Genomic DNA, 234,888 nt, shown 5'->3' with positions numbered 1-234,888 from the left:
GGGCCCTTCAACCCGACATTCTGGGATTCTGTGAGTGGAAACACCCACGATCCAGAGTCTGCAAGGGGTCTGATTCGGGAACAGAAGCTGGAACCTCACTACAGCCCCATTCCCACTTAGCCCCATGCCAGCAGGCACAGCGCAGTTGCTATTTTAGGCTGCTCCACCATCTCAAGCTGGACTCTGGCCTACGTTTAGGCAGAATTCCCTGTGGTGAAGAAGCAGAACCGAGACTCTTCAGAGCACCGGGGTTGGTGACAGTCGGTGTGTCTGTCCCCCACACCCCTCTCCGGGAGTCAAAGCGTCACTGACCTCAGCTGGGCTTAATCGTGCCTGTATTAATTGGCAAGAATTACCCTTGTCCCGCAGTGTGACACCCGCGCTGGGGCGGGCGGTGACCCTCCCTCCCGGGTGGGTCAGTCCGAGTAAGTTAATAGGGTGACTGATTTAATTAGCTGGTTTTATTCCAAAAGGAAAACCTGTGCGGTCCCCCAGCCCCGCCGCTGCCGGCACCGACACACCCGCCGCTCCCACCTGCGGCGCCACGCAGGCTCCGCCCACCCCGGCCACTTCCGCTCGGCACCGGAAGGGCTGTTTGGCTGCGGAAGCGCGGTGCCGGCGGCGGGACGTGGCTGCTGGTAACGGGGACTCGGGCGCCGGAGCGGGACCGTGTGGGGTGCAGGGGCTGGGCGGGTGACCGGGCCTGGTAGGGCGGGGGCAGCGCGGTGGCAGTGACCCAAGGGGGTGTCAGGAGGGACGGGGCTCTGCTTATTTGGGGCTGGAGAAAGTTGTCGGGGCCTGTGGTGGGTCCGGGGCCTGTTGTAGGCCCGTCCGCCCGTGCTGGGCACTGGGGAGGCCAGAACGTGTATCCTGGGGGCAGTTCTGGGCCCCTCACGCCAAGAAAGGCCTTGAGGTGCTGGAGCGAGTTGAGAGAAGGAAACGGAGCTGGTGAGGGGCTGGAGCACAAGTGTGATGGAGCGGCTGAGGGACCTGGGGGTTCAGCTGGAGAACAGGAGCTGAGGGGAGACCTTCTGATCTCTGAACTGCCTGAAAGGAGCTTGGAGCCAGGGGGGTCGGGCTCTGCTCCCCAGGAACAAGCGCCAGGAGCAGAGGAAACGGCCTCAAGTTGCGCCAGGGGAGGTTGAGGTTGGATGTGGGAACAATTTCTTCCCCAAAGGGCTGTGGGGCATTGGAACAGGCTGCCCAGGGCAGTGCTGGAGTCACCATCCCTGGAGGGTTGGACAGACGGACATGAGGTTCTCAGGACGTGGGGCAGTGCCAGGGGTGGGTTATGGTTGGACTTGATGTTCCCGAGGGGCTTTTCCAACCGAAATGGTTCTGTGATTCCAGGGCCTGTGGCAGCACTGGCAGAGCTGGGAGGAGGTGGCTGGGCCTAGGGTGGGCAGTGGCTGGAGGGGTGTGTGGGGCACTGGAGCTGGTTCCTGGCTTGGCAGTGGGTGCACAGCTGGGTGGGTGTCACTGCTGGAGATGCCTGAGGGAAAATTGGGGCTGGGAATGTCAAAGCACATGTAGGGGAGGGGGTGTCTGTGCTCCAGCTCCCTCCTCATCTGTACGTGTGATGTACAACACCACCATCAGCGAAGCTGCAGCGGGCACCCTGCCCGCCGCACTGGGGGGGTTCCTGGGCCCCAGCAGCGTGTCCCCCTGTCCGGGCTCCTCCTGGATGATGGGATGTGTGAGGCAGAGAACACTTCTGATGCTGCGAAAAGAAGTTTTTCTGGCAGAAGTCTAGTTTATTTTCTTGTTTGTCAGGGCTGTTTGGATTTTACACCCTGTGCCTGAAAGCACAGGGTGCAATAAATTAATCATGTTCTTGTAGTTTAGACCAAAGCCCTTGTGCAGGGAAGCATATGATACTGATTGGGGTGATTCTCTGTGTTGAGGATGTTCTGTACTCAGGTTTATTCTGTTCCCCCGATGAACAAACCTTTGGCTGAGGGCCTGTCCCTTCCAAGGGGTATTTGACTTGGACCAGAGACTTTGATGCTTGGCAGGCTTGAATTGAGACGCTTTTTTCCTTGTTGCAAACACACGCTTCTACGTGCGGTTTTCGGAATGGCTCGAGAAATTGTAAAAGCTAAATTAAATATATGATGAGAGCTGAAAAACAGTTTTGCTTATTCTGCTGAAAACTTGCTTTTTTTTTTTTTCCCCAAACAAATTATTAATCACAAAAATCTGAAAATGTTCCTGTTAATATTCTAATCTTTAAACTCCCTTGGAAAGACACCATTATTTTAAGTTTTCTGGCCTGTGTGTATTGACATTGCTCTACCTTCTTTTTTTTCTTTTTTTAAATTGAATTCTAAAACATTAGGTGACACATTTTTTGCCTAAATCCATAGGTGACAAATTATCTGGAAGTAAAAATATTACTCCTTCACTTGCTGCCTAAACTGACCCTGCTCCTGAATCTGTGTTGTTCAGCTCTAAAGACACTTGTCTTGTTTTAACTGTTATTCTGCCCAGGCAATGTGAATGCAATTCAATATGCATATAAGACTTGTGATTTAGACCTTAACAAGAACATAACTTTTTAATACTATTTCGCAGAAATCATAATACTATAAATCCCCCAAGAAATCAGAAGCTCTGTGAACCTCCAGTTTTTATTTCTCATTAATACTTCTTTAACAATGCGCATAACATTCTTTTGAATTGTTTGACTTGCAGTTAATTTCAGAAAGCTCATTGCGATATTTCGGAGCCTGAAAATGCCGCTGAAGGTGAAAAGGTGGTTCTGTGAGCACACCGGGGCTGGCAGGGAGGGGAAGGCTGCGTTTTGTAGCCTCATCCATGTCTGCGTGAGGACCGGGTGATTCTGCCACATCAGCACCAAAAATATCCTTTAATCACGTGTGGGCAGGACCCGTTTTGGTCGCCTCTCCGCTTTGTACTATCAGGAGACAGCAGGCACTCAAAAGCGGAAAGTTCAACCCAAATCTTCAGGAACCAGGTTTAAATATCAAGTTTCCATATTAAACAATATCCCCAAATGTTTTTTCTTGTCCTGGAAGGAGTCTGTGGCCTCTCAGTAAGGACCAGGCGTGAGAATTGAGCACCACTTTCCAGGTTTCTTCCAAGCCACGTGAAGGTGGCTCTCGGGTGTTCCCTGAAGGTTTGGCATTCAGGTGGTGGATAAATTGCTCTGCGTAAATATATTTCCAGCTGCTGAATGTGTGTTTTGGGAAGGCTGCGATCTCTTTTGTTGTGCTTTTGATTGATTGACCTTGTAAAACGCATCCTGTGCTTTTGTTTTGCAGTTTGCCGCGGGAGGAGCGAGTGGTCAGGATGCCAGCGCTGCCTCTGGATGAGCTCCAGCTGACCGAAAGGGATCCCAAGACAGGGAAGCTGCGGACTTTACCGGCACTGGTGAGCTGTGTTTTTCCTGAAAGGCAAACAAGACCTTTCACAAGTTGTTGTTATTTCTTCGGGCCTGCGCGTAACTAGTTGTTGGTGTAGGGTATGATGAAATCGGGTCAGCTTCCACCTTCAATTGTTCTTTTCATGTTTTAGCACATTCAGATAGTTGAGAATTTTTTTCCAGTGATGGATGAATGAAAACTTATTGTATTCAGGATCTATAGGAAATTGTTCTCCCAGAACTCCTTATTCTTTCAAGAAACAGCCAGATTAGCAATGTAAATTTTGCTGCAATACTTTGGGAGCTTCAGCCAGCTCTGCGTGAAGTTCAGCTCTGAGCTGTAGCACCAGGATCAGTCCATCCACTGACTGCATCCCGTAACCTCCTGCCTCATGGCTTCAGCTGGCTGAAATCAGAAAATAAAATCCACAGTCACTTTTTTTCTCCCAGAAAGAAGGAGGCCTGGAGAGAGCCGTTAATGCTGCTCGCTCGGGGGGAGGTTTGCCCTGGGTGTACATGTGGGTTGAGCAGCTCAAAGCTGCTGCCCGCCGCTCAACGGGATTCTCGTTCTAGGGTGGGAATCGTAGAATCAGTTCAGTTGGCAGAGAACCTCAGCATCATTGACTCCAGCCATACTCCAGCACTGCCCCATGTCCCTGAGAACCTCATCTCAGTGCCTTTTAAACCACTCCAGGGATGGTGACTCCACCATTGCCCTGGGCAGCCTCTTCCGATGCCCAACAGCCCTTTCCATGAAGAATTTTTTCCTAATATCCAATCTAAACCACCCCGGCGCAACTTGAGTATCTGGGAAAACCCTTGGGAAGGGTAGTGAAATGTTTCTTCTCTGTATTTGGTCATCGTGTCAGTTTGACTCTGTGGAATGTTGCACAAGAACCAGTTTGGAGGAAGAAGAGAGAGTGTGGGCCACATTTCAGAGCCATGACATGGAGGTGGTGCTGTTTGTTTTGAAGGCATGGGAGGATTGCTTTGCAAGGCTGTGGGTTAACAGAGTGCACCTGATTGTGAAGGTCTGAAAATATTGCTGATAAATAAGGATACAAACCCACTGGTGCCTTGAAAGATTAGAAAATGGGAACTTCCCAGGGAACTGAATGTCAGATCACATTCAAGTGTCATTTTTTTGCTGGTTTCCTAAAATTTGGTGAGCAGTGCAAATGGGAACTGGGCATTCCTGTCACTTGGTCTGTAGTTTTAATACAATGTTTTGGCTTTCTGCAGCACCCAGAAATAAAAGCAGATCGGTCTTTTGTGCTATACAGACCGCCGCCTGTTGTTAGAGACCCTGCTTTAGTGGAAGAGTTCTTGGAGCGAGCAAAATTCATTGCGGATGACCTGAACTGGCTTCTGGCTTTGCCTCATGACAGATTTTGGTGCCAGGTAAAAATTGTTTTGTGGACACTGAAGAAAAAACCTGAACAATCTACATGCTTGTAAAAGCCACAAACTTTAAGTCATTTTCGTAAAGACTTGTACATGTTCATTATGTCATTTGTTAAGCATTTTAATTTCAATTACTGCACCTTAGAGTGCAAAGAAAGTAGTGTTTCCCTATGGATTTTCATTGTGGATTTTAAGACTTTGCTTGTATTTGATGCACATGCGAATCCTTTTAGCATTGTTGAATGTTTCAGGTTGCTTTTAAGTTTAACTGGGCTGCCCATGAGCGTGTGACATTTCCTTCTTTCCATTTCCTTGTCTTTGGTTGTGCAAGGTGATATTTGATGAGACGCTTCAGAAATGTCTGGACTCCTACCTGTGCTATGCCCCTCGCAAGTTCGATGCCTCGTTGGATTGCCATCCGGAGGTGAACGACGTGCAGAAATGTCTCCATCGGAGCGTCTTCCTGACCTTCCTCAGGATGTCCACTCACAAGGAGTCCAAGGTAAATATTTCTTTGCCTTGCAGGTGCTCCAGGCTTTGTGGTTTAGGGAAAAAGACAACTGGAGAAATTAATCGTGTTTCTTACCTGCGTGTCCAACTATTTTTATCAGTCTGTTTGTCTGTATGGAGGTGATAACCACTCAGAGCTGAAGTGTCTGAGCTATGCAATGATTGCTTAGGAAGGATATCTGAGCAATCAGCGAAGTAACAGCAGGTTAGCCACATGTGGTGTAGTGATATATTGTTATAAGAGAAAAAAGAGCGTGTTGGCCTTGGAACTTGGAACATCGGCTGCATGGAACAGAGGATCTTTGGGCCACCAGTGGCCAAGCGTTCGCTCCCTCAATGCTGCTTCCTCTGCACCGTGCAGTGTTGTGTAATCTGGTGTCATAGTGTAACCCAGCCGGCAACTGAGGCCCACGCAGCCACTCACTCACCCGCCCCTCAGTGGGATGGCAGAGAAAATTCATCAGTTGAGATAAAGGCTGTTTAATAGGTAAAGCAAAAGCTGCGTGCACAAGCAAAGCAAACCAAAGGATTCATTGCCTGTTTCCCATTGCAGGGAGGTGTTCAGCCATCCCCGGGACAGCCGGGCCCTATCACACATAACGGTTACTGGGGAAGGGGAAGTCAAACGCCATCATTCTAAGTGTCCCCCCGCTTCCTTCTCCTTTCCCAAGCTTTCTATACTGAGCGTGACATACGGTGTGGGGTATCCCCTGGTCAGCTAGCCCCACTATGTGCTCCCCCAGCCCACTCGCTGGTGGGGTGAGGAGCAGAAAAGGCCTCGGCTGTGTAAGTGCTGCTCAGCAATGACAAAAACATCCCCGAATTATCAGCTCTGCAGCACAAATCCAACCCACAGCCCTGTACCGGCTGCTGTGGAGAAAACTGACTCTGCCCCAGCCAAACCCAGCACATCTGTGCTAGTACTTGTCTCTCCTTGAACTTTCCCTGGGTTTTGGGTACACGATGAAATTGCTCTAAATTACTGTTTTCTTGGCATTGTAATTGAAAGACATGCTCAGCCCTAATTGTGTGAGTGTAGCTCCCGTGAGCAGCTTGTGGGGTTTTCACAAGGCCTTTGGGTAGGATGAGGCACCTCGTGTTTTAGCAATTGCTCCCTCGATACCCTCGCTGTGTGTTATTTATGATGTGTTATTTAGCGATGTACTGATTCTCTCGATTATCACGGTGGTGACGTTCAGGACATTTTGAGGAAAGACGTTGGAGGCAGGAGCAGGTAGAGGGAATGCTGGAGCCTGCAGCTGGCACCACTTCCGCATAAGTACCTGACACCTCTATGGTGCCTTTCATTCCAGGATCTGATTAAATCTCACCGCTCCGATGAGGCAGACGAGTATTTGAAACCATTTGATAGTTGAGTAATTTGAAGAGAATGAATAGGCTGTTGTCACGCAGGCAGTCAGCAGGAGTTCTGGAAATTGGACCTGGGCCGCGTAAAGCCCTGTCCCTCCGTTGTCGCAGGGGAACGTGCGTACAGCCTCTCACTGGGACTGAAAACATTTGCTATCGTGGGCAAATTTGTCTTCTGAAAATCCAGAATCGTGTTGCAGCTTGCCGGCTTCTCGGTGTCAAAGACAATGGAATTTTTGTCATCTAGAATTTTAGAATAAATTCCTTTAATGCTATTAGTTTTTGACAGTGTTCTAGCAGTCAGAGGATAGAGCTGCAGTCCCCGGGTTTTCTTCCTACTTGTCACTGCTGTAGCTGTCTTTGGTGCCTTGATTCCACTTCACCAGGGTACTGATAACCTCAGGCTGCGATCTCACATGTATTTTTTCAGTGTTAGTGCCAGTTAAGCCGTTCCTATGCCGGGTTGCTCATTCTGCTCCTGAGCTGAGTGTTCTTGCATCAGCTCAGCTGTTTCTTTTGTTGTGGCAGGAGCCAGGTCTGGGAACTGAATGAACTGTAGGTAGGGGTTGTTCTTTTTAACTTTTAGGTCAGTTGGTTCATTTTGTGGTGTGAGGCCAGCGGGGTGGATGTAGTGGCAGTGAGAAGGAGCTGGGAGCATGGGGATGGAGGGCTTTGCAAAAGCCCGTGTAAGCAGAATTGCTGTCTTCTATGAAACAAAATCCATAACACACCTCTGAGAGATGTTTTCACAAGGTTTAGTTATAACACTGCAGTTCTTGCAGGGTAAAATATGGATTAGCCTTTAAATTACTTTAAATTTTTTCTTTGTAGGATCATTTTATCACTCCCGCAGTCTTTGGAGAAATTATCTACAATAACTTCCTGTTCGACATCCCTAAAATTCTGGATCTCTGTGTGCTCTTTGGAAAAGGCAACAGTCTCCTGCTCCAGAAGATGATTGGTAAGTTCAAGCCAAGGAACAGCTTGCTGCGTTTAGGCTTTTGCTTACTCATATAATGGCAAGTGATGAGTGGGGTTTCATACCACTCTGAAAACAAACTGTTCGGTACCAACCAGAATCTGTAATTTCTACAGATCAGATAACTGATTTCTCTTTTTCTTGTGGGCTTCATTTATGTCCAGCTGCTCGGCTGTCCTGAGCTGGACTTGGGGCGTCAACGTTCGGTTCTGCCTCAGCAGTTGTTTCCCATGCCAGTGAAACGTGTGTTCGGGCGCTGTGGGGGGACCCTGAGGGCTGTAAAATCCTGGGGTTGGTGGGAAGGGGCAAACACGTCGGTCCCTGGGCAGGGCGGGAGGAGGGGGGGGACGTGGGGCTCAGTCCAGCTGCTCATACGAGTGCTTTTGTTCCCAAAGTTGGGAACCGAGTGAAATGTGGAAAGTGAAGTAATCACTGGCCGATGAAGTAGGAGAACTTGAAATTTCAGTGCGGACACTGATTTATATTGTGCCTTCAAAGCACGAAGCACTTCAGAACATTGCTCAAGCTGTGCTTATCCCCAGATTTCTTTGTGTCTGTACAGTCTTAGTTGCAAGTGCATATTTAGTAATGCCGTGGACACTAAAACCTGCATAATGAAGAGAGGGCATATTGGTTTAGCTTCTGTCTTTATCCTGGGCTCTCTTCACCTGTGATCTTTAACATCCACCTGAGCACAGGTGGATGTTAACCCTAACCCTGGGTTAAGTGAGCTCTTCTGAAATTCTAACCCACGTTGTCTGCAGTCCATGTAATGAAAGTTTTTCCTTTCTTTGGTAGTTATTTTGTCTCATTTCCAAGCTGGCTAATGTGAGAAGCATTAGACAACACATCCCACAGCCAGATTTCCAGACCAGAAGAGCTTAGACATTAAACCTTTGCATTTTTGAATCCAGTAACTTACACTCTAAATTAATCTGTCAAGCCTCGGAGGTAGGAAGGAGGCAGGACAAGATAGATAGTTCTCTTTTAAATGGGAAGCTTTAACTTCTCTGGGTCTTCAAATATGCTGAAGAAGGCCGAAGCGTATGAAACCTCATTTGAATTATATGTATGCTCTGGTGTGCAATGCAATAACGCTGTACGCAAGTAACCAATGATTTCCCCACCTGATTACTTGCATTATGTTATGACTGTAATGGCGTGAGCAGCTCTGGTGTGTAATTCATAACTTGATAAACTTTAGATTCTTCTCAGGGTATAAATTTTTCTGAAACCCGTCTCATAACTCTTCCTGGTGCTCTGTCCTTGCTGGAGAACTCTGTTAATTTTCATCAGCTGAACAGTAATTCACAGGGAAATAGGCAGCTTCTGTGCTTACTTGGCGGGGATTTATGGTATGCCATTATTCGGTGGAGTATTTTGTGAGGATAATGAAGTCCTAGTAATATAATAGCAGGTATTACTAAAGCCTCATTACCTTTAAGAAATATTTTGCAGATCATTCTCCAGTGCATGCTGAACTGTTATCAGTAATTAAAAGTCAACTCCAGTTGTCAGAGAAAGGAACGAGGAATGTTTAGCGGTAGTATTTGCATTATTCATTGATTCAGCCTCTGCGCACGTACCATCTGACATCTCGTTTGCTCCGCTCTGATGAGCGTGAGCTCGCTCCCTGTTCCCCAGTTGCACTGAGGGGTTGATGGGCAGCGAGTTGAGTCGTGAGCCTGTGCCCGTGTCCAAAATGGTGATTACCCGCGTCTGGGGGTGTCAGCAGTGACACAAGTACATCTTGTGGTGCAAATCTGTTCGTTGGCACCAATGTCTGACCTAATGGAGATGATCTTCTTCCCCCTCTCTTCTCAGAAAACATCTTCACTCAGCAACCAAGTTACTTCGGTGACCTGGACGAAACTCTGCCCACTGTCCTGCAGGTACCGCGTTCTCCTTGTCCTGTCATCCTGAGATGTGGAATCCTTTAGAGCGCGGAAAGGGAGCAAGTATGGCCATAGGCAGGCAAAATGGATTTGTAATTACTTACTTTTTCTAGTTTATGTTAATATTGCCAGGTAGGTTTTGAAACTTTATCTAAAACTACTACTTGATGACTATTTCTTGTTACCTTATGTAATTTTTTTCATTCTCTGCAGTTAATCTCAAGGAATTTTCATTAGCTGGCTCCAAAAGTATTCTTTGTATCCCACCTCACCCCAAAGCAGCAGCAGCATTGAAATTTAGAACACCAAACTCTAGAGACTATGAGAGGTAGCGAAGACTTGACATAGTGGAATAGGTTAGCGTTAACACAGCAGGTTCTCAGGAGTATATGAAAATCCATTGGAAAGGATGTGCTGTTGCCATACAAAAGGTATTTGGCGCCTCTCCATGTCTAAGCTTTCATTTTTCTAAGCAGTTTGTATATTCCCCAGACTCGGTAAGCAGGATTCGCATTTAACCTGAGGGAGAAATCAAGGTACCTTGACATCTTTGTACCCTGAAAATGTCATGTTTATGTCCTCAGAAAGCTCATCTATGCACAAAAATAAAATGCCTGAGATACTGTTTACCCCAAGGAACCTATAATGTCACTTGACTTTTTGAAAGTCTACATTCTTCTTTTTGTCTGTGTGCTAAGAAACTGTTAGAGGTTAATCTCAGAGGTGATATATCTTTAAAAAATGTTATAGGATGCAAGAGCAAATGAATTACTGGGGAGGACAGCAGAGGTTCAATTTGCTTTTTGGGATGCACCATGTCAGCAGTTTCTCTGCAGAACGCTGGTTTCTTTCTGTGTATTTTGGCAACCGTCACAGGGTGATACGGGTGTATCTCACGTGTGCGAGTCTCACAGATCAAAGATGATCATAAAGCTGAATATGTGCTTGTGCTGTGTCTGAAAGGAGCTGATACCTGTGTGGATTTAGGAGCTCACGCACACTGTAGAATAGTAGCACTAACCCCAAGTATGCAACTTGGAATCACAGAATCATTTTGGTTGAAGACACCCTCGAGATCATGGAGTCCAACCATAACCCACCCCTGTCCCTGCCCCATGTCCTGAGAACCTCATGTCCGTCTGTCCAACCCTCCAGGGATGGCGACTCCAGCACTGCCCTGGGCAGCCTGTTCCAATGCCCCACAGCCCTTTGGGGAAGAAATTGTTCCCACATCCAACCTCAACCTCCCCTGGCGCAACTTGAGGCTCTTTCTTCTTGTCCATGTGCCTTCAGCCACCATTCACGTGTCTCTGGGAGGAGGGTTTGACAAACCTCTCAAGGTGCATATGTAGAGCAGTGGGTTTGAAGCTGGTCCTGCACCAAAGGTTTTTAGCAATCTGGACCTTAGTTCTATCAGCGTCTCCTCAAATTCTTTATAAATAAGAACTGCAAAATCTGTCCTGCTGCCCTCCAGGCCGAAAGGTGTTGGACCGAGCTCATCGACAGGAGTTGGTGTCAATGTCCCAGCAGTCCCACCGCTCCCTTGCAAATGGGGATCCCAGTGGCCTCCCCGTGTTGGCCTTGCTGCCTGATGTTCTCACCCAGCTGAGGGTTTGGGATTGGCCGCAGTCTGTGTCTCGGCACCACCAGCACATGCAGTCGCAATAAACTGCGCACAAGTCGTGTGGCGTTTTGGGGGTGCAGCGTGGCCCTTCCTGCAAGAGTCTGTCACACCTTTTATCTCCTACAGCTCTGTGCTGTGTGGAAATAGTCACGTATTGCATATAAAGCATGTCCCTCTGTTTTCCCGTCTGTTTTATCGCTGTTCTGTTCTCTTGATCTAGGTGTTCAACAATATTTTGCATAAGTGTGGCTTGCAGTGTGAAGGAGCCTCTGCTGAGCCCCAGAAATTGGAAGAAAGAGTAAATGTGACTCCAGGAAACATGCCCCTCCAGGTAGAACTGTTGCTCTGTGCACTTTACTCTTTGTCACCCTGCAGACTGGAGAGCAGTGGGGCCACAGAGGGTCATTCTGTTCCCAAATCCTGGTGGCTCACGCAGCACGTGGTTCCGTGTCATTGTTTCACTGTTTGTTGCGCGACTTGATGATAAAGCCTTTCCACCGTGAGCTGGTTGCTTTGCTCGTGTGCATTTCAAGCATATCCATTGTAGTGTGGGTTCTTTTTAAACCTGGCATCTCTCTTGCTTAACCGGTTTATAAACGATATGACAGAGTGTCTGGCAGAAGTCTCCGTGTAACCCGGACAGTGATCAGAGTTATTTTCTTCAGAAATGTTTTTTAACAGCAGTGCACTTTAATTCTAGTTAATTCAGAGGGTTAATAGTGCTGGGTGCTGTACAAAGCCAGGCCCCAGCTCATGGAGCGTGGTCTTCTACGAAATCTTAGTCATGCAGGCTGTACGTGGGAGGTGTTAGTGCTGCTCTACAGATGCATCTTGCACTGAAATGGACCACTGAACTCATCTCTTTAATTCCTGTATTACTGCAGTGCTTCCAGAGACATGGGGAAGGATACTGTATGCAGAGGGTATATAGAGGGCAAAGCCACTGTCCAGAATGGGATCTGACGAGGATTCTCGTAATTCCACAGAATCTTTAATGAGAGTGAGCAGTTGGGATTGTATTATAGATGTTTAAAGGGTCGAGGTTTTAGTAGAGACGTTGCCTCTAGACCCAGTAATGTTCAAAGTGTTTATGATTGATAGCAGACTTGTGCAGTCATGAAAAAGGCTCGATCTGAAAATGTTGTCCTTGTTAGTGAGTTATACTGTGTTCCCAGAAAAACTTGTCTGGCTTTCCTCTCAGTAATTGCTCTTTGTCTCTCAGGAGCTGAAGGATATCGTGCTGTACCTTTGCGACACTTGCACAACGCTCTGGGCATTTCTTGATGTCTTTCCACCAGCTTGCCAGACCTTCCAAAAACATGAGTTTTGCTACAGGTACATTTCGAACTGCACACAAAGCTTGTCTTGGCACACTGGAAATACTGAATGTGCTGCTGTGTTCTGTCCCAGTGCCTTCATCGTTAAGAGGTGACAGATTTAATGCAACTGGAGACTGCGAGGTTCACTCAGAGGAATACAGAGACTCCCAGGGAAGAAATTAATGTGCGGATGTCTAGAGCTTGTCTGTTATCCCTGAGTGATCCTGGAGCCTGAAAACCATGACAGTTTCAAAACCCAGCTGAACAGTACTCGATGTGCTCTGGACAGGGTGGAGAGGGGTGAGCAGGAAAGAGCTGTGGACAAGAAGAGCTTAGGACCTGAAACAGGAGCAGTAGAAAGCCTTTCTAAGTGATAGTCTGTCAAAGTCTGAAAATAAACATTTTTGTTTGACGTTTTATGCTAGAGAATATTATTGAGGTTTGGCAAAAGCTGCGTGGCTGGGGGAGGGTGACGAGGCAGCGCTGTCACCGCTGCCTGACAGCGAATTCCTGTCCAGCTCCGGGTCACGGTGGCAATGATGAGTCAGGATGGTCTCAAGGACCAGACAGCAGAGCGTGTTCCCACAGAGGCTGCGAGTCCTTGAGTGGCACTTAACCACCTTCCTCCAGGTGTTCTGAACCCCCAGAGCATCTTGTAGAGTCTTGTAACAGCCTTTGGTTAGGACAAAGCAAAACGCTCCTTTATTGTCCTTATTTCCCCTGTTTTCTTTGCTTGGTGCTGCAAACGAACACACATTTTTATTTTGCTTTTGTTTCCAATCGCGTTGCAGAGCCCTGAAGTCGTAGAGCTGCCAGCGGTTTAGGGATTGAGTAACACTGCTCTGGGGTTACTGACAGTAACTCTGTCCTCTGTGGCTGTTGTCCCAGAGGTGGTTATTGAAGAGCAGACTGGGGACCGCTGGTGGCTGTTTGGCTCGCAGGCAGCGCTGCCGGTGTGCTCGGTTACTCAGAGGAGGAAAGCCTTTGCTATTAATTCCACTGCTGATGTCAGAGATGTGCTGAAATAGTCTTGGTCTCTGTGTGGTGGGACAACAGCAACGTTTTTATTACTTCTCAATAATGACCAGGTCCTCGGAGTGTGGGGAGGGAAAACTGATTTACGGGTCATCTTTTTGGAACCTCTGTGAGCCTGATTCAATCCGCTGGCACTCGGTGATTTCTCTTTTGGACTGAAAGTGTCGGCCACCTCCTGCTACGTTTGCCTCAAGGATACTCATTTAACATATTTGGCTCTTAATAGGAGACTTGGACATAATGTTCCTAATGGAGCCTCTGCTTGGCTGTTGTGCCAAGTGCTGTAAACCATTATCAGTAACATCCAGCCACTACTGGAGCAGTACAGGCTGTTACTCTATGAGGGTGTTTTTCTGCATCTCCTGGTGCTTGGTCCCTCAAGAAAAGGGATGCTGTGGGCTGCCTGGCATGTAAGGTGTGAACCCGGAGCAAACAAACTTCCTTTGTTTCCCCCCTGCCCCATCCTATTGAAACATCCTCGCAGGCTTTCTGCATGTTGGACACCTTCATCTAAATGCCCACCTAGAGCAGAGATGAATAGCAAGACCAGTAGGGTTTTGTTGGAGATCATATCTTGTTTCATACCCAGTTTTTAGCATACAGCAGATATAGGGCCATAAGGATATCAGGGTGGGAGGGGCCGTTTGGAGATGGGCTTGAGCATCTCGGCTCTTTGCAGAGCGCAAATTTGTTTGGGATGTTTCTCCTTTGCTGTTGTGATGCCTTTCAAATGCCTGTGTCTTCAAAGATGCCCAGGTGGTTTCCTTAGAGTGCTGCTCTTTGTGTATTTACTTGTGTTTCAGGGACCAAATACCAAAATGGGGTAATGCTAAAGTGTAATGCTAGTGAGAATTTAATGAAATTAACTATTTGATTTGTCTTTTAGCAAATGCTTTTGGAAACCTCAGCTGACACTTACTCTCTTTTCACCCTTTTCTGCAGATTAGCTTCATTTTATGAATTGGCAATTCCTGAGCTGGAATCTGCAATAAAGAAGAGGCATTATGAGGATAACAGGTGAGAATCTCTGCAAAGGTTTGCGTTTTCTTTTCAATAAAAGTCTCGCAGGGCTTAGTTAAAAATTCACTTCAGGCTGCTTTACCCGTCTCTGCAGAGTCTTTCTCTCTTCTTGTTTTATGCTGCTTTAGGGAGCTCTGAAGAAAGAGCTTTTTTAATTCCAAATTTTCTTGGGCAGTGGGGGGACTAACAGTTTCTTTCACTGCTGTCTAAGAGAGACTTGATGGGAGATGCCTTCATATTGTAGCAAAGTGTGAAAACATGAATGATAACTATAGATTGGTCTCGTTTTAAGGCACAGACTGTGCTGGTACGGTTGAGATACCATGTATCTTAGCTGTTGGGACAACTGGGGATTGAGACCAACTTTGTTTAGAGCGTGGATTGTCCTTATTGACTCTGGAATGGCTCTGATTTCCGGTTCTTACAGCAAATCGAATATTCTGCTAATGCAAATGCCACCTCTAGAGGGTTAACTCTGGAGCGAAGGTGTGTTAAAGATGCAGATTTCTTGTGCTGACACCAACCGTGTGTTCTTTTACTCTCTCTCAAGTGTTTTTGCTGATTTGTGGAGGAGAATTTCCCATTCCAGAAAGAAGATGATAGAAGCTTTTCACATCCTAATAAACCAAGTCTGTCTGCAGCCCATCTTAGAAAGCAGGTATTGGCACTCGGGCACTGCGATTCTAGCCAGTTATTGCCATTGCGCGGGAGATTCCTTCCTCATTCAGATTTACTGCAGAAAATGAACGGATGCTGCTATTTGTGTTGGGGTTGGAGCCAAAGACTTTGGCTGAGCTCAGAACTCTGCGGTCCCGCACAGCGGGAGTGTCCCAGCTGACGCTGTGTGATCCCGAATTGGTGTGGTGAGCTGTGTGTAGCGATAACCTGTGGTCCAACAAGCTTTCTGACCTCAGTTTGTGACTAAGTAGTGAATTCTCATGCTGCGTGTAGGCACCTTGACTGAGACACCACAGCAAAAGCGATGCAGTGTTATAGGTCACTGAAAACAGGCATTTCAAATCTGGATACTGATGCCTTTACCTTGTTCTACCCACGCTCCTGCTGTGAAAATTGTTAACTGATAGCTCTGTGAGTAATCTCAAAGTGGAGGCAAGTATAACTATCCTTATTTTAAAATGGAGAGATGAAGAGAAGTGAAATAACCCAAAATTGTGCTGCATGTTGAGGACAGAGCTGAGAACCTGGATCTGGACTGGAAGGCCTGTCTGCCTTGGGCTGTTCTCCGCCTGTACTCGGTGGTTGTGTCAATCACTGGTCTCTGCAGCTCCTGTTCCACTTGACTTTTTTCCCTGGTTTGATATCAGAACTGGTTGAGGAGATGAGGAGGGTCTGTTGCTGGAATTCCTTATGAGAGCCCTGGATTCGCTTCCTTGTGACCTGGACTCTCACCCAGTCCATGCTGTAAATCGGCCCTTAAAGGAGCAATAGCCTTGCCCTACCTTTGCTTTCGGAGTGTTGCCTTTCAGTACCCACTGCAATATTGAAAGTAGAAACGAACTAAAGCATGTAACGCGTTCAGACTCCACAGTATTAAGGATTATATATACTTCAGAGGTAGTAAAGGCCAGCTCCAGACCCTCATTGCCGGTTTGACGGGAGCCGAGGCTACTGTGCAAACGATGTATCCGGCTCCTAGACAAATACCTTTCTCTTAACACTGACCTGCCACAGAGAGTGCTCTGCGTTCTGCCTCGTCAGGAGGCTGGATGCATCTGCACCAATGAGAGGTTTAGGCCTTAAAAGCGAAAGGTTGCATGGGGAGTTTCTTTGGCACATGTTCTTACAGAGGTGAGCACATACTTTCTGGGAGGTTCGCTGCTATAATCCCAAGCCATATAATAAGAGTGCAATTACAAAAGGCTACACGCCCTTTTCTGCTTATTGCAGGTCTGAGGCATCTCACTATGATTTGTAAAGTCTGTTTTGAGTCTTGTAATTTTAACTGTGATACAGCTTTTATCCAGCTGGGTGAAATGTTTGCTGAAGCCGTAAAAGAAACTTGTTTCCATTTGACCCTTTGCCCCTGCGAAAACCAAAAAGTGGCCTGAAATCTCTTTTCAAACGGGATTTCCCCTTCATTTGAGTGTGACTGGTTTGGCTCGTGAGGCAGAATGTGGAGATTGTGCTCAGCACTGAGGTTTTCACTCCGTTGTGCCATTGTCTCCTGCAGCTGTGAGAACATTCAGCCTTTTATTGAGGAGTTTCTACAGATCTTCACTTCGGTGCTTCAGGAGAAGAGGTGAGGCTGGCGGAAAGGCCCGAGGGGAGGGTCAGCTGCCCTCCTCTTCCATTCTTTACAACAGAATTGCCCAAGACATTATTATGAGGCATTACGATGCGTTTGGGAGTTAGAAATCATTCTGACTAGTTGGGAGAACTGCTGTGAGAGGATTTCAGGCTGCAGTACAGCCTTTATTGCAAAGATGAGGAGGACGTTGCGTGACGCTGGAGAATGTTATTCTTCGCTCTCTTTAATCCAGGCTTTCAAAGTGGAGGATAGCAATTTAGCAATTAGCCTTGACAAGTTAGGCTGTTATTACTGATCTGTGCTTTTCAAGTGGGGTGACCAGACCGGGCAGATATTAAGTGCTGATGCTGAAGATGCAAAGCGAATCAGCGGCAGAACTGCGAATTCCATCTTGTCCTCCTGACGGTGCTGTCATTCTGGTCATGTTCAAGTCATAAACCATATTTTCTCTGTAATGCGGCACTGGGTTACGGGTCTGGACATCGTGGGGAGCATTGCAGCTGGCTCTGGCTTGGGGGGAAGTGGTGCTGCAGTATGATGGGAACAAAATCAGACACGGCAAACCGTGCTGAAATTCAGCATTGGGCGAGAGGTTTGTATGTGTTTCCACCTGAGCGGTGAGGGAGTCGCAGTAGCACAGCAGGGATGGTGGTATGTGACCGCTCTGCCCATAATTTATTCTTGAATTTGACTGATTAAACTTCTGCATTTTCAGATTTCTCCGTGACTATGATGAGCTGTTCCCTGTCGAGGATGATGTCAGTCTGCTCCAACAAGCCTCCTTCACACTGTATCCTTTGCTGTCACTGTGGCGTTTTGCAGCCCTGGCTGCTCTTCGATTCCTTCACACCGGTGGCATTGCCAGGGTCGCTGCCGCTGGTGAAGCTGCAGGACTGGCAGTGGGTGATGGGAAGTCTCCTCTTAAAAAAAGAAAGGAGGGAATGTTAATGTTAATGTAGGCACAGGCTTGGAAGCCACTGAAAATTGCATAGTTACTTCAAGGCCTCAGGTTGCGCCAGGGAAGGTTGAGGTTGGATCTGGGGAACAATTTCTTCCCCAAAGGGCTGTGGGGCATTGGAACAGGCTGCCCAGGGCAGTGCTGGAGTCACCATCCCTGGAGGGGTTTAAAAGGAGTTTAGATGAGGTTCTCAGGGACATGGGTTAGCGCTAAAGTTGGGTTATGGTTGGACTTGACGAGCCTGAGGGTCTCTTCCAAATGAAATGATTCTGATTCTAAGGTGAGGTCTGAATATTGTGTCTAGAAATGGCCTTAATGCTGTTGTCTTAGAGATGAGACCAGGACAGCCTACATCCTCCACGCAGTGGAAAGTGCGTGGGAAGGGGTAGACAGGAAAAAAGCACAAGTTGTTAAAGATCCAGCACCGCCAGCAGCATCTAATGGAGCATCAGCGATAGTGGAGAGCACGGCCGAGGACGGGGAAGAGCTCGGGGCTGCGTACGCGTCAGAGGATGAGGTGAGTAGAGCGGTGGGGGTAGCACTGGGTTCTGCTCTTTCTGTCCTTGCTTCGTTTCTCTGTGAAGAGAGCATTGGTTTGCTTGGGTTTGGGGATTACACGAGATTGAGTCTCATTCCTCGCCTTTGCTAGATTTCAGTGCAGCTCCACGTGCCTTGTGAAATGAGAAACAAAGCCACACCTGAATCCCGGCTTTATCGTTGAGCAAATTGTGTCTGACTCCCACTGGCATGGGTTTCCTCTTGCTGTGGTTTATTCAAATCCCACACTTGATCCTCGTAGTTCATGTGCTTATTTTTAAATCCATATGTTATTGGAGGAAGGGACTCGGGGACAGACAAAAGCAGTTGCGTGCCCAAGTCTGTCTCAGCCCTTGTGTAGCAGAAACAACTAAGCTGATTTCTCGTCTTTTCATTTCAGTCTTTGACTTCTTATGTTTAAATTCTGATAACCCAGACTTCTGCTTTCCCTTTTTCTCATGTGCACGCCCGCCGTCCCTCCCCGTTCCGTGTGGTGTGTGCAGTGCGCCGGGGCGGCCGCTGCGCCCCTCGCCAAGGTGTCCGGGGTGGAGCTGGACTCCCTCATCTCCCAAGTGAAGGATCTGCTGCCGGACCTCGGCGAGGGCTTCATCCTGGCCTGCCTGGAACAGTACAGCTACAACGCCGAGCAAGTCATCAACAACATTCTAGAAGATAAACTGGTGCCCTGCTTGGATAAGCTTGACCGAACAATGCAAAGGTGTGGAACAACTGCTGGCATGGCTTTGAATGCCATTTGTTTTTTCAGTTGTGGGTTGTCATTTAGTGTCATTCATATTGCAGGTTAGATGCTTGTAGAGCTCTAAGCAGGTGCGTTTTCTTGGGGTAGGCGGCTGCAGTGAGAGCTTCTCGTTGCCATCTGCCACTAGATTTCTGTCCTCGTGTCCCTGCAGAGGACTGGAACGTTCAGCATTTCTGCAGAGCAGGTGCTGATGGGGGGAACAAAAATACTTGTACATTAAAAACTCCAATAAGAACCATTAAAATTCCACCATGGGGACGTTAGTGTAGCTGAGCGATAGAATGTGTTGCCTTCAAAAGTTACTTTGCTGCGGAGAACAGGGTCAGAGGTGTTAAAATCCCGGCTGTCCTGCAGGAAGGGGTGTCTTCAGAGGGGCTAATCCAGCTGAAATTCAACCTGTATCTGGAAAGTTACTCTCTTGCAACTGAAGTTAAACCAGAGTGGGATTGGAACTAGCAGTTCAGGTCCATTTTTATCTCCTCCCTGACAAACTTGCCCGGCTTTCGCTTGCTTCCCCGGGTTACAGCGGCTGTGGGTTTAGCGCTGGCAGTGGAATGGAGTTGGTTTAGTTCGCCTGCAGCTGCCAGCGTGTTTGTGCTGCAACAGCAGTTTCCGACTGTGCATCAGGATGTGAATGTGCTGCTCGCTCACATTTCATGGAGGAACGGGCAGACTGTCTCATTGTTGCATTAAAAAAGGAAAGCATCTTTATCAGAAAACATAATGTAAAATTCTTAGATCTGCAACAATCTTCACGCTCTCCCAGCCAGATCTGCTGAATTTGGCACAAACGGTGCGGGGTGGGCCTTGGGAAGGTTGGGTTTTTCTGCAGAACCAGCAGTTACAGAAGATACGGCTGGGTTTTTTCCTGCCTCTTACATCTTGAAACAAAACGTTCCGTTCAATAGCGAATGTAGAATTCTGATCGCTGCTGATTTTAGAAGTGAGCTCAGCAGCGCTTTCAGATTCCCAGCTGAGCTAACAGCACCAACAAAACAAATGCAAAAATAATGGTCTTTTGACTTGTAAGTTGAACAAACATAAACCTGGAACTCTGAGAAAGAATTAAGAAGGAACCATAGGGAGATAAATGTCCTGAAAGCAACAGCGGCAAATTACTGGAATTTTTTCCGGCGTGTAATGCATCACACTTAGTGTTTGGCTTTACTGAGTCACCGCTTTGAGAGCAGCCAGGCTGTTGAATATTCCACGCTCCTGCACAGTTTTACTGATTCTTAAATGAACAGATGCATTTTCTTCTTGCTTTCTGTAAGTTGCTCTAGTTTCCCAACAATAAGCTTCCAGACCTGCTTTTTATCTTACACCAATGCCATGCAGCGGTCGTGCACGTACTATAGTGCGGCTGCGAGATGAAGAGACAGCAATTTGTGACCCCATCGTGCAGCACCACGCTGAGGATCTCAGCGTGCTGGGGGTGACTTTGAGAAAGAAGAAACCAAGGGTTTAGGAAGGAGAGAACGTGGTCTTCCTCAGTTCACCTTTGGTTTGATTCTCCCTTGTTTGTTTTAACAGGCAGCTGAAGCCAGACCCTACTCCTCTCGTCACTTCTCGCTGTAATGTTTTCCAGGATGATGAGTTTGATGTTTTCAGTAGGGATTCGGTGGATGTTTCTCGGATCCAAAAAGGCAAGCGGTGAGTGTCGTGCACCCTCAATTAACCCTGTCTGTCAAGCAGAATAAACGTCTGCGAACCTGCAAATTTGTTTCTCGCACAAACCTCCTGCAGGAATTTCTTGGCAGGGGGCGGTGAGGCTTATCAAAGATGTTTCCCACCTGTTTCTATGGGAAAGTAAAATGAAATATTATTAGGGGGTTGGTCTCAGGGAGTGTTTTTCCTAATTGGCTTTCCTCAGTACTCTGCTAGAGATCCCTGTCAAGCTCATTTGTGATGTCAAGCTCTTGCTTCTTGGTCTTAATGTTAAATTCGTACCGAACAGCAAACCTTGAAAAGCAGCCGCCTCTGTGAGCCTGGTGTTGTGACTCAGAACTGGGGATAAATTAGCGATTTGGTTTAGATCCAAGTGAAGCTTCAATGTCTATCTGCTTCAAAATCTGATAACACTCAGTGGCTTAGACGACTTTTGTTGTTCCTGCTGCTCTAAGCTCCCTGCAGAAGAACATTTCCCTTGCTTTCCCCTTAGCTTGGCGCGTTGTGCTGTGCCACACTGTGTGAACGGAGGCTGGGGCTTTGTCCTGCTGGCTCCTGTTGCTGGCAGCTCTATCTACAACATGGCTGGTTAGAGAAAGCGCTTAAAAGAATCTGAAGCAGGTCAACCAAGTCCAGTCTTTATGTTAGTATGTATTTACACAGAATGTAAGTAAAAGTCTGGCTGGAGATTGAGCTGCATCGCCCTGGGAGCTCCCAGCCAAGGCTTTGGTTGCAAAGCTGCATCAAACTCTCAGGAGAAAACCACTTTTGTCCGTGATCCTGTTGGACTGTTTCAGCGGCACTGCTATAGCGCTTATAGTGGCTCAGCTAGGCAAGAAAATCATTTCTCTTCTCTCTGGCCAAGACAATGACTTTTGGAGCCTCCATAGCTAAGAAGTCACAGGCGTTATCTCTCTTCTTTCTCCTTGGCGCGTTGTCTTGCTTGGCACGCAGCGGGAGCCTTCTGCACAGGTGAGCTCAGTTATCTTCCACTTCCCAAAGTTTTGCACGTGTGAGTAGCCGCTGTGGAGGCTGGGCAAGGCCAGAGAGCGCTGCCCGAGTCCAGCACAGCGCGTCCAGCGCTCGGAATAACCCTGCCAGGAGCTCCCTCTGCAGATAGATTGGTGTAGATGAGGTTCTCAGGGACGTGGGTTAGTGACTGGACTCAATGATCTTGAGCGTCTTTTCCAACTAAAATGATTTTGTGATCACTTCCAGAGCTTCGGAAGTTAAGTCATCCCTGAGCTGGCTGTTGGGAGCCTAATCCCACAGCATTGTCCCCCGGCTGCGGGCAGAGGGGCCGGGTCTGCTCTGTGGTGGTGACACCGCTCCCTGAGAACACAGTTGTCTCATCTGCTCTACCATTCAGGGACCTCTTGGGATTATCCTCCTCTCAGTGCTGCTGTCTGGTGTCTCTTGGCCTCCCTCAGGCTGTGTCTTGGTTTAAAAGCAGTTGTTACGCAGAGAGCACTCTCTGCAGGACTCCAGACACATCAGTTATGTTTGGAGTTGTTTTTAAAACCTGGACTTAAGTAGCTGGGATCAGCAACATACACCCTATGCCCAAAGTTGCCATATCCAACTAAATCAAAGGATAACTTATAGTGCCTTGCTCTCTAGAATTTAACATTCAGAAAAACAGAAATATGAAGTATGTTCTTTCAGCACTAAAAGCGCAAGTTCCTTGTCCCACAAACGAGAAATCTGATGCTTTACCCAAGCGCTGGGCTGACAGGGCTCTCCCAGCCTAGTTTGAGATCTGCTTTGGATGTGAATTATATAATTTCTTTTTCTCCTTCTTAAAATCTCTTGCTCACCGAATTCCACTTGCGTTTAGTGCTGTTGTGATGTGGCAATGGTGCTTCCAGAGCCGCACCAGGCTGGGTCCCACCGCGCCGTGGGAAAGCACGAGCCGTTTGGGGCAGGGCCGGTTAATGGGAAAAAGCCACACCAGGATGAGGAGAGGAACGGGCACGAGGAAGCGAATGTATATAACACATATACATGATTCTTTGCTGATCCTGAAAAGCGATCCCGCTTGTCTGTGCCTGTCTAGCCGTAACTGCAAGCTGAATCTGGCTCTTGAAGTCGGAGTGTGTTCTGAACACTGCAGGACCGGAGGGGTTATATCACTGTTTTCCCTGGAATTGGTGGCTGAGACACTTCGCTGCAGCTCCTCTGTGGTCATCAGACCAGCTCGACAGGCAACAATTACCAAATACTTTGCTCAGTCTCACACTAAATACCACCAGAAGATGTTACCCCAGCCGAGCAGCGTGTGGAGTCACAGCAAGTCACCCGGGGAGGAACCGCATCTGCCGCAGGGTTACGGAGCTTTCAGATCCTGTGTGAAGATCAGGCTGTTTACATCACTTCCCCGCTTCTGGCGGGTACATCACCCGGGTCTGTCCGTTCTCGAGTCACCGACCGCCTGCCCTGGGCAGGTTCTTTCTCCGGTAGCGTCCGGATGCCGGGCAGAGCGCTGGTGCGTGTTCCTCCTCGACTCTGAGGGCTGCACGTTGTCCCGTGAATATTTAACAGTGGAATCCCTTGTTGCTTTGCTGGAAGTGTATACTTGGCTGGTCTGAAAAATGAGAGTTAAAGAGTTTACGCTTGTGCAGTTGGAGACACAGCATCTCTGGCTGCTTTTTTAATACCTCTATCAAAATTTTATCTTCCCTTCTTTAAAATTGCTGTAACTTACTTAGGTCATAAATTAAAAAATATCTACATGCAGTGCTTTGAGGCTGAATCAGAATCACCGGTCTACTCTGATTTGTTCTTTTCAGTGTTAGTTGTGCTCGCTCTGATCCTTACTTGCTGCACTGGTAGTTTTTTTTTGCTTTCTCCACATCCATTCGTATTTTCCATCTCCCATTTGTAAGCTGTGGTTCTTGGCTCCAGGAACACGCGTGTCCGTGCGGCGGTTTCTGACAATCAGGTCCGTGATTTGCAGTGATTGCAAAAGTGATTGCGGTGAGATGATCCTGCTGTGGGGTGTTAGAGAGCACCGTGCCCTGCACAGCCCTCCGGAGACCCGAGTCTTCTTCCTACCAACTCACCTTTTGGAATTCATGGCGCTTCTGGTGTCTTCTGGATTTTGGCCAAATTTCAGCTTGAGTATAATTGCTTTGGCTTCCTGTAAAAGCTTGTGTTCTGGCTCCAATGACAGCAGTGGTCTCCAATTCGTGTTCTTAGCTGCTGTGGAATCTTGCTGGGCTTCTGTTTTAAAAATGACTTTTCCAAGCCAGGAGTGGCTGGTTTTTTAGTAGGCAAACAGCCCTGTTATAAATTGGAGTAAAACAGGTAGGTGTGAGTAGCGCTTGTGTTACTCCAGCTTCTACTTACTGACAGGGGAAAAAGTAACTTACAGAGATCTTTACATACTGCCCTTGAAATGGCCTCAAGTTGCGCCAGGGGAGGTTGAGGTTGGATCTGGGAACAATTTCTTCCCCAAAGGGCTGTGGGGCATTGGAACAGGCTGCCCAGGGCAGTGCTGGAGTCACCATCCCTGGAGGGTTGGACAGACGGACATGAGGTTCTCAGGACATGGGGCAGTGCCAGGGGTGGGTTATGGTTGGACTTGATGATCTTGAGGGTCTTTTCCAACCAAAATGATTCTATGTTCTGTGTTGCCTCTCCTTCCCGTGCTGGGGAGCGCAGGAGGGAGAAGGACACGACGAGGAGTTTGCTGAACGACAAGCGCCTGGTTGCTGAGCAGAGGGAGCGTTACAGCCAGTACAGCGTGGTCGTGGAGGAGGTTCCTGTGCAGCCGGGAGCAGCTCAGCTCTACAGGGAGGACTACGAGGATGAGTACGATGACACCTACGATGGAAACCAAGTGGGAGCAAACGATGCTGACTCGGATGATGAGCTGATCAGCAGGAGGTAGGTGCTGTGATGGGAATCACCACCTGGCTCACACAAACCTGCTCAGCGCTGGGTTTGGGCTGTTTCTCAGAGGGAATGTGCCTCCTTCAAACCACTCATTTATCTTCTGTTTTCTCTGTGATGTGAAAGGAGGGAGATTTGGGTCTCTCTCTCATTGGTAGGGAGCGTTGCAGGGCTCTGCAGGGCTTGGCCATTGCCTCAATTGATCAACAAACCTCAGAGGAGGCTTTGCCATCGTGTAGAAACTTGCACTCAGCACTGCTTGTGCTGATAGAAAACTGTCCCACAGCGGAGGAAAATGGGCTGTCTTAAATAACAGGTATAGCTGGGCAACGTGAAGTGGTTGGTTAGCAAAGGAAACCTTCAAAACTGGGAACTGTACAAGGGGATTTCTGCTCCCTGCCAGTTCCCTCTGACACCTCGGGGTGCTTACACCTGGAATTGGGTCCAGCATGGGCAGGGATGGGAATTGTAGAATATTTATTTTAGAAATAAGAGCTAGAGATGTTTTAAAAGCTGTTTTAACATGTCTGACAGTGGCCTGTTAAATTCTGATGTATTGTGAAGATGCCACCATCTCTAACTTCAAACCAAAATGCACCTTTGGGGTTCCTTTGTCCCTTTTGTGTTTTTTTCCTTTCTGAAGCGTGGTGAGGCTTCCATTGAAGTCCTTTTTGTGCTTTGCCTGTACCAGCGCAGCACTCGGGCCTTTTCCCTATTTCAGGTGCTCGTGCTCCTAGAGAGGCAGTGGCAACAATTAGTGGATGTTACTGCTTAAAACCAGATCTAAAGGTTTGAAGTAACCAAGGCTTTTCTAGTCTTACACTTATTCCTTTGACAGTGGAATGGTGCATCTGAATTCCAATACGGTTTAAACACACACACACATATATATATTAAAGAAGAGCTATAGGCATGTGCTGAATTCCACCTCTACCCCCCAGGCCCTTGGCTGCTCTGCGTGTTCAGGGTGATTCATAAAGCTTGATGGATTTCTCCCTGTATGAAACTGGGGCACAGCAGTGGAACCATTGACCAGCTGCGGTGGTTTTAGAGCACAGCACTTGCTGAGCATTCACGTTTCTGTGGGAGTTCGGGTTGGAAGGCTGGGGGTTCCCTGTACCGATGCTGTTCCCTCCCTGGTGAGCTGAACCCAGCAGCTGTACTCCTCACTGGCGCCTTGGGGCTCTGCCCGGTCCCCTTCTCCCCAGGAAGCAGTTGTTTCCTCAGATGAATTCTTTGTGAGCTTTCAGGTTTTTCCTGACCTGCTCCTTTTTCTTAACTATTATTATTTTCAGTAACAACATCATAGTGAACATTCCCCAGTGAAGAACATCTGTGTTTAATTGCCCATAGTAAATGTGTCATTAGCTACCAGGTCTCTTTTTTTTTCTTTTGCTTTTCTTTTTTTCTTTCTTCAGGAGAAGCAGCAAGCCCATGAAATTTCTAGCTCCTCCTTTTTGGAAGATATGATGCAAAGCGAAAAGGCTCCGCTGTTCAGTGAAACGTCTCTGGCTGTACTGTTTGCTGACTTTGTGCCTTAATTTTCAGGCCATTCACAATCCCTCAAGTCTTGAGACCAAAAGGACAAGAAGAAGGGCAGGAGGAAGAGGAAGGGGATGAAGAGGAGGAGGAGGAAGAAGCTGAAAAGGAAAGAGCAAAGGTGACGTTTAGTTTGCAATTGGAGTAGCTTTAAGATTTACCATCCATCTTCTCTGCTTCACGTGCTGGTGTTTGGCAGAGGTGATGTGGAGCAGGTTTCCTCCTTCAGAGGGTGAGTCTTTCAACAGTTGGATGGAGCTTGAGCTGCTTTTCCAAGCGGCTGCTTCTGCAGGTTGTGAAATGTCCCTAAATACAGCTGTCCGCTGCTTCCTAGGGTAACCGTGCTGGAACAGTGACACTTATCCATGGAGAGCTTTAACCTCCTTTATCCCTTAGGCAGACGATACCAGCAGAACACTTTGAGGATCACCAGCACTCTTGCTGTGGATATTCTGGAAATAGTGATGTTCTTGCTGGTAGAGGTGGGATGTGGGAAGAATTCTCAGGTTTTCTGCTGGGTTTGGGGTTTGGAGTTTGACACCAATCCCGCTGCCTCAGCCAGCAGATAATGAACAACAGATTGACTCTGTTCCGTGGTCTGACAGAACCACCTTCTGCTCGAGCCCTTTGTGCGATGCTGTTGAGTTGACTGACCTCTTGCCTTTCTGCCCTCGGTAGGACCATTTTGTGCAGGACCCGGCCGTGCTGCGGGAGAGAGCTGAAGCCCGGCGGCTGGCGCAGCTCGCGAGGAAGGGGTGAGTGAGCACCTCCCTCTGCGGGGGAAGCCGTGTTCTGCGGTGGTTAGCGAGTGTTCTGCTGCTGACCCTGAAATGCTGGGGATATACCTGCTCCTTAACATTCCTGTGCATCAGGGTCACCACCACGGTGGTGGGAACTTCCTCACCCAACTTTTACTTCACTGCTCATCGTGCTCTCTCATCAAATGGTTAGGCACATAAAAGCATAGAATGGTTTGTGTTGAAGGGCCTCCCCAGCTTCCCCAGTGCCCCCCTGCCATGAGCAGGGACATCTGCACCAGCTCAGGTTGCTCAGAGCCCCGTCCAGCCTGGCCTGGGATGTCTCCAGGGATGGTTCATCCACCACCTCTCTGGCCAACCTGGGCCAGGCTCTCACCACCCTCAGGGCAACAGTTTCTTCCTCATGTCCAGCCTGAATCTCCCTCCTTTAGTTTAAAACCATCACCCCTTGTCCTATCACAGACTCTGCTCAAAAGTCTGTCCCCATCTTTCTTATGGGCCCCTTTTAAGTCCGGAAAGGCCACAATAAGATCTCCCTGGAGCTTCTCTTCTCCAGGCTGAACACGCAACTCTCAGCCCGTGCATGTTGGGATCTGGGAGAGCACGGCTTCCTAGAGCTTGAGCATCTCCCACAGGGTTTCAGGACAGTTTAACAGCTGGTTTTAGCTGACAGTGTGTAGAAGGACAGAGTTGTTGTGTGGCTGATGCTGGTACTCAGCTATTGCCGAAGCCCCACAGAGCTGGGATGAGCTGAGGCTCAAGGCCTGACAGCTGAACTCGCGTCTTTTGTCAGGATCTGTATATTTTGTCCCCCAAGCGTGCAGTGTGCTCGCCATAATGTCCTTTCTCTGTGCACCCCAGGCACAAGCACGACAGCTCTGCCGTCGTTGGGAACGCGAAGGGACATGGACAGAACCGGGAGACGGTGCAGGAGCGAAGGAAGAAGGAGGCAAACAAAAGCACAAGAGCCAACCACAACCGCCGAGCCCTGGCTGACAGAAAGCGGAATAAAGGCATGATTCCTTCCTGAAAGACTCAGCCCGGGTGTCGTCATGCCCAGGCCTCTGCCTGGGAGGATGCGGTTGTGTTTTATTCCCTCAGCACTCGCTGTGCTCGGGGGACTGGTTGTCGTGGTTCAATACCTGACGCTTCAGCTCACATGGAATTGCACACCCTGGTGGGGCAGCCCGTTTTGGGGAAGGAACTGCCCTCCAGGCAGCCCCCAGCTGCTCGGCAGTTCACGGAGACGTGCGTACGACAGCGGGCTGCACCGCACCTGCAGCGGACAGGCTGCACAGCTGTTCGCTTCCTTTTGTACTATTTATAATTCGGAGATTTTTATTTTCATACTGCTCCTTGCGCCCTCTCCATCACTCATGTGGGTTTTCAGCCCCCGCAGCGGGCGGCTCTCAGAGCGAAACTCCCCTGGAGCGGCCCCCGCGGCCTTCTGCTCCGCTCAAATGCTTTATCCTGCGGCACAGCCGCAAGGATGACAGGAAAGTGCTTGGGCTGTTCCCACTGCAAACAGCCAGCCAGGGGGAGTTAGGTGAATGAACACCTTATCATCCATTCCCATCCCTGGAGTGAGGTGTGTGAAAACAATGTGCAAATAAAAGATCTCAATCTTTCAGTTGGTGCTTTAGGCTCTTACAGACCGTATCGATCTTGAAGTTGGGAAAAATCTCAACAAGCCTTTTAACGCGCTGTGTCTGCAGGCACTGAATTCACTTGCTGTTCCGTGTTGGTTTAGTGTGATGAGATCTGGCCGCAGCCACCGAGGCAAAGATCCTGGAAAATCAGGGATGACAGGGATGGAAACGGGAGGGGAAGGCAGCAGGGGCAGAGTCCCCGCGAGCGGCCTCCTCAACAACTTGTCACACTGGAGCGGAACTGCCCTGGTCATTGTGTTTGCTGTCAGGGAGGCCGGGAGATCATAGTAGACAGTTTGTAGTTGCTGAAGGGGCTTCTCGCAAGCGCTGTCTCTTGTTTGCAGTTGCTCCCTGTGCAAAGAGACACACAAATTGAGTTTGCTTTGTACTCTGTTTGTGAGGCGCTCAAATGCTTACGCGAGCCTGGAGTATCTGCCGGCAGCTGGTGGTAAAACTGTTGTGGTTGCTGCTGTCGCGGAGCAGCAGCGCGTTATTGCAGTGCTGTCCCCATCGTGGAGATGAACTTTCAAGTAAACAAGTAGGCTTGGCTTGGTTAATCTGCTCCGCGTGCCACCTCCCCACCACCATCGCATGTGGTTGGGGTTTTTTGTTTTATTTTTCTAGTACTGCAAGTGCTACCGTTGTGATCCCTACACTGAGCAATCAGCCCTGGGGTGTGCAGCGTTAGAGCTCCGGTTCCAGGGTGACTCTCCCCCTTCGAGCGCTGCAGCGCTTTGGCAACGAGCGCCGTGAGACGGACGGTGCTGCCGGGTTTTACGCAGAGGGCGGGACCAGGGGCTGTAGGATCAGAGCTGCTGCCAGACGCTGCTGGGGCTGCTTTGGGAAGAGTAGAAATGGCTGTCACCATTCTGCAGATGGGATGAAGTCCTGAGTGCTGCGAGCCCCGTTTCTTTGTGTATCAGGACAGCTCAAACCCCCAACAACACGTAGGAAAAAGGGAATTACGTTTACCAACTTCCCCAAATCTGCTGTCAAGTGAAATCACCTGCTAGGATAAGTAACTCTACTCTTGTGCAGCTACTGTTCTCTGCACTAACAGCTTCATTTACTCTCTGCCAGCCCACTCTAATGCTTCTCCCCCTGCCTAATACTGTATTCATCTTTAGTTCTTGCTTCTAAGAAGCTGCAAATCTCTATCACCTGCTCAGCACAGCGTGAAGCTATCGGCGCTGCAGACGGAGCTGGTAGTAAAGCAGGCGGTCTCATATGGTATGAGATTAGCCCAAGAAAGCTTAAACCGTTCCTCTTAAGCATCTCTATAAAAGCACAGCTGGGACTGTGAAAGCTGGAGTTGTTTTTTGCTCAAAAAAACAGAAGCACCATGTTTTTCAAGTCCTCTTTGTGTTCTTATGTTTTACTCCTGACACCTATTTGCAAACCCAATAAAGCTGCTTTCATTAGTGCTGGCTCTAATTTTCTCTCCTTCATCCATTGCTCAAATTCCTCCTTGTTAGTGAAAATATAGTGAGAGACGTGGCTTCTGGGCTGGGGAAGAGGGAAGAGCAGGAGTCACTCAGCCACATCTTCCCACAGCCACCGGAGAGCCTGGAGTAATTAACTGCTTCGTTACCTCCAACAGGATCCAAACAGCCCTTTCCTGGGAGGGAAGATGTGTTTGAAAGGGCCGCTGAGAGCAGGGATGGACTGTTCAGTGAGGTTGTGCAGAATCTGAAGAGAATCTACTCCTTCCCTCTGGATGGAGTGGGGGTGGGCAGAGCACAGGGACCCCCAGCAGCTCCCCGGGATGGGATAGAGCAGCTGGGAGGGTACAAGCTAAGACTGTTCTGCCCCTCAAGCCACTCAAAGAGCCAGAAGGTGCAGAAATAGCTCAGAAAGATCAACATCCCATTCGGTAGGTTTTGGACAGGCTGGAATTATACACAATGTCCATTTTCAGCCCAGATTGATGGGCTCACACCAGCGCTCACCCGCAGGGGTGAGACATCCATCCATCTACCCATTTGTCCACCTATCTGTCCATCCACAGAATCACAGATGGTTTGTGCTGAAGGACCTTCCCAGCTCCCCAGTGCCCCCCCTGCCATGAGCAGGGACATCTGCACCAGCTCAGGGTGCTCAGAGCCCCGTCCAGCCTGGCCTGGGATGTCTCCAGGGATGGTTCATCCACCACCTCTCTGGCCAACCTGGGCCAGGCTCTCACCACCCTCAGGGCAACAATTTCTTCCTCATGTCTGGTCTGAATCAGTCTGTCTGTCCATTTATCTATCCATCTGTCTACCAATCCATTTACCCACTTCTCGCACTGGTAATGGCAGGGCCGGCAGCAGCACCTGCGCTGCGGCAGGATGACGGGCTAGGAACCTGCATCAAAGATGTAAATGATTTCAAGTCCCTTTTCTTTGGACAAGATTGGAGCGCGCAGGCAGCTCCTCACCCTCTGCTCAGTTCCCATCAGCAGTGGCAGCAACCTGCAGCTGTATAAATGCTTTCAAGTCTTTCACATTATCTCAAACAGAGTTTGATTTCTTACAGCATGTTGAAGCTGCTGTACAGGGCCCTACTGAAGGGTCCTCTGTCTCCTAGATAAGAAGTTACGAGCAGGGCAAAGGGTAAGTCAGGGGAACACAAAGGCAGGAGACATGGACCAAGAATGGTTTATTTTAACACAGTAAGTTTGAGTACAGCAGCAGAACTCCTTGAGTCCATCTAGGCTTACATCATATCAGTAGGTGGCTGATATAACCTGGCTCGGAGCTGTTCAATCAGGAATCCATTCCCATTTTGATGCAACCAGTTTCACGAGAGCAGATCCTTCTCTGCAGTGTCTTTTGCCACCCCAGGCTGGATCCTGCTGCTGAGCATTTCAGTTTTCACTGCTCTCATACTTGTGCTTGATGTGTTTCCACAGTTTCTGTATGTAAAACAAAAACCAAACAACGATCTTAGTTTTTAAGTGGTCCTGGGATAAAGTTTCACTTTAAAATGCAAGCTACCATGAACACTTTGCCCAAGAGCAAGAGGGGAAAGAACAGTTTGTAGGAGAACACGTGTGGTTACCAGCAGGGTCCGTGGCAGGCTGGGAACTGTCACCCTGTGTGTCCCTGCTGCCCGGGGCTCACCCTGCTCTGCCGCAGCGAGTCCCGCACGAGGGACGCGGGAGGAACAGCAACAGCAGCCAAGAGCCCCAGCCCACGCTCGCCCTGCCCGCGGAGCAGGCGGCACGTGGACCCCTGGGCTTTCAGAGCAGAACTGGACGGAACTGCTGCTGTCCCGCAGCCCCTGCGCCTGGGAGCCACAGAGTATCTCCGCTCGGGCCGGAGGAGCGTTTCTGCTCCCGGAGACACAGGATGCAGAAAACAATCCTGCTCCAGGCACTGAAATTTGCTGGTGCAGGCGGGACCGAGGGAAACACCATTCAGTGCGTGCTGTGCTGTTTGATGGACACAATAGAGTTTCAAAAACAAGCTCCCATTCTCCACAATTCTGTTCTCAAACCCTGCTTAAGAAAACATTAATGCATATAAAATGCTACAATTAAAAAAAGGAGTTGTGAGCTGACATTCAAATGTGGTTTTAAGTGAGGTTTTACAAGTTACTGTTGCTAAAAAGGAGACAGGGACCCTGCTCTTGGTCTTTACTGTATCTTCTCAGCTCACCCAGCCCCTGGTGAGTGACTTCAAGGTGTTGCGGCTGTCACCTTGTGTAGTATCAGCTTTCTGCTGGTTTCACAACCTGATTCAGGAGGCCAAAGAGCAGCTGTTGCAGTCAGGGCAGGTGCGGGGCAGCTCTTTGCAGCATCAAAGCCATTCAGATGAGCTGGCTCCCCTGTGAAACTGCATCCTGGGTGCCCTGAGGGACCCAAGGCACATCGGAGCTGCAGGACAGGGAAGGGAATCGCTGTGCTGCACGTGGGAATGGGAAACACACTGAGTATTTTCTGTACTGTCTGCGAGATGGAAATTCCAGCACCTCCTGCCTTTTCTTAGGGCCTGTGCTGCATCACCTCATCTGCCCTGGAAGCCGTTATATCACCTGCCCATGTGACTCAGTATCCAGTTATCGTGTCACAGCTCTACTTAGAATCATTTTGGTTGGAAAAGCCCCTCAAGATCATCGAGTCCAACCATAACCCACCCCTGTCCCTGCCCCATGTCCTGAGAACCTCATGTCCGTCTGTCCAGCCCTCCAGGGCTGGTGACTCCAGCACTGCCCTGGGCAGCCTGTTCCAATGCCCCACAGCCCTTTGGGGAAGAAATTGTTCCCACATCCAACCTCAACCTCCCCTGGCGCAACTTGAGGCCGTTTCCTCTGCTCCTGGCGCTTGTTCCTGGGGAGCAGAGACCAACAGCCTCCGTGCTACAACCTCCTTCCAGGCAGTTGTAGAGATATAAAGACAACTTGACCTTTCTCATCTCACATTCACACCTGACATGGCAGATGCTGTTCCCCTGCACAGCGGCAGCACTGCCCATCCCCAGCTGCCACCCTCCTGTGCTCTGGGCAGACCGGGAAGATGAACGCCTCTGGACCTACAGAGCAAGCTCAATTCATTTTAACCTTCCTGCATTCCACCCCTTTCGATATCTTTTCCCCAGCTACTCCACAGCCACAGAAGCCTGAGAACACGCTGAAGCCCTGACCACAACCACCACGACACACAGAACAACCCCAGGCTGGTTGGGTTGCAGGAGCTCTGCAGATCCCCAGCCCAGCGCTGCTCACGCAGGGTCACAGAGCAGATCACACAGGTGGGTCCAGGCGGTTTGAATGTCTCAGAGAAGGAGACTCCACACCCGCTCTGGGCAGCCTGGGCCAGGCTCTGGCACCTCCCAGCAAACAAGTTTCTGCTCATGTTCACACGGAGCCTCCTGTGTTTCAGTCTGTGCCCGTTGCCCCTCACCCTGGCGTTGGGCACCACTGAACAGAGTCTGGTCCATCCTCTGACACCCACCCTGAGCTATTGATCCATTGATCAGATCCCTCTCAACTTCTCTTCTCCAGCTCAGCAGCCCCAGCTCTCAGTCTCTTCAGTCTCTGCCCGTTGCCCCTCACCCTGTCACTGGGCACCGCTAACAAGCGTATGGAAACACCAGTAAAGCCTCCCCTGACAGGCAGCGCGGCCGCGGCGCTCGGGGCCTCCCCGGGAAGGCAAGGCCGCGCTCCGGCCCGGGGAGCCGGGGCAGCCCGGGGTGCAGGCCCAGGCGGGGCCGCGCTGACCTTCAGGCCCAGGCCCAGGCCTAAGCCCCGGGCGGGCCCGCGGCGCGTCCCCACCCTTCCTTACCCCCTCGTTGAGGTGCTCGAAGATGGCGTCGGCGCCCTGGTCGAAGGCGCGCTCGAACAGGACGGCGCCCAGCACGATGCTGAGGGCGAAGGTGGAGGTGCGGCGGAACAGCGCCGCGTACGCCTGCCGCAGCAGCGCCATCTTCCCGCGCGCTCTGCGCATGCGCGGCCGCGACACGGACACGGGCAGCGCGGGGGGTGCCGGGGGATGGAGGCGGCGCCGGCGGAGCGGGGACCGGCGGTGAGTGCGGGACGGGCTGGACACGGAACAGTGGGACAGGGGACAAGAGGCCACCTGGCTGCTACCAGGAACAGTGTGGCCAGCAGGCCCGGGGCAGTGACCGTCCCTGTGCTGGGCCCTGGGGAGGCCAAACCGCCAATCCTGGGGGCAGTTCTGGGCCCCTCACACCAAGAAAGGCCTTGAGGTGCTGGAGCGAGTTGAGAGAAGGGAACGGAGCTGGTGAGGGGCTGGAGCACAAGTGTGATGGAGCGGCTGAGGGACCTGGGGGTTCAGCTGGAGAACAGGAGCTGAGGGGAGACCTTCTGATCTCTGAACTGCCTGAAAGGAGCTTGGAGCCAGGGGGGTCGGGCTCTGCTCCCCAGGAACAAGCGCCAGGAGCAGAGGAAACGGCCTCAAGTTGCGCCAGGGGAGGGTGAGGTTGGATGTGGGGAACAATTTCTTCCCCAAAGGGCTGTGGGGCATTGGAACAGGCTGCCCAGGGCAGTGCTGGAGTCACCATCCCTGGAGGGCTGGACAGACGGACATGAGGTTCTCAGGACATGGGGCAGTGCCAGGGGTGGGTTATGGTTGGACTCCATGATCTTGAGGGGCTTTTCCAACCAAAATGATTCTGTGATTCTCTGCTGGGTCCATGGGTTGAATCCCCACTCTCTCCTTGTGCCCCGTGTGCTGAAGCAGCTTCCACTGGGTACCCTGCGTCTTTATTTTCTGCTTTTTTTGAGCTGAAATCCACACAGTTGGCCTCATTTCAGCTTCAGCAAATTAAGGCAGGGAGAGGGGGCCCTGGCTGTGGAGCCACAGGGGCCTTGTTGGGGCAGGAGCCCCCCCTGCCAGGGTGACCTGCAGAGGGTGAAGCAGAGAAGAAAGAAGGTTTTGCATTAGTGTCCTCCCCTGCTCTCACCTCGGGGGGGGTGGAGGCAATTGGGGTGTTTTCATGCAGGGCAGTGAGTGTCACTGTTGTGCTCTGGGCTGGGTGTTGTGGCCCATAAAAGGCAGAGGATGCCTGAGTGGCAGCTCCAGGGACCTCACGATGAGCCCAATGTGGCCCTTGTGGCAGAACACATGGGAGAGCTGGGGTGTTCAGCTGGAGAAGAGAAACTCCTGGGAGACCTTAGTGCGGCCTTTCTGGACTTAAAAGGGGCCCATAAGAAAGATGGGGACAGACTTTTGAGCGCAGTCTGTTGTGATAAGACAAGGACTGATGGTTTTAAACTAAAGGAGGGAGATTCAGGCTGGACATGAGGAAGAAATTGTTGCCCTGAGGGTGGTGAGAGCCTGGCCCAGGTTGGCCAGAGAGGTGGTGGATGAACCATCCCTGGAGACATCCCAGGCCAGGCTGGACGGGGCTCTGAGCAACCTGAGCTGGTGAAGATGTCCCTGCTCATGGCAGGGGGGGCACTGGGGGAGCTGGGAAGGTCCTTCAACACAAACCGTCTGTGATTCTATAACTGAAGCAGAAACGTTCCCATTTACCACCTTCTCTTTGTGTTTTTCTTTCTGTTTAACCTTAGTGAGGTCAGAGGGGTCCCGGGGTGGCTCCAGCACTGATGGGAGTGACATACATTTTGGATTGAGAAAGGGAGAACAGATGACAGGGCAGGGGAATCTTGAAGTCATCCCACCGCATGGTCGTTGTTAAACCAGCATCTACATTAAATTTCAGAACAGATCCTCAAGTGACACTCGCTTTGTCATCTGTCTCGACTGCTCAGAAGGAGTGCACGGTCTGGCTGCACAGTCATTTCTCTTAATTTATTTATGTTTGATTCCCTGCATGCAGCTACCGTGGGGTTTCTGGGGTCGGGCAGAGCCTGTGGGTGTGCTGGCAGCCTGGACAGGGGCTGGAAGGTGCCTGACATATTCCTGTGCCCTATGCATAGTGTTCTCCCTTTGAAAAACTCTATTACTATTATTATTATTTTTCAATATTAACTGTTCGGGTTTGTCTCTAAGACAAATCTCCCCAGTAGCCCATAAACTGCTGCAGCTGGGCTGGGCTTGTGATACTCAGGTTGATCTTAATCCTGAACCAAGCTGGAGGCTCTGGATTTACACAGGGCATCACGGAAATCAGCATCTGTCCGTCTGTCCTGAAGGTGCTGACAAACTGCCAGCGTTTGGCGTGTTCCCGTAGAGATATGAACGCGTTTAAATTGGCAGCTGAATATCATAAGCTTGACACTTGGATTTAATGGAGTTCACATCAGGGTATCCGAAGTGGCTGAAACGGCCCCAGGTCTGGGCTGGAGGCAGCAGGAAATCGGGGTCAGGGCCCAGCGGTTCTCAGGGGTCGGCGTGGGGAAAACACCCACACCTCGGCAACAACCGTCGTGTGCTGGTTTCTGGGTCACCATCCCTCTGGCCACAACTCAGGGAAACCAGTGGAAGGACCCCCGGAGAGTCCTAAATAAAACGTGTGGCCGGCAGAGCGCGATGGGCGGCGTTCGGCAGCAGTTCGAGGAGGGAAAGGGGCTGGTGCACGGGAGATCTTGCCTGGAGTTCAACCAAACACCTCGGCTGGATGAGCCAGACGCCTGCGCGTGCCCCAGAACGTGCTATTTCTTGTAAAACATCGCTCCGAGAGGCTCAAAGCAGAGGAGGTGTTTTGTTAATACTTTTAAGCATCAAGATAAAGACAAAGCCCTGGCTTTTGTTTCATTTTATTTTGTAGTTCGATTTATGCAGAAAGACTTTTAAGCTGGTACAAAACCCGCCTGAAACCATTTCTGGCTGCCCGTGGGTCCAGGGGTCTGCTCGCCTGAATTCAATTGCAAATTAGGGTCTAGAGATGTTAAGAGGAAATGGCCAAGCTGAAGCAGTTCTTTCTAGAGCAGCTACATTTACTGTATTTCATAATGACTAGCATGGATTTAATTAGAAAACATCTCTGTTTGCAGCTGAATAATGCTCTTTGTTTACTGTTGGAGCCTTTTGGGAGGATGGAAATAGGTTATCCAGCGCCGCTCAGAAGTGCCTTTTATTCCTACGTACCAGTGCAGTGCAAAGCACCGCAGAGTTGTCAGAATCCAGCCAAGATAATCCACGCAATTGAATTCTTAAAGAGATGGAAATAAGTCTTCAGTGTAATCTTTGGAGGGGGCGATCTCTGGGAGAATCTGATGCTCCTCTAATTGCCTTTTTTAACTCCGTTCGTCCCCTGCGATGGGAATTGCCGGGAGAATTTGGGAGCCGGCACCTCGGGGCTGCCTGGAGTCTGTAGGAGCTTTTTGGTGTTGGGGAGGGAGGGGGAAGGAGCTTCTGCAGTTATTGCCGGTGGGGTGATGAAAGGCAAAGTTCGAAAGATGATTTCAAAGGCTGGCTGCTGCCGAGCTTCCGCGGGCAGAATTCCCATCGAGAGCTGTGCGGACGCGTGTGGGGCCGCTGCGGAATCTCATTTGTGTTCCCCGTTCCCAGCAGCCGCTTCTGCAGAGATGGAGGCGCAGGAGCCGGCGGCTGAAACGAGAAGCTTTTATGTCACCAGAAACTTTGGGAGGCAGCGGCATAAGATGCGGAAAGGGGATGTTGTTCGTAGTGAAAAGCCGCAGCAGGGCCCGCTGGTGGGTCAGACGCCGGGTACGAGCGTTCCCTGGGGATTCCTGCAGCCCCACCACAGAGCCGGCCACAAAACCCTGGGATGAGCTAGTGAAGGATGCGAGAAAACTACGGCTTAATGCTCGTTAAGCAGCACTTGGGGTTGGTTTTGTGGGCTGGAGAGAGACAATTTCAGACCTCAAGCCCTGCAGAGCTGAGTTTCCCTCCCGAGCAGGAGCTGGGGCCGGTGGTGGATGTGGGAGATGCAGTTTGTGGTCACATTGGGGAGGGATGGCTGATCACTGCCTGTCAATGAGGGGTTTCACCTGGAGAAGGAGGAAGGGTGTGGGGAGGTTTAGATTGGATATTAGGAAAAAATGGGATATTAGGAAAAATTGGATTGGATATTAGGAAAAAACTCGTCCCAGAAAGGGCTGTGGGGCATTGGAACAGGCTGCCCAGGGCAGTGCTGGAGTCACCATCCCTGGAGGGGTTGAAAAGGCTCATAGACGAGGTTCTCAGGGACATGGTTTTAGTGCTAGAGTTGGGTTATGGTTGGACTCAATTATCCTGGGGGTCTCTTCCAGCTGAAATGATTCTATGACTCTATGAAAATACCTTAAAATGAAGAGATTTGAAATTAAGTTGAATCTCGGAATGTTTTTACTTTCAGTGTGAATGTCTGCAAGCGGACTCAAAAAAAGCAAAATGAGGAAATGTTTCCATTGAAGGCTGCTGGATGTGGAGGGAGGGGGTTACATCTGAACCTGTGGTGTGAGGCCTGTAAGGTTTGCAGGGGTTTGGTTTTGAAGCAGCGTTTCTCGGGAGAGGAGGAAGGAAGGGAGTTTGGCACGGCTGCTCGTGAGGGGATGGATGGAGGGATGGATGGATGGAGGGATGGATGGATGGAGGGATGGATGGATGGAGGGATGGATGGATGGATGGAGGAATGGATGGATGGAGGAATGGATGGATGGATGGAGGGATGGATGGATGGAGGGATGGATGGATGGAGGGATGGGTGGATGGAGGGATGGATGGATGGAGGGATGGGTGGATGGAGGGATGGATGGATGGAGGGATGGGTGGATGGAGGGAGGGATGGATGGATGGAGGGATGGATGGATGGAGGGATGGATGGATGGAGGGATGGATGGATGGAGGGATGGATGGATGGATGGAGGGATGGATGGATGGCGGGAGGGCTGAGCTCAGCATGCTTGGCTCTGAGGGGTCGAGTGTTGCTGTTCTCCCTGCCAATTCCGAGGAATCATTAGGGAGGCCGTGATTGATTCTGACCCTGGTTTATTTATAAAAGTCTTGACTTCTTGCGCTGGTCTCTGTGCCATTTTTTAAAAGCATTTGGCTGTCAAGGTGTCAAAAACTGGAGAATTGCTTTAGGAGTTTATCTCCAGGTGCATCCATCTTCAGTGTTTATCAGGCACCTTTACACCACTCAGGAGAGAACTTCCAGCTCCAGCGAGGTGGGGACAGCACTGCACGGAACCACACACCCCATCTGCCCTACCGGGAGCTACTCCAGGCCCAGCACAGATGAAAGCGCCTGAATTCTGTCCTGGTCCTTCTCGAGCCCCCCACAACAGAGCCTCCGGACCACAAATACTTGTGTGAGAAGCCGCTCTGCCCTGGGGAAGAAGGATTTGGCACCTCCAGGCTGATTTCAGTGGCTGTGGAGCTGGGGGTTGTTTTTTCCTGCCTGTAAGGCTGTTGTGTTTTAGTTTTTGCAAGCAGTGTGTTCAGTGGTGGTGACACATCTCGCTGCCACAGGCTGGGGAGGGTGAGGATGAGGATGAGGAGGGCAGTCCTTGATGCACAGCAGTGAATAGATGAACTGAACGAAGCGATGTGTCCTTCAAGGTTTGCGTTGCAGCTTCCTACGTGCAGTACAGGTGAGAGCAGCTGGTTTAGCATCTTTGAGGAGCTCCTGAGTTTCTTCCTCACCTTGTAGAGATGGACATGGGGGAATTTCCTCCCTGTTGCATGGCAGCTCGGGGAGCCCCGTGCTCCTGGTCCTGGGGCCCCAGGTGGAGGCTCTGACCTCTAATTCCTTCTGTTTGAACGTTGGATGGTTTCTGCTGCATCTCCTGTGGTGCTGGGAGCTGTTGGCTCTCCACGGTCTCTGTTTTGGGTGCTCTGAGCTCAGGGAAGGAAATTTCTTTCAGCAGAGCTGTTGTTGCTTTGGGTAACAATGGTAAGAAATGAAGATCCGAGCCGTCTCCCCCATGTATATGCAGCAGACACTGCCTTGCCAGTCCCTGATGGACAAGAATATTTACTGCTGGGTCTCGCCTCTTCCTCTGTCTGCCAGCCCTAAATGATTTGAGTTCCTCTTCTTTGGAAGCAGGCGCTGTAAATCTTGGATCATCCGTCGCCGGGTGCCGAGGAGCTGGCTGATGGTTCCCAGGCCGCGCTGATGCTGCTCTGCCAGAAGAGAGATGGGGAAGAGATACTTCTGCGACTACTGTGACAGGTCCTTCCAGGACAACCTTCACAACAGGAAGAAACACCTCAATGGAGTGCAGCATCTCAGGGCCAAGAGAGCCTGGTATGACTTATTCCGAGGTGGGTCCTACCGACCGTCCGCCGCTCCCTTTCTGGGCCTGGGGGCTGATGGATGGGATCTGGGGGCATTGGGAATAGATAAAATAAATCTGCACTGATGATTTGTGTTCACATTGTCTGTGCCGGTAAATTGTGGACTTGATGGTGTTGCTGTCGAGCGGTCTCAGAGGCAAAATCCTCGTGTCTCTGGATGTGGGAAGGGGAAGCTGCAGACGTCAGCTGGGACTTGAAATGAGGTGGAAGAGATAGGAAGGTTGTTTCTGAGGACAGGAGTGGGATATAAAGCTCTCTTGGCATCACGGGCAAATCCGAGACAGGAGACGTGAGAGAACAAAGTGAGTTGGGGTTTCTGAAGGTGAGTTAATGGCTTCTGCAAACCAGAGTTGATTTCTGACTTGCGAGGAGCATGGAAATGGGTGTGTGTGTGTGTGCTGATGGAGAAGGCTGGCCGTGCACCCTTTTTGGCAGCGGTGCCCTGCGCTGGGTTCTGAGGGTGGCCATGAGAAAGGCTGAGGATGTGACCACTTGACTGGAGATCCCAGAAGGGTGAGAGGGTTGGGGAAGCAGCACAAAGCATGGTACAGAGTCATAGAATCCTTTTGGTTGGAAGAGACCCTTAAGATCATCAAGTCCAACCATAACTCAAATCTAGCACTAAACCATGTCCCTAAATGTTCAAACCTGCCTCAGCCAAGGAGCAGAGGAGGAGGGCTGGATGTGCTGGGGATTTGGCAGAGGAAGGACCAGAGTTCTGCGCTGGAGGCTGTGTTGGGATGTGCTGGAGGAATGTCCTGTGTCCTCTGCCTGTTCAGCAGGTGCCTTCTCACCCAGCTCAGTGCTCTGACCTGGCTCACCATGCAGTTACATGTGGTTTAGAACCATAGGATCCCAGGCTGGCTGGGTTGCAGGAGCTCTGCAGATCCCCAGCCCAGCCCTGCTCACGCAGGGTCACAGAGCAGATCACACAGGGGGGTCCAGGCGGTTTGAACGTCTCAGAGAAGGAGACTCCACACCCGCTCTGGGCAGCCTGGGCCAGGCTCTGGCACCTCCCAGCAAACAAGTTTCTGCTCATGTTCACATGGAGCCTCCTGTGTTTCAGTCTGTGCCCGTTGCCCCTCACCCTGGCGTTGGGCACCACTGACCAGAGTCTGGTCCATCCTCTGACACCCACCCTGAGCTATTGATCCATTGATCAGATCCCTCTCAGCTTCTCTTCTCCAGCTCAACAGCCCCAGCTCTCTCAGTGTCTCCTCATCACAAAGATGCTCCAGACCACTCAGCATCTCTGTGTCCCTGTACTGGACTCTCTCCAGTAATTCCTTGTCCTTCTTGAACTGGGGAGCCCAGAACTGGACACAAACTCCAGATGTGGCCTCCCGAGGGCAGAGCAGAGGGGGAGGAACCTCCCTTGACCTGCTGGTCACACCCTTCCTCACACACCCCAGGTAGCATTGGCTTCTTGGCCACAAGGGCACACTGGTGACTCATGGTCAGCTGGCCCAAAAAATATGGTGGGAATATGTGTCCAGAGTCCTGAGAGCAGGACTGTATATTTTGGCCGTAGCAAAGGCTTAATTTGGGTTAAACTGGTTGTGACAGCATTGCCTGTGTGTTCCTCAGCTTCATCCTGGTTCCTGAGGGTCAGAAGTTGTGGGCTGTGTTCTGTCCTGGCTCTGCAGAGCTCTGGGTGACTCTGCTCCCTGCTGAACGCAACAGGGGGGTTGGAAAGGCTCTCAGTGTGGGGGCCAACAGCCCCAGCCCAGTTCTGGCTGGGTCAGTGCTGGTGTGACAGGTCACCTAGCACTTCTCACCAGGCTGCAACCTTTGATTTCCCTCTAACTGACAAAATTCCTCATCCCATCCCTGATGAGAGGGTTCATCTCCTCTTGTCTCCGGACCCTCTGACCTGGCATCAGCCAGTGCTGGTTCTTCCACAGGAGCTGCTGTGTCTGGGCTCACTTTGCCCAGGACATCTCCAGGCGGTGGACCAGAAGGACCATTTCAGTAGTGTCCAGCTTCTCTGGGAGCTCTGTGCCTCTGCCTGGTCTTTGCTGCCCAGAAGTGCTGCAGAGTCCTTGCTTTTCTGTCGCGCTGCTTTTCCCCAGCTGGGATGGGGAGAAAGCATGAAACAGAAAGCAGAGAAGGTGATATCTGCAAGCTGGTGAAAAGCTGAAGCCAGGGGTGCAAATAGGGACTGTTAATAGTCAGTTTATCAGTGGCTTAAGTTCTTGGCCTCCCACTAGTCAACTGGCCTGTTTGGGACCATGATGTGATGGACTATAGCTGTGCAAGAGATCTTTAACCTGTTCTGTGGTCTGTCCTTTATCTCTTTCAGATGCTGCCGCTATCCTGCAAGAGGAGCAAACTAAGAAACCTTGTCGGAAGTTTCTGCTAACGGGTGAGTTCTTCTGAGGTAGAAATAACGGCTTGAGCTCCAGCAGCTCCTTCGTGAGCCAGCCCGAGGCTGTTCTGGAGAGCCCTGGGATGCGTGTTTGTGGTGGAGGGAGCTTTGTGTCCAGCATGTGGGCCTAGTGATCTTGGGTTTGCATGCACATGTAGAAGGGAGCACCTCGTGTTCGTGGCTCTCACGGGGCTCTCTGGCTTTCCTTCCAGGCCAGTGTGATTTTGGATCCAGCTGCAGATTCTCCCACATGACAGAGCAGGACCTGGAGAAACTGAGCGCCCAGGTGAAGGGTGAGTCCTCAAAAAAGAATGGGGGTGTCAGAGCAGGGGGAGCACGGGCTGTGCAGGGGCACGTGAGGGATTGTGCAGCGAGAGCCTGCGGTCCTGTCCTGCCCGTGGATCCCTCCTGCCTGGCTCCTGAGCCTGTAGCGTGGCTGGAGAGCTGCAGGTTCTCAGATGCTTTCTGCTCTTGATCGCCTGGCACAGGCACAAACCTGGAGCTGAGCAATGCTGTCACTGCTGAGCAGTGTCTGAAGCAGAGGGGGCTCTCTGAGCCCTCGGGGTTTTGTTCAGTCAGGGAATAAAAACTGTCAGCAGCAGAGGGCACTGGTACATCACTTCCCCTTAAATTTATGGCTTTGATTTCCCCCCACCTCTCTGACATTACCTGGGATCTGCTGGTTCCACTCCTGGGAAGAGCTCGCCTGCTGTCAGCTGAGTTATCCTGAGGAGAGGACAGGGGTCCTGAATCCAGAAACGGCCCCTTCTCACATGGCTTTGGGTGGAACTGAAGTTTGGGCAGAAGATAAGGGGCAGCTGCTCCTCTGCTGTGACTCTCTGGAGCACTTTGGAACTTTTTCATTCTGGAAATAGCACCTCCTTGCCCTAAAAGAGGCGGCAGCTCTGTTTTCCCTATCGGTTTCTTTGCTTAGGGAAGGGTTGAGGTCTCCGCTGGAGATCATCCAGTCCCAACCCCGCCTTGCTCAGAGCCGGGTAAACCCGAGCAGGCTGCTCAGGACCATGTCCGGTTGTGTTTGGAATATCTTCCAGGGTAGAGACTCTACAACGCCTGTGGGCAACCTGTTCTGGTGTTTGACCACTTTTGCAATACAAATGCATATTTTTCTTTTAATATTTAAATGGAAATTCCTGTATTTTGGTTTGTGCCCGTTGTCTCTTGCCTGTGCTGGCCTCCCTCCAGTATGTCCCTGTCTCTGTGGCACTGGGGAGCCCAGCAGTGGACACAGCACCCGGACAGAGCAGAGAGGAAGGATCAACCTGCTGCAATGCTTTTCCGGACACAGCCCAAATTCGGAGCAGCTCTTGCACCCACACCAGCTGTTTTGCCGATAGTCTGGCTAAGCCAGGCTTAAGTGTTGAAAGTGTGTGTGTACACAGATACATATGAGATTTGGGGTGTGCGTGGGGTAGAGACTCCGTCCTGGCCTCTGGAGGATTGGGTTTGGGCGGGCAGAGCTCTGGGGAGCGGGAGGAAGGCACCACTCCAGAGCTATCCCAGTCCTCGCCGTTGCTGAGTCAGTCCATGAGTCCCCGAGCTCTGTGAGTCAATCGCTGAACCACGCTGACAGTCAATAAAACCCATCTGCTTGGGCTGCGCGGAGCCGAGCTCCCCAGCTCGTCCTTCTGGCGGCGGCAGTGCCGGCTGGCGGTCACACTCCTCTTCCTCGCTCCTAGCGCAGAACCTCTCCCGACCCTTCTGTGCTGCGGGGTTTATGTGCCGGGCTCCCGAGAGGCGGCAGAGGACAGCAGACTGTTCGCAGGAGCCTGTTTCCGTCATTGAAAGCCGTTTATCGCAGGGTAGTGGAAGCTCTTTGGAGCAGCGCGGAGCCGCGGGGACAGGCTGGCAAGCTCGTCCGCGCTCGAGCGGGTTTCTTTGCCAATTACGCTTGTTATTGAATATTGACTTCTGTCAAATGGGTCAGGCGTAAGTGGGGAATTGGCTAGCAAAAGAGCCGATTCCTGGGAGATTACCTGGAAACCTTGCATTTGTCTTACCAAGTCAAACATTAAATTAAACAATTAGGCTTCAAGGAGTGATGGCCAAGGGCCGGCAGGGTGCCTTGTCCTTGGCTGCACTGCCTGGTTGTGGAGTTAAATCCTGCTCGCCTCTCTCATGGTGTTGCTCATTGGAAATCCCGAGTGAGCCAAGCAGAGCTGAGCATCACACAGACCTCGAAATCTCAGCGCTGGTGAGGCCTCACCTCAAATCCTGGGGTCAGTTTTGGGCCCCTCATCATCAGAAGGACATTGAGGTACTAGAGAGAGTGCAAAGGAGGTGACAAAGCTGGTGAGGGGCTGGAGCACAAGTGTGATGGAGCGGCTGAGGGACCTGGGGGTTCAGCTGGAGAACAGGAGCTGAGGGGAGACCTTCTGATCTCTGAACTGCCTGAAAGGAGCTTGGAGCCAGGGGGGTCGGGCTCTGCTCCCCAGGAACAAGCGCCAGGAGCAGAGGAAACGGCCTCAAGTTGTGCCAGGGGAGGTTGAGGTTGGATGTGGGGAACAATTTCTTCCCCAAAGGGCTGTGGGGCATAGGAACAGGCTGCCCAGGGCAGTGCTGGAGTCACCATCCCTGGAGGGGTTTAAAAGGCATTTAGACAAGGTTCTTAGGAACATGGTTTAGTGCTAGAATCAGGTTATGGTTGGACTCGATGATCCTGAGGGTCTCTTCCGACTGGAATGATTCTATGATTGTCATCTGCTGAGCCCTCAGGTTGCTCGGTGGGATTTCAGGAGGGACGAGCTCAGCGGGACGTGCTGGAGAAGAGGCGCAGCCCATAACACAGTGGCCTGGATGGGAGGACCCAAAACCACACCTGGGGACATGTCACTGCTCCTGAGGGTACCAAAGCACCCGTGTCGCAGACGGTGAGACTTGGGCAGAGCTAGAGCTGTGACAGCTAATACACTACTAGTAAATATATATAAATATAATAGAAATAGGATATAAAATAAAAGATACTCAATGCAATTCCGCATGAACTCTGCCTGCACCGAGCAGCCCGTCCCAGGGAGCAGCACTTAGTCCTATCAGCTGAGAAAAGCGAAAAAGGCAGAAAGGCCCAGAGGCCTCTGAAAAACAGCAAAAGGCCAGACTAAAGAAAGTCCTGAACAGGCCTGTGTCCCAGCTCCAACAAGGACAGAGAAGAAAGAGAGAAAAACAGAAGATCTCAACTTGCCTTAAATCTGAAGCATGACACTAATGGGCTGGAATATTCTCGCTGGTCAGTCTGGATGTCAGTCAAGCTCTTCCCCATCCATCCCTCTTCCTCTGTGCTTCCCTCTTATGGCTCTCAGACCAGAGCAATTAAAAACATTAACTCTGTCCTGGGGTTTTATCTCTTGTTCTCACACTAAGTTCAAACAAGGACTGTGCCAGCTAGGAAAAAGGTTTCTAACTGCACGAAGAAAATTAACTTGCTTCCATTTAAACCAGCACACCTGTCTGTCAGGCCACTCCGTCAATGTCCCCATGTGCTTTAGCACCCAGCCCTGGTGTTTTTGTGCTATGAGGCATCGCAGCCGCTGTGGGTGAGGTGATGGAGTGCAGGATGGATCAGGGTCTGGGTCCTGCTGCCTCTCTCTGGGTTGTCAGTGTCTTTGGAGGTTTCCCATCGGAACCTGCAGCATCTGGGAGCTGCTGACAGGTCTGCAGCCTGGGCTGGTTGGGGATCTGGGAGCCCTGGAAGCTCCAGAGCCCTCCATTCTGCCCTGGAATATTGTGTCCAGTTGTGGCCCCTCAGTTCCAGCAGGACAGGGAACTGCTGGAGAGAGTCCAGCGCAGCCACCAAGATGCTGAAGGGAGTGGAGCATCTCCCGTGTGAGGAAAGGCTGAGGGAGCTGGGGCTCTGGAGCTGGACAAGAGGAGACTGAGGGGGGACTCATTCCTGGGGATCAATATGGAAAGGGGGAGTGTCAGGAGGATGGAGCCAGGCTCTTCTGGTGACAACCAGTGACAGGACAAGGGGCAATGGGTGCAAACTGGAACACAGGAGGTTCCACTTAAATTTGAGAAGAAACTTGTTGGGGGTGAGGGTGGCAGAGCCTGGCCCAGGCTGCCCAGGGGGTTGTGGAGTCTCCTTCTGTGCAGACATTCCAACCCGCCTGGACACCTTCCTGTGTAACCTCATCTGGGTGTTCCTGCTCCATGGGGGGATTGCACTGGATGAGCTTTCCAGGGCCCTTCAACCCCTGACATTCTGGGATTCTGTGTGAATCTGTGAATCAGTGTTTTGTGCAGAGCCTTGTGTGCCAGGGCTGGAGATGGGCACCTCTGCCTCTGCCGGGGTAGGAGCGGACAGTCTCTTGGTGGCTGCTGAACTCCGCTCTCCTCGGGCACAGAAGCAGAGGAGCTGTGAGGCTGCATTGCACCCGTGTCTCCCCTTATCCAGGTGCTACAGAAAAAGGTGTGAAGAAATCCCGTAGCTCGCTAACCCATGGTCAGGGGTGGGCTTGCATCCTAAACCACAGCAAAGCCCTTCTCAACTTTTTTCAACACTGCTAAACCATGATGGCACTTCTTTGTCATGTAAATATTGAACCTGTGCCTGAATCCCTCTTCAGTGGTGTTGGTAGTGTCAGTGAGCTCCCTTTGCTAATGATGCTTTTTTATTACAGCCAAAGGAAACATTACATTATTCTTAACACTCGGCCTTTCCGATGCAGGGAATTCACCTGGTTGTTTGTGTTAGTCTTGTGGGTTCAGTAGGAAAATTTCTGGACAATTCGCTGTTTGGTAACAGCTCAGAGCGTGTCCTAGTTCAGCTTCAGCAATTCTGCACCCCACAGAATAGACTCATCAAGAAGCAACAGTTCCCACCTTCAGCAGGGAGGGAGGATATTCCCAGCTGTTCCCGCATCAAAGCATTAGCCCTCTGCATCTGCTGCATCATTCATCAGCGAGACGCTGCCAGGCTGTCATTTTAAGTAGAGTCATGTCAGGAAAAGTCACTGTCAAATTACCATCTTCTCGCTTCAAGTTATTGGCTCCCCGCTAATCGGCGTCACTTCTGCGGGTAGTATTGACACAAGGCAGCCTCTTCGCTGAGCCCCAGCGAGCCCGAGCTGTGAGGGGACAGGGAGGGCATGGTTGGGCGAGTGTTTGCGGTATGTCCATGGGATTGATAGAGTACAAGTGACGCTGCTGGGGGTGGCTGTAGGCAGCTGGTGTAAGTTAGCGACAAGCACGAGGAGGAGCGCTCTCGCAGCCAGCTGCTGTGCCGTGGGGTGGTAACGTCTTCAGCTGCTCGTGTCACAGGCCCCATCGACCTCGGCTCTCTCTGCCGCTGCTCGTGTGCTTGGGAGGGGTCTGGGCTGCCGCCTTCCTCCCAGTTTAGTATCATCAGCAAAATGGCTGAGGGTGCACTCAGTCTGTTCTTCCAGGTCACTGATGGACAGGGTGAACAGGACTGGACCCAATACTGACCCCTGGGGAACCCCATGAACTGCAGGCCTCCAACCTTACTGAAGTCAAGGCGGACAGCCGTCCTCTTGACATCCACCCTGGAGATGTTTATAAACATTGATCAGATCCCTCTCAGCTTCTCTTCTCCAGCTCAACAGCCCCAGCTCTCAGTGTCTCCTCATCACAAAGATGCTCCAGACCCCTCAGCATCTCTGTGTCCCTGCACTGGACTCTCTCCAGTAATTCCTTGTCCTTCTTGAACTGGGGAGCTCAGAACTGGACACAGACTCCAGATGTGGCCTCCCCAGGGCAGAGCAGAGGGGGAGGAACCTCCCTCGACCTGCTGGTCACACTCTTCTTCATGCACCCCAGGTACCATTGGCCTCTTGGCCACAAGGGCACGTTGCGGGCTTAGCCTGAGTCTGGAGCCGTTCCAGTGCAGCCAGGAAGCTTTTCTGGACGAGACAGCGAGTTGTGGCTGCTGGATTCCGTGGGCACTTTAGGCCTTGGGGTTCCTTGCTCTAACCAGAGACTTTGGTGGTTTTTGGTCTAGTCTGTGTTGGGACATGGAGTGGGATGAAAAGGAGATTTCGGTGGTAGGTAGAAAAGAGAGAGATATCCCTCTGTGATTTTTTTTCCCTTGCCTCATTAAAGCCTCTCACAACCAGTGCTTGTCCCCTTGTTGAGATGCGGTGTGCCCAGGGGCTTACCAGATGGAGAAACCTGTAACAAAGGGAAATACGGTGGTCGTGGTTCAAGGTTACCTGGGAGCTGAATTCAGATACCCTGAGTCCCAGCAGTGCCCAGCTCACCACACGGAGTTTCTGGCCTCCCCGGTGTCCTCACCTGGCCAGGCTGCTGGTTCGACCCCAAACAGCTCTGCCAGGGCTTTGCTCCTGGGGAACAGCTGCAGGAGACGCCAACAGTCCCGTCTCCCGCCGTGTCCTTATTGGCGGGTTGCAGAGCGGCACCTCGGCACCAGGACCACAGCAGCCTGTCTTCGTGGTGGCAGCGAGCACATCGTCACCCCTCCCAGCAGCGGCAGATGAAAAGGCCGGATGACAAATTATCCGTCTCCGTCTGCTCATTGTGTAGCGCATTTCTGCCATCCTTATTAATATTCAACAGGCAGATGAATAATTGGTTGCCACCATGAGGATGAAGTGATCCTTCACTCTGCCCAAGCGATATTAATTTCACACCCTGTCTGGAAATGTATAATATTTTCCTTAAACGTGTGACATATGGCGGGGAGGTGTGGAGGAGGCTCCTGGTGGGCACGGCTGCGGGTGGCTCTGTGGGCGGGTTGGTCTCTAAATGGGATCAGGGTTCCCCAAACCACTTGTCCCCGAAGTTTTGATGAGCAGGACAAAGCAGAATGACACACAGCTGCCTCGGCTTCCTTTTCATTAATCTCAGTGTTTATTTTTCAGAGTAGCACGTTCTCTTTGCTGTTAGGTGGGAACTTTCCACTGGGCTGGGGATGTAGCAGCTCTCAGCATCTCTTCACCTGCTGTGCTTGACGTGCTGACAGGACCACAACCATGTCATCCATGTCAAGGACTCATGCTGGACCCTGTTCTCCCAGCTGTCCCTTCCTGCTTTGTCACCAGTGCTGAGGGGGCACTGGGGAGCTTTGCTAACTGGGCAGCTGTGGATTTCTGCCCACTGGTGAGCACTGAGCTGCCCCACTGGCTCTGTGCCCTGCTGCCTGGGGAGGACATGCTGCAGGGCCTGGGGCATCTGCCCCATGTGAGGTTGAACCCTTGGAAGGACATGAGGCTGCCCTGCCCCTGGGTAGCCACCAGAGGTTTTCTGCTGGCACTGCCTTGTTTGTTCTGACCTTCCATGAGAAAACGCAGGAACGCGTTCCTCTCCCTGGGCCGTGCTCTGCTCTGGTGTTGCGCCTCGGCTGAGCGGGGCCAGGTGACATCCTCCCGCCCGTCTGCAGGGGCTGGGGATCCATCACACAGCGTGTGCCTTAGCCAGACCTGACAGCGTCTCTGAAGTCCCGTCTCCTGGCTGTACGCTCTCTCTGAACCTCTCAGACTCCCGCAGCCTGCCAGGTCTGCATCGATCTGGACAGACGTCCCTGTCACTCCTGCCTCGCCGGGCAGAGGTGGCAGAGTCCCCTCCTGCCAGCTGGGGGGATGTGTCTTTGGAAACAGCTCAGGGCTCAGCGCCAGCGGAGGTTGTTTCAGGCGAGGATGAGGATGATCTGCCCCAGGGGAAGATGTCACACTCCCCTCAAGTGCCCAAACTGCTGCCGTGCTCGCTGGCTTGGTCCTTGTTCCTGGCTCTGGCTGGCTGGAGCTGTCACCAGAGAGGAGGCCAAGCATCAGATGGCAGGTGGGGACAGTGGAGGAGGAGCAGGAGGGGCAGCCACAGGCAAATTGCAAACTCTCTGCCATAAGAAACTAGGCAGGGTAATGAGCAGTGGGTTTAATGGAGTGAAAGGACTGCAGTGCGAATGTCTGATGGCCTTCTCTCTCTGAACCAGGGGAGCAGAGATCGAGGGAGCTGCGGCAGGAGGGAGCAGATGTCCCGCCTGGCACCATTGAGGACTGGCTGGAGAGGAGGGCGAAGAGGCTGAGCATGGCTCAGAGCAACAGGTACCGGTGGCTGGGAGCATCCGTAAGGGCTGGATCTGCTTCTGGCCCGTGGGATGCTGGGGATCCCACCAGAGGGGTGTGAGTGGGGCAGGAGAAAGCGCAGGTGACCAGAGGTGACACCTGATGGGACCCTGAGCTGTCATTTCAGCCTCTCAACACTGCGCTCTTGGCACGTGATACAGATACACATACAGATCCAGTCTGGCACACTTGACGTGTGTTTTCCCTCATGCCAAGAAAGAGCTTGAGGTGCTGGAGCGAGTTGAGAGAAGGGAACGGAGCTGGTGAGGGGCTGGAGCACAAGTGTGATGGAGCGGCTGAGGGACCTGGGGGGTTCAGCTGGAGAACAGGAGCTGAGGGGAGACCTTCTGATCTCTGAACTGCCTGAAAGGAGCTTGGAGCCAGAGGGGTCGGGCTCTGCTCCCCAGGAACAAGCGCCAGGAGCAGAGGAAACGGCCTCGAGTTGCGCCAGGGGAGGTTGAGGTTGGATGTGGGAACAATTTCTTCCCCAAAGGGCTGTGGGGCATTGGAACAGGCTGCCCAGGGCAGTGCTGGAGTCACCATCCCTGGAGGGTTGGACAGACGGACATGAGGTTCTCAGGACACGGGGCAGTACCAGGAGTGGGTTATGGTTGGACTCTTGATCTTGAGGGACTTTTCCAACCAAAATGACCCTGTGATTCAATGTGCAGGGGCACAAGCTGGGCCTTGCCGCCTGTGGCTGCTTCCCCAGGGCGGGCAGGCGGAGCAGAGCTCCTGTGCTCCCTGCAGAGTGCACAGACGTGTCTGGAAGGTTGGTGCTGAGTTACTAATGCCCGGAGCTCAGCGGCAGCAGCCTAGTCTCATCTGTTGACAGCTCCTCCATCCTCTGCTGCCCTGTGTCTGCACATCCCTGCCAGTCCCTGCCAGCGAGAGGGTGGAATTAGCTCCTCCTCGCAGCATTCATTCAGATTCGGGTGCCTGCCGGTGCCTGCTGTTTCCTTCCTCACCTGACTGTGCCGCAGGCTTAATTGGATGACATTTGGGCAGGTGCCAAATCTCTCTTTTGTTCTTTTTCCATTTGCTCCCCTCCTCTCTGTGTTTGGCCTGGGCAGGATCTTCCTTCTGGTGCTTGTCTGGGCTTGTTGCTTTCTGTCCGCTCCATCCGTCAGCCTGGCTGCTCTTCACCCGCTGCTTGCTGACGGCTGTAACTTTCCTACCCCCTGCTCACTTCATTCACCCCGGTTTGCTTCTCTTGCCTGTGAATCCCTTGATTTTGGGGTAGATCATCTCTTCCAGAAGATAGCTAGAGGAGTTGCCAGACATTCATAACTATTTGGTCCCCGCTGCATCCAAACATCCCCAAGACGTGGGATTTGTGGGGTTGTTGCTGTCTGCCCAGCTCCTCTGCCCCCAAAGGCCCAAAAACCATCTCTTGGAACCAAACGCCAGCTATTCAAAGCTTCTCTTCCTCCATCTGGCCTCACCGATGCCTGGCCCTGTCATTTCTCCTCTCCCCCTGTGCTCTCCAGCCCCAGCCTTGTCCTTCTGAGCAACCGTGTGTTTCACTTTGGCTGCCAGAGAAGTTGCTCTGCATCTGCCAAGAGGTTTAGGCAGGTCCCTGGTGCCTGGGGAGTCCGTGTTCCTCCTGAAAATGCTTCTAAGGACAAAGAGCTCCCTCCTGCAGTCCTTGAGGTCCCTGAGATGCGGCAGAACCTCTGGCAGGGTCTAACACCGCTTTGGGGAATTTGTTTGGGATGATAATGTGCCCGGTGGCTGGTGTTGTCAGTAAAGACCATCAGTCTGTGCAAACTGGCAGAGAAAATGCTCTCGGGGACAATCGGCTCCAAAAGGAGATGCTGGAGCCCCAGCTCTGCCTCTCCTTGGCAGCACCGAGCAGGAAGGTTCGAGCTGGGCTGGAGGAGGTCTGGGACGTGTGATCCCCAAAGCGCGATGGAGGCTGTTGCTGTGAGCGCAGCTGAGTTTGTCTCTGCCCTGCTGGGGCTGTTCATACTTGGCAGGGGATCCCAGGTGGCGATTCTGCCTTGGGTGATCTCCAGCTACACCACAGTGCAAAGAAACCATCATGCTGGACTAAAAGCAGCCGTGTGGGCCACTGAGGGGTGGCACTTTCTTCAAGGCAGTGACCCGAACACCGTTCCTGCCTGTCACCTGAATTAGCCCCATGGATGGAGAATCGCCACTCTGCCTTCCGCCCATCATCGTGCGGCCGCTCTCCCGGCCTGGCCGGGCTCACGGGGACAGTCTGCATTTGGAAGCCTCCGCCTGATGCGTATTTTCAAAGCCAGGCTGTGCCGTTGCTTTCTGGAGAGCTGGGCTGGAGCTGGACGGAGTTTGCGGAGCTCTCTTAGCGGTGGAGCTCTGCCAGGGCGTGATTGATTTTTAACCTGATTTCCAAAGGAAACGGATCATGTTGGTGCACGGGAATGTGCCGTGGAGCCTGCTCCCTGATTTCCTGCGGAAAAGGGGCTGAGACCTCAGAGAGAGTGAGATCCCACAGGTTTCATGAACGTGGAAGTGGGTAGAGGAGGAGAATCCCATTAACGCCTTTGGAAAGGAAATGTTCTTGACCCTTGCTGGACAGCGGAGAATCCCCACGGGACAGCCACACTGAATGCTCCAGCTGTCAGTAAACCTCAGATAGCGCTTGTATCTTATGAGACCCCAGGGAACAGGGTACCCAGACAGCATCGTCCCTATTGATTAGTTTTGCTGCTCGCAGAACAGCTCGTTAGTTGCTGGCTGTGCTGTTCCACCCTGCGGCATCGTCCTGCTGCCCACCAAACCACTGCCTGCCTGGACATAGCCAAAAATATCCCTCTTGGTGTGTGTCCCAGCAGTCCTGCCTGCTCCCCGGCTCTGAAGAATCCCCACTGAGGGGACAAGCGACCGGGTGACTGTGTGCATGAAAACGCTGCTCTCAACGGCTCTATCTGGCTTTGGGCCACGGCATCAGCCCTGCAGGGAGAGGAGGGTGCTGCTTCTCCAGAGCATTATGCAAAGGAGTTTGATTAGATTTCTCCTGGCATAACAATTAAAAAGATTCATCAGGATGGAAGGTGGAGGCCTGAGAAGCTGGAAGGCTGCTGCGAGGGCTTCTGTTGAAGAACAAATGTGTTTCATGCACTCAGGAATTAATGGAAAAGGTGTGTTTCCCATGAATTTAAACGTGCCCTGGCCAAGCACGTTCTTCAGCTGGAGACAAGGTGAGATGCTTCTTGCTTTTGCACTTCTTCAGTCAGCTGTGGTGTTTGCAGTGGCCTCAACTGGTGAACTGGAGGGAGAGTGGCAGAGCAGCAGCGTTTCCCGGCTGTGCGCAGGAGGAGGAGGAGGAGGCTGAAGGGTGCTTCTGTGCAAACACCCCGGTGTGTTGGCACTGCCTCCATTTCCGAGGGGTCCTTGTCCTTTGGGAAGCGCACAGCTGGCTCGGGATTCAGTGCTGGGAAAGAAACATCTGCTAGTTTGTTTGTTCTTCTCCCAGCTCAGCTGTGCGGAGAGTGCGGAGCAGCCGGGGCTGGGAGGGGATGGGGCACGAGGGGCTGGGCCCTCCCTCAAACCCCCTTCCCTTTCTGCTCCCACCTTCTTTCTCAGCAGCATGCACTAAGAATCATTTTGGTTGGAAAAGCCCCTGAAGCTCATCAAATCCACCTGTTCCCCCACCCCTGGCACTGCCCCATATCCTGAAAACCTCACGTCCGTCTGTCCAACCCTCCAGAGATGGTGACTTCAGCACTGCCCTGGGCAGCCTGTTCCAAAACCGCCAGGATGGGCTGGGGGTGGTTACGCAGCACCCCTGCTGCTGGATTTGGGGGGTGTGTATGAAGATACCTGTTCACTGGGAACCAAAACCCCCCTCTGCTGCCCCAACTCTCCTTTGGGGTGAGCGGAGGAAGCTCAGCCCCTCAGCAGTGCCTTGCTAGCAGACTGAGACATCCCTTCCTCTCCCCACCTCCCCAGTGCTCTGCCGGAGAAACCAGTGCCTTTCCAGTACCCACCGGGCTGGCCACCGGTGCAGGACCTGCCCCCGTCCCTGCAGGCCCCCCCGCCCGGGGGGTGGCCGGTCCCCCCCAACCTGCAGTGGGGCTGAGGCGCCGGGACCCCACGGAGGCTGCACTGGAGATGGACATCTCCTCGCCCGCTTTATAAAAGGGACAGAATTATTTATATACACTTTGATATCAATAAAAACCTTCCCCCCTTGCAGCCTGCGTGTCTCATGTTACTTCTTGCCTGGCGAGATTTCCCAGGGCAGGAGCCGTCCCCTCTCCGTGCGGATCCACCACTGGGCCCCATGCGGCTGAACCAGAACGGGGATGGAAGCTGTAACCAAGCTTTTAAAATTACTGTTTAAACATTTCCTCCAGTTGTTTACAACTTACGTTTGCTCCTGTTCAATTCAGTGTGTAAAACTGCGTCGGTTCAGGTGCCGGAGCTCCTAATGAAGCGCTCAGGGAGCTCCCGCAAGCCCTCTGCTCCGCTCCCGCGGTGCTGAAGGTGAGAAGCAAGGAGGAAAAAACATTCCAAGGTTTCTCCTCCTCCAGGAAACCAAGTAAACAGCATGTGCCGGGGGGCACACCCCTCCGTGACTCGCTGGGGGACTGGCCAGGTGTGTGTGCAGGGAAGGGGCGAGGAGGGGGCTCCATGCCCCCCTGCTCAGTGTGGGGCTGCACTGGGACCTGAGAGCTTTGCTATAGAATCACAGATGGTTTGTGTTGAAGGGCCCTTCCCCGCTCCCCCAGTGCCCCCCCTGCCATGAGCAGGGACATCTTCACCAGCTCAGGTTGCTCAGAGCCCCGTCCAGCCTGGCCTGGGATGTCTCCAGGGATGGTTCATCCACCACCTCTCTGGCCAACCTGGGCCAGGCTCTCACCACCCTCGTGAGGAAGAATTTCTTCCTAATATCTAATCTAAATCTCCCCTCTTTTAGTTTAAAGCCATCACCCCTTGTTCTGTCATCACATGCCATTGTAAAAAGTCCCTCTCCAATGAAATTCCAGGGTGAAAATTGTAAGCGCTCGCTTGAATGGTGGCCAAGCCCAGCCCAGGCAGAGACAAGCTGAGCCCAGGAATGTGGCCGCCACAGTGAGAGTTTGACAGTCGCTCCTCCTCGCCAGACAAGGGGGGATGAGCGAGGCCCCCAGCTCTCTCAGGCAGGCGAGTGGCTGCTCAGTCGTAGGGCAGAGCTGGGGCTGCGCAGGGGATGCTGCCGGAGAGCGGCTCCAGCAGCGGGTCCATCCAGGACACTTGCACCCCCTGCCAGTGCATTTCAGGTTTGGCCTCAGGCAGCGGCGGCGGCTCCAGATTCATGAAGAGCGCGGGCAAGAGCCAACTGCCTTCGCCAAACCTCGCCTGGACCGCGGCAGCGCTCGGCAGAGCCCCCGCCACGGATCTGCGGGCAGATTGTCACCAGGAGCCACCGGCCCGAGCACCCTCCATCCTGGGACGCTGCTGTGACACGAGCAGGGGCTGGATGTGACCGCAGCACGGCTGGGTGTGATGGGGAACCAGCCTCAGCCTGGGGCTGGTTGAGCTTTAAGCCAAATCAAAGGATTTTACCCTTGGCGGTGATTCTGCGGTTGCGCTGCTGAGCCCTGTGCTCCTCCAGGCCTTGGGCTCAGAGGATGTGGCCTCAGCCCCAGGTCTCGTCCCCACCTCCCATGACAGGAGCTGCCACGTGTGGGTAACCAAGAGCACCCATGTGGCACCGATTTGGGGACAAATCAGCATTCCTCTGCCCTGGGCGCAGGGTTTGCATGGCTGCAGGAGGCCAAACGGGGGGAGGAAAACCCCGAAAGGGCTGCAGGATGCTCTGGAGAGGGGGCACAGGCTGCCAGGCTCCACTCCCCTGTCATGGGAGCAGCTCTGGCTGCTGTTCCCAACTGGCTTTGATGTGCATTGCCATGTCCCCAGCACAGTGCGGGGGGAAAGCGCTGGGGAGCCGGGGGGCGCTGGGGGGCTCAGCCCATCGCCCCACCGCTCCCCTGGCTTCACAGGGTGACAAATGGCCTCAGTGTGAGCCTGACATGACAGCCAGACCACAGGCACCAGCACCTTCCAAATGACACTGCGGCTGCCACCACTGCTGCCGGCAGATGCGAATCAAAGACCAGCTTCTCCCATCTCTCCTGCAGACGTTTTGGGGACAACAGAGAAGCATGTGTTTTGCAATCAGCCGTCAAAATACTCCACAGCTCCTCACCACTGTTGGGAGACCCATCTTCACCAGCCCCGCGTCCTGGCCCCGCTCCCTGTGCGTGTTTTGGAGCATCCCTGCAGGAGCAGCTGCTCCAGGAGGATTTGCTTTACTCAACACCCACGAGCTTTATGGTTCCGAACCCGCTCCCCAGATCCAGCTTAAATTTGGTGGAGAAGCACATCTGGGGCTGAGGAGGCTGGAGCAGCAGGCAGCTCCCCGGGCGAGCTGCAGAACCAAACTGTAAATGAAAATTACAGTGTAAAACACGAACGCAGCTGCAGCCCCTCCGCGCTCTTCCTCGCTCCCCAAGACACGAGCTGCTCGTGATGCAGAAATTCCCGGTGAAGCCTGAAAGCCCAGAGCGGGAGCATTCCCTGCCCAGCACCAGCCTGGCCGGGGGCGCTGAGAGGGGCTGCCGAGGGGGTTTAGTTAAAACCGAGTTTTCCTGCAAAAGCTGGTGTGATCTCCGGCCATCGAGGCTGGGCCAGGCGTCACTCGCAGGGTGTCGTGTTCATGGAGCCGTGTAACTCCCAGGTGCTTGCAGGAGCCTGTAAATTCCAGGCTTTTATGGGGGTGTATTTTACAGCGCGGTGTCAGGAGCGGTAATGATGGTGTGTATCACCGCCAGGGACGGGTGAACCCGCAGAGAACGGCTCTTTGCAGCGAGCTGCACAGGGAGGAAAATGCCGAAGCAGGACGGCGCTGGGGACGGTACCCAGCTCCCCCAGGGTGCTGCAGGGATGTCCCCACAGGGCTCAGTGTCCCCAGCAGGTGCCCCGGGGTGGGTGGTGAGGAGCTGCGGCCCCTCCGTGACGGCACGAGCCAAAGTGCCTTTTATAGAGCGAGAGCGGGAGTAATTTATCGGGAAGCTTTTAGGGAAATGAGCAGCTCCTGGGCCCCTGCCAAGGTGCAGCCACGCTGGGCTCTGCACGGTGTCCTCTGGCAGCTCTTGCTGGGAGAGGAAGGGACAGGGACAGGGACAGGGACGGGGATGGGGATGGAAACAGGGATGAGGACAAGGATGGAAGTATGGATGGGAATGGGAATGGGAATGGGAATGGGAATGGGAATGGGAATGAGGATGGGGATAGAGATGGGGACAAGATGGGATGGGGATGGGGAGAGGAGACAGGAAGAGGGATGGGGACAAGGATGGGCATAGAGATAGAAACAGGGATAAGGACAAGGTTGGTAATGGGGATGGAGATGGAGATGGAGATGGAGATGGAGATGGAGGACTTGGGAATGAGACTGGATGTGAGTGGGGATTGATACGGGGATGGGGATGGGGACAGGGATGGGGATGGGGACAGGGATGGGAATGGGGACAGAGCGAGGGGACAGGGCGCTGTGACCATCCCACATTACTCACCACACTAGACAGAGAAATCACCTTTCCCCATTTCTCCCCTACCCAGCCCAAAACGCTTCTCATTGCTGTGACAATCTCAGCGCTGCAAACCCCATGGTTTTGGGGCCGGTTTTCTCTGTCTGCCATGAACCTTCAGCAGCACCGCACAGGGTCCACGTCCCCCAGCCCAGCCCCTTCCCTCGTCCCACTGCAGCACTCGGGCTCCCAGATTTATTTTCCTTTGCCTTTCCTAACAAGCATGTAATTAAATGAGCGAGGAGCAGGGCTGGCAGCACCGGCAGAGTGACGTGGGGACCGCGGCCGGGACCCCCCGACCTGCCTGAGGAAACAGCCAACGCTGCCCCAAGAAATCCCTTCTCATTAAAATTAACTGAGCAGGTTTGAAAAGCTGAGCTTGGGGGGAGCACATTATTCCTTTAATCTAATTTTTCTTTTGCATTATTGTATTTTCTACCAAATTAAATTGTCCTCCTTTTTGGGGGAGGGAGCCTCCTTATGTTTATTCACAGCATCTACAACAGACCTTATTTTTTTAAAAAATTATATATATTTATATATATATATATATATGTGCACATCTCTGAGGCCATGTGGCTTCCTTTAGAAATGAAATAGAACAAGGGCAGTGTAGAGTCTTGAATCTGGGCAGGAACAACCCCAGGTTCCAGCATAAGTTGGGGAATGACCTATTAGAGAGCAGTGTAGGGGAAAGGGACCTGGGGGTCCTGGGGACAGCAGGGTGACCATGAGCCAGCACTGGCCCTTGTGGCCAGGAAGGCCAATGGTACCTGGGGTGGGTTAGAAGGGGGTGGTCAGTAGGTCAGAGAGGTTCTCCTGCCCCTCTGCTCTGCCCTGGGGAGACCACACCTGGAATATTGTGTCCAGCTGTGGCCCCTCAGTTCCAGCAGGACAGGGAACTGCTGGAGAGAGTCCAGCGCAGCCACCAAGATGCTGGAGGGAGTGGAGCATCTCCCGTGTGAGGAAAGGCTGAGGGAGCTGGGGCTCTGGAGCTGGACAAGAGGAGACTGAGGGGGGACTCATTCCTGGGGATCAATATGGAAAGGGGGAGTGTCAGGAGGATGGAGCCAGGCTCTTCTGGTGACAACCAGTGACAGGACAAGGGGCAATGGGTGCAAACTGGAACACAGGAGGTTCCACTTAAATTTGAGAAGAAACTTGTTGGGGGTGAGGGTGCTAGAGCCTGGCCCAGGCTGCCCAGGGGGTTGTGGAGTCTCCTTCTGTGCAGACATTCCAACCCGCCTGGACACCTTCCTGTGTAACCTCATCTGGGTGTTCCTGCTCCATGGGGGGATTGCACTGCATGAGCTTTCCAGGTCCCTTCCAACCCCTGACATTCTGGGATTCTGTGCCAGTTCATAACAAATCAAAACTTTCTGCATGGAGACAGATGAAATTCCATTAGGGTACCAGAGCCTCCCCCACTTTGTGAGGCAGCCGAAATGATTTCATTGCCATGGAGCACTTCCCACTTTCATTTCTGATTCAGGTGTTCGCTTCAATTTGTTTGATAAATTAGAGGAGATTAAAATAATATTTAAAAAAAAAAAAAAGAGTAAAATGCAGCTGACTCCTCCTGGCATCCCAAAAATGGGGTGTCCCCCCTCTCGGTGCTGGGTGGTCCCTCTGGAGGGTGGGAAATCCCAGGACATGTGTTTTCCCCATGTGGGGTCAGATACGCTCATGGCACCGAGAGCTTCCCCTGCTTTTATTTATTATTTTAATCTATTTTCCATTAAAAATGCATCACTTGGGGGCTCGGGGACCCATTAGCGGGAAGGGCCCCCCCAGCTCACACAGTCGCCGTGGTTGGGATGAGCCGGTTTGTCAGCAGTGCCGGGGGAGTTACACCGAACCAGACGGGGTGACGGGGGTGCTGCCCCCCCAGGGCGTCCCCAGCTTGGCCAGGGGACAGTGACCCCCCCATACCCACCTCTGCTGTGGGCCCGATCCTGGCTCCCCCCAGATTGCCCATTAAACCGGCTGAAAGTGCTTTTTTGGGGAAGGTTCTTATGCTGCGTGTTCTCCCCATCCAGGCGCTTTTAAGTCAAATGGCCCTAAAATATTCATCAAAGACCAACATGAAATATCAGGGCGTGGGGACAAGGCGGGGGGGTATAAATTCACTTGGCACTTGCACCAATCCAGGATCCACAGGGCAGGATCCACTGCCAGAGCGGGGTGGGGGACACAGGGATGTGACACCCCCAGTGCTACTGGGAGGGACTCAGGTCCCACTGCCCCTGGGTCCAGGGATGCTCCAGCCCCCCCAGGATGCTGGGGAACCACAGATTGCCCAACATCGCCAGGAGGGCTCGACCACGCTCAGCAGCACCCATGGGTGCTCCCATGGCCCTACACCCCCCAGCACCCATCGCCCTGCCCCGTTGCGCCCCCCACATCGCCAGGAGCCCCAGCAGCCCAGAGCGCTTCAAAAATCCCAGTTTTATTTCAGATCGGAAACAACCAACCAGGAAGAAAGAAAATCAAACCAAAACCAAACCCAAAACAAACTCCAAAGAATGAGAAACGGCCCCAAATCCGAACCAGTCCGGTGCCCAGGTGGGTGCTACATACAGGCTGGGGGGCTCGGGGGTGCAGGCCCTGGCCGGCGCAGGCTCCCCGGCCTCGGGGTCGCTCCGGCTCTTTTCGGGAGGGGGGGTCGGCTCAAAGTGCATCAAGCAGGAGGTCAGCGGTGTCCCCCCACCCTGCGGTGGGGAAACTGAGGCACGGCACGGGGCTGGGGCGGGGGGCCGGGCGGGGAGGGGGTGAAATCCAGCCCTTGGCAGCCAAGTCCATGCAAACGCTCCCGTCTCCAGAAACCGTCTCAGCCGTGTATTGCTTAGGGGATGATTTGGTTTTTATCATAAATATAGAGCTATAGACACGAGTATCGGTGCATCCGACGGGATCCTGCGCCCGGGGGGGACAGTCCGACCCCGGCGCGGGGGGGCAGCACACGGGGCTCCATGCACGTTACATGCACTTACGGGGTGTTTTTTTTTCCAGCGAGGGGTTTTTGTGTGTGTTTGTGTCCCGTATCAAAGGTCCCACGTTCTGCAAACAGCCATGCGAGTGCATCGCCCCGTGACAGTGGGGACGCGGCGCAGGTCCCCAGGTTCACCCCATTCCCGGGGTGGGTTTTGCATGTCTGCTCTGGCTATGGATGTATACGTGTCTCTATACCCCTCGCTGCGGGTGCGGGTCCCCGTCGGCGGCAGCGCTCAGGGGGTCCCCGTTACTTCATGCCGCTGCGCAGCACCTGGTTGGCGGCGATGAGCATCACGCTGATGATGAAGGCGATGGCGAAGGCGCAGATGAGGCTCTTCCGCACGCAGGTCTGCCGGATCTGCTGGCTGGAGCAGGCTGGGGGGGAGACATGGGGGTCACCCCAACACCCCCCACCATGGAACAACTCCAGCCACCCACTCGCAGCACCCCACTGGCAGCACTGGTGGCCCCACACAAACCACTCATCCCTCTGCAGTGTCCCCGGCAGCGCACATCCCCCAAGAAGGGTCTGACATCCCCAGGGGGACCCCAAGGGCTTTGTGCCAACTTCAGCCACCCACTCTCAGCACCCACTCTGCCCTTGGCACCACTCAGCACTCCATACCCAAAAACCTGACATCCTGCCCCAAAAACACCTTCCTTGGACATGTCTGAGCTCAGGGTGGGAGCTGCAGGGGGGACACCCCCAGTGCTGCAGCACCCACCTCCTCCCCGGGGACTGTGTGCCCAGCCGGGTTATGGGGTGGGTGCCGGAGCGGTGCCAAGCTCAGACAAAAAAATAGCAGCTGTTGCCAGGGTCACTTCGGTGTCCGGCCCTCTCCTGTGCGGAGGGGAGGGAGGTGGGGAGAAAGTGGGAAGATTTGGGATTTTGCCTCAAAATGAGCCCATGGGACATGCGGGAAGATCCCTGTGGGGTGGCAGGGAGAGGCTGTGCTGAGCTCGGAGGGCAGCGGGGAAACTGAGGCACAGGGCTTGCTGTACCCTGTGGTTATCGCCCACCCTGTGCCCAGGCTCTATCCAGTGGTGTCGGGGCTGGGGGGGTTGTTCGGCACCCCCGGGCACTCACTCTCCACATCGACGGGACACTCCTCGGCCGTGCCCATGTGGCTCTCCTCCTCCGTCATGATGATGTTCTCGATGTCCTTCATGGAGAGGTGCTCGCAGAAGGTGTCGTACAGCAGCCGCTTCAGCTCGTCCACCGTCAGCTTCTGCATGTCGCACTGCGGGGAGCGGGCGGGGGGCTGGGGAGGGGCTGACCCCGCGGTTGGGGGCACAGGGGGGTGCTGTGGGGTTCCCTGGCACCCACGGGTGCTGTGTTTTGGCTGGATCCCCCCAGACTCAAAACATCGCCCCCCCTGCACCATGGCAGGGACAGAAAAGCCTCAGGCTGGTGTATCCTAACCCCGACCCCAGCCCTGATCCTAAGCCTAACCTTTCCACTAACCCTAACCTGCAGCCTGAGCTTGACCCTCAAGCAAACTCATCTGTGTCCCCAACCCTAATGGTGACCCTGAGCTCAGCTCTGACCCTAACCCTGTCACCAGCTCTAACCCTGACCCTAACTCAGAGCCTGATCCTGAGCCTAACCTTCACCCTCACCCTAATCTCAACACTACCCCTGACCCTAATCCTAACCCTGACCCTAAAGTTAACCCCAACCATGTCCCTGACTGTAACCCTGACCCCAACCCTGACTTTAACCCTGATTTCAGTTCTAGCCCCAACCTCACCCTTGACCCACCCCCCAAAACTCGGTGGCAGGGCCAGGGGTGCTGGACCCCCAGGGGTTGATGGGGGGTCCGTACCTTCCAGAAGACGGTGTCGAAGTCGGTGCCGTGGAACTTCTCGGGGATGCCCGAGGTGGACAGCTTGGGCCCCAGTAACGTCACGAACTCCTCAAAGTCCACCTGCCCATCACCTGCGGGACACAGGGGCGACCGTCACTCCGGGCTCATGGACATGTGCCACTTCCCTGCCCTGCAAAGGGTCCCCATGGGAGCGTCTGGGGGGGACACTCTGGACTCAGTGATGCTCAGACATACACCCCTGCGCAGCCTGGGGGGGCCCTGCTCCAAGCCTCAGTGTTCTTCTGGGGGACATCACTGTGGGGACACTCTGCCCCAGGGCTGCCTGTGGGGACCTTGCTCCAGGGCACTTGGGGGGCTCAGAGCCCCCCGATCTTGTCCATCCACCCACAACAGCCTGGAGCAGCAGCTGGTGTCACGGGGCCTTGGACACTCAGACTTCAGCAGCCAGGGACCCCCAAACTGGCTGGGGACTCCCAGTACCAATGAGGTACTATTGACCAGGGAGGCCCAAAACCAGCCAGGGACCCTAACACCAGCCCGGCAACCCAACACCAGCTGGGGACCTCCAGCAAAGCTAAGGGTCCCCTGACACTGATCAGCACACCCACCACTGCCTGGGGTCCTCAGTGCCAGCTGGCACCTTAATGTCACCTAGGGACCCCCAAAACCAACCAAGCACCCCAACACTGGCTGGGGACCTCCAACAAAGTCTGAGGTCCCCCCAAAACCAGCTGGGATGCCTAACACCAGCTAGGGTCCCCGGTGCTAGGCAGGACCCCCAATACCATTTGGAGACACCCAATGCTGGCTGGGGACCCCTGATGTTGACTGGGATCCCCCAGTACTGGCTGGTGACCCCCAACACCACCCACGACCACAAACACCAGTTGGAACCCCAATTCCAGCTGGCACTCTGATGCCAGTTGGGGACCCCCACGGTGGCCGTGACCCAGGGTGGCACCGGGCAGGGACCTGGACAGGGTGTGCCGGGCTGGCCGTGTCCTGCGGCTGCAGAGGGTGCTGGGCTGGAGCTGTCAGGCTGGCGCTAATGATGAGTAATGACGGGAGCAGTGGCTTGGCAGCGCTGCCGGAAAGGCTTTTAAATGGGGGGGAAAGGAAACCAATAAATTAACGAGCTCCTTAAGGTCCCGATGAGTGCGGGAGCAATGGGGACAGACTGATGGTGGCGGTGACTGCTGGAGGTGCAGGGCCAGCCTGGCTTGCTTGGCATGGCCTGGGGTGCAGGATCCAACCCAGGGTGCAGGACCCGATCTGGGGTGCAGGATCCAGTCCCAGCAGGTTTACTGCACCAGGAGAGGTTCTGGTCCTGCCCACAAGTGCTTCAGGATTGTTAAATCCTCCTCAACAAAGCTGCAGTGATGATGATGATGATGATGATGATGATGATGATGATGAAGGATGAGCAGGAGGCTCCAGGCATGAGGCAGAGCTGGCTCAGGCCCTCCTGAATCCCACATCCCATGTTGGGTCCAGCACCCACCAGCCAGTGGGGTGGAAATGGGACAAATGGGGTGTTTCAACAAAGGGAGGAGTGGGGTGTCTCCTCCCTGTCCCCATCCCTGTCCGAGGTCCTACCGTCCATGTCGAGGCGCTGGATGATGACCTCCAGCTCCACCTCGTTGGGCATGTAGCCCAGGGAGCGCATGGCCGTGCCCAGCTCCTGCTTGGAGATGAAGCCATTGCCATCCCGGTCAAACACCTTGAAGGCTTCACGGATCTCTGCAGGGGGAGCAGGATCAGTCCACACACCCCCCAATAGCCCAGGCACCCCGAGTCCCCGTCCCCTCAGATCCCCAACGTGCAGCACTGGTGGCCCCACACAAACCACTCATCCCGCCACAGTGTCCCCAGCAGCGCACATCCCCCAAGAAGGGTCTGACATCCCCAGGGGACCCCAAGGGCTTTGTGCCAACTTCAGCCACCCACTCGCAGCACCCACTCTGCCCTTGGCACCACCCGGCACTCCACACCCAAAAACCTGACATCCTGCCCCAAAAACACCTTCCTTGGACAGGCCTGAGCTCGGGGTGGGAGCTGCAGGGGGGACACCCCCGGTGCTGCAGCACCCACCTCCTCCCCGGGGACTGTGTGCCCAGCCGGGTTACAGGGTGGGTGCTGGAGCGGTGCCACACTCGGCCAAAAAAATAGCAGCTGTTGCCAGGGTCACTTCGGTGTCCGGCCCTCTCCTGTGCGGAGGGGAGGGAGGTGGGGAGAAAGTGGGAAGGTTTGGGGTTTCTGCCTCAAAACAGCCCCTGGGTTGCAGCTCAGAGGGCAGCCAGGAAACTGAGGCACAGTGCTTGCCGCACCATGTGGCTATCGCCCACCCAAAAGCCTTGTGGTGCCTGTTGGCTCCGTCCCACCTCCCGCTGCCTTGGGTCTCTGCTCCTTTTTGGGGTCGTTTTGCCTTTCTGATGCTCCTCGACGTGCGGAGCTCACACCAGGCTGATGGGAACACCGGGACCAGGCAGGCTCGTACCGGGAGCACCGGGAAGCTGGGTTGGGATGGCGGTGCCTCTTCCTTCCCCGGGCAGCAAAGCTGCCGGCACCGGCAGCGCCAACGGGCAGGTCTGCGCCAGCTGCCACAGGGCTCGTGTTGGAGGACCAGGCAGGAGAAACGGGCTGAGAACTTTGGTTTTGGGGGGAAAAAACCCACACAGGGTTGTGCAATCGAGCCTGAGTACTTGGGGACGTCCCTGTCTGGATGATGGCCCAGCAGTGACATCTTTTGAGGTGTTTTGGGGTAGTTTTGGGCTTTTTGGCCTGTCAGCCTGATAAGTAAAGCTCCTCCATGGCTAACATCCCTGCAGGGGCACGGGGATGCTCCCAGCCCCTCCTGGGCTTGGGGGGAGCCCCACACTGGTCTGAGCACCCCCAGAATTCGAGGATGCTCATCCCAGGTGGTTCCATCGCCTGGCTCAGGGTGTTGGGGAAAAGCAAGAATACGCCCCAACGGTGGCCAAACTGGGGTCCCATTGGGGGTATCACCCCCGTCCAGCCAGGACACCCTGACTGTCCCTGGCTGAGCCAGCAGCACCGTAGCCTGGTTAGCACCCCATGTCTTCTCAGCCCCAACACAGATCCCCAAAAGGTGCCTGCAGGCTCGGGAGGGTGACTGGGTGTCACAGACATCCCCCCAAACCAGAGGGTGACCAGGAAGAGATGGAGCGGGTGGCAGCACGGCCCCCTGCAGCAGTGCGTGTCTGGTGCTTCGTGGGGTCACCTTGGGGCTCCCGCCACTGCCATCGATCCCCATGGCCGCAGGTGGGGTGCTGGGGGGAAATGCTGGGCTGGGAGCACCCTGAGGCTCACCAGCACCCATTGGTGGTGTGGGAGGCTGGGTGCACCGACACAACGCCCTGGCACACGTGTGTGCACACGCGGTGAGCATGCACACACACTGCAGTGAGGCTGTGCACACACACCTTGCAGCGATGCTGTGCTTGTGCGTGCGCACACGCAAACACCTTGCAGTGATGTGCTTGTGCAAGCACAGCCCTTGCAGCAATCCTGTGCTTGTGCATGCATGCATGTGCACGCATGCACAAGCACGTTGCAGCGATGCTGTATTTGTGTGCACACACAAACACCTTGCAGTGATGTACTTGTGCATGCACACATGCAGGCACACACAGAGCCACAGCGCAGTGACGTACTTGTGCATGCACACACACACACGCTCTCTCTGCAGCAGGGCTGTGCACATGAACCTGACCCGCTCTGACGCTGTACGTGTGCACACACCCTGCAGCGAGGCCGGACATGTGCACACACACGCTGCAGTGTCCACACACACAGATACCCTGTGATGAGGCCACGCGTGTACATGAAAAGGCGTGAGCACACACGCACAGTGTGCAGTGGGGCTGTCCACAGGGGGGTGGTTACCCACTCGTGCACACACAACCCCTGCAGTGGGGCTGTAAAGTAGCACATAAGCTCACACACACACACACATGCTCACACACCCGCTGTGCACCCATGTCCCAGCTTACTCAGGGGTCCTGGCCCAGCTGTGGGGCAGGACCCCCTCGCCTCCCAGCCTTGGGGCTCTTTGCCTCAGTTTCCCCACGGGGAGTCCCCAGGGGCTCCAGGCCTGAAGCACAGCCCCCTCCATCCACTCCCAAAGGCACAATGGGTCTGTGCATGGGGCCACCTCATGCCTCAGTTTCCCCTGCGGTGCCAGTGCTGGGGCAGCGATTTGGGCTGGGGGTGCTGCAGCCCCTTTTTCCCCCGTGCCCAGGCCTCCCTGGGGACACCCCGAGCCGGAGCAGTCTGGGGGTACCAGCAGAGCCCACCCCACTGCCCCGGCAAACTTTTGGGGTGGAAAAGGCCATTCTGGCGATAGCGAGCTGAGACCGGCCCCGCTCGTCACACGGGTGGGCAGAGCCCCGGCAGCCGCTCCTCCCGGCCAGAGCCCGGTGGCACCGGGGCTGCGTGGGGCTGCCGTGACCCGGCTGGGGTGACACGGGTGACAGCCGCTCCCGGGGCCCCCCGTACCGCCAGCCACTGTCATATTATGACAGCCGGGAGGGTGGCCCCGCCACGCCGTGGGGGTCCAGCCCTGCGCCGCGACCGCCGGTCCCTGCTGTGTCATATTGTCACAACGGCGATACCGGGGCCGGGACCCCCCCCCCGCCGCTGCCCGACTCTCTCCCACGCGTTCCTTCCTCCCCTCCTCCTCCTCCCCATCGCTCCAGCCGCATCCCGCTTGCTTTGAACCTCCCCACGCCGCCGGGCCGGGGGGACAGCGCACCCCAACCCCCCCCCCCCCGCACCCCACATGGGATGGAGCCCCCGCAGCCTCCCCCAGTTCCCCCCCAAGTCCGCTCACCCTCCAGCTCGTCCTCGGGGATCTCCACCGGGTGCTGCTCGGCGAGGATGTTGGGGATGGTGTAGATCCCCCGGTACATCAAAGCCGCCGTCACCGGGTGGAAAGGCATCTTCGGGGCTTCCCAAAAGCCAAAGTTTAAACCCAAATCTCCTCGGGGTATGTGGGGGGATGGTTCTCCAGCCGGTAGCGGGGTTACGCTAAAAACAAGTTACCCGGTGCCCGCCGCCCCCCGCCCGGCACCCACCGGCCAGGGCGGCCAGGGCGGGCGGGCGCTCCCCGTCCTCCGGGGCCGGTGTCGGGACGGGGTTGGCGGCGGAGCCCCTCACCGGGGAGTCAGGGCGCGGGGGGGGGCTGGGGGCGGCCCGCTGCCCCCGCGCACATGCCCGCCCGAAGTGGAAACGGGAGGCGAAAGCATCCAGGCACCGGCTAAATCCCGGTGGCGGCGGCGGTGGGGGGGACGGCGCTGGCCATGCCGCTCCGGGGCCCCCCCTCCGCCAGCCCCGGGGCTGCTCACAGCCCCCGGGGGGCCGCTGCCGCCCGGCCACGCTCCCCGCCGGGGCCCGGCATGGCGGGGCCAAGGCCGAGGGCGGCCTCTTCTTCTTCCTCCTCCCTCCTCCTCCTCCTCTTCTTCCTCGCCGGTAAGTGTCCCGGGCAGGGCCGGGGCTCGGTTCCCCGCCGCTGGCTCAGCCCCCGGCGCCGCGCACACGCTCCCCCCCCGCCGGCGGCGGCAAACGGAGCATCCTCGGCCGCGGCCCCGGGGAAGCGGCGGCGGAATCCAGGGAGAAGCGGCGGGGCCGGGCGGGTTTTGAATGGTCCCGCCTGGCAAATGGGGCTGGGGGCGGGGGGGGGGACGGGGGGTGGTGCTTCCCCCCCCCGGGGAGGGGTTGAGGGTGGGGGGAGTTGCGGCAGAGGCTGTGACAGCCACCCGGGAGCGTCCCGGGCCGCATCCTGCCCCGGGGCTGCCGGAGAGGATGAGGTGACCCCGGTGCCAGCGCCAGAGATGGTGGGTCCCTGTGGCACCCTGTGCCCGGGCAGTCGTCACCCTGGGGTCCCCAAATGCAGTACCCTGTGCTCGGGCAGTCGTCACCCCGGGGTCCCCATATTTGGCACCCCAGGCTGCCACCACCCCAGGTTCCCCACACACAGCACCTCATGCCCAGGGAGTTGTCACCCCCCTGAGGTCTCCACACACAGCAGCCCAGGCTATGATCACCCCAAAGTCCCTGCACGCAGCACCCTGGACCAGGGCAGCTGTCACCACAAGGTCCCCACACATGGCACCCCATGCCTGGGACAGCCATCACTCCAGGGTCCCTGTACTTGGCACCCCAGGCTGTCACTACCCCGACGTCCCCACATGCAGCACCCCATGACTGGGCAGTTACCACCCCATTATCACGCTGGGATCCCTGCACACAGCACCCTGGGCCAGTGCAGCTGTCACCCCAGGTCCCCAGGGTGCTGTGGGGTGACAGGGACACCACAACCGAACCTCCTGCTGCCACACCATGGCAAAAATGAGTCGTGGAAGAGGAGTGAGCTGGGGCTGGGAGCAAAGCCCTCCATCCCCGCTTCTAACCCCCTCCTGGCTTTCCCCCAAGTCTCGGTCACATTTTTCACCTTATTTCTCACTTTGTCATTGATTAATCACAGTTGGGCTCACATGCTGGGGTGGCTTCCTGCTGTGCCACGTCCCCACGGCATCTGTGTCCTCGTGGCATCGGTCTGTGTCTTGGTACCCAGGCAGGGATGCTGCCCCGGACCTGGGATCTCTCTCCTCCCAAGTGCCGCCATCTGCCTTGTCTGGCTTGATCCCTGCATGGGGGTGGCCCCAGGAGAACGTGGCCCATGGGGAGATGGGGGTCACAGTGTCCCCCGTGCCTTGGTGATATCTCTCTTGCTGGCCCTGGTCCCTGCCAGGGGCTGCCTTTGGAAGTGCTGTGGTGGGAGGTGGTTGGGGACAAGAGGGAATGCGTCCCCAGAGCAGCAACAGCGTGGGAGAGAGAAAGAGGGACAGTCAGTACCTCTCGGATGCTCATCCGAACGCCAAGGATGCTCAGGAGCGATGGGGGAAACTAAGGCACGGCTGAACAGGCTCCAGATGCACTTCTTGTGTTGGGACTGTCACAAGAACCCCCAAAATTTCAGAACCGGATTCCTGCAGCTCCAACCCCTTCATTAAAATCCCCCTGGCATCCCGCAGCCACCCCGGCCACGTGCTCAGCCCCAGCCGTTGCCTCATGCAGCTCAACACTGCCGGCAATTTTTGGGCAGACGGCGGCTCAAACCTGCCCCCGCGCTAACCCTTCCCTCTGCAGGGGGACCCCACGCCAGGGCTCCCCAAAACCCATCGCCCTTCCCTGGCCACCTCCCGGCAGCGCTGCCTGTGCAGCCACCAGCTGGGGTCCCCTTTAAGCTATTTTTTAGTTGGGAGAAATTTCCTTCTCTGGCAGCGGGAAAACCACGGTGGCCACGCTCGGAGCTGGGGAATTTCGGGGCTGAGCAAACCCCTGTCGCTGCTCCGGGCAGGATTTGTCCTCCCGGGGTGTCACGGCTCGGGGGTGGATTTTTCCTGTGCTGATAAAACTTCATCCTCCGCCAGAGCTCGGAGTGGTGTTGGGGCACATGGACACGCATCCCACGGGGAGTCTCCGGTGTCTGATACTGTGGTTGGGCTCACAGCACAGCCATGGGGGTGCTTGATTATAATAAAGGACTTTTGGGGAGGATGAAACCCAAAATGGTAAAGTAGCCTAATTGAAAATCTCCTCCTTTCTTTAGCAGATCCATTTGCTCCTCAATATTAATGAAGTCACCCTCCCAATTAATTCTCTGTTTGCCCACTGGAGGCCCCGGGGTGGAAACTCATTAATTTTTCACCATCCAAACTCCATCAGGAATAATATGACAAATTTCTGGGGTTTTCCCCACAAAATCCTCCCTGGAGATGTTGCACTGGGCAGCAGCGGGGACCTGCCGGAGCATCGTCCCCGTGGATGGGGGCAGCCGGTCCATCCGCCCCCGCTGCCGCATCCCTCGGGATGGAGGGCGTGAGCACGCGGCGGCACGGGGGGAAAATGAGAATTAAACAGCAGCTTAATTGCATTTGAAGTCGTGATTGGGTTTTTTATCCGTTAGAGATCATCAGCAGAGCCATCTCAGCATTTCTCCTGAGCCCGGCTGGAGAGCCCCATCCTGCTTGGCTGCACCACCCTCTTCCTCATGGGATGAAGGCTGGGACCCACGGCCCTCCTCCCAGTACCTCCCAGTACCTCCCAGTACCTCTGTGCCATCTCCCACCACTCTGCTCCATGGCCCTTTTTCTTCAATTTCCTCACTTATTTTGAGGTGAGAAGCTCTGAATTCATTTCTGGGATCTCGGTCCATCAGGGCTCACTGAGATGATGGGGTGGAGGCAGCAGCGTCCCCAGACCCCAGGGATTTCAGCTTAAAATCCAGCTACAGCCAGGTGATTTATACATTTTCACAATGTCGGGACGTTGCAAATGTCCCTCTTTGCAATTCCTCCCATATTTTGTTAGCAGTTCCTCTTCACACTTCTCCCTTCATTTCATGAGGGGCTGGGACCAGCTTTGCCAGCGGGTCAATGCCGCCTCTCCCCTCCATCCCTTCATCCCTCCTGTGATGGTAGCACCTTCCCAACACATGCTGGTGATCCCCTAATTAGCCGATCCCACTAACGAGGCAGGAGAAGCCTGATCCAGGCCCAGTGTTTCATGTCCTATTTGCAGCATTGCAATAACCTTGCTCTTAAGAGCTCCAGGTTCGCATCCCAACATCATCGTCTTTATTTCTCCCAGGAAGATTTGCAGGGGCGGCTGGTGGAATTAACAGACGTAAAGCCACATGCCCCCACGCCCCCATGGAGACCTTGTGCTGGATCCTCTCCTGCCCAGAGCGTGTCCCGCCAGCTCCTTCTGTCAGCGTGGCTGCAAGTCTGGGCTCAGACACGTCACCTAGTTGAAATTCACAGTTGTCCTTGTGGAGGAGAGAGGGAACCCGGCAGGGATGGGGATGGATGAGGATGGGGATGGAGCATTGGATGAGAACAAGGACTAGGATGGGGATGGGAATGGGATGAGGATGTGGATAGGATGGGGATGAGCATGAGGATGAGAACTGGGATTGGGATTGGCATGGGGATGGGGTTGCGGGTGGGATGAGATGGGTGGGATGGGATGAGATGATGAGATGAGATTATGAGATGAATGGGATGGGATGGGATGGAATGAGATGGGATGTTGAGATGTGATGATGAGATTGAGATGGATGGGATGGATGCGATGAGGAGGAGCATGAAGATAGCAACGGGATGGGGATCCCTCATAGGGGTGGAGATGGGAAGGGATGGAGAAAGGATGGGATGGGGTTGGAGATGGGATGGGGTTGGAGATGGGATGGGGATGACATGGGGATGGGATGGGGATCCCTCACAGGGACAGGGAAAACTGGCTGAGATGGGGATGGGATGGTGCAAACCTGAGCTGGGTGCCCTCAAATCCACCAGAACAACCCCACGGACAACTCACCCCAGGGCAGCGGGAGGATTCTGGGATCCCACATTGCTCACGCTGAGCACAGGGAGGGGGACGTGAGAGGCCCAGGGTGGCTGCTGTGTCATTTTAAAGTCACCTGCTGGCACTGGGCCCTGGGAGGCGACGGAGGCATCAATCTCCCGGGGCCATTGCTGTCAGCTGGGTATTTAGTGCAATGTTTCTTAAATGAACGCTTGATGGAAGAAGAGGGATGGCTGCAGCGTACCGAGCCACAAGGTTATCCCGGCGGCCGCGCCGGCTGCCAGTCCCAGCACCTGCTGTCAAACCCGGGCAGGCGGCCGTGATAACCCCCCGGGAGGTTTCGGGAGCCGCTGCTGGCTTGACTGTGGCCATTCCCACACCAGGGTGGATTTCAGAGCAAATCACACTCCTCATGGGGGAAACACCGGGCAAAGCTCCCGGCTGCTGGTGCAGGTGGGGAGAGAAAGGAGAATGGGAAAGGTTTTGAGAGCTCCATTGAATTTGGGTTCACAAGGGGGAAAATAGTCCATCTGTGGGGGGAGGCGAGACTTCTGCTTCAGAGAAATTCTGTATGAAAATCGGGAAAGATGGAAATGAGCGTGTTCTCAGCATCCCTCCGAGGGGATGCAGCCGGAATGCTGAAAGCAGTGGTGATTCCACTTGCTCCTGCCGGGGAGGAGACAACACCCAGAGACCTCAGTCAAGGACCTTCTTACACTCATTAACAGCGTGAAAAAGAGGTGGGTGGGAAGCACAGCCTGCCTGGAAGAGTGTGGGAGCACAGGGTGGGATCCGGCTTTTCCAAAGGGGCACAAGAGGGGAGCAAATGTGGTGGCTCTGTCAAAGCCTTGGCCCCAGAGGCACCAGGCAAGGCTGGAGCCATCCCTGACCGCACCAACCTGATCTGCAGCCCATCCCCTCAGCGACTGCAGCATGAAGAGCAATAAATGCAACCAAATCCACGTTACAGAGCCTGTGCATCTGTGACACGGGTGGGCGCTGGTACCGGGCAGGTCACTGAGCAGCTTTTCTTTGCTACAGCCAATATAAGTCAGACTCCAAAACAAAACCCTCGGGTGAACATTAAAACTGTATGAAAAGAGCTTCCACTCTGCCCTCACAGCATCCCTACGGCCTTTCCCTCTCTGTACGCATCACCCCAACAAATCTCCTTGCAATGACATTTGCCTTCAGCACCCAGCTGTGCCGGGCCAGGCTCTGCTCCCAAGTGATGCTCACCAGGGTACACCAGCAATCAGCCGGCACGGTGACCTCAGGTAGGGACACCAGCTCCGTCTGTCCAGGATGCTGTGAGCTGCTGTCCTGGGGTGCCCAGCACCATGATGCCAGGACCCTGTGGTACCCAGTGCCATGATGCCGGGATCCTGTGGTACCCAGTGCCATGATGCCAGGATCCTGTGGTACCCAGTGCCATGATGCCCAGGCCAGGCAGTACCTGGCGCCACGATGCCTTGACCAGCAGCAGGCAGCACCCTGGCAGGGCTGTGACTTTGCCCAGTGTCCCCACAGCAGGTGACACAGTGTGTGATGGGAGGAGGTGGTGGGAGCAGGACTCAGGTATTCCTGTTCCGGCTCTGGCCCCAGGGCTCCCTGAGCAGCGGTGGCAGCAGATGCTGAGGGAGAACAGGAGGGATGATGCTGCCCAGAGTGGTTCCTGGGAAAGGGAAAATTAACAGCAGGGGAGAAGGGGTGTGATCCAGACTGCTGGGATCCTGGCCAGGGCAGTGTCTCCTTCCCCAGGGCCGTGTCCCCATCAGGACTGGCTGGGTGCTGGTTGGCAGCACCAGGTCGTTCTCTGCACCCAGACAAACATCAGCCCTTGTGCTCTCAGGGTAGCGGCTCCCAAGCTCTCCTGGACAACTGCTGGTCCTGACCGTCTTGTATGGTCCTACATCAAACCATATGGTTCTACACCAAACCATACGGTCCTGCACCCCACCACAAGGTCCTGCACCCCACCGCATGGTTGCACACCCTGCTGAATGGTCCTGCACCAAACCACGTCATCCTGCACCCCCTCTGTGGTCCTGCAACCCATCATATGGTCCTGCACCCCATCACATGGTCCTGCATCCCATCATGTCATTCCACAGCCCATGGCATGGTCCTGCACCCCACTGCATGGTTGGACACCCTGCTGAATGGTCCTGCACCCAAACACGTCACCCTGCACCCCCTCTGTGCTCCTGCACCTCATCATATGGTCCTGCATCCCAACATGTGGTTCCACAGCCCACAGCGTGGTCCTGCACCCCACCACATGGTCAGGCACCCCATTGTGTGATCCTGCACTCCACCATGCGGTCTTATAACTCATGGTATGATCTTGCACCCTACCACATGGTTCTGCATCCAACTGCATGGTCCTGCATCCCACCATGCAGTTCTGCACCCCATCACACCATCCTGCACCCCATCACTTGGCCCCGCACCCCGACACACATTGCCCAGCACCTCCCTGCTGCAGCGATTCATCCTCCGCTCGCAGGGAACCGTGCTGCCCGGAGCATCTCCACGTGCTTTTTATTTTCTACCATCCCTGTGTTTCCCCTCCCCGTGCTCCACCTCCATGGCTGAGTGGGCACCTCTGCTACCACCCAGAGGTTTTGGCTCCAGAGCTGTGGCTTCCCCACCAGCAAATCCTTCCTCTTCACCTGTTAAACCCGCTATTAAGACAACAAGACACACATGGGCTTTTTAATTACAGCTCTGTGGTGGCTCCCCCAGGAGAGGTGCTGGGCAGGGGCACATGCACCGAGCTGGGCTGGTCTCCAACAGGACCAGGTGAGGCTGCCTGTCCCCTCCCCCTCCCTCTCCCTCCTCATTTCATTTTCTTCTCTTTTACTCTGGCCCCTGGCACCGCAGGACAAGGCCAGCACACCGATCGGCAGCCCTGGAGCCAGACAGCCTCACCGGCACCATCCCTGCCTCGGTTTCCCCATCCCTGCCTCAGTTTCCCCATCTACCCCCGGTCTGGCCCTGGCTCCCTGCTACAAGTCAGGGTCCAGGGACAGAGACATTCATGTGAGCAAGGAATTGTCCCCAGGCCAACGCCAAAGCCACCCCCACAGTTAAATCGCGTGGAGAACCACTGCCCAAATGCTCAGCGCTGTCCTGGGTTTGCAAAACCCCTGATTTCCTTCCCAAGGAATCCGTGGCAGGAGGAGAGCGCTGGGAGCGGGACATGGAATCGCTGTTTAATGGGATTTTCATCCTTGGGCAAAGTCATCTCCAGCCAACCCACACCCGCTCTGCCGCCACCTCGGCTCTGATGAGCTTCATTGTGCTAAAAGGGCAAAAAATCAGAATGAAATTTCCTTTGAGAGCGCAGGAATGGCCCAGCCTGCGGTGCGGGAGGGCGGCAGGGAGCGGGCACGGGGCTGCGGGGCTGCAGCGTGGGCAGGGGACACGCGGCGAGTGAGTGTGCAACGTCGTGAGTGTGCGATGGTGCAAGCGCATGGTGCTGCAGGTGGTGCTGCAGGAGTGCAGTGCTGTGTGTGCAATGCCGAGTGTGCAAGGCTGAGTGTGCACTGAACAGGCTGCCCAGGGCAGTGCTGGAGTCACCATCCCTGGAGGGCTGGACAGACGGACATGAGGTTCTCAGGACATGGGGCAGTGCCAGGGGTGGGTTATGGTTGGACTCGATGATCTTGAGGGGCTTTTCCAACCAAAATGATTCTGTGATTCTATTATCGGCACCGGTGGCTTCGGGCACACGCAGGAAATCAGGTCACCCCCCACTTCCCTCACCTGCTGCCTCCCAGCAACCCCCAAACATCCCCTGCTCCCCCACCAGCACCCTTGGCCAAAATCCCCCATCCCACCTGCACCAGCCCTGCACAAAACAACAAAAAAGGGGAAAAAATACCCACCCCCACTGCCACTTGCCTCTCAGATGGGACCAGAGGGCCGGGAGCTGTGTTTAACATCGCTGTGTTTTGGTGCCTGTGGGCAGATAAACAAGCGCATCCATCGCTGAGTGCATCAGGCTGCAGTGGGGCTGGGGGCCGGGAGCAGCTCCCCAGGCTGGGTCCTGCCCAGGCTTGGAGTGTTCACACCAACAACGCTTTGGTGAACCCCCCCGGCAGCACCGGCTCAGGGCCGGCAGCTCAGGCGGGTCCCCACATCACCAAAGGGGTTTTATCAGTAATTAATTTTAAAAATGAGGTCAATGCAGCGCATCGTTTATTTATTCCAGGCAGGCTGAGATCAGGCAGTGTCGGGCAGAGCCGGGGGAGAAAAACCACGGGGCTCAGCCCCCCTGGGCACCCCAAAACCTGGGAGGGAAAAGGGCGCCTGCTGCAAGTGGGGACGGAGGGGGACGAGGTCCCCAAGAGGGATCCCGGAGCAATGGGGAGGGGAGACCATCCCACCCCCCTAGAGCTGCCAGAGGGGTCCCAGGGCTGCAGCTGCGCTTCCCATAAACCATGAACTGCGGCAGCGAGAGGTTTTCCCAAAGAAAAAAGAGCGAACAAGTCCCAGCTCCCCCTCCTAGTGCTTTGAATTTTTATTAAAACAAAGGAGAAAACGGTGATTTCTTCCAACGGTCCGGGGGGATGGGGAAGCAGCTGTGCCGGGCCGCGGCCGCCGAATCGCAGCCACGCGCGGGGAGTCGATCCGAGGCAGCGCGGTTTTAAATAGAAAGGGTTCAGGACACGATTTCCAACACACCGAGCCCTGGGCTGAGCCGCCGGGGTGGCTGTGGGTCCGGGGATGGGGCGGGAGGGGGCACTGGGGGTCCCGAGAGGCTGCGGGGGATGCCCGGGCAGCACCGGCTCCATTAAATGGTAAATCTCAGCTAGGAGGGAGGTTTTCCCCCGAGCGAGGGATTTGGGACACAAAGGAAAGGTCAGGGCATCACCGTCCCCCAGGGGGGTCAGAGCTGGAGCAAAGGCACCCGCGTACGGCAGGCAGGAGCAGGATGGCTCACCCGGGGACAGCAGCACCCCCGGGGGGCTTGGAGGAGCTGGGGTGGCCCCACAGCACATTCAGGGGTGCCAGACCTAGGCACCCAGTGAAAGCCCAGCCCAGAGCCCCCCTGGCCTCAAGCTGCCCAGGTTTGTCACAGTTTGCAGGCAAATGAAGAAAAGCAAAGGTTTCATTTGGTTGGCACTAGCTGTTCTGCTCCTCGTCCCTGCATAGAGGAGGAGGAGAAAGAAGAGGAAGAAGAAACCTTCCTTGCCCAGAGAGGTGGTGGATGAACCATCCCTGGAGACATCCCAGGCCAGGCTGGACGGGGCTCTGAGCAATCTGAGCTGGTGAAGATGTCCCTGCTCATGGCAGGGGGGGCACTGGGGGGCTGGGAAGGGCCCTTCGGCACAAGCCGTTATTCTGTGAGTCCTCCCCCCACCTCCTCTCCCCAGAGAAGCAGCAGCTCCAATCCCACAGCCCGAGGTCCCTGTGATTTACCACACTCCCCCAGAAGATGCTCTGGGGACAGCCCCATGCTCCCTGGGGGGCACAGCATCCCTGCCCAGGGACACCCCCGGCACACTGCTCCACCGGCTGCCAGGCTGGGGGGCACGGCTGCAGCCCCCACCCCGGCACCAGGGGAATAACCAGAGGGCTGAGCCAAAAAACTACACTAGAAAAATAAGAAGAAGGCTGGAAAAAAAGGGCAGGGAGGAGGATGAGGGGACACTAATCTAGAGAACATCACACAGTCCGTGGGCAGCGGGGCCCGAGTCCATCGGCATATGGAGGCTGGCAGGGGACCGGGGGCGATGCCCGGCCCCCCCACCCTGGTTGGGGCACCCCGGTCCCGGGGAGCAGCTCCGGAGCAGCGTGCGGGGCGGCCAGCGCATCCTAGAGCTCCTCGAAGAAGGCGACGCGGGACTTGGTGCTCTGGAGGGTGAGCTGCAAGAGAGCAGAGGGGGCGGCTGAAGGGGGATGGGGCTGACCCCCCTCTTTCCCATAAGGTTTCCCCCCCGGGCGGGGCTGAGCAGGAGGGAGTTGGTGTCTGTACCCCCTCCTGGCCCAGCCCCAGCCCCTCCAAACACAGGCAGGCAGGCAGAAGCGGGGGTGTCGTGCAGCGAGCTCCCGGCTGCACCCAGGGCAAAGCGCAGGCAATGGGGGGCTCAGGGAGCATCTGCCCCCCAGGCAAAGGCTGCTGAGGGGCCACAGACCTAATCAATGTAATTAGCGTGGCTGCAGCTGTCAGGCTGTGGGATACAGAGGAGCCAGGAGCAAAGGTGACAGTCCTGGGTGTGAGACTGCGCCCCTGGGGTCCGGCTGCGCCTTCCTCCCCATGGCCTGAGGGTGGGGAGACGGGGGGCTCTGGCAAAGCTGGAGGAGAAACATGGTGGGGGGACACATGAGGTTCTTGCAAAGCTGGGGGAGAAACAATCTCCATGGGCTGAGGAGGGAGGCAGAACCACACTCGGCTCTAAATCCACAGCATCCCCAACACCCCTGGGCCAACCGGGTACATGTTACTCTGTCCCCAGTTCGTGACCGTCCTCTGTCCTGTCCTCACGTCCAACCCCAGCACATCGCCCCAACGGGGTGAGCATGGTCCATTTGTCACCGCTGTCCCCACACCCGCAGGAGTGACACTGTCCCCCTGCCCCCGAGCCCCATGGGACGATGGAGCTGGAGAGTCCTCGCTGCAGGACCTGCAAACCCAGCCCAGAACAGCTTCTGGCAGACCTACCCAGAAAATAACACCCCACGGAGGAACCACAAGCACATTTCCTAGCAGGGCAAACAAGATGAAAGAAACATCCTCAGCGGCGAGGGAAAAATCACTGGATTTACAGATAAGCACCCAAAGGAGTGTGGTGGGAGAGGTGCCACCTTCCCACCAGCTGCCAAATCACCGCAGGCATTTGCCAAACCAGCCGGCTAATTGCAAGGGCTTCGTTTCAGCTGGATTAAGCGGCAGTGCCTTCTGCCGGGGACGCCGGTTTTGCTGAAGCAGGGATCCTGGGATCCCGTTACAGTGAGTTAAGCCCCGCGACGGAGCTGCCAAGAGCTTCCCCCTCCCACGGCCTTGCCTCGGTAATTCCTTCCCAGCTCTCGCGCCAGGCTGAAAAAAACTGTATTGCAGAGGAAATTTCTGCAGGGACTTAATACTGTGTGCTGGCAGCATCTCCGGGGCCATCTCGTCCTCCTGAGCATGCCCCCCAGAGCGGGGTGGATGACATTGGACAGGGGTTCTGTGGCCATGGGCAGATCTTCGACTCTTTTTCAAGGCTGGGGTGGGAAGAAAAAAGGGGCGAGCAGCCCCAGGCTGGTCCAGCCCCACGGACAGCGCCGGGGCGGCTGCGTTTCGGCTCTTGCAGCAGCGATCCCGCCCATGATCCCACGCAGGCGCCTGGCTGGGTCCCAGCCCAGAAAATCTGGCGTATAAAACCTGAGCGGACATCATGAGCACAGCTGGTCCTGCCCTCCCAGTCCCGGCAGAGACGGGTGGTGGGTGACACAGGGGGCTGGGGATGTGTCCCACGTGTTTGCACCACCCACCACAGCCCAACCGGGTGGCTTCACTTCCCCGTCGCACCAGCGGAGACCTCTGGTAGGCCAGACACCCCAGGGAGGGACATTTAGACAGAGCAAGAGGAAACAGCCTCAAGTTGCACCAGGGGAGGTTGAGGTTGGATCTGGGAACAGTTTCTTCCCCAAAGGGCTGTGGGGCATTGGAACAGGCTGCCCAGGGCAGTGCTGGAGTCACCATCCCTGGAGGGTTGAACAGACGGACATGAGGTTCTCAGGACATGGGGCAGTGCCAGGGGTGGGTTATGGTTGGACTCTGTGATCTTGAGGGGCTTTTCCAACCAAAACGATTCTATGATTCTATGATTTACCCACCACCAATGTATTGCCCAACACCCAGCCACTAAAGTGATCTGTTCTGCAGGCTGGATGGAGAAGACACGCACACCCCCCACCAGCCCACAGCAGCTCCCGGTTCTGCTCCATTAGAACACAACAAGGGGAGATGCCTCCAGGCCCCCCCAGCAAACCCAGCGCTCCGACGGAGAAGAGAAAGGAGCCAACTGCAGCCACTGCTGAGGCAGAGAGGGATGATGTTTCCCTCAGGCTTACCAAGGAGATTCGACTGTTTTGAACCTGCTCTCCGCCCGGAGCTACACTCAGCTCTCCATCCATCCCCCGTGTGCTGTCGCAGCCCTGGGGTGCCTCAAAGCAGGGCTGGGCAACCCCAAAGCAATGCCGGGGGCAGACACCACTGTGCCCAGAGCCGCGCGGTCCTGAGCAAATGCTGCGGCAGAGCCAGGGACGCCGGCTGAGCTCCGGGGGCATCCCGCACCGGCACGGGGAGAGAAGAGATACAGCCCTGCGCTCTCACCGGGGCTTTCATCCGTGACCTTCAAAGGCTCCTGAGATGCTCAATGCTGCTTTTTTTTACCTATCCAGGGAAAGCGAAGCACGAGAAGCGCAGCCCAGCTGCGGGGGCACGGGGAGCGAGAGCAAGGATGGGTCTGGATGAGACCGGGTGTCACAGAGAGGGGTGAGCGCTGCATTTCCAAGAGGGCCACGTCCTGCTGCTCCCTGGCGCTCGGCACCCGACATATTTCACCACCTGAAAGGCAATATCTGCAGGAATTTCACTGGTGACAGAGCAGACACCCTCACTCAAGGCATCCCCCATCTCTCCTCATCCCCATCTCTCCTCGCCCCCACGTTACACTCTGGCTCTTTCTCAAAAAGCCAAGAGGCTCCTGCAGCGCTGGTGGCCGGGCAGGAGGATTTCTTCCCGTTTCGGCTCCCAGAGAGGAGCCTCCATCTGTCTTCCTCCCCATTCACCCGAGGGCGTTACAACAGCATCACCCCAGCGGGATCCAGGCACAGTTGCCCCATTTCCCATCACCAGGAGCTGGGTTGTAGCTAAAACCTCAGCAGGGGCTCAGCCAGAGGAAGGGGCTGATATTCCCCCACTGTCCCCAGGGCGATGGCACCTCCGGCAGCCGCTGGCACTGGGCACTCGTGGCACCAGGGACACCCGGCAGCTTGCGGGCAGCTGCCTTCTCCCATCCCATTACAGGCAGGCAGATGAATACACAGGGAGGAAATTAAATTGCTCTTGACTGCACACTGACTCTCCACCACCTCCGCCGTGCCTGGAGGGAAAACTCCCCCCTTTCCTTCCCTTTTTCATTCTTTGCCTCCTGTTTTCCTGGCTGGTGAGCCATTGCGGGCGGGTGAGCTCCAGGGGGGAAAGCCCCAGCACCTCCCCTTTGCCCAGCCGGGCGAGGAGAGATAAATAAATACACGTACCCGAAGCGCAGCGCCGCGCAGGCCAGGCAGGGTGATTAAGAGCGAGTTACATTCTCGTCAGTGCGGAGAGGGGGGGGAAAAAACTTGATTTACAAGCAGTATTATGATAATCTGCTTCCTGCAGGAGGGAGGGTGGGCTCCACAATGCGCTACCAGAGCCATCAAAGAAAATTTAGAGAGAGAGAGAGGGAAGCGCAATTAAGCGGCCAGAGCTCAAATGAATCAAGAAACGAGGAAGGGAAGAGTCCCGCTCCCTGCATTCCTGCGCTGGGGTTCCACTGAGCTCTGCTTCTTCCCAGGCCTGATTTGATTGAAGAAAAACAAACAAAAGCAACCCAATCAGTCCCTCCTAGGAAAACGTGTTTTGGAGCGGCTAACGCGATAACCGCGGGCACAGAGCTCCTGCAGGGCAAGGAGAGCAGCGAGAACCCCCCGGGCTGTGTCCTCCCCTCACACCGGGATGGGACAGGGGGAGAAGGGGATGGGAATCCCATAAGCCTTTCCCCATCCTCCCCAGGAACACGCAGAGGTTGTTTATCCTGCAGCCCAGCCAGGCTGGAGGTGACAGAGGGTGGGTGACCTGTGCCACCCCCAATGCCATCACCTCGCCCCACGTCATGCTGGGACATCCGCTGCTGCTGGGAGACCTACAGCTTCTGATAAATCAGCATCTGGCGTTGCAACCATTAAATCCTCTTTATTCTCCCCTCAACGTCCTTCTCCATCCCCACCTGGTCCCCACTGGCCAGCTGGACCTTCCAATTCCCACGCTGACTTTTGAAAACAAAACCTTTCTGAATTTTCCCTCCCCACCCCTGGCCATTTCTCTCTTCCTCCCACGCCGCCGTTTATTCTCCTCAGCACAACATCTCCCCCCAGCCTCCGAGGCTTTGATGAGCGCCGTGAAAAGAAAAGAAGATGACGCTCCGGTTGAAGGAAACGCTTTTCAAAGGATGCCACAAAAATAGCTGATAGGCCTGACGTTTCCTCTCGCTCCTCGTAAACAAGGAAAGGCGGCTGCCGTGTCCCAGTTTGGCTGCCAGGGAGTTTCACTTCCCAGCTCCGAGAAGTGGGGCAGGAAGAAAACAAAGCTGGAGGGGACACGGGGATGAGCGGGTGAGACCCACGGGGGACGCGCCTCCTGCGCTCACAAAAGGTGTTCTGAGATTTTCTCTCTCCTCTCGCAGCTCCCCAGGGGATGGAAACGCTGGTGCAGCTCCTGCTGGGATGTCCCTGGTGGTCGTAGCCTTCTCCTGTCCCAGAGGGCGGATTATAGAGTGATGACAGGGCAAAGCTGCAATTCTGCATCTCACCCGTGTCCAGGATGCCACAGGATCCACGGGGATGGATGAACCCACCTGTGTCACCCGGGATCCCTCCTGCCCTCCCAGAGCAAAGTATTTGCTGTGCTGGTCACCTCCCTCTGCAGGATGAAGCTCCAGAGGCACATGAACACCCTTTCTGCCCCAAAATGGTCACAGTTCTCCATCTCCCCAGCAACATTTGGGGGTGGCACAGCAGCTTCCTATCAGCATCACGAGAGCCTGGGATGGCAGCGCCCATTGCTAACCCACCAGTGTCCCCACATGGCTGCAGGGGACACCCCAGAGCTCACCCAAGAAAGCCCTTGAGGTGCTGGAGCGAGTTGAGAGAAGGGAACGGAGCTGGTGAGGGGCTGGAGCACAAGTGTGATGGGAGCGGCTGAGGGACCTGGGGGTTCAGCTGGAGAACAGGAGCTGAGGGGAGACCTTCTGATCTCTGAACTGCCTGAAAGGAGCTTGGAGCCAGGGGGGTCGGGCTCTGCTCCCCAGGAACAAGCACCAGGAGCAGAGGAAACGGCCTCAAGTTGCGCCAGGGGAGGTTGAGGTTGGATGTGGGGAACAATTTCTTCCCCAAAGGGCTGTGGGGCATTGGAACAGGCTGCCCAGGGCAGTGCTGGAGTCACCATCCCTGGAGGGCTGGACAGACAGAGACGAGGTTCTCAGGATATTGGCCAGTGCTGGGGGTGAGGGAATGGTTAGACTTGATGGTCTTCAGCATCTCTCCAGCCAAAATGATTCTGTGGTTCTATGTCTTGAAGGTGAGAGGACTGAAGACAAACCCACACAGTCCATTTTGCTCTGCCCTGTTTGCCCCTCTGTGCTCGGCAGCTGCTCGTTGCCTAAACCCGCAGGAGACGATGCTGCATCTGTAGGAACCTGGCAGAACATGACCACTCATGGCCCAATGATGGAGCAAGCCCCACCAGTCTACTGCTGACAAACAAGCAGATTTGAAGTAGCTTATCCAAACCTCAAGTGCCTCGATGACGGGAAAAACCTGAGTTGATGCCAGCACTGCACTGCAACCAGGATCAGCTGGCAAGAGCATCATCAGCAAGAGCTCACTGCATCCCACCGCACCGTGAGCCCCGGAGCAACGCTATGACCCAGAAAAAGACAGCCTGGAAGGGAAAGGCCAAGCCCATCCTCGAAGGACCAGAGCTCTGCTCAAGGACAAAGCCGCTTGTCTGGGAACAGGCGTGGAGATTTGCTCCTTGCCTGGAGACTTCAAAGGGCTTAAATCACAGTAAATAAGCATGACTCTGCCAGAAGAAAGCAACTGGAATGAAAGACCTGGTTGTGTTTTAGAGCTGCAGCCTGTCCTGGGAGCATTCCTACACCGAAGGACGCGAGGAAGAAGTGGGTTTTTCATCTTCTCGAAGCGGCAAACCCTTCCGAAGCCGAGGCAGACGGAATCGGCAGCGCCGGCCCGCGGCAGAGAGCGCTACGGAGAAGGGAAATCGGTTTCCAGATGAGACGCTTGTGCTGTGCCCACAGATCTCATAAAAAAGGATTAGCATGTTAACCACGTAATTAAACATGAAAAACTTCGCGGGCGTCTTCAAAGGCAGGCAGCAAAACCCAGAGGTCACACTGCAGCACTTGCTGCGAATCTGGATTAATTACGGGGGCTCCTCCCTGGCTCCAAATCGCTCCCAGTTGCTGGATTAGTCTCTGCACAAACCGCCAGGGCTTCGTTTCTCCACCTCGTGCTGTGGCCACAAGTGGATTTCGCCCCAATTTCACCTGCTACGGAGCTCCTCGAGCCAGCCGGGATGGGACGGCGCGTTTCAAGCACAACCAGCCTGCCCCAGAAAGATCCATTGCCTCCCCCGAGGCAACCGGGACCCGCAGGTTCACCTTTATTTTAGTCGCTTTGTTCCTCTTCCCAAAGAAACACCGAATGACGGGTCTTGGGAACACCCGTAGCCCCAACAGAGTGGCTGACAGCAGCCGCCCAGCACAAAACCCGAACTGGGGTGATTTACAGCGCTGCCTGCAGCTCTGGGAGGGCTGGACCATTCGAGAACAGCACAAACCTGCGCTGATCGCTCCTGGGTACCGGCCAGGGAGACGTCTGCAGCTCCAGCATCCTCCTGCCTCCGTCACACAGCTCCAGAGGTGCTGGGAACCGCTGTACGTGCCCACCATGCAGGAACTTGGAACAAAAGCCTTTTCCAAAGACGCTTAATCACCAGCTTTGCCACCACCTGCCTCGGCGAGCGCTGCTACTGCAGCATCCGTGTCATCTCTTCCCTTAGCGCTACCCCTCGACGCTCGCTAAACCCTGCGGGTGTGCAAGAGGAAAGAGCGCAAAAGCCTCCCCAAAGTCATCCTCCCGAAGGAGGGAGGCGATGCTCCGCACGCACACCGATTGAGGGCAAATCCTGGGAGGAAAGCAGGCACTGGTAAAAAGAGACACGACGTTAAGAGAGCCGGTGTCCCTGGGTGTGACGGTGACCAAGCACCGTCCCCCTGGGCCACCCCCAGCCACAGCCATGCCCAAGAACCATCCTCAGCCATCCGCTTCGTGCTCCTGTGACACCTCTCAAACGCATCCACGTGCTGCTCTGCTCCAAGACGGAGCATTTTGAGGCTGTTATGACAGTTTTGGCAGCGAAGAGCTGATGGGGTTTGTTTGGTGTTTGTTGCTTTTTTTTTTTAAAATCCTGAATTTCTTTCTGCAGCAAACAAGGTCCTGGTTTACTTCATTAAAGAAATCTTCAAAGGCCACCCCGCACCTCCGATAGATTCCCAGCCACCGGGAGCAGAGCGCAAACAGGCGCGTTTAATTATTTACGCGTCTACGCCTGCGCTCCCCCGCTGACACTGCCAGCTCAGCTCTGCCAAGAAAGACGCTTCCCAGCGCGGAGGATCGGCCAAAGAACGGCCCTGGGGAGGCTGCGAACGCTGCCGAGGGAGCGAGAGCCGGGCAGGGCCTGCGACATGCAGGGGGCTGTGCCGCGGGGACCCCAGTGTCACTGTCACCATCACCGGAGCGGCGCGGGGGTGGCAGCACCGGCGGGGAAGCTCATGCAGGGTTAGTGCGGCAGCCAGCGAGCCCAGCGCCCACGCAGAGTACCTCCAACAACCGACTCGGGGGTCTCAAATGCAGATAGGTCTTCTGCCCTGGGCTTGAGGCTAAACCAGCAAAATAAAATGAACAACGACAACAGAAAACAAAAGAATCCTCTGTGATACGAGCAATGTCAGGGCACCCGTGCAATCGGTACGGTTTGCCTGGAGCGCTGAAGTGAGCAGCGGCTTCCAGGTGGGGCAGAGGGCTGGTATTGCTGAAGTATTGCTAAACTGCCAGCATCACCCCATTCTGAGCGTCTGGAGTTTTCCTTTCCATCACAACTGCAAAGACAAAAGGCCTCCTGACCTCCCGGTGACAGGAACACAAGCAGCCTGTGATTTTATTCTGATGTGCTCCGCTTACAGACTTATTTAAAAGCCTGAGACGCAGGAGCTGGGCGGGCTCGGGTCCCTCCTGAAGGGAGCGGACAGGACAAGGCTCCAGCTCCCGAGGCAGCAGGATGGACCACACAGTCGCGATGACAGCGACAAGCGCTGACAGGCGGCGAAATGATCGCCCAGCCACCTTCTTTAAGTGAGACAAATGGGGCCATCAGCTCTCTATGAACTTGTCTCTGTCAGATGTGAAAATGTAGCATTTTCTGTTTAAACTGAGGACTGTAAGCACAGAGACAAAACCTGACGAAACCCGCTGGGAGCAGAAATGCGCTCCGATTCTACGATGACAAAAGGGCCTGTGAAGATTTTCAGCTTCTCTGCTCTGGTGGGACAGGAGCCCGAACAGCCCCGGGCTAGCACGGGGACATGGGAAAGTGAGACCCGCTGGATTCATTTTCCTGCCCCAATTCAGTGATTAGCGACTCCCAGCCATGAAAGTTGACACGAACTGATATTTTCAAATCCTTTTGGACCTGTCAGCTGGGAAGGGGAAAGAAAGAAGGACTTGTTTTTACAACCCGGAGTTGTTACCGCAGCCCACAGCCCATGCCGTACAGGTATTTGAATCCTGTCCAAGGCTGCGAGCAGAGCCGGGTAACTGACTGTCCAGGCTAAAAGCCTCTGCAGGGTAAAACCTTTTGCAGGGTAAAAGCCTTTGCAGGACAAAACCCTTTGCAGGTGACCGGGACTGATCACGATAACCCACCATACCAATTCTGGATGTGGCCCCGGCCTCTCCTTGCGCTGAGCCCAGCTGGGACAACAGCAGAGCTACTAAGAAAAAGGGAAAATAAAGAAGGTTGTGGCCTTTCAGGTGTGAGCCCGGGGCGAGCAGACCCGGCCGTCCTCACTTTGGGGCTAAACTACTCATCTGAACCGCATTTCTAGAGGCAAGTGGTTCCCAGGCCCCGAGCACAGGGAGCAGAGAGCTCACACACACCCCACTAGCGAAAGGTTTTGCTGTTAGTATTTGAAGCTGCACTATAGGTTACTCGAGATTAAAAGAGAGGAGGATGTGTTCGGCTTTTTCTACCGAGAGTTTGTAAATCAGGAGGATTTTTGCCCTTATTATTCACCAGAGAAGCTCAGTGCTGCGGCTTTGCAATGCCTGGAGGGAACGGTTGCAATAGGCAGGGAGGGTATTTCCCGTTCCTGGGGTCGCTGGAGTGGCAGATCTCTCCTAACACACCCCTGTGCAGCTTTGGTTAAGGTTCAGCAAGACCTTGAAACCTCAAAGCCTTTGCATCCCTTCCCACAGCGCCGAGGGACAAGGCTCGGCTGGGGCAACCACAAGCCAGGGCCACCAGAAGCTCAATCTTCTGCACCCTGGTTCAAAGCTAAGCAGCCGGGGAAGAGAGCCTAGACCAAACAATTTTATTATAACAACTTGTGCAAAAGCTAAACCGAACGGAAGGGTTATTTTGGTGTTGCTTTTAAAGGATTTCATCAGGCGAGATACAAACTGGAGCCGTCTGATACCTTTTTAATAGTGTTGTGCTTGCTGTTGCCCCGGCTGGCGTTCTCATTGTGCAATATATCCAGCGCCGTCTCTCTCTCCTTGAGCTTCAGCGCCTCAATCTCCGTCTTCAGCTCGTTCAACTGCTCCTGCAGGTGTTTGCTTTTCTCCATGTACTCCACCCTGGCACACACACAAGAGTCCTGGGTTAGCACCGACTTTATATCGTGGCGGCCCATAAGGGAATTAGAACAGAAAAACCTTCTCTTCATCATTTATAGTGTGTGGAACCGACAATGTTAATTTACAGCACGTGGTAAACTACTCTGAGCAATTTGCTTGTTATTAAAAAGAAGACCCAGGCAGCTGACCCAAGAACAAAACTCTAAGTTACGCTATATAAAAAATAAAGCCAAAACACAGCTGCTGGATGGTGTCTGTAAGTCCCCCCATTTCCGAGCGAAGCTGCAGTGTCACACGGGTTAATGTCACAGTTTCAGTCTACAAGGCAGCGATTTAAGCGGCGCTGCCCTACTCTGCAAAGCCAGCTCTGAAAATCAAAGGCACGAATCCTCCCAGCGAGGCAGGACCCCGATGTACCGACTTCCCACGTTTTAGAGAGATTGAGCTTGAGAATGTGTGGGAGCAAGCACCGCCCCCAAAATACGGGTATTTTTTAGGCACACAGCATGCCCAGCAGAGGAGAAGGTCTCCCAGATAAAGAAAGAACAAACAAAAAGAAATCAAAAAACCCCACAAACCATCCCCAGGACTCGATGCATCAACTGCAGAAAAATCACACCCTGCCAGCCTCGTACTTGTGATTAAACACCCAGACCCAGGTCCCAGCACCAGCGGACTAACAAGAACCTATTTGGGGTGCCAACATTTGTAGGGGGTTTATCTCAGCACACAAGGAAGCCGAAGAGTCCCGGAGAAGTCGGCAAAAGTATGTTCGCTATTGCTCTCAGCGTTTGGCAGCGCCAAGCTCTTCCTGCTTAGGAGAGCGGGTTGACCTAGTTAGCAACCTGGGTACAGAACTGGGAATTATCCTGCGATTTGCAGCTTCTGTCTTTTTCCTTCTGGCTTTAGGAGAAGTTTCTAACCTCCGTCTCAAGCGCATGGTCTGTTGTTTCATACACAGGAGACGGTTCTGAACTGAGGCAAAATAATCCACCCTCTGGGACCCAGGGGTGTTTCATCCCCGCCCCGGGAAGTTTTGGCCGGGGTGCTGTGGCAGAGCCCTCCTAGCTTTGATCTACCACCCCATCGATGAACAAAGCTCATTATTACTACAGAGATTAAAATCTGATCTGCTTTGATTTCTGCTAAAATTGTAATTTTGAGGGCTACACTCGCACCCTCAGGAAAACACAAGATCAAAGCTCGTAATCGCATCCCAACTTGCTTGCGCGCACTTTTTATATATAAAAATGACACAGATTCCAAGAAAAAGGGGTTAAAGCTCTAATGCAGGACCTTAGCGCAGAATCCTGCTGTCTTTACATTCTCTGGACACGATGTAAATGCATAAGCACCAGCCTGCAATAGCTCAGCACACCAGCAGACTGAGAACTCTTCCTACCGACACGGATAATTCAAGCCTAAGCAAGAGCCAGGTTAATCATACAGAGAGGAATTGAGTGGTGCAAGGCTCAGTGTGCTTAAACTCACCCTTAGGCAGGTATTAGAGACACATCTGTGACACCAGGTCCCCACCTGGTCATTCACTAGTTAGATCATGTTCTGGGCAGAGCTATTAATTTACGACCAGGTAAATGCAAACCCAAAGGATTTCTCCCCCTTTCACCTGCTTGTCTGGAACATAAAAGTCACATTCAGCCCCGGTACAATTTCTCCTCCCACCGCTATCCAGGCACACAGCCCAGCACTGGACACACGTACTTCTCTTTCTCGATTTCCATGGAAAGCCTCTTCATGTCCGTATCCTTGAAGTCGAAGGACAGGCTCTCGCTGATGAGGTTGAAGCTGGGCAGGTCGGTCGGCAGCGCCGTCGTACTCGAGTTCATGGACTGCTAAAGAGGCAGAGCACAAATTAACCACTTTGGCCACACAAGTGTTCCTATAGCAAACATTCTGTAACACGGAGGTGCAATCAGAGCAACGCTGAGAACAAGGTGCTACGTACTAACAATGCAATGAGGACGAGAGGAAACGGCCTCAAGTTGCGCCAGGGGAGGTTGAGGTTGGATGTGGGAACAATTTCTTCCCCAAAGGGCTGTGGGGCATTGGAACAGGCTGCCCAGGGCAGTGCTGCAGTCACCAGCCCTGGCGGGCTGGACAGACGGACATGAGGTTCTCAGGACATGGGGTAGTGCTAGAGTCAGGTTAGGGCTGAACTTGATGATCTTGAGGGGCTTTTTCAACCAAAATGATTCTATAATTTGCACAGGGAAAGGGAAGGGGCACCTGTACACCTGACACAACACTACTCACAACCTCATTTGTCCAAACCAGCCCCAGACTTTCCAGAGAGCACATTACTCAGCTCTTTTTCAGCTGGGGATCGTTTAACGCAGAAGATGGCAAACACCCCAAGGCACTGCAGGGTAGAGCAGCAAACAAGCCCAGCATCCCAAGCACCAGAGCAGCCTCAGGATCCTCTTGCTCCATTCACAATAGGCTCTTCAACTCAGAGCTATTGCTTTGCTGGGATCCTGCTCTTCACAGGAGTAAATAGGAGACAAAACACCGCGTGCCTTCAAAACCTACTGACAAAACTTCACAAAGTTCAGCTTTTATCACCACTGTGCCACTTAAAACAGGGCTGGACACAAGCTGCCTCTCGGGAGGCCTCTGACAGCTATTTAATGTTCATTTTTATCTTCACTGTAACTTATAGTACCAAGTGTTTAGGAACCAGTGCTAGATTGAGCTGGAAATGCAGAGATAACATCAGGAATCACTCGCATCGCACCTGAGCACGGATTTGGGACTTTCATCCTCCTGCAAAACGCTGCCAGGCCCTCCGATTTTTATTTTCCCCTAAAGAAATGACCCTTCTCAGTCAAAAATTGTCACAGCTCTACTAAATGGGCTCATTACCAGCAGAGAAAAAGCATCCCGACTCCAATCATCGCCCGGCTGATGCGTTAGACGAGGTCGAAGCGGCGACACAGGGCTAGGATGGCACAGCGGCTTCCGACCGCGCTCGTGGGTCAGAGTCGGAACTGCTGCCCAGCCCCTGTTTTGGATACAAGAAATCCCGCCCGGCATCCAAAAGCTCACCCACCTCTCTGGCAGATGCTCCTTCCTGCTTTAAGGGATTTCTGGAACAAAACCAATGAGCCCAGAGCAGGCTGGACTGGGGGATGGCAGGAGACGGTGCTGCTCTGATCTGGTGGATGGTTCTAGGGCACTTGACCCAAGAAACCAGATCTTGTACTCCAGCTGGTTGTTTCTTTCTCTCCTTTCTCCTATTTGGGACACTCCCTCTGCTCTGCCCTGGTGAGACCCCATCTGGAATATTGTGTCCAGTTGTGGCCCCTCAGTTCCAGCAGGACAGGGAACTGCTGGAGAGAGTCCAGCGCACGCCAACAAAGATGATTAAGGGAGTGGAGCACCTCCCTTATGAAGAAAGGCTGAGGGAGCTGGGGCTCTTTAGTTTGGAGAAGAGGAGACTAAGGGGTGACCTTATTAATGCTTATAAATATATAAAGGGTGAGTGCCACGAGGACGGAGCCAGGCTCTTCTCGGTGGCAAATAATGATAGGACAAGGGGTAATGGGATCAAGCTGGAACACAGGAGGTTCCACTTAAATTTGAGAAAAACCTTCTTCCCGGTGAGGGTGGCAGAGCCTGGAACAGGCTGCCCAGGGGGGTTGTGGAGTCTCCTTCTGTGCAGACATTCCAACCCGCCTGGACATGTTCCTGTGTGACCTCACCTGGGTGTTCCTGCTCCAGCAGGGGGACTGGACTGGATGAGCTTTTGAGGTCCCTTCCAATCCCAACCATACTGTGATATTGTGAGACTGTGACTGTTTGCAGCGAGCTCCGCTTCAACAAGAACCGCTAGCGCCGGGGCGCTGGCAGATTTACTCTGCACAATAACCTGCCTCTGGCCTCGCCGCCAGCCTGGAATGCACAAACAGCTGGGGCTCGTCCCCCACTCGAGAGGGACGACATTTCATTCACCCTGCGGAGGCGAAGCCAGAATGCAAACACCTTGTAGGAGCACGAACAAGGCAGCACCTCAAGCCGCCTGGAGCGCTCCAGGTAAGTCAGACTGGCACAAGAAGGAAAGGCGATTTCTCACTCCCCTTCACGATGGCTGGAGCGCAGAATGCAGCCGCATTAATTCTGGAGCGGGCGCTGCAAGGGACAGCCGAGTACCTAAATTCCAGCCTCGAAGGCGAAGGGACAGCTCTGCCAAGGCACTTAACTGATTTCAACCCCGGCATCCCATTGACATGCAGGTCCCGTCCCCGTGAGGCACACGGGTGTTGGCAAAGCCCTTCCCAGCGCAGGTTGTGCGGTCTGCGCCGTGCGGGGAGCCAGCAGAACCGCCCTGCTGGCCTTCAAACAACCTTTAGCTTTAGTTTGTTTTCCTTCAGCACAAGCTTGTTAGGGTTTAAAAAAAAAAAAACAACAAACCTGAACAAGAGCAGCAAGAGTTGAGCAGGGATTTCAGGTGCTGCAATCACTAAATACAGGTGCCAGTTTGTCAGGGTCACTACAGCCACTTCATTGCCCGTCCTCAGCATCACTCTTTCATGAAGCAATGAAAAAATCGGTGGTCAGAGAGCAGTAGCATTGAGGAAGAGCAAGGAAAGAGCATAGAGCCTGCGATGGCACAGGCTTAATATCTGGAGCAAAGCATTTCCCTGCTGTTTGCAATAATGACAGGCAAATCTTGCAGAAGGCACAGAGATCTTTAATCCAGGTGATGCAGGGTGACGAAGGGGACACAGACCTTTTCCCTTATGTGCTTCCTCACCTGGGACAAACTGCATAACCCCGTCAGGGCATTAAAGCAATTTTCTGCCATTACTAGCGGCAAGCAGCAGGCTGACGGGATCACGGAGCCAGCGAGACGGGCGACGACGGAGGAGGCACAAGTCGTGTCGTGAGGCTTCCCCCATGGGGATTGCTCCTCCTGGTGCTGCTCGAGAATTTGGGCGAGCCCAAAACAACCACCTGCTACGTGAAGAGGAGCAGAGAAGGGACAACTGCCTCTGGTCTTGCTGTGAGCGGGACCTGAAGGGCAACGAAGGAGGGAAAGAGCCGCTGCCAAGCTGGTAAAGAATGAATTGTCCTCCTAGCCCTGACGGCCCGAGACTCAGATTCATGTCTTGTTTCTCATGCACCACCTACCAGTCACATCACAGAAGCAGCTTGGGCTTCAAGGACTAAAAAGGCACTGAAATGAGCTTTAAAGAACCAGGATTGGAAACTGGAAAGTTAAAGAAAAATTATATATTTAACCGTTTCTTGCCTTTTCTGCAACACAGACATTAATGGTTGGACTTAATGATCTTAAGGGTCTTTTCCAACCTAAAGGACTCTGTGCCTCTATATCCATCCACTCCCTCCCTCTCCTGCTCGTCCCCCCAAGTGAAGTCCTGTCAAGCTCTCAGCGCCCAGGGACAATCAGCATAAGCACTGGGACCTCAGAAAAGGGCAAACTCAGCATCACACCCTCATTAAGGAGCTGGAATGGCAGAGCCGCCACTCACCTGAGGGACACGAGCCGCCCAAGAGCAGCTTTCAAAGCTGCTTCATCCCTCAGGCCACCTGGACTCGTTCCCTCTCGGGCTGCACAAATCCAGCTCTTTGAAGCGGTGCTCAGGACCGGGATCTCAGCACATCTCACGTGTCTTCCCCAAACACACACACAGCAGAGCCAGAATAGAGGCCACAGGAGACAGGAGGAGCGAGGCAGGTGAACAGGGGACCACAGAACAGTTTGGGTTGAAGGGCCCTTCCCAGCTCCCCCAGTGCCCCCCCTGCCATGAGCAGGGACATCTGCACCAGAGCCCCGTCCAGCCTGGCCTGGGATGTCTCCAGGGATGGTTCATCCACCACCTCTCTGGCCAACCTGGGCCAGGTTCTCACCACCCTCAGCACAAACAATTTGTTCCTCATGTCCAGCCTGAATCTCCCTCCTTTAGTTTAAAACCATCACCCCTTGTCCTGTCACAACAGGCCCTGCTCAAAAGTCTGTCCCCATCTTTCTTATCGGCCCCTTTTAAGTCCAGAAAGGCCGCACTAAGGTCTCCCGGAGCTTCTCTTCTCCAGCTGAACACCCCAGCTCTCTCAGCCTGTCCCCAGCAGAGCTGTTCCAGCCTCGGATCATTCCTGGGGCTCCTCTGGCCCCTCTCCAGCAGCTCCATGTCTGTTCTGTGCTGAGCGCTGGAAGAGCCCAGCAAGGTGCTGTCACCCGGATACAGGCACAACGGTCACACTCGCATCCTCCTGACCTTGGGAAACAACAGCGACCGAGCCTGTGCAGGGGCAGGAGGAGCGGCAGCCGCGTGGGGGGAATCTGCCAAAAAAGCACATCCCCTCCCCTCCCGGCACCGGCAGCCGCCTCATGGCTGATGGAGCCACACAGGAGGGTTTCAATGAGGACACTTCACCCTGTGCACAAGTTAAACCCAGTACTAAAGAACCAGTGGATCCCAGAATCCCAGTGTCTTGTCAAATACAGAACACTCCAAGGCTAAGCTTTATCTGGCACCTGACCGAGCATCCTGTAGCTAAGAGCACCCAACTATTTTCCATGGCTGATGGCTTTAAAAGCTTCTGCGCACTTTTGCAGGGAACTTGAGAGTATGGGGCTGAAAAATTACTCCATCTCAAGCCCTCTTCATCTGCTCCTTTAAAGTTTCCAGAGGAGGGGGGAAGGAGCCTGCAGGTTCCAATTAAAACTTCACTACTAGACGAGTCAATAACTCCCACGTACGTCTGGTGAGTTTATTCCTGAAGCTGCCGAGCTCTTCCCCATCTCCCCGCAGGACCGCACGGCAGCCAGAGCAGGTGTGAGCTGCGCGGAGGGGACACTTGATGGGTTTTGTCCCCCTGGCAGCACAATTAGAGAAGCAGAGGGCAGGAACCACCAGACAGATCGAAGCGATGATCATTTACTCCGGCATTCCAGTCCCCGTCAGCAACCGGGACCAGATGCTTCAGAGGAAGGTGTGAAATCCTCTTAATGGGTAATTATGGAATAATCTCCCTTCAAGAAGTTTTTTCCCAGCACACAGAGGTGCGGTGTCTGGTTTATGCCCAAATAATGAATTTACAGGTTCTGAACAAAGTTTATCCCACCTAATAAGAATAAGGACATCCTCCGTTCTGTAAGTATTTAACCCTATTTTAAAGGCTATTACGAGCTGGTACACTCCACATGTGCTATTAAAGCGTGTATCTGACATGGCTGTTAAATTGGTTTAAAGTTTGCTGCCTTTAATTTCCCCAGCAGCTCCCCTGTTCTGGTAGCACGAGAAGGGTAGGTAGGGGTGGAAACAAATAAAAGAGCCAAGTGATGTTCTCATGATGTGGTGCCTGGATGAACAGGACAACACTGTCAAGGGTTTCTGAGCATCAATGCGATGAGATGGCTCGTACCTGTCCTCGATGGGATGGAGACAAGGGACTCCTCTGGCTATAGCAGAGGGGACATTTACAGGCTGGGAATGGGGAACGACAATACAGATGATGCTTACTGTGTAAGACGACTTGCTGGTGATCTCCAAAAGCTTCTGCTTTGCTCTCCGCTCAGACTCGCGAGCCTCCTGCAGGTCTTGCTTTAGCTGATCAGCTTCCTTCGCCCTGCAAGAAACACAGCGAAAGGCAACCATCAGATTGGAGTCGAGAGGAATGAGATGATGGAGAAGCAGGGTTACAGTGTAGGTGCAGAACAGGCTGAGATTTGTCCCACAACAAGACGTAAACTAGGAAACTGTGTGAGCAAGGGCAACGCCAGAGCCTCTCTCAGGTGGGACGTTTTAATTAGCACAAAATTCCAAGCCACAGAAGGGCAGCTCTGACATGGGCTCTGGAGAATTAATGAGCGAGGCGGAGGGCTGGAGAAGCGTGCTGAGATGCCAGGATGGGGAGAATGACTTCAAGAGTTAAGCTCAGCCTTACAGCAGGAGAGGCAGTTTTCTGACAAGTAAGTCTCTAATAAAGATTATTCCCTACATTCAAAAAGGAAAAAGCACCCAAGATGGCACAGCTTTGCCTGCTCACAGGGCCCAACTATTCCAGAACTAGTATTCACCCCTGAAGCTCAAGGACCACCCCCTACAAGGAGAAAGCCGAAGGTGGGAAGAAAGCTGGATTAAAATTTGAGTGAAGACTTCACAAGATAGAGACCAAGGCAAGAAGAGAAGGACAAGGGCAGTGTCTATCCAAGCAGAAGGGCTGACACCAAGCAAGCTCTCACACGGAAAGGAGTAATCGCTTGGAAGGAAACAAGAATGATCTTTTACTTGCTCACTACCAAATGCAGCGTGGGACCTGGGCTCGGGGATCAAGAGGCTGGAAACACCAGTTTTAATGGGAAATAAGGACTCCGGAAGCAATGGAGACCTTCAGGCTAACCTGAAACAGGGACCTCACAACCGGTGAGGAGAACTGAACACCTGAGAGGTAAACAGAGGAGTAAAGAGAGAGCAGGGAATGTTGATGTACCATCCAGAATAAAGAATAAAATAAAGGCTTTGGAGAAGGGTCTCCAGCTCCGTTCCAGGGAAAGCTCAGGGCCACCACTGCTCTGCCAGCACCATTTCCCAGCCGGAGACAACCCGGCTGTGACAAACAGCGAGATGGAGAGAGAAACCAGCTGAGCCACAGGGTTGTTTGCCGCTGAACGCGCACGGGAGGCCAAGGGCTCAGTGCAAACCGCTGGACGGACAACGCGAGGCTGAGCCAGAAAGGGGCTGGAAAGCAAAGCAGAGGCAGCTGCAAGGTTGTACCCTCTGACCTCCTCTCCGACTCCTCCGCCATTTTCAGTGCCAACATCTCTGCCTCTAGCACCTTCTGTTCCATCAGCCGCTTCTCCTCCTCCGTCCGGATGGCCGTGGCTTTGATTCGCTGCATCTCCTGTTCGGCCTCGGCCGCTTTCTGAGCCAGGAGCTTGGCCTCCTCCTCCGTGATCTGAGCCTTCTCAGCCAGCAAGTCTGCTGTCTCTTCAGACCTCATCTGAGAAATAAGGCACGTTAAGCCATCGAGTGTACTGAATGTCTCCCCCTAAGTGCTCCCAACCCCCGGAGCGTGGCCCAGCGTCCCTCCCTTCCAGCCTTCCGCAGCCAAGACATGGATGTGCCCAGGCTCTGGACCAAAACCTCCTCTTGTGCTGCTCCCACAGCAGGATGAAATCAAATCCATCTGGCCTCTTGATCACCATCCACAGCAGCAGTTTGAGAACTGCCATAGGACACTTAGTGTCTCCCTAAAACGCTTGAGCAATGGAAAGAGGGAGGAACAACCTTCCGGAGACTCACCAGAGCCTCGTTGGCCATCGTTGCCTCTTCCTTTAACTGCATCAACCTCCTCTCCAGCTCATCCCTCGTCCTCTCAGCCTCTTCTCTCATTTGCTTCTCTCGGGCCAGGCGCTGCCGTTCCATCTGTGAAAAAGGGATAGGGGAAAGCAAGGAGGAATAACGCACATTAGGAGGCTTTCCACAAGGTGAGAAAGGGTCAGTATGAGGGGTTAGAGCAGAGGATTGCACGGCTGCCTCCTCTCTGCTGATTAACATGGGGAACTTCACTAAACAGGGGTGACCTGACACACCCAGCTCCTGCAATGACAAGTGTCATTCCTGAGACAGCCCCCTGCCTTCTGATCAGGCTGCTACCCACAGCACTGCCCCACAAGCTGCCCTGCAGGTGATCATGTCCCCAGACAGCCCCTCCTATGCTGATCCAGGCAAGGAGGGTCCCAAGAGCTCCAGCTGTGCCTGGAGTTACAGCAAGTTGAACAGATGGCAAGAGGGCATCTTCAAAACATCAAATAGAATCATTTTGGTTGGAAGAGACACTCAAGATCGAGTCTCAACTGTTCCCCCACCCCTGGCACTGCCCCATGTCCTGAGAACCTCATGTCCGTCTGTCCAGCCCTCCAGGGATGGTGACTCCAGCACTGCCCTGGGCAGCCTGTTCCAATGCCCCACAGCCCTTTGGGGAAGAAATTGTTCCCACATCCAACCTCAACCTCCCCTGGCGCAACTTGAGGCCGTTTCCTCTGCTCCTGGCGCTTGTTCCTGGGGAGCAGAGCCCGACCCCCCTGGCTCCAAGCTCCTTTCAGGCAGTTCAGAGATCAGAAGGTCTCCCCTCAGCTCCTGTTCTCCAGCTGAACCCCCAGGTCCCTCAGCCGCTCCATCACACTTGTGCTCCAGCCCCTCACCAGCTCCGTTCCCTTCTCTCAACTCGCTCCAGCACTTCAAGGCCTTTCTTGGCTTGAGGGGCCCAGAACTGACCCCAGGATTCGCGGTTTGGCCTCCCCAGGTCCCAGCACAGGGGATGGTCACTAAATCAATGCGACTCTTAGGGATATGGTTTAGTGCTAGAGTTATGTTATGGTTGGCTTGATGACCTTAAGGGTCTCTTCCAACCAAAATGATTCTATGAGTCTATGATTCTATAATATTGATGCACTGCACGGCAGGAGGCTGAAGGACATGGATGGCTGTTACATCTCCCCCAGCATGCGGGAAACTTCACTTCCACTCATTTATAGGGATGGTCACAAAGAGCACGACCACCCCTATATCAGTTCCTAGACAAGACAAACTCTCCCCCTCCAGCTCGGTGTGCAGGGAACAGCGACACTTCTCCTGGGGGGGAACAGCCCAGCAGGCCCTGTCACCCCTTCCCAGAGATGCTGAGAGCCTTGTGCAGACTGAACGTGCCCAACAGCCGCCTCCCCGCTAGCCAAGGTCCCAAAGGGAGCCGTCGGGCTAATTAATTAACACGCCAAGTTCAAGTGCTCCAGCAGCAGAGATGGATGCGTGATAAATCTCCACGCTACAGCAAGGACTCAGCACTGCACAGCCCACCCGCGGGTTTAATAAGGGAAGCGAGTGCGACACATTTCTCCGCTCCTCGGACACAAGCTGTGTTCTGCAAGCAGGATGCCCGCTGCTCTAACAGCTCTGCTTCCCTTCTATTAAAGGTTCCCCTCGTTAATTATCATCACTATCTGCATCTCACTCAGGGCTTCCATTAACGAGAAATCCCGATATAAAAGGACGATCTGGAATCGGTTAACAATGGTGAATCCTGGAGCGAGCAGGCGAGACAGCACATGAGCAGCCCAACCTTTCCCAGAGAGCATGAGCGCTCTGGATTGGAGTGATAAGCTGCCACTTGGTCTCAGTGCCCGTGGGTCACCTCCCTCACCTAAGCACAGCATCTCAGCTCTTCCTGCTCTTATTCAAACACAGCAAAACCTCAGAAAATTGCAAAACTTGCGTCTGAAGCCACAAGCACTTGGACACTACGCTGCTTCTTCCAAGGAGAACCTTTTGCTCCACTAATGTCAACTCCTCACGGAGCAGAGCAACCCCTGGGGGACACAAAAAGCCCTTTGTCCCCAGAGGAGCTGGCCTGGCCACCGTTACAAGGATTCTTGTCCCCTCCTGCCACGCCACAAGCTCCGGGAAGGAGAACAGCTTCAGGAGGTGCCTGAAGACAAAGCATATCACATCCCTGAGCTGAGCACCTCAACTCCAATGCCAGCACCACACGGACACGCTTGAGTCCATTAACTTCATCCCTGGAGCAGAAGGCCCTCCTGGTGCAAACGACTGCTTGGGTTTCTTCTGCTGCTATCTAGTGGCTTCATTGCAAAAAGGACATTGATATTCTAAGCACCAGTAGTCAGATTAGCTGTGCGGGTTTCAGTGAGTAGAAAAGGTCTACGAGCAGAAAACAATGATTCATACAATCCAATTTGCTGATATATGCTCATTGGCTACACCCCGCTGCCTCCAAAGAGCCGTTTGTGCCGCCTGGGCTGACCTGCTGCAGATAAAGGAGGCCAGCGCCAAATTAGCATGCAGGCTGCACGCCCCGAAACGTCGGCGTGCATTCCATCACCGCGTAATTAGAAAATGAGGCGAAGAACTACGGCAAAGCACAGCTCCCCCTCACAGCCCCTGCTTTAATTACAAGCAACTACCCCAACACGCTCCATCTTTCCAGTGACCGAGGCGGGGAAGATGCAGACGCGCTTGCGGGACACCCAGATCAGCTCTTCCCTCCCGTCCTCCCAGTTTTGTTCCTGTGTGTGGGCCCAGATTGGGGTTGCCAGGCTGCCATCAACCCCAGAGCCAAGTTAGGACACCTGGTGAGGTGGGAACAGGCTACTAAAAAGAGGCGTTCAGCTGGACCACCCCTCAAAGCTGCTCCATGTGCTCGGTATCATTCTGGAGACTGTTCCTCCCCAAGTTCATCTGCATTTTGGATTTGGGCTCACGGTCTAGTTATAGATGTCTCTCACCTGCTTCCTGGCTTTCTCTTCCCTGGCCTGTGCCTTCATCTGCTGGACCTCCAAGGAGTCTGCCTTCCTCCTCCTCATGAAGAGGTCGTGGTTTCCGATACACAGCTGAAGAATCTGTTACAGTCAAGGGTGAAGAGCGGAGAGAAACAGCTGTACACGTGGTGACAATGGGGCGGGTTGGATTCTTGACACACAAAACCCACTAGAACTGCTTTGGTTTGGTGCTTGTAAGCACTTCCACCCACCGATGGCAAACCCCGGGAGCTCTCAGACCCAGTGGAGGGGCACAGAGCCACGTCCCAGCCCATACACCAGCTCCTTGGCCAGCAGCTCTTGCACAGACCAATTTTCTGTGCGTCCAGCACTGCACAGTTCTGACAAGTTTTACACCAGCCCTAAAAAGGCATCAGGCTAAAAAAATCAAACAAAGACTTCTACAGCTCTGGTCAGTTCCCTGGTTCTCAGCGCTCCCTTTCTTTAGGTTCAAGATGAACCTTCTCCCAACTGCACATTGAAAGTATTGAGATTAAAAAGAAGATGGAAGCCCACTTTCCATGCTGGATGAGACTCCACACAAACAGAAGTCTTATCACAAACTTCCCTGGGCATCTCCAGATACCTGCGCTGAAGGGTTCTGAGCACCAACGAGGTTTCCTTTGGTACTCAAGGAGCAAGAAAAGGCAGGCGGCAATACTAGAGGAGGGGTAGCAAAGGGGTGGGCACACAGAAGCATGAAAGCTCTTCCCAGCAATAAATGCAGGTTTATAAATTCTTTTCTATAGGCCTGATTCACATGCCCATCTTCTATTTCACAAGTCACGAATAACTTCTCTGGAGTCAGAGGAGCCACAGCACAATCTGAGGAATGCAGCGACCGAGGCCTTTGTCAGGCAGCCCCATGTCCCTAGGGCACGTGAAGTACAACCTACAACCAGGAGAGCAAAGTTCCCCTCCCTCGCTTATAAGGATGGGAAAAATATCCCTCTCTGCCTTCTGCAGGTCCCTTGTGCAAATTAATGTGGTGCAGAGCTGCTACAGAATTTGGATGAAAGCTCCTCCAGATGCCAAATCCAGAACAGCAGTTGGTCTGTTACTCGACACTGAACAGAACAGCCCAACGTAACCCCCTCCATCCTGTACAAGGAGAGTGTGCTCAGAGGGCATCAGCCTAGGAGAAAACAGGGCTGCCACTCGATGAGGGTGCAGCCCAAAACAGGGAGATCTACGTCACAGAATCCAGGATCTGGGGCAAAGATGGGGGTGACAACAAAGTTTTACTCACTAAGAGCTTCTGCCACGCTGGTTCAGCTGTGACCCCAGAGCTCGGGAAGGGAGCACAAAAACAGGAGAAGGGGAGGAGGGGCTGTGAAGGAGCTTGACTTGAGCCTCCCCCTTCTCTTCTAGAGGCCAGGACCAAGCAGTAACTAGTACACCAAACCACATCTACGGTCCAGCCAGGTCAGCACGTTCCCCCCGGCCGCTCAAAGGAGAAGCCCCAAAAGAACATCGTCTTGTACTGCTGGCACAAACCACTGCTGCAGGCAATAAAAATGACTCTGTCTGTAGACTTACCAACTTATTCACACGCAGCTTTGACGAATTGAATTTAAAAACATCAATCTTTTTGTCCAACGGCTTAATCGTAAACTGAAAAGGAAAAAGATACAGAGGGAGAGTTATCAGAGAGCGGCGCATTTAATAAAAATGCAGCTATCAAAGTCTTACTGGAAACTTTGGCCCAGAGGCCGGCAGTGTCAGACAAGCACAGCTGAGAGCTGCCCCCATGGCTGTCAGCCAAGCAAGAGAACTAATGGCAAAAGCAACCAAGGAGACAACTGTTCCTCTGGTCAGAAAGATGTGAGTGCCACACGGAAGCGATGAGAGTGCTGGACCTGACAGACCGCAATGCCCGAGAGCTGCTGACACCCCCACTTATAAGGGGTCCCCAAAAGGATTTTCCATGCATTTTGTCCTCCAGAAGTCAGCTGTGTCACAAGACCGCTCCACAATTCAAAATATAATACTGTTCCCTCGTTCTAACTCATAAATATGTTCCACTTGCCCAGCGAACAGCTCTAACCACGGCCTCTCCAAAGAGCTTCCCACAGTGGGTGTTTCAAAAGGACACAGGTGGCATCACCAGACTCAAGAGTTTTGGTAAAACAGCCCCAGGATTGACAGAAGATTCTGAGCTACCAGAATCACAGAATCCCAGAATGTCAGGGCCCTGGAAAGCTCATCCAGTGCAATCCCCCCATGGAGCAGGAACACCCAGATGAGGTTACACAGGAAGGTGTCCAGGCGGGTTGGAATGTCTGCACAGAAGGAGACTCCACAACCTCCCTGGGCCGCCTGGGCCAGGCTCTGACACCCTCACCCCCAACAAGTTTCTTCTCAAATTCAAGTGGAACCTCCTGTGTTCCAGTTTGAACCCATTGCCCCTTGTCCTGTCACTGGTTGTCACCGAAAAGAGCCTGGCTCCATCCATACCGACAGGACACTTGCAGAGATGGAGTGCTCTGCGACACCACATTTTTTAGGAGGCATGCATATATTCCATCACTCCCCACAAAAATAACCAGCTGGCGAGCCGGCGCTCGAGCAGACAGTCTGTGTCCATTAGAGCAGGTCTATTTGTCAATATATCGCACTGCCTGGGAAGGGCTCGGCCTGGCAGTGTGTCGTTTTGTCAGTTTAAGAGCCAATCTTTCCAGACTCTCTCCCAGGCAGACGTGCGTGAACGTCCCTGGATTTGGGCTCTGGCAGAACCCCACAAGTCACTGAAAGCAAGAGCAGAATTGCACCAGGAGAAGAACTGCAGTTCCCTGTAAAGTCAGGCTTTGTTAGGACGGATTAAACCCCTCCGTGGTGCAGACATCACTGTCACCCAGCTATTATGCCTGTTTACTGCCACATCAGGTCCGCTTGTTGTCATCCTACTGCACTGATTGACCTGATGGAAGGTGGCAGCTCTTCCCCCACGAGAGAGCTCTGTCACAGCCTGGTGTCACTGTCTGGTTACAGAGGTTTCCATCCCGATTTCTGAGGCAACGCCTGCTCAGCAGCTTCCCCTGTGCTCCAAAAAGCCTTCGGCAGCCACTAAGTGCTGGGCGCTTGTGCAGAGTTGTGAAGCTCCTCATTTTTGAGGAGTCAAACAAGTGCAGAGAATTCCAGCACTACGCCTGAACTTCAGAAGACATGCGATAAATGCAGCTGATGAGAAACCTTTATCTTTCACCCTGATCAATATCATGTTTAGACGGGAAAACAAATGTTAATTAAGAAGTTAATTTTCTTCCTTAACATGAAGGCAGCTGGTTTTCTCTGAGCAGCTCACACAGCCTGAAAATTGAGCAGATCAGTCCCCCCTTCATGGCCCATTTCACAGTTATTCTCAACTTGGTTTGGTGGGCAAAGATTCATATTTATGCTCTGGATTTAATAAATATCTATTCAATAGTGGGCTTATACATTACTCAGCTTCCTAAAAAGGTGCCAGCTGTTATGCCAAACCCAGCAGCTTGAAAACTCAAGATGATGTAAAGATATGGCAAGACGCAAGAGCTTTTCTCACCAGGAATACATCTCACTGTATTTCATACTACAGGATATATACACAGTAATGAATTACACTGTAATATATCCAGTAAAGCACAGATCTCGACTTCTGAGCTTTGATATTTGGGCTGAGCACATCAGCAGTAATATTATGTTCTGAACATACTCTAAAACCAAAGCAAAGGAGAGCTCCCAGCTGACCCCACATATGCCCACTCCTGGAAGGTTTCAGGAAGGCTTGGAATTAAGGTTTCCACTGGAGAAGCTGAGCTGCCCTTAGCTAAGCTGGCGATAGCAAACACAACAGAGAGGCCAAGAGAAATCATTTTAAACGGCAACCGTGTTCTCAGTGCTCTCAGGGAATACGGGAGATGCATTCATACCTCTTTATCGCTGTACGAGATATTCCGGATCTCGTTCCACGGGAAGGAGATTTTCGGGGTCAACCTGTTGTCTGGGTCATAAATGTGAAGACCCAAGGCGTCGACTCCAAGGAGCAGTTCGGTGCCCTTTTTATTCTACGGGAGGAAAGAGCAGAAAACCCCTTTATTCCACTTGGAGGGTCTGACATGAACTATCGTTACATTCATCAAGCGGCGCTGAGCATTGACCCACCAGGGTTAACACAAGAGCTACACTGGCAAGAAAACGCGACCCACAACCTGCACTCACCCTAATCGCAAAATAGTTGACTCCGTACATCTCCAAGTCCTGAGCTATCTTCAGATACTCCATCTCTGCTTCATCTCTGTCAGACACAAAAAGGCCAGCATTACGGTGTTTGGCAGGAGCTCAGTGAGGGGGACAGCGGCTCTTTCTGATCCTAAGCACACACAGGGTTTTAAAGCCTGGACTGTCTCTGCCGCACAGGTCAAGTCTGTCTTTGCTGCCAGGATCAATAAAGCCCAAGAGCAAATCCCACTCTGCAGCTTGTGGCATCTGAGTGGCCGCGGCCGCCTGCCCAGCGAGACGCGGCACTTGGAGCCTCACTTTGTACAGCTCCCAATCCCTTAAGCATACAGAGAAAATCCCTGACTGAGAAGCTGATGGTTCAGATCTGTCTGACTTTAAGCTTATTCCCCACAAAGAGCTTTTTACCACCTGAGGCAGCAATATGCCTCATTAGTCTGAATTCCCATGTATTTTCCTGGTCCAAAAAGCACCCTGACCGTCTGGGCTCCCCTCTGTGGGTTGTCCCTTACCGAGCATCAGTCCCAAATTCTCTGGAGGACCCTGCCAGTGACCAGGGGACAGCAGGACACACGCAGAGCGCTCACAGGCGTGCGGGATTAACCCTGCTGTCCCCAGAGCCCATCGCTCCCCAGACCCCGGGGACTCTGCAGGCGAGGGCACCGAGCCCAACCCGCCGCTCCAGCCACGCTGACCTGGCTCTGCCGCGGTGCTCCGCGTACCAGGCCGTGATCCTCTCCTCCCACATCTCCGGAGTCATCTGGTACAGGTTTATTACCTGCGATACGTGGGGAAACAAAGACCAGGTCACACTGCGGCTCTAGTCACAGCCTCCTCAGCCAGCGAACAAGCCAGAAACACACCCAAGTCCCAAAAAAAAACCCCTGGTCCCATGTCTGACCTCAGGACAGGTGACTCTCAGCAGGACACGCTCAACCCTCCCAAAAACACAGCATACCCCCCATCCCCAGGATGAAACCATGAAAAGAAAGAAAACGTTTACTTCTGGTTTTATTCAAATACGTCAGAAAAAAATTGAATTCTCCTCTCTCAATCCATCTGTTTGGATTGTTTGCCTTGGTAAGGAAAGCCAAGGAAGGTGAAGCAGGGTGCGCCCCACACGGCCGCTCGCTGCAAAGGGCTCTGTTATTAATAGAATCATAGAATCCTTTCAGTTGGAAGAGACCCTCAGGATCATCAAGTCCAACCATAACCTGACTCTAGCACTAAATAAAACACCTCCAGGCTTCGGAACCCATTCCTCCACTCGGCCAAGCTCCTTACCCGCTTGGGAAGCAGCTCCTCTTGCGCCAAGAAGCCTCGCTTGTGCACGTTGGGATCGTAATCGCCGTACTGGAAAGAAGTGCAAACACCTTTAGCAAGATGGGCAAGTAAAACTCTTCACCCTTACACAGCCACCCCTTGGGGAGAAAACAACCACAGAGTGCTCACACCCTTCACATCACAGCCCTGGCAGAGAACAAACACTGCTCAGCACATTCAATAACTGTATTTTGTCCAAGCTGGGAGGAGTGGTGACACTGGAAGCTGTGCTGCCATCAGAGACCTGGACAGGCTGGAGAGCTGGGCAGGGAAACATTTAATGAAACAGAACATGAGCAAGTGTAGAGTCTTGAATCTGGGCAGGAACAACCCCAGGATCCAGTGTAAGTTGGGGAATGACCTATTAGAGAGCAGTGTAGGGGAAAGGGACCTGGGGGTCCTGGGGACAGCAGGGTGACCATGAGCCAGCACTGGGCCCTTGTGGCCAGGAAGCCAATGGTACCTGGGGTGGGTTAGAAGGGGGTGGTCAGTAGGTCAGAGAGGTTCTCCTGCCCCTCTGCTCTGCCCTGGGGAGACCACACCTGGAATATTGTGTCCAGTTGTGGCCCCTCAGTTCCAGCAGGACAGGGAACTGCTGGAGAGAGTCCAGCGCAGCCACCAAGATGCTGGAGGGAGTGGAGCATCTCCCGTGTGAGGAAAGGCTGAGGGAGCTGGGGCTCTGGAGCTGGACAAGAGGAGACTGAGGGGGGACTCATTCCTGGGGATCAATATGGAAAGGGGGAGTGTCAGGAGGATGGAGCCAGGCTCTTCTGGGTGACAACCAGTGATAGGACAAGGGGCAATGGGTGCAAACTGGAACACAGGAGGTTCTACTTAAATATGAGAAGAAACTTCTCAGTAAGGGTGACAGAACACTGGCCCAGGCTGCCCAGGGGGGTTGTGGAGTCTCCTTCTGTGCAGACATTCCAACCCGCCTGGACACCTTCCTGTGTAACCTCATCTGGGTGTTCCTGCTCCATGGGGGGATTGCACTGGATGAGCTTTCCAGGGCCCTTCAACCCCTGACATTCTGGGATTCTGTGATTCTGTGTCATTTGATTGCAAATGGAAACATCCTCCTCCTGCTCATGCATCAGAGATGGGAGCAGAACAAAACTTCACACCACCAGCTGACATCCATCCATCCACCAGTCGGACCTGATGACTGTTGTAGGTCCCTTCCTCCTGAACGATTTTATTCTCCTTTAATTACCATGCCCAGAAATCACTTCCTCCAGTGCAGGGAAAGACTGTACAGCTGAGCGGTCCTTGCTGTCCCAATGGTAGTGGGACAGACCAAGATATGAACGAAGAATTGTCCCCAAAGATTGATCGACACCAGTCACTCGGCTGAGGAAGACAGCAGTTCCTCTGCTGCTACTCTCCACCCTGACAATCAAATATAATAACAATTTCAGGAGTCCGACAGACTCCTCTCGGGCAGGTGTTGGCTTTTGTGCCGGAGGGTCTGTTGCTCAACGGTGTCAAGGAATGCAATTCAGACTTGTTAAGTGCCTCCAGTAATTACTTGTATTTGTTTAGATTTACATCTTTTTGAGCAGCACATAAAGTGATTGAGAAATAAAAGTTCTTATTAACAGATTGAAAAGCCAAGTGTCCCTGCAGTGCATGCGAAAATGAATTTGCCTCTTGTACAGCTTAGGAGGGCAGGAAACAGCCAGAAAACGGCACTTCGAATAGCCGAGCGAGTTCAAGAGAAGAGGCCGATGGATGTGAGGCACGGAGACGAAATGCTGCGATATTCATTCACCTGGCAAACAGGACTCGTGCGGTGACATTACCCGGTGACACGGGACCTGACGATGTTTGCTCAAGTCACTCATTTTGTAAGGGGACGGCCCTTCCCTCCCGCTTTGCTGAGGGACCCGAGCTCTGAAAGTACAAAACGGTGACGATTCCTAAAGCCAGACCGAGTCACACATGGCGGTCACGTAATAAGTCGGGAAACTTTCCATATCAGGCTCCTTTTAATACCAAAACCATCACGCTGTACACTAAAACCAGAGCTTAGCATCAAATCTAAACACACATCCTCTCCATGGCCCAGTGAGCAATGTTTCGTAGATGACAAGCGGGGATTAAAGACGCAAATATTGATCTGGAGCCAATGCAGATGCAAAGAAAGCACGGAACCATCAGCACTGACTCGGATTTCAATTAATAGAACAAATCCACCACGGATTTCAAGAGGGAAGGTGCTGAGCAGCGGCAAATCTCTGTCTTCAAAGGTCTATGGTTGCTGGGAGCTCCTCGGAGAGGAGAAAGGGAACAGCAATAGAAACAGCAAAGCAAACAACTCCAATAACCTTGGAGAGGCACAAAATAAACCACTTTTAGGTGAAGAAAATAACAGCAAATAGGATTAATGCAATTATTTTTTGTTGTGATCTACTGTGGAGATCCAAGACTAAGTACGGATTATGGGATTTTCACGTGGTGAGAAATATTGCCCTGTCCCAAAGGAATAATTGTACTGAGAGTATGTATGAGAACATTAATTATTCACAAGTCAGAAATCAACCAATGGCTTATGTATTGCAGCATATGGTGGCTCAAACAATTCACCAAACATACTGTAAAGACCTTTTCAATTAAATCATTACTTCAAAACTGCCATGGAATTTCAGCTCCTGCTAATTGAACTATGCCATTAACATTCATTGTTACATGTGGAAGCTGCCTTTACCTCACTCATGCACCTGTGTGGGTAAACACAGGCACGTTCAGCCTCTAACTATTAACACCAAGTGTTGCTTGTTTTGGGGGAAAAAAACAATCATAAAAGAGCTCTTTGCTGGTGCTGGAAGATCTGAAGAGCTGAGCGCGCAGCGATCTGCATTTAAAGGGCAAGAAATGGAAGCACCTCCTCGACATTACTATTTTATTACTATTTGCTGCCAGGACTTGTTTTTCAGTAGATTCCCCGTCTCTCCCGGCTATTTAAAACCTGAACCGCCTCCAACATCAGCAAGCGGTGTGGGTGGTTTGAATGCAGGGCTGGAGGGGAAAACACAGAGTAATTCCCCAAATGGATACAACAATACAGAAATAAATAGGCTTTTACTTTTATGACCCGCGGGCTTACTTTGTTATTGCAGGTAGGTGTGCAACAGCGGTACAAACCAACCTGGCTGTCAATCAAATGGCTGCAAACACCCCGCTATGTCAGGCTATTATGCCCTTAATCATGCAAATCAGCTCGTTATTAGTGAAATTACTACGTTTGGTGGCTGCTTTCTTGTCCAGAACGGACATCATTACCCTGTTTAACTGGAAGGAGATGACCTGCAACATCTTTCTTCCCAGTTCTGTAACACAGGCGTGCTTTCTGCTTTCTCCTTTGCTGAAAAAAAGCCCAAAAAAAGCAGAAGGGGAAACCCTGCCCAGAGGGGAAGTGAGGAGTGATGTCTGATGCGGACACAAAAGCAAAGATCAGCAGAGACGTTCCTCCTCCACCTTCTCACAATCTGTGTGCAGAATCAGGATGTGCAAGGTCAGAACCGCACGTCTGAGCTCCCGCTGAGTGCATGGAGGGCAGGGAAGGGAAAGGGGACAGCGTGGCCAGGTTCCAGTATAAGTTGGGGAATGACCTATTAGAGAGCAGCGTAGGGGAAAGGGACCTGGGGGTCCTGGGGGCAGCAGGGTGACCATGAGCCAGCACTGGGCCCTTGTGGCCAGGAAGCCAATGGTACCTGGGGTGGGTTAGAAGGGGGTGGTCAGTAGGTCAGAGAGGTTCTCCTGCCCCTCTGCTCTGCCCTGGGGAGACCACACCTGGAATATTGTGTCCAGCTGTGGCCCCTCAGTTCCAGCAGGACAGGGAACTGCTGGAGAGAGTCCAGCGCAGCCACCAAGATGCTGAAGGGAGTGGAGCATCTCCTGTGTGAGGAAAGGCTGAGGGAGCTGGGGCTCTGGAGCTGGACAAGAGGAGACTGAGGGGGGACTCATTCCTGGGGATCAATATGGAAAGGGGGAGTGTCAGGAGGATGGAGCCAGGCTCTTCTGGTGACAACCAGTGATAGGACAAGGGGCAATGGGTGCAAACTGGAACACAGGGGGTTCCACTTAAATATGAGAAGAAACTTCTTCCTGGTGAGGGTGTCAGAGCCTGGCCCAGGCTGCCCAGGGGGTTGTGGAGTCTCCTTCTCTGCAGACATTCCAACCCGCCTGGACACCTTCCTGTGTAACCTCATCTGGGTGTTCCTGCTCCATGGGGGGATTGCACTGGATGAGCTTTCCAGGGCCCTTCCAACCTCTGACATTCTGGGATTCTGTGACCGTCCTGTGTCAAATCACAGCCTGTTCCCCAGCACAAGCTGTCAGGGCCGAGAGTCACCAGCACTCAATATTTACCCAACAGTTTATTCATTTCGGCAACAGGGAAAGTCATCCCCTACATATCCTCAGCTCAGCAGGGTCAACGGAGAAAAAGCCGAGTGAGTGTCTACTCGTGCACTCTAATAAGGGTGACGAATGTTTCACACCGATAGAAGCATTTCTAAAAGCAACTCGTCTTTCCCCGGCTGGTGAGTCTCTCAAGTGAAACGCAGTTTCATCAGTATTCTGACTATGAGGAGAAAACATCTTTTCCTATTAATAGTCAATTCAAACGCTCATCATCGCAGCACATCGCTGTGTACTCAGCCAAACCGCAACAGGGGCTGAGGCTTTAGGAAGAAGATCACGGCCCCAAGCCTGACAATATTCAAGAAGCAATTGGCCAAGGCCCTCAGACACATGGTATAAATTTTGGGGTTGTCATGTGCAGGGACAGGCGTTGGACTGGATGATCCTTGGCGGTCCCTTCCAACTCAGGACATTCTATCATTGTATGATTATCAGGCAACCCAGAAGAAGTCACGGTGAGGCTCAGAGGACTCTGGATTTCCAGACGGCCTGGACCAGGACTTCAGGGGACAGAGCCACATCCCATCCTGCACTGTCACCCAGGGTGATCTCACAACCAGGAGCTGCCCTGTTTCTCAGTCATACTCACTGGGGACAGAGGAGCCACCTGCCTGGGGTCCCCAGATCACATCCAGAGTCAGAACCGACCGCGAGGCTGCGCTGCAATCAGACTCCAGTCCCTCCTCTTCTTTCCCAAACACCTTATCTTCACACACATAAACTAGAGATTAGCAAGGAGACTTGTTAACTGAGCAGCAGCACATGGTATGTGTATACAGGGATAAATCACTTATCTCCCGCAAGAACATGCAAATTTCTGAGCCTTGGGCTGCTCCCTCTGCTGCTGCACGTGTTCAAGGCTGTGAGCTCCAGCCTGGAAAAGAGCGTTATGCGAAATAAGCCCTCAGCAAAACACATCGGCTCTGGCTCTAGAGCAGAATTCAGCCAAGGAAGGAGGGGAACTAAATGACCACTGAGTTTTTCATCTGTCTAGTGAGGCCAAACACCCAAGATCAAACCCAAGATAAAGGAGAAGCCAGGAAGAGCCCTTTAATGCTGCAATTGATGTGACAAGCTGCGGCACTCAAAATAAAGTAGGTATTATGATGGCAAGGATTCTGGGGAAGCAGCAGAGCTGCGAGTCCCACGGCTGGTTTGCCTCTGGCTACAACACCAAGAGCAGGGAGGAGATCCAAAAAACCCTGGGCTGGGGGAGTTCACCTGCTCCAGTAAGACACACTGGAGCAGGCGCCGCAGCTCGGGAGCCCAGCACTTGCTACAGAGCCCTGGAAAGAGAAAGCGAAAATCCATCCAAAGTCTGAAAGCAGCCAGGAGCCAGCAGTGCGGAGAAGGCAATATTGTGAGCATAGTCCCACAAATTCCAAGTTCAGGCTCCAGAGGAGGGAAAGGCCAGAACTGCAGACCTCCCTCCAGGAGCCCCAGGGGAAGGCGAGCGGGACGGAACCGCGGTGCCGAGCGGGCGCAGGAGTCTCGTGCAGACCTTTCCCACCGTCCGCAACGGACCACGGGGCAACCGCTCCGTCCTGTCAACACGACGGCCTGGAGGAGCCGCTGTGAGCTCCCCTGCTGAATGAGTGACCTGTATGGCAATGGGCTTACTGCTCACAGCCCAGCGGATGAGCCCAATTCAAGTCCAATGTTAATCATTTAGCTTAAGTAGATGCACGCTAAATGTAATGAGTTATTTAGAGACATAAGGTTGTATGATTTTCAATGTACTCTTTGCTTCATGTTACTTGGTAAGCTGGATTTGCTAAAAGTTTAAGCTGTAAAGTTCTGCTCATATTTACCAAAAGCAACTACAAACTCCACTGGACACTTGTGAGATAAGGTCCAGTTTGCACTTTGCTGGGAAAAATGGAGCTGACTGGGGAAACAGCGACCCAGGGCTAATGCGGAGACATTACAGAAACTGCAACACGGGGCCTGTTCTGCACTTGCTGAGCAGAAAGGATTTATTCACTCAAAGCAGCATCTGCAAGGCCATGGACAACAAACCACGTCCACAGCTGAACAAAACAAAGGCCCACGTGGAATCAGTGAAAAGATCCAACGAGAAGCAAGAAGACCCCAAAGTGAAATATTGTTATTGGACTGAATCGTGGTCTGAATGTCTGCAAAGATATAAAGTTTGTAGTTGCTGTGCTCGGGTGGGACCCCCGCACAGGTACCAGCGCGAACCGGCCCTCCCGCTGTTCCGCTCCATTCAAATCCCTGTCTCTTTCCCGAGGGTTCGGTCTCCTGCCATCTGCTCCGCATTCGGCACAGGCGCCTCAGCGCTGCCCTGGAGCTCTGAACACAGACTGCGGGGTGAGCGGTCACCGGGGAGGGGACGATCCTGAAGTTTGCACCGCGACGGACACGGCCCCGTCTGAACGTTCGCGTGGGGAACGGGTGCAGGCCCTGGAGAGCAGCTCACAGCATTCGGCTTGGCACATCTCCCCCATAATAGAGCGAACCCACCACCAAACTCTTTAAGTCATGCTTCTCTTTAAGAAATCTCAACATTTTTCTGCAGTAAGCAGAACCCTAATTCCTCCCCCACGACAAGAAGCAGGTATTATATATGGCAAAGCACCTCGCTGAGCAGGAGCGACGTTAACCCGGCGTCAGCAGGTGACTGCAGGTCCTACCTTGGCTTGCACGGCGTAGGAGGCCAGCAGGACAGAGGCTTCTGGAGGACAGTAGATCTTCTCATCCAAAATCTGCTTCTTCACCTGCGTGGAGCAGCAAAGGACACAGAACACGCGCGTTTAGCGGAGCGGTGCGAGGCGCGACTGCCGCAGCAGATGGCTGCAGTTTGTTTTCACTCGAGCTGTCAACCGCACAGTTCCCAATTTTCCTAACACTAATTACAGTTCAGGCCCGGGGAGTCTCTGGTGGCGCGGAAGGGGCTGAGGCTTTCACAGGCCGCCTTTCTCAGACAGGTCTGTGAGAAGAGCTAAATTTATATGTGGAAAACGACAGAGCCCGCATCCCGTTGCTAAAGGCAAAGGGAGAGGAGGGGGGGAAAAGTCGTGCGTGTATACACCGAGATAAAACCTCTTAAGGCACAAGATACGGGTTGATATGACATCTATACATAGCATTATGTTAAAAAAGAAGCAAGTCTCAGCGCACAAAGCTTTTGCTCTGGGATATTCAGTGTTATGAGTCAGTGCTCACCTGTGCCAGAGGGTAAATCCCCCAGTGGCAAGTGGGGGTCACCCCTGGCAGCGCCGTCCGCAGCAAAGCCCTGCGGAACCAACACAGAGCTCCCGAAAGCCACGGCTTTGCATTTCCTGGCTGCTGTGCATTAAAAATAATTAAACCTGTCATGTTCGATACCTTTTTGGTTCTGCACGCTTGATTTTCCTGAACGCAGATAGGGAAAAAAAAAGCATACTGTTTCTGCGAGACTTAAATGGGTTGTCACAGAGACGCGGTAACATCAATTTGAATTTGTAACATGTTTTGAGGCCTCAAAGTTGGTTACGACATAGCCACAGAAGATATTCTCCTGCATTGAGATAAAAAACAGGAGAGCTCGCAAGCTTGTGTGTGTTCCCGTTTCCCATAAGCATTGCAGGAGCGCGGGCTGCTCTCACCATCAGAAATCTCGGCAGAAAAGGCACAGTCTGCATTTATAAAATGCAGCTTTAACCGCTTTGCCTCCCCAATTTTCCTTTTCAAAGACGCCAACAGCACTTTTCCTCGTCAAGGATAAAGCGCATGGCAAATGGGACATTTAAAAATAGTCCCGAGGAAGACAAACCTTGGAAATTAACAGCAATATTTTGCATTCAGGGCTCCATCAGCTCTGAAGAACAAGGATGGGCTTTGGAAGAGTGAGGAGCACCAAGAAGCTGTGAGTTCGCTTTGGTATCGATGTGACAGGGCCGGGCATGCTGACGTCTACAGTGGTGCTTCCAAGAGCATCCAAATCCAGGTTGCCCCTACTTTGGTGTAACAAGCATAATTATGTTTTTTTTTTTTTTTCAATTTTGATAATGTATTTCTTTTAGAAACTTCAAGCTAACAGCCGCAGAGCAGCTGAAACACCCCAAAAAGTACCTAGAGGTTGACTAGGACTACGCTATTACTAGTATTATTATTCTAATGGTCCCTGTAACAGCAGTTGGCCGAGCAGTTATAGGGAACAGCGATGCTGTCTGAAGCAGAGCTCCTGTGGCAGCGGCTCCTCGTGACCAGCCACCAGCTCCGCTCATTTCTCAGGACACCAAGTTTTGAAGCGTACTTTAAATAAAAGCCTGAAGATGCGTTCGCCACAGCTTCCAAATGCTCAACATAAGGGCACGAGTCACTGGGGCAGGTGGGGCTGTCAGGTTTCCCCTTCTCCTCTGCGTTTGCTCTGCTTCTGGGATTTTCTTCTGCCCCAGTTATCTGTTTTGCGGAGAGGTGAACCTTGCTGCGCAGCCTGAACATGAACAGGTTGGCTGTGTTCTGTCCGGAGGGTGAAATTCCCCTGTTCCACCTACCGAAGGGATCACGTCCGAAGGCGATCGCTGCCCTCGGCACGGCTGACCCCACACCCCGCACAGCTGGGCTCTGCGTGTCGCTCCAGCCACATCTGACAGGTTCCTTGTCCCCGGCTACCACACACTAATATGACAAATCACCTCATCGTTCCCGACAGCCGCTTCGCCGGGTCTGCACGTCTGGGCATCTGTGACTGCCACAGCCAGACAAACCGACCTATTTTAAGAAGTTGTTGTTGTTGAGGACGGCTCCCTTCAGAGAGGTGTGAACATGCGGGTGAGGATTCACACTCTGCCGATCGACTTTGTGACCCTGGAGCCTTCTGGCACTTCTGCCCATCCCGGCTCCTTCTCCCTCGGGCTGGAAACCCATGTACAGGGCTCCTACCTGCAGGAAGAACAAGTGCTGTGTGATCTCCTGGACCAGCTCCTCCTCTGCGTTCTCAGGATAAAATTTGGCCAGGAAGTGAAAGGTGACGGGCTCCTCTGTTGGAACATCATGATCCAGAACCTGTGGGATACAAGAGCCATTCAGCTACCCCTTCCAGCTCCTTCGGCACCGCCTCCTGCAGCCAAGAGATCTGTTCAGATCAGCACATCTTTTGTCAAGCAGTTTAGACATCTAGAACAGACAAACCAACCAAAGTAGCTCAGAAACCAGGATTAAAAAAAGAAAACAAACAAACATCTCTGACACTCCTAAGGATGCAAGAAAACAAACAAGGCAGAAACAAAGAGCATGCGAAATGAGCCAGCGCAGGTTGACCCTGATCTGCTGTGTACACGTGGCCCCTTCCAAACCTCGCAGAGCAATAATCCATCTTGCTACGCCACCATCTGACTTTCTTGTTGTTTCCCTGTGCTGCCTCCTCTTGTATTTCAGTGTGGTTCCTTAGAATCACAGATGGTTTGTGTTGAAGGACCTCCCCAGCTCCCCAGTGCCCCCCTGCCATGAGCAGGGACATCTGCACCAGCTCAGGTTGCTCAGAGCCCCGTCCAGCCTGGCCTGGGATGTCTCCAGGGATGGTTCATCCACCACCTCTCTGGCCAACCTGGGCCAGGCTCTCACCACCCTCAGGGACAACAGTTTCTTCCTCATGTCCAGCCTGAATCTCCCTCCTTTAGTTTAAAACCATCGTCCCTTGTCCTATCGCAACAGGCCCTGCTCAAAAGTCTGTCCCCATCTTTCTTATCAGCCCCTTTCAAGTCCAGAAAGGCCACACTAAGGTCTCCCCGGAGCTTCTCTTCTCCAGCTGAACACCCCAGCTCTCTCAGCCTGTCCCCAGCAGAGCTGTTCCAGCCTTCCTTGCCATCTTCCTATTGTGCTGGCACTGTCCAGTTCAGACTCATCTTAGTTTAAAACCCTGGCATGACATGCGAGACACCCAGACCTCCCTCAGTCTCAATTACCGTCTGGTTTTAGTGTAACAACCTTTGGACACAACCAGAACCGCGTTTCCCTTCTCTAACCCACCCCTCAGCCACCCGGAGGCTGCAGATTTGGGAAGTGTTTCCTCCCTCCTCTCCATCTCCTTTTCACTCCTCTGGTTTTCCCCCCCTGGCTCTTTGTACATCTCAACAACAGAAGAAGCCAAGATGCCACTTCACTTTTCCGCTAAAGGTTTTGTCATTGAGGGACACAGAAGAGACTTTTTGGTTTCATTACCATCACCGGGAAGCCCAGCATCCCAGCACAGCTGCCTCCCAAAATCCCTCACGGGGATTCAGTGGGCAACACAGCTCGGAAGGACCTGGAGTGGGTGGTGTATCTTACAGATGTCATGGGGATGAGATTTAAATACATTTCACATCAATAGCACACATAACACAGCCTCGGGCATTCCAAGAAAGAGGAAAGCACGTCCTCCTTTGTCAGCCCACACGACCTCTCAAGGGAGATTCGCTTCCAACCTTCTTGTCCATTTTGAGCCAAGCCACCGTATCCTTGATCGTGTACTGGAGCCCGAAGAACCAGGTTTCTCGGAGTCCCAGCGTCCTGCACACCAGATCAAACAGGTCCTTCCCTTTCCACTTCACCTGCAGGAAAGCAAACGGAGTTATAGAGATGCATTTCAGAGCTTCATCTCCAAACAAATCCGCTCTTTTTTCACCTCACAAGGTCTTTGAGAGCGTGGAGACGGCATCTGCTAGAGATAAGAAAACACGCTCACAAAACGTACTTTATATCCTTCTGTCTGATCCCATCTGCAGATCAGCAGGAAACGGAGACGTGACGTCCCCATCCCAAAAATAACACTGTAAAACCCCCCGTTTCTTCCTTGGGTGACCCGCCGACGTTCGACAGGACCTGAAGGGCCCATTCAGGTTCCTTTTGAGCTCTGAGCTCTGTTTCCAGCAAGAAACAAAAAAAATCACCCTTAACTTAATGGCTTTAGCATCTCTATCTACAGCCCCACGAAGCCCCGTGCAAACTCCAGTGGCAGCAACAGCGTTTCGTAGACAACATGCTGAAAATCAGAGTGAAATAATCTACGTATGAAGCATGTTCGTCCAGAGCTACCGACCCTGCGCGGGTAAAAAAGAGCTCAGAAAAAACCACATTATCACTGAAGTCAGCGGTTCTCCCCCAGCACATTTTGATAGAGTCAAACTGCATTTTCTGCTGAAAACGTTGACAAAAGCAGCTCAGGAGCGGAGAAAATTGGTCCTGCTCAAACCACCGTGTCCTTCGAGCAATCCTGCAGCTGCGCCGATGTTGTTACTGAAGTTTGCTCATAAAAACAGAAGGCGTTGGGAGGCGGAAAGGTGAAGAGGGACATAAAACAGATTAATCTAATATGCCAGAGCCACTTTGCTCTTCCATCTGCACGGTGGAAACAATTGCTGGACCGAGACATATGGCCATTACTCTGAAGCCCGAGGGCAGAAGGATCTCGGCACATTCTCTTGTCGCTACAACTCAATCTTGGTGCCACCTGGACAGCATCAATATTAATGCTCCGCGCGGCGGGGACGGTGACGACCCGCTCGCTGTCACCCACTGCCGCCTTGTGGGCACAGCCGCCCAGGACAAGCTGATTGCCGTTCCGCCGCTTTGGATTCAATGAGCGTATCGCTATTTTCTCCCCCTCCCAGGGCTGACAGTCCCAGAACAGAATAAAGCCAACACAACCCTCCGAAAACCAGCGCCCCGGGACAGCTCGGCCACAATTCACATCAAGCACCGTCAATGCCTCCAGGTCAAAAACACCAGGAGGAGCAACTTTAGCAGTGTTGTAATTATAAGCCCCTAATTTCACACATGTACCTGGTCTGCAGTCCCCGTGATGAGCTCCGGCTCGGCACACGATGCCTCAGATCGCAGGGAGCTTAATTCGGGGGTTCAGACAAAACAGAGCGAGACACGTTCGGAAAGCTATTTTGTCCCATTTCTGTTGGCACATAAAAAGCCACGCTGCCGTCCAAGGGCTATTTCTTAACTGGGAATAAACTGCTTCGCATAAAGCGTTATGGGCTTTTATTTCCTTTCTGCAAAGACCGCGTTTCAGCCCATTGCTCTGGAGGAGCGGCCGGTGCCTGCACCAAACCTTCCCGGGACAGGATCCCGCGCGATCCCTCCACGTCCCACGGGATCAACGTGTTGGAGCTCCAGCGCTGCTATGGCCTGTGCCCCCCCAGCTCCCCGGGTAGGATTTCCCCACCAAACCCCCCTGTGGAGCATCACCCAGGCACCCAAACCTCATTCACCGCATCGCATCAGCTGGTACAACCCAAACATCCCCCCCATAAAAACACTTCCAAGACCAGCAGCGAGCATTAAAGCAAGAAATTTGTGTGTTCCCCTCCCCTGCAATTTTAATTTAGTAACAGGAATATTTAAAGCGATGGCTTCTGCTGCTGGATTTTATACTGTTATGGCAGAAACATATATTTAACGTTCCTGCCTGCGCGGTGCTAAAGTCACCAACCATAACAGCACGCAGACGTCCTCCTCGACTGTGCTGAATTACCTTCATTAAATATATAAATGGAGCAGCAGCCACGTTCCTTTCAACATACATGATTTCACTCCGCACCTCGGTACTTAAAACAACCATCTGCATCCAAGTGGCGCCTTTTGACAGCTGAACTCCGGCTGGTTTACAAATGCTCAGCACCTCAGCCCTCCTCACCCTGGCTCCATAGGCCTCGTGTCATTAACTGCCACATTTCCCAGCCATAAAACATAATAAAGAGCCCCCCCGGGCATGGGGAGATGGTGAGGACAGGCTGGCATGTCCCCATCCCGTCACGCTGTTCCCTCGCTCCACACTGAAGTGACACCCGAAGCACAAAGTGGATTTTACAAGGAGCTCCTGGAAACAAAGCAAAGAGGCTCAGAGCAGAAACATCCCCTCTCGGCCACACGGTGCTGTAACAAAGCTCCATCTCCCGACAAAAAGCTCCATCGCGACAACCCGAACGCGACAGGGAGCCCAACGCCACCGTGTCACCGCAGCGGCTCCGCATCCTCCCGTTTACACGACGGCAACACGGGGAAACGGAAATATTCGGCATTAGGAATACGTGGCTGAACTGCTTTATTAAGCGCTGCAAGGCCATTATTCCGCAGAGCTGGAATTTATGTTCTTTACTAAGTCCAGAGCGCTTACAATTTATCAGCGGAGCTTTTTAAGTAAACAGCACTAAACACTTAAACCTCGGCAGCCAGTGGCTAGAACAGAACGCTTCCAGTCCCGGTTATTGGCGTCATCTTTTTCTCCAGCAGAGCCGTCGCATTTGGCACCTATTAACTGGGTTTGCATTATTTATTAACCTGCACCGAGAGGCACTTCCAACTAGCAGGCAACCCGACATTTATTGCAGCGCGGAACCCTTCTGTCAAGTTTCACAACTGCTCCTTGGCTAACGAGTCGACGAACCAGCCGCCAAATCGAGCGGGAGGGTTATGAGAGCCCCTTTTCACCGGTGACAAGGGGGAGGTCACGTGCTGTAAGAGATGGGGATAGGAGGGTGTATGGAGAGGGATGAGAGAGGGGGTTGTGGGGAAAAGCGACTCCCAAAACCCACCGGCACAGGGTGCTGCTGTTCTTCCAGTGATGGCAAACTGCGTTTCCTACAGCTATGCGGAAAGGGGGGAAAAAAGAGACATTTTAAACTATTTAAGATAAAGGTTCCTCGCGCAAGCAGCTCTGCTGGGACAACAGAGGTGCCCGAACTGCAGGGGACAGAACCCGGCTCTGTCTGGGGATGGAGATGTCACCTTGTCCCAAACACCAGAGCTCCAGCCGTCCCTGCGGAATAAGGGGACAGAGAGGGGACAGCAGGGGACAAAGGCAGCGCTCACAGCCTGGACACGCCGCCTCCAGAGCACACCCCCCACAGCACGACCTTGAGGAAATTCCTAAGGCATATAAAAGATTTTACTGCACCAATTTATCCTTAAATAATGCAGAAGATGCCTTTTCACCTTAGCGGATCGTTTTATGAAGCGCTCGTTCTGCGCCAGAGATGAGGAGGGAGCATGGAGCCCCCCTGTGATGAGATGATGGTCTAAAGAACCCGTGGAAAAGGGAGCGAGCCCTGGAAGAAGCATTTAGATCCCACCCGTGACGTTATTTCCATTGAGAAGGAAGTTTTAACACGCGGACGTGACACTGAAACAGGGAGGAGGTGGCAGAGCATCCCCCACCAACACCTGGGGTACAGCCAATGGGCAGGAGATGCCCAAAAAACCACCCGCAACACTTCACATCTCCAACCAAGATGATTTTGAGACCACATTTATTTCTCCTTCTGGACCTGAGTAACAACAAGAGCGCCACAGACAACCATTTATTTGGATTTAAAGCCCATTCGGAGCAAACGGGGAATCAAATATGCCATATTCTCCTATTTTTTTAAAAAGAAAGTGATGTCAAATACTTCTAATTGCCGCTTACGGAGCCACAAGCCAGGGCTGTAAAAGCTATTTTTATTTACTAATGCTACACGACAACTCGATAACGAGCTTTTAATTAAAATCTATTTCTGTTAAGCGCCGAGGAGGCCAAAAAACGCGCCCGGGCGTAACGATGCAGATGGTGCAGCCGAGCGCGTTTCGTGGTGTCTGCCCGAGACGGAGACGGAACAGGGGACACAGCGGAACAAACGGCTGCCGCTGCGGCCAAACGGCACCAAAAGCAGCGGGGGAGGTGTCGGGGACACCAACCGAGCGTGTCCCCAAGCCCCACGAGCTGGGGCAACGAAGATGATGAAGGGAGTGGAGCATCTCCCTTATGAAGAAAGGCTGAGGAAGCTGGGTCTCTTTAGTTTGGAGAAGAGGAGACTAAGGGGGGACCTCATTAATGTTTATAAATATATAAAGGGTGAGTGCCATGAGGATGTAGCCAGGCTCTTCTCGGTGGCAAACAATGATAGGACAAGGGGTAATGGGATCAAGCTGGAACACAAGAGGTTCCACTTAAATTTGAGAAGAAACTTCTTCTCAGTGAGGGTGGCAGAGCCTGGCCCAGGCTGCCCAGGGGGGTTGTGGAGTCTCCTTCTCTGCAGACATTCAAACCCACCTGGACATGTTCCTGTGTGACCTCACCTGGGTGTTCCTGCTCCAGCAGGGGGATTGGACTAGATGATCCTTTGAGGTCCCTTCCAATCCCAAACATACTGTGATACTGTGATACCGTGATACTGTAATTGAAGAGTTACAGGGTCAAGCAGCAGCTCGGCGCAGGGAAAGATGCTGCAAGGGGTGGAGAGAAGGACTGAGTTCCTGCAGGGAGCTCTGGCCTTCCCGTGACGAGGGCTCACAGATTTACCGTGATTTACGGAGCCGGCCCCGTGCTGCCGTCGCATGTACTTTCAATTTCCAAAACCACCCACCTGAAAGCCACTGTACAAGGAAAAAAAGGGGTATTAAATGGCATCCAAACCAGAGTACATACACCAAAGAGAAAGATGCATTCGTCCCAAACACCTTCCCCGTCGCATCAACACACATCCTGTGGATTAACCACGGAGACCAAGGACCGACAGGGGTTTTGAACCATCTTTGGAGGGAACTGGATAACATGGGGTTTCATAACTGGCTCAGAAGAGGCTGCAAAGGGACACGAGGATCCAGAGAGTGTTTTGGATGCGGGGTGCAGAGAGAAGCCAGCGAGGATCTGCGTTTGCAATGAGTCTCACGTGCCCTGCGCACAGCTTAAGGGAACGCAGGACCGAACCGCGCCAGGCGAGACACCTCTGAAAAATCAATTCCCAAATGATGCTGTTGCGAATCAGCAGAATTTCTGATTTTTGGGGGCCCTTCAAGACATGAAGGGAGAAAACAGCCCTTACCTGCCACGTCTTGTATTTGAAGATGTACGGGCCACAAATGAACAGCACAGAGTCCCGAGCGCTCGTGGAACTGACACAGGACCGGGGCCGACGGATCCAGAACATCGACGTGACAGCCGGTATCCCCACAACTCACTGAAGATCATTCCATAGAGAAGGGGGATTATTTCTCTCAGCTTTTTAAAATAGCTCTTACTGCCCACAGACTCATCTTTCCCAGTTAATGTTGTGCCTGCTGCAGAAGCCAAGCAGCATCGAGAGAGGTCGCTGCCCCTACCAGCACCACTGAGCATCAAACCAGGGACAGAATGATTATTATAAAACCCTTTCCAAGTATTTGGTGAAGCAGAGGGAAGCTTGGGCTCCGTGGTTTATCCTCTTGCTTTTTATTTTGGTGCAGCGACTGGACAGGGTTCAAACCTTCAAATCTACTGCACCAGCTCTTACTCAAAAACTGGCTCAGCCCCAGATTTTCGCCACCAAATCTCCGCTTGCTGCCGTTTCAGGGGATGAGCTTTTGTAGCTCAGCCACACAGCTCCCAAGGTCCGACAGCAAAGAGACCGACGCTCGGCCGCGTTCTGCTGAAATCGGGTCTCGGCTACTTACAAGTGAAGAGAAAAGCTTTACAGCCAAACTCGTCCGAGTGGCCCTGCACCCTGCGGGCACCAGGCTAACGAGATCCCTCCCAAGCAGGGTGATTCTGATTAGTTGCTGGACACTGAGGAACACAGAATCACAGGATCCCAGAATGTCAGGGGTTGAAGGGCCCTGGAAAGCTCATCCAGTGCAATCCCCCCATGGAGCAGGAACACCCAGATGAGGTTACACAGGAAGGTGTCCAGGCGGGTTGGAATGTCTGCACAGAAGGAGACTCCACAACCCCCCTGGGCAGCCTGGGCCAGGCTCTGCCACCCTCACCCCAAACAAATTTCTCCTCATCTTTAAGTGGAACCTCCTGTATTCCAGTTTGCACCCATTGCCCCTTGTCCTATCATTGGTTGTCACTGAGAAGAGCCTGGCTCCATCCTCCTGACACTCCCCCTTTCCATCTTGATCCCCAGGAATGAGTCCCCCCTCAGTCTCCTCTTGTCCAGCTCCAGAGCCCCAGCTCCCTCAGCCTTTCCTCACACGGGAGATGCTCCACTCCCTTCAGCATCTTGGTGGCTGCGCTGGACTCTCTCCAGCAGTTCCCTGTCCTGCTGGAACTGAGGGGCCACAGCTGGACACAATATTCCAGGTGTGGTCTCCCCAGGGCAGAGCAGAGGGGCAGGAGAACCTCTCTGACCTACTGACCACCCCCTTCTAACCCACCCCAGATACCATTGGCTTCCTGGCCACAAGGGCCCAGTGCTGGCTCATGGTCACCCTGCTGTCCAGCAGAATTGAAGCAGTAACAGGACACAGTGAATACATCAGCCCAAATTTGCCTTGCTGCTGGAACACTTCAGCTGTTCTCTAGGTCGGCTGTAAAGCTTTTCTCTTCATTTTAAACTTCAGACCCACAGAAGCTGCTGCTGTACAGGGATTAAGGTGGGATGTGACTGGGCAGACAGGGATCAACATCCTCGTGGGAGCTTCAGGCCCAAGATCATGGCACGACAGAAAGGGGTAAAGAAAAACATACCCTTCAGCAAAGGCGCTGCGGCTCCATGGACGGAGAACAGCCATCCCCACTGACCTCTGAGAGATGGAGAAACAGGCAAAGCCATGTGTGGGACCGAAAGAAAGACCGATGGGTTCTCCTATTGACCGAGGAACTTGGTTCTTAGAGGAAAAAAACCTGCACATTGGAGTGTGAGAGACCAACCCGGCTGTACCATCACCATCCCGCCGGAGAGACGGGGCGAACAATGCATTGGAAGACACAGACCCAAAAACACTGTGGGGTTTTAGAATCACAGAATGTCCTGGGTTGGAAGGACCCACACAGATCATCGGTTCCAACTCCTGTCCCTGCACAGGACACCCCACAGGTCACCCCGTGTGTCTGAGGACGTTGTCCAGTCTCTTGTTGAACACTGTCACGTTGGGGCCGTGACACTTCCCTGGGGAGCCTGTTCAGTGTCCAGCACCTCTGGGGGAAGAACCTTTTCCTCACGTTCAACTGACCCTCCCCTGGCACATCTTCTGCCATTCCCTGGGTCCTGTCACTGCCACAGAGAGAAGAGCTCCCCGAGCCCCCACATTGCACCCATCACCGTGTTCATCGCGGAACATCAACATTAAACACCTTCCAACAAGATCTCCAAGCACGGAAAGGTGAGGGACTGTTCGAGGGTGTCCTCAGGAAGGTGGGGATGGGTTTAACACGTGGAATTTAAGAGCTACGCAAATGTCTATCCTTCCTCAAGATGCTGTCAATTAATTAGGTACCAGGCTCGAACAGCCGCGATGCTGGTAACAAAAAGGAAGACACTCACTTTATGCCTTAAAGATTTCCTTAAACAAATTATGAGTCTTTAAAGTGAAAACCCAACTGTGCTTATTAAGCTTCATCACTGTGTTTGAAAGATTAAGATCTCATTTCTATGAATTATTGTAGATTTAGGCTCAATTTAGGGGCATCATTTGCACAGTAACCAGACGCGAAGCAGGTTTAATCTGTTCAAATAAACAGCTGGGAATTTCTACGGGGCAGGCTGGAAAATGAACACAGAAAAGCGAGGTCCCCGCAGTCACAGGGGCAGACGAAGAGGGACCTTCAGTGCAGCGCCGGCCGTCGTGTCAGCGCAGGTTACGGGTTCAGATCTCTCAGATGCCCCACACACCCGCCTCGAGGACCAGGGCAGAGCGTCACCAGCTCACTGTCACCGTCACCCAGGGCCTCTGCCATTTCCAGCCTTGGGGTCTCAGATATCCGCTGTGACTGCTTGAGGTGAGGATGTCACCTCTGTCCCACACGGAGGGGCTGGGCAGCCTAATCTGTGACAACACAGAGCCTCGAGAGCTCTGGAATAAAGTTAAAACACATCAGTTATATTAATCCCACATGGACAAACTGCTACAGCAAGGCGCTATCGCTCAGATGTGTTTATCTGCAATGCGATCGATGCCCGTCCGGGAAGCCCCTGATTAAGCCACGCTAAAAACCAGCACATGTAGCACCCCCAGAATATCCGCGCACCCCCTGGACCACTCAAGGCCATTGAGGTGGGAAACTCGAGGTGAAGCCGAGGGGTCAGCGGGGATTAGGCAGCAAAATGTTCTCACCCTTCCTCCGCTGCGATTTTCCGTGGAGTTTGAAGCCCGAGCAAGGACCTGACTCCAGCACCCACAGGTACAACCCTGGGACTTCCAGCCTCGCAGAGGAACTGCTGAACCCCCAGTTTGTTCCCTCAGTGGAGTCAGGAGGTGCTGGTGGTGGCAGAAAGGGAGGGGACAGCACAGGCAGGAGAAACCACCAGGCAGCAGCGTGTGCCCAGCATGAGACCTCCTGCAAGTCACCAGCTCCCTGTGTGTGCAAGCAACAGGCTGCAAAAACACATCTCGAGGGCCCCTCGAACAGTATGACGGCAAGATTCCCACTGCACCTCCTCCCACCGATCCTCTAAGGGGCATTTGTGTCACAGAGCTCTCACCTCCGCAGCCTCTGCTTGGGTCAACAGAGCTCCTTCCCACCCAGAGAAACCCAGCGCAGAAACACACACGTCGATATACGGCAAACACGTCTGATGGGAGCGGCTGAGGGAGCTGGGGGTTCAGCTGGAGAACAGGAGCTGAGGGGAGACCTTCTGATCTCTGAACTGCCTGAAAGGAGCTTGGAGCCAGGGGGGTCGGGCTCTGCTCCCCAGGAACAAGCGCCAGGAGCAGAGGAAATGGCCTCAAGTTGCCCAGGGGAGGTTGAGGTTGGATGTGGGGAACAATTTCTTCCCCAAAGGGCTGTGGGGCATTGGAACAGGCTGCCCAGGGCAGTGCTGGAGTCACCATCCCTGGAGGGCTGGACAGACGGACATGAGGTTCTCAGGACATGGGGCAGTGCCAGGGTTGGGTTATGGTTGGACTCAATTATCTTGAGAGTCTTCTCCGACCAAAATGATTCTATAAGCCCATCCCTCACCTCAGCCCCAGCAACTTGAGGCCACAGGTGTGTCTGATCCATCCACAACATCAGGCGCTGGGCTTGGTGCGGTTCTGCAGAGCCAGCAAAGCAAGGAGCTCCCCCAAAGCCCCCAGTGAGACAAAGACAGGACCAAAACCCAGCCAGGGAGCTGGACTGCACGAATAAACCCTGAAGAAAACTCACACCTCAAGCTGGGCTGCCCTGTGCTTGAATAAAACACACCTCGCCTGTGCTGAGCATGGCTTGACACAGCCCCATCGCCCACCTGCATCCAACCATCCCCCTCGCTCTGTGCTGAAGGACAACACCTGAATTCCCCCGTGCGCCAGCTCTGACGAGACCCAGGAGACCCGAGCAGGACCATACACGCGGCTCGCGAGCTCCTTCTTGTGCTTGCAGAAGGGCTGGAGAAGTTCTACCTGCAGCCACAAGCTCTTTTGGCAGGAACCTTCCCGGAACGTCACCTGAAGATGGACAAGTTGCAGGGTCACATCCCACCCGAGAGCGCTGCCTTATCGCTGCACAAACACCCAAGTCCTGACATGAAACAACAAGCAGCTGCACCATTACAAAAAAAGAGAATTATTTAGTTTTCATCATATGTTATTACTGGCAGCCCTGGAAAAACACACGAGAATGGAGCCAGGACACTTCAACTCCCCTGGCAGCGCAATAGGGGGAAGCTCGCACGACTACTGTCTAAAATAAATCTGGATTCCCTGGGAAAGGCACAAAGTTCTTCAGAGCTGACACCAGATTCCAAGAGCAAGACAATTCCCGACAAACGCCCCTCGGCTCATGGGCACTGGAATTCCATCAAGATTTGGGTGAGATTAAGGAACTATGAAGTATTACATTAAAAAGTTAAACTGGGCAGAGATCGCTCCCAATGTTTGCGTGTCCCATCTTTCTAGATCAGCGGAAAACGCAGCAAGAACAAACCAGACTCTGGGGCCTGACAGCGACCGCCCGGGGAGAGCGTTTAAGAATCACCAAGGGCCCAAAAAAGGAAAGTTTTGGAGCAAAACCAGACGCGAGGGGAGCGGGCGGCAGGACACGGCCCCAGGAACAGCCTCGCAACTCCTGAAAACCCCGTTGTTTTGTGTTTGTCGAGTGCTTTGGGTCGGACCCTCGCAGACTCAACACCTGGGACACCACGAGCCCCGACCTCCTCGGGACAGCTGGAGACACAAAGTGGAATTATATATGAAATAAAGCGGGGTTAGAAAGACAAAAAGAAAAAAGGCGAACTATAGGCAGAATAAAGCAGAATTATAACCACAATAAAGCGAATTATAACCACAATAAAGTGGAATTATAACCAGAATAAAGGGAATTACAACCAGAATAAAGTGAATTATAACCAGAAAAAGGTGGAATGGCACAGGCCCGCTGTCCCCCCCGCGCAGCCCCCAGGGTCTCTCCGTGACCGTGTCCCCGGCCGGGGGGCTGGGACTCCCCAGCGCCCGCCCCTACCGCCCCCGAGCCTCGAACCCCGGCCTCCCCGGCGGCCCGGCCCCGGGGAAGCCCCGTCCCGTCGCCGCCGTCACCTCGCAGCTGAACTCCATCTCGGCGTCCATGGTGGCGATGCGCACGGTGAACGTCTTGGGCTGTTTCCGCTTCAGCGAGCTGAAGCTCATGCGGGACGCGATGGCCCCGGCCATGGCGGCGGAGGCGGCTCAGCGCGGCGGCAGCGCCATGACGGCGGGGAGAGCCCCGGGCCCGCCGCGCTGCGCCCGCCCCCGCCGCCACGCCATTGGTCCCGCGCCGCGCTGCTCCCGCCTCCGCCAGGTGGGCTGCGCTGTGCCGCAGCCAACGGGAAGGCCTGTGAGGGAGGAGAGGGCGCAGAAGAAGCTGCGATTGGGGAAAGGGAACGCCGCTCAAGGGAAGGGGGCGTGGTAAGGCGGGGCCACGTCTCTGCGAGGTGGAAGGAAAGAGTGGGGCGGGGCGGTGACGCCCCCTGGCGGCCGGTAGAGTTGGCGGCACAGGGCGCCGTGACGTGCTCGGGGAAGTCAGGCGCATGCGCAGGAGGAGGTGGGGGCGGGGACGGGCACTAGGACCCAGCAGTGCCAGGGCGCTCTGGGACCCGCCGCGCTGACGGGACGGGGTGTCCGTGCCCCACGGAGTGTCCGTGACCGTGAGGTGTTCCCGGTGTCGTGGAGTGTCCGTGATCGTGGGGTGGCACCCCTGCCGTGGGCCACCCCGCAGGACGAGCTGTCCCTGGGTGCCGCGGGGACACGGTGCTTCCCCCGCCCGGGGTGGGTTCACTCCCGGGGGTCGGGGGGTGCCCGGCCAGGGGGACCCCGGCGTTCCGGGGTGGGGACCCAGGCGTCCGGGCTCGTCCCGCCCTGGGCAGGCGCTGACCAGTTCGGCGGGTGGGGGCAGAGACTGGGACCAGCGCCCGGGGCGGGGACACGGGGCGGGACCGGCGCGGGGAGAGCGGGACGGGTCTGGGACAAATAATGGGATAACGGGACAGAAGTGGGGCCGGCACCGGGACAACGGGACGGGACTGGGACCAGTACCGGATAACGGGACCACGATCGGCACTGGGATAACAGGACAGGACTGGGACCAGGGTGCCAGAACCAGCTCTGGGTTAGCAGTACGGGACTGGGATTGAAACTGGGAATGGGATTGGAACTGGGACAGGGACTAGCGCTGGATAATGGGATGGGGCTGGGAGCAGATGATAGGACTGGGAGCAGACAGTGGAACTGGGACCAGGGGATGCGGAGCGGCACTGGGATAGTGGGGTGGAGACTGGGACGTGCCAGGATAAGAACAGAACTGGGGCTCAGACCAGCGTGGGGGTAACAGGATGGGAATGCGACCAGCACTGGGGTCATGGAACAGGGACTGGGAACAGCATGGGGGTAACAGAATGGGACTGGGACCAGCCTGGGGGTAACGGACCAAGGACCAGGACAAACACAGGAATAATGGGATGGGACTGGGCTAATGGGCTAATGGGACGGGAACTGGGGCCAGCTCAGGGATAACGGGTTGGGACTGGGATAACGGGACAGGAACTGGGACCATTACGGGGGAAGCGGACGGACCTGAACCCCAGCAGGACCAGGACTGGGGACCAGCAGGAGGCAGGAAGCCCCCCTGGGCCCCCCCAGCTGGCAGGTGAGTAGATCAGCCCCCCTCCTCGGGGGGACCCAGGCGTCCGGGGAGCAACCCCCGCCCCCGCCGACTTCGTCAGCCCAGGCACCCCCGCAGCGGGAAGAACGAGCCCTCTGTCCCCGCGGGGACAATGGGGACATTGACGGGTTCCTCCCGCGCTGCCCCCGCAGGACCCCCCCATGGCAGACGGCGACCAGCCCCCACGCAGGGCCCCCACCCCCGCGGGCACCCACGGCCCCGGCACCCAGGTGGGGACAGAGGAGTGGGGAGAAGGGGAGGACATATGGGGGGACCTGGGGAGGAACTGGGGGCGGGGCATGGGGAGATATAGGGGCCCAAAGGAGCCCGGGGGTGCTGCATGGGGAGCTATGGGGGCCATACGGTCTTGGGGGGTATGGGGAGCTAGGAAGGGGTGTGGGAGGCCCAAGGGTTACCAGGGGAGCTGGGGGGGGGCCTGGGGAGCTATGGGGGGGCTACAGGAACTGGGGGGGTTCATGGGGAGCTATGAGGGGTATGGGTCGCCTAAGGGAGCTCAGGGGGGGCTGGCGGCCCATGGGGAGCTATGGGGGACAAGAGGGACCGTGGGGGACCCAAGGGAGCTAAGGGGGCCATGGGGGGCAAAGGCCCATGGGGGGATTGCAGAGGAGCCCTGGGGAGTCATGGGGGCCATGGAGAGATATGAGAGACAAGGCGGGGGGGCAGGGGAGCCCCGGCAGGGGAGGCTTGGGCATCTGGGGGTGCAATGTGGAGTGTGCAGGTGAATTGGGCTAGGGGGGCTGGCACGGGCCCCCCAGCCGGGGCTGGTAGCCCGGGCGGGTCGGAGGGCCCCCCCCTCGGAGCCCCCGCTCTGGGTCAAGCCCCTGCCCAGCCCTGCCGGGCCGTGCGGCGGGTCCACGCCTTCGGGAAGGGGGGGCAGGCGCTGCGCAGGGACCCCCGCACCCCCCCCACCATGCGGGGCTGGCTGCACAAACAGGTGAGGCTGGGGGGACTCGCGAGGGGCTGGCGTGGGGGGTCCAGGGGAGTGCATAGGGCTTGGGGTGTCCTGAGGTGGGAGGTGCTGTTACGGGGTTATGGGGTTTGGGGGATCAGAGGAGGGTGGGGGTCTGGGCTGCTGGGGGTGTTGGGGGGTATGGGGTTTGGGGGATCGGGGGGGTTCTGAGGTGGTGAGGAATGGGGGGTTTGAGCGGTTCTGGGGTGGTGGCGGGTGCTGGGAAGTGTGAAGTTTAGGGGGGTCTGAAGTGTGGGGGTGCTGGGAGGGTTATGGGGTTTGAGGGAGTCTGGGGTGTTGGGGGTCCTGAGGAGCTTATGGGTTTTGGGGGATCTGAGGTGGGGAGACTCTTGGAGGAGTCTGGGATGGTGGGGTTATGGGGTTGGGGGCATCATGGGTTTGAGAGATCAGAGTTGGGTGGTCTGGGGCAGTGAGAGTTGTTACAGGGTTTGGGGGGGGTCTGGGTTGTCAGGGCGTGGCAGGGGGGTTCTGGAGTTTGGGGGATTTGGGGAAGCAGAGGGGTCTGGGGGGTGATGGGCAGGGGGGTGTCTCAGCCCCCCTCCTGTTCCCCCAGGACAGCTCGGGGCTGCGGCTCTGGAAGCGCCGCTGGTTTGTGCTGGTTGATCTCTGCCTCTACTACTACCGGGGTGAGGGGGCTGGGGGCGGCAGGACACCCTGGGGCATTGGGACCAGGGGGGAGGGACTTGGGTCACCTGGGGTCCCTGGGGCAGTTGGGGGTCCCTGGGAGGGGTCAGGGAACCCGGAAGGATGTGGGGTACCTGGGGTATTGGGATCCTTGGGGTGGGTAAGGAATCCCTAGGAGAGGATTGGGGGTCCCTGGGGGGATCAGGGATCCCGGGATATATGGGGTCCCTGGAGGGTTGGGGGTTCCTGGAGGTGCAGGAACCCCGGGGGAATCGAGGGTCCTGGGATGGCTGAGGGTACCTGAGGTGCTGAGGGGGTCTCAGGGTGGGAGGGCTAAAGGTTTTGGGGTCTCTGGGAGGTTTGGGGGCAGCCAGTGGGACTCAGAGGGGGTGCCCAACAACCCCCCAATGGTGCTGAGGGTCTTGGGGTGCCAATGGGGTTCCTAGGGGTTCTTCCCCCACCGAGGCCCCTCTGCCCCCCAGACAGCAGCGAGCAGCAAGTGCGCGGGGGTCTCCCCCTGCCCGGCTACGAGATCCGCGTCCTGCCCCCCGCCCTGCGTACTCCCCGATTCCTCTTCACGGTCAGTCTCAGCCCCTGGGCTCCCCGGATCTGGGGGTGCCCTGGGTGGATGAGTGGGTAGGGGGACAGGGTCTGGACGCCTGGGTCCCCTCCACCATGAGTCCCCACATCCCCAGGCTGAGCACCCTGGGATGCGAACGTACTGCCTGGGGGCCGAGACCGCCGAGGAGCTGAACGCCTGGGTCTGTGCCCTGCGCCAGGGCGCGTCTCCCCTGTCCGGGTGAGGGGGGCACTGGGGCAACTGGGGCCACTGGGGGGCACAGGGAGCAACGGGGAGTTGGGTCCATGGGGGTATAAGTGGCATGGGTAGTGGGGGATAGGGGTTAATTTCGGGGATCCCAGGGACAAGAGGTGACTGGGAGCTTTGGGGGGTTCAGAGAGGGTTTGTGGGGTCTGGGGGGGGGGCGGGTCACAGAGGGTTTGGGGAGGGTCTAGGGACGCTTAACCCTTTAACCACTCTTGTCTGCCTCCCTCAGCTCCCCCGGCTCCCTCTCCCTGCAGACTCCCCCGGAACCCCGCAGTGCGGGTCCCCTCTTCCCCCTATTGCCTGCCCACCCTCCTGGCTGGTGCTCCCTGTGCCCCGCCGGTGAGGAGCTAGGAGGCCCCCTCATGTCACCTCCTCGCCGTCCCCTGGTCCCTCCACTGCCCCTCAGCAAGGAGGAGGCCCCGGCCCAGCGGGAGTCCTGCAGGACGAAGGACACCCGCGGGGAGTCCCCCGTGTGCGACGGTGCCGCCGCAGCAGGTGGGTCCGGGTCCCGGTCCCAGCCCGGAGCGCCTCCGCCCGCGGGAATTCCTGACTCCGCCCCACCTTGACTCCGCCCCACCTTGACTCCGCCCCACCTTGACTCCGCCCCACCTTGACTCCGCCCCACCTTGACTCCGCCCCACCTTGACTCCGCCCCCATAGGGAGAAGCCCGCGGGAGCTCCGCCCCCCTGGAGCACAGACCAACGAACCGCCCTCTTCGGATGCGGCGGAGCAAGACATCGTGGCCAATCAGACACTGACTTCTGCAACTGGCTTTTCTGATTGGCTGCTGGCATACGAGGCCATAGATGGGGCTCCGCCCTCCCCGGGCACCGCCTCCCTGCCGCCAGCCAATGAGACCTCGCTCTGGCGGCGGGCGAGTGGGCGGAGCTTGGAGCGAGAAGGTGTGGCCGGCCGCGGGGCGCGGCGGCCAATCAGAATCACCCTTCTCCAGGCCAGCTTCTGAGGGAAGGGCGGGGCGCCACGCCCCTGGAGGGCGTGGTCGGACTGAGGGGCGGGGCTTGATTGACCACGCCCCCGCCCCGCCAGGCCCCGCCCCGCTGCGGGGAAGATGGCGGTGGCGCGGAACGGTGGGAGCGCGGCGCTGCGGCAGCTGCGGGGCGGCATCCCCGGCGGAGCGCGGTGAGCGGGGCCGGTGGCCTCCGACAGCCCCGGTTCGGCTACTCCCGGCCCGACTCACGCCCCTAATTCCCCCCCAGGACCCGCTTCCCCGCGCATCCCCCCTCCCCGGTTCCCCCCAGCGGACTCACGGGCGGGCCTCGGGCTCTGGCGCGGTGCCGGGCGGGCAGCGGCCCCGCTGTTAATGCCTCACCAGGAGGGACAAAGGTCCGGCCGGCAGCGGGGCCCCGGGGCGGGGGAGGGGGCGGAGGCGCCATGACCCTCCCGAGCCTCCCTGGGGGGAACCCTGCAGCCTCCGGCCCCAACGTCCTCCCGGGGGTCACCGGCGGGGCTGGACCGGTGCTGTGGGGCAGCGGGTCTGCCCCACCGTGGAGAGGGTGACGACCAGCTGGAGCAGTCCCCGGGGCTGGGGGGATCCCTCAGAGATGGGGAAGCTGGTGCAGGGTAAAAAACCACACCCCTCTCCAGCCTGGGATGGGGGAAACTGCGGCCTTTGCTTTCCCCACATGCCACCTACAAAACTGGGCCAAGGGCTGCTGTGGTCCAGCCCCCCCGAGATGAACTGAATGACACCCCCGAGACAGACGATGGAGGCGGCTGCCTGTGGGAACCAGCGGCATTTGGTTCCCGTTTGCCCCCCTGGGCAGAGCTGCCAGTGTTTTCTGCAGCGAGGGGGTGTCGGCAGGACCCCCACACTGACCCACTGTCCCGCAGGGGGTACTCGCGGGACGCTGAGGGCAGCTGGTTCCGCTCCCTCTTTGTACACAAGGTCGATGCCCGCAAGGATGCCCATTCCAACCTCCTCTCCAAGAAGGAGACCAGCAACCTCTACAAGATCCAGTGTGAGTGGCCTGGTGGGGAGGACGGGGCTGGGGGAGAGCACAGAGAGGGTGCACCCTGCTGTGTGGGGCTCTTGCCCTGGCAGCCCCTCTCTCCTCTCCCTGCAGTTCACAATGTGAAGCCGGAGTGCCTGGATGCCTACAACAGCCTGACGTGAGCCCCGCTGCGCGTCGTGAGGGCTGCCCAGTGTCCCGGCGGGGTTTTGGGGTGCTGCTCTGGAGCCAGGGGTTGGGCAGGCTTGAGCATTGCTTCTTAGGACCCTGTGTGGGTCTGCGCCCCTGCTCCTTGCCTCAGTTTCCCTCCCTGTGAAATGAAACCCCTGCACAGGGCCGCTCCAGGTGCGGTTAGGGCAGGGCTGTCCATGCCCTGGGCTGGGAAGGAAAATGGGGGTATGGGAAGTGGTTTGGGTAGCTGCTCCCCCCCCAACAACCCCTCACAGAACGTGTCCTCACAGAGAGCAGGTGCTGCCCAAGCTGCACTCAGATGCCGACTACCCCTGCGACCTGGTGGGCAACTGGAACACGTGGTATGGCGAGCAGGACCAGGCAGGTGAGAACGGGCAGGCAAAGACCTCAGCTCATACTGGCTGTCACGTGGGGGGAGCTGCCGGGTGAGATTTTGGGTGCTGCCCCCCCTTCCCAGCCCCAAACTCTCCTGGCAGTGCACCTCTGGCGCTTCTCGGGCGGGTACCCGGCCCTCATGGACTGCATGAACAAGCTCAAACAGAACAAGGTACTGCTGAGGTTGGGGTGCCCCTTGCCTCTGCCTGACCCCCCGACCCAGGTTGCACTCACCCCCAACCCAAACCCCCCATCTGGGGCCGTCCCCAGGAGTACCTGGAGTTCCGCAAGGAGAGGAGCCGGATGCTGCTGTCCCGCAGGAACCAGCTGCTCCTGGAGTTCAGCTTCTGGAATGAGCCCCTGCCCCGCCAGGGACCCAACATCTATGAGCTCAGGACGTACAAGCTGAAGGTGAGTGGCTGTGGAGTCAGCCCATGCCTTGGGGTACCCCTTGGGTCAATATACCCCCAGGGTGGGGGTCCTGTCTGTTGTGTTTGGGGGAAGCTCCCCAAATTCCTGCCTCCTTGGTGAGGGAACCTCAAGCAGGAGGGAGCGGTTGGTATCTGGCTGCTCACTCTGTTTTTCTTCCTCTCTATTATCAGCCAGGGACCATGATTGAATGGGGCAACAACTGGTAAGTGACTGTTTCATAGAATCATAGAATTGTTTCAGTTGGAAGAGACCCTCAGGGTCATCGGGTCCAACCATAATGCAACTCTAGCACTAAACCATGTCCCTGAGAACCTTGTCTAAGTGCCTTTTAAACCCCTCCAGGGATGGTGACTCCCGCACTGCCCTGGGCAGCCTGTTCCAATGCCCCACAGCCCCTTGGGGAAGAAATTGTTCCCCACATCCAACCTCACCCTCCCCTGGTGCAACTTGAGGCCGTTTCCTCTGCTCCTGGCGCTTGTTCCTGGGGAGCAGGGCCCGACCCCCCTGGCTCCAAGCTCCTTTCAGGCAGTTCAGAGATCAGAAGGTCTCCCCTCAGCTCCTGTTCTCCAGCTGAACCCCCAGGTCCCTCAGCCGCTCCCATCACACTTGTGCTCCAGCCCCTGACCAGTTTTGTCACCTCCTCTGCACTCTCTCTAGTACCTCAATGTCCTTCTTACGATGAGAGGCCCAAAACTTTCCCAGCATGAAGGCAGCTAAGGTGGGGAAAGGTCCCCCTGGAGCAGGGGGGGTCCCTTGGGCAGCTCCCCCCCCACTGCGTTTCTCCCGCTGTGTGCCAGGGCTCGCGCCATTAAGTACCGGCAGGAGAACCAGGAGGCGGTCGGCGGGTTCTTCTCGCAGATCGGGGAGCTGTACGTTGTGCATCACCTCTGGGGTGAGTCCCCCCAGCCCATGTCAACCCCTGGGTACCCACCCTAGGGGCTGGGGGGTTCTGGGTGCCAGCCCTGTCCGCAGCCTACAGGGACCTGCAGTCCCGGGCGGAGACGAGGAACGCTGCCTGGAGTAAGAGGGGCTGGGACGAGAACGTGTACTACACGAGTGAGTGTGGAACCCTGGCCCCTGTCGAGGACCCCTCCCTGCCCTCAGCCCCCCTGCCTGCCCTGGGGGCCCCCTGCCCTCACTTCTCTTTCGTTTCCTTTTCCAGTGCCGCTGATCCGGACCATGGAGTCACGGATTATGATTCCCCTGAAGATCTCCCCCCTGCAGTGAGCGGGGGCTGCACTGGGACGTCTGCCTGTGCATGGGGGGTTCCCCCCGCCTGCACCCCTGCTGGGGAAGGGTTGGGGTCTCTGCTCCCATGCAGCTCCCAGCCCTCCTTTCCCCCAAACCCTGCTATTTTGGGCTGCCCTGTGGGGGCTGTGAGCGGGGAGGGGAAGGGCGGGAGCCCCCCTTCTGCAGTGGGTCCCCAAATGTGGCAGAGAATGGTGCTGCCTGGGGGGGTTGGGCAGGCTGCAGAGGTGGGGGAACTGTCTTAATTATTCCTGATGGGCCCAATGGGTGCCTTTCCTGCCAATTAAATATTTAATATGCCAAAGCCTGGCCCTCTTGGCGGGGGGTTGGGGGTGCTCGGGCCCCACGCAGGGGGAGCAGACCTCCCCCAAACTGGTCTTGCCCAAGGGGCCAACCCTGCACTGAAAGCCCTCCACTCGTGGGTACTGTGAGAAACCAAGCTCCCTCCTGTGTGCCCATAGCACCATTTGGCACCCTATTTTGTGCCCCCCCCTCCCAAGCCCATGAATCCCGCAGTGCCACTGGGGACCTCCAGCCAAGGGACTCCCCGATTCCTGCAGGTGCCCTTTGCACCAGGAGGCCCCACGGCCACGCGTGTCACCGCCGCGGAGGAAACCGCCCCCAAACAGGGCTGGTCAATGGCGCTGTGACCCCGCCCCGAACAGGACTGTCAATGGAGCCGTGGCCCCGCCCCTCAGGTCTGACCCCGCCCCAGCAGGGTTTGTCAATGGGTCTATGACCACGCCCCTTTTACCGAAGCCGCGCCCCTTTCCCCGCCCCCTTGTTCGCGGTCCGCCTGTTGGTGTGTCCGCTAGGGGGCGCCTGCAGCGGTTGCCGTTCTGTTCCGCTTTTATTGCTTCCTTGGCGTCATTTCCGGGCGGCGCCGAGGCGGGCGGTGCGGTGAGCGGGGCCGGGGGAACAGCACCGGGAGCGCCCGGGGCTGAGCTGAGGGGAGGACGCGGCCCTGCGCCCCGTGTGCTGGGGATCGGGGCCCCGGGGAGCACAAGCCCCTGGGCCTACGGGTCTGATGGTCTCCCGAGGGGCCTGAGCCCGGTGTGGTGGGGGCCGCCGGGCTCTGAAGGGGTCGAGGCCCCTGGGCCTGTTGTACTGCGAGTCTGTGGTGGGTCTGGGAGGGGGGAGGCACAGGGGCCTGAGGAAGGGAGCCCGGGACAGCCCCCGGCCCGGGCAGCTCTGGCCCCACATAGATGATGATTTTGCCTCTTGTCCCCCAGTCCTTGCCTGGCAGCGCTATGTCGTCAGAGTCCAGCAAGAAGAGGAAACCCAAAGTGATCCGCACAGATGGGGGCCCACAGGAGCCCAAGCGGGGCAGGGGCGATGGCGACCAGGTAGGACCGGGGGCTGCGCATGGGCACAGCGCTGGTGTCCTGTGTTAGAATCATAAAATCAAAGAGAATCATATTGTCTGGAAAAGCCTCTCAAGATCATTGAGTCCAACTGTTCCCCCACCCCTGGCACTGCCCCATGTCCTGAGAACCTCATGTCCGTCTGTCCAGCCCTCCAGGGATGGTGACTCCAGCACTCCCTGGGCAGCCTGTTCCAATGCCCCACAGCCCTTTGGGGAAGAAATTGTTCCCACATCCAACCTCAACCTCCCCTGGCGCAACTTGAGGCCGTTTCCTCTGCTCCTGGCGCTTGTTCCTGGGGAGCAGAGCCCGAACCCCCCTGGCTCCAAGCTCCTTTCAGGCAGGTCAGAGAGCAAGATCTCCCCTCAGCTTCTTTGCTTTCCCAAGGGCTGTTCTCACACCTGCTCCTTGCTGGACTTGTTCTCCCCCTCAGAAAGGTGTGAGACCATTTCCCCAGTGAGCACTCTGAGTTTCTGAACCTGCTTCCATCTCCTTCAGGAAACACAGTGCTCAAGAAGCCAAAAGCTCCTCTGGGGACACAGGGAGAGCGAACATGAGGCTGAAGGGTGCCCCTCGGGTTTGCAGGTTGCCTTAAAACACTCCCACAAGCAGCAGCGTAACTTGGGTTCAGCCAAAGCAGGGACAAGGATTGAAGCAGTAATTCCATTTCCCATCTTATCCTCTGTAGTCATGTAGATTCACGGGTGCAGGATGGAAACCAGTTTAAATTTATAACAGCTATATAAAAGACAACCTGAATTTCTCAGGCATTTTAACACCTGGTGGTGTTTGTGTTTGGGATTGTTAAGCGAGTCCTCTCCCCTGTGTAGAGTCTTGGGCGTGGGACTAACAGACAGAGTGAGGAATCAAGACCCAGCAGTTTGTGTCCCAGTGCCCTTTCCAGAGCAGGTGGAAGGAAGGAGCCTTAGAAGGTGCTTTCTGCCTTCACAGGATGTTCGGTACTACAGCGAGGAGTGCGAGGTGGATCTGCGTGACCCCATCAAAGACTATGAGCTCTACAGAGACACCTGCCAGGAGCTCCAGAGACTGATGGCAGAAATCCAGGAGCTGAAGAGCAGGGGCATCAAGGACAATGTAAGGAAAACCCTCAGTTCTTGACTTAATGTGTTCTGTTCTTTGACATTTTTCCTATTAATCTGAGGGAAATGGGCGCTGTCTTCTGGGGAGAGTCAGGAAAATGGAACAGCCTCCATTAAATAAAGTAAAATATGATTTAGCTGAGGTGTTGGTCTGGACTGAGCAGATGTTGTGCAGACTGAGTTCTTCTAAAGCATGTCTAGGCTCCTGACGGGTTGGTGGCTCCTGTGGGAGAGCTCTCGCTGTCCCATGGAGACCCAGCAGCCTCAGCTGTGGCTGGGGAAGGCTCGTGCTCTCACTGCCCACACTATCCTCTGCATGGCAGAGTGTGCGATCAGGCTCAAACACGCTAGAAAAATAACTATAGTGAGCCTGGAAACCCCTGCAGGCTATTTCCAATGAGTAACCTGTGAGTCTGGCAGCGGGAAGCTCCCTCGGAAGCCCCGGTGACATAAATTTTGGCTCCTTAGCGAAGCGTGGAGCCCCCTTTGTGACAGGACTTGCAGGAGGTGCCTGCAGCCAGAGGAGCTTGTGGTGAGAGTTGTCTCTCCCACTTCAAACCCTTCTCTCCGGCTTCAAACCCCTCTCTCGTGCCACTCAGGCGTCCGAGATCGACGAGCGGCGGATTCAGAGCTGCGTCCACTTCATGACCCTGAAGAAGCTGAACCGCCTGGCTCATATTCGGCTGAAGAAAGGGAGAGACCAAACTCACGAGGTGCAGAGGGGCTGGGGGGCGAGGGATACAGGGTGGGATTTAGGTGGATTGGAGATGGTGCCATTTCCGCCTGGTTTATGTTTGGATGTGTGGGAGGAATTAAACAGCAGCCAGGTCATGATTTTTGAATTAGAGGTTTATCAGACACTCTATTGCGGGGCAGTGGAAGCTGTAATTATAACGAATAATGACGGAGCGGTATCTGCTTCTGTCTTGAATATAACAGCTAGTCAGAAAGCTATGTTTCAAGAGTCTGATGTGCAGCAGGCCTGAGAAATGTGTGTAAAATTGGCCCCAAAAGTAACAGAGTTCCTGGAGAGCTTTTCCCAGTTTACAGACAACATTATTGCCCTTGTACAGCTGAGGAAACTGAGGCACGGGGATGGGAGAGGGCTCAGTCCGCGTGCCTCAGTAGCTCTGCCCCATTCTGTGCCTTGTCCCCAAAATATGCTGCCTCCAGGAGAGAATCAGTTTGATGTGATGAGCATTTGCCCTCCCAGCCCTTGAAAAAGTCTTTTTACACCCAAAAAATTGTTGCGTACCCTAAAACCCACCGTTGCTAGCTGGTGTAGTGTGGGGGGGTGTTTGCTGGGAGGAAGGTGACGGAGCTTCATCCCCTGCTCTGGCCGTGTCGGTATTTCAGGCAAAGCAGAAGGTGGATGCGTATCACCTGCAGCTCCAGAACCTGCTCTATGAGGTGATGCACCTGCAGAAAGAGATCACCAAGTGCCTGGAGTTCAAGTGAGTTTGGGCAGGGAGAAGAGGGAGCAATGGTGTGTCTGGGATGCGATGGAGGGCTCCAAAAGGGAGAATATTAGAAGGGCCAAAGACCAACTACAATTAATCTGTTCACTGCCATAAAAGACAATAAAATAATGTTTCTGCAACTACACGAGCAGCAAAGGGAGAGTTAAAGAGAATCTCCATCCTTTGTTGGATGCAGGGAAAACACAGTGACAAAGAATGAGGAAAAGGCCAAGGTGCTTAGTTCCTTTTTTGCCTCAGTCTTTAATAGTGAGACCAGTTGTGCAGTTGGATTTGATGATCTTAAATGTCTTTTCCAGCCTAAACAATTTATGATTCTGTGACTCTATGAAAATTTGCGATCTTTTGCCGCATCACCTGAGCCCGCTGCGGGAGGAGAGCGGCCGCTCCAGATGCCCCTGATCCTTCTGTCCTTGCAGGTCAAAACATGAGGAGATTGAGCTGGTGAGTCTGGAGGAGTTTTACAAAGAGGCCCCCCCCGAAATCAGCCGGCCTGCTGTCACCCTGGCCGAGCCCCACCAGCAGACCCTGGCCCGCCTGGACTGGGAGCTGGAGCAGCGCAAGAGGTGGGTCAGCAGTGTTTTGGTTCTGCGTCAGCCTGCTGTGCTCTCTGTGCCCCCCGGGAGCGAGCTGCGCAGCTGCTGGGTGAAGCAAACATGGGTGAAAAAGGTTTAACACCCTCTTGAAGTAATCAGTGTGGAACAAGTGACAGATTCATTGTTTCACTGAGTCCTTGGTGTGGAGAATTGTTGTGTGTGTGGAGTTGGGCTTGGTGGGATCCTTGTTTCATAGATCAGGGGTTTTTCATTTGTGTGCCTGGTGAAGGAGAGTCCTGGGGAGCAGAGCAACCACCAGACCAGCGCAAGAGAACGTTGGTGCTGGCTCTTGGATATCAAGAGAAGAAAATTAATTGTATAGCTCCATGTTTCCCCAGCATCTGCTTGGGGGTTCCTGCAGCTGGAAACAGCGGTGTTGCTCATCATAGGGGTGATCCTGCAGGATGAGTGATTATGACTTGTATCCCTGCTGCTGTCTTATGAGGTTACGGGCTGTCATCTTATGGGGAGACGCTGAGGGACCTGGGGGTTTCAGCCTGGAGAACAGGAGCTGAGGGGAGACCTTCTGATCTCTGAACTGCCTGAAAGGAGCTTGGAGCCAGGGGGGTCGGGCTCTGCTCCCCAGGAACAAGCGCCAGGAGCAGAGGAAACGGCCTCAAGTTGCCCAGGGGAGGTTGAGGTTGGATGTGGGGAACAATTTCTTCCCCAAAGGGCTGTGGGGCATTGGAACAGGCTGCCCAGGGCAGTGCTGGAGTCACCATCCCTGGAGGGTTGGACAGATGGACATGAGGTTCTCAGGGACATGGATTAGTGCCAGAGGTGGGTTAATGAGTGGACTCAATGCTCTTGAGCGTCTTTTCCAACCAAAACAATTATGTGATCCAGAACCTGGTACTGCAGATGTGCCACATAGGGCAAAGTGATCCCTGTTTTATCTACTGTGCTGTGGTGTGAGGAGCAAAATCATGCCTGGCTTGGGGCCACAGCCCAGTGCTCCCGTTCCTGCTTGTGCTCCTGACACTCACCACGGTGAGGAGCTGCCTGCGCGGCGCTGATCTCCCTGGGCTGTGACGGGCACTGATGTCCTAGTGCTGGCAGCCACCTCGGTGCAGCTCCAGCCCCCATGGTCCCTTGGCTGGCACAGGCAGGGTGGGCAGCTCAGCTACTCCCCCCATTCTTGCCCCATGCGAAAAGCAAGCACGATGCAGCATCCCTGTGTTTGATAACAGCCAGTGGCTTTTTCAGCCAGGCAGCAGCCAAGATCAGCCTCTGGAAAGATCTGCCTGCGTGAGCAGGGCAGCGCAGCGGAGCAGACCAGCGAGAGGTGCTGCCTGGCTCCGCTGCCTCTCCCAGACCCATCACGACACACCCAGCTCCTTCTGTCCCCCTTTGTGCAGCAGCCGAGGTTCCCGGACAGCTCTGTCTGCAGCACATGCTGCAGAGGAGTATCCGACCTGGAGATCTCTTGAGAGTTCTCCTTAAAAATTGTTGTTTATTGCAAATTGCATAGAGGGTGAAGATGAGCTAAGCTGAACCTGTCCTGTAGTTGCATGTTGAATTGCTGAGAAGCCTCATGATTCTCACTCACCCCATGCTATCTGGGGAGCACGAGGGTTCACCTCTTGCTGCTGTCATGGTGGGAAATATCCCCTTCAGCTGCCTTGGGAGCAGATGCTGGTAGCGCCTTGAGCACTTTCTGATGCTGGTGGGGTTGTCAGTGCCCGTCCATAACTGTCACACTGTGGAGTACTGGCCAGCAGGCCCAGGGCAGTGACCATCCTTGTGCTGGGCACTGGGGAGGTCAAACCTCGAGTCCTGTGCTCAGTTTTGGGCCTGTCATGCCAAGAAAGGCCTTGAGGTGCTGGAGCGAGTTGAGAGAAGGGAACGGAGCTGGTGAGGGGCTGGAGCACAAGTGTGATGGAGTGGCTGAGGGACCTGGGGGTTCAGCTGGAGAACAGAAGCTGAGGGGAGACCTTCTGATCTCTGAACTGCCTGAAAGGAGCTTGGAGCCAGGGGGGTCGGGCTCTGCTCCCCAGGAACAAGCACCAGGAGCAGAGGAAATGGCCTCAAGTTGCGCCAGGGGAGGTTGAGGTTGGATGTGGGGAACAATTTCTTCCCCAAAGGGCTGTGGGGCATTGGAACAGGCTGCCCAGGGCAGTGCTGGAGTCACCATCCCTGGAGGGTTGGACAGACGGACATGAGGTTCTCAGGGGCATGGATTAGTGCAGGCTTGGGGTAGCAGTTGGACTCGATGCTCCTCAGGGTCTCTTCCATCTGAAATGATTCTGTAGTTCTAATCGTCTCCTTTCTGCCTCCGCTTGCCCTTGGTGTTCAGAGCTCTTTGTGTGTCACCATGTCTGAGCTCCCCTGGTTCCTGCAGTGATTTTTGCTGGGTCAGGAGAGCTGAGCCCCTGACCCCCACAGACTTTGTAGCTGTGGTGTGTGGCAGTAACCAAATTCCCTCCCCTAGGCTGGCAGAGAAGTACAAGGAATGCCTGAGCAGCAAGGAGAAGATCCTGAAGGAGATCGAGGTGAAGAAGGAGTATCTGAGCAGCCTCCAGCCTCGCCTCAACAGCATCATGCAGGTGCCTGAGCTCTGCAGGGAGGGGAGGTGTTTTTTGGACTGAGCTGAGGTACTGGAGATTTGAAACACTTGGGCTGATTCTGCTTTGGAGACATTTTGCTCCCAGTGAGTGTGGATGGCAGGTAAAATCTGCCTCAGCCTCGTGCCAAGACTCCTCTGGAGTCTCCTTGTTTATGCAGCAATTCCTGCAGCGCTGCGGATGGAGGAGTCATTAAACAGGCATTTCTCTGGGGAGCGATACGCACTTCCAGCCCCTTGCGAGTGCCTTGGGAGGAAAGAAAAGGTGAAGAAACTGGGTTAGCTGCAGATCCAGAAGTTTCCTAGCACAGGAGAACTGCCAGCCCTTCCTGGGGGGCTCACTGTGTCCGTGGCAGCGTTTCACCCCATGCTGCGGGGCTGATTTCCAGTCCCCCACCTGCCAGCTTGGGGTGAAGGAGAAGGTGTGGAGGACGAATTATCCTGTTCCTGGTGATAACCGTTCTCCCTCTTGTCCCGTCAGGCCTCCCTGCCTGTGCAGGAGTATCTCTTCATGCCTTTCGACCAGGCACACAAGCAGTACGAGACAGCCCGGCATCTCCCACCACCGCTCTACGTTCTGTTTGTTCAAGCCAGTGCCTACGGGCAGGCCTGTGGTAAGCGCAGTCCTCTGTGACCCCGTGAGGGGCTGTCATTACTCATTGCTCCCCCTGGGCCAAATTTCACTCCTGCTTGCAGAAAACCCTGCTTTGGGGACGCTTTGGGAGGTCCTTTTTGTCCCTGCTGCTTTGCTGCCGGATTCCGCTGAGCCCAGAGCAGTGGGGTGGCCTCAGGGCCAGCGCAGTGAGGCAGCAGCACTTGAAACCGTGTTTGCTCAGCTCCCTTGCTGGGAAAAAACTGCTTGGAAAGCTCGCTTCCTGGCTCTGCCACCCTTCTCAAGGGCAGCAGGGACATTGCTGCGAGCTGGCTTGGTGCTGACGCGGCCTCCCAAGACCTGTCACCCATGGGGTGGGTGCTGCGCTGTGCCACCCACGGCAGTGGTGGCTCCAGAGCAGGCAGTACCTCTGTTTGCCCTCACAGAGGCCTTTCCCCACTCCTCACCCAAAACCTTTGCCATTCCAGAGGCTTTTTGAAGCCCCTCCCAAGTCAGGAGGGATTTCCCGGTGTGGCTTGGGATTCCCGGGCTGTTTGCAGTTCCTGCGTGGAGAGGACTGTAGCATAGGGTGAGAGCTGCGGTGCCACCTGCTCTGAAGTTGCTCCAGGAGTGGGGCAGGTGATGGGAGTGTGGAAGGACCACGCTGTGCCACCTGGCCACACCAAATCCCTGCTGATGACCCACAGCCCTGGTGACCCAGCTCCTTGCTCCCCGTTTGTGCCAGCCGGACTCCAGCCCCTTTTGGCTCTTGATAAAGATTTGGCCTTTACAGTTTCCAGGGCCAGTCCCTCCAAACCCAGTGTTTTCCCTCCTCTAAGCCCGTCCTACCCGGAGATCCAGCCCTGCGGTGCCCCCATGGAGCCTTTTGACAACCACCCCTTCCCGCTGACCCTTCGTTTGAGCCTCCTCTGCCACGGGGCTCTGCCTGATGCGGCCATGCAGTGGGAGTTTTCTGGGGCAGGGCTGCTTCTGACTCCTCTCCGGTACAGAAGTGGGGGTTGTAGCTTAGTTTTCGTGTCTCCTCTGTAGATAAGAAGCTCATAGTGGCCATTGAGGGGAGTGTCGAGGAAGCCAAAGCGCTGTACAAGCCTCCTGAGGACTCGCAGGGTGAGCTGGGGAGCGTTGCGACTGCAGGCAGACGAGTTGGGGGGAGAAGCGGGTGGGTTCTGGGGTGGAAATGGCACAGTGCCTGGTGTTTGCACTGCTGGTCTGCTCTGTACCCAAGTCCTCCTTCCTGAGAGGTGTTCACAGCCTGTTGGAGTGACCCCTGGTGCTGGGGGAACGTTCCTGTGCATCTGCATCCTGCTAGGGCCCTGCTTTTGGGGGGATGGTGCTGTCTGGGGGGCTGTGGCCTTGGGGAAGGGGCTGGTGGTCCTGCTGGGTTTGGGGAAGCTGCACAGCCCTGGGCAGTCCCCACTTAGACCCCTCTTGTTGAGCAGATGACGAAAGTGATTCGGACGCGGAGGAGGAGCAGACCACGGTAAGGGACACTGCAGTTTTCTCCCAACACCTTATTGTTGGCAAAACAATCTGTGCCTGCTAACTGGGGGAGGTGCTGGGGAAACTGGGCCTGAGCAGGTCTGAGCATTAGTCCCTCCACTCTGTGAGCGTGTCTGTGGGTGCACTGAAATTAAATCCAGATATTTCTTGGGAGCAGAGCGATGCCATTTTCAGTTTCTGTCCCAAATGTAGTAGAACCAGAGTACCAATCTGTCCTGCTCCCATCCCACTGCACTCACATCCCTCCCAGCTCCCCAGCTGGAGCTGTTCCACTTTGTATAAATAGCCTCGGGCTGGAGGCTGTGTCCGGTGGGGAGGGACATTTGTGTGTCCGGTAGGGAGGGATGTTTGTCTGTCCCCCTCCCATCTGCCAAAAGCCTCAAGCTGGGCTCTGCACATGGGGCTGCTCAGTGCTCCCTCGGGGCAGTGTTTGAGTCCTACAGGTTGTAGCTTTGGATGCTGGGGAGAGACTGTGGGTGCTGGGGAGAAGCTGTGTGTACTGGCGAGAAGCGTTAGGCACTGGCTGCCCCCAGCATCAAAACCTGGGGCGAGGTCTGTGCCACCAATCCCCACCACCCCGCAGCTGCACCTGGTGTTTTCGGGTGTTGCTGTGAGGAAGGGCAAAGGGAAGGGCCTCAGGTTCTGCGCCTTGCCATGGGGAAGCTTTTGGGGGCAGCAGGTGCTTGGCCTCATCTTACGGGGTGGGGACGCTCCCGGGAGCTGAAGGAACGATAAGAACTGGAGTGACTTTGTCCTTGCCCCTCCCCAGGGCTGCTCTGTGGTCATGGTGCTGGGGAACTGGACTGAAAGAGCGGTGGGAGGAACTGGGGGTCTGTGGGTTGCCAAGGAGCAGGAGAAGGGTCTCACCCCTCTGTCTTTCCCCCCAGAAGCGGCGCAGACCCACCCTGGGTGTGCAGCTGGATGACAAGCGCAAGGAGATGCTCAAGCGACACCCCTTGTCCGTCACCATCGACCTCAAGTGCAAGGGTAAGCGGGCCCTGGTGGCCTGTGGCAGATGGCACGTGAGGATGGGTGACAGCAGGTCAGGGAGCAACCTGGCAGCAGCTTGGGGTCCACGGAGACAGCTTGGGGTGCGGAGGGGCTTTCCTGCCCTCGGCCCAGCTGCACCGGCAGGGAGGAGCGTGACTTCCAGGGGACACTGAACAGCAGCTCTGGCTCCTGGAGCTCCTCTCGCCCCCGTGAGTGGGGTGACCTTGCTCTGAAGCTTCTTCCGTCTACTTGAGAGCTTTTCTCTTTTGTGCTGGGGTCTTGGGCCTGACAGATCCAGCCTGGCAAATGCTGGTGGGACAGTGTAAGAGGTTATAGGACATGGATTGCCAGTTCCTCTCTGCCCCATCTTTTGTTGTCGAAGCAGAGGGACGTGTATATCTCCCTCTGCAGAGAGCGGATAGCAATGTTGTCTCTCCTCTATTGGTGCAGATGACAACGTCCTTCACCTGACTTTCTATTACCTGATGAACCTCAACGTCATGACAGTGAAAGCCAAGGTGACCACTGCCGTTGAGATGACAACAGCCGTCAGCGCTGGGTGAGGAGAGACCCGTGGGCACTGAGCGCAGAGCTCGCTGGGCACCGACCCCTTTGCGTGCCAGGAACACCATCCCCTGGTGTCCCCCATCCTCTGCTCAAAGTGACCTGCTGGCAGAGTGATGTAGTGCCAAGGGCAGCACATGGTGACAATGTACCCCTGCGCCCAGTGAGCTGGGGCACTCCAGGCCCAGCTCCTGGTGGGTGAGGTTTTAACCTCAGTTCCTCACTGTGATGCACTTGGGGGCCTTGATGCAGAGCCGCAGTGTCACAACACTGTCCTGACTTGCCCTTTGGTGGCTAAAGGAGACCCTGGAGAGCACAGCTCCATCTCTGCTTCTGGGAGGGCTTTACCTGGTGCATCCTCGACCCTGCAGAATCCTCCCCCTCAGCCCCAGGGCTGTGCCAGGAGCCCACCCAGGCAGCACCCTCCTCCTTAGGATGAGAGGGAAACAGCCTCAAGTTTCCCCAGGAGAGGCTGAGGTTGGACGTTGGGAACAATTTCTTCCCCAAAGGGCTGTGGGGCATTGGAACAGGCTGCCCAGGGCAGTGCTGGAGTCACCATCCCTGGAGGGCTGGACAGATGGAGATGAGGTTGTCGGGGACGTGAGGCATTGCCAGGGGTGGGGGAATGGTTTGACTTGATGGTCTTCAGGGTGCCTCCAACCAAAACGATTCTATGATTCCTCCTCCTCTCCCTTTGTTGTGACAAGCCAGGGGCCGGGAGGTTGGGAACCTCTCAGGGGAGCGGTCCTGGACTGGTTGGGAGCTGGGACAGAACCTCTCCTCTTGTCACCTTCAGTGACCAAACTGCCTCATCCCACCCGCAGCCCGTGCCTGGCAGCTCCCTTCACCCGCTCGCTCTGCAGGTCACCTTGTCCTGAGCGCTGCAGCTGCCTCTCCGTGAGCTCCCCAGGGGCCGCTGGAGCCTGGTTGATGTGAGGAATCGCTGAACTGGCAGCTGCGGGCGCCTGCCCAGGGAGCTCCCGTCAGCTGCCAGCTCTCTGGTCGCAATTCCTCAGCCATGAGGAGCTGCCTGAGGCAGAGGGAGGTGGGAGAGACTGTGCCTGGGCCACCTTCAGGCTAGTGCTGCCTCCCAGCCTGGCCCATTTGAGGCCTCCCAGTCCCCTTGGGGTTCCCTTTTCCCCCTAGCTGTCCCAAACCCTCCATGAGAGCAGCTGGAGTGTCCCCAGCGTTCCTGCGCAAGGTGCTCCCTCCCTCACAGCTCCCTTGGCTGCATTTCCCCAAACCCGTGAAGCTCTGGTTTGAGCCAAACCCCAGATCCCCCAGCCCTACAGCTTGATTGAGCTTGTGAGTACAATCAGACACGAGGAATTCTATTTCATTAAGCAGAATTCCTCTGCTTAAGCTTGTTGGGTGGCACACAGCCATCAGGTCATGTGCTGGCGATGTCCTCTCCATCCATACCTGCAGGTTTTGGAGTTCACATGCTGGAGTGTTTCTGGTCTCAAAACCCAACTCATGGAGCTCATAATCCACTTCTCTGGGCTCAGAGCCTGGTAGTGGCCACCCCAGAGAGACATGGAGCCCAGGCTGCTGATTAGTTGATTAATTGGTCTTTCCCCTCCTCCTTCCAGTGACCTGCTCTCCCCGGATTCCGTCCTCAACTGCCTCTATCCAGGAGACCACGGGAGGAAAACGCCCAACCCGGCCAACCAGTTCCAGTTTGATAAAGTGGGGTGAGTGGGGCTGTCTCCCCACATCTGGGGTGGCTTTGTCCTTGTTGGGGAGGGCTCGGGGAGCTGCTGTCCTGCCCATCAGCAGCAGCTGGGCTCACCGGGCATGGCTTGGGGTGCAGACAAAGCGCCTGCTCACTCTGGCTGGCTGGTGAGGAGACAGGGGGACACTCTGGGGAGATGTGACTATTCTTCATTGTCCCCACAGTATCCTGACCTTGAGCGACTACGTGACAGAGCTGGGGCACCCCTACGTGTGGGTGCAGAAGCTGGGCGGCCTCCATTTCCCCAAGGATCAGCCTCAGGCATGTCTCACCCCTCCCCACTCCCCTAGATGTCGAGCTGGGGTTTGGGGAGGTTTTGGGGACAGTTGTGTCCTGTCCCATCCCCCCCAGAGCTCCTGGTGGCACCAGCTACCCCCAAACCACGATGCACCCTTGGCTGGGACAGGTTCAGCTGGGGTGAACTGTGCAGCGGGGCCACTCCAGCATATTTTCTCTCCCATGTGTGGTAGTCTGAGCCCTGTCACGGGCACTGAGCAGCCACCAGAGCGTGTCCCTGTCTCTGTGGCTGGCTGGGGTGGCTCTGGGAGCGTGGGGTCCCCAGCAAGAGCCTAGAGGCTGTTGAAATGGTGATGGTCCCTCCTGCCCACAGCACGCAGTCGCTGCGGACAACGCGCTGAGCGCCAGCCACATGGAGCTGACGGTGAAGCTGCTGCGCTCGAGGCTGCAGTCCCGCCTGGCTCTGCACAAGCAGTTTGCGTCGCTCGGTGAGTGCCTGGGGACAGGGCGTGCGGTGACAGGGTCCTCTGGTGCAGGAGCTGACCGGTGTCACCTTTAGTGGGGTGCCGCAGATCTGTGGTGCCACCCGCAGTGTTCCCATTTGTTCCCTCTGTCCTTAGCAGGCGCGGGGCTGTGAGGGCTGCCCAGTTTTGGGTGGGAGGGGAAGGCTGGCCCCCCCCTGGTTGCTAGCACCCCCCCGGGAATTGATTTAGGCTGTGTTGTGAGGTGAACCACACAACCAGGCATGTCATGCGCCCGTCAAGAGGGCCAGGCGCACGCTGCCGAGGCTGCAGGCTCCAGTGGAATCGCAGCTGAGGCCACCGCTGCTCCTCTGTGGGCACCTAATGGAGGTGTCGAGAGGATAACGATGTCCCCAGGTTCTGCTTTTTGGAGCATCCCCGCCTATGGGCCAGTGACAAGCTCTGTCCCCAGCCTTCCCCTTGTCCTTGTTTTCAGAGCACGGTGTTGTGCCGGTCTCCAGCGAGTGCCAGCATCTCTTCCCCACCAAGATCGTCTCGCGCCTGGTGAAGTGGACTGCCATCACCTATGAGGACTACGCGGTAGGTGCCGAGCGCGAGACCATATCCCTTACAGCTCCCGCGTGGTGCTGGTGGCTGCTCACTCGTCCTCTCATCCCTCCTGGCAGGAGCTGCCCTACACTAAAGACGTGATTGAGGCTGGCTTGGCTGAAGACACTCACCTCTACTACATGGCTCTGATCGAAAGGGGAACAGGTAAGTGTGATTCCTTCCCCTGGCAGTCACTGATTTCCACACTGGACACCTCCAGGGCAGCTTCTGGGGGTCTTCATGGATCATCTCTTTGTTTGGAGGCCCCATGGGCTGTGGGTGATGTTTTCCTCATGACAAGACAGACCTTGAGGTGCTAGAGCAAGTTGAGAGAAGGGAATGGAGCTGGTGAGGGGCTGGAGCACAAGTGTGATGGAGCGGCTGAGGGACCTGGGGGTTCAGCTGGAGAACAGGAGCTGAGGGGAGACCTTCTGATCTCTGAACTGCCTGAAAGGAGCTTGGAGCCAGGGGGGTCGGGCTCTGCTCCCCAGGAACAAGCGCCAGGAGCAGAGGAAACGGCCTCAAGTTGCGCCAGGGGAGGTTGAGGTTGGATGTGGGGAACAATTTCTTCCCCAAAGGGCTGTGGGGCATTGGAACAGGCTGCCCAGGGCAGTGCTGGAGGTCACCATCCCTGGAGGGTTGGACAGACAGAGATGAGGTTCTCAGGGACATGGGGCAGTGCCAAGGCTGGGTTAATGGTTGGACTCGATGGTTTTGAGGGTCTTTTCCAACCAGAATGACTCTGTGATTCTCCCCATCTCTGCTCAGCCAAGCTCCAGGCCGCCGTGGTGCTCAACCCTGGCTATGCCACGCTGCCGCCCGTCTTCAGCCTATGCCTCAACTGGAAAGGAGAGCGGAACAGCAGCAATGATGACAACATTCGGGTAACCCAGGGTGCCGGGAGAGGAGGCTGGAGGACCACTGGCTTTTGGGGGTGTCCCTAGTGGTTCAGAATCCGTAATAAATGAGCTGTTGGGGTGAGCTGGTGGCCAGGCCACCTGCCAAAGGCAGCAGCGGGTCCTGGGCGGGCAGAGCACAGACCTAAACCTGCCAATTCCTCTGGCAGGCCATGGAGAGTGAGGTCAATGTCAACTACAAGGAGCTGTGGGGGCCCAAGCCGGGGTACCAGCTCCTCACCAACCAGCTGCAGCGCCTGTGTATGGTGCTGGACGTCTACCTGGAGACCGAGCCGCACGACCCCAGCGTGGAGGGGCCCAAGGAGTTTCCCCAGGAGAAGATGTGTCTGCGCCTCGTCAAGTGAGAGCCTGGGGAAACCCGGGGGCGGTGTGAGGGGGGATGTGGGGTGTGAGAGTGCTGTCAGGGACCCTGGTGGCACTACTGTCCCCTAGAACATGGCACTGCCTGCCCTAGTGCCTCTTCTTTAGCTGCCTAAGGGGCTCTGCCCCCTACAGTGGGATTGTACCCCAGGACCAGGCCCTTTGTGTGGGTGCCAGGGGCTTCCTGCCCCCTGGCTTAGCCCCCCATGCCAAGAAAGGCCTTGAGGTGCTGGAGCGAGTTGAGAGAAGGGAACGGAGCTGGTGAGGGGCTGGAGCACAAGTGTGATGGAGCGGCTGAGGGACCTGGGGGTTCAGCTGGAGAACAGGAGCTGAGGGGAGACCTTCTGATCTCTGACCTGCCTGAAAGGAGCTTGGAGCCAGGGGGGTCGGGCTCTGCTCCCCAGGAACAAGTGCCAGGAGCAGAGGAAACGGCCTCAAGTTGCACCAGGGGAGGTTGAGGTTGGATGTGGGAACAATTTCTTCCCCAAAGGGCTGTGGGGCATTGGAACAGGCTGCCCAGGGCAGTGCTAGAGTCACCATCCCTGGAGGGTAGGACAGGCGGACATGAGGTTCTCAGGACGTGGGGCAATGCCAGGGGTGGGTTATGGTTGGACTCGATGGTTTTGAGGGTCTTTTCCAACCAAAATGGTTCTGTGATTCTCCCTTTCCAGGGGCCCGATGCGCCTGAAGCCCTTCAAGTTCAACTACCCTCAGGGCTTCTTCAGCCATCGCTGAGCATTGTCTTGTCCGTGTGGAGGAGTGTCCCCATCCCACCATTTCAGTTCTTTTTCTGAGTTTTTGTGTTTCATTTGAAGTTTTTGTAGCCACTTTGGCTTTGGATTAAATATTGAATTGATGGAAAAGCCTGTGGTGCCCCATCTGTGTAGGGGTTGCGATGGTGGGACAGGGTAGGACAAGGGGTGATGGTTTTAAACTAAAGGAGGGAGATTCAGGCTGGACATGTGGAAGAAATTGTTGCCCTGAGGGTGGTGAGAGCCTGGCCCAGGTTGGCCAGAGAGGTGGTGGATGAACCATCCCTGGAGACATCCCAGGCCAGGCTGGATGGGGCTCTGAGCAACCTGAGCTGGTGAAGATGTCCCTGCTCATGGCAGGGGGGCACTGGGGGAGCTGGGAAGGGCCCTTCAACACAAACCCTTCTGTGATTCTATGACCAGGGCAGCCCTGGTTCCCCCTCTCTGGGCTCTGGCAGCATCTTGTTGCTGAGAGGACCCGTCTCCTTGCCCGGGGTGCTGCTGCCTCCTGCCCGCCCCCCCAGGCCCTCGGGACTGTGGAGCTGAGATGGCTAAAAACTGAAATAGCTCAAAACCGAAATACCTAAAAATAGCCCTGTTCCAGAGCCCGCACTGCAGGCCCAGCCCGTGCTGGCCGCTGACTCAGCACAAACCACGCAGAAAGGGGGAGAACTTTGCCACATCCAGGGCTGGCGGGGGGAGCAGGGCCGTGTTCTGTGCCAGGGCTCGGTGTTTGCAGGGGGAACCCTGGGGGAAGTGCCCCCTCTCCAGCAGTGCCCCACAGTAGGTCCTGTCCCATAGCCAGGGTGCCCCACAGCAGGTCCTGTCCCATAGCCAGGGTGACAGAGCTGGGACTCCGTCCCCACTCTCAAAATCATCATCCCTTCTGGTCACCACCAGCTGCTTCTCCCCCAGGGACGATTTCTCCCTGGGGGCTTGCTGACAGTCCCTCTCCCCAGTTTTTTGGCCATGATGCTGCAGCTCAGGGCTGTGTCGCAGCACTCGGGTTAGTCCGGGCCCTGCCGGCCCCTGGGGAGCCACGCTTATCCAGGGAAGGAAGGGAAAAAAGCCAATCCACTAAAATGTTTTGCATGGTGGCGCAGGGGGAGCTGGGCCTGTTCCCAGCCCCCGTGCAGGCAGGACACAAGGAATCAGCTCCATTGTGCCTGCCCAGTGGGTTGGAAAACCCTGTGTCACACCCCAGTGCTGGTGACACCTCCCAGTACCCCCCCCGCCCAGCTTTCCTGCCCCCCTGCACCATCTCTCCCCCCCGCAGAGCAGCAGAAGCGGATCCAGGGTGTCTCCATAAGCACTTTATTTGGTTATTTGCACAGAAAGCAAGTAACAGTGGGCTGAGGTTCCTGGTGCTCCGTGTGTGTGAAGGTCCCCACAGCACCCGGGCTGGCTGCAGCCTGGGTCACTACTCGGGGGGACAATCGTCACCCCCAGGACCCCGCCAGCCCCCGTCCCAAGCAGCTAGAGCTCTGCGTCAATCCATCGATTGCACATACATTAAATAAATGCACTTAGAGGAGAAGGGCGCTGGGTTCCCCTGGGGGCTCTTCTCCTGGGTTAGAATTCAAGTGTTGAGGTGTGGAAATCACGTTCTGCGGGGGGAGCCGGGCTGGGAGGGCTGCGTCTCACAGACATATTGCTAAGGGAAAGCCCAGCCTGGGGGGTTGTCCCCACCCTGGGGGTACCGGAGCAGCCCCTGCACCCAGAGGGGCTCCACTCACTTCTTCCCTGGCTCTGGGGCTTTGCTCTCCTTGCTGGGGGGCTCAGCCTTGGGGGGCTCTTTACTGGCTTTGGGCTCATCTTTGGGTTTTGCTTTAGCTTTGGGCTCCTCCGCCTTCTCCTTCTTGGGCTCCTCCGCCTTCTCCTTCTTGGGCTCCTCCGCCTTCTCCTTCTTGGGCTCCTCCGCCTTCTCCTTCTTGGGCTCCTCCGCCTTCTCCTCAGCTTTTGGCTTCTCAGCCTCCTTTGCAGCCACTTTGCCAACCTCCTGCTGAGGTTTTGGTGGAACCTCCTTATCAGCCTTTCCTTCTTCCACAGGTTTGGGGCCTGGCTTGGTGGGCTCCTTCACCTGCGGGGCTGGAGGCTCTGGCACAGCAGCCACCTTCTCCTTGGGCTTCTCCACCACCTTGACCGGGACGTCCTTCTTGGGAGCTTCCTCTTTCCTGCCCTCCTCTGCTCCAGGCTTGGAGGGAGCCTTCACCTCCTTGGGCTGCTCTTCCTTCGCAGGGGCTTTCGGCTCTTTTGGAGGGGAGGGAGTGGGCTCCTTGGCCGGGGCCACTTCCTTCTGTGGGGACTTGGCCTCCTCCTTCAGAGGAGATTTGACTTTCTCAGGGGACTTCACAGTTGGAGTCTTGGCCTCCTCTTTAGAGGGGGTTGGAGGTTTCTCAGGGGACTTCACAGCTGGGGTCTTGGCCTCCTCTTTAGAGGGGGTTGGAGGTTTCTCAGGAGACTTCACAGCTGGGGTCTTGGCCTCCTCTTTAGAGGGGGTTGGAGGTTTCTCAGGGGACTTCACAGCTGGGGTCTTGGCCTCCTCTTTAGAGGGGGTTGGAGGTTTTTCAGGGGACTTCACAGCTGGGGTCTTGGCCTCTTCTTTAGAGGGGGTTGGGGGTCTCTCTGGGGATTTGACAGATGGAGTTTTGACCTCCTCTTTTGAGGGTGTTGCAGGTTTCTCTGGGGACTTCACCGTTGGGGTTCTGGCCTCCTCCTTTGAGGGAACTGGGAGCTTTTCTGGGGATTTGACAGCTGGAGTCTTTGCCTCTTCTTTTGAGGGAGTTGGGGGTTTCTCTGGAGACTTTGCAGCTGGGCTCTTGGCCTCCTCCTTTGAGGGGGTTGCAGGTTTCTCTGGGGACTTTGCAGCTGGGCTCTTGGCCTCCTCCTTTGAGGGGGTTGCAGGTTTCTCTGGGGACTTCGCAGCTGGGCTCTTGGCCTCCTCCTTTGAGGGGGTTGCAGGTTTCTCTGGGGACTTCACGCCTGGGGTCTTGGCCTCCTCCTTTGAGGGGGACTTGGGTTTCTCTGGGGACTTGACCTCCTCTTTTGCAGGAGACTTGGCCTCCTCTTCTTCACCCTCTGCTTCAACTTTCTCCTCTTCTTCACCCTCTGCTTCAGCTTTCTCCTCTTCAGTTTCTTTCTCAGCCTCATCCTCCTCTGTGACCTCCTCAGTCACCTGGATTTCCTCTGTCTGTTCCTCCACAATCACCGTCTCCTTCTCAGATTTTTCCACCACTTTGATCTTCTCCTCACTCTTCACCTTGATGTTGGTGGTGATACTGGGAGCCTTGGGGACCACCTCAGGGAAGGAGAGCATCCCAATGCCAGTCTCAATCCGATATTCCTCTCCTTCCAAGAGCTTCCTACCAGGAAGAGACCAGAGCAGGACAATCAATCACTGCTTCTCACCCAGCTCAGGCCTCCTCCTACAGCCTGGAGCTGCCAGCCATGCCCTGCAGCTCCATCTCCATCAAGGAGCATCCACTGAGACACCAGCACTGGGACCTGGTTGAGACCCTCCCCCCTTCCACTCGTTTCCCCCCTACCTATAGGCAGCAATCTCGATGTGCAGGGCCATTTTGACATTGAGCAGATCCTGGTACTCCCGGAGCTGAGCTGCCATCTCCCACTTGGTGTTCCTCAGCTCACTGTCAAGCTGCTGGATGGTTTCCTGCAGTGAACAGAGCAACTGGTGATGTGAGGATCCAGTCCCAAGGGACAGAGGGACACTGAGACACCCCTAAACAGTCCCCTGGTCACCAGAGGAGGAAAACTGTGGTGTCCTCAGAGAGTGGTCTGCAGACACAGAGGGAAGAGGACACATCCAGGAGCTGTTTCAGCGTGTCCATTTCAGTGAGAGGACCTGCAGGAGTTCCTCAGACGAGAGCTGCCCTCCTGTCAGCTGAGCTCCTTCCAGCAGGGACAAGCTGTGGAGAAGTTCTAGGACTTGGATGACTCTGGTGGCCACCAAACCCCACCCTGAGGCTGATGGGGCATCACCCAGGGGACAGGGTTTCAGCCCCTGGCCACCACTCGGTGCAGCAGTTCCCAGCTCTGGGACACAAGCCACAGCCTGAACCATGGGCACAGTTTGGTGGCGGTTGTGACCAATGTCATGGGCAGCTCTAAGCCAGGCAGAGAGGTGGGACAGCTCGATCATGGGTGGGGGACACAACAGCCCCAATGCAACCTCAGGCTCTATGTACCTGATCACCAGGAGCTGGGGAAGGCTGGGTCTAGACACAACTCTGAGTATTTGCCACTGGTCGTCACCACCTCTGAAGCCAAAGCACCAGCTCTGCTCCTCCCCAGCAGCTGGATGGTCCCTCCCCAGCAGATGCTAGCTGGAATGCTGCCCACTGCATCATCTTACCTGGTAGGACAGGACATCTGCATGATGGCGCTCCTCCGAGTCCTGCCTCTGCCTCTCCAGTGACTCCTGTGTCCCTTTGAGGGCCTCGAGCTCCGTGGTCTTGGCCTGGAGTTGGCGCCGGTACTCACTGATCTCCTCCTGGGCCAAGCGGATGGCATCTGTGTTCACCTTGGCAACCTCCGAGAGCTTGTCCAGCCTCACTGCAATGAGAGAGAGGAGAAGTTGCAGGGAGGGGGGATGCTGCAGCCTCCCCTTCTCGGGGAACCTCCTGTCCTTCAAGACTGCTCATCCTGCGTGTCCTCTGCAGAGCCAGCCTGGTGGGGGCTCCCTGGCTGCACCAGCTTCACCTGCCCTCACTCTGCCTGTGCCAGGAAGGTGAAGGTGCCCGGGCAGGATGGGCTGGGTGGGTGTTTTCCCCATCCTGGCGTTTTTCCAGTGCAAACCCCCACTGCAAGCCCCCCTCTCCCCTGCCACAACGCCCATGACCTCCAGAGCTCCCGCTCCCCCCCCCGCCACTGCCTTGCCACGCCCAGCTGCGGCCGGACGCACCTTCCCGAGCTGGGGGGGGGTGTGGAATTTGAGGCAGACCCCCGGGGGACCAGAGGGGACAGGGTGGGCACTGGGGACAAACCCCGCGGCTCCCGGTGCCCCCGGGACAGCGCGGCCGTGGGGCGGCGCCCGGCGCTGTCCACGGTGCTGCACCGCCGCTGTCCACGGTGCTGAACTCCGCCGTGTGCTGAGCCCCGCGGGGCCGATTCCCCCCCCCGGTACGGTAGTGCCCCACCCAGCAGCGCAGCACGGACACTCCTGCTCCCCCCTCCCGCGTCATGGCTGCGGCACTCCCCCCTCTGCTGTACTCCCCCCGCAGCGTACCGCAAACCCTCCTGGCCTCGCTGCAGTGGGGAGGGACGGGCGGGACACCCTGCGGAGTTAGGGGGGTCCGACACGCCGAAAAGTTGATGGGTTCCGGGGCAGTGACCATGCCAAAACGCATTGCGGGGCGCGGGGGGACTCATCAGTACACCCAGAAACACCGAGAGCTGGTAGCAGGGGTGTGGTTGCTGAAATGTCCTCCCGGAGCACGGTATATATGGGGGGGACCCTGCTTCCCTGCTCCCCATGGGCAGGATACCCTAACGCTCTCCCAGACTACAGTATAGAAGAATGGGGTCCCTGTTCCCCCCCCGGGGTGAAGTTACCCTTAACGCTCTCCCAGAGCACAGTATATATGGGGGGTTCTCTGCACGCCCCGCTGCGCGGCCGCTCTAACGCCCTCCCGGAGCGCGGCAGCCCCGGGGAGGGGTGGGGGTCCTGCCGGCAGAGCCCTCCGCGGGGTGCGGGGGGAAGAGGACTCACCGCGGAACCACTCCTCAGCCTGGAGTGTGCTGCGGGCCGCCGTGCCCTCCAGCTGGGCGCGCAGGTCGCGGAGGGCGGCGGTGACACCGGGGCGCAGGGCGGAGGGAGGCTCGGCGGGCGCCTCGGGGCGGGCTCCCCGCAGCAGCGCTCCCACCTCTGCCCGGTGCTGCCGCCGCAGCAGCTCCGCCTCCTCCCGCAGGGCTCGGGCTCGCTCCTCCAGCGGCCCCCGCGCCCGTTCCTCCTGCGCGGAGCGCTGGGCCAGCCCGCGGGCCGCCGCCTCCAGCTCGCTTCGCTGCCGGGCTTCCTCCTCCAGCCGCCCCCGGAGCGCGGCCACGTCCTCGGCCAGGCGGGATCGCTCCAGCCGCAGCTGCCCCTTCTCGGCGCCCAGCCGCAGGACGGTCGCCCGCATGTCGCGCAGCTCCCGCGCGTACAGCTCGCCCATGGCCGAGCGTCCCGCCTGCTGCTGCCGCAGCGCCGCCGCCTCCGCCGCCAGCGCCCGGTTCTGCTGCTCCAGCGCCCGCACCCGCTCGATGTAGCCGGCGAAACGATCGTTCAGCACCTGCAGCAGCTCCTTCTCGTTCCGCGCCCGCGGTTCGCCGTTCAGCGAGTCCAGGCTCTCGGTGGAGGACGCGGCCGCGCTACCTCCGCCAGCCCCCGCGCCCCGAGCCCGCCCCACCACCGGGCCCGGCCACGAGTAGAAGCCGCTGGAGGCGGCGGAGCGCGGGGCAACGCGGCCCGGCTCCTTGCGGAGCCCCCCCGGGGGCCCCAGCAGCGTCTCCAGCATCAGGCTCATGGTGACCCCCACCCTCGCTGCGGCAACGCCGCCTCCGCCCGCTTTATAGGGCTCGGTGCGGCCGCTCCGCCCCGACACCGGCCACGGGGATGGGCACCGGTGCCGGCACCGCCCTGCGCCGCAGCGTCGGGGTGGGGGGGAACCCCACGGCCACTCCCCGGGTGGGGAGCGGGGACCTTTGATGGGGAGCGGGGAACATCCGAGAAGGGCGTGGGGACCCTTCGAGAAGAGAGCGGGAACCCCGGGAATAGAAGAAGGGGACCCTCGGGAAGGGAACTGGACCCTAAGGAATAAAGAACGGGACCCCCGGGAATAGAGGGCTGGACGCCCGTGAAGGGAACGGGACCCCTGGGAAGGGAGAGGGGACCCCGGGAAGAAAGAACAGGACTCCCGGGAAGGGAACGGGAGCCTCTGGAAGAGGACGAGACCCCCGGGGAACAGAGAACGGGACCCTCGGGAGGGGAGCCGGAACCCTCAGGAATAAAGAACGGCATCCCCGGGAAGGCAACAAGACCCCCGGAGAACAGAGAACGGGCACCCCCGGGAAGAGAGCGGGGACCCCCCCGGAAGAAAGGACGGGACACCCAGGAATAAAGAACAGGACTCCTGGGAAGGGAACGAGACCCCTAGGGAACAGGGAACGGGACCACCCGGGGCAGAGCGGGGCTCGTCCCGGCGTGAAGGAGGGTGGGAGCCCCCCGGGGGGACACAGACACCCCCTCCCCGGGCGGGATGCCAGGGCGGGGACCCTGGAGGGGCTCAGTCCCCAGACCCCCCACTTGGTGGCCCCCCGGGGGTCCCGCTGGCTGGGGGTCCTGGACACCCCGCAGGGTCCCGGGGGCTCCGGGCAGTGGGGTCACCTCGCCCCCCTCCACCTGCCCTTGGAGGGGGGCCCAGCCCAGCCAATCAGAACTGGCAGGTAGCCTGGCCGGTCAGCGCATCCAGAGCAGCTGGCCAATCAGCACAGATGCAGCCCGCCAATCAGCACGCATAGAGCTCAGCCAGTCAGCAGGTACAGTCATCCGCAGCCAGCTCCACAGAGCTCAGCCAATCGGCAGCCAGGTACCTGCAGCTCAGCCAATCAGCATGCTGCTGGCGGCGGTCCCGGCCGCGGTCCCCCGGTGCGTCCCGGTGCATGCCGGGATGGAGGGGGACCCCCGCTGTCCCCGGTGCCACCGCAGGGGTCCCTCCAGCTCCCGCCCGCCCCCGGCCCTCGGTTCTGCCCAGGGGTTCACAGCCCCGGGGGTTCGGGAGTGCCCCCTGCACCCGGGGACATCCGGCTCGGAAAGGGGGGACGCGGCTCTGGCGGGTGACAGGGTGTGACCCTGTCCCCATGCCCTGTGGTGTCCCTTGTCCCACCCGCTGCCCCCCGTTCCATCTACTGTCCTGTCCCACCCTCTGTTCCCCGTCTCCACCCCGGTCCCATCCCGTGTCACCTATCCCGGTCTACCCTCCTGTCCCCGTGCTCTGTGCTGTCCCCTGCCCGCTCCCCTGTCCCCGTCCCGTGTTCCCACGCTCTGTCCCACCCCTTGTAGTGTCCACTGTCCCCTATCCCGTCCGCTGTCCCCATGCCCTGTGGTGTCTCGTGTCCCATCCCCTGTCCCCTGTGTCCCATCCTCTGTCCCCACGCCGCGTCCTCGCTTTCATTTCCCGCCCCTCCCGCCCTAGCCACGCCCATCCCTCTCACGGCTCCGCCCACCCCGCCCTGGCCCCGCCCCGGAAGCGCTCCCCCGCTCGTCACTCACTTCCGCGGGGCCGGTGGCAGCGGCGGCGGCAGTAGCAGCAGGTACGGCCCGGCCGGGGATCCCGGCGGTCTCGCTGTCCCGGGTCCCGCTGCTCGGCTCCCCCGGCGGCTGCTGGCGGGCTCTGCTCCGGCCGTGCGCACCCCGGGCCGGCCACCCCGCTGGCGGGCTCTGCTCCGGGCCGGGCCAACCCCCGGGCCTGGGCCCTCCCCGTCTCCCCGGTCCTGCCCAGGCGCGGCTCCCACCGGGCACCCCAGCCGGGAGCCCCGGGCTGTCCCCAGGGTGCCCCAGCACAGCCCCAGCGCCGCGTCCCGCCCGGACCCTACTGTCGCTCCGTGGTCCGGCCCGGGTGGGCACACGGGGTCACCCCGAGTCCGCTCCCCCGGGACCGTGTGTCCCCACCGGGCAGAGCCCCCGGCAGCGCCGGGTACCTGCCCGTGGCTCAGGGCACGGGGTGTCCCCTTCACTGCTTCTTGATGTGACAGGAGGGGAACAGCTGGAACCCCTGCACCCGGCTGGCATTGTGGAGGCTGGGGCTCTGGGGCAGGGGGGAACAGGCAGGAGAGCCGAAGGGGACATGGGGAAACGGGGAACCCGCCCCCAGTCCCCTCCTGCTGCCGCGTTTGGGTGGAGGAGGAACCAGTTCCTGGGCTGGGGTGGCTGTGGGGACTGAAAGCTGTTGCTACCTATGGCAGATCTGTGCGAAACGGTCAGTACCGGGTCTGCTGAGACGTGGAATAAGCTGGAAACTGGGCACGGATCACACAGAGATGTACCTGCTCTGATATCCCATGTTTGCTGCCTCCTCCGTGAAGGTTCTAGTGGGGAAAAAACCCCAGACTTAATTAAAAATAGTCTGTGAAACAACTTTAGGTTAAGGAAGAGGTTGAGTAGGTGCCTGGGCTGGGCAGTTGGTTGGATCTGCTTTGCTGTCCCCAGACCTGGCTGTGGATCAGGGGCTGCCGGACCCGCTGGACCTGGCGCTTTGGGACCCGAGGGGCTTCCCAGGGGCATTGGTCTTGCCGGGACTGAGCCAGGCTGGGAGCTCTGTGGTGGTGTTTGGCTTCCCCAGGAGGAGAACGTCCCCTCTGCCTCGGGAAGCTGCTGGTGGGGCTGCTGCTGTGGGGCAGAGCTCGTTTGTGTGTCCAGACACCCCTGGAACAAGGTCCTCAGCCTCTCTGAGGGTGCTCACCTGGTGCTGTGGGGACACCAGAGGTGTTGTCCCCACTCAAGGTGATGTTTGGGGCTTTGCTGCTTAAAATCCCCGCATCTCTCCGGCTCACGATGCGTGGTGGGATCCCTGTGTGCAGCGCAGGGGACACCTCAGGCTTTTCCTTTGCCCATTTCTGGGTTTTATTCCCCGATTATTGATTGATGGGCTGGACCAATTGCAACTCTTCTGCATACAGACGCTCTTCTGCCATCTGGGTTATTAATTAGGAGCCAGATGCCGGCGCTTCGGGGTTTCGTATCACTCAAGCGGCAGCTCAGCAGTTGAATTGACCTGCCATGATTTTGAGCCCTTTGCAAAGGCCGCGGTGAGTTCGGCAAGGCTGTACCCCAGGAATTGCACAGAGGGGCACCCGAGCCCCTGGGCTGAGGGGACACGGAGCCCCTGTGACAGCGCGCGGGTGGCTCAGTGACAGGTTTGCGAGGGGACGCGCAGGTGGCGGCCCGCGGGGTTCACCAACCACCGTCTGCACTCGGCGCTGCCATCAATCAGCGGCTCCTTTTCTAGAAAGCGCAGAATAATTTGTGGTGCTCACGGGCTTTGGGCAGCTCCTTCGTGGGGGACACTGCGGGTGTATTTACAACTTTAGTGAGAGCCGTGGGGTGTTGCCAGCCACGCGGTTTGGTGGCATGGGGCAGGGTGACCGTGCTGTGACAGTGTGGGTGGGACGGTCCCGGTCCCTTCAGGGAGATGTGAAGGTTTGAGCCAAGCTGGGGACGCAAGAACCAGCTCGCAGCCTCATGTTGCTGCAGGGCTGAGCGTGAGCTAAGACTGGCTCAAATTATACCAGTCCTTGGGAAAATATCTTCATAGGGGCTGGTGTGAGCCCGTGGGGCTTTGTGCTGGCTGTGGGGGGAGGCGTGGGGCAGAGGTGGGGATGGGAGCAGGATGGATACACCACAGAACCTCCCTGCTGTAAGGAGGAAAAAGAATTGGGTTCAGCATGAGGTTTTTTAGCTGCTGGCTCTCGTATCCTCAGCTGCTTGTTCTCCTTTTCCCCGTCTGGGTTTTATTGTCCCCCACTGGTGTCTGTGCCCGGTCTGGGGGTTTATTCACCAGCCGTGTGGTGTGGGGGCCGTCACGGCCTCACGCGTCTCTGACCTTTTGTGTTGGCCTCAGGTTGCTTCATATCAGCAAAGAACAGCTGTGCAAAGTCCCCACGGCTTCGGTGACCTGTCACGATGTTTAAGGTTTTTAGTCTGCCTTAATTTGTCTTTAATTACGCCAGCTTACCGGGTTTTACTGATCCACTGCAAGTGCTTTATTTGCAGCTGTGCGAGGGAGCGTTTGTTGCTCGCAGAAGTTTTCTTGCCCTGCTCACCTTCAGCTCACCCCCTGTTTTCTACGTGAGCTGTTCCCCAGAGCTCGTCCCTGGAGTTCCCGCTCCTCTTCACCTCTCCCGCTGCTTTTTTGGACTCAATGATCTTGAGAGTCTCTTCCAACTGAAATTATTCTATGATTTAGGTGCCAACACCCACCCCATGCGCAGGGGACGCGTGTTTGTGCCGGGCTGGAGCTGACATATCTCCCTGCGTTTCCTTCCTGCCTGCCTCGTCAGCCCCTCTGAGGCCACGTGTCAGGCTGGGTAGATCCAAACTTACTGTCAGGCGGTAAAGTCCTGGCATGGGGTCTGTGGGAAGGTCAGCAGGGCCATAGTGAACCCTTGTGCTGGAATAACCTGGGACCCTCTTGTCCTGGGCACAGTTTAAATGCTCGTATGGTGCTGAGACGGCTCGTTCTGCGGGAAGAGCGGCAGCGCTTTCCCCTCATCCCTTCCCTGGTCTGTGTTGCTAGAAGGTGAAAATCTCCCGTCAGCAGCATCTGAACCTTCAGGGATGGAGGAACTGGCCTGAAACAGGGTGGTAAAAGTAGCTGGGGGTCACTAATGAGTTTTCTTTCTGTAAGAGGAACTGAGTGGCACCAGTGATGGCTTATTCAGCATTGTTGTCTGCCTTGGTGAGAAACACCCACCATGCTGCCTTTGTTGCTGTATTTTGGGTTTAGGAGCTTCTTATTCAGGCGTGATGGGTGATTCGGGACCCGCTGGCACGGCAGTGGGGAGGAAGGGGGCGTGAGATCGAGGGGGGGCCGGCACCACGTTGTGCCCATATGGACACATCGCCTGTAGCTCTGGGACGTGGGAGCTCAGCCGCAGGAGCGCTGGGTTCTCCTTTGGCCCCGAATCAAAGTGCCTCATGAGCAGCAGGAAATTAGACACTCCAGGTCTTGGGGCTTCTTCCAGGAGCAGAGGAAACGGCCTCAAGTGGAGATTGAGGTTGGACGTGGGGAACAATTTCTTCCCCAAAGGGCTGTGGGGCATTGGAACAGGCTGCCCAGGGCAGTGCTGGAGTCACCATCCCTGGAGGGTTGGACAGACAGACATGAGGTTCTCAGGACATGGGGCAGTGCCAGGGGTGGGTTATGGATGGACTCGATGATCTTGAGGGGCTTTTCCAACCAAAATGATTCTGTGACTCTAAGGGGAAGGTCCCAGCTCTGCTCAGCCGCTCGCTGGGACATCGCTGAGTGCCGGGATGTTTTTCCCAGCCTGGAAAGGAGCTCGGTGGGAATTGCTGGAGCTGGAGGAGCACAAGCCTGTGCCTGGCTCTGTGTTGTGCGGCGGGTGCTGCTGTCACCTCCCCGTCTGCAGATGAGCTGCCGCCACCTGTTTTTGCTCAGCGGGTGTAGCAAGGGCAGAATATTTGCAACTCACCGTAATGACTAAACAATCAGCTCTGTCCAAACGAGATGATCACAGCTGTTGGCTCTGGGTCTGACACCCCCTGCTGCTGTGTACCAGAAACCTGTTTTATTTACTGTTGGGCTCCAGCTGCGGAACGGGGACTCTGCCCCATGTGTCCCCGTGCCCGATTCCAGCTGCACAACAGTGTGGGGGGTAGCGCTGAGCTGCTCTGCAGTCCCCAGACTGTTTTGTTTGCACTTCTTAAAACCAGAGCCAGGCAGTGGTGTTGGCTCCAGCCCAGGGGCTGAGCTCCGAGAATCCACCTACAGCAGCGCTGCCTCATCGCTTGGGGGGACAGACCCGGTGCAGGGTGCTGAGCACCCAGCTTTGGGTGTTGGGAGCCTCACTTGGCCCCTCATCCAAGCACTGGGTCGCTTCAAGTCTGGTTCTGGCGCCGGAGAGATGGAGGGGTTGGTGTGAGGAGCCTGAATTTTGGTGCTCAGGCTGGAGGAGGAGGCGGCAGTTTGGTCTTTGGGGGCTGCTGGTAGCTCTGCAGGGCTTAAAGGAATGGGGGAGATGGGTGGTCGACTCCCTCTCAGAAATTCGGGGGGTTTTGGGTGGTGAAAACGCGCTGCGGTACCCGGCGGCTCTGGGAAGCCGCAGGAAAGCAGCGGGGGTGATTCACGTCTCCGAGCCGGCTGCAGAAATTCCCCGGTAGGGCTTCGAGTTTTGCTTTCCAGGCACTTTCTGCAGAGCCGGGCTGACTGCGCGCCAGGCCGGCGACATCGGCGGGACTGCGGTAAATGCTCCTTCCTCCCTGTCTGCAGGCCGGGAGCTGCAGTGAGGCGCAGAGAGCTGCTGCGGCACAGCCGGGAGCTCCCGCTGTTCGCTGGAGAGCCGGGACCCGGCGGGCAAAACCAGGCTCTGAGTAAATCGCAGGTAACCGAGGCAGGGAGGAGCGCTGTGCTCGCACGGGCTGCTCGGGAAGCGCTTCGCCCCCTCTGTAACAGTTCAGGACCGGCTGCCAGCACCCGAAGGGAGCTCCAAACCCGTGCAAACCCTTTTTCTTTCCCTGCGTGCCAAGTTGCTCTGCCCCGCGGGCTCAGCCCCCACATTTTATCCAGATTTTCTTTTTGATCCCCGTTGGGGATCCCTCTCCAGCCTGGCCGGGGAACAGAGGACACGGTTTCTCTGTGCTTGGTTTCTCAGTGCTCACAGGAGATTGCTGCATTTGGCTTTCACTGATGCTCATTTACATTTTAAAACCATTTGCAAGCTCTTTTTGTTTCCACTTGGCTTTGCTTCCCCTGCTCCTGCCCCTCCCAAGCAGCAAGGCCACTGCAGGATCTCAAGGACAAGCCTCTGGTTTCTTTACCGTTGAAGGAAAAACGGGTGAAACCGCTGTAAAGACAAATCCCCGCTGACCTTTAGGGACTATCTGCTGCTTGCACGGGCTTCCTCAGCCTCGCCAAGCTGTAAATCTGCCTCAAACTGCCTGAATTATATAATATCACCCCGAGTGCTGGGCGGAAACCTCGTGCCCTTTGAATTTAAAGCCGCGCTGCTGGAGCAGGGCTGGTTTCTGGAAGAGGCTCCTTTTGATCTTGCTGGGGTGCTGGCAGTCGTGTCCCCTCATCCACACTGTCCCCTCGCTCCAGTGTTGGTCTGAGCTTCGGGTTTTGCTCGGTTCCTCTTCTCATCCCCAGGCTGTTCCCTGTGTAGGTGTGAGACAAGGCTGGGGGTGAATTTTTCCTGGAAAAGTGTTTTGTGGAGGAGGACTCACAGACCCAGGGGAACTCACTTGCTGTGGGTACAGCGCCTGTGGGATGGAGTGAGCAAAGTGGCTGCTGCTGGTGAGAGGAGCAGGTTGGGGCTGGAGTCTGAGCAGGGGTGGACGCTGGCATGTTCAGCGCCTTCCTCCTCCTTCTCACCCTCGTTAGCGACCCAGCCGATCGCTCCCTCGTCGGCAGAGCCCACGTTGTGTCGGGGTGGCCGCGAGGCACTCACCCTCCCCGGGGCAGTGGGCGCTGAGGGCTTCCCTGGGCGCTTCATCTCCCTGGGGCTCTTCCTGTGACATCCCAAGCTCTTTCCCACCCCTGCCCTTTCCTTCCCAAGCATTCTGTAGCGACCTTGGTGAGGGAATTGTCACCTTTACCCTCTCTGCTCTGCCTCCCCTGCCAGGGACTTGCCGCCAGCTGGAGACCACCATGACGGACTCCAAGTACTTCACCACCACGAAGAAAGGTAAGGGGGAGGCAGATGGAGCCTCCCACCGTTTTTCCTGCTCGCACCGTTTCTCCTGCTCTCTTGCAGTGCTGTAAGCCAGTTGGGGGGCGCTGTCCGTGCTGTTGGAAAGTGGAAGAGGTGGCAATTCCTATGGGAGAGCCCTCATCCTGTGCAGGATGCTCTGACACAGCCAGGGTGGCTTCTGGGCTTGTCACCAGCCCCCTGTGCCCAGCCAGTGCTGGTGGCAGCTGGGTGATCGGCTTTAGCAGCTCAGGAGAGGCTGCAGGACACTGCCCCCCACCGAGCTCCCCCACACTGGGACAGAAGTGCTCGGGGAGTTGGACTTAAGCACTTTCCAGAGCAAGGAATTAATGTGGAGAAAAGCCATGTGGCATCTTCCTTGTCGGTCTGTCTGCCTGGGAGTGAATAAGGAGCTCGGGGTGGCTTTGTGAGGGCAGGACTGGGCGCTGCTGGGGGCTCTGATAACCACCCTGCAGCCAAAAAACCCCCCGAATAACCCCCGTGTCCTGTGCTTGGGGGCTGGGGGGGCTGGTGGTTGTCACCCCTGCAGTGTCTCTGGTCACTGAAGCCCTTGGGACTCTGGTGGGGCTGCAGGGTCACCCCAGCACGCTCATCTCTGTGAGTGAGAGCTGAGCCCCTTGGGGGCTCTCAGTGAGACATTCGGAAAGTTAAATCCCCCTCCTTCCAACTCCTGGCGCCCCGCAGCACCCAGCATCCCCTAACCCCTGAGCTCTCCCTCTTCCCCTTCCTCCAGGGGAGATATTTGAGCTGAAAGCCGAACTGAACAGCGACAAGAAGGAGAAGAAGAAGGAGGCCGTGAAGAAGGTCATAGCGTCTATGACCGTCGGGAAGGACGTCAGGTGCGTGCTGGAGCCGTGCCGGGGATCCCTGGGCCAAACCGCGCCGGGAGGCTGGCTTGTGGGCTCCCATTCTCCCCCGTTGCCTCCAAGGGGTTTCCGTGCTTGGTTTGTGTCTCGGGCGAGGACAGAACAAGCTCCTGGCCGCAGCCATACCCCCCGCTACGGCAGGAGCACGTGTGTGAGCGCGGCCGTCTGGCGGGCGGCGGCTCGCGTGGCTTCGGGAGTAATCTGGCTAAAAGAGGATTGGTCTGGCCGCCAGATAAGTTTGTTGGGATTATTGCTGCTTGTTTCAGTTGTTACTACAACCCAGCAGAAACCCGCTCTGAGCCTTTATGGCAGAGGGCCGGCATCTCTGCCTTGGTGTCAATGAGCATTTTGCAGCCGCTCCAGTCCAAAAGGTCAGGCGGCTGCTTTTCCCTCTTCTCTGTTATCCGGCTGAGTGAGCAGCACGTGGCCCCTTGGTCCCCTCCTCCCTGCCTGCATCCATCCCCGCATGCCCTTGGCATCACACACAACGTCAGCACTTTCCTTTTCTTGGTGCGTTTAAGAGTAGATGGAGAAAAACCCTGGTCTGGGCTCTGTGTTGGGTAAACTGGTGTGTTGCCGGCTCCCAGGGCACTGGCAGCAGCGGGTCACGCTCTGTCTCGGGGCCACCATGGAGGAGACATCACTGGCCACGGCAGGGACATCACTGAGGCTGCTCGGCCCTTGGCAGAAGCTGCATTGCTTGGAAAGGAAATATTGGTTGCGGCAGCCTGTTTTTTTTAGCGTGTGCATGTTTTAGGCTGCGAGAATGTGATTTACTGGGTTCAGCCCTCCTGGGAGGTGCAGGAAGGCCTGGCTTAGCCTGGGGTGAGCGCAGCCGAGGTCCAGCAGCTCTGCTGGAGATGCGCAGTGCCTGGGTTTGGGGTCCCTGGGTTCAATCCTGTAAGTTATGGTTGGGTTTGTAGTGGCAGAAAAGCTTCCAGAAGCCCAGGGACACCTGTCAGGGTGAGATAACCCTTGTGTTAACCCTCTGATCTTGATTGCTTCTCTCAAGGTGGTTTAATAATCTAATTGGTCAGTCTGTATCTTTAATAGTCTAATTGGTCTTTCTTTATCAGCTGTGGTGGAACAGTGTCTCTGGCATCCCACAGCTCCAGGGTGTTTAATTCTTGCTGGGAGGGTGTTGGGCTCTGCTCCCCAGGAACAAGCGCCAGGAGCAGAGGAAACGGCCTCAAGTTGCACCAGGGGAGGTTGAGGTTGGATCTGGGGAACAATTTCTTCCCCAAAGGGCTGTTGGGCATTGGAACAGGCTGCCCAGGGCAGTGCTGGAGTCACCATCCCTGGAGGGTTGGACAGACGGACACGAGGTTCTCAGGACATGGGGCAGGGACAGGGGTGGGTTATGGTTGGACTCAATGAGCTTGAGGGGCTTTTCCAACCAAAATGATTCTGTGACTCTAAGGGCAGGTCCCAGCTCTGTGCAGGCGGCTCCACTCCATCCCAGCAGAGCATCGTCCTGCTGCGGGGCTCACCCTGGGGAGAGGGGCTGTTCCTTACCCCCAGCCCTAGGTGTTCACTCCTCTAATGGGGTGTTTCTAGCGCAGGACATGGGGCAAGCACTCAGCAGTTTGCAGCAGGGCAGGTTTAACATGTGCAAAAACAAAGAGCGGTTTTGGTAGGGCTGTGCAGAAGGTGAGGGGAGAACGGCTTGTCTCCCTTATTCGCTCGCAGGTGCCGGAGCCTTTTGCACCATCCCATGAGGGCTGGGTGAGGTTGCACCTTCTGCTGGGCATGCACTGGAGCTGGGATAGGGCACGGTGGGAGAGCTCAGTTTTGGTCCATTAGGGCTGGTTTGAGCTGCTGTCTATACAGATCCGTCAAGAAAAACCCACTGGGGTGAGTGATTGAGCTGCATCTGCTGCAGGGTGGGCTCAGGTCCTGGGAAAGGACCTGTGCTCTGTGGCCAAGAGGCCAGTGGTACCTGGGGTGTGTGAGGAAGGGTGTGACCAGCAGGTCAAGGGAGGTTCCTCCCCCTCTGCTCTGCCCTGGGGAGGCCACATCTGGACTCCGTGTCCAGTTCTGGGCTCCCCAGTTCAAGAAGGACAAGGAATTACTGGAGAGAGTCCAGCGCAGGGACACAAAGATGCTGAGGGGTCTGGAGCATCTTTGTGATGAGGAGACACTGAGAGAGCTGGGGCTGTTGAGCTGGAGAAGAGAAGCTGAGAGGGATCTGATCAATGGATCAATAGCTCAGGGTGGGTGTCAGAGGATGGACCAGACTCTGTTCAGTGGTGCCCAACGCCAGGGTGAGGGGCAACGGGCACAGACTGAAACACAGGAGGCTCCATGTGAACATGAGCAGAAACTTGTTTGCTGGGAGGTGCCAGAGCCTGGTCCAGGCTGCCCAGAGCGGGTGTGGAGTCTCCTTCTCTGAGACATTCAAACCGCCTGGACCCACCTGTGTGATCTGCTCTGTGACCCTGCGTGAGCAGCGCTGGGCTGGGGATCTGCAGAGCTCCTGCAACCCAACCAGCCTGGGGTTGTGAGAGCTTGGGGTCATCTGGCTCCAGGAGTGGGTTGAGCTGTGGGAAGGTGTGTCCTGCAGGTGGTGACGTCTCCGTCCCTCTGTCCGCATCCTGCCATCACCAAGGTGCTTTGTGTTTCAGCGCTCTCTTCCCGGATGTGGTGAACTGCATGCAGACGGACAACCTGGAACTGAAGAAGCTGGTCTACCTCTACCTGATGAACTACGCCAAGAGCCAGCCAGACATGGCCATCATGGCAGTCAACACCTTTGTGAAGGTGAGAGGCACCTTGGAGCCACACGCTGCAGCGTTCAGCTCCACGTGCATCCCTGTTTTTGTGAGGCCACCACGTGAAGCTGCTGTGTACCCCGCTCTGGAGAAGGGAGCATGGGCAGGTTTCCAAATCCTCTCCCCTGGCTCTAAATAGCTGAGCAAATTTGTCTGCTAATGCAGAAGAAAAACAGTTTTTCGGCAGCTGCGCTGTGCCACTTGCTCTGTCAGCAGCAGCTTCGGCTGTGGGCAGCTCCTGCCATGGAGCTGCCATCATGTGAGCTTGAGAAGGCCCTCGTGATCTTCTAGTTGGAGCTGGGAGCTGAAGAGCATGTTTGTTAGGAGCCAAGATATTGTCAAAGCACTTTGTGAAAAGGCTCGGTGGGCATTAAAGAGTTTTCACTTCTTAGAAAGGAAAAAATGCACACAATAAACCTGTTAGATGCGTTTCCAGGTCAGGTGGCTGTTCCACAGGGTGGGAGCCGATTTCAGGTACTTGGTTTAAGTGGTGAAGACATCAGGTGCCTGGAGGTGTGTTTGGGGTGAGAACTGATGCTGTTAAAACTGTGGGTGCCAGATTGCAGAACAAGAGCTCAAACCTCTCTCTTGGGTGACTTGTTCTCCGGGGTGAGAGTTAAAACCTTTAGACATCAGGTACCCAAAGGAGAGTGATGGTCCCAAAGCCACCACTGGTGCCTGTGATTGCAGAAGTGGTCCTGGACATGTCCCCTCCCCCTCTCATCCCCGCAGGACTGCGAGGACCCAAACCCGCTGATCCGGGCTCTGGCCGTGCGCACCATGGGCTGCATCCGCGTGGACAAGATCACGGAGTATCTGTGCGAGCCGCTGCGCAAGTGCCTGAAGGATGAGGACCCGTACGTGCGCAAGACGGCAGCCGTCTGCGTGGCAAAGCTCCACGACATCAACGCCCAGCTGGTGGAGGACCAGGGCTTCCTGGACACCCTGAAGGACCTCATCTCCGACTCCAACCCCATGGTGATTATTTTTTGCTTTCTCCATCCTTTCTTCATCCGAATGACAGTAAATTCTCTCCCTTTGTTTCCACATGCTGACTTGTTTCCTCCTGTGCTCCCCTTCACTGTTTTTGGTGCTTATGTGACCCCTTTTGGGGAGAGCTGTTTCCGAGGGCTGCAGGCTGTGCTCCTTGTCCTGTAACTGTGTCTCCATGCTGGAAAGCATCTCCAATTCCTTGGCAGTGTGTTATTAGTCTGTTTTCGGTGGGGAGGAGACTGCCCCAGCCAGCTGGGAGCAGGGGGTGGTGGCAGAGGGGAGCTGATATTGTCTCCGGTACCATGTAGCTGGTGGTTCTTAGTCTCCCTGCTTTTCTCCAGGTGTGAGTGACTTCCAAGCCCTCTTTCCCCAGGGTTTCTCTTCCCCCATCCTTTGCTGCTATTCAGATTGTGCCCCAGGTGTCGTAGTGAGCCCAGGAGCTGCTGCAGAAAGCACCGGGGCTCCTTGGAGCCGCCGGGCACGGGGCCAAGGCTGACTCTGCTGAACACGTGTAAAGCGTTGGGGATGTGGCGTGGGTGGTGGGACCGCGCTGGTGGCGATTGCTCATCTCCTGAGGATCGGCTGGCGGGGAGGAGAGGCTGGTGCCCAGATGTTGCTGGGATGAAAGATGCTGACACTGAGGATGCAGCTCATCCGCCTGCGCCAGCTCTCCCAGGGGCTGTTGAACCACACTGGTGTCACCTTGTGCTCACTGTCACCTAACACACACCCTGTCCCCTCTGGCAGGTAGTGGCCAACGCAGTAGCGGCTCTCTCAGAAATAGCAGAGTCTCACCCGAGCAGTAACCTCCTGGATCTCAACCCCCAGTCCATCAACAAGCTGCTCACGGCCCTGAACGAGTGCACAGAGTGGGGCCAGATCTTCATCCTGGACTGTCTGGCCAACTACATGCCCAAGGATGACCGGGAGGCCCAGAGGTGAGGGGGTGTCTGGGTGCTGCTGGGGCAGCAATGCCTTTGGGGCACTGCACGCCAGCTGGAGTGGGGCTGGAAAAGGGACGGGGACAGGTAGGTATGGACTGCAGGGCCTGACTCTGCCCCTGCTCCTCTGAGAAGCATCCTGGCTTGTGACAGCACTGGTGTGGCCAGCAGGTCCAGGGCAGTGACCCCACTGGAGAGGCCAAACCTCAAATCCTGGGGTCAGTTCTGGGCCAATCACGCCAAGAAAGGCCTTGAGGTGCTGGAGCGAGTTGAGAGAAGGGAACGGAGCTGGTGAGGGGCTGGAGCACAAGTGTGATGGAGCAGCTGAGGGACCTGGGGGTTCAGCTGGAGAACAGGAGCTGAGGGGAGACCTTCTGATCTCTGAACTGCCTGAAAGGAGCTTGGAGACAGGGGGGGTCGGGCTCTGCTCCCCAGGAACAAGCGCCAGGAGCAGAGGAAACGGCCTCAAGTTGCGCCAGGGGAGGTTGAGATTGGATGTGGGAACAATTTCTTCCCCAAGGGGCTGTGGGGCATTGGAACAAGCTGCCCAGGGCAGTGCTGGAGTCACCATCCCTGGGGTAGTGCCACGGGTGAGTTATGGTTGGATTCTATGATCTCGGGGGGCTTTTCCAATCAAAATGATTCTGATCTGGAGCCTACTGTGGTCCCATTGCAAACCCTGTCCCCGTGCTGGCACATGGATGGTGCTTCTGAAGCTGCTTCACTGTGTGGCCTCACTGTGTGGTGAGGGAGGACGGGCAATGAGGAGCTCAGAAAAGGGGCCCCTGCCATAAGGTTTTGTAAGGTCTGGAAAATAACCGTCATTAGGGCATTTCAGAGCCAGTTCAGCAACTTTTGGGAAGGTGCTCAGCTGTCCTGCTGCAAACTCTGCTGGTGCCTTAGAATCACAGATGGTTTGTGTTGAAGGGCCCTTCCCAGCTCCCCAGTGCCCCCCCTGCCATGAGCAGGGACATCTTCACCAGCTCAGGTTGCTCAGAGCCCCGTCCAGCCTGGCCTGGGATGTCTCCAGGGATGGTTCATCCACCACCTCTCTGGCCAACCTGGGCCAGGCTCTCACCACCCTCAGGGCAACAATTTCTTCCTCATGTCCAGCCTGAATCTCCCTCCTTTAGTTTAAAACCATCATCCCTTGTCCTGTCACAACAGGTCCTGCTCAAAAGTCTGTCTCCATATTTCTTATCAGCTCTTTTAAGTCTGGAAACGCCACAATAAGGTCTCCCCAGAGCTTCTCTTCTCCAGGCTGAACACCCCAACTCTCTCTCTTGTCCTGTCCCCATCAGTACCAGCAGCAATATTTAAGCAGGACTATGGGCTGTGACCATTTTCTTCCCCTTCTCTTCCCCCCTCACCCCTGGCACCTCCAGCATCTGCGAGCGGGTGACGCCTCGGCTGTCCCATGCGAACTCTGCCGTGGTGCTCTCGGCCGTCAAGGTGCTGATGAAGTTCATGGAGATGCTGTCCAAGGACCTGGATTATTACGGCACGCTGCTGAAGAAGCTGGCCCCGCCGCTGGTCACGCTGCTCTCCGCAGAGCCCGAGCTGCAGTATGTGGCTCTGCGCAACATCAACCTCATCGTGCAGAAGAGGTGGGTCCCTCTTCCCTATGGGCGCTGCTGCCCGATACTTCAAACCCTCCAATCGTGGCACTGTCAGGGTTTTGCCAACAGAACCCATCATATGTTGGGGTTTTTTTCTTCTCTGTTATTTGAAATCCAAGGGCTGGACGCAGATAATCAGGAGAACTAATGAGCAGGGAACTAAGTTGGGTTGTCCAGGAGGGATTTGTTTATTGCTTATTTGGGTGTGGAAAAGATGGAAAGGCCAAAAGCTGAGACTTTGAGTTATTAAATGTCCGGTGAGGAATTTTTGTGATATCAGCTTGTTTCTATGCTGTCATCCTCTTTGAGTAAGTGCTGAGAGTCCTTTTGTCCCTTTGCTGGTGGGCAGGAGGTGGCCGCGGCCCCACACGTGTGCCTGGAGCAGAACTGGCCAGCTGGAGAATTGGGCTCTGCAGCCACGGCCCCCGGCAGATGATTTATTGTCCTACCCATTATCGCTGTGGTTATCTGTTAAAAATAGCAGCAATTTCTGGGAGAAGTGGAAAGTAATTAATGTCCCTGGGAGCGGGAGTGTGGAAGGCAGGTTGGCTCCTTGAAGTTGGACCTGGCCTAGGTCTTTTTTAGCTTAGAGAGAGGCTGATCTGGTGAGAAAGGTCCAGCCTAGCCCTGGGCTCTGGGTTTCCATCCCTGCTGCCCCTAAGACGTCCCTTCCAACCCTGGCAAGACAAACGTCCCCTGATGCCTCGCACCTGGTCTTTGTTTGCGGCAAGGTTGCGCCCTGTCCCCTGCGTGCCAGCAAAGGGGAGCCAGCGGACAGAGTCTTGGGGGAAAAATCACGGTATTTTGGATTTCTTGGCATTGAAGAGGTCCCCAAAACCTTGTGCTTGTGACCAAGGGGCCTCATCCTCCTGGCCCAGAGCTGCTCGCTCTCTGGGTTTCCCTGGTTTGTGTCATTGGTGTCCCCCAGCCTTCACTGTCCCTTGGCCAGGAAGTGGTGATTGTGGCTAACAGAGTGATGAATTTACACAGCCTCGGGGCATTAGATGGTGGCTGCAGGGTCAGGCAAATGAGTTTTCACCCATGTCCCGAGCTGGCGTGCAGTGTTCTGGGGAGGACAACTCCCTTCCTGCGCCGCTTTCCCTGGGTCAGAGCCTGGAGGTGGGAGCAGAGCTCAGATCCTCCTTCTGCCACAAGAGAAATCATCTGATACTGATATCATGTGTCCAGAAAGCTCTGGAGAAAACCATGGGTTCTGGATGATTTTGGCTGTCTCTCTTTGGGAAGCAGCACGCCTCCCTTAATCACTGCCTCTCGTTATCCACCAGGCCTGAGATCCTGAAGCACGAGATGAAGGTGTTCTTCGTCAAGTACAACGACCCCATCTACGTCAAGCTGGAGAAGCTGGACATCATGATCCGCCTGGCTTCCCAGGCCAACATTGCTCAGGTCCGGCTCTGGGTGGCACCAAGGGGGGTGTGCAGGGATCTCCAGACTCAAAGGGAGGGGGTTCACCCAAAAAATCCTCACCCAGCTTGGGAAGGTGCTGACAGGAGCTGCTGTGCCACCTGTCTGCTGCTGCTGGGTCGCTGCCCTGCTCTTGCAGTGGCTTTTCTTGCAGCCGGGCTCTTACCATCTTATCCCCTCCGGCAGGTGCTGGCTGAGCTGAAGGAGTACGCCACGGAGGTGGACGTGGACTTCGTGAGGAAGGCGGTTCGAGCCATCGGCCGCTGCGCCATCAAGGTGGAGGTGAGAGCGGGTCTCTTGGGGTCCCCATGGCAGCTGGGACTGGGCTGGAGTTCACCTCACCCAGGAGCTGGCACTGCCCCGAGGAGCCAGAGCCTTGCTGGGCCTGGGGATGAGCCACAGTTGCTCAGGGGGCACATACATGGGGTGTGAGGGGGATGTTTGATCCCCTGACCCATTGCTGCTGGAGCTGTTGAGGATCCCTGCCTGCCCTGTGCTCTGCTGCAGACCCAGATGTTGCAGCTGTGCCTGATGTGTGAATGCAGCGGGGGATACAAGTGGATTATAGAATCACAGATGGTTTGGGTTGAAGAGACCTCCCCAGCTCCCCCAGTGCCCCCCCTGCCATGAGCAGGGACATCTTCACCAGCTCAGGGTGCTCAGAGCCCCGTCCAGCCTGGCCTGGGATGTCTCCAGGGATGGTTCATCCACCACCTCTCTGGCCAACCTGGGCCAGGCTCTCACCACCCTCAGGGCAACAATTTCTTCCTCATGTCCAGCCTGAATCTCCCTCCTTTAGTTTAAAACCATCACCCCTTGTCCTATTGCAACAGACCCTGCTCAAAAGTCTGTCCCCATCTTTCTTATAATCTCTTTTAAGTCCAGAGAGGCCGCGCTAAGGTCTCCCTGGAGCTTCTCTTCTCCAGCTGAACACCCCAGCTCTCTCAGCCTGTCCCCAAGCAGAGCTGTTCCAGCCTTGGATCGTTTCTGCAGCTTCTCTGTGTTGTTCGGGTCTGCAGTGGTAGCTGGAGGGAGCTGATCCTTTCCCAAGGAGTCATGGGGCTTTGCTCCCCTGTGTGGTGTAATTTGAAGAAGGGGATTATTAAGGACCTTGCCGTGGCTTGGGGACAGGCAGGCTCATGGACAGGGTCATGTAGCTCTGAGGCAGCTGATATTGCAGCGGGTTTTCTGTAGAGCATCCTCAATCCCGGAGATAAACTGCTGGACAGCAGTGACCAGGCACTGGGGAGGGACAGGAGGAGACGCTGGAGCTGGTTTGGGTTTTGCATCCCACTGGGAGCTGAGCTGGGCTTTGCCATAGAGCCATCCCTCCCCTCCACCAGCCTCTCCTGGGTTTATCTGCACAGCATTAGCTCTGTTTTTCCCTCTCTATTAACACTGAGTGGTTTGACTGTGCGGATCCAGACTCAGGCAAGGTTCTGCTGGCCTGGAACGCATCCTGTGGGAGCTGGGAACAAGTGACGTGGGGGCTCAAGGCTTTGGGGAGGGTGCAGGAGGAGTGAGGAGCAGCCAGATCCAGCTGAGAAGGGGAAACCATGCTCGTGTATCCCCTGTTCTGGTCTGGGTTGGGTTTGGGGAAGGTACGGAGAGGATGAGGCAGCGAGGATGGGGTGTGGGAAGGGCAGCGGAGGCTTTGGGATGAACATTGCTGATGACTGACCGTGTCCCTCCTCAGCAATCAGCTGAGCGCTGTGTCAGCACCCTGCTCGACCTCATCCAGACCAAAGTCAACTATGTGGTGCAGGAGGCCATCGTTGTCATCAAGGACATCTTCCGCAAGTACCCCAACAAGTGCGTGGCACTGCCTGTGAGCCCTGGGGCCTCGGGTTGACGCTCCCACACCTAGATGGGCTCTTTCTTCTCCCTGTGCTTGCGGGGGAGGCCCAAAAAACCCCACAAAGCCCCAGATGTGGGTGAGGGCCATGCTGCTGCTCTCTCCTGGTGGGCTGGGCAGTGGTGAAGCCCCTGGAGCCTCCATGCAGTGAAGGTGCTTTGGGATTTTTACTAGTCAGGGTTGTGATCACCAGTCAGTGCAGCCCCAAGAGTTAAGCTGGGGGTGGGAAAGCTGTCCCCAGCAGTCCCACGTCCAGATACCCAAAGGGACAGGAGTTGCCAGAGACTTCGAGGTCCCTCACATCACCATAAACCATCTCTGGTTTTTGATTCAGTGATCGCGATACGGGAGCGAGGGCAGCAGGAGGGGGGGAGCGTCCCAGCTGAGCCAGGATGAATAGGCAGCTCTGTGATCAGGAAGTCATGTACTAATAGCGGTAATAAATGCTAATGAATGGAATTAGTAACGAGCAGGAGCTCTGCAGCTCAGGGCTGTGGCAGAGGGGACAGAGCCCGGAGGAGCGGGGCTGAGAAGTTAATTCAGCAGTGGGGCTGGTGAGCAGGGAAACACGTGCTGGGGACAGTGAGGGGTCAGCATGGGTGGCGTCTGGCCATACCACAACCCAGGGGACAGCCCAGGGGACAGCCCCAGGCAGGTGGCAGGGGCTCTTGCCTGTGCCCTCGGTGATGTCCTGGTTCTGCTGAGGCTGATGGGACACAGTTTGGAATGAGAGAGGAGCTGGGAGTTGGTTTCTTGCTGTCACTGAATGCGTGTTCCCTCTTGGGAAGGTATGAGAGCGTGATTGCCACCCTCTGCGAGAACCTCGACTCCCTGGACGAGCCCGAGGCCCGTGCTGCCATGATCTGGATCGTGGGCGAGTACGCTGAGCGGATCGACAACGCTGATGAGCTGCTGGAGAGCTTCCTGGAGGGCTTCCATGACGAGAGCACCCAGGTGTGCCAGGACGTGGGGACAGCCCCCGTGCCATGGTGGAGTCTGGCCTTCAGCAGGACCGGCTGCTTGAGGGGGGACACTGTGACAAAGCTGGTGCTAATTGGGGTGTAATGAAGCAAATTGCTCTAGCAGGGTGGTGAGGGTGTTTTCCTTGCAGGAGCTTGGGGCAGTGGTGTCCTGCACTGGCTTTGGGGGAATGTGGCCCAGTGGTGTCCCAGGCACCTTCCCTCCTTAATAGTGGGGAGGGACCAGGTGGTCACCTGGTCTGTCCCCTGTGCCAGGGCAGGATCAGCTCTTTGGAGCTGGAAAATGGAGTGAGACGCTGAAACGAGCAGAGGGATTTGTCCACCCTGTCTGCCAGGGCAGCTGAGGCCGGTGGTTTCGCCTGTGGAAATTCTGGATGGTTTCCATCTGTGTAAACTTCCTACCCTGAGCAAACACCATGAAAGTAAATCACGGTGAACAAGGGGAAGTCTATAAATGCAAAATAGCAAAGCCAGTGATTCTGGCCACCCTGTCTTGGGTCTGAAAGGACCATTGGAGGTGAATCACTGCCGCTTGTCCTTGTAAAAGTCAGAGGGTGCCCTGGCCTTCACCTTCATGGGACCGTGTAACCCGGTCCCCAGCTCTTGCCCAGTAACCTCTGTGTCACCCTGTGGGGCTGAGGGTGCAGGAATTAGCTTGAAATGGGGTGCAGACCCGGCAGGAGCCATGCAGGGTGCACTGACATGTCACCGCCACTTCCATGGTCACCATGTGTTTGGTCCCTTGAAAGGCAGGTTGAGGTTACATCCCAGCAGCAGGGAAGGGAAAAATTCATGTGTTTTTGCACAAAAAAAATGGTGCAAGCTGTCTGTGGGTCTCTCCCTAAGGCTGTTTGTCTGCCTACAGGTGCAGCTGCAGCTGCTGACGGCCATTGTGAAGCTGTTCCTGAAGAAGCCCACAGAGACGCAGGAGCTGGTGCAGCAGGTGCTGAGTTTGGCCACGCAGGTGGGTACCAGCTTCTCTGGCCTTTGCCGTCCCCCCCAGCAGTGGGAACGGTTTGGGAATGCTGTGCCTGTGACAGGAGGCACATAATTGGAGGTTAATTCTGGAAAAGCTGGCAGTTAAAGTCCTGGAGAGCGAGGACACTGTTTCCTGTAGCACAGGAGGCATCTGGTGCTGTTTCCCTGCTAGGGCTGGTGTAGCAGAGCAGTGTAGCCTCTGCACACCAGAGGTGTGACACAAATAGCTTTAACTTTTATCCCATGATCCCTCTTGAGCAGCAAGACCTAGAATCATAGAATTACAGAAGGGTTTCGGTTGAAGGGCCCTTCCCAGCTCCCCAGTGCCCCCCTGCCATGAGCAGGGACATCTTCACCAGCTCAGATTGCTCAGAGCCCCGTCCAGCCTGGCCTGGGATGTCTCCAGGGACGGTTCATCCACCACCTCTCTGGCCAACCTGGGACAGGCTCTCACCACCCTCAGGGCAACAATTTCTTCCTCATGTCATTAGATGGGGTCAAGGTGCTCTGAGCTGCTGTGTAGTAGCTGCAGCTTCCCCTGCCCTGTGGTTTGGGCACTAACCCCCATGTTTCCCGAAGGATTCCGACAACCCCGACCTGCGGGACCGCGGCTACATCTACTGGCGCCTGCTCTCCACTGACCCCGTGGCTGCCAAGGAGGTGGTGCTGGCGGAGAAACCGCTCATCTCTGAGGAGACGGATCTGATCGAGCCGACACTCCTGGACGAGCTGATCTGCTACATTGGGACGTTGGCCTCTGTCTATCACAAACCTCCCAGCGCCTTCGTGGAGGGGAGCAGAGGGGTTGTGCACAAGAGTTTGCCCCCGCGAACGGGCTCGTGAGTATTTCTGTGTCCCCAGGGTGACTCCCTGACCCGTGCTGGGACTTTCAGGGCTGGATCCATGTGCTGGGCAGGTCAGATGCTGAGCTGAGTGACTGTGGGGTTGCTGCAGCCACACAGCCCCATGCAGAGCTGCTGTGTCCCCTGTGCTCGGAGCTGAGCCCCTTTCCCATGGGGGATTCCCTGTAGGAGTCAGTATGGGGACGGTGCACCTCCAATCCTGGGGGCAGTTTTGGGCCCCTCACGCCAAGAAAGGCCTTGAGGTGCTGGAGCAAGTGGAGAGAAGGGAACGGAGCTGGTGAGGGGCTGGAGCACAAGTGTGATGGGAGTGGCTGAGGGACCTGGGGGTTCAGCTGGAGAACAGGAGCTGAGGGGAGACCTTCTGATCTCTGACCTGCCTGAAAGGAGCTTGGAGCCAGGGGGGTTGGGCTCTGCTCCCCAGGAACAAGCGCCAGGAGCAGAGGAAACGGCCTCAAGTTGCGCCAGGGGAGGTTGAGGTTGGATGTGGGAACAATTTCTTCCCCAAAGGGCTGTGGGGCATTGGAACAGGCTGCCCAGGGCAGTGCTGGAGTCACCATCCCTGGAGGGCTGGACAGACGGACATGAGGTTCTCAGGACATGGGGCAGTGCCAGGGGTGGGTTATGGTTGGACTCTATGATCTTGAGGGTCTTTTCCAACCAAAATGATTCAGTGGATTCCATACTGTCCTTAGGAGGCTGAAGGAGTGACCTCAGGCCTAACTGGAAGGTGATCTTGATGAGGTGTTGAAGTGTTGGGGGCCATGTTGGGACTTCTCTTTGAACGCTTGCTGGGTGAACTGGTGTCTGCAGTGGGACCTGTGTGCTCAGCTGGAGCTGCTGAGGGTCTCACATTTCTCCCTCACGCTTCCTTTAGGAGTGAGAGTGCCGAGAGCCCCGACACAGCCCCGTCGGGGGTGCAGGCAGCGGAGCAGCCGGCTGTCATCCCCACCCAGGGTGACCTGCTGGGTGACCTGCTGAACCTGGACCTGGGCCCGCCGGTGAGCGGGCCGCCCATGGCCACCTCTGCCGTGCAGATGGGTGCTGTGGACCTCCTGGGAGGCGGCTTGGATAGCCTGGTATGTCACAGCCCTGGCAGCGTCCTGCTGGGTTTGATGGTGGCTCTTGTCTGAGCTCCTGGGGATGGGATGGGCTTGTCTGCCCAAGGACATCTGGGCTGGTCCTGTCCTATTGCAGCTGGGTAAGACAGAGGGGCACCGCACCCAAATTTCATAGAACTGTAGAGGGGTTTGTGTTGAAGGGCCCTTCCCAGCTCCCCCAGTGCCCCCCCTGCCATGACAGGGACATCTTCACCAGCTCAGGTTGCTCAGAGCCCCGTCCAGCCTGGCCTGGGATGTCTCCAGGGATGGTTCATCCACCACCTCTCTGGCCAACCTGGGCCAGGCTCTCACCACCCTCAGGGCAACAATTTTTTCCTCATGTCCAGCCTGAATCTCCCCTCTTTTAATTTATCTTGTCCTCATCAGATGGCTGAGGGGTTAGTGCTCCCATGTTCCTTTTCTCTCGGTACTTGTAGGTGCTCCCACTGTCCATACTGTGCTATGGGGGTGATTCCTCTTCCCAAGTTGCTCTCTGGACCCCGGTTAATCCCCAGAGGCACCCATTAAATCACCCCGTGAGGTTGAGACATGCCTGGTCCCAGCCCATGGGGTGCTTTAATGGGTGTCTCCTGCCGCGGGAGCTCTGGAGGTGACAGCTTGTCCTCCTGGGAGCACAAACCACACAGCAGCTCGGTCGCAGGGGGCAGCGATGATCCAGTCTCCCCGAAGGAAAAGGGTCTGGAGTTTTCTCCGCTGCTCGTGGAAGTGGTGGAGATCCCCAAGGGGAGGCAGCGACGCTGTCCCTTCGCCTGGTCCCTCGTCCCCCAAGTCCACTCTGACGCTCTGGGGGCTTCAGGGTTTGGTAATGGGCCAGTACCGACCATGGGGACAAGGCACCCGGGTCGTGCTCTGTCCCCGGGCTCCAGGGCAGCCGCAGACGGACGGGTTAGGGCACGGCAGGACTAACCTCTCTTCCCTCCTCCCCTCCTCTTCTCTCTGTTTTTCTCTTCTCTCCTGGCTTGTCTCTGCATGTGGCTGGCTCTTCTCTCCGCCTCGCCCGCTTCTGCTTGGAGATGGGGGACGAGTCGGAAGGGGTATGGACCAGCCCTGTTCTTGGCCCTCTAGACCACGCGCAGCACCCAAGCCCCCCCCGCCACGCCTGCTCCCCCCGCGCAGCCACAGCCCCCGTGTTGGGTTCCCCTGTGACACCTCCCTCCCCTCTGGGGACAGCCAGGTCCCCAAACAGCTCCCTCCCATCTCTGGGCCCTCGCCAGCCCACACCGGTGCTGTTAGAGCCCCCTTGATGGGGCGTTCTGTGGGACCCCCGTCCCTGTGGCGCGCTGCCCCCCGCCCCCGCTTACACCCCTTTCTTGTCTCTTGCAGCTGCGAAGTGATGTGGGAGGCAGCCCCGCTGTGAGTGTCCCCTTGTGCCCCAGCACCTCTCGCCTTCTGCATCCTCCTCCTCCTCATGCTCCTCCTCCTTCTCCTCCTCTCCCCCACCCCGCGGTGCCCCTGTAACCCGCTCCCTTTTCCCCACAGATGGGTGGCGGTGGCAGCAGCTTCACGCCAGCGCCCAGCGCTGCGATGCCCCCAAACCTGGGGGCACCCCTGGGCAGCGGCCTGGGAGACCTCTTCGACCTCACCGGTGGGGTGGGGACCCTGTCGGGATCCTACGTGGCACCCAAAACGGTGAGTGGGGTGGTTCGGGGGGCAGAGACACCCCTGTGCCTGCTCCATGCTGCAGGGTGTCCCAAGGGGGTGGAAGATGAGCGTTCTTTTCGTGACATGGAGCAAGGCAAGCGATGGGAGTTGGTCTGCAGATGGAGAGGATGTTCAGTGCTTGCCCAGTTGGGGGGGTGCAATGCAGAGGGGGGTCTGTGTGTTCCCTGGGGGACACAGAGCCCTGACCAGAGGGGACAGCCGGGATCTGTTGGGTCACAGCTCTGATTTTGGGGCTGTGCTGTTTCATGTGTGTGTGGTGAGGTTTAGAATCATAGAATCGCAGAATAGTTTGTGTTGAAGGGCCCTTCCCAGCTCCCCCAGTGCCCCCCCTGCCATGAGCAGGGACATCTTCACCAGCTCAGGTTGCTCAGAGCCCCGTCCAGCCTGGCCTGGGATGTCTCCAGGGATGGTTCATCCACCACCTCTCTGGCCAACCTGGGCCAGGCTCTCACCACCCTCAGGGCAACAATTTCTTCCTCATGTCCAGCCTGAATCTCCCTCCTTTAGTTTAAAACCATCACCCCTTGTCCTGCAACAGGTCCTGCTCAAAAGTCTGTCCCCATCTTTCTTATCAGCTCTTTTAAGCCCAGAAAGGTCACAATAAGATCTCCCCAGAGCTTCTCTTCTCCAGGCTGAACACCCCAACTCTCTCAGCTCTCCCCTCTCTCCAGAGGGGACACCCAGGATCTGTCAGGTCACGGCTCTGATTTTGGGGCCATCTGGGTGTCAGTAGCAGTGAAATGCCCCTGGTTTACAGATGAACACCCGGTGGGGCTCTGTCAGGCTGGAGAACACCGAAGGGTTTGCTTTGGATAAAACCTCAAGGGTTTCTTGTCTCCTTCCCCCAGGTCTGGCTCCCTGCCATGAAAGCCAAGGGGCTGGAGATCTCTGGTACCTTCAGCCGGCAGGTGGGCTCCATCGCCATGGACCTGGTGCTCACCAACAAGGCTCTGCAGGTCATGTCCGACTTCGCCATCCAGTTTAACCGTAACAGGTGAGGTCAGGTCCCTCCTGGGCTGTGTGACACTGCTGAGCTCACCCCTGGAGTGGAAAAGGGTGGGAGGAAGGCGTTGTGAGCACTGGGAACAACCTCACATGATGACCCACTCTCTCTGATGGCTGTGGTGGTGATGAGCATCAACCCAAAGCCTCTAAGAAGTTGACTGAAGAGGCTGTTCCCCGGGCTCTGACCACATCCCGTTACTTGTCCTTGTGCTGAACCAATGTCTCCTTTTCCCTCAAAGGGACAGAACAAAGGATGGGCCTCAGGGAGCTGTGCAGGAACGTTAAAAATGGGTGTGGGTCTGTGTAGGAGGAAGGGGTCAGATTTTGGGGCTCCTTATTATTGGCCCAACCTGATTCTGATCTGTGCAGGGGCAGCACGATGACCTGGGGTGTCCTGGTGGAGGAAAGCAGGGAGCCCCAAGGCTGTCCCCTCTGCCATCGCCTGCTGTCCCCCACCCTGACCCCCTGCCCTGCTCGGGTGTCCCCACAGCTTCGGCCTGGCCCCAGCAGCTCCTCTCCAGGTCCACGCGCCTCTCGCCCCCAACCAGTCTGTGGAGATCTCCCTGCCGCTCAACACCGTCGGCTCCGTCATGAAGATGGACCCGCTGAACAACCTCCAGGTGGGGAACCCCGGGGGTGTCCCCTCCCAGGGGCTGGGGATGGGGCAGGGCTGTCCTGGGGTGAGCATGCTCCCTCGGAGGAAGCGGGACAGCAGGAACTGGGTGAGAAGAAACCCCCAGCTCGTCATCTCTGCTGTCAGAGCTCAGTCTGGCTCTGATTTGTCATCCAGCTCAGTCTGGATGCCAGGATGAGAGGAAACAGCCTCAGGTTGCACCAGGGGAGGTTGAGGTTGGATGTGGGGAACAATTTCTTCCCCAAAGGGCTGTGGGGCATTGGAACAGGCTGCCCAGGGCAGTGCTGGAGTCACCATCCCTGGAGGGCTGGACAGACGGACATGAGGTTCTCAGGACATGGGGCAGTGCCAGGGATGGGTTATGGTTGGACTCAGTGATCTGGAGGGTCTTTTCCAACCAAAATAAGTTTGAAATGTCCCCTGTACACTGGGGACGGTGGCACACCGCACTGGCCTGCGGGATGGGGATGCTGGCAGCTCCAGCTCCCGTCTGGCAGCTGCCAGGCTCTTGCCTGCGATGTCACCCTTGCCGGGTGACACCCTGCTCAGGGGGGTTGGTGGGATGGGGTGAGGTGCTTGCCACTCGGAGGTTTTCAAGTCTCCCTGTCCTTCCATCCTAGGTTGCAGTAAAAAACAACATCGACGTCTTCTACTTCAGCACCCTGTACCCGCTGCACATCCTCTTTGTGGAGGAAGGGAAGATGGGTGAGTCGGAGCGCAGGTGGCTGTGGCTCCTGCAAGATGTGCTTGTGCCGCCTGTTTGGAGGTGCCGTTCTGGCCCCTGAAATCCTCCTGACCGTGTTCCCAGCCCTGGCGTCGGAGCGGCGGGGCCAGATGCCCCTGGCAGTTGCAGATGGGGATGCTGCCACACCAGCATGGCTATCTGAGATGGCCTGAGCCACCTTCTAACTCCCCACTGCCAGGGAGAGCTTCACTCACTGCTTATTTTGCCTTCCCTGGTGCTCACCAGCCCCTTCCCCAAGCCAGCATGGTTTGCTGACCCCCCAAAACGGTCACACTGGGGGTCCGACTGCCCTGGGGAAGCTGCTGGCGGGGTTGGCAGTGTGACATCTCAGTGACGTGGCAGCGTGTGGCCTGTGTTGCAGCCCCTTTGGGGCTTGGAGGGGATGGCTGGTCCTGGAGCTTCACCAGTGGTTTTGCTTCTCTCTGCAGAGCGGCAGATGTTCCTGGCCACTTGGAAGGACATTCCTAATGAGAACGAGGTGCAGTTCCAGATCAAAGACTGTTCTCTCAGCGCAGGTGGGTCCCAACCCTGCAGAAGGATCTGGCTCAGCTCACAGCTGGTGACCAGTTCACCCCAGTTATCCCAGCCCAGGCTGCGGGGAGGTGGGAGCTCCTTCCCATGTGCCCACCCCGGATCTCCAAAAGGGAGCTGCTGCTTTCCTTGATGTTAACTGGTTGTAGAAACTTGGCAGCTCCAGAGGTTCTCTACCCGCTGGGGACATCCCCACTGCCAGGGACATTTGCTGTGCCCCCCGTGGCACCCGTCTGGGGCAGAGAAGCTGAACTGGCTCACTGGCAGCGCGGGCAGGAGCCTAGGCCAGGCTCCCTGGCGCCTCCCCGCACCCCCAGCTCTTTCTCCGGGAGGTTTGGTGCCAAGTGGGACATGCACACCCGGGGTGGGGACAGCCAAGTCCTTTCAGTCCCGCTGGCAGCGGTGAGCTGAGCTTTGTGGAGCGATAGAGCTTGGGGCTGTTGTCTGCCCTCCCCGGGGAGACCCAGGCTGAATAGATCCCTTCTCGCTGTGCGGGGACAGCGGGTTTTGGATGTGGGAAGAAGAAAGGGAGGAGGAGATGGGGCAGGAGCGGGTCCGAGGGGTGTTCAGCCCCCGCAGCAGCTCTCTCCTCCTGTGCAGATGCTGTCAGCAACAAGCTCCAAGGCAGCAACATCTTCACCATCGCCAAGAGGAACGTGGAGGGTCAAGACATGCTCTACCAGTCCCTGAAGCTCACCAATGGCATCTGGGTGCTGGCGGAGCTCCGGATCCAGCCCAGCAATCCCAGCTTCACGGTACGGCCTGTTCCCTGCCTCCAAAACAGCCCTGAGCCGAGGCTGCTGCCTGCCCTGCCTGCCCCGCTCTCTGCTCAGAGCCCGGGTCGGGCTGGGTGGTCCCACAGTGGGTCTGTGGTGGCAGGAACCCCCCGGCTGCTGTCACAGAATCACAGATGGTTTGGGTTGAAGGACCTTCCCAGCTCCCCCAGTGCCCCCCCTGCCATGAGCAGGGACATCTTCACCAGCTCAGGGTGCTCAGAGCCCCGTCCAGCCTGGCCTGGGATGTCTCCAGGGACGGTTCATCCACCACCTCTCTGGGCAACCTGGGCCAGGCTCTCACCACCCTCAGGGACAACAATTTCTTTCATATATGTACTCCAAATCTCCCCTCCTTTAGTTTAAAGCCATCACCCCTTGTCCTATCGCAACAGCCCCTGCTGAAAACTCTGTCCCTGTCCCTCTGACAGGCACAGTTGGTGCCAGTCCCAGTGTCTGTCTCACATGGAGAGGTGACACGGTCTGTGCTCTGCAGGAGGGCTCGGTGTCCCCTGGGCCACCCACCTGGCAGCAGGGAGCACCATGGTGGCAGCAGCAGAAGGAAGAGAAATGTCCCAGCTCACCCACACATCTCTATTAAAATAAAAACCCCAACCCTGGCCCCTTCTGGGGGCATCCCGGCTGCAAACAGCCTCGGAGCAGAGTTCTGCCTTCATCTCGGGCACAAGCCGCCCTGTCCTGTGTTCCCTGCCCTGTCCCCTCCCCACCTTCCTCGCAGCCTTTTTCCTTTGGGCTGGGACGTGCCGTGTCGCCTTGACTCACCTCTCTCTGTATCTCCATACCTGCTGCCCTCCTGCCCTCGTTGCCTGCCCGCTCTTGCAGGATTTGGAGGTTAGCAGACTGGTTTTTACTGGGTAGCAGACTGGTTTTTGTCCCGGCTTTGCTCTGTCTCTGGCTGCTGCCTGATTATTCCCCCCCCGATGTTTCCACCCGCCTGCGCTGCCCTGCCAGCCTCGGAGCTTTGTGGGAGGTGAATGTTTGGAGGGTCAGGGTGTTCCCACCACCCTCCTGGGTTCCCTTGGGCTCAGGAAACCTGCAAATCCTCATCCCGGAGGATTCCCCGCTGAGCCCTCCCCACTGGCCCGTGGGCTGAGTCATTTGAGTTTAAAGTAGTTTAATATGTAATCTGTGAGCAAATAAGCGAAGGGGGCTTAGGAGAGGACGATGCCTTTGGGGAACAGTTCACCCCCGAGCTCCAGGCGGTGAATCAAACCCCAAGCGCTGATGTGTGTCTGTGCCTGTCCTGCCCTCCCTGCCTGTGCTGCATGTGGATGTCTGTGCTCCTCGGCCGGGGCGAGCAGCGTTTGGGGTGTTTATTTTGCTTTTATCCAGCTGAACTAAGGAGCTGGGGCCACCCCTGCCCCGTGCAGGGGGATGTTGCAGCATGCAGGGCTTTGTGCTTTGGGGCTGGTGGCTTCACGATGTAGAACGAGGTGGCATGAACGCCCTCTCCTCCTCTCTCCCCACAGTTGTCCCTGAAATGCCGAGCGCCCGAGGTGTCCCAGTACGTGTACCAAGCCTACGAGACCATCCTGAAGAACTGAGGTGCAGCCCATCCTCCTCCTCCTCCTCCTCTCCCTTTCCTGCCCGAGGACGCGGGGCAGGACCCGTGTGCATGTCTCCTCTCCATCCTGCCGAGGAACCAGCCCTGGGGCCCCAAAAACGGAGCTGCTGCTCCCATCTCCGGGGGGCTGGGGAGGGCAGGGGTGACCCCCATCTCTGCATCCCTGTGCAAATCTGTGTGAGTGATGCCGTGTCCTTCTTGCTGATGTTGCCCCACCAAGAGCCCTGTTTCACTCTCTAGATCCTGGTGACTGTTTTCGGACCGGGGGGGCCACTCTCCTCCTCCCCTTTGTGTCAAAAATCCTCTTCCCCACTGGTGTCTGCCCAGGGTGGGGTCTGGGAAAGGGTTCAGCACTTCTTGGCCCTGGGAAGCCTGTTTGGTCCTGGGGCTGGGGCTTTGTCCTCCCCCCCCAGCAGTTCCTGCCTCTCCGTGGTGTTGTCCCCAAGTTCAGGAGAGCCCTGGGTGACCCCCCCATCCCTCTGGGGAGGGTCTCCCCCCGTGGGAGCTGTTCCCAAAGGTCCCAGTAGGGCTTGAGGATCTCAAATTTGCGCCTGTACTTAGAAGTGCAGTAAAAAAAGGGCTTTTCCAGCCCCTGCAGTGGGGCCAGGAGGGCTCTGAGCATCAACTCATGCTGCCCTCACCCCTCCCCAGCCCTACGGCTCCCTCTGCTCCCCCCTGTCACCCATGGGTGCCGGAGAGGACGTGCCACCTTCCCCTGTGGTGACACTGCTCCTGTCCACCCCCCAAAATAAAGCCATGGGTTACCCCTACCTAGAAGCGTTCAGTGCAGGAAATCTCTAATATATAAAATATAGATATATTGTATGTTCACTTGTTTTAAGCGAACATTGAATAAAGGTGACACCTGCCCATGGAGCTGCTGTCAGGGGGGGTTACCCCGAGATTGGTGACCCCCCAGGGATGCTGTGAGCTCCCTCCCAGCAGTGTCCTGCCCTGGGGTTGGGGATGAGACTGAGGTCCCCAGGAGGTGACAGCCCTGTCCCCAGCTCTGCTCCAGGACACCCCGCAGGGTGCTGGCACCCCCAGCCCCGCTGCCAGGGGACACCCTGCTTTGGGAACCCCGGGTGTCACAGCGGGGTGGCCACCACCTGCAGGTCTGGAGCCCATGGTGACCCACAACATGCCCAGCCATGGTCCTGTGTCCCCCATGTCCCCCCAGAACAGACAACTGGATGTGGTGGGTTCAGCTCTGTTGGTCTTTACTGGCTTGGGGTGCACACAGGGGAGGGGGCCACGGTGGCCTGGGCAGGGATCTCTATGCACAGCCCTGTCCCACCTTGGGGACATCAACATGCTATGGACAACCCAACCGGTGAGGGCTGTTGGGTGCTGGCGAGGAAGAAGAGACCCCCCCTGCCCCAAAATAGAGGTTGTTACATCAAGCTGCATGTCCCCAAGTCATCTCAGATGAGAGAAGAGGGAGAGGAGAGAAGGAGAAAGAAGAAGGCAGCTAAAAAGAGAACATGATATGAAGAGAAGGCAGCCATGAAGAGAAGAATGTGGTGAAGGAAGACAGGAAGAGACAATCACATGAAAAGATGCCTGGAAGGCCAAAAAAAAGGAGAAGGGTGAGAAGAGGAGCAAATGACATGAAGATATCAAGAGAAGGAGAAGGATGAAGAGGAAATGACATGAAGATATCAAGAGAAGGAGAAGGATGAAGAGCAAATGACATGAAGACATTAAGAGGAGGAGAAGGCCAAGAAGAGAAGATGGCAAAAAGAACAGATTGAGAAGAGCTGGTTGCTCTCCAGCCTTATTCCCAAGCGGTTGGGACACAACTTTCTGCTCCAGCCACCATCACCATGACCATGTCATGGCCACCATCCATGGAGCTGCTCTCCATGGGGACCGGGGTGCACGCTGGGTGCTCTGCACCCCCCTGGGGCTGGGGGCTCCTGGCACAGCCCAACCACCTGCCAACAGTCACCGGGTCCTGACTCCCCGGCCACCTTGGTCCATGGCCATGGCCTGGCCGGGGCCTCTCCGTGCAGGTGCCATCACCAGCAGCAGCTCCATGATGTCCCTGGGGGGGTCCTGAGGGCTTCTCCCCATTCTGTCACCCATGGCCACGAAGCTGGGTGTCTCACGGCCAGTTGTCCTCGTCCAGCGCCCCATGCTCATGGGGCCCCCAGGAGAGGACGCTTTGCAGAGCCCCCCAGGGCTGGGGGTGGCCGGGAGGGGCTCGGGGGGGGGTTGCCCCATAGCCCCGTGGGGTGGGGATCCTGGACGGCTTCTTGTGGGGCTGTGTGTCCAGCCGGGGCTTGGCCCGGGGGCGCGGGGACATGGGGGGGATGGAAGGCACGAGGGGGGCGCCCGCCAGGGCGGGGGGCGGCTCCTCCAGCTCCTCCTCCCCCGCCGCCCAGTCGGTGTCGGACTCGGGGCCCCCCCGGGTGTTCCAGGGGGCCGGGAAGCAGCTGCTCTCGTCGGAGGAGCTGGAGAGGACAGTCCGGAGCGCCGTGTCCCCCAGCCCGGGGGTCACCGCGCCCGGGGCGGGGCCGCCCCCGTTGCCGCTCCGCCGGGTGTCGTCGGCGGGGGGGCCCTGCTTGCCGAACACGCTGAGCGAGGAGGACGAAGAGCTGGACGAGCAATAAGCCGAGTCGGCGGGTACCGGGGGCAGCAGCGGGGGGGTCTCCCCAACCTCCAGCTCCGCCATGAGCCGCGTGTTGGCCAAAAACTCCTCCTCCAGCCGCCGGAACAGCCGCTGCTCCTGCCCGGGCTCCAGCGGCGCCCGCAGCCGCCGGCCCAGCTCCTCCAGCTCCCGCTGCAGCTCCTCCCCGGGACCCCCGCCCAGGGAGCAGCGGCGCCGGGGGGCGGCGGGCCGGGCCGGGGGGCGGCCGCGGGCCGGGCTGGCGGGCCGGGGGGGCTCTGCCCGCGCCCACGAGTGCTGCCCGTCCCGCCGGCGGTTGATGAGCAGCAGCGGCTGCGGCCCCGGGGAGCCGCCGGGGGGGCCGTGGCTGCGGGCCCGGGGGGCAGCTCGGCCGGGGCCGTTGGGGACCCGGGAACGGCCGCGCTCCTCCGGAACCGCCCGGGGAGGCTGCGGGGGCGCGCCCCGGGAGGGGTCTCGGCGGCGCGGGGGGGGCCCCGTCCCGCGGGCCCGGGGGCGCGCTCTGCGCCGAGGACGCGGAGGAGTCGCTGTCGCCGGAGCAGCGGCGGGAGCGGGCGGGGTCCCGGGGCCTGGGGGGAAAGCAGGGCTGGGGGCGGTGCACAGCCCGGGGCACCCCACGGTGCATCCCCCGGTGCACCGGCATCCTCAGCCTCGTTACAGACTCACTGAACACCCCGCTGCCCCGCATTGCAGCCCCGCACTGCAACCCCCCATTGCACCCCCCCCATTGCACCCAACATTGCAAACCCCGTTACATACCCCCTGGTAGCCCCACCACTGCACTCCCATTGCCTCCCGTTTGCTCCCCCATTGCACACCCATTGTACCCTCCATTTACCCCCCATTGCCCCCCCTGCATCCCATTGCCTATTTGCCCCCCTCATTGTGCCCCATTGCACACCCATTGTGCTTCCTCATTTGCTCCCCCCACTGCCCACCATTTCCACCCTGTTGTGTCCCATTTGCAACCCCCTTGTCACTCCATTGCACCCCCATTGTCCTAATTTGCCCCCCCACTTTTCCTCATTGCACCATTGCCCCCATTGCAGCCCCCCCCATTGCACACCCATTGTCCCCATTTATCACCATTGTCCCCATTGCCACCTATTCCACTCCCCATTGCAGCCCTCATTGCCCCCCCCATTGCAGACCCCACTGTCCCCATTGCCCACCACTTTTCCCCATTGCACCATTGCCCCCATTATCCCCACTGCAGCCCCCCAACATTGCACACCCATTGTACCCCCCATTTCCCCCCCGACTTTTCCCCATTGCACATCCATTGTACCCCCATTGCACCATTTCCCCCCATTATCCCCACTGCAACCAATCCATCGCCACCCATTCCGCCCCCCATTGCCCCCCAATTTTCCCCTCCATTCTACTCCCCATTGCACTCTCCGTTGTCCCTCATTGTCCCTATTGCAGCCCCACATTGTCCCCATTCATCACCATTGTCCCCATTGCCACCCCATTGTCCCAACTGCCCCCATTTGCCCGCCCCACTTTTCTCTATTGCACACCCATTGCACCATTGCCCCCCATCATCCCCACTGCACCCCCCCATCACCCCCCATTATCCCCATTGCAGGCAACCCACTGCTACCCATTACACACCCCCAATTTGCTCCTCTACTCCACCCCCATTGCACTCTCCATTAGCCCCCATTATCCCTATTGTAGCCCCCCCATTGTCCCCCCTTGTCCCCATTTATCACCATTGTCACCATTGCCACCTATTCCACTCCCCATTGCAGCCCCCATTGCCCCCCCCACTGCCCTCCCCATTGCAGACCCCACTGTCCCCATTGCCCACCACTTTTCCCCATTGCACCATTGCCCCCATTATCCCCACTGCAGCCCCCCAACATCGCACACCCATTGTACCCCCCAATTCCCCCCCCCTTTTCCCCATTGCACATCCATTGTACCCCCATTGCATCATTGCCCCCCATTATCCCCATTGCAACCAATCCATTGCCACCCATTCCGCCCCCCCCATTGCCCCCCAATTTTCCCCTCCATTCTACTCCCCATTGCACTCTCCGTTGTCCCTCATTGTCCCTACTGCAGCCCCACATTGTCCCCATTCATCACCATTGTCCCCATTGCCACCCCATTGTCCCAACTGCCCCCATTTGCCCGCCCCACTTTTCTCCATTGCACACCCATTGCTCCATTGCCCCCCATCATCCCCACTGCACCCCCCCATCGCCCCTCATTATCCCCATTGCAGGCAACCCACTGCTACCCATTACACACCCCCAATTTGCTCCTCTATTCCACCCCCATTGCACTCTCCATTAGCCCCCATTATCCCTATTGTAGCCCCCCCATTGTCCCCCCTTGTCCCCATTTATCACCATTGTCACCATTGTCCCCCCCCACGAGGAAAAAGGCCTCAGCCCCACGGCAGGCCCCAGCCCCACGGTGGGGCGAATGCCCCACCGTGGGGCTGGGGCCTGCCGTGGGGCTGAGCAGCTGTGGGTTCCCCTATTGCGCTTCCATCCCCTGTCCCCACCATTGTCCCCCCAGCACCCATGGGTGCCCTACCTGCTCCCCCCGGCCACCCGCGGCTCCATGGGGCTCCTCGAAGGGCTGGCAGATCCAGACGAGGGTCCCAGACCCCCTCCCCTTGGGGGCAACCCATCGTGCTTGGCACCAGCCGGTGGCTTCGGGACGTCCCCAAGGACCTTCTGTTGGTGGCCACCACGCTCTGTCCTGTTGTCCCCAGCGCGGAGCCGGCGGGGGGTGCTGGGGCTGGGGGAGAAGCTGCGGGAGGCTGGTTTTTGGGGGGAGAAGCCGGGGGTGCGAGGCTGGGGCAGGCGGTGAGCTGGAAATGGAGATGGGGTGGGTCAGGGTGGGGGGAAATCTCTTGTCACCCACCCACCTTTTCCACCCTGGGGTTTCCCAGGTTAATCAATTTGGCCAAAAACACGTTTTTCCTCATGCACTGATTTGTTTCCCCATCAGCCGGATCAGCACCCCAGCCCAGTGAAACGTGGTGATGGGGTGACAGGCTGGGGAAAGATTTAATGAAATAGAACAAGGGCAAGTGTAGAGTCTTGTATCTGGGCAGGAACAACCCCAGGTTCCAGTCTAAGTTGGGGAATGACCTATTAGAGAGCGGCGTTGGGGAAAGGGACCTGGGGGTCCTGGGGACAGCAGGGTGACCATGAGCCAGCACTGGGCCCTTGTGGCCAGGAAGGCCAATGGTACCTGGGGTGGGTTAGAAGGGGGTGGTCAGTAGGTCAGAGAGGTTCTCCTGCCCCTCTGCTCTGCCCTGGGGAGACCACACCTGGAATATTGTGTCCAGCTGTGGCCCCTCAGTTCCAGCAGGACAGGGAACTGCTGGAGAGAGTCCAGCGCAGCCACCAAGATGCTGGAGGGAGTGGAGCATCTCCCGTGTGAGGAAAGGCTGAGGGAGCTGGGGCTCTGGAGCTGGACAAGAGGAGACTGAGGGGGGACTCATTCATGGGGATCAATATGGAAAGGGGGAGTGTCAGGAGGATGGAGCCAGGCTCTTCTGGTGACAACCAGTGACAGGACAAGGGGCAATGGGTGCAAACTGGAACATAGGAGGTTCCATTTAAATTTGAGAAGAAATTTCTTCATGGTGAGGGTGGCAGAGCCTGGCCCAGGCTGCCCAGGGGGTTGTGGAGTCTCCTTCTGTGCAGACATTCCAACCCGCCTGGACACCTTCCTGTGTAACCTCATCTGGGTGTTCCTGCTCCATGGGGGATTGCACTGCATGAGCTTTCCAGGGCCCTTCAACCCCTGACCTGCTGTGACCCTGTGGCACGGGCCATGGGGGGTTCCCTGGGGACACTCACCGAGGGAGGAGCAGCGACACGGGTCGTGCTTGTCCAGATAATGTTCCAGTGTGTCCCAGCCGCCACCAACACGCACCATCACGTGGCTCCTCAGCACCTGGGGACAACCCTGCCCGTCACCCTGCCTGGTCCCCATTGCACACCCATTATACCTCCTCATTTGCCCCCCCACTGCCCCCCATTTCTACCCCGTTGTCTCGCATTTGCTCTCCCATTGTGCCACATTGCACCCCCATTGTCCCCATTGCACACCTACTGTCCCCATTTATTGCTGCTGCCCCCATTGCAGCGCCCCACTGCAAACCACATTGCCCCTCCACTGTGCCCCCATTGCCCCCCATGCCTATTTGCCCCTGCATTGCACACCCATTGTACCTCCTCATTCGCTCCCCCATTGCCCCGATTTCCACCCTGTTGTCCCCCATTTGTCTCCTCATTGTCACCCCGTTGTCCCCATTTGCCCCCCACTTTTCCCCATTGCACACCCATTGCACCCCCCATTATCCCCATTGCAGCCCCCCATTCACACCCATTGTCCCCATTTATCACCATTGTCCCCACTGCAGCCCATTTATTTTCCATTTGCCCCCCATTTCCCCTCCACTTTTCCCCATTGCACACCCACTGGACCCCCTCATTTGACCCCACATTGCCTCCCCATTACGCTCCACACTTTTCCCCATTGTACCCCCCCACTGCACCATTGGCCCCCATTGCCACCCATTCCACCGCCCCATTGCCCATCACCCTACTGGGCCCCCAGGACATGGCCAAACCCCCCGACTCCTGGGGGTGCAGCTGCACACCCTGGCCATGAACAACCCCTCAGGTCCCCAATGTGGGGCAGGAACCCACCCCCCCATGCGGTCCCTTGGGTCCCCACTGCTCTGAGGGGTGGGGGACGAGGAGTGCGGGGGGTCCTGGGGAGACAATGGGGTGAGCGATGCTCTTACCCGGACGAAGATGAGGGTGCTGGAGTCGCCCACTTTGTATTTGCCCTCGGAGACCTTGACCATGGGGAACTGGGAGGGGCAGGAGCAGCAGCCCAGGATCTCCCGCACCTGTGGCACAGCGGGGAGGGGTCCGTGGGGTGCGGACCCCCCGCTATAGGGGTCCTGGGGGGGCTTCCCGCAGACACTCACCCCCCAGCAGGCTAAGAATGGGCACAACTCGCTTCATCTGCTGCCAGCACCGCTCCATGGAGCCCACCCGCTGCAGGACCCCCGGGTGTGGGGGGCTCAGAGCTGCCCCAAAACTGGTGGGGAGGAGCCCTGCTAATCCCCTCCATGGGAATTTGTCCCCCCAGCACCGCGCTATGGGGCAGGGACCCCCAGCTGCACCCCACAGCCATCAACAGGAAAGGGGTAAAGTCTCTCTTTGTTTTTGCTCCCAAAAAATCTTTAACACCTGAAAAGCCAAAGGGAGGGTTTGGGGGGCCACGGGGGGGACCCCCCATCGCCATGGGGCTGCAGGACCGTGCTGCCCGTTCCCTGCCCGTTCCCTGCCCGTTCCCTGCCTGCCCGCGCCGGGCTGACGTCAGGGATTAGGCCGGTTGCCGCGGGGGGACGCGGGGACGCGGCTGCATCCTGCCCGGGTGGGGGACAGCGAGGGGGGGTTATTAAAATGATGTTCTTTCAGTTCTGCTTTCTGCCCGTCGCAGGGTCCCGCAGGGCAGGATGCGGCCGCTCCCGCTCCCGTCCGGGTAGCAGCCGGGTGACAAGGTCAGCGCTAACCGGGGAAACTGAGGCACGTCGGGGGGGCTCCTGACCCTGCTGCCATCCCGGGGGGGGCGCAGGGACCCGCCGGGCCGGATCCGGCACCGTCAGGCTCCTCCCCAGCCCCAGCGCTGCCCATAAAAGCCGATGGCGAGGAATTACGCAGCCCGGAAAAATGCAGCCGGGCTTGGCAGCGCCGGGCTGGGGGGCTGGGGGGGTTTGGGGGGGCAGCAGCGGACGGGGGGCCCCCGCTTTGCAGCAGCACTGGGGGTGTGGGGGGTGCAGGATGCTCCCCCCCTTCCTGAGTATGGCGGCTGCGACTTAATGAGGAATAGGGGTTTCAATTAAAAAACGGCTTTGAGCTTAGGGAGTCAGGGGAGGGCAGACCCCCCCTGACCCCCCCGTGTGTGTGTCCCCCCCCCGGGTCACCCCTCCCATCCTGCATTAATCCGCTGCCTCGTGCGCGGGCCGGATCCTGCACCCAGCGCGGCGTTAATCCGTGCTGAGCCTCCCGGGTGGGGGGGTCCCTGCACCCCCGCTCGTGGAGGGGACACCCCCCCAGCACCCTGAATGGTGGACGTGAGCCACGTGGTGTCCCCATGTCCCTCTGTCTGTCCCGGGGACACCAGCCAAGGTGCTGGGGGGAGAAGGGGCAGATGGGGCAGGAGCAGGTTCCCAGGGTAGGGACACCGTGTCCCCCCCACTGTGGGGTGGAAGTGGTGGGGTGGAGGTGACACCCGTGTCCCCGCTGTGATGATGGTCACAGCCACCAGGATAACCTGTGGGAGGCTCCACAGGGCAGCGGGGCCTGGCTGGGCAGCCAAGGACCTCCCACGGGCCATGGAGAGCCTGGTGGGTGGAGAAGGACGTCCCATGGGTTGGGCAGAGAGGATGGACCATAGAGACAGACAGGACCTGCTATGGACCATAGAGGCCTTGTTGGGTGGACAGACAGGACCTCCTATGGACTATAGAGCACCTGTTGGGTGGACAGACAGGACCTCCTATGGACCATAGAGCACCCGTTGGGTGAACAGACAGGACCTTCTAGGGACCATAGAGGCTTCATTGGGTGGACAGAGAGGACCTCCCATGGAGCATAGAGTACCGTGTTGGGTGGACAGAAAGGACTTCCCATGGGCCATAGAGCACCCCATGGGGTGGACAGACAGGAATTCCTATGGACCATAGAGCACCCACTGAGTGGACAGACAGGCCCTCCCATGGTTCATAGAGACACACAGATGCTCCCATGGTCCAAAGAGAACCTGTTGGGTGGACAGACAGGATTTCCCATGGACCACAGAGCACCATGTTGGGTGGACAGACAGGATCTCCCACAGACCACAGAGCCCCCATTGAGTGGACAGACAGGCCCCAAGGCTCCCAGGGGAGCGTCTCACCAGCTCGTCCAGGTTCTTCAGGTCGCAGAGGGCGATGGGCCGGGCCCGGCCAGGGTAGGGTGATGCCTGGTGGTCCCGGATCTCCTGGCGTGTGCCCAGCACGCCGAAGGCCATTTGGTCCCTCATCTCCTCCTCGATCTCCTCCTCCATCTGGATCAGCATGGGGGCCAGCATGCCAAACTTGGAGCCCCTCCTGGCCACCTCCAACAAGCAGAGGACAAAGTTCTTCTCGTTCTTCTTCAGCACCAAGTCGTTGGTCTCGAACATGAGGACGTCCTGGATGCCGAGGTCCTGCCGGCACCACTGGATGAAGTTGGAGACATTATCCCGGGCGACGAAAGAACCGGGCGCCACGTTCTTGGCTTGGAAGACGACCTCGTTCTGGGGGACGCGCATGCGGGCGGCCGCCTCGGGGTGCCGCTGCTGGAAGTCCAGGGCGGTGCGGTTGACGTTGTTGGCGTGGCGGCAGAGGTGACAGCCCGTCTCCAGGCTCTCCAGGAAGGTGTCCACCTGGATGTCCAGGTCGTAGAGGGTGTTGAACCACTCGGCCAGGTCCTCCTTCATGGCCTCCAGGTACTCCTCGCTGGAGCGGAAGGGACGGATGCTCTTGGAGGCGGCCGACTGGATGTGGCTGGGGTCGGCCATGGTGGGGTGGGGGGACAACATCCCTGTGGGGTGGGGGGACAACAGGCACCATTATGGGCAGGCAACACCCCCCCAGCTTGTCCCCAAGCAGTTTGGCCACCTGGTGGCCCTCCCCCAAGCCCTGGTGACCCCTGTGTGCCTCAGTTTCCCCCACCCCTTAGCTGTGGGCAGGAGGGTCACCACCATCTCCTGAACCTGCCCATTCCCTGCCAGGACCTGCAGCACCAGCACCATGTGTCCCCAACACCCTGTGTGCCCCCACCTATGTCCCCAACGCCCTGTGTGCCCTCTACCCTGTGTGTCTCCCCACCTATGTCCCCAACCTTGTGTCCCCCGCAACCCACATCCCCTCCACCCCTTGTCTCCCCCACTCCACGTGCTCCCGATCCCATGTCCCCACACATCCCCCACCGGGTTAATGAGTCACTTGTCACCAATGCCCCCCCAACCCCCGCTGTGGGAATGCGGCAGAGCAGCCCCCCCCCGCCACCCCCACAAAAGCTGCCCAGTCATGGTGGGTGTCACCACCCCGGTGTCACCACCGCGGGAGCAGGTGACACCCCCACGGACCGCGGCTGCCCCGGGGGTCATTGGGCCCCAACGCTCAGCAATGATGGGGGGGTGGGTGCATCCGGGGGGTCCCTGCCCTCCCCAGTGTGGGGTAAAGAGCTGGTGACCCCCCCCCCGTGCTGGGGGGAGCCCAGTGACCCCCCGTTGCTGCCCCCCCGCCCTGGGGGGTCCTTTCCCGTGGGGGTGTCACTGCACCCTGGGGGGGCCTGCAGAGGGGGGGTTGTTGTCTCTGCTGGGGGGGTGTATCTGTACCCGGGGGTCCCCCTTCCCTTGGGGGGGGTGTCTCTTTCTCAGGGGTTCCTCTCTGCCGGGGGGGTCTCCTGCGCAGGGGGGCCCTTCCCCAGGGCGGGCGGTCCGTCCGTCCGTCCGCCTGTCTGGGGTGGGGGGGGGGGGGCGAGGGGCAGCACCTGCGCGGCAGATGCCGCCGGCTTACGCGGGCGACACGCGGGGGGGGGACACGGGGGGTGCACAGAGACAGGGACCCCCCCGCAGCCCACCCCACCGCCCCGCACTCACCGCCGGTCCGCGCTCCGCTACCGCCGGGCCGGGCCGCGCCGCCCGCCCGCTCCCCGCTCCGGGCCGGGCCGCGGCTCTGAGCGCCGGGGGGGCCCCGCCGCCGCCGCCCGGCCCCGCGCTGCCCCCGCCGCCATCCGGAGGGGCCGGGACCGGAACCGGGACCGGGACCGGGAGCGGGAGCGGAGCAGAGCGGAGCGCAGAGCGGCCGCCGCCCGCCCGCAGCCCCGCGCTGCCGCCGCCGCCGCGCCCCGGCCGGGAAGTTGGAGGCGGCCCAGAAAGGGCCGGGACGGGAGCGGCGGGCGGGGGGGCGGGGACGGGCCCACACGCGGGACACGGACACGGGGGGGGCACGTACAGCGACACACAGACACAGCGACACACAGACACAGCGACACCCCGCAGTCCGGGTGGGGTTTGACACGGCGGGGAATCACACACCCCTCCAGTTGGAGCTGCCCCCCTCACAGGATCGGGCCCTTCCCGCAGCTCCCACTGGGGGAACTGAGACACGGGGGGGTGACACGGGAGCGGGTTCCCGCGGGGGGACGCTCTCAAGGAGGCCAGCAGTGGTGCGGTTATAAACAGCGGGAGTTTTTATTTAAAAAAATCATCACAACCGTTAACAGCGTTACAGTTCATCGCGCCGCCGGGGGGGCGCACAGCATGCTCACGAGGGGGCCGCGCGGGTTTAGTTTGCGTTAAACAACCGGTTTTAAAAGGGCGGGGGGGAGGGTGTAAAAAAAGAAAAAGAAAAGAAAAAACCTCAGCACGCTACCGTTGAACTTGGTTTTAATGTTTCTCCACAAACGGTGAAAAATACTAAAGTACAGACAAGGAATAATCATAATGTTGTGGCCAACATTATAAATACGGAATTATAAATTTAAAACATTTTTCTGGTTTAAAAAATAAATCTGGTAGTAAATGCAGCTCTGCGGGTCCGTCTCAGTAGGGCCGGTCTCTGCGCTCCTGGCGGTGCTCGCCCCTGCGGGGGGGGACAGGGCGGGTGAGTCACAGCGCCCCCCCCACCTTTGGAGGGGTCCCCACCTGCTCCCCCCTCAACCCCAACCTGGGTGACAGAGGAAGGAGTGGGGCCCCAGTGCCACCCTGCCCGAGGTGCCCCAGTGCTACCCTGTCCCCATGTCTTGCACATCAGGGTTTGCCCTCTCCACAGAGGACCCCGGCCCCCCACCTGCTCTCCATGTCCCCCCAGCCGTACTTGTCCATCTTCCCTGGTCCTCCACGCCGTCCACCTCGGCCTCCACCGCCCATCTGCTCCATCAGGGGTCCGGGGGGACCCCCGGGGCCGCCGCCTCCTCCTCCTCGCCGGCCGCCTCCTCCGTAGCCACCTCGATCCATCCCCCGGCCGCCTCGGAATCCACCTCTGTCACCACCGCGGCCACCTCTGAACATGCCCCCGGGTCCCCCGCGGTCCATGAGGCCACCTCCTCGCCCGCCGCGCATCCCCCCGGGGCCGCCCCTGCCGCGGTCTCCACCTGGGAGAGAGGAGAAAGCCCTCAGAGCCACCCGCTCCACCCTGCCCAAAAAACGGGAGAACATCCAGAGAACCACAGAATCATTTTGGTTGGAAAAGCCTCTCAAGATCATGGAGTCCAACCATAACCCACCCCTGGCACTGCCCCATGTCCTGAGAACCTCATGTCCGTCTGTCCAACCCTCCAGGGATGGTGACTCCAGCACTGCCCTGGGCAGCCTGTTCCAATGCCCCACAGCCCTTTGGGGAAGAAATTGTTCCCACATCCAACCTCAACCTCCCCTGGCGCAACTTGAGGCCGAGCTGTTGGGAACCCCGAGATGCTGCAGGCAAGCGCAGCTCACCCAGCATCTCCTCCACAGGCTCATTAAGAAGATGCTAATGAGGTGACACAGGTGCTTTAGGGAAGCCAAGTGCTGCAGAGAGCCCCAAGGAAGAGCCTGGGTGGCTCCCAAGAGCTGGAACACACAGGGGGACAGCAGGCAGAGCTGTCCCAGGCCTGAGGTCACAGCCTGAGGACGGGTAAAGACCCAGCAGCTCTGACCCCAGAGGAGCTGCTCCCGGGAGCCCCAGCCCGGGGCAGTGGGTGGGAACACGGGTGTCTGCAGAGCCAGAGGCGGCGGGTGTGCAGGGCACTGGGAAGGCGTACCTGGAGGGGGGAACGGGGGTGGGAGAAACCCTTCTGGTTTGGGAGCCTTGCACTGGTTACACTCCGTTCTCCAGGAGAAATTCTGGTTTCCACAGCCCCTGGGTAAAAACACCGATTAGCAACGACCGGGGGGACGTTCCTGGCTGGATAACGCTCCAAAGTGCTGCTTGGCTGTCGGCGGGAGCACGATGTCCCAGCACAGAGAGGGAAAAGCTGCTCAGCAGGACCTGTAGCGAGTCCACCAGCCTCCCAGAAGTGATGCCAGCCCTGAACTTCCTGGAAAGGCCCAGCACGTTATTTTGGGAAAGGCCCATTTATCCCAGGCAGCACCTCAGACTACAAGCCCCTCCTTGGTGGTCCGAGACACAGGACGGCTGTTGTCACAGGGCAAGAGTGACCACAGCACCGCCAGGCCAAGGCAGAGCTGCGGTGACGCTGGGAGCAGGGGACACTTACGGGTTGGGGCACTGCCAGTCGCCGGCGCGGTGCTGGACGCTCCCGCCAGAGGGGTTTCCCCGGGATCCCCGCGGTCCTCGGGAGGAGAAGCCTCCCCGCTCTCCACCTCTGCCTCCCATCCGGCCCATGGGGCCGCTGGGGCCACTGGGCCCCCCTGGGCCACCAGGCCCCCCAGGACCTGTAAGAAAGGCTCTGTGAATCCCCGGAGGCACCGGCCACGGCAGGAGGATGGGGTGCGGCGGCCGTGCCCTTCAGGGGGCTGACGTTACCTCCGCGGAGCGGGGGGGGCATTCCCCGCGGCTCCCGGGGGGGCATCCCGCCCCGCATGCTGTTCATCGGGCCCTTCTTGCGCGCCAGGCTGACCTTGAGCTTGTTCCCCTGGAAATCCTTCCCTAGGAGGAGTAAACGGCAAAAGCGTCACTTTGTGCTCTGAGTTCCCACCGCTCGCCGGACCCCGGTGCCACACACGACTGCAGCGAGGTGTTAATCACACCGAAAATTCTACCAAAAGGGTAAAATCCCACCTGTGGGACTGAGACAAACTCCCACTGCAGGAGGTGACAGAGGACAGAAGCCTGGGCAGCTAAGGACAGCCACAAGCAAGCACCACGCTTATCTGTTCTAGTTAAAACCAGAACTTCTTAGGCAAAAGCTCAACCTAGAGCCAGCCTGAAATGACAACGATCCTCCACACACTAAGGACAGAAACACTGACTTTGGTCGGACAAGAATTTAGTTCTGAAATCGAGAATGAAGCGATTCGAGCCCAAAACACACCCCATGTACTCACCATCAAACCATTCGACAGCTGTTTTGGCGGTAGACGGGTCATCGTAAGATACCATGGCATCTCCTTTTGGTTTGCCGGTCTCTTTGTTGATGTAGAGGTTTATCATCGGCTGCCCAGTCCTTTTGTTCATCTAGCGGGACAGCAAAGTGTCACCTCAAGTCACGTCTCCCCAAAAGCTGAGTGGGAGTTTAGTTGCCTCTGTTCTGCTTTTGAGATAATGGAGTCTCATTTTGGTGACTCCATGGCAGAAGAAAGGGCCCTTCCGGCTTTACTACGGGTGGCAGCTGCTGCCCAGACACCCCGAACCGTGCAGGAACGGGCCCAGAACGGCGCTGTCAGGCCCCAGCGGCCACTCCCGTGTGCACAAACCTAGCTGCAACCTCCCCACATCCTCCCCTGCGCTCCCACCACCCCGACCCTTTGCACATGTCCCACTAGCCGCAGATCCATGGCTGTAAGCGCTTTCACAAGCCTAACCACGCTTTTGAGGGACAAACCCTGCAAAGGTGCTTTGGGAACGCCTGAGCTACAGCTCAGCATCCAGCTGTGCATGTCCAGCCACCCAGAGACCCACCAGCTCCTGGAGACGACGGGCTGAAGGGAGACGAGGGAGGTGCGGGCAGGAGGAGGTGGGCAACCCCTGTCCCCCGCGTTCCCTCTCACCTTGACAACACCGCACTGCTTGAAGAAATCTGCCAGATCCTCCAGGGTCACATTGTCATTGAGTCCCTGCACATACACGGAACTGTTGTCCGAGTCCTCGTCTGGGTCCATAGGTGGGCCTAGGAGATAATTCAGGGTGTCACCGCGGGGCGAGGAAAGGCAGCGATACAACATCACGCACGGCTTTTCATCGCGTCACCCCCTCGGCCAGCTGCGGCTTCGCTCTCAATGAGCGTATTTATGAAGCGAGATGAAAACGCAGGCGCTGAGCTCGTCGGCGCAGGCGGGACCGTGCTGCGCCCCGCTGCCGAGCCGGCCTGCCTCCCGCAGACAGACAGACACACACCCGGCGTGGAGAATCGTGTGGTTAAACCGCTCGGTTGTAACGGGGGACACCGGGGGTAAGACATGAGGAAGCTCTCGGCGTCCTTGGGGCTCCCCTGACCCCCCTTTTCCACAGCACCACGCGATGCTGGGAGGCTGATGTGGAACTTCCAGCCACCCCTGCGGGACGGGACGGGACGGGACGGGACGGGAAGAGCCGCGTGGTGAGAGGCACAAGAACAGGCTACCGGACCAGCACATACAAACTCCAGGCTAATTCTGCCTGAAAAGGGCTTTCTACTGACTCACACAGCTGCAGAGCTCCCCAAACCCCCCCAACTCCTGCGGAGAAGGGTGAGCGCCTCACAAACACGTGCAGTTTTCCACCAGTTAGGCTGTTCTGATGAACCGGGAATCAAGATAGAATGACCAGAAAGCGACTGCAAATGGTGGAGCAGCCTCACGCTCCCGCAGACGGGCACGGAGCTCTCGGAGCCTGGGAGAGAATCCAAGCAGATCTTGGTAATTACCTAAATCAAGGTCTGGTCCTTCCTCCATGTGTCCTGCCAGTCGGGAAAGAATCATAAGAAGGCGTGTTAGTGCAGGCCCTGCGGGCTGAAGAACCGACACACACAAATCTATCTAAATATAACCACCGTTCGATGGCGCTGGTTAAACTCAAATTGACCCGCATTGCCCAAACATCAGCAATGCACCTTTACTTGGTGATCGGTTTTGCTATTTTTAGCAGCTTTTCAAACCATTAACCACTATTACGCCTTTTTTTTTTTTAAATGCTTTACCAGGCCAATTGGTTTTACGTTCATTAATCAAAAGTTACTTTACGAAAAAATGAAAAAATTATTAAATCCAAACCATTTATTTTCCCCAAATTACAGAAGTGGTTGCTCAATTCTTCCACGTTACCCTGTGTCCTGTAACCGCGTACCCCTAGGCATCGCCGGCAGTACCCATTACAGTCTTGTTGCATTTTAAGCACTTAAAACGAATACAAAATTACACTTTGTTCTAAAAACTGACTGCAATTTTTTTTTTAACACTATCCATTGTAATGCTCAAAAACTTACCACCAGGCTTATTGAAGCCACCTCGCTCTCCAGCGCTGCTGGGGGGATAAACGAAGAAATGAAGGCCTTTCCCTTTACAAAGCCAGTACCGCTCGGAGCCGCTGCGGCTCACTGGGAAGAAGGGCACTGGCTAAAAACATCTCCAAACAATGCATCTGTCTCTCTCTCTCTCATCTCGGCACTATGCCTTTCTTCAGGGCAGCTCGCTCAAATTTCCTTTACATATACGCAACCTCGCTTGTCTGGTTTGAGACACCACTTTGTTGGTAGCCTTGCATTAGTTGTACGGGTATTATCAGTGCAATACTTGGCGAAAAAAAAATGGGTTCTGGTGGTTTTGAATTGGGTTTTTGCTTCGGAGGAATCGTGGGGTCGGTCGCTGGTCGACTCCCTCCCCTCTGTGTGTACATAAAGATGCACCCTCAGCCTCCCGCAGCACCGGAGCGAAACGAGCCCGCGGGTCCCTGACATTAACAGTTCAAAAGGGAGGAGACAAACCATAACGCGATAACCTACAACACAGTTCAGATGACATTTCCGCTAAAAACCTCGGTTATAAAGCCATACATTCAGGTCGCTACTGAATTTAACAAGTCTCTGCGGAGGGAGAACTTACAGAATACAGCGGGGGCTCGAAGGCCGGGGGCGCAGCTTTGTGGACACAGAGCAGAACGGGAAGATTTCGGCACGTGCCGATGATGCGAAGTGGCAGCCGCAGCTTTTCTCAGCAGCTTTGGCTGAAGCGTTCAGCTAAAAGCGCTTCCGAGCGCCGGTTAATTAGGAAAACACCGCCCGAAAAGGATTTTTGACGTTTCTCGCTCTTTTTGGAGAGGCAAGAAGCCGTTTGGAAGGAGACGAGCAGAGGAGGGAGCGCACCGTTAATTTTCTAGCAAGTATTGCACCTCTAATACTGGATAAAATCAAAGTCGTCAATACAAAGTTTCAAGCTGTTGCATGCAGCTTTGCCTCCTTTTCTTAAAGTACACACCATTTACGTAATGTCTCTCTTTTTAAACATATATGTTTACACTTTTTAACGTTACACAATTCTAAAGTAGTATACCTCCTCTGGTTTTATTACCAAACAACAAGTAGGCAGTTACCAAAGTTACAGAAGGATTCCATTTATACAATGAATACATTTGGTTAAAAATATTCTATGTATATTTTTCCTCTCCATATGGACACCGTGTCTAGTCCCACTTTTCATTATGCTGCCGGCTGAGTACTGAGTACGGGTACTTTTTAAGTACTGAAGTGTATACAAGGCTCTCACTTTGTAACCTGTAGCATATAAATGCGACAAAGCATGTTAAAAAGTTTCCATGTTTAACAGCCAATGAAAATATCAAATAATCGAGGCAATGAAAAAGGGCACGTTAATAACATCGAGCTCCTTACCTGCCGGAGACACTGAAATCCATCACCACAGCATGATAAGAAGGGCCGAGTTCCCCTACCCGCCCCTGGGGCTCCTTGGGGTGTCCACCTTGGCTATGGACGGCAGCAAGTCTACGTCCATAAAGCAGGGGACTCTTTGTAAAGCTCTAGTCAGGTGGAAATGGCTACGTACGCAATTTAAGCTCAGATTAGGGGGGGTGAAATCAGAGAGAGATGACAAATCTTTGGCATGAGAAGCTCCGGAGGGGCTAGAAATTTGAAGATGTGATGATAGACATTTCAAGTGTCTACATCTACTTTAAACCATTAGAGATAAATACATCATGGGTGAAATCTTTATGCAGAACCGTGGAACTCTCGTTCCACTTGAGCCAATTCAAGCCAGACATGTTCCAACACGAGCCACTCATTTTCTTCTCTTTCCACACACCAGCAGTTGTATTTCTCCGATAAAGATTTCATGCCACTTCAATTCATTTCGCCAGAGCTATGCAGAATGGGACTATCGATTGCCAAACTCTGGTTGCCACCAGGTTGTCAAACACCTCGAGAAATTGCCTATGGAGGAGCAGCTGCGATTTGGGCTGTCCTGCCGAGGAGGGGGGTCAGCACTGCGCATCCCACACCCCGCGTGCGCCGGGGGACACTCTGCATAGCTCTGAGCGACAGCGGGAAGGGATGGAACACACACAAAGCCACAGCTGCCTTCTCTGAGGAACCTTTGGGATGAATCCTCCTTCCTCGCCACTACCGAAACAAACATCCCGGACAGACACAGCACTGAAGGTGCAGGTTTACCAAACCAGATTTTGCCATCAGTTAAAATGGCCAAACTGGTTTAGACGACCTGAAAGCTCCGAGAGGGAGCAGTCCCAGGAGCCAAACCTCATCTCTTTTACTTTCTTGGGGTCTTTCTTCACGCTCCAACCAAGCTCTAAGTGTTCTGGCCACTCAGAGTCGTGGCTTTGACAGCAGAAATCGGCCCTGGGCGCACACTTAGGGACGTAGCTCCGCGTGCTACTGCTAAGGTGGAGAGGCCGGCGGCAGAACACAGGGCTGAGCGGAGCCGCCAGCCTTGTACGTACCTGACCTGACAAGATCCCACTAGTGAGGCACAGGGAGTGACTCCTGGTTTGTGTGTGTTCGATCCAGAGTTACTGTTAAACCCCACAGAGGATTTCACCTCTGCGCGACCACGAAGGGAGCTGAAAGTTCCAGGTTTAGCAAATCCCCTAATTCCCCGGCCCGGGGCCCAACCCACTGCAGGATAAACAAAAAATAGATCCTGCTCTTATTTCCCCTAGGATAACATTTCCATGGATTAGAAACAATGCTACTACAGAGATGTTCCCCATGGAAGTACCGTTGGGAATGTCAACCTTTCAGTCCCTTCTTTCCATTTCAAATCCTACGGGTAAACCAGAATTAGGTAAAAGGAGAAAAGATTTGCTCTTACCCCATTCCACCGCGTCCTCCTCCCCGCCCACCTCTGCTCATGCCTCCGCGATCATATCCCCCTCTTCCCCTGCCCCGGTTATCAGGGCCGCTCATATTCCGGTTCTCTCCTGAGCCTGAAAAGCCTCCGGAATCCTGTCCATACACGTTCATGCTGCTGGGATGGTCCTGACGGAACGAGCCTGAGGAAGTTTGTAACAAAAATGTCAGGGAGCTGCAGACAAGAGTTGGTTGAAGCTGCCTGTCCCCTTTTTAAGCCCTTTTACCCGCCTTCAGCACCAGAATGTAATCGCGACAATAATTTGCTACAGCGCTTACAGCAACAGCATTAATTTAAGGATGTGTTAATTTAAGGATGAGTTTTACATCAGGCCCTACCAGTCTGACCTCTGCAGAACTGCCGCCTGGCCTAACAGAACTGTCTACACCGAGTCTTGTCCAAAACAGTATTTTGTGCTTCTGTGTTTTCCACCCACCTGTGCACCTCTGCAACAATAAGGGGGAGCATCGTGACTCGCCACCGCACCAGGCGAGCCGATTTTCAGCAAGAAAAGGCAAAACCAAGTTACAACATGCTCTCCCTTCAACACAGCTACAAGCTTTAGACCCCAAATTACGCCAAACTGCCTTTGGAGACAGCTCGCCCTGCAAGGACGAGGGAGAACGACCCTTTTCCCCAGCACGGCGGGGCTCTGCGGAGCTCACTCACTCTGCTGGCCATAACTGCTGCTCTGCTGGCTGTACTGGCTCGGGGCCTGGCTGTAGGATCCCGTTGGGGGTGGGTAACTGGTCGGCGGGGGCTGCTGCCCGTAGCTGCTTTGTTGGCCATAACTCGTCTGTTGTCCATAGGTGCTCTGCTGCCCGTAGGTGCTCTGCTGGGAGTAAGTGCTCTGATCGTAACTGCTTGGCTGGCTGGAGGAATAGCTGGGAAGAGAAAAGCATTGAAAAGGTGGGAAGACGAGCCAATTCACCATCGTTGTGCATTAGGCTGCTGAAGCGGCTCACTCCAGAAGGTAATGCAATTATGAGCCATATGTGCTGTTGTAAACTGTTTTAAAAGGTGAAGTCATCCTATGGAGGCTAGTTCACCATCAGGAGACAAAATGAACCTGGTAGATCACTAAAAGCAAAATCCACGCGGCTGTTCACAATTTATTCATACCTCTAGAAAGAGGCAGAAGCGGCAAAAAGCAGCAGCAATGCAAGTAACAGTCTCCCGTTCTGCCTCGGCACTGAAATACTGTCAGCCGATGAGTAATAGAACAGTTCCCCCTCATGCACCTCGGGCTTTGGGCATTTCAAAACATACACTTTAGAAGTCAGCATCAGCATTTTAAAGACACTTGAGGGGAAGAGGTGAGCCTCTTGACAAAGCCACATGTAAGGAGGTAGTAAAAGGTCACTGTAACACAATCCATATCTAGGAAATTTCTTGAAAAGATCTGTAATCATTACAGGTGCACACGCAGAGACACTCAATCACAGTTTCATCCTCTCTACCACAAGAAGTACAGCAACAAGAACCATGCCTTCCTCTTCCCAGGACACCAAACCTCCTTTTTCATTTAAAATCCTTTGAGAAAACCCTTTTTGCCCAAGCGAACCTGAGTTTGCAGGAGGCTGAGCCTGCGGGGACGTTACCTGGTCGGTGGGTAGGAGGGTGGCGCGGTGACGGGCTGCATGGGGTAGCTGGCAGGCACCTGGGGGTAGCTGTAGTTGCTCTGGCCGTAGCCCAGGCTGGGCTGGCTGTAGCCCGTCGTACTTGACTGTGGCTGGCTGGTCTCTGCTGGTTTGCTGCCATCCTGGGGTCTGTGGAGCGATACGGGACAAGAAGGAATCGTTGGAGCGAAGCCTCACCTCTGGGAGCAGCAAAGGGGCTCAGATTTCCCCAGGACAGTGGCAATACCTGTTTCTTTGCGTGGCATGACAAGCTGGCACCGTATCGGTGTCAGGCACTCTGGCAGCAGCTAATAGAGGTTCATTAAACACTAAATATTTTAGCACTTGCTGACTGAGTACTCACACTGCCATCAGGAAAGGCCTGGGCAGCCCCCTGAACAGAGAGCAGAAGGTTCAGACTTTGGCTCTAGAATTGAGCCGAGGGTGTGAAAACATCCAGTAAAATGGTCAGCAGGTCCAGCTGGTTTTGCACAATGCTTGGAAACTATGAGCTCAAAAGCAGCCAGTTAAATGCACCATTGTTTTGTTTGGAATCCAGAGCAAGCAGATATGGCCCTATATACATTACCCGATGAAAGGGAAAGGACACTGGGGGTTGGACTAGATGACCTTTAAAGGTCTCTTCCAACCCAAACTGTTCTGTGTCTCTACATTTAGTATTAACTCTCAAGGCCTGAAAAGAAAGGGAACGCTTTGCACACGTCCCCTTCCTTTTCATTTGTCCCATACGGTTTATAATCTCTTATAAACACTTAGTTTATCAGAGCAGAGTAAAAAGAGTTAAACTACTTTTGTCATACAAGCTGGGAAAAAATGATTTTACACGATGTCAGGGTTCATACTTAAAGTGTAATGTGACAGACACAGAGCTCTGCCAAGTGCCGCCTTTCCTCACTGGAGCGGTTGCTACAAACACCAGGTAAACAAATAAAGCGGTTTTTCTGACTACTAAACAAGTTTCCATTATGTATGCTAAATCTTTCATATCCTGAGCTAACAATTAAACTAAATATACCATTGTGGTGCCCAGACACAAAAGATTTAAAAAGGAAATCGCCTACTCTGCGTACATCCACTCAAGAAGTCACAGTACGTAACGGTATCCTGCCCGACCCTGTGACTCAAGACTGGTCAGACTGGTCCATTTTCTGCTCCACGTCGTGAGTCAAGAGCCCATTTTTGCTGCTCGGTCGCTCTCCTCGTCTCTCAGTAACAGCGCTGACTCACCGCGCCGGAGCACAACCTTCCCACACAGCTTCCCCAGCCCCGCAACGCGCCAGGATCGCAAGACCGACGCTCAAGCGCGATGGGCGGAAAAAAGGTGTTGAGCAAAACCAGTGGCTCCCAGTTGCGCTGGGAGGAGAGGAGCCGAGGTTACCTTGCGGGAGCGGGAGCGGTGGGCTGCTGCCCGTAGGCCGGGTAGGCGGGCTGGGTGCCGTAAGCGGAGGGTGCGGCGTAGGAAGCCTGGGTGGTGGTAACCGTGGCGGTGTTGGTGTCGTAGGCGGCCGTGCCGTAGCCCTGGACCGGCTGGCTGTACGCCGGGGGGGCGGTCGGGGCGGTGTAACCTACAACAAACATCAGATTCAGTTTGGTGAGCTTTCGGTGCTATCATTTCACATTATTGAACTGCTGGAGATGGTTTATCAGCCCGCGGGTACGGCACCGGTTTTACCACTGCAAAAATATCGCGGATAACTCGAAAATGATGAATTAACCCTTCACCTTCCTCAGAGAAACCCCCTGCCCTGGGAAGCCTCAGCCTACAGCCCCAGCTCTACCCTCGCCATTCGAAAACCCCGCTCCAAGGAGCTTTCTGGAAACCAGCCTTCCATCAGCATCCAAAGCGGTTTGTTTACAGCTCTCAGAGCTCCCGGTTAGTGTAACAATGCAAACACGGGGCACGCAGCATCTTCTCAACGCAGGAAAGCTAAACAAAGCTCCTGTCAGCCCTGCGGTAAAAGAAATCCAATTGATTTAAGAAGTACGGTCCCATCCTTTCAGCTTTTTTGACAAATCAGAGCAGAAAACAGCAGCAGGCTGACGTGAGAAGTCTTTCTGAGCCATTTGTGAAGTCCTAGTTCAAATCAGTAATTCTGGAAACAAAAGAAAAGCCACTTTACATTTGCTTTGACTTAAGAGAAACGTCAAAAAAGACAAAGTAGCTCCTGATGTCTTATGTACCTTCACTTTTCTTAGAATTCCAGTTTGATTTAGGTAAAACCCTTACAGCTCACACATTTATTTCTAAACCATTTTACAAGAATATCCATGACCCTGAAACAGCTACATTTCAATGAGTCTTTCCAGCAGCCGCCGCTGTATAATCGAGTCGACTACGTGGCTCGTCACAAAGGCAAATTATAAACCCAGCATTAACATGGCAGGTTTTTTAGTTTGAGAACCTTGCGAGCAGGTTTTCAAATTATGAAACAGAGGCTTATATATAAAAAAAGATCAATTAAAAACTTTGTTAGCAGAAGCTGACTTACTAAAAATGTAAAACATCGACTGCCAAAGAGCAGCTGACTGATCTCAGCCTTACTGACGTGATCTTAATTGCATCAATTAAGGTAACAGCTTCTCCATCGCTTCTTATTTTTAATAAACATAGGACACTTGTGACATACTCTTCCTTCTAACTATACAGCATTTTAGGCAAATTGTGCTGTAGCTTTTTATTTTGATTCCCTCGTTTACAAAACAAACGGAGTTCCATCAGAACACAGCGTGTCCTCCTGAAGCCCCGTGGTATTTCAACATCCTGCTGACCCTGCCACAAAATGAGAACCTTTCCCAAAGCCTCTCTGAACCGGCGAGGAAAGAGGAAGAGGAGTGAGAGGAGGAAGTTTGCACAGCGCTTTAGTTTAAAAAATAAACTGCAGTTTTCTATCCTGTGCGATGCTCTTGGGTTTGCGGGTTAGTCTGAGGATCCTGATGAAGGGGACCTCGTGTCACCTGCCCCTGCCTGCTCACACAAGCCCCCCCTCCTACCAAACGCCTCCACACCGCAGCTCTGCCAACCTGGAAAGATGAAAGCGAGAGAGTGAGTTCGTCTCCCACCAGGAAATAACCGGCACGAATCACCAGTTGTCACGGTCAGCGTTTCTTTTTGGTGAGGAGTTCTCTGAAAAGCAAAGCCCTGTTCCACGTGTCGCTGAGCAGGGTGAGCGGCATGATGCCCAACGGGATAAAATGAGGATGATTTTTAGAGCGTCGGACAAATTTAGACAGTCCAAACCACGGAAACGTCAGCATTTCCACAGAGAGCACCGACACCAGAAGTGAAAGGAATCCTTAAGTGGCCAAAGCCTGACCGCTCACTAAAAAAAATGTCTGTTTGCATAAGCACCGTCTGCCACTAAAACCACGGCCCTGCCCTCCCACATCAAGCAAGGGAGCAGGTTTGCTCACACCTGCCAACAGAGCAAAAGGGAGGAAAAAAACCCCTGAATTTTAATGCATCAGCTCAAGACGGAGCATTTCCTTTGTGTAAGTGTGTGCAGCAGAAAGAGTTTGCACCAAAGAAAGGCAAGGCAGTGATTTAACATCCCACTGGCCTCAATTTTCATTTCAACAGCTTAGTTTTGGTACTCTGAAAATCCTCAAGAGCTGGATTTTTGAGGGGGGATGTTCACATTACTTCTCTCTCCTTCCCCCATCAGTCAGTAAGAGAAACAGCAAATCTCCAGAACAGATACTGTAAGAAAAAGGAAACAGAAGAACTTTGATAACCTTTGATTTCTCCTCAAAGTATCCAAGTCTACAAGGAAAACCTTAATTCGAGTCTAGGAATTCTTCAGATGGAGGGGAACCTTGCAGGATTTGCTCCTCAGAGAAAACCAACCGAAAACACTGCATTCAAAGAGATTTATTCTGAAATAAGCCACTTCGCATCAGCTAGCAGCAGTTTTTGAAGGCTCCTCTCTGACACAAGCAGAATTAAAAGCTACTCAGGGGGGTCTGTGTGCCCAAAGAGACCTGACCCCACTTTGGCACCGCGAGCTTCTACCAGTGAGGGAGACAAGACAGCTATGGGTGTGCTCATTAGAAACTTAAAACATACCTAACCCGGAATTTCACAGGCTAAAAAAAAAGGAAGTCAGGGCTGGCTGTGTCTAATTTAGAGAGTAATTCCCATTTAGTGACTTGAAGGAGATTCATATTTGAACATCTGAAATGCCTTTGCCCCCAAACGACACTCTCAGAAATCCAATAACCCTCAGGGATGTGGCTCTTAATTTTACTCTGGAATTCACGCTTTTACACTGCAGCAATTAAAGCACAAATGACCACAGATTTGATGCTGCCAATTAATCCCCTAATCCAGTTGGTGTCTGGGGGGCTGTGGAGGAGCCTGCAGGTCCCCAAACCTCATTTGGCTGTAAGAAAATCAACAGGACAACCCGAAGATGCGTTTTCCTACAGCCCTGGGGAGGGAAGAAGCACAACCTGGGTGGTGACTGTCACCTCAGGTGGCCCAGGAGCTGGTGCAAGGCTGGATGGTGGAGAGTTTGGGACAGAAAGGTCTTTGGGCAGGTGAAAACAGCCCTTACCTGGGGCTCTGGGGCACATGGAGGGATCCTCTCTGCCATTCTTGCACAGGATTTGAATTTCCCTGACCACAAGAGCACCTTACCCCCCAAAAATAAGCTGTTAGGACAAAAAAAAGGCCACTTTGCTTTGAAGTAATTGCAGACATCCCTCTGCTACAAGGCGCTGCCTAGGAAAAATAAATGGAGATTCAACCACAAAAATTGCAGGTCTCTTAGGGCGTAAAGATGCCCCAGGCAACACCCCAGGCTTTATTTAGTGCGAAAGGCAGAGACGGGCTTTAAGCACCATCAGTCTCATTTGCGCAGTGCTGGCTCCTCACGGAGAGGCAGGTATAGGAAGAATAAATCCAACCTGGCACTTTGCCTGGAGAACATCACCCGTCCCGCTCCAGACCAGTGCGGATTGAGGCAAATCCCACTCCAAGGTCTGACAGGATCTTTCGCTTGAGCGCTTCTCCAGTTTGTTTTTGCCTTTTTGATGAAAAGAAGCTTTTTGCCTTTAAAAAGTGCTAATTGCCAGGCAGAAATAGTCCTTACCCATGTAAAATATTCAATATTTTAAGTGCTGTACAACCGGATAGACTATAGGTTAATATCTGCTCGCTTGGTGAAGCGTTCCCCAATGATTTCTGTGGCCAGACACCCCGCTGCCGGTCTGTCCTGGCATTCCCTTGCGTTGGGAAGTATTTAAGGAAGCTCCCGCTCTAATAAATGTTTATAATATCTCTCAAAGTAAATGACGAACCTGCAGAAAAGGGCATCCAGGGCCTTACTTGGAGGAAAAATTACTTTCTTTTTCAAAGTCTCCTGAATAGTCAGTCAAAATACACCAGAACTGAGCAGTATCTCAGTAGTTTCTTTCAGACATTAAGACACTTGCACATACAAAACTCCCATTCAAAGAGCACACGCTGGAGTAATTGACAGCATGTTAATGAACATGTGACGTATGCATCTGCACTGGGAATCCAAAGACACCATGGAACATGCACGGGTGGTGGTGGGGACGGCTGGATGTGTCTAACCGTGCTGTTCACCCTTTAGGAAACGGTCGGATAACGGGGTTAGATTCACCCAAAATGTCTCGGCAGGGCTGCCATTAATTTTATCCATAAAGTATGCCACTCGGAGTCTTTAGAAAGACGTGGGGATGGCAAACAGCACCGCAGCCCAGCAAATTCTTACTGACATTGTGTGCGCGCTCTGATGCTGGACGTTTTTAGCGCTAAAACCAAGGGACACCTAAAGGGTTAACACTACGAGTTCAGACAGGATGAGACGGTGTTTTCCATGCAAGAGCGAGCAGGATAGTCAAACCTGTACTGGTCCCTTCTACTGTGGAAAGCACAAGACAAAAAGTAGAGGGTACAACTATCAGAACAGGCACATGTCACTTCTACCCGTTTGATTTTCAGGCAACCGAGGTGCTGAGGTTGTGAGAGCAGCCCGAGCGCAGGCTCTGCCCCCACGTTTAGCTCCGCAGCACGAACCAGCACCCAAAACACTTCCTGAAAAATTAAACAGGCATATTTATTTACTCCTCAGCCCACCCGCAGCTTCGCATCGCTTTAAACTGCCCTTCGCTCAAGGAAGGCTCTCGAGGAAGGAGCTGTTTCCACATCGGAGCCGCCCACAGTAATTCAGAGCTCCCCAAGGTTGACTTGAGCTTAACTCTCGCCCCAGGATAAGCCGGGCCTTGCAGGAACGGGGGTCTTACCGGTGGGAGGCTGCCCGTAGGACGTTGCGTACGCAGTCTGCCCGTACGTGGCGGTTGTCTGGGGCTGTGTGTAGCTGACGTCGGTGGGTTGTCCATAGGTTCCGTAACTCTGTTGCCCGTACGTCTGCTCCAAACATGACACAAATTTAATTTATGAACAGAAGTGACTCACAGGTGATGCAGAGAGACACACAGAGGCTGTTTCGGTGCTGTGCACAGATGGGGGTCTGTGTTACTTGATGTACTGAAAGCAACCAGAGTCAAGCCAAGGCTACTGTGAAAGTTTGGGCACTGCTGCAAATTTCAGTTTAGATCTGTAATGATGTTACAAACACCATTTTTCAATGCCAGAGGGGCAGCCTCTTACACTTTCACAACACACCTCTGCTCTACATAAAACAAAACATAAAAGCACTCAGCTCCTTGTAATTACCTGAGCACCCATCAACGCTCACAGGTACCTCCCAAGGGCTACACGGGGAGTGGGACTACTCAGAGGGCAAAGTAAAACAAGCCAGTTACTTCAACACAAAACCTATTTAAGACTCCCATTAAGTTATTTTGAATATTCTTCATGTGTACCAGCCAACAGTTTGAAAAACAGGAGCTTATGCAGGTATCCGAGGATGGGATCAGCAGGAGCACTCAAGGCTTTGCCATCAACAAACTGTCCCGCTGCCTCTGTGTTCAGTGGGAGCTCAGCTCACACCGTCCCTGCAGCTCATTTTCCAGTCCAGACCATCACTAAAGCACCATGTCTGTCCATCACCTGGCTCAATCACAAAGACAGCACTGCAAAGCAACTCCTCAACCACCAGGCACCAGCTCTGTGCTACCAGTAGCTCGGCTGAGGATAAAACTCAAGTTACAGCTCAAGATGTGACGTGAAAACAGTTTTAATGTCCAGATTCTCAAAGGGATTTACTGACTCTTATGGGAGCTCGGAACTTAAACGCCTTTTGGGATCTAAGGCCATGTTACTTGTGAGCCAGCCTCCCTAAACTCAAGCTGCAGATCTCACCAAAAGTAGAGAAGCCTTGACCAGACTGAATATCATAGAATCACAGAATAATTTGGGTGGGAAGGGACCTTCCCAGCTCCCCCAGTGCCCCCCCTGCCATGAGCAGGGACATCTTCACCAGCTCAGGTTGCTCAGAGCCCCGTCCAGCCTGGCCTGGGATGTCTCCAGGGATGGTTCATCCACCACCTCTCTGGCCAACCTGGGCCAGGCTCTCACCACCCTCAGGGCAACAACTTCTTCCTCATGTCTGGCCTGAATCTCCCTCCTTTAGTTTAAAACCATCACCCCTTGTCCTATCGCAACAGACCCTGCTCAAAAGTCTGTCCCCATCTTTCTTATGGGCCCCTTTTAAGTCCAGAAAGGCCGCACTAAGGTCTCCCTGGAGCTTCTCTTCTCCAGCTGAACACCCCAGCTCTCTCAGCCTGTCCCCCAGCAGAGCTGTTCCAGCCTCGGGTCATTCCTGTGGCTCCTCCAGCCCCTCTCCAACAGGTCCATGCTACATCAGGAGACAGAAAATGTTGCAAACTTCCTATGGTTACTTGCCCACAGCTGAGTTTAGTTGGTTAATTTCCTTGGTTTTAGTCTCATATTAGAGGCTGTTGTCACAGCCTCATGTTCTTACACTTGCCCTTCCGTGTCACCTGCACCTCTGGTAGCCAAGCTGTTGCCACAACCAGAATTAGTCCATTAAAAGCTGCTTGGTAATGCTCCAACTGGACAATGTGATGCTTTTTATCTCTGTAATACAGATACACTCCTGAGTGGCAGGATTTTCCCTTCAGAAACCTCTCTGGAGAGGCAAGGGAAAATTAACCTAGGCCACTTTTTGAGGACACAAGTTTACCTTTGAAAACACACTCGCTGTGTGTGTACAAATGTGGTTTTAGTAATTTGGATTCTACAGATCAAAAATAAACATGGTTTAATTAATCTCTTAAAGATCAGCATCATTTTGCAGTCTAGCCAACTGAGAGTATTCATAGTTTTAGCAACAATACCTCTGTGAAAATATCTATTTCCTCCTTCTTTGTCCAACTGCTGCAATCTCACAAACGGCAATTTCCCCCCCTCTTTTTTTTAGGTTTTTCTCTCCTACACCACCGAGTAAAACATCCACCAACATGGTGGTGTCAAACTTACACCTCAAACAAACATGGTGGTGTCAAACAAACATCCTCTCGACAACAACCACCTTAATCTCGGATATACCACCAATGAAGGTGACTGTTGAGGTTCCTGGACATTTGGGTTGTTTTCATTTTAAACAAGCGGTTTGAGCTGGGTGGGAAGCTCCAAGACAACTTTTAATGACAGATTCTGATGTTGCTGCAGCGTTTTTCGTGGCTGGCAGAGCCCCGTGAAGTTTACCAGAAGATTATGTGATTCAGCAGCAACTATAAAACCGTCCCGTGTTTTACCTGGGTGGTCTGTGCATATCCTTGAGCCGGCTGAGGTGCGTACGCGCTGTAGCTGGAAAAACGAATTTAAAGCCATTTATAATGCATCCCTGTATTTCTGACTCGCGCAAAACTTGTATCACAAGACGATTTGCTCGTATCCAAATGTTTTCTGCTCAAATACTACGACAATGCAAAATCTAAAAGCTAAAGGAAAACCATAGGATTTACAAACATACCCGAGTTAAGACTAAACCACAATTATTATATACTTATATTACATCTTTTTAAAAAAGAGAGGATAAGACCATAATGCTACTTACCCCTGCTGAGCTGCAGCTTGGCTATAGGTACTATAATCTACAAGAAAAGGAAAAAGAAAGACAAAAACGTTGACAAAGGCTTAACAAAATGAACAGTGTAAGAGCACAGCAGCTGGAATTTCCTCCTGCAGCTTGAAAGAACTGCTATAAACCGCTGGAAATCCACTTTCAAAAGAGTGGAAGGTAAATGCACTTTTTCAGCGTTTTGGAAGGAAATAAAAATCACTCTTCCCTCCATTGTTAGTGCTGTTTGCAGCAGTAACTTTGATCTCAAATGACCCTGCTTTAATTTAACTGCCACCTTGGATGACACCCAAGGGGGCTGGCGGGAGGGTGTTTTGTTTGGGAACAAAGGAAACACTGGGGCTGACACTGAAAACCCACCCCCTTGCTTTCAAAGGGGCAGGTTGTGAGCTCTGGGGTGTGCAGAAACCACCACACTTCGCTCTATTTAAATTTCCAGGAGGCAAACGAATGGCTGGAAAGTTTCAAGGCAGTAATTCCCTCCCCAGAGCCCCGATCCACGCCAATATTCTGATTTAGAGAACTGAAAGCCTGAAAATCCAAGCAGGAAAGTCTACACTGCAGTGGTTTGCTGGCGGGGATGGAAAATGCATCCGCACGGCGATTCCGAGGCTATATTTAAGATGATTACAGCTCCTAAAAGTTCGTTTTCACTCCAAGATAACTCCAGTTTCCATCCAAACTTCCAGAGCAAACGATAAATTTGTGGCTTAGGCCAGACTTTGCCAGGTAGATCCCAGCTTTGCCGGGAGAAGAGATCAGGAATCTGCCGCTGGACGTTAGTGGAGCTTTTCACCGGCAGAGCCGCGTAGTTGTGTGCGGGACACAATTTCAGTGTTTCTATCGCAATTGCACCTTTGGGCACCAGGGATCATTTAAAAAACACTCTTTTCATACACCAGAACCTCCTCTATCTTCAGGCTGCGGCTTCAACCCTAATTAAACTGTCCTCTGCTCCTCCCCAGCTTACGGCTTTTCCTCCTTTGCACTTCCCTGCGCTGATGCCAGAGCTCAGCCCCTGGTGCACGTGTTGATGGACAGGAAAGGAATCGTCGTGACTCCAACAGTGATTTTTCACAGATATCAATTATTTCGACCTTGCACCAGAGCGCAGAAATCAGTATGAGGACACGAGGAAGACAACAGAAACACCGTGCATTATACCAAACCGCTGAACTGCCATCCGAAGGCTTCCTCGCTCCGGGGACGCGTCGCTAAATCTGTTAAACTGCTCTGGCACCGCTCCTGCTTTCCCTACAGGTTGTCAGGCTTAATATTGAAAAATCTAGCTTGTTAAATACAGGGTCGCTGCTCTTTTTTTTCCAGTCTACACATGGCTTTATGCTCTGCTAAATCCTGAGTGTTAAAAACCATTAATGCCCATTCCCCCTCGTCCACCACCCCCTGGGTCTACCAGACACCCCCTCCTCCTCTTTTCCAAACCCCCTCACCCTCCAGCCACCCAAACCTCCAGACTCACAGAATCATTTTGGTTGGAAAAGACCCTCAAGATCATCAAGTCCAAACGTTTCCCAACCACTAGCACTGCCCCATGTCCTGAGAACCTCATGTCCGTCTGTCCAGCCCTCCAGGGATGGTGACTCCAGCACTGCCCTGGGCAGCCTGTTCCAATGCCCCACAGCCCTTTGGGGAAGAAATTGTTCCCACATCCAACCTCGACCTCCCCTGGCGCAACTTGAGGCCGTTTTCTCTGCTCCTGGCGCTTGTTCCTGGGGAGCAGAGCCCGACCCCCCTGGCTCCAAGCTCCTTTCAGGCAGTTCAGAGATCAGAAGGTCTCCCCTCAGCTCCTGTTCTCCAGCTGAACCCCCAGCTCCCTCAGCCGCTCATCTTCTGTGCCCCGTTGAGTTCCCACAGTCTACGCACACAGGCTTCAGTTAAACACTCATCACACGTCCTGTCTTCCAGCTCCTCCGGTCCAACCTCAACACGACACTTTCCCCTTTCTAGGATTGAAATCCAGGTGTCGAATGTGCAATTTGTCTCCGGTAATCCCTCTCTTTGACTTTGCTTGGATTTAGATTAACGCGAAACGTTATGAAAAAGAAATATTATTGTTCATTTACTTAAAACCATCTCTGAGCCTTGATTTCCAGGGGGAAATTAATCTTCATCCTTCTGTTTCACGAGGCCCAAGAGCACAATAGCGCAGCTGAAAATAGCTGCTCCCACGGAAGAACATTTCCATGCATTAAGCGGAAAGACAGCCGTATTTTTAAACCCCATTTTGACAACTCCACGGGCACGTGTCTCTTTAGTAACACTGTTGTTTGGTGGGTTTTTTTAACCTCTCCAAGGTGATTTTAGTCACGTTCCCCACACTCCGTGATGTTTCCCTGTGCGGTGAGGTCCGACCTTTGGCTGCTGGGCTTTAAAACTACTTTAAATCTGATGCTGGTGTGGTTGGGAACCCTCAATTTCCACCTATTCGCATCCAGCTGGACCCTCACACAAAAGCGTGTTTCCTTCTGTGATGCTTCACTGGTTTTATTCACAAAAAAATTTACATTTGGACCAGAAACCGTCCTGAACAGCCACCAAAAAGGCCGAAGACACAGTAAAAGCTTTTAGTAAGGACAGTGATTTCCTGAAAGAGCAGAACTCGACGAATCTACCGGGGCTGGAGCACCAAGGACCCACTAATGTATGTAATCCTTTAATAAATACAAAGGAAGGACAATCTGGGCGCTGCGATCCCCGGGAGGCACCGGAGGGTCCCGGGACAGCGGTGCTGGGGACACACGGGCTGGGTGGGGGCCGGGAAACCCGTGGCCCGGGTGGGAAGAGCCGGAGCGCTCAGCGCGGGGCCCGGGGCCTCTCCCCGCCGTGACAGGCCCGCGGCCCGGCCCCCCCCCCGCTCCTCCCGCCCCTCCGCCGGCCCCAGCCCCCGCCTCAGCCCGTCCTGGCGGCCGCCGGTTCGGCTCCAGCCGCTCCCGCCCAGGCAGCCCCCGCGGAGGCCCAGGGCCAGCCCGACCCCCCCGGCCCCGCTCACCCGTCGACGCCATTTTCTCGCCTTCCTCCTCCGCGCTCCCAACGTCCGGCCGCCGCCGCCGTCCCGCGCTGCGCATGCGCTGCCCCGCCCCGCCGGGACAGACCACGGCGGCGGAGGGGGGAGCCCGCGGGTGGCCGCGCACCGAGGGCTCGCCTCACCCCGCTCCGCCGCCCTCCCGGTGTCTCCACTCTGCACAGACAACAGAGACCCACCCGTGCGCCACAGCGGCGTCCGCTCGGGAGGGCGGTTCTCCCGCGGCTCTGGGCGCTGCTCCCCCGCCGGGCCGATGGATGGTACAGCCCAGAGCCGTTAGGGACCGTCGCGCAAGAGCCGTTTGTGCCGGAAGGCGGAGCATGGGGGGACCTTGGGGCGGGGCTGCGGCGCCACCGTGTCGTACGCGAAGTCGCCGCTGACGTCACGTTCCAGCAAGTGACGTCACACCCAGCAAGTGACGTAACACCACAGCACACCTGCCCACGGGCACCCGGCCTCCCGTGCCCCAGCGGGGGCTGCAGCGTGTCCTGCAACACCTGCGTGACGTGGGCGATTGTCCCTGGGGTGGCCTGGAGTGGGTGGGTGTCCCAGGGCTGGGGTGTCCCATGGGTGGTGTGACATGGGGGGGTGGGTGTCCCATGGGTGGCACTGCATGAGTGGGTGTCCTGTGGGTGGTGTGATGTGGGATTCCCAGGGGTGGTGTGACATGGGGCAGTGTCCCATGGGTGACATGGTGCGGGTGTGTGTCCCAGGGGTGGTGTGACACAGATGGGTGTCCCATGGGTGGCATTACACAGGTGGGTGTCCCAGGGGTCCCCGTGTGGGTGGGTGTCACAGAATCCCAGAATGTCAGGGGTTGAAGGGCCCTGGAAAGCTCATCCAGTGCAATCCCCCCATGGAGCAGGAACACCCAGATGAGGTTACACAGGAAGGTGTCCAGGCGGGTTGGAATGTCTGCACAGAAGGAGACTCCACAACCCCCTGGGCAGCCTGGGCCAGGATCTGCCACCCTCACCCCAAACAAGTTTCTTCTCAGATTTAAGTGGAACCTCCTGTGTTCCAGTTTGAACCCATTGCCCCTTGTCCTGTCACTGGTTGTCACCGAGAAGAGCCTGGCTCCGTCCTCCTGACACTCCCCCTTTCCATATTGATCCCCATGAATGAGTCCCCCCTCAGTCTCCTCTTGTCCAGCTCCAGAGCCCCAGCTCCCTCAGCCTTTCCTCACACGGGAGATGCTCCACTCCCTCCAGCATCTTGGTGGCTGCGCTGGACTCTCTCCAGCAGTTCCCTGTCCTGCTGGAACTGAGGGGCCACAACTGGACACAATATTCCAGGTGTGGTCTCCCCAGGGCAGAGCAGAGGGGCAGGAGAACCTCTCTGACCTACTGACCACCCCCTTCTAACCCACCCCAGGTACCATTGGCTTCCTGGCCACAAGGGCCCAGTGCTGGCTCATGGTCACCCTGCTGTCCCCAGGACCCCCAGGTCCCTTTCCCCTACACTGCTCTCTAATAGGTCATTCCCCAACTTACACTGGAACCTGGGGTTGTTCCTGCCCAGATTCAAGACTCTACACTTGCCCTTGTTCTATTTCATTAAATTTTTCCCCGCCCAGCTCTCCAGCCTGTCCAGGTCTCTGATGGCAGCACAGCTTCCAGTGTCACCACTCCTCCCAGCTTGGTGTCACCAGCAAACTTGCTGACAGTCACTCTATTCCCTTGACCAAATCATTGATGAATATATTGAATAATACTGGTCCCAGCACTATCCCCTGAGGCACTGCACTAGATACAGGCCTCATCTGGACTCTGCCCCATTGACCACGACTCTCTGGCTTCTTTCCTTCAGCCAGTTCGCAGTCTCAGTGTCCTATGGGTGGTGTGACACGGGGGTGTCCCATGGTGGCACACTGTGGGTGGTTGGCACAGCGCAGCCGTGTGTCCCCTGGATCCCACCTCCCCATGGCCCCATCCCACGCCAGCACCAGGGACACTCAGTGACACCCACCAGTGTCCCCAGGCCACCCCCTGTGGGCAGAGGGGACCCACTCCCGCCACCCATGTCCCCACAGCAGCACCCATGGGTGCCCATGTCACCCTAGGGGACCCCAAGGCGCTGAGTGATGCTGCAGGACAGGGGTTCAGGAGGCATTTAATGACCTCAAGGGTCCCCAAGCAGCGGGACAAAGCATGTGGCACAGGGGGTCCCCGCCAGGGGGGTTCCCCACTGCCAACCCCCCTGAGCCCCTTCCCCAGCATGGGGGGGCTGTGGGGGTGGGGAAGGGATGAAGCACCCCCAAGAGCTGCACCGGGGGTGGGGGCAGAAAAGGGGCAGGAGGGGCTCTGGCACCCCTTTGCCCCCCCCCCACAAAGGGGGTTCAAGCGGCAGTGACGGGGGGCAAATCACGGGGGGCTGGTGCCGTGCCACCAGCTAGCACCAAGTGCCCTGCAGGGCCGGGGGGACATGGGAGGGTGACCCCCATCCTGCCCCCCCCCAGGATGATGTTCCTGCCCAAACCAGCACGGTAGTGGGCACGGGGCAGGGGGGTGACAGGGGGTGACCCCCTCAGGCTCCATCACTGCTTGCCGGGGGGCCGCCGGGGGGGGGCCACGATGCGGTAGGGGAGGTGGCCGCTGCCGCGCTTGCCGCGGGGGGGCCCGGGTGTCACCGTGCCGGGGGGGGCGCTGCCCGAGCCGGGCTCTGGTTCTGTGGGGAGGGAAGGAGAGAGAGGTCAGTGGTGGGAGTGGGGGCGTGACAGATACATCCCTCCCCCGCCAAAGTCACGGCATCGGGTGCCATGGGTGGGGGCCCCTGCCCCACAGAAATGGCTCTGGCTGCCCCCAGGGACCCCCATGCTGGGAGGGGCACACTGAGACTCGGGGTGGGGACACACTGGGACCTGGGGGGACACACACATACAAGGACCCCCCTGGCTGGCACCCCTGCCTGGCACCCCCCGCCAGCACCCTGAGAGCTGGCGTCCCCCCTGCAGGAAAGCGCAGCTGGAAGGTGGAGGAGCAGGAAGGGGGGAAAGAGGGTGGGGGGCACCTGCTGGGCCCCCCGCTGGGCACTCTGGCACCAGGGGCTCCTTAGGCCAAGGGGGTTCCAGGGTCTCCCATCATCCCTGGGGGGCTCCAGGACCCTCCAAGGCATCCAGAGTCTCCTCTGGGCCAAGGGGGCTCCAGGGGGTCACTGGGTTCAAGAGCAGCTCCAAGAGGAACATCATGGTTGCCCTTGGTCCAAGAGGTTCTCCATGGTCATCCTTCTCAATCCAAGAGTTTGTCCATGGTCTCACTTGGCTTGAGAGGCTCCAAGGAACTGTTTTGGTCCAAAGAGCTTCAAGGCCTTCCTCAAGCCAAGAGACTCTCCATGGTCTCAGTCCTTGGAGAACTCCATGGGCTTCCTTGGCCAAAGGAGCAGCAGGGTTTCCCTTGATCATGAAGGTTATCCATAGGTCTCCCTTGCTTTGGGAAGGGTTCCATGGTCTCCTCCCTTGAACCTTGGGGAGCACCAGGATCTCCCTTGGTTTGAGAGGGTCTCCATGGTTGTGTCTCTCAATCCAAGAGGGTCTCCATGGTCTTGCTTATTTCAAGAAGGGCCTCATGGTTTCCCTTGGTCCAAGGAGCTCCAGGGTTTCTCTTGGTCCAAGGGGGTTTCCATGGTCTCCCTTGGTCCAAGAGGGGCTCCAGGGGCTCCCGCGGTGTGAAAAGGGCTCCATGGTCTCCCTTGAACCCTGGGGAACTCCAGGCTCTCCCTTGGTCCAAGAGGGTCTCCATGATCTCCCTTGGTTCAAGATGGGCTACTTTGGTCCAAGGAGCTCCAGGGTTTCTCTTGGTCCAAGAGGGTCTCCATGGTCTCCCTTGGATCTGGGGGATTCCAGGGGCTCCCTTGGTCCAAGAGGGTCTCCATGGGGCTCCCTTGGTTTGAGAGGGGCTCCCTTGATCCTCAGGGAGCTCCAGGGTTCCCCTATGCCCAAGAGGGTCTCCATGGTTGCCTCTCTCAATCCAAGAGGGTTTCTATGGTCTCCATTGGTTTGAAAGAGTCTCTACAGTTTTCTTTGGTCCAATGAGCTCCAGAACTTCCCTTGGTTCAAGAGGGTCTCCATGGTCTCCCTTGGTTCAAGAGGGGCTCCCTGGTCTCCTTTGGTTTGAGAAGGGTTTCAGGGGCTCCCTTGATCCTTGGGGAGCTCCAAGGTCTCCCTTGGCCCAAGAGGGTCTCCATGGTCATCCTTCTCAACCCAAGAGGGTCTCCATGGTCTCCCTTGGCCCTGGGGGACTCCAGGGACCTGCTCCCAGGGCCTCCAGCCCCCCGTGCTCCATGCCCGCTCCTGGGGGGGCTACGGCATGCCCAGCTCATGCGGGGAGGGGAGGAGGGACGGTGGTGCGGTTACCTGGCCAGATGATGGCTTCCAGCAAGGTGACCCTTCTAGCCAGGACCTCCAGCCGGGCCTGCTGCCGCAGGAGGGTTTGGAAGCTACTGGCCTGGGGGAGAGTGAGAGAGCAGAGCAGAGCGCGCGTTGGCCCCGCCGCGGGCACGGCACGGGTGACAGGGCATGGGTGACACAGCGTGGCATAGCACGGGTGGCACAGGACAGGCAGCGTAGCACGGTATGGGTTGCATAGTGCGGGTGCATCCCCGGCGGGGGGGTGCCGGTGCAATGGGTAGGGGGTGCCAGCTCTCCCAAGAGGTGCCCATGGCCCCAGGGGGATGCTCCCCCATCCCTGTGGGCCCAGGGGTCCCTTGCTGTCCCTTGATGTCCCCAGCAGTGCCCCAAGGGGGACATGGCTGTCCCCCGTCCAGGGGTGTTCCTTCTGCCACCCTGCAGCACGCTGAGCCCCAACCTACCCAGGGGGTCACCTGCTTGTCCCCAAGGTGGAGACTCAAATGGGTGCCCCTGCCCAAAGCAGGGGGTCCCTGGCGGGGCAGCACTGGGTGCAGGCAGGGGGTGCCCCCTGGCCCTCCAAGTGTCCCCAGTGATGGCACAGTGTGGGTGATGACATCACGCATGGCTGATGACATCACACCGCAGCAAGGTGGGGACAACGCGTCACCCTGATGCCTGCCTGGCAGCGGAGGGGAGGGGGTGCCAAGGGACATCCCCAGCAGCACCATGATGTCACCAAGCCAAGGGCCACCATGACATCATGGGGGCCTGGTGACCTGCCAGCGGGGATGGGGGCCACCCCATGGAGCGGGGGCCACCCTGGGGGCCCCTGTCCCCTCCCGTGGCCTAGGCTGGCCCCCCCCTACTCACCGTAGAGCCCAATCATTGTTTCCAAGATTAAAACCCTCTCTGCTAAAATCTTCAGCGCCTCGCGGAGCTGGTGCAAACCCTCCCCCTGGGGAGAAGAGAGGGACTGGGGTGAGGGGGGGGGCAGGTCCCTGCATGGCCACCTCCCCTGGCGGGGACACGGAGGGGACACAGATACCCCCCACCTCCCAGCATGCCTCGACTCACCGTGACACCAGGAGAAGGAGTTGGGGGTACCCGGGCGGGGAGGCACCAGCCCCCAGCTCTGGCCCTGGGAGGTCTGAGCCCTCCCTGTGCCCCCTCTGCCCAGGGGGGACTGGCTCAGCACCCCAGCATTGGGGCATCCAGCATTTGGGAGAGACGCAAGCACAGCCAGAGACCCCCGTTCCATCAGCAGGGTCCCAGGGGTGGGACGTGGGCAGTGGGGACAGATGGGGACCCCCATGTTGGGGTTCTGGGGACAAGATGTGGGGTGGCGAACCCCATGCCCAGGGATAAAGACATGGGGGAGAGCGGGGTCCCCCCCGCGCCCATCACCGCCCCCCCAGCACCCACAGGTGGCTGAACCCCATCAGTTCATGTGTCCCCCTGTGTCCCCTGTGCCATCCCAGTGCCACTCACCCAAGTGCCCTTGTCGCCCGGCTCGCCCCTGGGCCCCGGCTCGCCCTGAAACACAGAGAGGAGAGGGCCTGCCAGGGGGGGGCAGAGGGGGCTGCGGCCCGGGGGGCCCGACCCAGCAACGTACCTGTGCCCCTTCCTGGCCACGGCTGCCTGGGGGGCCCTGGGGACCCTGGTGGGATAAAGAGAACCTGTCAGCACTTTGGGGGGTCAGAGCCAGCCCCCCACTGTCAGAGATGCTAGCAGCGCCCCCCCCCAGCTGAGACCTCCCCAACTGGTTTCACGAGGGCACTCACCCTGTCTCCCTTCTCCCCGGGGGGGCCAGCAGCTCCGGGGGTCCCCGCTCTACCCTGCGCAAGGACAAGGCGGGTGTCATCAGCCCCGGGGAGGCCTGGGGGGGTTAACCCACCCTGTGCCCCCCCCACCCCACTGCTCCCAACACTTACATCGGGTCCTGGGGGGCCGGGTGGCCCGATGGGACCTGGAGGGCCGGGAGGACCTGCAAGGAGAGGGGTGGCACAGCTCAGCCCTGGCAGTGCTGGGGGGGCAGAGAGAAGGCAGGGGGGGAACTCACCCATCGGCCCCACAGGTCCAGGGGGTCCAGCGGGACCCACGATGCCCCCGGTGGCTTCAGGGAAGGTGTTGGAGAGGAGGGGGTCCCCTTGGAAACAGCACAGGGTGGTGGGTGGGGGCCAGACCCCCCCCACCAGAGGGTCCCAGACCCCCCCAGGGCTCCCAGTACCACCTGGCCACACCACCCCCCGTCTGGGCAATGCCCCCACCCAGACCCTGTAGCCCCATTGCAGGGATGCTCTGGCACTGTACAGCCCCCCCCGCTCCATCCTTGGGGTCAGCCTAGGGAGGAGACCCCCACCCCAGTCCCCCCCTAGTCCCCTCCTTACTGGGCTCAGCTAGATGGGGTATCACTGGCCCCACTGGGGCGGGGGGTCCTGGGGGGCCAGGGGGGCCAGGTAACCCCTTCTCTCCAGGGAGCCCCCTGGCCCCATCCCGGCCGGGGGGTCCTGGGGGACCAGGGGGACCTGTGGGGAGGAAGAGCAGGGTGAGGTTTGAGCCCTCCCTAGCCCCAAAACAGCTGCACGAACACCCCAGATCTGCCTGGCAGGAGGGGGATCCTGGGCACTGAACTGGGAACCCCCGACCAGAGCTCCCGTCCCCCCTTACCTGGTGGCCCCATTGGACCCTTCACCCCTGGAGCACCTGATGGTCCCCGTCCTCCTGCGTCTCCCTTGGGGCCAGGGGGGCCCGGCCAACCGGGTCTCCCTGCAGCAGAACAGGACACTCAGGGGAGCACACAGAGACCCCCCCTTGGACGGTGCACCCCACCCACACCCCATCCCCACATTGTACCCAGGCACAGGTCCCCACTGCAACCCTGGGGAGCATCAGTCCAGGGGGAGCCCCGAAGGGCCCCATCCTGCCCCAAACCAAAGCATGGGGGGCAAAGCCCTGCAAACCCCAGAGCTGGCCTGGTCCCCATGTGACACCACCATCCCCTGGGTACAGCGGGGGTGGGATGGGGGCCACCCCAATGCCCATTCCTTCAGGGCGAGGGGCTCCAAGAAGGGGTGCCCCCCCAAATCCTGATAACACCTGGGTGCTTTTCCCAGGTGATACTGCTGGGTGGCACTGCCACCACTGCCACCACTGCCACCACTGCCACCACCACAGGATTCGGTTGGGGGGGGGACACAAGGGGGCCACTGTCCTTACCATCATCCCCGGGGCTCCCACGGGCAGCTGGGGATCCCCAGAGCTGTCCAGTCTTTGGTCCCCTGCCCGGGGAGCTGCCTTGGGGTGCCGGGGAGGGGGGTGGTTCAGCCACTGCCAGCCGGGCCACCTGGCAATGAGATGGGAGAGCTGGGTGCCACAGCATGGGGGGACACAAGGTGAGACCCCCGCCCAGGTTCCTGCAGCCCCCAAGGGGTGGCACTGCATGGTGGGGGTCAGTGGCACCCCGGGGGTCTCACCTGTGCCTCAAGGGTGGCCAGCCGGGCTGTCAGCTCGCCGACACGGCTGCAGTTCAGGCACCCTGCGGGGGGACAAAGGGGGGCATGGGTGGTCGGGTGGGGGGCACCCACCCCTCTTTGCCCATGCCAGCGTTTGGGGGACACGCACCTGAGAAAGCCGTGGGGCGCAGGGGGGGCCGGCGCGGGGCAGTGCTGGGGCGCCCGGTGTCACGCAGGGCGAGGAAGGTGTGAGGCTCTGCCGAGGGAAGGGGGGTCAGGAAGGGGGGACCCCCTCCCAGGGCACCACCTCTGGTGGGAGACCCCCCAAAAGGCCATGGGAGAGCCTGCTGCTCCTCACCCCAAAGTGTGGGGGCGGTTTGGAGGGGATCCCTTGTCTTCTGCCCTGTCCTTACTTCTGGGGGATCCTGGGGCCCCAAACCCACACATGACCCCAGGGCAAATCCCCCCCAAACCCACCCATGTCCAAAAGCAGATCCTCCCAAACCCACCCACAGCCCCTGGGAAGATCACCCCCCAAACCTGCCCATGTCCTCAAGCCAGATCCCCTTGAACCCATGCGTGACCAGCCAGATCCCCCAAATCCCACCCATGGTCTTGAACCAGACCCCTCCAAGCCTCCCCATGGCCACACACCAGATCCCCTGAAATGCATCCCATAACCCTCAGTCAGACCCCCCCAAACCCACCCACGACCACATGCCAAATCCGCCCCAAAAACCACTCATGGTCCCAAATCAGAACCCATCAAAACCCCACCATGACCACACGACAGATCCCCCACACCCATCCCATAACCTCAAGCCAAACCTCCCCAAAGCCCCCCCACAGCCCTGAACCCCGTCCCCCCCAGCCCCAGCTCAGGGGTGGCTTTGAAGGGGGGGCACATTCCTGGGGACACTGCCCACATCCCCCACCCATTGCAGGGTCCCAGCGCCCAGTCCCCACCGAGGGACCGTGGGGACAATGGCTCAGGGCCACCCAGTGTGGCAGGAACGGGGTGTCTGGAGCAGAGCTTGTGGCATTGTGCCCCCCCGCGTGGCCACCCCACCCCGGCACGGCCACCGCCATGCTGCAGGGGACAGCCAGCGCCGCCCTAAGCAGGCCCAGATGTGGGGCACCCGGCCAAGCACGCACAGAGCAGGAGGAGGAGGAGGAGGAGGAAGACCCCTCCGCCTCCCCCTACGCTGCTGCCACCCAGCTGGCTCCAGAGGCCCTCGTGCCAACCACTGTCCTGCACGCCCTCAGTGTCACCCCACTGTCCCCAGGGTGCCCCCACACCTCGGAGCCCCCCGTGCCCCACAGAGCCGGTGCTGAGCTGGGGACCCACAGCTCTATCTTGGGAGACGGGGGGGGAGGGGGATGTGGGTGATGATGGGGACAAAGAACTTTCCCCCAGGCTGGGGGGGCCCGTCCCACTACGCATGGCACAGCCTTGCACCCATTCATCCGCCTGCACATAGGCAGATGCCCACCTGCCAGCCGGGCACAGGCAGGGACAGCAGGCAGGGACAGCGGGTAGGCATCCCCGGGCACAGCCACACACCCTCCCAGACGGAAATGTCTGTCTTTCCATCCATCCATCCATCCATCCATCCATCCATCCATCCATCCATCCATCCCTCCATCCATCCATCCATCCATTCATCCGCACCCCACCCATCTACTGACCTTCCCAGTTATCCACCCACAGGCACATCCAGACAAGCACCCACCTGTGCACCCACACCACACCTACCCACCCAGCCAGGCCGTCTGTCCATCCAGCCACCCACCCACCCTCAGGAACCCCTCTCCATCCATCCACCTGCCCACAGGTCAGGACAGCCACCCACCCACTGACACAGAACATCCCCCCAGCCATCTATCCACTTATCCATTCATCCATCCATGGACACAGCAAGTCACCCAGCCACAGGGACACCCGTCCATCCACTTACCCTCCTGGGGAACATCCATTCACCCATCTACAGGAACATCCATCCATCCATGGGAACATATATTTATCCATCCACTCTCACATCCCTGGGAGCATCCACTCATCCACCTACCCACCCACGGGAACATCCATCCATCCCTCCATCCATCCACCCAGGCAGAAGAGCATACACCTATCCCTCCATCTATCCACACAGAAGAATGTCCATCCACACAGAAGAACATACGTCCCTCCAGAAGAACATACATCCCTCCATCCATCCACACAGAACATCCATCCACCGCTCCACCCATCCATCCATCCATCTCTCCACCCATCCCTCCCTCCATCCATCCCTCTGTCCATCCATCTCTCCATCCGTCCACCCATCCGTCCCTTCACCCTCCATGCATCCTCCCACCCACACATGCGTCCATCTCGCCATCCTGCCCTCACCTCCCCACCCTTCCCATCCCCACCAGCAATGCCAATGGTTGGGGACACATCGCAAGAGTGACACCCCCCCAGCCATGGAGAGGACCGGGAGCCCAGTGCCAGGGCAGGATGAGGCCCTTCCCATGGCTCCCACCTTCCTCGCAGTTGGCCCCGGCATGCCCAGGGCAGCACCTCCACTCCAGCGCCGTCACCGTTTTGTAGCTCACCCTGTAGATGGGCCGGACGATGGCGCGGTAGCTGCTGGTGCAGAGCAGAACATTGTGTTCAGACCACCCTGTGGGGCAGTGGGGCACCCCAGGGTGCGGGGATGGGATGTGGGGTGTCAGGGGACGCTAGCGACACCGCTCACCTGCCCCCGCCACACGCCAGGGGCCAGCGGCAGCCCTGGAAGACCCGCTGGAGGAAGGTGCCATTCTGGACGTGGCATGACACTGTGCGTGTCACCGTGTAGGAGCACCAGTTGCTGGAAGGGAAACCACCGCTCAGCCCTGCCTGGGGGACACGGTGCGGCTGGCAGAGGTGGCAGTGTCACCCGGGTGTGTCCCCCTCATCCCAGGGGGTCTTGCCCCACAGATTGCCCTGGGAGGTGCACACCTCCAGTTTTTGGGGTGCCAACGAGGGACGGGGGCTGCCCTGGTATGCCGGGGGGGGCTGGGGCCCCACATTCCTGCTGCATTCCGGGCCCGGCACGGCGCTGGCGCCGGCTGGCCTGGAGCGGGGCCCGGAGCCCCCCCGCACCCCCAGCCCACCCCACACAAAGGCTCCTTTCTTCGGGCGCCTGCCATCCCCACGCCGGCTCCTCATGCCAGGCTCTGCCCACCCCGGGCATTCACCCCCAGGCCTCAGTTTCCCCCTGCAGAGATGGGGACACAACACCCAGTGCCCCCATCCCCGCGGCAGGCAGGACTCGCTGTACCCTCGGCGACTCCAAACTCTGAGGCTGTGCAGTTTGGGTCCAAAATCCAAGCTTTTTGGGAGCGCTGCCGTGCTGCACGGCCCCTGTGAGCAGGGAGGCGGTGGCGGTGGGGACAATTGTCTGGGAGGTGCCGGGGGGGGACACACAGCAGGGTGGCACAGGGCTTTCCGGCTGGGCAGCTTCCCAGGCGGGCGCTGTGCCAGGGCCACGAACGCGCCGAGCCCGCCAGGGCTGTCTGCACGCTCCTGCTGCCGCCCGCCATGCCAAGCAGGGTCCCGGGGCGCAGCGGCACCTCCAGTCCCCCTACCCAGGGTGACAGCCCTTAGCATTGTCCCCCCACCCGGGGGGAGCATCCATTTCCTGGGCGCTGCTCCCCATGCACGGGTGCTGCGCCGGGATGCGGCTGCGCCGTCTCGGGGCGAGGATGCAGCGGCGGTGCCAGCCACAGCTGCGCTGGATGCCCGCGGGGATGGGGATGGGTCCTGGCCCGTTTCAACTCCTGCCTGGCAGAGGGGGCTGTGGGGGAATGTTTCTCCCCCGGGAATGGGGCAGGAGCTGGCGGGCATTGGCGTGCGAGGGCTCGCATGGCCTGGCGTGACCCGGCCCACCCGCTGCCGGGCTGGCACTCGTGCACCGAGCGGGCCCGGGCTCTGCTGCCGGGGCAGGAGCACACCTGGGGCAAAGCCCACGTTGGGGCTGGCTCCAAATCCCACTCCCCTTTTCCAAAACCAGCCTGTTGGCTTCGTGCCCCCATGCTTGGGCATGCGGGACCCCAGCAATGTGTTAGCCTGATGGAAGAGATGGGGTCGGTGCTCGTGGGTTCCCCAATGCCAACAGCAAAGTGGTGGGTGCTGGATTGTGTGCTGGGGGGATCCAGGGAGGGGACACATGGTAAGGGGGTGCCAAAGTGCCGGGGGCTTCCTGGACTTGGCCAGGAGGGGAAGGGGAAATGAGGCAGCTTCTGCCCGTCGCCTCGCCGGCCCGAGCGGAACCGGGAGGTCCCGGCAATCCGGTGCCGGAGACATGGCCAGAGCCAAAGATTTCCTGTAAACAACCCCCCCCCCCGCCACCCTATCTGCTGCTTCACCGGGGTGGGACAGTGGGGACAGGGACCACAGCCCCCAGAACCGGGCAGCACAAGCCCCCACCACCTCCCAGGGATGGGCAGGACCCTGGGGCCAGGGCCACTCACCCTGCACCAGCCCCAGCAGACCCAGCATACCCAGGTAGCCCCAGCAGACCCAGTGTGCCCCGGTAGCCCCAGTAGCCCCAGCATCCTGCTAGCCGTGGTAGCTCTGATAACCCCAGCAGTGATGCCACAACCAGTAAATGCTGCTGGCCCCAGTAACCCCCCTAGAAGGTCCCAGAAAGCCTTGCTAGCCCCAGTAACCCCCAGCCCCAGTAAGTCCTGCTGGCCCCAGTAACCCCTAACCCCAATAAGTCCGCACCACCCCCCGTGAGCCCCAGTCCCAGTGGCCCCAGCAGCACGGACCAAGCATCCCCTCCCGTTCAATCCCCAACACCCGGTCCCCCTCGGGACCCGACATCCCCCAGTTCCCGGTACCTTCAGCCCCCCGACATCTTCATCCCTATCGCCATGATCCCCCCCGCGCCCCGTGCCCGGTGCCCCCATTCCCGCTACAGAGCCCCCCGGTACCTGATGCCTCCCGAGCCGGGTGCCCACATCCCCATCTCCCCAACCCCCCTCCGCGCTCCCTCCACGGTGCCCCCGGTTCCCGGATCTCCCACCCGGTGTCTCCGCTCCATCTCCCCGGTGCTCCTCGACCCGGTGCCGGTACCTGCGGGCGGCGGGCTGCAGCACGGCCGGGCTCCAGGAGCCGGCGGCGGGCGGCAGCAGCAGGCAGCAGAGGCACAGGCAGAGCCCCAGGGGTGCGGGCAGCGGTGCGGGCAGCGGTGCGGGCAGGGGCAGGCAGCGGTGCGGGCAGGGCCCCCGGGCACGGCCCGCCATGCCGCTCCGCTGGGCTCGGGCACCGGCACCGGCACCGAGCGGGGCGGCGGGAGGGGGAGGGGAGGAGGAGGAGGAGGGATGAAGGAGGAGAAGGAGGAGGAAGAGAAGGAGGGACCCCCCGCCCCCCTCTGCCTCCCGCCCCGCCGGCCCGGTGTCCCGCTGGCGGCACCGGTGTCCCGGCATCGACACGAAGAGGGACATAATTTGGGGGGGGGGGCACAATTTGGGGAAGGGGGACACTGGCCCGGGGTGGGGGGGCCCGGTGGAGGCACAGCCTAAGAAGCCGGGGTGGGGGGTAGAGGGCCGGCGTGGGGGCTCAGCTCAAGGAGGGGACACGAAGCCGGGGGGCTGGTCCCAAATGGGACACCCTGGTCCCCATGGGAGCGAGTGTGTCCGGGTGTGAGCTCCGCCACGGCCACCTACGTGGGGACATGCATGTGTGCACACGGATGTGCGTGTCCCTGTGTGTGCATGGGAGCACATGCATGTGTGCATGTGCATGAGTACATACGCATGTGTGCTTCTCTGTGTGCATGGGTGCACACGTGTGTGCTGCTGTGTGTGCTTGGGTACACACGTGCATGTCCTGTGTGTGTGCACGGGTGCACCCGTGTGTGCATCAGCATGTGCGTGGGTGAACACGTGTGTGTTCCTGTGTGTCTGCATGGGTGCTCACACCTGTGTGCTTCTGTGTGTGCTTGGGTGCACACGCGTGTGTTCCTGTGTGTG

The 234,888-nt window shown here is 56.2% G+C and overlaps 13 protein-coding genes, 1 long non-coding RNA gene and 1 other non-coding gene across 50 annotated transcripts; 8 read left to right on the top strand and 7 right to left on the bottom strand.

Moving 5' to 3' along the window:
• Positions 1 to 494: 494 nt before the first annotated feature.
• Positions 495 to 29,992, top strand: ASCC2 (activating signal cointegrator 1 complex subunit 2). The gene is made up of 19 exons (XM_013367128.3): positions 495 to 638; positions 3,285 to 3,393; positions 4,628 to 4,786; positions 5,121 to 5,291; positions 7,499 to 7,628; positions 9,471 to 9,538; positions 11,386 to 11,496; positions 12,388 to 12,500; positions 14,462 to 14,536; positions 15,090 to 15,197; positions 16,731 to 16,799; positions 17,524 to 17,598; positions 18,097 to 18,283; positions 18,807 to 19,021; positions 20,597 to 20,716; positions 24,395 to 24,619; positions 26,174 to 26,285; positions 26,843 to 26,919; positions 27,784 to 29,992. The coding sequence occupies exons 2-19, from the start codon at positions 3,313 to 3,315 to the stop codon at positions 27,950 to 27,952; spliced, it is 2,265 nt and encodes a 754-aa protein (XP_013222582.2). The 5' UTR covers positions 495 to 638; positions 3,285 to 3,312; the 3' UTR covers positions 27,953 to 29,992.
• Positions 29,993 to 31,191: 1,199 nt separating this feature from the next.
• LOC135575653 (cytochrome b-c1 complex subunit 9) lies at positions 31,192 to 34,014 on the bottom strand. The gene is made up of 2 exons (XM_065033919.1): positions 33,835 to 34,014; positions 31,192 to 31,464 (listed from the first exon to the last, which is right to left on the bottom strand). The coding sequence occupies exons 1-2, from the start codon at positions 33,994 to 33,996 to the stop codon at positions 31,417 to 31,419; spliced, it is 210 nt and encodes a 69-aa protein (XP_064889991.1). The 5' UTR covers positions 33,997 to 34,014; the 3' UTR covers positions 31,192 to 31,416.
• ZMAT5 (zinc finger matrin-type 5) lies at positions 33,990 to 54,828 on the top strand. 2 transcript variants are annotated; one of them, XM_065033918.1, is made up of 6 exons: positions 33,990 to 34,074; positions 39,971 to 40,188; positions 42,524 to 42,586; positions 42,802 to 42,882; positions 50,514 to 50,625; positions 54,583 to 54,828. In XM_065033918.1, the coding sequence occupies exons 2-6, from the start codon at positions 40,062 to 40,064 to the stop codon at positions 54,710 to 54,712; spliced, it is 513 nt and encodes a 170-aa protein (XP_064889990.1). In that variant the 5' UTR covers positions 33,990 to 34,074; positions 39,971 to 40,061; the 3' UTR covers positions 54,713 to 54,828. The 2 variants fall into 2 exon arrangements, with proteins under 2 accessions (XP_064889990.1, XP_005502941.1); XM_005502884.3 differs by having other exon boundaries at positions 34,035 to 34,074; positions 39,968 to 40,188.
• Positions 54,829 to 60,637: 5,809 nt separating this feature from the next.
• CABP7 (calcium binding protein 7) lies at positions 60,638 to 68,677 on the bottom strand. The gene is made up of 5 exons (XM_065033917.1): positions 67,884 to 68,677; positions 64,628 to 64,771; positions 63,029 to 63,141; positions 62,290 to 62,443; positions 60,638 to 61,577 (listed from the first exon to the last, which is right to left on the bottom strand). Exons 1-5 carry the CDS (start codon positions 67,990 to 67,992, stop codon positions 61,450 to 61,452), a joined length of 648 nt encoding a protein of 215 aa, XP_064889989.1. The 5' UTR covers positions 67,993 to 68,677; the 3' UTR covers positions 60,638 to 61,449.
• Positions 68,678 to 69,549: 872 nt separating this feature from the next.
• Positions 69,550 to 73,383, top strand: LOC135575655 (uncharacterized). Its single transcript, XR_010466834.1, has 2 exons — positions 69,550 to 71,231; positions 71,705 to 73,383. It is a non-coding gene; the product is annotated as an uncharacterized LOC135575655 (long non-coding RNA).
• A 3,542-nt stretch (positions 73,384 to 76,925) lies between these two features.
• Positions 76,926 to 128,012, bottom strand: NF2 (NF2, moesin-ezrin-radixin like (MERLIN) tumor suppressor). 7 transcript variants are annotated; one of them, XR_010466830.1, is made up of 17 exons: positions 127,809 to 128,012; positions 116,810 to 116,935; positions 115,287 to 115,409; positions 113,054 to 113,137; positions 105,936 to 106,004; positions 105,347 to 105,429; positions 104,634 to 104,709; positions 104,345 to 104,479; positions 101,976 to 102,050; positions 100,404 to 100,517; positions 97,405 to 97,527; positions 96,885 to 97,102; positions 95,623 to 95,728; positions 89,840 to 89,970; positions 87,958 to 88,117; positions 80,751 to 80,984; positions 76,926 to 78,298 (listed from the first exon to the last, which is right to left on the bottom strand). XR_010466830.1 is itself a non-coding variant. In XM_065033899.1 (17 exons), the coding sequence occupies exons 1-16, from the start codon at positions 127,920 to 127,922 to the stop codon at positions 86,107 to 86,109; spliced, it is 1,773 nt and encodes a 590-aa protein (XP_064889971.1). In that variant the 5' UTR covers positions 127,923 to 128,012; the 3' UTR covers positions 76,926 to 78,298; positions 86,084 to 86,106. The 7 variants fall into 7 exon arrangements, 5 of the variants coding, with proteins under 5 accessions (XP_064889971.1, XP_064889972.1, XP_064889969.1 ...); XR_010466831.1 differs by having other exon boundaries at positions 89,840 to 89,967; XM_065033899.1 differs by lacking the exon at positions 80,751 to 80,984 and adding an exon at positions 86,084 to 86,142.
• Positions 128,013 to 128,227: 215 nt separating this feature from the next.
• LOC110359140 (pleckstrin homology domain-containing family A member 4-like) lies at positions 128,228 to 133,635 on the top strand. Of its 7 annotated transcripts, none has more exons than XM_065033912.1 (9): positions 128,228 to 128,516; positions 129,335 to 129,393; positions 129,561 to 129,638; positions 130,148 to 130,363; positions 130,953 to 131,025; positions 131,470 to 131,603; positions 131,719 to 131,822; positions 132,079 to 132,344; positions 132,510 to 133,635. In XM_065033912.1, the coding sequence occupies exons 3-9, from the start codon at positions 129,570 to 129,572 to the stop codon at positions 132,812 to 132,814; spliced, it is 1,167 nt and encodes a 388-aa protein (XP_064889984.1). In that variant the 5' UTR covers positions 128,228 to 128,516; positions 129,335 to 129,393; positions 129,561 to 129,569; the 3' UTR covers positions 132,815 to 133,635. The 7 variants fall into 7 exon arrangements, with proteins under 7 accessions (XP_064889984.1, XP_064889981.1, XP_064889987.1 ...); XM_065033909.1 differs by having other exon boundaries at positions 128,232 to 128,516; positions 129,288 to 129,393; XM_065033915.1 differs by having other exon boundaries at positions 128,233 to 128,516; positions 129,288 to 129,393; positions 130,259 to 130,363.
• On the top strand, positions 132,779 to 136,371 carry NIPSNAP1 (nipsnap homolog 1). Its single transcript, XM_065033916.1, has 10 exons — positions 132,779 to 132,990; positions 133,702 to 133,829; positions 133,935 to 133,980; positions 134,282 to 134,376; positions 134,489 to 134,559; positions 134,658 to 134,798; positions 134,990 to 135,021; positions 135,617 to 135,711; positions 135,792 to 135,875; positions 135,982 to 136,371. The coding sequence occupies exons 1-10, from the start codon at positions 132,920 to 132,922 to the stop codon at positions 136,044 to 136,046; spliced, it is 828 nt and encodes a 275-aa protein (XP_064889988.1). The 5' UTR covers positions 132,779 to 132,919; the 3' UTR covers positions 136,047 to 136,371.
• A 193-nt stretch (positions 136,372 to 136,564) lies between these two features.
• THOC5 (THO complex subunit 5) lies at positions 136,565 to 152,017 on the top strand. 4 transcript variants are annotated; one of them, XM_065033887.1, is made up of 20 exons: positions 136,565 to 136,765; positions 137,300 to 137,413; positions 138,383 to 138,526; positions 139,131 to 139,244; positions 139,888 to 139,985; positions 140,429 to 140,575; positions 143,037 to 143,151; positions 143,650 to 143,782; positions 144,811 to 144,888; positions 145,221 to 145,261; positions 146,169 to 146,268; positions 146,722 to 146,830; positions 148,428 to 148,529; positions 148,735 to 148,831; positions 149,181 to 149,295; positions 149,765 to 149,868; positions 149,955 to 150,042; positions 150,646 to 150,761; positions 150,944 to 151,134; positions 151,826 to 152,017. In XM_065033887.1, exons 2-20 carry the CDS (start codon positions 137,318 to 137,320, stop codon positions 151,887 to 151,889), a joined length of 2,052 nt encoding a protein of 683 aa, XP_064889959.1. In that variant the 5' UTR covers positions 136,565 to 136,765; positions 137,300 to 137,317; the 3' UTR covers positions 151,890 to 152,017. The 4 variants fall into 4 exon arrangements, with proteins under 4 accessions (XP_064889959.1, XP_005502940.2, XP_064889957.1 ...); XM_005502883.3 differs by lacking the exon at positions 136,565 to 136,765 and adding an exon at positions 136,846 to 136,967; XM_065033885.1 differs by lacking the exon at positions 136,565 to 136,765 and adding an exon at positions 136,953 to 137,187.
• Positions 152,018 to 153,204: 1,187 nt separating this feature from the next.
• On the bottom strand, positions 153,205 to 158,460 carry NEFH (neurofilament heavy chain). 2 transcript variants are annotated; one of them, XM_065033884.1, is made up of 5 exons: positions 157,635 to 158,460; positions 156,279 to 156,478; positions 155,452 to 155,576; positions 153,852 to 155,268; positions 153,205 to 153,803 (listed from the first exon to the last, which is right to left on the bottom strand). In XM_065033884.1, exons 1-5 carry the CDS (start codon positions 158,425 to 158,427, stop codon positions 153,639 to 153,641), a joined length of 2,700 nt encoding a protein of 899 aa, XP_064889956.1. In that variant the 5' UTR covers positions 158,428 to 158,460; the 3' UTR covers positions 153,205 to 153,638. The 2 variants fall into 2 exon arrangements, with proteins under 2 accessions (XP_064889956.1, XP_064889955.1); XM_065033883.1 differs by having other exon boundaries at positions 153,205 to 155,268.
• A 1,618-nt stretch (positions 158,461 to 160,078) lies between these two features.
• On the top strand, positions 160,079 to 188,465 carry AP1B1 (adaptor related protein complex 1 subunit beta 1). Of its 5 annotated transcripts, XR_010466828.1 has the most exons (25): positions 160,079 to 160,213; positions 164,911 to 165,022; positions 166,265 to 166,327; positions 167,085 to 167,190; positions 169,842 to 169,977; positions 170,721 to 170,966; positions 171,729 to 171,919; positions 173,308 to 173,529; positions 174,828 to 174,948; positions 175,153 to 175,248; positions 176,663 to 176,778; positions 177,610 to 177,775; positions 178,667 to 178,765; positions 179,359 to 179,618; positions 180,517 to 180,718; positions 181,774 to 181,794; positions 182,084 to 182,113; positions 182,240 to 182,389; positions 183,271 to 183,416; positions 183,918 to 184,047; positions 184,682 to 184,766; positions 185,235 to 185,321; positions 185,938 to 186,092; positions 186,850 to 186,962; positions 187,601 to 188,465. XR_010466828.1 is itself a non-coding variant. In XM_065033878.1 (24 exons), exons 3-24 carry the CDS (start codon positions 166,291 to 166,293, stop codon positions 187,673 to 187,675), a joined length of 2,877 nt encoding a protein of 958 aa, XP_064889950.1. In that variant the 5' UTR covers positions 160,080 to 160,213; positions 164,911 to 165,022; positions 166,265 to 166,290; the 3' UTR covers positions 187,676 to 188,465. The 5 variants fall into 5 exon arrangements, 4 of the variants coding, with proteins under 4 accessions (XP_064889950.1, XP_064889951.1, XP_064889953.1 ...); XM_065033878.1 differs by lacking the exon at positions 186,850 to 186,962 and having other exon boundaries at positions 160,080 to 160,213; XM_065033879.1 differs by lacking the exons at positions 181,774 to 181,794; positions 186,850 to 186,962 and having other exon boundaries at positions 160,080 to 160,213.
• Positions 183,501 to 183,604, top strand: LOC135575663 (small nucleolar RNA SNORD125). Its single transcript, XR_010466850.1, has one exon. It is a non-coding gene; the product is annotated as a small nucleolar RNA SNORD125 (small nucleolar RNA).
• A 433-nt stretch (positions 188,466 to 188,898) lies between the features above and the next one.
• On the bottom strand, positions 188,899 to 199,300 carry GAS2L1 (growth arrest specific 2 like 1). Its single transcript, XM_065033896.1, is given in 7 exon segments — positions 188,899 to 190,735; positions 190,737 to 190,893; positions 192,878 to 193,157; positions 194,158 to 194,254; positions 195,111 to 195,218; positions 197,276 to 197,943; positions 199,007 to 199,300. Coding segments are annotated over 6 exon segments (2,241 nt in total). The 5' UTR covers positions 197,942 to 197,943; positions 199,007 to 199,300; the 3' UTR covers positions 188,899 to 189,802.
• Positions 199,301 to 199,576: 276 nt separating this feature from the next.
• Positions 199,577 to 221,167, bottom strand: EWSR1 (EWS RNA binding protein 1). 8 transcript variants are annotated; one of them, XM_065033888.1, is made up of 18 exons: positions 221,053 to 221,167; positions 218,019 to 218,055; positions 217,717 to 217,768; positions 215,278 to 215,401; positions 214,878 to 214,895; positions 210,386 to 210,572; positions 208,969 to 209,136; positions 208,037 to 208,251; positions 207,329 to 207,509; positions 204,472 to 204,509; positions 203,914 to 203,946; positions 203,060 to 203,178; positions 202,397 to 202,526; positions 201,876 to 201,998; positions 201,607 to 201,784; positions 201,151 to 201,248; positions 200,199 to 200,502; positions 199,577 to 199,991 (listed from the first exon to the last, which is right to left on the bottom strand). In XM_065033888.1, the coding sequence occupies exons 1-18, from the start codon at positions 221,126 to 221,128 to the stop codon at positions 199,952 to 199,954; spliced, it is 2,121 nt and encodes a 706-aa protein (XP_064889960.1). In that variant the 5' UTR covers positions 221,129 to 221,167; the 3' UTR covers positions 199,577 to 199,951. The 8 variants fall into 8 exon arrangements, with proteins under 8 accessions (XP_064889960.1, XP_064889961.1, XP_064889962.1 ...); XM_065033889.1 differs by having other exon boundaries at positions 204,472 to 204,506; XM_065033890.1 differs by having other exon boundaries at positions 214,878 to 214,892.
• A 2,013-nt stretch (positions 221,168 to 223,180) lies between these two features.
• EMID1 (EMI domain containing 1) lies at positions 223,181 to 234,231 on the bottom strand. Of its 8 annotated transcripts, XR_010466832.1 has the most exons (16): positions 233,990 to 234,229; positions 231,624 to 231,737; positions 231,408 to 231,514; positions 229,052 to 229,138; positions 228,904 to 228,965; positions 228,647 to 228,773; positions 228,098 to 228,196; positions 227,818 to 227,955; positions 227,490 to 227,576; positions 227,362 to 227,414; positions 227,212 to 227,265; positions 227,043 to 227,087; positions 226,919 to 226,963; positions 226,301 to 226,385; positions 225,437 to 225,527; positions 223,181 to 223,752 (listed from the first exon to the last, which is right to left on the bottom strand). XR_010466832.1 is itself a non-coding variant. In XM_065033904.1 (15 exons), the coding sequence occupies exons 1-15, from the start codon at positions 234,157 to 234,159 to the stop codon at positions 223,622 to 223,624; spliced, it is 1,404 nt and encodes a 467-aa protein (XP_064889976.1). In that variant the 5' UTR covers positions 234,160 to 234,229; the 3' UTR covers positions 223,181 to 223,621. The 8 variants fall into 8 exon arrangements, 7 of the variants coding, with proteins under 7 accessions (XP_064889976.1, XP_064889974.1, XP_064889980.1 ...); XM_065033904.1 differs by lacking the exon at positions 225,437 to 225,527; XM_065033902.1 differs by lacking the exon at positions 226,301 to 226,385.
• Positions 234,232 to 234,888: the final 657 nt, after the last annotated feature.

The sequence above is a fragment of the Columba livia genome, chromosome 17 (genome assembly GCF_036013475.1).
Source record: "Columba livia isolate bColLiv1 breed racing homer chromosome 17, bColLiv1.pat.W.v2, whole genome shotgun sequence".
In the NCBI taxonomy this organism is placed as follows: domain Eukaryota; kingdom Metazoa; phylum Chordata; class Aves; order Columbiformes; family Columbidae; genus Columba; species Columba livia.
This window is presented reverse-complemented; position numbering and strand designations above follow the sequence as displayed.

What these genes read in the sequence shown, in the direction of transcription:
- NEFH (XM_065033883.1), bottom strand. Translation starts at nt 158,427, where the DNA reads ATGAGCCTGATGCTGGAGACGCTGCTGGGGCCCCCGGGGGGGCTCCGC. An exon ending in CAGATGTCCTGTCCTACCAG is followed by an intron (nt 155,577 to 156,278) that starts GTAAGATGATGC and finishes TGTTCACTGCAG; the next exon opens with GAAACCATCCAGCAGCTTGA. An exon ending in ATCGAGATTGCTGCCTATAG is followed by an intron (nt 155,269 to 155,451) that starts GTAGGGGGGAAA and finishes TCTTCCTGGTAG; the next exon opens with GAAGCTCTTGGAAGGAGAGG.
- EMID1 (XM_065033902.1), bottom strand. Translation starts at nt 234,159, where the DNA reads ATGGCGGGCCGTGCCCGGGGGCCCTGCCCGCACCGCTGCCTGCCCCTG. An exon ending in CTGCAGCCCGCCGCCCGCAG is followed by an intron (nt 231,738 to 233,989) that starts GTACCGGCACCG and finishes TTTCCCTTCCAG; the next exon opens with CAACTGGTGCTCCTACACGG. An exon ending in GCGCCCCACGGCTTTCTCAG is followed by an intron (nt 228,966 to 229,051) that starts GTGCGTGTCCCC and finishes GTCCCCCCGCAG; the next exon opens with GGTGCCTGAACTGCAGCCGT.
- LOC135575653 (XM_065033919.1), bottom strand. Translation starts at nt 33,996, where the DNA reads ATGCGCAGAGCGCGCGGGAAGATGGCGCTGCTGCGGCAGGCGTACGCG. An exon ending in TCGAGCACCTCAACGAGGGG is followed by an intron (nt 31,465 to 33,834) that starts GTAAGGAAGGGT and finishes TTTTACATACAG; the next exon opens with AAACTGTGGAAACACATCAA.
- NIPSNAP1 (XM_065033916.1), top strand. Translation starts at nt 132,920, where the DNA reads ATGGCGGTGGCGCGGAACGGTGGGAGCGCGGCGCTGCGGCAGCTGCGG. An exon ending in CAACCTCTACAAGATCCAGT is followed by an intron (nt 133,830 to 133,934) that starts GTGAGTGGCCTG and finishes CTCTCCCTGCAG; the next exon opens with TTCACAATGTGAAGCCGGAG. An exon ending in CGAGAACGTGTACTACACGA is followed by an intron (nt 135,876 to 135,981) that starts GTGAGTGTGGAA and finishes TTCCTTTTCCAG; the next exon opens with TGCCGCTGATCCGGACCATG.
- THOC5 (XM_065033887.1), top strand. Translation starts at nt 137,318, where the DNA reads ATGTCGTCAGAGTCCAGCAAGAAGAGGAAACCCAAAGTGATCCGCACA. An exon ending in GGAGAGACCAAACTCACGAG is followed by an intron (nt 139,245 to 139,887) that starts GTGCAGAGGGGC and finishes TCGGTATTTCAG; the next exon opens with GCAAAGCAGAAGGTGGATGC. An exon ending in TCTGATCGAAAGGGGAACAG is followed by an intron (nt 150,043 to 150,645) that starts GTAAGTGTGATT and finishes ATCTCTGCTCAG; the next exon opens with CCAAGCTCCAGGCCGCCGTG.
- CABP7 (XM_065033917.1), bottom strand. Translation starts at nt 67,992, where the DNA reads ATGCCTTTCCACCCGGTGACGGCGGCTTTGATGTACCGGGGGATCTAC. An exon ending in CCCCGAGGACGAGCTGGAGG is followed by an intron (nt 64,772 to 67,883) that starts GTGAGCGGACTT and finishes CTCCCCCTGCAG; the next exon opens with AGATCCGTGAAGCCTTCAAG. An exon ending in TCGACACCGTCTTCTGGAAG is followed by an intron (nt 62,444 to 63,028) that starts GTACGGACCCCC and finishes CGCTCCCCGCAG; the next exon opens with TGCGACATGCAGAAGCTGAC.
- ZMAT5 (XM_065033918.1), top strand. Translation starts at nt 40,062, where the DNA reads ATGGGGAAGAGATACTTCTGCGACTACTGTGACAGGTCCTTCCAGGAC. An exon ending in CTGGTATGACTTATTCCGAG is followed by an intron (nt 40,189 to 42,523) that starts GTGGGTCCTACC and finishes TATCTCTTTCAG; the next exon opens with ATGCTGCCGCTATCCTGCAA. An exon ending in ACTGAGCGCCCAGGTGAAGG is followed by an intron (nt 42,883 to 50,513) that starts GTGAGTCCTCAA and finishes TCTCTGAACCAG; the next exon opens with GGGAGCAGAGATCGAGGGAG.
- AP1B1 (XM_065033878.1), top strand. Translation starts at nt 166,291, where the DNA reads ATGACGGACTCCAAGTACTTCACCACCACGAAGAAAG. An exon ending in CCCAGGCCAACATTGCTCAG is followed by an intron (nt 174,949 to 175,152) that starts GTCCGGCTCTGG and finishes CCCCTCCGGCAG; the next exon opens with GTGCTGGCTGAGCTGAAGGA. An exon ending in TTGCCCCCGCGAACGGGCTC is followed by an intron (nt 179,619 to 180,516) that starts GTGAGTATTTCT and finishes CGCTTCCTTTAG; the next exon opens with GAGTGAGAGTGCCGAGAGCC.
- ASCC2 (XM_013367128.3), top strand. Translation starts at nt 3,313, where the DNA reads ATGCCAGCGCTGCCTCTGGATGAGCTCCAGCTGACCGAAAGGGATCCC. An exon ending in CAGGAAACATGCCCCTCCAG is followed by an intron (nt 11,497 to 12,387) that starts GTAGAACTGTTG and finishes TTTGTCTCTCAG; the next exon opens with GAGCTGAAGGATATCGTGCT. An exon ending in CAGCCCATCTTAGAAAGCAG is followed by an intron (nt 15,198 to 16,730) that starts GTATTGGCACTC and finishes TGTCTCCTGCAG; the next exon opens with CTGTGAGAACATTCAGCCTT.
- LOC110359140 (XM_065033912.1), top strand. Translation starts at nt 129,570, where the DNA reads ATGGCAGACGGCGACCAGCCCCCACGCAGGGCCCCCACCCCCGCGGGC. An exon ending in CTGCCTCTACTACTACCGGG is followed by an intron (nt 131,026 to 131,469) that starts GTGAGGGGGCTG and finishes TGGGGTTCCTAG; the next exon opens with GGGTTCTTCCCCCACCGAGG. An exon ending in CGACGGTGCCGCCGCAGCAG is followed by an intron (nt 132,345 to 132,509) that starts GTGGGTCCGGGT and finishes CCGCCCCCATAG; the next exon opens with GGAGAAGCCCGCGGGAGCTC.
- NF2 (XM_065033897.1), bottom strand. Translation starts at nt 127,922, where the DNA reads ATGGCCGGGGCCATCGCGTCCCGCATGAGCTTCAGCTCGCTGAAGCGG. An exon ending in AGCACTTGTTCTTCCTGCAG is followed by an intron (nt 113,138 to 115,286) that starts GTAGGAGCCCTG and finishes TGCTCCACGCAG; the next exon opens with GTGAAGAAGCAGATTTTGGA. An exon ending in AGGAGCTGCTTCCCAAGCGG is followed by an intron (nt 105,430 to 105,935) that starts GTAAGGAGCTTG and finishes CACGTATCGCAG; the next exon opens with GTAATAAACCTGTACCAGAT.
- EWSR1 (XM_065033888.1), bottom strand. Translation starts at nt 221,128, where the DNA reads ATGCGCAGCGCGGGACGGCGGCGGCGGCCGGACGTTGGGAGCGCGGAG. An exon ending in ACCGCTCCCGCTCCCGCAAG is followed by an intron (nt 209,137 to 210,385) that starts GTAACCTCGGCT and finishes ATCGCTCCACAG; the next exon opens with ACCCCAGGATGGCAGCAAAC. An exon ending in CAGCAGTTATGGCCAGCAGA is followed by an intron (nt 207,510 to 208,036) that starts GTGAGTGAGCTC and finishes AAACTTCCTCAG; the next exon opens with GCTCGTTCCGTCAGGACCAT.